General features: G+C 53.3%; 11 protein-coding genes and 2 long non-coding RNA genes across 34 annotated transcripts; 5 read left to right on the top strand and 8 right to left on the bottom strand.

Moving 5' to 3' along the window:
• The first annotated feature begins 20,818 nt into the window (after positions 1-20,818).
• On the top strand, positions 20,819-23,169 carry FIGNL2 (fidgetin like 2). The gene has a single exon (XM_032713516.1). The coding sequence runs from the start codon at positions 20,976-20,978 to the stop codon at positions 23,160-23,162; it is 2,187 nt and encodes a 728-aa protein (XP_032569407.1). The 5' UTR covers positions 20,819-20,975; the 3' UTR covers positions 23,163-23,169.
• Positions 23,170-34,260: 11,091 nt separating this feature from the next.
• SCN8A (sodium voltage-gated channel alpha subunit 8) lies at positions 34,261-86,597 on the bottom strand. The gene is given in 29 exon segments (XM_032713407.1): positions 34,261-36,457; positions 37,633-37,903; positions 38,861-38,965; positions 39,595-39,732; positions 40,425-40,478; positions 40,889-41,173; positions 44,491-44,613; positions 48,398-48,571; positions 49,168-49,322; positions 50,168-50,285; positions 50,747-51,217; positions 52,298-52,654; positions 53,355-53,528; positions 53,708-53,946; positions 55,929-56,064; positions 58,243-58,262; positions 58,265-58,601; positions 59,304-59,527; positions 59,530-59,590; positions 59,800-60,006; positions 60,667-60,808; positions 61,194-61,257; positions 61,613-61,834; positions 65,348-65,439; positions 67,572-67,700; positions 67,934-68,023; positions 69,894-70,012; positions 76,924-77,253; positions 86,487-86,597. Coding segments are annotated over 28 exon segments (5,931 nt in total). The 5' UTR covers positions 77,200-77,253; positions 86,487-86,597; the 3' UTR covers positions 34,261-35,309.
• A 2,385-nt stretch (positions 86,598-88,982) lies between these two features.
• On the top strand, positions 88,983-90,938 carry METTL7A (methyltransferase like 7A). The gene is made up of 2 exons (XM_032713423.1): positions 88,983-89,799; positions 90,563-90,938. Exons 1-2 carry the CDS (start codon positions 89,290-89,292, stop codon positions 90,797-90,799), a joined length of 747 nt encoding a protein of 248 aa, XP_032569314.1. The 5' UTR covers positions 88,983-89,289; the 3' UTR covers positions 90,800-90,938.
• A 1,089-nt stretch (positions 90,939-92,027) lies between these two features.
• Positions 92,028-99,409, top strand: TMPRSS12 (transmembrane serine protease 12). Of its 2 annotated transcripts, none has more exons than XM_032713419.1 (5): positions 92,028-92,303; positions 93,280-93,478; positions 95,862-96,133; positions 97,640-97,782; positions 99,002-99,409. In XM_032713419.1, the coding sequence occupies exons 1-5, from the start codon at positions 92,198-92,200 to the stop codon at positions 99,239-99,241; spliced, it is 960 nt and encodes a 319-aa protein (XP_032569310.1). In that variant the 5' UTR covers positions 92,028-92,197; the 3' UTR covers positions 99,242-99,409. The 2 variants fall into 2 exon arrangements, with proteins under 2 accessions (XP_032569310.1, XP_032569311.1); XM_032713420.1 differs by lacking the exon at positions 92,028-92,303 and adding an exon at positions 92,572-92,596.
• A 2,535-nt stretch (positions 99,410-101,944) lies between these two features.
• On the bottom strand, positions 101,945-114,314 carry ATF1 (activating transcription factor 1). 2 transcript variants are annotated; one of them, XM_032713421.1, is made up of 9 exons: positions 114,214-114,314; positions 110,222-110,337; positions 108,820-108,948; positions 107,418-107,518; positions 106,979-107,109; positions 105,893-106,072; positions 104,869-105,028; positions 103,294-103,447; positions 101,945-103,190 (listed from the first exon to the last, which is right to left on the bottom strand). In XM_032713421.1, exons 2-8 carry the CDS (start codon positions 110,330-110,332, stop codon positions 103,303-103,305), a joined length of 957 nt encoding a protein of 318 aa, XP_032569312.1. In that variant the 5' UTR covers positions 110,333-110,337; positions 114,214-114,314; the 3' UTR covers positions 101,945-103,190; positions 103,294-103,302. The 2 variants fall into 2 exon arrangements, with proteins under 2 accessions (XP_032569312.1, XP_032569313.1); XM_032713422.1 differs by lacking the exon at positions 114,214-114,314 and having other exon boundaries at positions 101,945-103,447; positions 110,266-110,337.
• Positions 114,315-115,212: 898 nt separating this feature from the next.
• DIP2B (disco interacting protein 2 homolog B) lies at positions 115,213-183,855 on the bottom strand. Of its 4 annotated transcripts, none has more exons than XM_032713408.1 (38): positions 183,750-183,855; positions 155,332-155,403; positions 151,759-151,908; positions 150,733-150,858; positions 148,856-149,068; positions 146,469-146,612; positions 145,883-146,002; positions 145,109-145,306; positions 144,398-144,489; positions 143,827-143,937; positions 142,530-142,653; positions 141,916-142,025; positions 141,072-141,174; positions 140,038-140,102; positions 139,481-139,574; positions 138,593-138,712; positions 137,912-138,026; positions 137,106-137,245; positions 136,767-136,903; positions 136,405-136,485; positions 136,147-136,274; positions 135,343-135,457; positions 133,517-133,718; positions 133,048-133,157; positions 132,879-132,959; positions 132,222-132,345; positions 131,696-131,817; positions 131,211-131,322; positions 130,656-130,765; positions 129,021-129,151; positions 128,321-128,489; positions 124,401-124,571; positions 122,760-122,821; positions 122,581-122,638; positions 121,897-121,971; positions 120,189-120,366; positions 119,262-119,385; positions 115,213-118,757 (listed from the first exon to the last, which is right to left on the bottom strand). In XM_032713408.1, the coding sequence occupies exons 1-38, from the start codon at positions 183,838-183,840 to the stop codon at positions 118,505-118,507; spliced, it is 4,731 nt and encodes a 1,576-aa protein (XP_032569299.1). In that variant the 5' UTR covers positions 183,841-183,855; the 3' UTR covers positions 115,213-118,504. The 4 variants fall into 4 exon arrangements, with proteins under 4 accessions (XP_032569299.1, XP_032569300.1, XP_032569301.1 ...); XM_032713409.1 differs by having other exon boundaries at positions 115,231-118,757; positions 143,845-143,937; XM_032713410.1 differs by lacking the exon at positions 183,750-183,855 and adding an exon at positions 175,047-175,086 and having other exon boundaries at positions 115,231-118,757.
• A 5,910-nt stretch (positions 183,856-189,765) lies between these two features.
• On the bottom strand, positions 189,766-208,401 carry LARP4 (La ribonucleoprotein 4). Of its 6 annotated transcripts, none has more exons than XM_032713413.1 (17): positions 208,294-208,394; positions 202,849-203,022; positions 202,495-202,642; positions 201,212-201,370; positions 200,821-200,896; positions 200,193-200,329; positions 199,837-199,940; positions 198,711-198,821; positions 198,288-198,341; positions 197,457-197,666; positions 196,452-196,555; positions 193,434-193,658; positions 192,749-192,797; positions 192,395-192,553; positions 191,746-191,867; positions 190,716-190,884; positions 189,766-190,549 (listed from the first exon to the last, which is right to left on the bottom strand). In XM_032713413.1, exons 2-17 carry the CDS (start codon positions 202,897-202,899, stop codon positions 190,205-190,207), a joined length of 2,223 nt encoding a protein of 740 aa, XP_032569304.1. In that variant the 5' UTR covers positions 202,900-203,022; positions 208,294-208,394; the 3' UTR covers positions 189,766-190,204. The 6 variants fall into 6 exon arrangements, with proteins under 6 accessions (XP_032569304.1, XP_032569307.1, XP_032569306.1 ...); XM_032713416.1 differs by lacking the exon at positions 208,294-208,394 and adding an exon at positions 208,040-208,057; XM_032713415.1 differs by lacking the exon at positions 208,294-208,394 and adding an exon at positions 206,280-206,835.
• On the bottom strand, positions 203,495-206,313 carry LOC116799954. Its single transcript, XR_004361148.1, has 2 exons — positions 205,671-206,313; positions 203,495-205,521 (listed from the first exon to the last, which is right to left on the bottom strand). It is a non-coding gene; the product is annotated as an uncharacterized LOC116799954 (long non-coding RNA).
• An 8,769-nt stretch (positions 208,402-217,170) lies between the features above and the next one.
• On the top strand, positions 217,171-243,491 carry LIMA1 (LIM domain and actin binding 1). 4 transcript variants are annotated; one of them, XM_032713575.1, is made up of 11 exons: positions 217,171-217,268; positions 221,368-221,503; positions 223,513-223,558; positions 225,633-226,013; positions 230,094-230,178; positions 231,411-231,571; positions 234,230-234,334; positions 236,832-236,889; positions 237,198-237,310; positions 239,974-240,107; positions 241,194-243,491. In XM_032713575.1, exons 2-11 carry the CDS (start codon positions 221,385-221,387, stop codon positions 242,176-242,178), a joined length of 2,187 nt encoding a protein of 728 aa, XP_032569466.1. In that variant the 5' UTR covers positions 217,171-217,268; positions 221,368-221,384; the 3' UTR covers positions 242,179-243,491. The 4 variants fall into 4 exon arrangements, with proteins under 4 accessions (XP_032569466.1, XP_032569462.1, XP_032569465.1 ...); XM_032713571.1 differs by having other exon boundaries at positions 230,091-230,178; XM_032713574.1 differs by lacking the exon at positions 217,171-217,268 and adding an exon at positions 217,288-217,301 and having other exon boundaries at positions 230,091-230,178.
• A 2,807-nt stretch (positions 243,492-246,298) lies between these two features.
• On the top strand, positions 246,299-265,909 carry CERS5 (ceramide synthase 5). Of its 6 annotated transcripts, none has more exons than XR_004361164.1 (11): positions 246,299-246,558; positions 251,643-251,748; positions 253,683-253,813; positions 255,244-255,301; positions 255,962-256,012; positions 256,566-256,658; positions 257,989-258,117; positions 258,753-258,859; positions 261,192-261,348; positions 264,585-265,156; positions 265,198-265,909. XR_004361164.1 is itself a non-coding variant. In XM_032713598.1 (10 exons), the coding sequence occupies exons 1-10, from the start codon at positions 246,368-246,370 to the stop codon at positions 264,735-264,737; spliced, it is 1,176 nt and encodes a 391-aa protein (XP_032569489.1). In that variant the 5' UTR covers positions 246,299-246,367; the 3' UTR covers positions 264,738-265,909. The 6 variants fall into 6 exon arrangements, 4 of the variants coding, with proteins under 4 accessions (XP_032569489.1, XP_032569491.1, XP_032569490.1 ...); XR_004361165.1 differs by lacking the exon at positions 265,198-265,909 and adding an exon at positions 262,951-263,048 and having other exon boundaries at positions 264,585-264,693; XM_032713598.1 differs by having other exon boundaries at positions 264,585-265,909.
• Positions 261,748-264,649, bottom strand: LOC116800071. The gene is made up of 3 exons (XR_004361170.1): positions 264,369-264,649; positions 262,088-263,663; positions 261,748-262,055 (listed from the first exon to the last, which is right to left on the bottom strand). It is a non-coding gene; the product is annotated as an uncharacterized LOC116800071 (long non-coding RNA).
• A 331-nt stretch (positions 265,910-266,240) lies between the features above and the next one.
• LOC116800066 (cytochrome c oxidase assembly protein COX14 homolog) lies at positions 266,241-268,084 on the bottom strand. 4 transcript variants are annotated; one of them, XM_032713633.1, is made up of 3 exons: positions 268,000-268,084; positions 266,679-266,901; positions 266,241-266,372 (listed from the first exon to the last, which is right to left on the bottom strand). In XM_032713633.1, exon 2 carries the CDS (start codon positions 266,891-266,893, stop codon positions 266,732-266,734), a length of 162 nt encoding a protein of 53 aa, XP_032569524.1. In that variant the 5' UTR covers positions 266,894-266,901; positions 268,000-268,084; the 3' UTR covers positions 266,241-266,372; positions 266,679-266,731. The 4 variants fall into 4 exon arrangements, with proteins under 4 accessions (XP_032569524.1, XP_032569523.1, XP_032569525.1 ...); XM_032713632.1 differs by lacking the exon at positions 268,000-268,084 and adding an exon at positions 267,601-267,930; XM_032713634.1 differs by lacking the exon at positions 268,000-268,084 and adding an exon at positions 267,504-267,528.
• A 2,205-nt stretch (positions 268,085-270,289) lies between these two features.
• Positions 270,290-276,010, bottom strand: GPD1 (glycerol-3-phosphate dehydrogenase 1). The gene is given in 10 exon segments (XM_032713388.1): positions 270,290-271,768; positions 272,012-272,118; positions 272,363-272,596; positions 272,943-273,055; positions 273,916-273,999; positions 274,002-274,053; positions 274,534-274,595; positions 274,598-274,758; positions 275,023-275,199; positions 275,906-276,010. Coding segments are annotated over 10 exon segments (1,128 nt in total). The 5' UTR covers positions 275,947-276,010; the 3' UTR covers positions 270,290-271,671.
• Between the last annotated feature and the right edge of the window lie 639 nt (positions 276,011-276,649).

The raw sequence follows: 276,649 nt of genomic DNA, 5'->3' as shown, positions 1-276,649 counted from the left end.
AAGTGAAATGTGGATGGATGGATGGATGGATGGACAGGAGACCTCGGTTTTCCTCTTCCAAAACTGAACCAATTCTGAGGCTCAGAGCTGTAGGATCTTCACACTTAGGACTTACTTCATCAAAATACTGCTCCTCTTTCCCGGTTCCTGGAGGTCAGGAGGCACATCTGCAATGTGCTGGAAGTCCTTCTGCTTAACCAAAAGTCTTGCAGCAAGTCAAGAGGTTCCTCGATGGAGACATCCAAAACATCTGGAACGATGCCCGCTCAGAGTTCATGTTTCATTGTGCGTTGATTTATCATCCCTTGAGTTAATTATTGACCTTAGCCTTGCCTTGGTCAATATTTACCTCCCCAGGTCAATAAATCTTGACGTTCACCTCAACAGAAGTCAATATCTCCTTAGTGTTTATCTATTCCTTCTGTTGCTAATTTTGCTGAAAGCTTTTATTTATTCTTTGAAGCCCGTGAGGAGGAGCCACCTTTTGCTCACCCACCACGGGCAAAGCCCCTGCTGCTCCACGATGGCTCATGTGGGACACAAAATGAAGGTGACATCACTCAGCTGAGGCAGGGCACTGCTTTCCCTGATCCAGCTGATGAGATCTGGCTGATTTTCCACCTTTTCTGATGGAGCTGGGACCACAACCTGGCTGCTGAGAAGACCGTGTGGCACTACTAGGAGCTGGACAAATACTGGGGTAGGAGGGAGCAGGATGGCAGCTTATCCTGAGGTATTTGTGGAAAGATGGGCCAGTTGTTGCTGATGTCACCCCTGCTTTGCTGCTTGGTCCTGGAGCAGCCTGGGGGTGTCATTCTCATGGTACATCAGCTGGGGGTGGTTGGGGACATGAGGCTGAGGACACAGAGGGTTCATGGATTCTCCTCTCTTATCCCTGATGTCATCTACAGAGTTTGGGCCCCTGAGCCCGGGACAAGCTCTGCTGGGTGCTGGATTCTGCAGCGTTGGGCGTGGCCAGAGATTTTGTCTTACAGTCACCAAATGACAATTTGTGCTGAGTGGAGACTTGTGTCAGTGATGGGCGTGGCAGTGCAGGGTCAGTGGTTGGACTCGATGATCTTAGAGGGCTTTTCCAACCTTTATGATTCCTTATCCGATTTGGGAATGAATCTCTGCCTCTTGTTGCACGTCCCCTTGCCCACCAGGACCCTCTGCCACAATCCCTAATCTCTCTCCCCCCTCCAGGAGAGGGGAATAACCTCCATCTCCGCGCTCCTGCCTCGAACTTTTAATATTTTAATTGAGTGAATTGACCTGGAGTAGTCCATTGAACTCTGCCCGACCTTTTAAATAACAGGTCAAGGATTTAGCTTTGCTGGGCTGACCTCGTCCCTTATCTGCTAACGCTGCTCCTCTCTCAATTAGCTGCTGCCCCCCGACCCGCTGGGGTTGGGACCACTTTGCCGGTGTCTCCGTGGCCTCCTCCACGCACGAGTGGGCAACCCCACGGCCTCCACGGCTCTGCAACGGAGATCATCTGTGCTCCCGGGGTGTTTGCTGTCCTACAGGGTCCTCCTTCAGGGTCAGGCCTCCCTCAGGTGTCCACCCAAGCACCCAGAGAAAGCTCCGTCCTCGTCCTTTACCGGTGGGGAGAACTGAGGGGGAAGATGAAGCCGCTGTGAGGGTCCTGTGGCAGCTCCAGCCTCGTCAGCCACGTCAGGGAGACTCCAAGGTCACCTTTCTCATTTTTCCTGGAATTTAGAGGAACAGCTTGAGATGCCACCTGTACCAACGAAGTAAAGGGAGGTCACCCCCCCAGAACAGCCTGAGGTGCTGCTGCAGCCCAGAGAGAAGGTCCTTCCCAGGAACAACAGTGGAAAATGATTATAAGAAGAATCTGGAAGAATCATGTTGAGGGTTACAGGAGGGATTTTTTGGCATTGCAGCAGAGCTGGGACATGGGATCCTCCACAGCCACATCAGCTCAAACAGGAGGTCCCGTGTGAGGGGCTCAACCAGCAGGTCCCTCATGCTCTGCACACTTGGACACCTCTCTCCTGTGTCCAGAGGATGGACTCAACGTGCAGGTGACCACTAGGGGGTTTGAACCTCAAACTAGGTCACCTTTCAGGTCCCTCCCAACCCTTCCAAGCCGTTCCATGGCTCTATGGCCCCTCGAGGGAGGTCGGAGCCTGTTCCTCGGGCAGTGTCCGGCCACCCTCTCCCACCCTTCCCAGCTGCCTTGTCCATCTGCTGGGTGAGGTGACCAGTGCCTTCCCAGGGAGCATCGTTTCACTTTTACGGGGGATCCGAGGGGGCCAGTGAACAAATGCAAAGATTTGTAAACCCATAAAACTCTGCCTGATCCAATTTTATCTCCTCCGAGGGCCCGGCTTCGGAGAGCGGCCCTGGGTTACCCAGCCCTGTTAAATTAGCACCGGGCTCTGCATTCCAGAGTATAAATATCTGCCATTGTAGTGCTGAGGAATGCGAGCGTGTTGGAGTCTAAAATTAAAGAGCTGGGACCGAGGCATCTCGGGTTACCAGAAACAAGACTCCATTGTGCTCCCGTCGGGGCTTCGCAGGGAAGGCACCGCGAGGGTTTAGAAACCGCCTGGCTTAAAATGCGAGGGGCAAACGAGCCTTAAATCATGAAACTGGGATGAATCCCTGAAGTTAAACCCCTGTGACTGCTGCTCCAGGAGGGCAGGGTGCCCCACCAGGCGCTGGGAGGAGGATGCTCCGGGGTTTTGCAGCGTTTCCAGGGGGGTTTCTGTCGTCTGCGTGGGATGCTCTGGTGTCCCGTCCGCTTCTTCTGCCTCAGCTCTGCACAGCTTTAAGCACACGCCTAAATTAAGCCCCTCTGGGACTGGGGTCAGTGTTAGCTCAGGGGGAAGGTGCTGTAGGACTCCCTCCCTGTGCCTGGCCCCGTCCTGCCCGCCCCGGAGCGCAGCGGTCGCTCCGCTCTGTTTCACACGTGGGGCCGGCGATGCTCGGCTGATGTTTACTGGCAATGAGGCCACTTGTGCCGAGGAATTTCTGGCCCCTGGAAGAAAACTCGGTGTGGGGAGAAGGAGTGGAAAATAGGTCAGGGAGGGATTGTGCTGGGGCTGCGCTGGGGGGATGCACAGATGTCGTTTGACCTCCCCGGGGTTCCCTGTGCTGTGGCATCCTCAGGGACGCCCCCGATCCTGGTGGGTCCTGCAGCTCCAGGGATCCAAACCCTCCAGGGGAAAACTCTCCCTGCTCCTCACCTGGGGCACAAACATCTCGTTGGCTGAAAATAAGGGACAGGAGGAGAAAGAAAAGATGAGTCAGATGGAGAAATGGAGGAGAAAAATCACATTTGCTGCTATTTGCTGGTTTTGCCCCCCCCTGCTTTTGTTGGGCTGCAATTCCTCCTGAGGGGGTTGATCCTGTCATTATCCTGGTGCTGCTTTGGGTTGGTCATTATCCTGGTGCTGGTGCAGCAACAGCCAGGGGACACAGGGCTCCCTGGGATGCTGGAGCTGGCCCTGGGATGAAGCAATCCCAGGGAAAGCCGCGTTCCTTCCCGCCTTAACGAGGGTTTCACGTCGAGTCTTGCCCCAAATCCGTGGCTGTCGCTGGTGTGGCGTGATGGGAGCTGCCACAGCCGTGGGGATGTGGTGTCCCCCTTTCCAAAGGGTCCAGCACCTCCTTTGAATCCCACCCCCCGAGCGGGGGCTTTGGTTGCAGCCTCATCCCCCTCGGCAACCGCGCGATCGTGACGCGGAGAAAGCCCAGAAACCTCCGTAAATATGGAGCTGTTTCCTGTTGCCGCCGCCGAGTCCCCTGAGCAATCAATTTATGGCCCCTAAAGCTCCTCTAAGTGGATTTGGCCTCTCAAGATAAATCTTCTCCCTTTGTGCCTGCCCCGGGTCTGTTAAACCGGGCGTTCGGGGGGATTTAACCCCCGGCCGGACCCTCGGCCGGAGCCACCGAGCCCCGTGGTGGCTCCGCTGGCTCCACCCTGGTGGCTCGTCCCCAAATTATTCTCACATTCATGGGGCAATTTTTTTTAATTAAGGGGATGTGCTTGCCCTGGGGGTGAGATCTCAGGGCTGAATTATGGTTTTTCCTTTATACAAAACGGGCTGAACAAAGAGCTCCTGGAAGTCCTCTCCCCGCTCCTCTCGCAGCGGGGACGAGCCCACAGGGCCCTCCTGGGGATGGACAGGGATCCCTGTTTATCCCTGGGAGCCACTTTAAATAAATAAAGCCGCTAATGGAGGCTCTGCCTTCTCCACCTCTGCGCAGTTTGGGGCGAAGGGGGTCCCTGTGATGCTCTGGGGCTCAGAGCTCACCCGTTTTGTTGTTCCCTCTCAGTAAAGCCGGGACCACCAAGTGCATCGGGGTGGGGAGCGAAGCCACCAGCCCAGGGTTGTGTCCTCCCTCCACGGAGAAAGGGAAGGGAGCTGGGATAGTGTTCCCTTTACCACAGAGAAAGGGAAGGGAACTGAGGCAGCCTCACCTCTCTGGGAGAGGAGGAGCTGAGCTGGATTACAAGCAGGAGCCGAGATTCCCGATCCAGGGACGTTCCCCAGCCCCGGCTCCAGGCTCAGCTCTCGCTGGGCTGGGAAAGGTCCTATTAGCTACACGGATTTTAAGCACAACCAGATGTGGGAGATGAAGCTGTTAAACTCCTTTTGTGCTCTCAGCAGAGGCCGAGGGGGGGTCCTGGGCCCCTGCATTGCCCTGCACCCCCTCCGCTGCAGCCACTGAAATCAGAGGTTTCACTCAGGGCAGGGAGGGGACGGTGCTTCTCAGATATTCCACATGTGACATGGACTCTCTTATTGCTACAGCCAAGATTAAGACTCGTGCCACGAACTCATTCCCCGATTTCTGTTTACTTGCAAGCACCATCTCCCCTAGGAATTCAGCACAAGCTCTTTGTAAAAAAGAGACCCATTCCTAAGAGGAAAACTGCAATTTCTGGGGCCTGAAGGGCTTTGCTTTCCAAGAGCACATCCAAGATTGTTCCCCCTTAGGAGCTGGTGGGTTTTTGGTCTTGTCACTGGGAGCAGGTATCCCCAAATCCTGGGAGAGAGCAGTGAGGATCCAGCAGCCCTGCTGCCAATAAATCAGCAGCTCTCTGTAATTTTATGTAACGTTAATAAATCAGACAAATGAAAATAGCTCGAGCCTTGTAGGGCATAAATCACCTTCCGCTCGGGCACGGTGCTTTAAAATAATTTGTAGATTGATGGTTGTCGGGCTGAATGAGGGAGTTGGGGGCCTGGGAAGATTTTTAATGGCCACTGTGGTGTAATGTCTCCCCGGGCAGAATCCCAGCTCCTCCCCCCTTCCCAGTTTTCCAGAAGCGGCTCAGAGGGAACTGGGAAAGTGGGAGCAGGGGGAGAAGTCCAAGTTGGACACCCTGGCACCGCTGGATGCACAGCCCTGGGTGCCCTGTGTTGGCATTGGTGGCTTTTCTGGGATGAGACCCCCAGGCTCTGGGTACAAACTCATCAGGACCGGGTCTCCTTCCTCCACTTGGTCTCAGGATGGTCCTGCTGCCAGTGTCGGATCTGTGCCACCCTCATGGAGGGCTTTGGAAGAGGGAAAACCAGTAGGAAAAGTGCCCTGAGCATCAGTGTGGGGTCAGAGCTCCCAGCCTGTCTCCATCACTGCCCTCGTTGGCATCCTCCCCCACGGCCTCTGTGCCCCAGGAGAGATCAAGTCCAGGGTTTCCATGGGGTTTTTTTCCGTGGTGCTGCACGTTTTACTGCTTTTGGAGGTGTGAAGAGTTAAGTGCTGGGCCGGAGGGTAATTGCTCCCTGACACGAAGGCAGCGTGTTCCAGCAGGATCAGCTGCTCTGCCTGCGGGTTGGATTCTTATGGATGGGGCTTCCAGCGGGATCCCGGGCACCTGGTGGGGCTGAGACCCCCCAAAAACACTGGTGTGTGTCCCAGTCCCCTGGTGAGGGGTCCCCTTGGCTGAGGAGCAGCCGGTTCTTGGGATGTCTCAGCCAAACCCAGCTCCGAGCACGGGCAGAGCCTCCAGCACCGAAGGGCTGGGATGAAAATCCCTCTCTAACCCTCTTCATCCCGCTGTGGTGATTCACAGGGATGCAGCCACGTCGCTGGCAGTGCCACCCTAAGCCATGAACCGTTGGCCTGCCCTTTTTAAGGACCCGCTCCCCCAAACTGAGGCAGAGCCCGATCCAGCATCTCCCTTCCAGCCAAAACGTATCCAAACCCCGTCCCACCGCCCAGGGACGAGCCGTGAGCATCCCAGTTCCCTCTCTCACGGCTTCGTGGCCAGATTTGAAACCCTTCGTGGCGGGAATTTATAGCTGCTCCCAATCCCGAGGGAAGAAGGACATTAAATAATTAGAGGCCTCTTGGATTGATGCCCCTCGCTCGCTGTCGGGCACTCGGAGCTCCTCGGCCCCGCTCCTGGCACAGCTGCTCCTGCCCAGGGAGGCAGGGCCGTGTCACCCCTCCGTGAACCGGCAGCAAACATCAGGCATCACATGTCCACAGCCCTGGGATTATCATATTTTGCCGTTAAAGCCCAATGTGAGCTGTGGAATGCCGGCTTCCCTGTGGGGGAAGAGAAACCCCAGCGTTTCCGAGGAGAAGGTGTCAGCACGGATTTCTGCTGATGGTTTCTATTGCTGATCAAACAGGGCAATAATTAACGAATTCGGACTTTTGATGAGGAGTTTATTTTTTAAGGGAATCATGGGGAGTGATTAGTGAAAATAAATTGCGTGACCCCGCAGTTCCCATCCAGCTTTTTCCCTTGGCTAATGAGGTGAGGTTGAACTCTGCGAGCAGGGCTAGAAATCCGGCTCCCCAGTTTAATAAAAGGCAGCTTATACCCAGCGAAACCGGAACCACAGTAAATGTCAGGCTCATTTTTATGGCTTGCTGGGATTAGTATCATTAAGATGCTGGTTTTGGGATGGCAGCGCCCAGGTGGATGCAGCCAAAGTCACGGTCCTGCAGCCCTGGGGAGTCCTGGCCCCGGAGAACCCACTGCTGGAGCCAAATTAATTGATTTGGTTGAGGGAGGTTGGTGGTTGGCATCTTCAGCAGCAGCTTCGTGGCATCCCGGGGCAGCTGAGCTGTGTCACCCGGGAGGGCACAGCCAGAGGCTCCTGCAGCTCCAGCATCTGCCCAAGGACAGGGAATGCTCATCTGCTCCTGGAAAGAAAAATGTGCCCTAATCCCTGAGGGATATGACACAACGTTGGGGTGAGGGAATAATGCCGTGATGTGATTCCATCAGGGAAGAGCCTGGGGTGGTTAATTAAAATGGAGCAGGAGCTCGGAGAGCAAAGGCGGAGCAGCTGCGGGTCGTTCTTGGGGAAAACCCACCCAAAAAAGGGGAATTTTGAGGCCCAGAGAAGGGAGTGTGTTGCCTGGAGCCTCAGCACAGCTGATCCCGAAGCCTACGTGTATCCAGAGTTTTCAGGGGGTGGATAATGCCTTAATAAACGGGTTGTCCTGTGGCCACCTCCCAGTGACACACTATCCTTGGGGCAACTGTTTTATTTTTGCACGGTAAACTAATAGTAGGAAAATATTCCAGGTATTTGGGATTCCTCTGAGAGCAGCTTGGCAGCTGAGGAGGACCCAGCCCAGGGCTCCCCACGTGCCACAGCTGCATCCTCGGGGGCACGGGCAGGGCTGGAGTCGGGGTGCAGGGATGTTGGGGGGAGCTGGGAGACAGGGATCAGGGATGTTGGGGTGCAGGGGGTCAGGGTGCTGGGGAGCTGGGGTGCAGGGTTTGGGGATATTGGAGGGCAGTGGAGGGGGGAGAGGGGGTACAAGGGGATGGGGTGCTGCAATGCCAGGTGCTGGGATGTCAGGGTGCAGGGCAGTGGGGTGCATGGGCATTGGGACGTTGGGTGCTGGAATGTGGAGGGTCAGGGTGTGTGGATGCTGGGGTGCAGGGGGTCGGGGTTCATGGGTACTGGGGTGCAGGGGGTCGGGGTTCATGGGTGCTGGGGTGCAGAAGGTTGGAGTGCTGGGATACTGGGATGCAGAAGGTGGAGGTGCTGGGATGTTGGGCTGGAGAGGCTTGGGGTTCATGGTTTCTGAGGTGCTGGGGTGTTGAGGTGCAGGAAGGCAGGGGTCATGGGTATATGGATGCTGGGGTGCAGGAAGGCAGGGTGTAGGGGTGCATGGGTGCTGGGATGCTGAGGGTCAGGGTGTGTGGGTGCTGGGATGGTGAGGGTCAGGATGCATGGATGTTGGGATGCTGAGGGTCAGGGTTTATGGATGCTGGGGTGCAGGAATGCGGGATGTATGGGTGCTGGGGTGCTGAGGGTCAGGGTGTATGGATGCTGGGATGGTGAGGGTCAGGGTGTGTGGGTGCTGGGATGGTGAGGGTCAGGGTTTATGGATGCTGGGATGGTGAGGGTCAGGGTGTGTGGGTGCTGGGGTGCAGGAATGCAGGGTGTATGGATGCTGGGATGCTGAGGGTCAGGCTGTATGGATGCTGGGGTGCAGGAATGCAGGGTGTATGGATGCTGGGATGCTGAGGGTCAGGGTGTATGGATGCTGGGGTGCAGGAATGCAGGGTGTATGGATGCTGGGATGCTGAGGGTCAGGGTGTATGGATGCTGGGGTGCAGGAATGCAGGGTGTATGGATGCTGGGATGCTGAGGGTCAGGCTGTATGGATGCTGGGACGCTGAGGTCCAGCGCGCACGGCCGGGACGCCGTGTGCCAGGGCGTCGGGGTGCACGGGTACCGGGACTCACGGTCTCAACTACCCTCTCCCCCGCTCTTCCCCCGGTCCGGGGGCGGCAGCGCCCACCTCCCCATCCCCATCCCCGCGCTCGCAGCTCGCCCATCCCCGCGGCCTCCCGCCCCGCCCCGCTCCGCCCCGCCGCGGCTCAGGGGCGGGCCGTGGGCGGTGGGCGGTGGGCGGCGGGCGGGGGCAGCCCCAGCCCCGGCCCCGGCCCCGGCCCCGGCCCCAGCCCCAGCCCAGCGCCGGCCCCAGCCCCAGCCCCAGCCCGGCCCCAGCCCCCGCCGCCCGGGGCCGCCGCGCCGCCCCGCATTGTCCGGGCGGCAGCGCAGGATGCGGCGCCCGGCACGGCCGCCCGGGCTGCGCTAAGGGCCCGCCGGCATGAGGAGGTGAGTGAGGACGGGGGAGGGACCGGGGGGGGACCGGGGCGGCCCGGCCGAGCATCCCCCGCGCTGCCCGGGATGCGGGCGCGGGCGGATCCCGCCGAGCCGCGGTTTGGGGAGAAACCGGCCGGGCTGGGGATGCTGGGGGGGGGGGTCGCGTGTGGGGGGCTGGTGCTCTCGGTAACCCGAGCCCTCCCGAGGGACGGGGCAGCCCCCGCTGCCGGGGCCTTTGGCGTTCCCCTCCCTTCTTCCCCCTAAAAGGGTGCGGGGAGCGCCGGGGGACGCGCTCGTGACATGAGCCCGCCCCGGGGCGGGAGCCTGGTCCCGGGGGAGCCCCGTCCCAGGGGGAATGTGGTCCCGGTGGCTTCCAAGCCCGGAGGGTGCACACGGTGGGGTGGACCAACCGTCCGTCCGTCCTTCCTTCCTTCCTTCCATCCGTCCCCCCAACCATCCTTCTTTCCATCCATCCATCCTTCTGTCCACCCATCCCTCCCTCCATCCCTCCCTCCTCCCACCCCTCTCTCCGTCCATCCCTCCCTCTCTGCCTCCATCCCTCACCCCCCCAGGAACAATGCGCGCTCCCTCGGCCCCTGTCGCACGTCAAGCGCACGCCGGGAGCGCTCGCCTTCAAAACAGTCGCGGCGTTGAGGAGCTGAGGGTGATTTTTAATTAGGAGCTTTGAGGAGCTGAGGGTGATTTTTAATCAGGAGCTTTGCCCGAAAGGTCCTTTTGGGTTTTTTTTGGAAACGGGCTCTTTCCACTCGGGGGACAGGAGGCATTTGGAAAGAACACCAGGAAGGGTTTAAGTCACTTTATTGATGTTGGTGTGTTCCAACATCAATTCTCCTGGTTTTGGAGGCACCGTGTGCTGGTTCCTCATTCCCATTCCGGGACCACAAAAACGAACATTGTCATGAATTGGATCCCGGTTTTGTGACAGATTTCAGGAAGTGAAGGTGCAGAATGGAATTCTGGACAGAGCTCGGGTGTTTGATGTGGAGGGTGCAGGACACAATAAGGGCTCGGGATGGATGTTCTGATGGGAATTGATGAGGTTTCTCCCTGGTTCCTCCCAGGGCACCCCGGGCTGCTGCCCCAACCCTGCCAGGGTTTCCCGTGTGGGCGCTCCCGGTGCCTGTTTGCTCTCGAGGTGGTTCTGAATTAAACATTTCAGCGGGGGCTGAGGCCCGGGAGTTGTTTATCACATTAAACATTTGCTTTAGCTCTCTTCAGCAGAAGTGTGTTGACATTTTCTCTTGGGGGACTGCTGGGATAATGAATGGCACGTACTGTATTGTGTTCCTCGGAAAGCCGCGGGATCCTGCAATAACATAAACACCCAGGGCTGAATTCATCCCAGAGCCGGGGGGAATGGGCCCGGTGTTTACATCCACGCTGCACCACAGCTCCCATTTAAACTTTGTTGTTGATTATGAAAATATCCCGGTTAATGCTCACTGTGTGCATTTATTTATTTATTTATTTTACTGCTGACAGCTGTAGTTTCTCTCCCTGCTCCGTGTTTTAGCTGGAGAGCTTTTGTGGAGGGGAAGGAGCGAGCCGGGTGGGTTTTGGGCCACTTAGTCAGGGGAAGAAGCCACTGGCTTTCCCTTCTTCTTCCTCTGGAGTGTGGAATGGGGGGGGGGAAGGCAGCCACTGGCTCTCCCTGCTCACCATTCATTCCTTTGGAGCAGGGAAAGGGGACCAACCGCTGGCTCTCCCCACTCACAATTCCCAGAGCAGGGAAGGGTCTCTGGCTGTTCCCACTCGTCCCTCTGGAGCAGGGAATGGGGGAGCAGCTGCCAGCTCTCCCTGCTCACAGTTCCTGGAGGAGGGAAGGGTCTTGTAGCTGCCAGCTCTCCCTGCTCACAATTCCTGGAGGAGGGAAGGGTCTTGTAGCTGCCAGCTCTCCCTGCTCACAATTCCTGGAGCAGGGAAGGGTCTCGTAGCTGCCAGCTCTCCCTGCTCACAATTCCTGGAGCAGGGAAGGGTCTCGTAGCCGCCAGCTCTCCCTGCTCACAATTCCTGGAGTGGGGAAGGGGGGGGGAGCAGCCTCTGGCTCTCTCCACTCCTCCCTCTGGAGCAAGGAAGGGTTTCGCAGCCGCCGGCTCTCCCCCCTTGCAATTCCCGAAGTAGGGAAGGGTTTTGCAGCCCCCGGCTCTCCGCGCTCACCATTCCTGGAGCGGGGAAGGTTCCGCGGCCGCCTTTGTTCTCCCGCCGAGCCCCCGCCGCATTCTTCCCTTTTGCCATTATCATTTTGGTTAAACAGAGCGGCGCGTTGTGAACCATATGGATCATGTTAACAATTGCTTATCTGGAGCCGGTGTTTTCTCCTCCCTCCCTCCCCTTTCCAGCCCTTTTCCCCCTCCCGAGGGCCGGGTGGGGGCTTTAACAGCACCTCGGCTTCGGTGCCGGCTCGACGCGGCCCCGTAACCCAAACCCCTCTTGTGTCCTGTCAGAGTTAATTCCCCGAGGGAAAACGTGCCATAAACACGAAGAAATCTCTGAAGAGGTTTTCCCTGGATGCTCTGGAATACAGAATCCAGTTGTTGAAGAACCCAGAGTGTCTGTGGTTCCCAGCCCATCAATGGGCTTCCCCCCACCACTGCAGCTCCCTCCTTTGCTTTATCTGGGGAGGGGTGGATGGCCAGGATCTGATCCTGATGGTGGTTTGCATGTCCTGATCCAAGGAGGGGCTGTGGTTTTCCCAAATCCCTCCTTCAGGCTGCTCACAGATCCGTATCAAAGCGCCTGGATAAGTGGGCTGAAAGTTTTGAGCCCCTCACCCCTCATCCACCCTCCGCTCCCGGCACTTCCAGTAGCCACAGGAGGAAAAGAAAAAAGCCCAAAGGATGTTTTTTCGGGTGGCCAAATACAGCTGTGAGGGCCCAACCTTAGGCCAAGGGAGTGGCCATCGGGTCACTTCATTCGCCTCCTCCTTCCCTCATGGAAAAGATAAACACAAAAGGCTCCGGGAGCGCTCGGCTCCGGAGCCGGCAGCGCATCCCGCAACGCTCCAGAGGATTAGAGGGAATCAAGGGATTCTGCACATCATTCCTCCCGAGTGACAGCATCTCTAGTGCCCTTCAAAAATTCCTGGAAGGAGCCCGGCAGCGTGTGCCAGCACATCTGCAGACGCTGCCAACTTCGTTCCTGTTAATCATTTGTGCATCCTCCCAGTCGAGGGGATATTCCTGAGGGTGGGAATGCCACAAACAGCCAAATGTTCTCCTTTCTTCTCTTTTCTCTCTGCTTTCCCAATGGTTTGGGCTCCCTGTGCTTCCCTTCTTGGCGTCTGGAAGGAGGTGGGTGGCGTGGAGGGAAGGAGAAATCCCTCAACCCAGCGTTCAGGGCAGCAGATGTGGATTGGAGCAAGGGTTCCTGGAGGGAATTTCCCTCCGATGACATTAATGCATCCAGAGAAGCGCTGGTGACCCCTGTGCGATGCTGACCCTCCTTTCTGCCTCTGTAAACACTCCTCAGTTTTATTTTTTGAGCTCCAGTGGTTCCATGGCTGGAGGGAGCTTTGCTGTTTGACAGGGCTGTCCGGGGGCTCCTTTTGTCATCCCAGGGCAAATCCCGTCGCATCTGGCCGAATGTCAGCTGGAATTTTGCAGGAAAGCTTGAGGCTGGTGGCTCCCAGCATCTCATTCCTCCCTCCTCCACTCTGGCTCCAGCCCCAGTGCCGGCAGGACAGGCCCTTCCCTGGCAGCTTGTTGGCAAAATGAAGATGTTTTCCTTCTCTTTTGGGCACGGAGGGATGTGCTGGTAGTGCACGTGTTTGCCAACGTCGTGGTGCTCTGGCTCTGGAAAGCTCATCCCAGGTGATGATGCTGGTGCTGGTGCTGGGATTGGTGGTGATAGTGATGGTGGTGCTGGTGTTGCTGGTGGTGCTGGTGGCAGGACACACGTGCTGACAGTGTCACCCAGCTCTGATCGAAGGGAACTGTTGGGATTAAACCTCGGGAGTGTTAAGCAGGAAAATTCCCATTGCTGGATCAGCAGCATAAACCAGTTCTTCCCAGTGCCAGCCTTGGCAATTCCCAGTTCTGAAAACCAGTTTGTCCCCTTGCCAGGTCCCACTGCCGGGATGACTCCTGGCATATTTTCCTGCCTATTTTTCCTTTGGGCTCGGCTTGTTCATGTCGTGAGAGGACCCTCCTTTTCTCCTCCATCGTGCTGCAGAGCCCTGAGCGGGATCACAGAGCTTTTTCTGCTCCATAAATCCCATCCTTGACGTGCAGAGGGTGCTGTGCCCACCCGGGGCTGCATCAAGTCTGGGAGCAGGAGTTGGGAATCGTCTCTGTGCAGCAAAGTTTATTTTGCTGTGTGACAGGGGCGCTGTAAAACCTCCCCTGGCCTTGTGTCCCGGCAGCAGCTGCAGTTACTGTTGGTTAAATTGTACCCATGGCCCTCGTGATTCCCCCGCCCTGGGGCTGCCCGGGGTCGCTTATCAGCAGCCCTGGATCTTTATGGGGGCCCCGATAAACCCGCCCAGGCCTCGCGATGCTGCCGGAGAGAGAGCTGGGAGGATGTGGAGGAGAGGTTTTCTTCCTGGCTCCTTTCTCCCGAGCACAGACAACTCGATCACGGGGGAAAACCGGGAATGTTTATTTAATTACAGCGATGCCATTGTGGTCTGTGTGGTGGTGGTGCCCGCTCGCCCTGGGTCGGGGTGTTGGGTTGTCTCCCTGGGGTGTGCTCCCTGCTCAGGGTTTTGGGGTGAGATGCTGGAGTCTACTCCTTGTGGAGGGATGCTGGGGTGTCCCCCCTGAGCCACAATGCTGGGGTGTCCTCCCTGGATGGGATGTCGAGGTGCTCTCCCCGGGGTGGGATGTGCTCCCACGGGGATGCTCGGCTGGCAGAACTGTGGTACCCAGGCGAGTGTTTTCCCTCCGAGGAGAAAAGAGCCACTTTTTCCCCCCCTCTTTTTTTTTTTTTTTTTTCCCCCCAAGAAAGTGAAAACGAATGTCAGGACAAACTGCACTTTAACCCGCGCTTGTCTTGCCTACAAAAAACCAGCTGAGTAATCGCTGAATAAGGAGCCTCTCCCTGCCCCCGGCGGAGCCGCTCCGCACAAAGGCTGCACTGTGTAAATAACGGGAGGTGCGCCGGTGGCTCCGGGCTGGGGGGGGACTTGCGGCGTCAGGGATGTCGGAGCCGGATCCTCTCCCCGTGATTAATCTATCCCAGCCTCCGAAGAGCAGCGGGACGGGCTGCCGGGGTGCTTTGTGTGCAGCCTCGGGGATGTTCCCGTCGCTTTTTTTCCCTCCCTTCGGGGAAGGCTCCGCGAAGCACTTGACTCTGCTCCCCGCGTCCCGCTGCTCCCGGAGCGGGATAATGTGGGTGTAATTGATGGCGAGAGGACTAATGGCTGCAGAAATGTGTAATTAAAGGCCAGGGGTGACGTGTGGCGGGGCCGGGCCGGGGGGTTACAGAGGTTGAGTGTGTTTTGAAGGGCTCGTCCTGCACATCCCGCCTGGGGAGGGCGGGTCACCCTGCTCGGGGTGGGTGGAAGCGGGAAGGGTTGGGATGTGGGAGTTTCTCACCCTGGATCTGGAACGGCCTTGGGGCCTCAGGTTCTGCCTCCTGTCCCCCAGCCCTGAGCTCCAGGTGGCTCCCAGAGCATCTCCTCCTCCTCCTCCTCCCTCCCAACGCTGGCTCAGGCCACGTGTTGCCAACATAAATCCGCTAAAATTCCAGCGTGCCACGGGCGGGTTGGGCTCTGCCAGAGCTGGGAGCCTTCGGCTGTGCCACCACGCTGGGAGGGTGGCTCTGGGCCCTCCTGGGGACCCCCTGGGCTGATCCCAGTCCCTGGGGAGCCAGGGACGGCCACAGGCAGGACTTTGTGCCCAGGATGGGATTTCAGCCACCCGAGTTTTCGCCTCCCAGCTCTGGATGTGCCACTGGTGGGGAGCCAGGCACCAAAAAACCATCATTACAGATCTCACCTTGGGCCGTTCTCCTCCTCCTCCTCCTCCTCCTCCTCCTCCTCCTCGGTGATTACTTTGTGATGAGTGGCTGCTAAAAACGGTGGAAAAGGAATTATTTCTGCTGTAGGATTAGCTTGAGGAGACGGGAGTGGCTCTGCCCCGGTGGATGAGCTCCTGGCACCAAAATTCCCCATTTCCTGGTGATACCTTCACTTCAACACTGCTGCCACCTGATTATCCTTTAACATTTTGGGGTTTTTTTGGGGAAACAATCCTATGGTGGCAGGTTGAGGTGTTTAAACCGCAGGATACAATATTTATATGCACATAAATATGCAGCCTGTTATAGATATATAAATATAGTGATATATATAAATATAGTGATATATATATTAGATATATATAAAAATTATAATATATTTCTGTATATGATGGTGTAGAATTATAATTGGCTTATAATAGCCATGGATGCATGCAATCCCAGAGTGCAGAAGGTGGGAGTTCTGGGAGCAGATGCTCTGAGTGCAGCAAAGGATCCCCAAAATCAGAGTCCATCCATCCATCCAAGCACCAGGAGCCGCAGCCTCGGGTGTGGATGGAGGGCAGCAGTGTCAACAGAGAAAGACGCCAAAAAAAGGGGAACTTCTGGAAAATCCATTAGTGAATGGGAGTGCAGGAGGGAGCTGGGCTTTTCAGGCTGCTGGGGCCGGTGTTTAAAAAAGAATCCGCGAGTCAAAAGGCTTGTGAAAACAAAAGCCACGGCGAGAGGCCTCCCCGGCCCCGCTCCGGCGGGATCCGCTGGGGCTGGATGGCCCAATCCCCAGGGATGGGGCTGGATCCGTCGTCCCGTGGGGCGTGTGATGGGGATGGTGAGAAAGGAGATGCAGGAATGATGGAAAAGAGGAGGTTCTGCCCGATTCCCTGCGGGGCAGCTTCCCCGGTGGGCACCGAGGCGGAAAACACGGCGGCCTTGGCGGTGCTGGATGGGGCTGGGAGGCTCCCTGGAATTAGAGTTAATTAAGATTGATTCGTTCCGTGGAGGAGAGGAGCTGGAGCGTTGCTGCTGCTGCCACGGACGGTGCACGGAGGGAATTATCTCCCTCCTGCAGCCCCTTCCCGGCACTGATTCCCCCCCCCCGAGGGCAGATCCTGGAGCAGATGGACCCGGGGCTGGGGGGTTCGTTACTGGAGCTTCATCCCAGCAGGGATCTGAGCAGCACCCATGGGACCCTTCCCTGGGACATGCTGAGGCTTCTCCTGCTCCTCGAGGTGACCTGGAGGACGGTGGGATCCGGTGACCCGAGTGCTCAGGGATGCTCCTGGGAAAATCCTCCTGCCCCCCTGAGAACTGTCCTTCAGGCAGAGCCCACAGCTGGAATGTGGAGCCCGCAGCTGGAATGTCACCCCAGGGGAGGTCCTGCAGCAGTGAGGTGGTTCAGGGCAGGAGAAGACCCATTGGAGGAGTGGGGACACTGTCAGAGGGAGCTGAAGCCACCCATGGCAGGGAGTGGGCAGCACTGTGATGGATTAATGGGATAATTAATCACTTGGAATTCATGCTCACCCTTGGTGCAGAGGGGGGGATTGTGCTGGTGGAGTGGCAGGAGAGGAGCTGAACCAGCTCCAGCTTCCAGGGGGTTCTAGACCCAGACAAGCTGAGCAGTTTTGTCCCATGTTTCTGGGGGTGGTGCAGGGCTGAAGGCCAGATCTCAGCAGCCTGAGGGGGTCCAGGAGACCTGGAGACGAGCGGTGCCAAGAAAAATAGAAATGGCAAAAGGGGGCTGGGTTTTTTCCGCTCTTTTAGGTCCACTTTTCTTATTTCTATTTTATTTCATTTTGGTTTGGCTTGGCTGGGTTTATTTTGCCGTGTCGTGTTTCCTTTCGTTTAATTTCGTTTTGTTCTTTTTTCGTTTTGCTTTATTTCACTTCGCTTGTTTCGTTTCATCCCGTTTCCATTTCATTTTCCTCCCGCCCACCCTCTGCCGACGCGCGGAGCGAAATTCCTCCGATCCGCCCCTCGCATCGCCTCCTTATTAACACCCCCCGAGGTTTTATTGCCGTATCCCCTTGATCCCGGAATTCCCAGGCCAGGGGCCGTGACTCCGGCTCCCCCGGGTGCCGTTGGCGGTGGGTTCCTCTCTCCTGCCCGTGACAGATGGGGATGTTCAGCTGCCGCCGGATCCGGATGAATTTTTCATTCGCCGGCCGGGGCCGGGGTAGCACAGATGGACAACGGCCCGCTGGTCACTCCCGGCCCGTGCTGGTGTCCAGCTGCTCTGCACTTGATATATGAGCGGCCAGAGCGGACGCCGGAGCCTTGGGATCACCCGGGATGAGGCCGTTCCTCCCTGGGGTGGGAGAGGGCACGGGGAGGGGGGGGGGAAGGGGGGAGTCAACCCAAATCCTTTTAACACATGTACATTGACCCTGCTCTGATTGCAATCCCAGCCCTCGCTGGGGAGGGGACGGGGAATGTCACTGTGGCTCCGTGATGGGTTTGCCAAACGCCCTGGGTCTGCCTTGGAAAACTTGGTGTTTGCCACGGAATCCCCTCCTGGGACGGGCTGGGGGTGGAACCTTCGCCGGTGCTGCCGTGGTGGGGTTGTGACACCTGAGCTTTGTGCCTGGTCCTGCCTTTGGCACAGGCTCTGCCGGGCTGCTCTGCCTATTCCAGACTCGCTGGGGGTGACCGGAGTCTGGCCTCAAGACATGTATCAACACGCCCAAATATTGCTTTAATCCCCAGTGTTAGTGCTGGAGCAGCTCCGAGACGTTGCCACGAGCCTCAGGTCCTCCGTGAGGGTCAGCACAGTGTCTGCAGGGTCATAATTCTGATTTACAGCCCTGATTTCACCCGGATGATGCCGTTGCACTTTCCCTGTGCCGCTCCCAGGAGGCAGGGATGAACCCCAAAGCTCTGGGGCTCTGCTTCAGGGAGCTGTAGCCCAAAAGATCATCAGGATATACATCGTTTAGAAGAAGAAAAATCGTTCCCACTCCTGGGCAGACTTGAGGAAGCCTCTTCTCTCCTCCTCTTTGTCCAGACCCACCACTGACTGCACAGTCCAGCATGGAAGATCCGTCACGCGCATCCCTGAGGTGGGAAATCCATGTTTTTGGGGGTCAGTGAAGCTGGGCTGTGGAAGGAGGCTCCGGCATCTCCGTTTTCTCTCCCCTGGCCCAAACCTCGCACGGCAGAGCGTTAAAATCCCGGGAAGTCGGGCAGCCCCTGGAAGCAGGGCGGCTTTCAGGAGCTGATGGCGGGAATTTCAGGGATAATGGAGCTGCTGAATGGATTTTGGAAAGAGCATAACTCCTCTGAGTGACAGCTCGGCCCGGAGGAGCCGTCAGCGTTAAACCGGCCCGACAGCGGCGGGACGGCCGTGGGGTGGTGGATGGAGGCGGCTCCTCGGCTCATCCCGGCACCCCAGGACTGGGATAATGCAACCAAAGGGTTGAACCCATGGGGATTGCTCCCTCCGGGGACTGGTCCCTCTTCCCAAGGCTCGGGGGAGTTCGGCTGGATTTAAACCCTGGGCTTTAGTGCGTCCCCAGCTCGAGCGTGTTTGCTCTCGCACGTCGCTCTCCTTCTTTGCCTTCCAGATCCACTGGAGCCCTCTCCTGATCCCCCCAGGGATGTGGGATCGCTGCAGCCATCAGCAGATGCTGCCTGTGGGTCGTCCCTGTGGGATTTTTGCCAGGGTTCTTGTGCACCAGCGCCAGCACCGTGCGTGTGGGGCCGACACGGGTGGGTGGGTGTGTACGTGGTGTGCTCTGCATACCAGGGCTGGGGACGGGATATCCCTGTTCCAACAAAGCCACCTCACCCCGAGATGCTGCTCTGGGGCAGCCCAGCATCCCGAGGCCTCGTGGCCGGAGCTCCTCCCGGGGTGGGGGGGGCGGCGGGAGGCAGCGCACCCCGTCCCCACGCCGAGCCGTTGGACACCCTCGGTGGTGCTCCCCGCTAAAAACCCCCGAACAAAAGCCCAGTTCAGAGTCGCTGCTGAATAGATTAACAAGATTTCCATAATTAGGGCGGGCGGGAACAATAGGATTCTCCCTGCCCAGCCCCCCTGCCCGCCTTTGTCTTGCGCTGGGGATAATGGGCAGCAGCGAGGGTGGGAACCGGCCCGGCCATTTGGTCACTGGACAGTAATTTTCTCACACTGCCAAGGGGAGCATTGAAACATCTGTCCCGCTCCGCCGCTCATTCACGTCCCATTTCAGCCCTGACAACTCCTCCCTGCCCGCCGCCCTCCCCCTCCCCGCGTTTTCCAGGGTGCGACCGGCTTTTCCATGGATTTGGGTTTTTCTTCTCCCAGATGCCTCTCTTGTCCTTAAAGGCTTGGTTGGCGCCTCGGGATCGCAAACCTGCGGCCTTGCAAACCCCCCTGCCCCGCTCCTCCCGGCAGCCCCGGGATCCGGGGGGCTCGGGAATGGGGGCTGGAGGAGCTGTGCCATCGTGATGGGCTCCCAGCCACCCTCTTCCAGGCTCTTGGAAAAGCAATTCCATCACTGGGCCCATCCTGAGATGCCAGTTTTTAGCTGGTGTGTGAGCAGTGGGGTTCAGGCACTGGGATCAATCTGTGGGGGAAAGCTGGGCGCTCCTGGTTGCTGGGGGGTTCTGTCCATCCTCGGGGTGTTCTCCGCAGAAACGGAGCTGGCACTGCCGGATGCCTCAGGACGGGAGAAGACGGATGTGGATTTCCGTGGTCTGTGGGCCGCTGAGTCCTCCCTTCTCCAGGAGGGTGAGGGAGGGTGGAGGTCTCTGTGGGCAGCTGCTCCCTGACTTCAGAAGCCTGGGAATGCCACTGGGGTTTGCTGGTCGTGCTGGTGGCACCTCGTTCCTGCCACGCTCCACACTGGGCTCAGTGCTGGAGCAGTCGGACACCTCCTGGTGCCCCCAAACCCCTGAGCTCTGGACATTTCCAGCTGGATATTTTTGGGGGGGCAGAAGCAGCTGCAGGACTGCACAGCTCTCAGCCCCCCCACCCCGAGCAAGGATGGAAACTCCCGGGGCTTTAATTCCTTAAAAAAAAAAAAAAAATTAAGGGAAATGTCTTATTCCTCGTGGAGTTCCCAAATGCTCCTTTTTCCCTTCGCAGCTTCCTGGTGTCTTCGCCCCCAGCTGCCCCCATGCCCCCCGTGCCCAGCCGGCTCCGCGGGCGGCTCCGGGAGGATCTGCTGGGCGTTTATCCACCAGGAGCTCTGTGATAATGGCCATAAATGCAGGGGGAGGGCGGCTCAAGCCACGGCAAAGCCACCATCTAAATCCTCTTGTGGAAGTTTGATATCCAAAGTGGAAGCACAAATGCCCTATAAGTCAATTAAAGCATTAAGTAATCTAATTGTGCCGTGGCCACAGAGTGGCTTAAAGGCTGCGAGCGGAGAGCGAGGGGGGCACGAGGCCCCTGCCTGGCTCCGGTGTCGGTGTCCCCGGAGGGGATGGGTGTGGGATGGGGGGGACAGGGGGACCACAGCAGGGTGGGGAGGGGGACACTCTGCCACCACCCTCAGGGGCCGCTGGTATTGGGGGACTGGAGCAAGAGAGGGTGATACTGACCCTGGTGTGGAGGCCCCCGTGGTCGAAGGGGATTTTTGGGTGGAAGAATTTCTGCGTGGAAAGGGTGGTCAGGCCTTGGAAGGGGCTGCCCAGGGAGGTGGTGGAGTCCCCACCCCTGGAGGTGTCCAAGGAAGGACTGGATGTGGCACTCAGTGCTCTGGGCTGGGGGACAAGGTGGGGATGGAGCAAAGGATGGACTCGGTGATGTTGGAGGGCTTTTCCAGCCTCAAGGATTCGGGGATCCTGTGAAAGTTTAGGGTGAGTTGAAGCAGATGTTTGCAGTCGGGGGGTGTGGTGGGGCGCAGGACAGACCAGTCCAGGTTTTTGGGGACGCTCCACGCAGAGAGGTGCCCGTCCCTGTTTCACTGCTCTCACCTGTGCCGCCCCGTCCCCACAGGTCTGTCGAAGATGCACTGGTCACCAGAGCATGCCCAGTCCCTGAACCAGTGGCCGGAGCAGCACCTGGACGTCTCCTCCACCACCTCCTCGCCGGCCCACAAGTCCGACCTGTACCCCAGCACCCGCCAGCGCTTCAACTACGCCTGGGCCAACGACGACATCTCGGCGCTCACGGCCTCCAACCTCCTCAAGAGGTACGCCGAGAAGTACTCGGGGGTGCTGGACGCGCCCTACGAGCGCCCGGCGCTCGGCGGATACGGGGATGGCGCCTTCGGGCCCGTTAACGGGCAGAAGGGGGACGGGGAGCCCTGGCCGGGGGCTCACGGCTCCGACGGCACCTACCCCCTGACGCCCATCCACGATGGCCTCCCCGGCGCCAAGGGGGTGGTGCCGCCCGCCGTACCCGCCGCCGGCGGGGCCATCGGGCTCGGCGGCTCCCCAGTGGTGTCGGCCAACCTCGCCGACCCCATGTACCCCGGGAACTCCTGCGGAGGGGCCGCCGCCGGCTCCGGCGGGCTCGGGGCGTCTCAGGAGTACCCCTCAGGCTACGGCGGCACCTACTTGCCCTCTGGCTACTGCACCCAGCCGGCGGCAGCGCTCCCCCCCCCGCACCCGTCCGCCCTCCACGGCTCGGGGCTCCTGCAGCCCCCGCACCCCTCGCCCGCCCTGGTGCCGGGCTACGGCTCCTCCGGCCCCATGTACAACTACGCCGCCGGCAGTTACCCGCCGCAGCCGGGCTACGGGAGCATCCACCCGCCCCACCCCCCTACCTCCTACCTGCCCTCCGGCATCGCGGCGCCCACCCCCATCCCGGCCCCGCCGCCCGCCGCCCGCCCGCCCGGGGTGCCCGGGTATGGCTACCAGGGCGCCGGGCTGGCCCCCCTGGCCGTGCCGCCGCTGGGCACCGAGGCGGGCGCGCTGAAGAGGAAGGCGTTCGACATCGGCGGGGAGGACGACGGGGAGGGCAGGTACAGGAAATACAGCTACGAGCAGCCAAAGTCCCCCTACCCCATGTCGGACAACGGCGAGTGCCAGGGGAACGGGTTCGGCGGCGCCGGCAAGTCGCCCCAGGTGGCCTTCAAGCCCGGGAAGCGGCTGGCGGGAGCGGGGAACGCCGAGGAACACGCCGGCAAGTACGGCGGGCAGCAGATGAAGAGCATGGTCTCGCCGCCCTACGGCGCCGGGGACGCTCCGCTGCGGCCGGCGGAGCCCTTCGAGAAGTTCAGCCCCCCCCTCGCCAACGGGGAGCGGGCGGCGGAGCCGGGACCCCCCTTCCCGCTGCGGCTGCCCCCCAAAGCACCGGTGTTCGGCGGCGCCCCGGTGGAGGAGCAGCCCAAGAACGTCGACCCGCTGGTGCTGGAGCTGGTGAACACCAAGGTGGTGGAGCGGGGGCCGCCGGTGCAGTGGTCGGACGTGGCCGGGCAGGTGTCGGTGAAGGCGGCCATCGAGGAGGAGCTGGTGTGGCCCATCCTGCGCCCCGGCGCCTACAGCGGCGCCAGCCACCCGCTGCGGACCCTGCTGCTCTTCGGCCCCCGCGGAACCGGGAAGACGCTGCTGAGCCGCTGCATCTCCACCCAGCTGGGCTCCACCCTGCTGAGGCTCAGCGGGACCACCCTGCTCTCCACCTGGAAGGCCGAAGCCGAGAAGATCCTGCAGACCGTGTTCTTCGTGGCCAGCTGCCGCCAGCCCGCCGTGGTGCTCATCACCGAGGCCGAGGCCTTGCTGGCGGCCCGGGCGGGCGAGGACGGCGGGCAGGCGAGCAACCTCAAGTCCCAGCTCCTCTCCTACCTGGACAACGTGGCTACCTCATCCGAGCAGAACGTGGTGGTCATCGGGACCACGGCCCGGCCGGGCAGCATGGACGAGGCGTCGCACCGGCGCTTCGGCACGCGGCTCTACATCCCGCTGCCGGACGGCGCCGCGCGCCGGCACATCCTGCGCCAGGCCCTGGCGCAGCAGAGCTGCTGCCTGAGCGAGCGGGAGCTGGCGGCGCTGGCGCAGCGCACCGAGAGCTTCTCCGGCGCCGAGCTGCTGCGGCTCTGCCAGCACGCCGGGGCCGCGCGCCGCGCCCTGCCGGGACCCCCCGCCTCCTACCAGGACCTGGAGAAGGCGTTCTGCAAGGTCCGCCCCGCCGCCTCCCAGAAGGAGCTGGACTTGTTCCTGGAGTGGGATAAGATGTACGGCACCAGGCACTGATGGCAGCGGGGGGACGGGGGCGCCGGGACGGACCCCGAGGCCACGGGGCTGGATCTGGGATCGGGGGCTGCGGGACTCCGGTTCTGGGGTCGGATCCCTCCTCCCAAAAGCGCGGGAGGCGCCGCCGGCAGCACCACGTACCTCATCTCTCTCCTCTTTCGGACTCGCCCAGGGAATTTCCCCTCCGTGGTTTTTTCGGGAGTGTCGCCCACGACTCAGGATAAACCTATTTATTGTTTTCCCCTCTGCCCGTCCCTGGACCAGCGGTGCCAGCGGGGCTGGAGGCGCCCCAGGATCCGGCTCTCTGCCGTCGGGATCCGCTCCGGCGTCGGATGCACGAGCTCCCCCGTCCACCCAAAAGCTTTATTATTGTTTTTTTTAACTGCTTTTGTTGTTCCCAACAGAAATACCTCGGGCGTCTTCCGAGCCAAGCAGCCCCTTCGCCCCTGGTGATGACCTTGATCGGGGAGGGAGGGGCAGGGGGGACACCCAAAAACCAGGTGACGCCCCAAAACCAGGGAGTTCCACCCCAAAACCAGGGGGTTACACCCCAAAACCAGGGAGTGACACCCCAAAACCGGGAGGTTTTGGAGTAAAATGCTGTAGATTGTTGAATATCCTAGACTTGGGTTTTTATTTTTGTAAGGTCTGTAGTATTTTTTTGTTTGTTTGTTTGTTTGTTTTTGTTTTTTCTTTTTAACTACTCAGGAAAAGAATTACCTCAGAAAAATGAAAGAATGTGTTTTTAAAAACTCTTTTTATCTTCTCAGAAAAAAAAAGGAAAAAAAAAATAGATTTTTTTAAGAGTTTTCCGACCTGGGACAAAGCTGCCTCATGCGTTTGCTTCCAAAGGGGGTGAAGAAAGGAAGAAAGAAAAGGAAAAAAAAAAAAATAAACTTGAAGCTGTTACAAAGATGAAATTTGAATGTATTTCGGGTGCTTTCCACGTATATTATGCCATAATTTTATTTTTAATTTTGCTTTTAACATTGTTATTGTAGCGTTTGGTGGAGTAAAACGTGTCTTCAACGGGAAGTTTAGTGCCGTAGGTTGGGAGCTGTCGCTGGCACCACTTTTTGGAGCGGGGTGGGTCCCCATTCCCAGAGCCAGGCTGGGACTGGGATCCTCCTCCCAGCGTGGGTTTGGGACACAGGGGTCACCCGGGCTTTGCTGGGAGGATTCCAGTGCTGACACTGCTCCTTTTTCACCTGAAATCAGGGAATTTTGGCTCCTCTGAGCTCGGGGAAATCACTTCTCTCCTACCCCCCCAAAAACCCATCAGGGCTGAGCCGGGGGTTTTGCACAGAGCATGAACCCCCAACCCATCCACTCGCCCCCCACCCCTCTGCATCGCTGTGGGGGTTTCCCCTAATTAAAAAAAACCCTAATTTTTATTTTTTTTAGTGCTCTATAGATGGGGAAGCAGCTGCTCCAGGCCCTCCCCCTCAGAGCAGCCCCCCCAAACCTCAGGGTCTGCACGTGCAGAGAGAACAGACCCCTCATGGGGACTCTCCCACCTCACCCCGAAGTGTCTGCCAGGTTTTTTCCCATTTTTTCCCAATTTTTTCCCAGTTTCCTATTGCATCCAGGGCATTACCAGGGCACCCCCTTTGCTCCTCCCCCCCCCCTCCAAAAAGTGGTGCTGGGTTCCTGAAGACTTATTATTATTATTATCCTATTTGTACACTCTCTGTAACCATTTCTACCTCATTTTGCAACATATTGTACATGAAAGTATTTAATTCATGTCTTATTGATGTCTGAGACAGACAAGCTCTAGGGCTGGGATGGTCTACCTCAAGAAATGCTGTATTTTAAAAAAGAAAAGTATTACACAGTATTAAAGAGATTACATGAACAACTCCTGTCCTTGGGGGCGATGGGTGCCCGGGTGTGTCCCCTTCCCTTGTTAGAGGTGTCCCAGGTGTGTCCCCTTCCCTTGTTAGGGGTGATGGGGGTCCAGGTGAATCTCCTTCCCTTGTTTAGGGTGTTGGGAGGATCCAAGGGTGCCCCCTTCCCTCGGCAGGGGTGTCCCATCCCTTGTTAGGGGTGATGGGTGTGGGGTCCAGGTTTGCCCTTCCCTCGTTCGGGCAGTGGCACCGATGTCCTGCTGAGGAGGGGGCCCTGCTGGAATGTCCCCCCCCTTCCCCCGGGCCTGGGGGGCTCAGGAGGGGTCTCGGGCAGGTTTGGCTGCTGGGGAGGACCCGCCCAGCACCTGCAGGTACGGGGGAGGTGCAGGAGGGGCTGGGAATGACGGGGGAAGGGGGCAGGGGTTCGGTGGGTGCGAGGATGAGGAGTTGGGTGCCGGATCCTGGGTCGGGAGGGGACAGGGTGTTATCCCTGGGAGGTGGCAGAGAGAGGACAGGGTGTTATCCCTGGGTGGTGGCAGGGAAGGGACAGGGTGCTATCCCTGGATGGTGGCAGAGAGGGGACAGGGTGCTATCCCTGGGTGATGGCAGAGAGGGGACACGGTGCTATCCCTGGGAGGTGGCAGAGAGGGGACAGGGTGTTATCCCTGGATGGTGGCAGAGAGGGGACAGGGTGTTATCCCTGGGAGGTGGCAGGGAGGGGACAGGGTGCTATCCCTGGATGGTGGCAGGGAGGGGACAGGGTGCTATCCCTGGATGGTGGCAGGGAGGGGACAGGGTGCTATCCCTGGGAGGTGGCAGGGAGGGGACAGAGTGTTATCCCTGGGAGGTGGCAGGGAGGGGACAGGGTGTTATCCCTGGGTGGTGGCCGGGAGGTGCTGGAGCCTTTGTGCTGGCGCTGGAACATCCGGAGCAATCCGGCTTTTATTGGGACCCCCGAGGCTCCGGCGCTGTGGAGAAAAGCTGCGGAAAAATGGGAGGAAGGCTCCATCCTCCTCCTCCTCCAGCAAAGCGGGGCTCGGCTCCTCCACCTGCTGCCGGCACAGCCCCGCAGCCTCCGTGGCGAGCTTTTCGAGGAGATCCAGGGAAATCTCAGCTTTATCGACACCCCGACTGAAAGTGGGAGCGCCGGTGTCACCTCGGGGCTGCGCTGTCACCTCGGGGCTGCATTGCCACCTCGTGGTTGCGGGGTCGTCGCCCTGACCCAGAGCGAAGCCAAACCCGGCTCTGCTCCGTGGATTTGGGGTGGGAGAGGAACAGGCAGGTCCCGGTGTGAGGGGCGGGTGTTTCATCCCCCCTCCCTGGGGAGGGACAGGCGAGCTGTTGTCGCGGCCTTTGGGAGGTGGGACGGGGGTGGTGGAGGTGTCCCGGGGGGCAGTGGCTGTCCCCATCCCGCCCCTCCAAATGTGCTGGCAGAGGTGGGGACGGCGGCTGCGGAGCCCGGATATCCCAGCCCAGGTGAATCCCGCGGATGCAGCTGGGATGCTCCAGGCTGGAGGGGGATGTGGGAAGCAAAGGGTGTCGTGGCTGGAGGGCTGGCTGGACAGAGGGACGGATGTCCCTGGAACACGCTGCTCTGTGAGGTCAGCGGGGGATTGTGAGGTCAACAGGGGGTTCTGTGCCCCTGGTGCCAAGGGGCACCAAATCCATGCTGGCACCCAAACGATGCTGGTGCCCGTGGGGCTCGTCCTGCTCTTGCTGGCCACGGGTGGCCGGGGCGATGACACGGTGGCGGCCACCGTGGGCCGTCACACCATGGGCCGCATCGCCGAGCTGCTGTCCCGCTCCGAGTGCCTCCAGCTCCAGGCAGAGCTGAACGGGCCCGACGAGGAGCTGCAGGAGCTGCAGCTGGAGCCGGAGCATCTCTCCGGGAGGAACCGCCCCGCCCGCCCCCGCCGGAGCCGCCGGTGCTCGGAAGCGCTGCGGCACTGGCTGGTGACGGCGGGAGAAGCCACGACCTGGGACCGGCTGGTCCGGAGCCTCCGCCGGATCGGCCGCTCCGACATCGCCCGGGAGCTGGGGAAAAACCTGAACCAAGACCGGAGCCTGCAGCTGAAGAGGAACGTGGAGGGATACAGCCGGAGCGTGCAGCACCTCAGCTCCGTGCAGCTGCAGCCCGGGGGGATGCGGGGCAGGAGGGCCCCTGGCACGGGGAATCTGCTCTTGGAGCGGCAGCGGCTCCCCCGGTACAGCCGCGACCCCCTGGGCTGGGTCCAGCCCGTGGTCCTGGGCGTCCTGGGAGCCTTCCTCACCTCCACCCTCCTCACCGGGACCCTGATGTACTACTGCCACTGGAGGAGGCTCTTGGCCGCCTGAAACTGGGATGGTTCCCACACCGGAGCATCGCCCGGAATCTGCCGGGAGGGAAAACGAGACCCAGTAAAGCCTCAGGGAGGGACTGAGATGGAGAGACCGACCTTGTGTGTTCTCCCGGGCAGGGAGGGGTCCGTCCTTGGGTTACCAAGGCCACCAGCCACCCCCGTCACCCCTGGCTGCGCTGGAGATGTCCCTGGTTGTCACTGGATGCCAAGGTGCCCTGTGGCAGGGATGGAGCCGGGCAGAGCTCCCTGGGCTGTAGCCCCAGTGTGGGGTCCCCCTGGGGCAGGGAGGGGGTAAAACCTCTCTGCTGGGTTCTCAGGCTGAGCCAGCACCAGGGGTTAATTATTCACGGGCGAGAGGGTAATTTTAACCCCCATGACCTGACGAGTTGTGGCAGAGGCATTTTGTGCTGCTTGGAGTCATCTGGGATGACACTCGTGGCTTTCCTGGGCTGAGGAGCCACCAGGGGTCTGGGGGCTTCTCTTTATATCGAGAACTGGTTTGCATCAATCCGACCAAGTGGCCCACGAGCACTGGAGAAGGAAGGGAAGGACAGATAACCCCGAGTGTGGCTTTCAGAGACGAGCAGAACAGTTAAAATCTACACAATTCACAGAATGCTTTTTTTTTCCCCTGAATGGAACGGTACCCGCTGCCCTTCCTGAAGCACCAGCATGGCCAGTTCCTGGCACGGAGCTGTCCCTGTGTCCTCTCAGGTGGCTCCTGCCCGTCAGTGAAGGTCAAACCCAGTGGCTGCTCCGCAGGGTGAGGGGCTCAGGGGCTGTTTTACCATCTGTCATCTCGGCCCCCCCTGTGTCGGGGAGCGTCTGCCTCGGCCGCGGGGAGCCCGAGGAGCAGCTCGAGGCTGGTGGATGGTGGGAGCTGGGGATGAGCTGGTGGGTCTTGGAGTGTTCACTCTGGAGCCCTGCCAGCCACAGGGGCTGCTCGGGGCTGCAGGTCCCCCCTGGAGCAGCGTGGACCCGCAGGGTGGTTGTGGCAGGGTGTGTCCCCTAAAGCATCACTCGGTCTCCCTAAAGCAGGAGCTGGAATACGCTGGGATAGGGCTGGGATGAACTTTGTGTTGTGCCCAGGGGGTTTTGAAACTGTTATTTCCAAGATGAGGAGCCCAGGAGCTCCTCCAGGGCAGGGGTTGGTGCTGGACATCCACGCTTCAGACCAGCCCCACCTTGCAAAGCCACCCCTGGAGTCCTGCCCTGGCAGGGGTGACCTGTCTGGGCTGAGGGTGTGGATTCTGGGGACTGGGGAGGTGGTTGCTGCTGTGCGAAGGTTACAGAACGACAGGGCAGCCAGGAGAAGTTGTTAAAACAAGATGGACATACCTCTTTATTGCAAATTCCAAAGTAAAAAGATGTACAGTACAAAGGAACTCAAAAGTTCAGACATGGAACTCCCAGCCCGTTCCTCCATCGCCTTCCTCCTCCCTCCCCCCTGCTCCACCCTCCTCCTCTCCTCAGGTCAAACAGAACAGAGAGTAAAGCCAAGGGGGGTAAGGGGGGAGCATGGACAGCTCGGGGTGAAACCCAGTGGCCTGAGAGGGGTGTCAGAGGGAGGAGCTGCCTCTGCCCTGGGCGGAGGGTGCGGGACTTTCGTAGCAGCATTTTTGGCCCCCCCTGGCCCCCCCAGTGCCCCACTCTGCCTGCACAGCCCCGGGTGCCCGAGACCCTCCACGCATCACACTCGCTCGGTAACTAAGCCTCACAACACCCCTGTGAGGTAGGGAATGAACCACCCCGTTTACAGATGGGGAGAACTGGGAATGCTCCGTCCCCCTGCCCCAGTTAAACCAGTGCTGTCGTTGTGTGGCACTGGTGAGGTGCAGGACGGCACAACCACGCTCTGGGCCCTGCAGTGCCAGTGGTTTGCTTTAACCAGCCTCAACCAAGCAGGAAAATTCACATTTGTTGAGCAAATTGAACAGGAAAAACGATTCCAGGGTGACCAAAACTCAAATAGGGAAAACCAATTCCATGGTGACGCCTCGGACATTGAACTCCAAGGTGAGTCCTGCCCTTGGCAAGGGGGTCACACCCAGCTCAGCCCTTTGGGTCCAGAGGGGGAGTTGGTGGTGGGGTGCAGGTGAGGGGTCCTCTGTCACCGGCTCCAGCCCCAATCCAGGGCCCCTCAGCACCACTGAGCAGCAGGACCCCCCACTTGTCCCCACCGACCCAAACCCTGTCACTCCACGGGGCATCCCATGGGATGAGGGTTGATCTGGAGAAGGGAAGCCAAGAACAGGGGTGGGACTCAGGGTTTGGAAGTGCCAGGTCCTGGTGGGGGGACCCCCAACAGCACCAGTGCTCAGAGCTCCTGATCTACCCTGGGTAAGGACTCAGGGGGGGCTCTGCAGCTGCTTTGGGTCCTTTTTTGGGTCCTTTTAGTGCAAGTGAGGGGGCTGCAGGGTCAGTGAGGGGTTGCAGGGTGAGGGGTTCCAGGGTCAGGGGTTGCAGGGTGAGGGGCTGCAGGGTGAGGGGTTGCAGGGTCAGATGTTGCAGGGTGAGGGGTTCCAGGGTAAGTGAGGAGTTCCAGGGTCAGGGGTTGAGGGGTCAGGGGTTGCAGGGTCAGGGGTTACAGGGTCAGGGGTTTCAGGGTCAGGGGTTGCAGGGTCAGGGGTTTCAGGGTCAGAGGTTCCAGGGTGAGTGAGGGGTTCCAGGGTGAGGGGTTGCAGGGTCAGGGGCTGCAGGGTGAGGGGTTGCAGGGTCAGGGGCTGCAGGGTCAGATGTTGCAGGGTCAGGGGTTGCAGGGTCAGATGTTGCAGGGTCAGGGGTTGCAGGGTCAGATGTTGCAGGGTGAGGGGTTCCAGGGTAAGTGAGGAGTTCCAGGGTCAGGGGTTGCAGGGTCAGGGGTTTCAGGGTCAGGGGTTTCAGGGTCAGGGGTTTCAGGGTCAGGGGTTGCAGGGTCAGGGGTTACAGGGTCAGGGGTTGCAGGGTCAGGGGTTGCAGGGTCAGGGGTTTCAGGGTCAGGGGTTGCAGGGTCAGGGGTTACAGGGTCAGGGGTTTCAGGGTCAGGGGTTGCAGGGTCAGGGGTTTCAGGGTCAGAGGTTCCAGGGTGAGTGAGGGGTTCCAGGGTGAGGGGTTGCAGGGTCAGGGGCTGCAGGGTCAGATGTTGCAGGGTCAGGGGTTGCAGGGTCAGATGTTGCAGGGTCAGGGGTTGCAGGGTCAGGGGTTGCGGGGTCAGGGGCTGCAGGGACAGGGGCTGCAGGGTCAGGGGTTGCAGGGTCAGGGGTTGAGGGGTCAGGGGTTGCGGGGTCAGGGGTTTCAGGGTCAGGGGTTTCAGGGTCAGGGGTTACAGGGTCAGGGGTTGCAGGGTCAGGGGTTGAGGGGTCAGGGGTTGCAGGGTGAGGGGTTGCAGGGTCAGGGGTTGAGGGGTCAGGGGTTTCAGGGTCAGGGGTTGCAGGGTGAGGGGTTCCAGGGCGAGTGAGGGGTTCCAGGGTGAGGGGTTGGGTTACAGCATGAGACACCACAGACCAACAGTGTCCTCCCCTGCCAGAGCAGATCCAACACGGGCATTTTGACCTGCCAAGGGCACCCACCTGCCCCAGCCCCGAGCAGGTTCTGAGCCCCCCTCAGAGGCACCGACCCCACAGACCCAGTGTGGGCACCCAACACCAGGTAACACCAAACCCCTTCCAGCAGCTTCTCCTGCACCTCACTCTGCTCCACAAAAAACACCCTAAAAGGCCTTGGAGGAAGCACAGAGGAGGAGGAGGAGGAGGGGAGGGAGGATGCAACCAGGCAAATAACTGGGACACCAAGACAACCTTCCCTTGTACAGTGAAAAGGGTAACGTTTATTTCATTTTCTTTTGGCTTATAGTAATTGTTAATCATGTTGGGTAAGACCGGTATGAGCCACCATGCAGTTTCTAATACACTAATCTTTGCTATTGAGCTTTTACAGCTTGAATAGGCTTTTTTATTTTATTTTATTTTATTTTATTTTATTTTATTTTATTTTATTTTACTTTTGCGGCAGAAAATTAAATAATTCAAACTCAGGTGTGGCCTCTGCGGAACGCCGCGGGGTTGCCTGGAATTTTTTTTTGTTCAACGTTGGCTTCTACATTTTTAAGAAAAGGTGAAGAGGAAAAGTGAGTAAAGCAGCTTGGACTGGCATTTCACTCTCACCCTCCCCTCCGCGCTTTGGAGTCACGGATTTGACCCAGAAGGGAGAGGGTTTTAGAGGAGGGGGAGAGAAGGGAACTACTCGGTGTGGGGGTGATTTTTGGCTACTTAACAGCAGCACCCCCTCCCTTGCTTTGCTCCCACAGCCCTGAATCCAGAATGGGAATCCCGTGCAGGAGTTTGGATTGGGAGATTTGGGTGCCACACGAAGGTCCCTGAGGCTCCTGGCCCGAAGTTTCCTCCCCCCCCCCCCCTTTGGCTTCACCCAGTGAAGCCCCACCACATCCTGCTCCCCCTCAGCTGAGGGGAAAAACCCACCCTGGAGAGGAAACTAAGGGAGAAAAACCACCCCAAAAACCCCCCTTGGGATCCCTTTTGAGCAAAAGGACCAACTCCAGCTGCCCAGAGGCTGAAAAACCTCCTCCCTCCCCTTCCTGCTCAGCGACCTCCTGCCTTTCATGCGGATCCAGCATTAAAAAAAATAAATATCTATACAGAGTTTGAAGGGACTTTTTATTTCCAAAGTAATCGAGTAGCTTCATGAGTTGCCAGCACGAACGCACCGAGCGTCACCTGCGAGACTCAGCCCAGCCTGAGGACAATTATTGTGGAGTTCAGCCAAATCTTGCATAGAAGTGGTCGACTTATTGCACATTGGAACCCAAAAGTGGAGACTTCTGCTGCTGCAAAAATCGCTTGCAATAAAGCTTTTGTTAAAATCTACTTGGGGGGGGGGTTAGAGGGTTGGTTTGGAATTTTTTTTTTGTTGGGTTTTTTGGTTTGTTGTTTTTTTTTTTTTGTTCCTTTGGGGGACGTTTTTCCTGGCTATCTAAAGCCTTGAAGGACAACAGAAAAAATCTTAAAAAAATAAAAATAACCATGGACAATGGCATAAGCCAGAAGCCATTCTATAATTTTTTTTTTTGTAGTTCTTTGTATTTACAAAAAGGCATGCCGATAAAATAAAATGATATATTACAGTATTTATAACGTCTCTTAAAAAGTTCAACCACGCTTTTCAGCTATTTTTTTTTCTTTTTTTTTCTTTTAATGTTCTTTTTTTTTTTTTTTTTTTTGTGCTGTTTACAAGGTAGCCTGTACATATGTATGAAGATTTACGGTTCTTATTTTTTTGTTTGTTTGTTTCATCATCATCATCATTATTGTTGTTATTATTATTATTATCATACATCCCACCCTTGGAGCAACGGGGGCAAGGCAGGACAGGCGAGGTCCCTGCTGTGGGGCAGAGCTGCTCCCGTGCCCGTGGCCGCCCCGGTGGCACAGATGGCTGCTGGATGGCTTCCTGCTTGGGTTTGGTTTATTTTAAGTGGTTCCTGTCGTTTTTTCTGGGTTATGGGATTCTGCAAACTGAGATTCACCCTCCTGTCGAGTTCTGGTCATCTTGGGTTTCTCTCCCCCCCCCCCCCTCCTCCCCTGCTCTGGGTACCCTTGGTTTGGTTGGGGCCAAACGTCACCTCCCTTCACTCCCCCTTCCCTGCACCCACCCGAGCCCCCCCTGGCCCTGAAGAGACCCCCCCAACCCGAGCGGGGCTGGCCTGAGAACTGGCTGAGCCGTGAGGACGCCCCAAAAACGGAGCTGGGGATGAGGAAGCAGAAATGCTTTTGGAGGTGGCTCGTGACGTCCTTCCCTGCCGCAGCGAGACCAGGCAAGAGGTAGCTCCGGTTTCCCCCCTCTCTGTGGGGCCGTGATGGAGGTGTGGGAGATGGGAAGGGAGGTGAAGGCACCCGACAGCTCCTCCTGTGCCCCTGCTGGGCTGTTCCCCCCCCCCAAAAAACCCTCCTGGCTACACCCCACAACACAGGAAGGGCCACGCTCCCAACACAGGGGTTCGGCTCCACGTCCCCCACAACGGCCACGGGACAGCCAAGGGGGAGTCCCATCCCCATCCCCCACCTCGTGGGTGAGCCCCCCACAAACTCCCACCAGCAGAGATAACACACTGCTTTTCTTTTTTTTTCTTTTTTTTTTTTTTTTTTTTTTTTTTTTTAGCTTTTATCTCTCCCAAAAGAAGTGTCTGCGCCGCAGGACGGAGGCCGGACAGTCATTAACGCTAAATATTGCAGGATACAACTGACCTTGCTGGCTGGTTGAAGCCCTAGGTTTTGGGTTTTACAGTGACATGGATAACAAGCCATTCCCAGATTTATCCTCTCCCCTTGGGTGAGGTCCAGAGCAGCATTTGGAATTTTTGTTCTATTTCAGTGTGCAAAAGAGATGGCTCTATGGAAAAGAAAGACAAAAAGTTGTTAAACAGACACACACAATTCATTCATCTGCTTGTTGGGGTCTTGCTGGGGTTTGGTTGGCTTTTTGTTGCGTTGTTTTTGGGTTTTGTTGGGGTCTGATAGGTTTTTGTTTGGTTTCGTTGGGGTTTTGTTGGGGTCTGATAGATTTTGTTGGGTTTCACTGGGGTTTTGTTGGGGTCTGATAGATTTTGTTGGGTTTCACTGGGGTTTTGTTGGGGTCTGATAGATTTTGTTGGGTTTCACTGGGGTTTTGTTGGGGTCTGATAGATTTCGTTGGGTTTCACTGGGGTTTTGTTGGGGTCTGATAGATTTCGTTGGGTTTCACTGGGGTTTTGTTGGGGTCTGATAGATTTTGTTGGGTTTCACTGGGGTTTTGTTGGGGTCTGATAGATTTCGTTGGGTTTCACTGGGGTTTTGTTGGGGTCTGATAGATTTCGTTGGGTTTCATTGGGGTTTTGTTGGGGTCTGACAGGTTTTTGTTGGGTTTTGTGGTTTTTTCTCTCCTACTGGCAGGTCTGTGGAAGATTCACCACGAACTGGGACGTACTGGTGCCGGGCAGGAGCATCACTAAGGTTCCTCTCCAAATACAGTGTGCGGTAGATACTCAGTGGAGTGCCTCGAATTTATGGCTTAAACACACCCCTGTGGACAGGTGACTGCGTGTCTCGTGGTTCCTCATGCATGGTCCCTGGTCATGCCGTCATGCAAATTCGCTTCTACGCGTTAACGAGCACTTTTGGGTTTTTTTTTGGGGAGGATCAGCCCGAGCTGGCTCCAGGCTGAAGGTACCCGATTACCCCATCTCCCAAACCAAGTAAAGCCCATGTGGAAAGTAGAATGCAGATAATAAATCTCAAATAAACTTATGACAACTCAATGGGTGCTTTGTTTCGGGGTTTTTTTCCTTTTTTTTTTTTTGTTCTACTTGTTTTAACTTTTTTTTTTCCCTTTTTTTTCCCCTTTTTTTTTTTTTTTTTTTTTGCTGCTTAACTAAATGCAAATCCAGTTTTGCATGAACAAACCCGTTAACATCGTGACTCCTGGGTTTTCTTTCAAGAATAATCAACAAAATGGGAAAATAAAATCCATTTTGGGCTGCTTTGGAAAATACATGAATCCCAGCAGCGGGTTTTGTTTTTCTCTGTGTGTGTGTGTGTGGTTTATTTTGCTTGTTTGTCCTAAGTTGCATTGACTGATGTGGAACATGCAGTATCCACCTGCCCAAACAATAGAAAATCCTTTTTTTTTCCTTTTTTTTTTTTTGTGTGTTTAAATGTTTGTTTACAGGGTCCTTTAAACAGGTGGTAGGTCACTGCTTTAGATGCAACGCTGTCACACAGTAAGCAGACTATGTTTGGTATAAGATCTTCAGGTAAGTGTCTCCACAGCTGTTCTGCATTGAGATTATTTCAGGAAGTTTGTAAACAATCTTTTTTTTTTTTTTTTTCCTCCCGCTTGCAAATATTTTTTTTTTAATTTGTACAATTCTACTATTTTTTTTTATTTTATTTTTTTTTTTTGTGTGTGTGTGTGTGTGTGTGTGTGTCTCAACACTTGGATTCCCTGGTGTCTTTTTGTCTCTTTGCCTTTTCTCGCCTCCCCTCCTCCGCCCGCTGCTGTTTCTCCTTCTCGGGTTTGGTGACGCTGTCGTAGGACGGCAGGGACGCCGTGGACGGGGTTCCTTCCTTTTTCTCCCTGTTGGCTCCCCCGTTTTCCAGTTTGGTGGAGGCAGGCCTTCGGCTGATGAAGCCCCGTCGTGCCAAACGAGCCCTGTAAGCCCTCTGGATCACCACGGCCGACACCTCCTCCTGCTTGCGCCGCAGCGTCGTGGTGATGGGCTCGTAAGACACTTTGGAAGGGTTGGACGCCACGAACCTCTCCTCCATCTGCTGCCTCAGGATATCCAGCTCCCCGCTGTCCCCCAGGACACGTTTGGTGAAGGCAAACAGGATGTCCAAACAGTGGATCCTGTCCCCACTTACCATAGGCAGGTCCATGGCGATGAGTTCGATGGTGTTGGGTTTGGGGACGCGCAGCGGGTGCTCCAGGGCGTCGGCGAAGTCCGCCAGCTTGCTGTACTCGATGAACTGCGTGGCGTCGGGGTCGAACTTCTCCCAGATCTCGTAGAAGGTCTCGAAGTCGTCCTCGCTGAGCGGGTCCGCGCTCTCCTCCGTCGCCACGCTGAAGTTCTCCAGGATGATGGCGATGTACATGTTGACCACGATCAGGAAGGAGATGATGATGTAGCTCACGAAGAAAAATATCCCCACCGAAGGGTTCCCGCAGTCCCCCTTGAAGCTGCTCCCCGGGTGCTCCTTGTCCAGGTCGCAGTCCGGGGGCCGGTTCAGGATGGGCAGCAGGAGCCCGTCCCAGCCGGCGGACGTGGTGATCTGGAACAAGCAGATCATGCTGTTGCCAAAGGTCTCAAAGTTGAACATGTCGTCGATGCCGGCCTCGTGCTTGACGTAGGCGAAGTTCGACATGCCAAAGATGGAGAAGATGAACATGACCAGGAAGAGCAAGAGGCCGATGTTGAACAAGGCAGGCAGGGACATCATTAAGGCAAAGAGCAGCGTGCGGATTCCTTTGGCTCCTTTGATCAAGCGCAGGATGCGGCCGATACGGGCCAGGCGGATGACTCGGAACAGGGTGGGGGACACGAAGTACTTCTCGATGATTTCAGCCAGGAACATTCCTAGGGAAGAGGAGGGACAAGTGTGACGGTGGGGACGCACAGGCTGCAGCTCCCTCTGGGCCCTGGGTGGAGGACGGGGCACAGGGAGGGGGGCTGTGAGCAGGAGGCCTCACCTTCAGGCAGGTGAGTCCTCACGAGGGGACATGGAAGGGCAAACACGGATCTCTGCTCTGGTGACCAGTGACAGGACCCGAGGGAACGGCTGGAGCTGTGCCAGGGGAGGTTTGGGTTGGATATTGGGAAAAGGTTCTTCCCCCAGAGGGTGGTTGGGCACTGCCCAGGCTCCCCAGGGCAGTGGGCACGGCCCCAAAGCTGCCAGAGCTCCAGGAGGGTTTGGACAATGACAGGGTGGGATTGTTGGGGGGTCCTGTGCAGGGCCAGGATTGGACTGGATGATCCCTTCCAACTCAGGAGATTCCATGATCCTAAATCTTAGCTGGGTGCTCTGGCTCCCTGAACAGCTCTCCTACACAGAGAGAGGGGTTCAGCTGCAGGGGGATTCATCCCACCTGGAGCAGGATGGATGAGTTCCCTCCTGGGGATGTTTGCCCTCTGTGCCCAACCCTGCCCCAGGAGCCAGGCTGTGGACTCTGCTTTGAAGGTGCTAAAAATGTGTAAGATAAACCTGATTTCAAGCAGCAGAAAACCTGGAGCTGGGTTTTAGGCTGCGGGACAGTCTGAAGGCTGTGGTTTGTCAGGGGGCCTGTGTGCTGCCAAGCTTTACCCTGATTTATTTGTGAGGCTGTGCATATTTTGCAGATTAGGTGCTAAAAAAACCCAAAACCTGTTGGAGGAAACATTGATTCAACACTCAACCAAAGTCCAAACATCACATGCTGTGGCAGGAAGCCCCTGCAGGGATATTTTCAGTGGTTGCTGAGCATTAAAACGTTCTGATGGGGTGAGTGAAACTCCTGTTTATAAAAACAAGGAGAGCAATTGGCAAGTGGTTTACTCCACACAACTGCAAAGGAATTCCAGAGCAGAGGGAGGAGGAGGCATCAGCCAGGACTTGAGGCTGCCAAAATCCGCCGCGGTCCCTTCGCGAGGCTTAAAAGAGAACCTCGAAAACCCTGAGAGCCACACACCCCCTTCAGGGACCAGAACGTGCTCTGCCCTGCACACACCGAGACAGCCTGGCCCCCCCCCAGAGCCCTGAGGGGTGTCACACTCACCCACGATGGACAGAATCACGACCACGAAGTCAAAGATGTTCCAGCCGATGGTGAAGTAGTAGTGGCGCAGGGCGAACATCTTCAGCACACACTCGCACGTGAAGAAGATGACGAACACGAAGTTGATCCAGTACAGGATGTCCTCCATCTGCTTGCTCTGCGTGTCCGTCTCCACCATCATGGTCACCATGTTGAGGCAAATGAGCATCATGATGACGATGTCAAAGGCTTGCTGGGTGACGAAGTCGAACACGGCCCCTTGGATGCGGTTCTGCGCCACGGGAGAGACGAGGGGCAGGGTTGGGACACGGGTCGTGGGGGGGAACTCACCCCATTCCACCCCCTGGCCACGGGCAGGGACACCTTCCACTAGCCCAGGTTGCTCCAACCTGGCCTTGGATGCTCCCAGGGATGGGGCAGCCACAGCTTCTCCGGGCAACCCGTGCCAGGGCTTCCTCCCAGGGAGGAATTTCTTCCTGATCTATCATTAGGCAACAAATGATCCCACTGTTGGTGGGAAGAGGGATGAGGGTATTGTTTTGTCAGTACCTGAGGAAGCTTTCAAGGCAAACCCTGCCCACAGCCCAGTCTGTTTAGGGGAAAGGCAGGAAAATGCTGCTGTTTATACCCCAACATGCTGCTACAGCCCTACTAACAGCAGATCTTCCTCTTTGCTGAGCCCAAGGGGAGGGTGAAGCACTTCCAGTCATGACCAGGGAAAGCAGCCAGGTCCACCTTGCCCTGGTGACTGACTGCTGGGTACCTGGAGGAGAATCCAACCCCTTTTGTGTCCTGGCATCAGTGTAGTCCCAGCAGCGGGTGCCTTAAACATGTAAGATTTAAGGGATTCACCCCAAAAGCCTTTTTGGCTCCCTGAAGGGTGCAAAGTCTTTCAGAAAGCAGGGAAAGGTGCATCAGTGCAGCCCCCAAGGCTGGATAATTGCCCAAGGCCCTCCTCAGTAGTGCCAGGAGGTTCCTGCTCCCCGTCTCTGGCCTCTCACCAGACAGGGTTTGGGGATTATTTCATGGATTCAAGTGATGAGAAGTGATTAACACCAACCCCAGCAGGAGCTTTTTAACCTTTCCCAGCTGATACCTGAGTTACAACGACAAGAACTGGGTGAGGTGGAGCCCAGCATGAGTCAGAACAAAGGATGCTTTTGGAGCCAAAGCCCCTTTGAAATCTGCTCTGCAGGTTCCCCCCCTCAGTTCCCTCCAAGGTACTCACCAGAGGTCGGGGAATGGGTTTTTGAGGCTTCTTTGAGCCCAGTTTTTTCATGGCATTGTAGTACTTCTTTTGTTCTTCTGTCATGAAGATGTCTTGACCTCCAAAGTAAAGGGGCAAAAGGAAAACTGGTTACAATCAGCTCGTGCAGCAGAAGGGATAAAGCCCAGCTCAGGCAGGAGGAGACCTGCCAGCTGGGAGGTTGGTGGGCAGCTGTTTCAGGCAGAAATAACTCACACTAATGCCCAAGGTGGACTGATCTTCCCTTAAAAAGGAGTATTTTTCCTAGGAATGACCTGTTTTATTGCACTGCCTCCTTCCCATCCCTCTCTCTCCTCTGTGATAAACAGGTGTGGGGGCATTTACAGGATGCAAATCTTCAGGTTGACTTGCAAGAAAAGCAGCAGATGAGGGACAGGCAGGAAGGCATCTTGCTCCCAGCCTGCATTTTAGTCAAGGCACAAAACCACCCCAAAATGCATGAAATTGTAGTCTAGGGAAAATGTCTAATGTGGCTGGAGCTTAAATGAAGCCTTGGGCTGCCTCTTGCACCCCTGATCCTGCTCAGCCAGTCCCACAGGGCTGGGTAGGGACTGAGGCACAGAGAGCTCTAAGGAAGGAGGTTTGTGCCCCAAACTGACTTTATTTTGGAGAAGAACCCACCAGCCTGAAGGCCCAGCACCCCTCCAACAAGCACAGATCACAAGAGATCACAGCAGCAAACACAGATCACTTATCTTTTTCTTCTGTTGGTTGAAGTTGTCGATGATGACACCAATGAACAAGTTCAGGGTGAAAAAGGAGCCGAAGATGATGAAGATCACAAAATAGATGTACATGTAAATGTTGTCCTCGTACTTGGGTTGCTCTTCTTGCTGAAGGGGAGGTGAGAAGAGGAACAAATGACATTTCAAAGACATCACACAAATACAGGCAAAACGAGACTGGTTGTATTTTCCAAGCTCTTTCTTTTGAAGATGTGACACCAAAAAGATCAGAGAAGAGAAGAACATTTTTACACTGCCCTGACACAGCCATTCTTGTTTCCAACCTGCATTTAGTGCAGGACAAGAAAACCCATTTAAAAATATTTTCATACAAAATCAAGAGAAGAGGAGGGGGGGAAAAGAAAGAAAACAAAAAGGAAGTCATGGTATTTGCATGATTCCAGCAGGTAAGAACCAGAAAAGTGCCTGAGGAACGACTCCAGCCCAGACACAATTCCAAACCTGGATTCACACCAATGCTCCCATGCAGACACAGGTTCATGGGGGATCTTCTGGCTAATTCCTCCCCATAATTTACTCTGATGATTAAATCTATAGTTGCATTATTTCCTTCACTGTACTTCTACTCCAGGAGGAGTAGAACAAAAAAAGCAACTGGCAGAACCTGCCCTTTTTTGGGATTTCCTCGAGCATCTTTTAACTCATCAGAGCAACAGAGCAAACGAAACAATCCCAGCATTAAAAACATGCTACAAGCACAGCTCTGTAATTCTCACTCCTGATTTTTACCACAGCAGAAGAGCAGAGTGAAATGTGGGGAGGGGAGACCGGGGTCTTACCTTTCTGGAATCTACTGCTGCATACATGATGTCCATCCAGCCCTTGAACGTAGCCTGGCAAAGAAAACACACGTTCTCTGAGACAGAATTCACCCAAAACACAAGAACAAGCCTGACCTGAGCCAGCTCAGGGACTCCTTGGCCCTCTTGATGGCCCTGTATAGTGAAGTTTAACACCACTTCTCTTTTGATTTAAGTGAAATAAGTCAAGAAGTTGGTCCATGGGAACCTCATGAGGTCCAACAAGGCCAAGTGCAAGTGGACAGACCCGGGGCCCCTTTGCTGTGGGGGGAGACCCAAACACTGGGAAAGGGAGGAAAGATAAAATGGGCTTTTTATTGCAGCCCCAAACCCAAGGGGGGCTGAGGGGACTCTGTATTTCACGGAGAGAGGGAAGCATTTAGAAACCCATCGGGAGCAGTTTGTAGCCCCCAGTAAAAAGAACGGTGAAAGGCCAAACTCACAACTTGCAGGAGAGCCAGATATCCTGCCCCAACGTTGTCAAAGTTAATTTTCACGTTCTTCCACCGGATCTCCGTGGAGTTGGGCGGCATCAGAGCCTCGCAGTCTGTCTTGTTGTTAACAACATCTATCTCAAAGCGGTGCTCAGCTGTTTCATTAAAGCAGTAATGATATTTCCCGGCAAACAGGTTAACCCCCATAATGCTGAAAATCAGCCAGAAGATAAGGCAGACCAACAAGACATTCATAATGGAAGGGATAGCGCCAACCAAGGCGTTGACAACCACCTGTGTTGGAAGGGGTGGGAAAAAGTTTCAGTATAAAACACGAGGCAGGAGACAGCGAGCATCAGTACAGCTGTTTTTGGGGGGGGAACAGGGGTCGGGCCACTGACACACCGGCACAGGAGCCGGCAGTGAACTTATTCCAAGCCGGGACAAATTCCGCTCCAAAGCCACCCGGGGAAGCTCTGTTTTCAGGACAAAACAGGCCAGGTTGTTGGATGGACAGAGTTCAACTTTGGAGCAGTTGTTCCTCGGTTAAACAACGATTATTTAACGTTATTTTAGGGAGGAAGGAGGGGGGTTGTGCTCAGACTCTCTTTGTCGGAACAAACAGGCTCCTAGCTGGAATTTTCTCCAGAGCCAAGTGTGAGGAGGACACTTTTGCTCGTGGATTCCATGGGTTTTTTATCAGCCAGTGGCCCCTCCGGCCATTCCCCACGTTCAAACAGGGCTGTTTTCACTCCGGAGCCTGATCCTGCTCCCACCCAGGGCCGGGGGGACAGGACCAAGCCCGGCATCGCTCTGGTCACACTGAGTAACACCAAGATCATATTGTGACTAAAAGCAAGGCCAGTCATGTTGCCCCAGGCAGACAGCTGAGCATGCAGCTGGGCAGGCTCGAGGAGACAGAAAAGCCATGTTCCTTCCTCCAAACAGCAGCAAAAACGTGGTGGGAACGAGGATGGGTTTTGTGGGAGCTCGGCTCTCCCACCGTCGCCTAATTTTAGCCTCTCCCAGTTTGGGAGCACCGTGTCCCTGAGCATCCCTGGCCACCACATGACCAAATGTAAGCTCTGAGGCTTTTAATAGAGGTAGGTGAGCAGGATATTAAATCTTATTATGATCTCCTAATTTAGATTCCTTTAATAGACGGAGAGAACCTAAACTGTTGTTACCCCTTCGCCTGAGTTTCGACTCAGCTGCACGGGGGTTTGGGGGTTCTCAGGTGGCAGCACCTGAACCACAGCTGGTCCTGGTCCCCTCTCTGCTCCTACAACACCCCTTTGCTGGATGCCACCACCCCACACAGTAAGTGCTGCAGCAAACCCCTGTCCCCCTTCACAGCAGTTCATGGAGAGGCTTGGACAGGGCTTGGAGCAACCTGGACTAGTGGAAGGTATCCCTGCCCATGGCAGGGGGTTGGGAGTGGATGATCTTTAAAGGTCCTTTCCAAGCCAGGACATTCTGGAGGAAAATTGAAGCCCATGGTGATTTAGAGTCTCCCATTCCAACTGTTAAATCATGGCATGGATTCATCACTGCACCCAGGGAGGGCTGAAGCCACAGGGGAGGGTCCACAGCCTTTGCTCTCATCCTCCCTTCATCCCAACAGGATGTTCAGCTGCTGGACACCAACACCAGGGGGGGCTTTTGGGGTCAGAGCCTCACATCTGTACATTGGTTTATTCCAGTTCTCACCGGAAGCGAGAAAAGGGTGAAATCCCCCTGAAATATGGTCCCTGAGAGTTGTTTAAATTGACAGAGCTTTCCAAGGGGTGGGAGAGGAGGAACATGGCTTTTGTGTGCAGACTGACAAGAACACATGCACATCCCACAGCACCACTGCCAAACTCCCTGACTGAGCCCAGAGCAGAGCAAGCCCCTGGAAAAGCAGATTGTCATGGAGGAGAGAAAAGCAAAGAACTCCAGTTTGGGTCTCCTTTACAAAGGCATTTCAGACCTGTGTTCTCTGGCTCAGAGGAACTGGTCTGGTTGGACGGGGCAGGGACACTTGTCTTCAGGTCAAAACAAAGGAGAAATGATTGGGTTTGGGTACCTAACAGGGTTAAGCTGTAACTACCAATCTGCTGCAGTGAAGACCCCCCCATTTTCAGGATGAGCATTTCCTGACTGTGCATCAGAAATCTTCTCTCCAGCACGGCTTAAAAATGGCTTTAATGCCCCCAGGTCTAGTGCTGGGCCTGTTCTTTGTGATCAAACTTTTGGGTGGGACCTGAACCCAGCCCAGCAAAAGTTCTGCCTTTGTGTCCAGGAAAAGTTTTCATCCTTTGTGCTGTTATCATACAATCAAATTTAGGATTAAGCCAATGACACAAAGAAATAACAGCAGGGTAAAGCCTTAGGGAAGAAACACTCCTCTTTGGGTTTGGATCTTGTGTATTTCTGTCACTTCCTAGGGAATTTGAGGATCCCTGCTCAGCTCAGTGTCCCTCTCACACTGGATTTTGGGCTCAGTTACACTACAGCAAATCCAAAGAGCAGAAGGATCCCGGTGGGATTGCTCCAGTCAGACCCTGAAGTAAAACAGCGACTGCTCTTCCCTTCCCTTTTCATTTAAAATGCATAATTTTATCTCCTATAATATCTCTGATTATGAGCTAACTGGGATTTAGCACAAAACCCACATTACTGTTCTAAGATCACCTGGGAAACCCATTAATACAAAACACCCTTCATTTTTCTACTATGCAATATTTTTTTTTTTGAGTGTTCATAGGAGACTATTTCAATCCCAATTAGGGAAAAAAAAAAGCACCAAAATACAGAATATTAGTGGCAAAGCAGCGAGACACTGCAATAATTGACATCCCCCAGGGACTGGTTCCAATTTGAGGAAAGCTTGATAAGTTCAATGCTTTGCTTGTGCTTCATTCTGGTTCCACAGCGACAGGACAGGGACCAAAAAGCATGGAAAAAGGGAGGGGGTGGAAAGGAAAAGCTTCACTAGCAGACAAGGCTGCCAGTCGCCACCAGACTGGACCGAGAACAACAAGGTGCAACAAGAGGAATGAAACCAAAGTTTTCAACCAGCTGAGCTCCCCCCAGTCCCTTCCTGCAGTGACCCCCGAGAGGCAGCAGCCTTTTCCCCCTGGCAGCCAAATTGCTTTTTTGTTTTGTCAAACCCCCTCAAGCCCAGAGTCTTTCAGTCCAATTCCACCGACAGCCAACGCTCGGAGGGTTCTGGAGCCCCTGAGGTGGTTCCAGTTCTGCTTCTTTGCACCTGGTGATTCTCCCTAGACCGGAAAAGTTCCAGCTGAGAAGCCCCTCGGATGCTCGAGGTCAAAGCCAGGCCAAATGAGAACAGCCAAGTGTCGACATCGGCTACGAATGGCAGGTGGGTTGGGCCAGTAATTAATGTTAATGAGGCAGCTTTTATGCATCTCCCTTGGTTAGAGGGGAGGGTGCAGCGGTGGGCAGGGGTGAGGGGGCATCCACGTAGAGGTGATCAGAGTCAGCAGCTGCATCATGATTCTGTTTGGAATTTTTTATCCCCCCGGTTTTGATCGGTTCTAGCATGCTTTTTAAAAAGAAACCGCTCCACGGGCATGCAGAAGGATCAGCTGCTAATGGAATCTTACCCTCATCCCCTCAAATCGGGACAACGCTCTTAAAGGCCTCAAGGCTCTTAGTGTCCTAAGGGACTTTATGGCACCTAGTTCCGAGTAGCCCAGGGCATTAGCTATAAGGCTGACTAAAGAGACCTACACAGAAAATAGAAACAAAACAGAGAAAAAACAAAACAGAAAAAAAAAAAACAAACAAAACAAAACAGAAGGAGAAAAAAAAAAAAAAAAAGGAAAGAAAAAAGAAAGGGAAAAAAAAAAGGAAGTAAAAAAAAAAAGAAGGGAAAAAAAGGTTCCAGACTGTTAGATTGGATCCCCTAACCCTGATTGCCCAGCCCAGGAGCCACCTGGGCCGCCCCAAATACCGAAGCCATGACACCAGCTGCCTACTTCACTTGACTGAACCGACCTGGAAGGAAATAATGAGGCTGAGAAAAGAACAGAGGGGAGAGATCAGTGAGAGAGAGGCAGAGACACACACGGAGAGGGGGCTGTTTGGAAGGAAGAGCCCAAACGAGGACAAAAGCCTTACCCTCGCCCTGCACCGGCGGCGGGATCCCGGCGGCGCCCATGAAATTTAAGCCAGACAAATGTTAAAGGTACCTATGGGAAAGAATACAGATAAATACACTCACTGCACACCCGGGCCCAGCTCTCACAGGTGAGGCCTCTCCCACCTCAGCCAGGACTGAACAAACAACTCCAGGGAACCCGAGTGCTGACCCCGCCGGGGCCGCTCCGGCTCCTGCTCCGGCTGCTCCTGCCTGAAATCCCAGGGATTGGGGAGTTCTTCCTGCCTGTCGCACACTCCAACTGTGCTTTCTGCCTGCCCCAAGTCCCAGTGACCCTTGGGAGTGTCCCAGTGACCCTTGGGACTGTCCCTGTGACCCCTGGGACTGTCCCCAAGGCAGGACGAGGGCGGACGTGCCCGTTTTCCACACGGACTCACACACCGAACCACCACACAGCTTTCAGATCCACTTCCCAACGCTTTTCCAACAGCAAAGACAACCTGATTATCAGCCTGGAGTCACATTTAGGCTCTGCAGGTGGGAATTATCAAAATATCCTTAAACCCACCAAGTCCCAGACGTGACTTGGCCACGTGTAAACAGCTCCAGACACCATCCACTATTCCCATTTTTGCTGCTGCCACACAGACACAGATAAGAGACAGATATTCCAACCTTTTTTAAGGAATAAAAAGACACCAATATAGAGCAACAAATAACAGAAAAACACGAGAACTCCTCCTGGAACAGGTGGGGGGGGGGTTGAGCTGCGTTTTCAGAACAGGACACTTCCCATGTACCATTCTTTTTTGAAAGGGATTTTGGGATAATAACGTGAAATCAATCATAAGGATGATTCTTATCCCACACATATTCCAGGGAAACATCAGAACCAGATTTCTAATGCACAAACACATGGGAAAACTGAGATTTCATCTTATTTGGTGCACGTGCTTTTTCCACCTTCATTGGAAAAGTGTCCCTGCTCTGGAAAGGACTTGGAATTAGGTGATGTTTAAGGTCCCTTCCAACCCAAACCATTCCACGATTCCATGATATGTGCCCCCAAAAATAAGTGGCTACAATATGTGGCCAAACAGCTCTCTGGTCTTTCCATCTCATCTTAAATCCCACTGATTAAACCCAGGCCCAGGAGTGTCCCAAAGGTTCCAGCAGAGATCCCAGGGGTGTCCCAAAATTCTAACAAAGCCTTTGGAAGGACAATCAGCCCTCTCAGAATGAGACTGAGCCCTTGGTACGTTAAAATCTGGGACCCAACTATCAAAATCCAATGGATTTGGAGGTGTGGTCTATTTACCCTGGAATAACACTGGAATGCCCCACCCTGGAAGTGTTCAAGGTTGGATGGAGCTCTGAGCAACCTGACCTAGTGGAAGGTGTCCCTGCCCATGGCAGGGGGTGGAATGGGATGAGCTTTAAGGTCCCTTCCAGGCCAAACCATTCCATGATTCCATGATTCCATGAACAGAGGGCACAGACTTCACTGAATCCCCATTTTTAAAGCTTCTTCCCCTTGGGATAACACCTCACTCCCGAGCAGGACACTAAGACCATGTGAGAAAAAGGCTGTTTGAGCTCTCAGGGGTCTCCCAGGGTTATTCCCTGGGGACATTCCAAGGGAAGACACAGCAGGCACGAGGTCGGACAAAGGGAATCCCAGAGTGACTGAAAAGCAGAATCCTTCATTATTACCCAGAAAAAAGTCTTCACAAACACACCCAGGAAGCTTTGGGGCTGAGGAGGAGGAGGAGGAGGGGATTGGACAATGCTACCAACCTGCAAAATAACAGCCAAGAGCTTTGTTAGGGTGCAAAGGCTCATTCCCTGCTGTCCTGACTCGCTCCAACCCCATCCACGCCACATCCCAAAATTTGGGGGGGGGGGGGAAACGTGATTTAACAGACACAGGACACAAGGCATAGCCCAGATTTCATCAAGGGACATTTTGGCATCTCAAAAGTCCCACTTCAGACTCTTTGTAGAGACAAATGTGCAGCTCTCCTGCCTGAGACACCACGGGGCAAAAGGAATTCCTCCTAAAGCCCTGGGAATTCTGGATCCTTCCAGATCCCCATGCACATGTTACCTGCCTGGGAAGTTCCTGATCTTTCCTCCACCAGACACTTGGGAAGGAAATTAAACTTGGACCACATCTGCCCATTAAACTGCACTTCATTCCCAGCAGCTGGAATTAGACTTGTACCTCATCTCCAGGCAGTGAGAGAGATCCGGAGTTATTGTCAGAAAATAAGACTTACAACGTGCAGATGTGCCCAAGGAAAGGTGTTAAAGGGGATCAGAGAGGACTTTTTAGAAAAAAAAGCAATTTAAAATTTCAGTTTTCCACAGGAAACGTGGAGTTTGAGTCACTTCTGCCCCTGAATTCCAAGCATAGTTCCTCCACCTACTCAGGAATATTTCCAGAGCGATAAATGGTGCTGAGCAGCAACTGAATCATACACAGAATGTTCCAAGGGAGAAGCTTGGAAAAACTGTGAATTCTTTTTTAAATCACTGGTTCTTGGGGTTTTCACTGTGGCCACTGATTCCCAGCTGGATGTGCTGAAATGCTCTAAAAGAATCCAAGCACTTGGGATTCCAAAGTTCCTGGTTTTGCAATTCTTTGGAGCTCCAGTCCTACTGAATTTCATAATTTCCTGCCGCTCTGGACAGCATAAATTCAGTTTATTTTGAATTCCCTTGCTGTGCTTCAGAGCCAAACCTATTGCTAAAACTTCTCTCTTCTTCTAATTCTCAAAGTTACTCTCCCTGTTTAAATTCTCCCCTTTATCCTCCCTCCCAAGGTGTCCTGCAGGGGATTCCAGGGCTGATCCATCCTGACCAACCATGTCCCTCACTCCTCACTCACTTCTCTGTCCTCCTGGTTTCATGTGGTCCTGCCTTCTCTTCCTGGGCTAAATTAGATATTTTGAACCAAAGTAGGATGATGTTGAACTTCATTTTGCATAGAAAAGCTTTCAAAGTATTGAGATCCTCCCAAAAACACATTCCCAGTTCAGAACAGACCTCGGGGACTGGGGAGATTTTGCCTCATCACCCCCTCGTTGTCAATAACACAAGAAAATGATTACAGGGAATGTCATTCCTTGGAATATCACATCTGGTAACACCTTCCAGCAGCTCCACACGTGGGCAGGTCTCCTAGAAATCCTGTTTCCAGCTGAGCAGAAGAGCCAAGGGCTGGAAAACCTCGGCCTCTGCAGGGCAGAAATCCCACAGTTGCACTGGAAACCCCCAAAGGGCTCAAGGTTTGCAAAACTCACAGATATCTGGCACCGAATCCTCATTAAATCTGGGATTCAGTTGGGATGGAAACATTCCCCACCACGTTTTTTTCCAAGCAGGAATAAGGAGGAGAGGATACATACAGCCACAATGAGGAAATCCAGCCAGCACCAGGCGTTGGTGAAGAACTTCACAAATCCATAGGCACACCACTTGAGCAGCATCTCCAGGATGAAGATGTAGGTGAAGACCTTGTCTGCATATTCCAGGATGGTCCTGATGGTTTTCCTCTGCTCTATGTAAATATCCTCAAAAGCCTGGGGAACAACCAGGAGCTCGTGTCACTCCATGGGATTTATTCCACAGTCCCATGTTGTTACCCAGAAGCTTATTCAAATGATACTGAGTTAAATATATATTATATATATAAAATATATGCCATACAAAGTAAAATGAATTATGTTTCTTTAAGTCATACATAGTAAAATGAATTATGTTTCTTACACGGTGAATTTTATCTGCTTGAAATGCTGCAAACACTAAACCAAAAATAAAAAAAAAAAAACACAATCCCCCAAAAAAGGGAAATTCCTGGTCACAGGTTGCACTCAATGATCCTGGAGGGCTTTTCCCACCTCAGTGATTCTGTGATTCTGTGAAATTGGACTTAGATACAGGCTGACCTCGCCCCAAATCCTCATGATGAGCAGGACCCAGATTTGCAGGCTTTAAGGCTTTGTTCTTAGTTTAAACCAAACTGAAACCCTTCATAAAGGCTTTTGTGCAGTACCCTGAAGGAGCTGTGCTGTTCTCCAGGTAAGAACCCCCCCAGTTTGCTTTTCCCCCCACATTTCCTATGCACAGCTGGACACCCCGAGCTCAACCCACCCCGAGCTCCACAGCTTGCACTCACCAGAGCTCCACTGCTCAGGAGGATCATGAAGATGATGAAAGTCTCAAACCAGTTGTGCTCCACGATCAGGAAACAGGTTTTCCTCAAGGTCCACCACGACTTGCCCAGCCCTTCCTCGATGTTGACCTGGCAGCACTTGCAGCGCTGCATGCACCCTGCGGGGGGGGGACAGGGCACAGGGGGCTCAGGGAACGCAGCATTCCAGGCACGAACAGGACATTCTCGCCCTCAAGGAGCAGTTCTGGGTGCCACCAACACCAAACACGAGGGGTTTCAGTTCAAATCCTGCGTTCCTGAGGATTTTGGGGATCGTTTCGCCACCCCCGTGCCCCGGGACCCGAATTAACACCAATTTGGGAACAGATCAGCTTGTTCTGCTCAGGGAGGTCCAGGCACTTGAGGGGACGAATGGAAAACTTGCTGATAAAATAACCTTGAACCATTTAAAGCATCTTTGCCATGGGAATACCTGCAATGGATCAGCTGCTGAAAGACATTGAGGCCAGAGACAGGAGGGGAAAAGTACTCTGCTTCTGAGCACTCAAGGCACCAGCTGTACAAAAACCATCTTGTTCTACTGCAGGTCATCTGTGATTCTTTAGAAACTCCTCCCTGGGAGGGTAGGGAGGCCCTGGCACAGGTTGCCCAGAGAAGCTGTGGCTACCCCATCCCTGGAAGTGTCCAAGGACAGAGCTTGGAGCAACCTGGGCTAGTGGGAGGTGTCCCTGCCCGTGGCAGGGGGCAGAGTGGGATGATCTTTAAGGTCCCTTCCAACCCAAACCAGTCTGTGGTTCTATGATCTGCATCCTGGCAATGGCAACCACCATCTCCAAGGCCTTCACTCTGCAAATTCCTCTACATTAGTTCACCAGCATCCAGGGAGGGTCTCAAAATAAGCTGAGAGCCAGCCCTGATCCAGGCTGGCCTAACCCTGAGGTGAGCTTACAGCAGATCAGTCCCCAGGACAGCTCAGAGACCTTTTCCTTCCCCCAGAACTCACCTTCTGTGAAACAGGCATCAGGGTCCAGGTACTCCTCCGGTGCCTCCACGGGGACTTCTTCCACCTCAGGCTTTATATCAATGGTGCTGCCCTCAGAGGAGCTGGTGTCGTCGAGTTTCTGGACACAAAACAAACCCCCATCACATCAACAATCAGTTCCCAACAAATAATGGACCTTCATGACGGTTCAGCCACAGTTTGTTCACCACATTTACGGGAGTGAAAGTTGTTTCCTCGAGATCCTGACCCACCTTACGCCTCGTGTCAACAGGACAGACAGGATTAAGCACTGATAATATGATGAAAGGTGTCCCTGTCCATGGCAGGGGGGTTGGAACTAGATGATCTTTAAGGTCCTGCCCCACCCAGGCCATTCTGTGGTTCTGTTCTGTATATTTTATGATTATCTGTGGCTTTCCACAGAGCCGCTCGCACAAGGAACTTCTGCCCTGAGTACAAAGACAGCACCACAACACAAGCAGAGATTTTGTGCTGGAACCACCCAGTTCTCCCTCCCAGTGGGGCCAAATGACCTGAGTGAACCTCCAGCCCTTCCCTACCCCCCCAAAAACACCCCACCTCTTTGCTGCCGTCGGGGTCCGTGTCGCTGCTGAAATCCTCCGTGTTGAGGTTCTCGAAATCCGACTCGCCCACGGCGATGGGGACGCGCACGGTGAGGTTGGGGTTGTTGATGAAGGACATGTGGTCCTCGTCGATGATGTACTTCTCCACGCTGCTGCCGATGCCGCTCGTGGTGCCGTTGCCGTTCTTCTGGAAGTCGATGTCCCTGTTGATGTCGGCCCCGGTGTGGTTGGCGATGCAGTTCACCTTCTTGTCGTACAGCTCGTCCAGGGGCTTCACCTCGTCCCCCTCCCTCTGCTTGAAGTGGGTGTGCATGAACTCCCGCACCTTCGCCTTGGTCCAGGCGATGCCCTTCTTGATGCGGATCACCGAGATCTGCAGGTTGTTCATCTCCCCGTCGTCGTCCGTGGCTGCCAAGTTGTCTGCGCTGAAGGAGCTCAGCAACAAGGCCAAGAACAGGTTCAGCACCTGGAAGGGAAGAGGTGATGCTGGGCTGACACACGGGGGTGTGTTCCCAAAGGACCCAAGTCCTGCTTTGTCTCCAAACACCACCGAGGACGAGCTCTGGTGTCCCACAGGCCTCCTGAGGTGCCCAGGGCTCAAGGAACGAGACCCTGACCCTGCAAGACGTCCCCTGAACGGGGGACCCCAGTGCAGCAGAGGGCTCTGAGGGGTCCCGGGGGTCTGTGCAGGTACAGGAGTCCCTGACATGGAGCCCCTTGCAGGCTCCAGGCTGCAGATGTCAGAGAGGGACTGAAGCAGCAGCCACCACCCGAGGGATTTAAATTCAGCCTTACTGGTTTAGACCATCCCTGGCTCAAAAAAAAAAAAGGGCCAAATCTTGGCATTCTGAGTGATCCCTCCTGGCTCTATTTCCTTGCCCACATCCAGTGACAATCCCCAACACTTATTTTGCCAAAACCCCTTGGCAAGACGAGTCCTCCCAGAGAGAGCTCCCACCACCACTTGAAAGGCTTGGGACCGTTCATGTGACTTCATTCTTGCTCACAGTTTTCCTCCACAGGCTTTTCCTCACAAAATTTAAGGCCACAAGGAACCATCATGATGTAGCCCAGCCTCCCACACAACGGGCTGTGCAGCTTCACAGCCCATTCCTGCACACGACGGCACCTCATGACTGAGCCAGTGGGCAGGTTTTTAGAAGACACTTCCAACCTCATTTTAACACTTCAGGGCCTTCCCCTGAGCACCAAATTATTTCATTTCCCGGCTATTAAAACCCCAGGTTCTGCTTCTTTTAAGCTTCTTTTACTCCTCGGGCCAGGTGTGGGTCTGTCCCCTTGGGCTGAGGGTTTGTTCCTCAAAATGCTCGGATGTTTGATCTGTGGGCAACTGTTTAAGGCCCTCACCAAGCAAAGGATATTGTGCTACCAAAGCCCACAGGACTGTTCATAGTCAGAGGCCGTGAAGGACCCCAACAGAGCAGGAACAGACTCACAAATCACCACTCCCTCGTCCTGTGGTCTCCCCGAGCTCTACCCCACCCAGAGGCAACCAAGAAAGCCCATCAGGTAACCATTTACTGACCACTAAATTTCCGATGACCATGACCATCATGAAGACAATCAAGCACATGGCCTGTCCTGCCACTTCCATACAATCCCACATGGTCTCAATCCATTCCCCACACAACACACGGAAGACAATAAGGAAGGAGTGGAAGAAATCGTGCATGTGCCAGCGGGGTAGCTCACACTCCTGACTGATCTTGCAGACACAATCCTTGTAGCTTTTGCCGAAGAGCTGCATCCCCACCACGGCGAAGATGAACACGATGATGGCCAACACCAGGGTCAAGTTCCCCAAGGCACCCACTGAGTTACCGATGATTTTTATCAGCATGTTCAGAGTGGGCCAGGACTTGGCCAGTTTGAAGACTCTCAGCTATTTAAAAACAAACAAGCAAACAAACAAAAAGACACTGAGTTTCACCTTAAAAAACCGAGGAAAATCAGGCAGAATTGCCTGAAAAACAACCAGCTTGTATTTTATGCAAAGATGAGCCCACGCTCCTGCCACCGGGGTCGGTGGGAGCAGGGAATGTTTAACCTCTCTTGGAATTTGGGCTTGTGTGTTCTGCACTTAGTCACCCCACACACACAGATCTCCCTTCCCCAAGGAAAAGTCACCCTTCCCTGCCCAAACGCAACGAGCTGTCAGTCAGAGCTTGAAAAGGGAAGTTGTAAAGTAGGAAGGGGCCACAAAAACGGCACCATTTCATCGCTGTCCTCCCTAAACCCAGGAAAAAGGTGGGGTTTCCCTTTTCTCATGCACACAGGAAACATTTCTCATGTAAAGGGAACGGCTGGAGCTGTGTCAGGGCAGGGTCAGGCTGGATATTAGGGTGGTTGGGCACTGACCAGGTTCCCCAGGGCAGTGGGCACAGCCCCAAGGCTGCCAGAGCTCCAGGAACATTTGGACAACGCTCTGAGGGACAGGGTGGGATTGTTGGGGTGTCCTGAGCAGGGCCAGGAATTGGACTGGATGATCCCTTCCAACTCAGGATATTCCATGACCCTGGGACTCTAAGCTTCCTAGCAGTCCCATGACAGTAACACTGGAAAAGAGCTGGAAGTTGGAATACCAATCGGAAAGATCGCAGCACGGAAAGTCCTTCCACATCTGCCAGGCTCAGCTCCATCAAACTGAGGGAGACAATAAACCCATCAAAGATGTTCCAGCCCTCCTGGAAATAATAGTAGGGATCCATGGCAATGAGCTTCAGGAACATTTCTGCCGTGAAAATCCCCGTGAAAACCTGGAGTGGGGAGGAGAGACAGACAAAGAACAGGCAAAGAGTGGCTTCTGTTAGTGTTTTGATCCTCAGGCTAAAAATCTTGATGGTGCAATTTGTTGTAAGTTTAAGTCTGTATCAACAAGCTCTGCATGGCACAGCAGGAGCAGATCCAGGGGGAGCTTTTCCCACCACTCCCTTACCAGATTTCCTACGGAGAGCACGTGTTCAAACTGGGGGGTCATGGGGTGGTGCTCCATGGCCATGAACAGCGTGTTCAGCACGATGCAGATGGTGATGGCCAAGTCAACAAAGGGATCCATGACAATCAGGTTCACGATCTCCTTCAGCTTCATCCAGTAGGGGTGGCACTCCCAGATCAGGAACGTGTTGGCAAATTTGTACCAGCAAGGGGGACACTTCCTCTGGGACTCCTCCAGCTCTACGGGTACAAAACAAAACAGGGGTCAGGCTTCACCTCTGAGGCTGAAGACAAAGAGTTACAAAGCCACGAATCTCAGGACCACGGCCACAACAGAAGAGTTGGGTCAAGTTTTGGGACAGGTTGGACATCAGGAGGAATTTCTGCATGGAAAGGGTGGTCAGGCCTTGGAAGGGGCTGCCCAGGGAGGTGGTGGAGTCCCCACCCCTGGAGGTGTCCAAGGAAGGACTGGAGGTGGCACTCAGTGCTCTGGGCTGGGGGACAAGGTGGGGTTTTGGAGGGGTTTTCCAACCTCAGGGATTCTGGATTCCATAATTTTATGATCATACTGAGTGTCACTGACTCCTCCTCTGTCCCTGCACAAGAGCTGCACCGACCCCTGCCCCAGGTCACCAAACCTGCAGCTCTAACCCTGAGCTCCACCTAGCTTTATGATTCAATGCAAATTACTCCAAATGAGGGGCTATATTTAACTCAGAACCGATCAAGGTAAAAGAGTTTAAACCAAAGTTACAGATTCTAAGCTGCCTTTGGTGCCAGCTTTAAATAACTGAGATGAATTCTGTGCTGAACGCGGCCCTGGTCTAAAAGAGGAAAGAGATGACATAATGCTGCAAAGGATTTCAGCAGGAATAACCTGATTAAGACAAACCACATCCATTTACAGAAATCAAACACGATGCCGTGTCCATCTTTTATTTTATTTTTATTTTACACTGCCTCATTTCAAGTGCTTGGGGGGAGAGGGAAGGAGGGAATCCAACTGAGGAGTTCTGCCCTCTGTTGACTTGCTGTGGTTCCAGTCAGGCTGTGCAGCTGTGAATGCTCAACTTTATTTCTCATGGTAGAGGGAAAGGACCACTGTGCTCTCCTTCCCATTGGTTCTCTGGTTGCTTAGTATTTAGTTGCCTTGGAATTGGGAAGTTAAAAGGAGGCCCGTGGCTCTGGAGCCCGTGGGCGGTTGCGCAGGAGGGAAGTGGCAGCAGAACCCTGCTCTGTTTCTAAGTATATTTAGTTTTCATACAATTTTATTGCAGGAGACAGCAGGAATTTGAGATCATCAACCTCATGTGGCTGCTGCTCAGAAATTCTTGCTGGCTCCTGCATAACATATTTGGAAGTCGCAGCTCCATGTGCTGTCCATTCCAGAATTCCCATCAGCCAGCAGCCCCTTTCCCTTCTGACAGCTGTCACACCTGCAGCTCTCAGGGTGGCTCCAGCCCTTTTCTCCCATGGACTGTAGCAAAGGAGGGTCTCTCCAGCCCCTGGGAGATGGTCCAGGACAGATCACCTGGAGCAGACGTTGTCTCACCCCTCTGACCTGTGCGTTCCCATTAGTGTAAAGTTACGGCTCTTTGCTGCCTTTTACTTTCACCTCTCTGTAATTCAGGGGCAAAACTAAGTAAAATAAAGCCTAATGAACACTTCTGCCTCAATAATGACTGAAAAGGAGCAGGTTTAGGCAAAACCCAGTGCATGAACACGAACTGCCTGAAGGCAGGGGGAGCTGAATTCCGTAAATCCGCAGGGAACGCGCATCCTCTGCCAGGTGCTCCCAGCCCCAAACTGATCTATTTGGGGCCTGTGCTCCCCACCCTACACCCCTCAGCAGCTCCCTGACAGACCACAGAGTCCCAGAAAGGTTTAGGTTGGAAGGGACCTTAAAGTTCATCCCCATCCACCCCCTGCCATGGGCAGGGACACCTCCCACTAGCCCAGGTTGCTCCACCCTGGAATGGGACACTTCCAGGGATGGGGCAGCCACAGCTTCTCTGGGCAACCTGTGCCTGGGCTTCCCCACCCTCCCAGGGAGGAATTTCTTCCCAATATCCCACCTAACCCTGCCCTCTGGCACTGGGAAGCCATTCTCTGTGTCCTGTCCCTCCATCCCTTGCCTCCAGTCCCTCTCCAGCTCTCTTGGAGCCCCTTTAGGCACTGGAAGGGGCTCTAAGGTCACCCTGGAGCCCCCAAACCACACCTACCCTCAACAAGGGTGTTGGTCAGCCCGGTCATGACACTGTTGGTCCGATCCTTCCTTCCATAGGATGCATTCACCTGATCCATGGAGACCAAGAGAGACCCACCAGGTTTCTTTCTAATCTCAATTTCAGTTGTACCCTGCAAAATGCAGAGAATGGTTAAGACAAACTCTTGAATCTCCCCAGAATTTTTACACACCCTCAGCCCACAAACGTGGCACTTATTCCATATTTTCATATCCTATATTGTCTATATCCTGTATTTCTCTATTTCCTGTTGTCCTTCCTGCTTTCCCACAACATCTAAGTGGTCAAACCAAAACTCAGGCCCTCGTTTCTGCTGGCCCAGTGCTTTGCAGCCTCAGACAAACTAAGGATTATATTTCAAAGGACATTTCCAAATGTTCTTTAAAGAACTGCTGTAGCACAACATAATTTACCCTCTGTGCTCCAACACTCCTTCACCAACCCCGTTGGTCAGAGGTGAACTCCACCCCAACCTCATCTGAGCCACCCAAATTAATAAGGTTTATAACTTAACAGTATCAGCATTTATTTCAAAATCTGCATCTGAAAATTAGGCTGCAAGAAGCTCAGCCCCCATCCTGGAGAGCTCGTGGGGATTCCTCCCACTCCAGCCCACGATGCAGCTGATTTTTCCAACACACCAGGGATGTGAAATCCCCTCTCATTCCACCCTGGGAAGGATCACCCTGCTCCCCTCCAGGCAGAGCTGGCACCTCAGTTTCCCTTTCCAGGATTGCTCTGGAAATGCCAGAAAATCCTGGGCACTGACAGAGAACTGGGCTTTATTCTCCCAGTAAAATAACAGCTAATTAATAGTTTCTCTCCACACCATGCAGGTTTTACTGCTCCCACCACATCCAGGCTGTGCTAGAAAAGAGGATTAAATACTGAAGCAAAACCCTGTATAAACGTGGTAACAAGGGTAGAACAAAACCAGGTAGCAACTGATGCTTAACAGAACTAATCAAGGTAAAACAGGCTGCAAAAACTCAAATAATTTAAAAAATAGGTTGGAATTTACAGGCACAGTAACCAGATTTTCCAGAAACAATTGCTCAGGTCTCTCTCCAATGATGTTGTTTAATCAAATCCAGATTCATCTGTGCCCCACTAAGTGATATTCTATTTCTGGAGCATTGTTTCTCTCCTGCATTCTGAAATGCTGATCCACTAACAGGTTTCTCAACAACCAATTCATTCAACTAATCACAAAAAGCCACAGTCAAGGAGAACCCAACAATTGAAAAAAGAGCAGTTTGAAGAATCCTTATTTCACCAACAGCTCCCCTTGCAAACCTCAGCGAGAGCAAAAAGATTGTTTGGATTTCCCTTTAATCCCCCCCTGTTCTCTCACTGTGGAGAACATTCACAACAACCTCGGGGAGCTGGGCTGGTTTTTCCCACTCCTGTGCCTTGAGCAGCTCCGTAGGAACCACCCCAACAATGCACTGAGGTTCCTGCTATTATTAGTCCTTTAATTAAGGACTCAATTCCAAGCCTTCTTCCTCCAAGGAAGCTGGAGGGGGCGGGTTGTTGATGGGAAGGAGGGAAAGGGGCAGTGGAGGCTCGGGGTGTTGGTGAGGATGGATGGGATCACCTGTGGTTGGACAGACTGGGCTCCAGTCCAGGAGGAGGAGGAGGAGGAAGAGGGAAAAGAGGGTAAAGAGGAGAGGGAGAAGGGGAGGAGGGGGAAGAAGAAGGGAAAGAGGAAGGAGAAGAGGAATGGAAGGGGAAGGGGAAAAGGAGGAGGAAGAGGGGGGAGGAAGAGAGGAAGAGGAGAAGGAAAAGGAGGAGAAGGGAGAGGACGAGCCGGGAGAGGAGGAGAAGGGAGAGAAAGAGGAGAAGTAAGAGGAAGAAGAGGAGAGAAGAGGAGAGAAGAGGAGAGAAGAGGAGAGAAGAGGAGAGAAGAGGAGAGAAGAGGAGAGAAGAGGAGGAAGAGGAGGGGAGGAGGGGAGGAGGGGAGGAGGGGAGGAGGGGAGGAGGGGAGGAGGGAGGAGGAGGAGAGAGATAGAAGGGGAAGGAGAAGGAGGAGAAGGGAGAGGAGAGAAGGAAGAGGAGAAGGAGGAGGAAGAGAAGGGAGAGGAGAAGAGGAGAAGTAATAGGAGAGGAGGAAGAGGGGAGAAGAGGAGAGAAGGAAGAGGAGAAGGAGGAGGAGGAGAAGGGAGAGGAGAAGAGGAGAAGTAAGAGAAGAGGAGAGGAGGAAGAGGAGAGGAGGAACAGAAGGAGATCCACACCCGTGCTCTGAGCTCGGGGACCCCCTCCCGCCGCGCCGTGCCCCCCTCCCTCTCACCTCGGGCAGGATGCGGCCCCGGGCATGCTGGAGGGGGGCCCCCCGATGAGGGACACGACGCCGTTGCAGTCCACGGTGCTGTTCCTCTTGACGTTGCGGCGCAGGGCGGGGAAGATGCGGGAGGAGCGGCTGCCCTGGCTGTAGCCGCTGTAGCCGCTGTAGCTGCTGCGTCGGTCGCGGCCGCGGATGGGGATGAACAGCGAGTCCCGGCGGCCCTCGCTCTCCTCCACCGTGCTGTGCTCGTCGTCGGCGAACTCGTTCTCCGAGCCCGGGTCGCGGAAACGGCCCTTGTAGCTGAAGATGCTGCTCCTGCTGTTGTGGCGGGAGAGGAACGGGGAGCCCGGGATGCTGAGGAGAGACTGGGGGGGGGAAAGGGGGAGGACAGCGGGGTGAGCGGGATGGGGATGAAGGGATGGGGTGGTTTCACGGACTCACACGATGGTTTGAGGTGGAAGGGACCTTAAAGATCATCTCATTCCCACCCCCGGCCACGGGCAGGGACACCTCCCACTAGATCAGGTTGCTCCACTAGATCAGGACACCCCTGGGAGTGTCCCCTGGCCTGGGACACTCCCAGGGATGGGGCAGCCACAGCTTTTCTGGGCAACCTGTGCCAGGGCCTCCCCACCCTCCCAGGGAGGAATTGCTTCCCAATATCCCCATTTCTTCCCAGTATCCCACCTAACCCTGCCCTCTGGCAGTGGGAAGCCATTCCCCCTTGTCCTGGCACTCCAGACCTTTGTGAACAGTCTCCCTCCACGTGTTTCCCTCCCCTCTCCAGGTCTGCACAGACCATCACCCCTCACTCGTTGGCAGCACTGGGAGAACTGCTCCCTCCTGGCTGGCTGAGCTGGCTCAGAGCAGGAATTAACTGGCTGGATTCCCTTCCCTCAGGAACAATTCCTGCTGGGGGAAGTGCCTGTGAGGGCTGTAAACCCGGGCCCTAAGTGTCCTCCTGCTCTGCTGTGAGCAGATCCTTGGACATGCTAACCAGGATCTAAACTATAACACTATCCTGACCTCCAGCAAGCACAAAAAACAGTGAAGGAGGTTAAAACTACCTGGTTCATGATGGAAAACTTCCTTCCCAGCCTGTTATCGGGCAGCCTGAACGCTTTCCTCCTCATGCCATCCTCAGATTCTGACTTGAACACCTTCTCAGTGTCACACTTCTCATCTCCCTCCGACAGCTCCTTGTCCTTCCGCTTTTTCCTCCTGTTCCGACGCTCCTTGGCGCTCTTGGAACTGAGTTTGGAAATCTCTGAGGAGCTCCTGGACATCCTCCCCCCCCATCATCCTCCACAGCTTCTTCAGACACCGTCCCAGCCGAGGTGACCATGGCAGCAGCCTGAGGGGGGAGGCAAGAGAAGGGAAAATAAATCACATCTTTCCCCGATTAATGCTCCATCTCCTGCTTGGAGGAAGAGTTTGGCTCAGTGCACGTGGGCACAAGTCCAGCCCAGGTTGCTCCAACCTGGCCTGGGACACTTCCCACAGCTCCTCTGGGAAATCCAGTGCCCCATCACCCTCAAAGGGAGGAATTTCTTCCTTTCTCACCTGTGCCTCTTCCTGCTGCTTTTTCAGCTGCTCCAACATGGCCTTGAACTCTGCCTCCTTCTGCTCTGCCTCCTCCAGCGTCGCCTGGTTCTGCTCCTCGTAGGCCATGGCCACCACGGCCAGGATCAGGTTCACCAGGTAGAAGGAGCCCACGAAGATGACCAGCACAAAGAAGATCATGTAGGTTTTTCCTGCCGCTCGTAAGGTCTGGGAGTGGAAAATAACGGCAGAGGGATCAGGAGAGGGAAAGGGAGGAGATCTCGGGGTGACACCCGAGGCGTGAGCCGGCCCCGAGTTTCTTGACCTGAATGCTTCTGAGGAAATCCAGCAGTGCTGAGGATTTCAAGCTCAGCACCTCCCCTGCAGAGCACTGGAAGCTGCACGTTGAGCACAAAAGGTGACATCCCCCTTCCCCTCCGGAGGGAACATCCAACGGGTGCAGACTGAGAGGGGTTCGGAGGCACAGAGTGAAACCCAAGGCTCAGGCTCCCTCAAGACGAACCAAAGCGAGGAAAAAAAGCCACTTCATCCAGTCCCCAGAGCACCCTCAGGTCACAAGGGAGACCTGTGCCCTCCAAAGGGCCTGAGCACCTCCTGTGAGCAGAGCTGGGCTCCCACCACCTCCTGCAGCGGGTGCTCAGGTTCCTCCAGAATTAATTCACAGCTCAGCTGGACCCACCAGCCCTTCTGGACTCCAAGCCCAGCACCTGCTGCCAGGTAACATCCCCTTCCTCCTCCAACCCAACACCTCACTGGGCAGCTTCTCCTTCAGAGGAAAGGAATAAACCAAAGCTTCTCCCGTTCCCCTTTCCTGGTTTATCCCCGAATTCTCACTGTGTGAGAGGCAGAAGGGAAGCATTTACTCACTAGTTGATACAAGTTTTCCCAGAAGTCCTGAGTCATAAGGCGAAATAAAGCCAGAAAAGCCCAGCTGAAGGTGTCGAAGCTCGTGTAGCCGTAGTTGGGGTTCCGTCCTGCCTTCATGCACGTGTATCCCTCTGGACATTGGCTGGGGAGGGACAACAGCCAGGTCAGGGCATGGAGAGGGACAAAAAGGCACCAGCTTTGGCCAAAAGTGCCTTCAGAGCTGAAGGTCGGGGTGAAAAAAACAACGGGAGGCGACAGCAGGAGGCAAGTTCCCGTTTCTGAGCCTCCACTCACCCTTCTCTGATGATCCCTAAGATTGGATTTCAGAGGGAAACGGTGCCACTGGCACCACCTGCCCCCTGAGGTGACGTGGAAAACCCACTGCACCAGCAGTGCATTCACAGTTAGAGACAGAAATTACTGAAAGCTGGTGAAATAACACCAGAACCAACCAAGGAAGAGACAGGGAATATCCCAAAGGTTTTGCCAGCATTAGCCACCCATCAACAGTGAAGGTCAACACTCACCCTGCATCCGAGCTGTTACCACAGAGCAAAGGATCTGGGGCACCAGGAATGATGTAAAAATTTGCTGAAGAGGGTGAAAATGAAGAGATTACAGGTGAATATGTATGAAGGTAGAAGATTTAACAGACTACAGCACCATAAAACCCTCCACTCAAGATCCCCTCTCCCCCCCCAATTCCCCTGCTGAGAAATTTATCTGTAAAAATACATTTCGGACAAAACACTCAGCTCAAAGAGCACAGCCAAACTCTTTAAAAGGGTGAACCCCACCAGAAACACCCTAATGGGGTTCTAAGAAGCCGAAAATTCTCTGGGCACAGGGGATTTTCATTGCACAAAGTGCCACAAACCACGCTGGAAATGGTGGGCACCCCCCTGAGCTGAACCAGGAGGTTTTGGGGAGCCTCAGAAACACCTACACATGTTGTTGGTGTACTCCTCCCAGTCGAAGCCCCTGGAGCCGTTATCCAGGAAGGTCTCGTTCACATTAATTGGCCAAATCACACACTTGTTCCTCAGGTTGCCCATGAACAGCTGGAGCCCAATGAGGGCAAAGACACTGAGGCAGAAAACTGTCAGGATCATCACGTCCGACAGCTTCTTCACCGACTGGATGAGGGCACCCACGATGGTCTTCAGGCCTGTGGAGAGGGAAAGGGGACTGGAAATCACTCCTGCAGCGGGAAAACACACTGCAAATCCCTCCCAAACCATACAGCACCTCCTAACACCTCCATGGGGGGAAAGATCCTGGCTACAAACCGGGGGGGCTCCTGAGAACCCCCATGTGGGGTTGGGTTTTCCAGCTGCCCCAAGACCAGGATGGAGGGACCAGCTCAGGGGTTTTGTGGGGAAGGGGACAGTCAGAACAAACCCAAACCCTGTTTGTCCTGAGAATGCCTGAGCTTTGCAGCCAGGCTGAGGGGTGTGTTCAGGAATCACTGCCCTGCACACAGGGGGTGTCAAACAGGGATGTTAAAACCGGGATTTGCTGCCACAAACCCCTCGCTGGCACGGGCTGTGACAGCTCACAAAGATCAAACACCTTTAAACTCCCACCTTGGGTTTCTCCTGCTCATCTGAACTGTCCCAGCATTTCCCTTCCCTGAACCAGCACTTCCCTTCCCCTGTGGGAGCTGAATTTTCCGTTTGGATGGATTTCACCTGGTGCTTTGGGATCCCTCGGGATCCTTGATAGACTCAGTTCTAAAAAGTAAACTCAGGCATAAGCCAAGAATCCTTCTGGTTTCTCAAACCAGCCTGGTCTGTGAGAGGAACCCCCCCCCCACAGGAGGGAGGAAGAACTCAGCACTAATTTTTAGGAGACAGGTCTAAACTAGTAAGAATTTTGGAGGCAGAAGCCACACGGATTTAGGACCCTTTAATCAGCCTTTCTAGTGTTTAGTAGGATAATTCTATGACTTATAAATGAGCAGTGAAGGGAGGAAGGAGGAAAAAAAACCCCCATAAATCACAGATCCAGCTGGACTTGGGGCCAGTCAGATCCAAGGCTCTGGCTGAGGCCACAACAACATCCCACAATAAATCCCTGACCAGAATCCTTGGTCCCCTCCAGCCTTCCCCTTCTGTACCACCAGAGGGTTGAGCCATGTCAGGCACATAAAGATTCATAAATACATGGTTATAGATACATTCCTTACAGAGGAATAATTTTTTAAATGTCATTTCCTTCCATTATCCCGACTTTTCCTGGATGCCAAAGCCCTGCCCCGACCCAGAGCAGGTTTTTGCTGTTAGTTCTGGCAGACACATCACCCCCATGCTCATCCCACAGCTCTGCTCTGCTCATGCACCAGCCCTCGGGTTCCTGGTTGGGATGCTGCTCCTTCAGAGGAGTGCAGGAAAAGGGGGTTTGGAACCAGGACAAAACTGGCAGCAGGAGAGTTCTGGCAACAAACCAGGAACACTCAAAAAAACCCCCACAACTCCAGCAACAGCAGCTCCAGGTTTTCCTGGGTCCTGTGTGCTGCAGGTGTGACAAAAGTGTGTCCCCATCAGACAATTCAATGTAAGAACTTCAAGGGCCAACAGGGAAAACCTCTTGAGACCATCACAGTTTCACAGGGACCCCCAAGCCATAAAACCAAAGCAGTACTTTGATATTTTAGCTCCCAGGAGCCACAGTCTGCTCCTGTCACACAGATCCACGGAGACCACGGAATTCTGCCCAGTTTCATGGCAGATCCTGGAAATATTTCCCATTTTTTATCTTGTCTCAAAACCACACGAATCCCAATTATTGGTAGAAGGTGTAGCCAGCACTCAAAGCACTAAAACAAGTTTCTCAGTAGCTCAGCACAGGGTTAAAATTCCCACTCCATGTGCTGAAGCAGAAGGGGAATCCTTTTAGATTTTAATATTCAGTGTGTTCTGAAAAATCCCTTTCTGCCTGTGAAATGACAGCAGTAAAACCCATAAAGAGTACTTCATGCCTTCACATTAAATAACCCAAAAGGCCAATTACCCAAATGCTTTACATTCCTCCTGTTGTTAGTCCCAAAATCGGGGGGTGAGGTCTGTGCTGCAGAACCACACCCGGACAACCCTCCCCCAGAGAGGGATACAACACCCAGGGTTTGGGCGTTTCCAGGTGTGTCCAGTGTCCCCCAACACCCAAACAGGGTTCCCTCGGCTGCATGTGGCAAATCACCCTTTTAATTAAACCAGAATATGCAGCAGATTGTGCCTTTGGTACCAGTCAGGGCTGTGCTGAGCTCAGCAGGGCTCAGCCCCACCCCTCTCGCTGCCATTGGAATTCAATTCCATTCGTTTGGAGTTCTGTGGAGGGAATGATCCAGAACTGAGCTGTCCTGCTCCCTTCCACGGGAAGACAAGGCAGCCACACAGTCAGGAACCAGCTCCTTGAAGCTGCACCATCTCCACTCTGCTACAATTAAGAAAGCAGAACAGGCAAATCTGGTTCCAACAGGGATGTTTCCCTCTGAGCGAGGACCTGGAGGCTGAGAGAATCCCAACTGCACGTCAGGCCTGCCCAGGGCACTGCCAGCAGCAATTCCCAGGGATCTTTTCTCTTTAATATCCCCAGACATTAAGGAAGGCTCAGCAGGAACATCACTCCAGCACGTTCTCATGGGGTGCAAGGGAAGCGGGTGCCACATCAGAGCATCATCATCATCATCATCATCATCATCATCACCATCATCATGCACAACAGGCAGGTGCAGCTGATGGGGTTGGCAGTCTGGGATGGGCCCTACAAATCCACAGGCTCTTCCCTGGCAGCCTGAGAGAGCAGAGCCACCGTTCCATGATCAGGGAATGTGTCATGGAACAGACTCCAAAGGACCTGCAGGGCAGCCGGGGGGTTATTTCAGGTGCCTGCCCTGAGACAGGCTGAGCACCTGAAAACCTGCTGATCCCTGTGACAGCTGAGCCTGACCTTAAACTTAGGGGCACTTGTGAGAAACCACCCACACGAGGCTTTTCTGCACAAGAATTCAGGATCAGGAAGTGTTTCAGGCCGGGCTGGATGGAGCTTGGAGTGACCTGGTCCAGGGGAAGGTGGCCCTGCCCACAGAATGAGATGAGTTTAAGGTCTCTCCCAACCCAGACCATTCTGGAATTCTGGGATTCTCAGTCCATAATCTGTGTGTCTCACAACAAAAGAAGGGCCCCTGCTCTCCCTGTGACACACAAATGAGTTACAGGTCTAGAAGCAGCTTTGGGAGGCTCAGCCCGGCCAAGTCCAGCTCAGGAAATGGGCAAAAGGTTTTAATCCCGGTTGGGTTTCGCTCTGTTGTTTTGCACAGTTATTCCTAAATCTGCAGAAACACTGGTGATAAAGGGGCAAATCCCTGAGCCAGAAACTGCTCAGCCTGAGGGGGAGCCTGAGCCTTCATTCACCTGCAATTAAACTTCAAGCCTGGCTTTAATCTCAGAGATGGGCACGCCAGGGATGCACACAGGGACAGAGGAGTAGGGAATAACAGCCTGTTCATCCCATGATTTGGTGGCCCAGAAGCCTTGATTTCAAACTGTCCTGTCACACAGACTGCAAATCCCATCCCAAAAAGCCCAGTGCCACTTCTGAGGAACGAGCAGTGCAGGGAGGGAGGGGAGATGGAGAGAGGAGACACACACAAGCCCAGCCTCTGATGCCGAAGGGTTCTCACCTGGAATTACAGAGATAGTTTTCAAAGCTCGGAGAACTCTGAAAGTTCTCAATGCTGAGACATTCCCAAGGTCCACAAACTCTGTGACATATCTGCAATGAGGGAGGTCACACACAAAAAACACCATGACAATACCACACCAAAATAAAACAACAACTACGGACAAAGCAATACATCACTCACAGGGGCCTGTACCCGACAGCTAAACACCAACCGGGGCCTTACCTGGAATTACAGAAATAGTTTTCAAAGCTCTCAGAACCCTGAAAGTGCGCAGAGCTGAAACATTGCCTAGGTTTACAAACTCTGTTATATACCTGCAGAATTAAACCAGAGTTAATGGCACCGTTGGGGTCACCTCCCCCTGCATAAATCGTCTGCTTGCAGGACACAGCTCGTGATTTAAAATGTTTCAGGACGGGCAGGGAGGAGACAGAGACAGAAAAGTTGTGGAGGCAAAACCCGGGTTAAGTCTCTCCTCTCTGCAACCAGCTCACCCAGGTGCATGGGTGGGTACCTGGATCCTCACCTGGAATCATGGAATCATGGAATATCCTGGGCTGGGAGGGACCCACAGGGATCATCCAGTCCAACCCCTGGCCCTGCACAGACACCCCGACAATCCCACCCTGTCCCTGGGAGCGTTGTCCAAACCCTCCTGGAGCTCTGGCAGCCTTGGGGCCGTGCCCACTGCCCTGGGGAGCCTGGTCAGTGCCCAACCACTCTCTGGGGGAAGAATCTTTCCCTAATGTCCAGCCTGACCCTGCCCTGGCACAGCCCCAGCCCTTCCCTGGGTCCTGTCCCTGCTCACAGGGAGCAGAGGTCGGAGCTGCAGCCCCCGGGGAGTCTCCCCTCAGTCTCCTCCAGCTGAACAAACCCTCAGCTGCTCCTCCAGACCCTTCCCCATCCCTGTGTCCCTGCTTTGGACCCTCTCCAACACCTTTACATCTTTTTGACATTGTGGTGCCCCAAACTTCCTCTACAGGGCTCAAAAATTCAACGTCACCTCTGCAGAGGGCAACTGTGGAAGTGTCACATCTGTGAGGAGACCTGGTGACACCACCCTAAACATCCTGGTCTGGTGGAAAGTGTCCCTGCCCACAGCAAGGGGTGCAACTGGGTGAGCTTTAAGGTCCCTCTCAAAGCCAAACCATTCCAGGATTCCATGATTTTATGATTCCTCAATTCAGGGTTTTCAGGTATATTCGCTCCACTCCATGTTTTTAATAAATCATGATCATCTTTTGCTCTGATTAGCATCCTCCACTTTCATTAGCATCCTTCATTTTAATCAGCATCCTTCATTTTAATCCTTTATGCTCCTGTTTCTGAGCCACAGGTAGGTTTGATCATCCCCCTTTTCCAGGGGAATAAACCCAAGATACACAGAGAACATGTTTAGTGCAAGGCACCAGAGTTCTATTTTACCCCCATTTAGAGAATATTTCCTCTGTGCTGTCTGGGGAGAAACTTTCAAGTGCTCTGAACCCTTGGAAATCTGGCTCCTGAGCCTTCCTACATGATCCCTGTTCCCTCAGACCTTGGTGACCACGGGAGCCCAACAATGTGCACCTGCAACATCCCAAAAATAAATTGAAAAGGGGGAAAAATATCTCTTCCACCAGCAACCTCAGGGACCACTGACGTGGACCTGGTTTCCATCAGCATGACTGAGCCTGAGCCAGGATCACCTCAGGGCAATAAGGAAAACCAGGAATAAGGAAAAAAAACCAGTCCTGATGGGACTCAACATCCCCCTGATCCTCAGTGTCAGGACAGTGGGAGCTGATCTGGCACGAGAGGAAAGAATGAGGAAGGAAAACCACGTTAATTCCTTCCTTGGGGAATGGGTTAATAACCACAGTTATTAATGGGTTATTAATGGGTTATTAGTGGGGTAATGACTGTCCAACCTCCAGCTGCAGCCCAGGAATATTTAAAACCCCAGCCCAAGGAGGAAGGAGAGGTAGAGACTGGGATTTAAAGGTATTTGGCTCCTGGTCCCACACTGAGCAGCCCCTCTGGCACGTGAGCCATCGAAAATCTCGATTAACAAGGCAATTCTCAGAAAATCCTGGGGTTTTTTTTTTTTGCAGCAGCAGCTCCACAGTTTAGAGCTGAGATTCCATCAGGCTTTAAACCAGGACAGAAATCTCCTTTTCCTTTACAAACCCCCCCCCCTCTTGCCCACAGAGCCTGGAGATAACCTGGAAACTCGACTCACGCCATCATGATGACGCTGAAATCCAGCCAGTTCCAAGGATCCCGCAGGAAGGTGAATCCATCTATACAGAAACCTCTGGCAATGATTTTCACGAGTGACTCGAAGGTGTAAATCCCAGTGAAGGTGTACCTGGGGGCAGGGGGAGGGAGAGACACGGGCTGAGAACCGCCGGGAACAAAGGGCGCTTTGGCCCCCGGAAAAATGGGAATGACAAACCCCGAAAATGGGAATGACAGACCCCGAAAACGGGAATGACAAATGGCTCTGAGGGATGATGTGTCCGTGCAAACGGGCAGGGGGAGGAGCAGGGAAGGAGCTCAGAGTTCTGGGGAGGTTCTGACAGCACAAGGGTTGGTACTTACTCCACGTTCTTGGACCATTCGGGCGGGTTACTAAAAGTCATGAATACACAGTTGGTCAAAATAGTGCACATAATGATCATGCTAAATACTGTGGGGCAAAGTCAAGGAGCAAAGGGACACGTGGTGGCTCTTTAACATCCCCCTCTGGTCCCCAAAAATCACGGAGTGCTGGAAAATGCAACCATTTCCAGGTATAATAAGAGCCGAGATGCTTCCAGCACTCGTGGGAAATAAGGCTATTTATATATTATATACTATATGCTAAATATAATATAGAATATAATATACAATGTATAATATATAGTATAATATATAATATTTATATAGGTAATTACTATACTATACAATATTTACAATTTATATACTATATATATACTATTGACATATATATACTATTGAAATACTATATATACTATTGACATTATACATATACTATTTACATATTATATATACTATTGACATACTATATATACTATTTATATACTATATATACTATGTACATACTTATTTATATACTATATAATATGTAGATACTGTATATACTATTTATATACTATATATAGTATGTAGATACTATATATATTATTTATATACTATGTATACTATTTACATACTATATATACTATTCATATACTATATATACTATATATACTACGTACATACTATATATATATGATTTATATACTATATAATACATTTATAGTATAGAAATAGTATTTTATGTCGCTGTTCAATTTATTTTCTATTTTCTGGTATTTTCTTAGTAATTAAAAAAAAAAAATCCCAGGTCCAAACAGAAGATGTCTCCCCAAATAATTCCAGTTGTTCAGTAACATGAAAACATCTTGTCTGCTCATGCAGCCCATGGGAAAGGCACAGACACCAGGATTTAGCTTGGAGAAAACCACAGGAGTCCTTCCAAAGCCATCTGTGCTCCCTCTGTGTGTTTGGGGACTGATTGGAGGAGGCTGAAGCACAAATTCCCAACCAGAAGTGGATTTTAACCACTCAATTATCAGCCCAGCAGTGAAATCCAGCTCAGATCCGAAGCTGTTTGACTTCCAGAATTATTTAAGGAGACTCCAACACACCTCAGATGGAGACCCAAGAGCCTCCAGCAGCATCTTGGGCTCAGCCTGACAATCTGCATCCCTTGGCTGCATCCCAGGCATCCAGGGGGAGGAAAAGGCCACGAGAACTCACACAGAGCCAAAGGAAACATTCCTGAATCCACTCTGAAAAGATGGAAAAGCTTTTTCTCCACCTGAGAAGCAGGAATGGAGGGCCCAGGAGCCTCTACACCAGCAAATGAGGGTGTTTCTGCTTTAGAGTCACCACCTAAAATAAATAAATGAACAGGGCAAAGCAGCTCAGTCAATAGAGACATTTTTTTCCTCCTAATAACACCATCAACCAAAAGCCACTGGAGCTGCCTGAGCCCTGCAGAGGAAAAGCTTTTGGAAAAGCTTTGCCATTAGAAGGATGTTTTAGAGATGCCAAAAGAGCAAGAAATCAGTCAGTGTCTAATTACAGACAAGGTGGCTCTGGGTCCTTCTCCAGAAAATAATTCTATTTAATATTTAGTATTTTTTAAAATCTGTTTTAGTTCTGTTTAACCATTTCAGCAGCTGTTAAAGCTCAGCTCCTCTTCACATTAAAAACACAGCCTTAAATCATATCTGTTCCAAAACTCATCCATGGGTGTGGGATGGGAGAATGGACACAGGGAAAATAAAGGAGAAGTTTCCTTCATTGGATGTGGCTCAAGGACACCGACTTTTCATCCAAAAAAAGCAGGTTTTTGTGCATGTTCTGAGGCCAATCCACCCCCCTGGGTGCAGGACTGTCATTCACAGATGGGAACTGAGCAAAAGACAATTTGGGAGGGAAGAGATTTGACAGGGAAGAGATTTTCAAGGAACACACGAAGGCAAAGAGAACTCAATAATAAAAAGGATATGAATGTATCAAAATTTTAATAGCTATTCTTCTAAACAGATTAAAAGGACTTAAAATGTACAAGGCAGGTGTGGCACTAAATCGGAAGAGTGTTTTCCCTCTGTTTAGTACTACAAAGGTCTGCAGAGAAACAAAGAGAGAGAGAGTTAATCCAGGAAAATCAAAGCAGGGATTGTGCTCATAAAAAGGAAAAAAAAAGGACAAATTACTTCTATAGTAAAAAAATAGCATTTTCTTTTAAAGAATTATCTCTTTTATGAAGCTCCCATTAGGGTGAGACATACCAGCACATCCTGGACATCCCTACCAGGCCATCCTGGACATCCCCACCAATACATCCTGGACATCCCTACCAGCACATCCTGGACATCCCCACCAGCACATCCTTGGACATCCCCACCAAGACATCCTGGACATCCCTACCAAGACATCCTGGACATCCCTACCAACACATCCTGGACATCCCTACCAGGCCATCCTGGACATCCCTACCAACACATCCTGGACATCCCTACCAACACATCCTGGACATCCCCACCAGCACATCCTGGACATCCCCACCAGCACATCCTGGACAATTCTACTCCAAGCATCCATTTCACCAGAGATTTCAGAGCAGAAGCCAAACCTCCCATCCAAGCCCACGTTTTCCTCTTCCACAGCACTGCGGCCCCCAACCTAAGAGAGAAGAGCTGAGGCCCAAAGTGCCTCAGGACCAGGATCCAGGAGCGGATCCGGCAGCTGAGCCCTCACCACGAGCTCCAGCCCCTCTTCACGGCACAGCCTGTGCCTCCTTCCCAAAGAACAGCTCCCACAAGGAATCCTGGTTTCACAGGACAGCATCTCAGCTGGAAAGAGAGGCTGGCAGGTGAACAGGAGGAAAAGGTGGTGGCAGAGTCCCTCAGCCCAGCAGACACAGGTCACCCCCCGTCCCACCCGCCCCTGCGCCCACCCCTGGGTCTCCCTGCCCTTCATTAATTAGAGAGAAGCTTGAGATTTGAGGTTCAATTCCTTACACAGAACCTGTGGAACGACTCATGCAAATGGGAGGCAGAATTCCACAGCCTTACACCACAGATCCCTCGGTCCATCTCCCCACGGAGCACCGGGAGCATCCCAGGTACAAGTGGGTCTGTGGGCACTTCATTCCAGCACACCCAAAGCACCCAGCACCCGACTCAGAGGGCAGGAAGCAACTTGTGTGCACTGAGAAGCCAAAGCCCTTTCCCTGGCACCATTTGTCCCATTTTTATTCTCTCCAGGATGGCCCCGGACTCGTCTCCAGCCCCCCTGGCTGGCACAGCCCCGAGTTCCCGGAGCCCAACCCAAGGGAATCCTGGGGCTCCCTGCCAACCCCGGCTTCCCCAGGAGACTCCTCTTAGGAAATCTGTCATTTCCCTCCTCGCAAGGGGAACAACGTGTTTGGGCTCGTTTGGCTCAATTAGACCACTGAGCAGTAAATTATTTGCAAAGGAAATCAAAATCAGGTTGTGGTCGAGCACAGAACCACTAATGCATCCCCACCAAAAGCACTTTAAAGACAACCCCGGGCAGCTCTTCAGTTGCAGCATCGTGAATTAATGACCAGATCACCTTGGCATGCAACAACCTTCTAAAAGGCCCAAAGTTTTGCAGAACTGCCATTACAAAGTGCTCAAGGGACAACCCAGTTCTAGGAACCAGTTCATTTCCCTTCCCTGACACCACAAACTTTCCAGGACTTGCATCCCATTCCTTTTTTAAATCTCTTTTTAAGGCTCTGGAGCAGGACACTGGGATGTTCCTGGGCTCCCGCCGTGTCCTGAGCTCCGGACTCTCCCACATCTTTCGAGCAGTGACACCTCTGCTGTGCCTGTGCTGAGCATGATGTGGGTCCAGGTGAGCTGGACAAAGACCTGGGGACTCCATCACCTCCCTGGGCAGCCCCTTCCAAGGCCCGACCACCCTTTCCAGGAAGGAATCCAACCTGTTTCATCCCACTGCCCACCAACCAGGAACTCCACGTTCTGCTTTGCCCTCTTAGTCCCTCCCCTGTCCCGTGTCCTCATTTCCTCTCCATGCTCTGCACACATTTCTCCTTTTAGACCATAAAACTTGTGGAGTGGTTCCTGCCTGTAAAGCCCATCACCCCTGGGCCTTCCAGCACAACCCTCACACCAACAAAGTGCCCCAATTCCAGTCTGCTCATCGATTCCGACGGTTCCGAGATCCACCATTCCCCTGTGTATCCCATAAAATCCTGGGTAAGCCTCCCATTGGTCTCATCAGTAGAAAGAAAAGCCCAAAAGCCAAGAATTGTTTGGCAATTTAAACCCTCTCTTAGCTTCTCTTTCTGCTGCTGACATATTAAAACTCCATTTCGAAATGGCTGCGAGCTCTTAAAACGTTTGCTGGGTCCGGGCCAAGAACATCCTTAAGAGCTTTTAAGAAGTGCTGAGGTAAAGCTCAGAACTTAGAGGAAGGTGATACCTGGAAAAAGGCACTTTGCACTCGGTTTAAGAGATGGTTGTGTCTGGTTGGACCTCCCAAACTCTCAGTTTGTTGTCAGAGCTGTGAAAAAACCTCCGTCCGCTTCAGTTCCCTCAGAGCCCCACGTGTTAACAAATCCTTGGAAACAGGGCTCACAAGAAGAAGGAAGATTCCCAGAGGACGAGTTTTCTAAATTAATCTGCAAGATGGTGACTGTGCCAGGGGAGCAGGACAGAGCTGATGGAGGGATGGCAGGAAACACTGAGGCTCTGGGAAGATCTGAAACGCTTCTGCTTCCTGCGGGTTTAACGTCGGGCGGTTCCGAGGTGGCTGAAGAGAGAGGAGGAGAGTGGGCAGGAGATTTCAGGAGCCAACAGCTTTAGGAACAGCCTGGGAACATATGGAGCCACATTCCTGCAGCAGTGACACCACGACGGGCTGACACTCGATGCTGAGCAAGAGGGAGAGCGACGACTTCCTGGTGACACCCCGAGCAAGTCACTGCTGGAAAACTCATGGACAGGGAATTCGGGCACTCTGGGGGCTGAGGAACCACAGACAGAATCAGAGCAGCCCTGGGGGAGAAGGACTTGGGGGGATCTGGTGGGGGAGAGGCTGGACATGACCCAGCCCAGAAACACCCCCACGTCGATGCAAAATATTTCTCAAGTCTGTTTTGTCTCACAGAGTTGTACTTTCTAACACAGAAACTCCATTATTTAATATTTAATTTCCCCTTCCCCCCAAAGGGGACAGATTTATTCTTTCTTAGTAACTTACTCTTCACCACTGAAAAGCTTGTGGGGAAAAGAAGTATCTGCTACATTTTGTTCTTGCTTTAACCTCTTGCTTCAAGCCAAATAGTGGGGAAAAAAAACTTGACTGTTTTGGAATTTAGAAAATAAAACATTCCTGAAAGATATATTTAAAAAAAAAAAAAGTAGATGGTTCAACATGGAATATTGAGAAACTGATTTGGATTTAAATTTTAACAACCTCTCAATCTGCCTGTGCAAGGAAATCCATTCTCCCTCCAATTCCCCATCCTTCCACCATCCCCAGCGGTGCAGATTTAGGGGTGGCAGCAGAGATTCCATCACTTCCCTGGCCCTGCCACACTCGGCATTCCCTGATCCCAGCTGGGATCCTCGGGGCTGGATCCACACACAGCCAACGGCTCCATCCCACTCTGCCTTCCCTCCGACACCAGGGAGGGCAGGACTGACAGGGATTTCACTTCCCTTCCCTCAGTCTTTTCCTTTCCCACTTTTCCTGCTCCTTTTAAGTCAGTTGGAGACACGGAGTGGAAGAAAAAAACCTCATTAAGCAAGACCTGGAAAGCAGGGGCTGGGGCTGCTCACACTGGGAGCTCTCCTGAATTTTGTTGGAATAAGGAAGTTCACAAGGAAGTCCTGGTCCTTGGGGGGTTTTAACTGAAATGTTTCCAGTTTGCACAACAAATATCATGGCCAGTATTGCTTCAGTGTTGGAAGATCTGGAAAAGGCACTGAGGCTCTGGAAACAACAAAAGGCTGATTTCTTGAGGTGGTTTTGACTCTTCCCCCTGCTTTGGGGACTCCACTGGAAGGCAAAACCCCGGCAGAGCCACCCCTTGTCCCTGTAGACGTCACATCCCAGGGCCAGACGTGGTTCCTGCAGCTGGGCCCTCCCATCCCAGAGATTTTCCCAGGCCCACAGAGCCAAGGTGACATTCTGGACCCGAGGGCCCACTTCCAAAGCAGGCATGTGACTTGGGGAAGCTGCAAGTCACTCCATTGGCACGAAACCTGGAGAGAGGGATCCTCAGGTGCTCATCTGCCAGCAGGAGGTGACCTCGGACGTCCTGCTCCAGCCTCAGATGCTCATGGATGTGTGGACAGCCTTCCTTTTCCTGCTGGAATCCACCCACCCGAGCCTATCCATGGTCTCAACTCCCAAAATATTCAGGGACCTTCTGCTGCCCTCCAAGTGGAGCCAACTGCAGGAGCAGGAGCACCTTCACCCCGTCCCGCAGCACGGATGAGATTCCCACCCAGGGAAGGTGCTTGAGGAAAACAACCCCAGCCTGGGAAAAGCCTGGACTGGGTGCTCTGGGCTGGGTGACAAGGCAGGGATGGGTCACAGGTTGGACTCGATGGTCCTGGAGGGCTTTTCCAACCTCAATGATCCCGGGATTCCGTGACTCCCGTTTTGCAAAACGAACCTGAGCAGAGCAAGGAGCAGCACTTGGGACAAAACCATCGCCGGGCTCCAGACCCGGGGCTTGTGACTCCCTGGGCCACGGTGCTGTTTCCAAGTCACTCTGTTTCCCCTTTAAATATCAGTTACCAGGCCACTGGAAGTTGAGCTGCTCCGTTAAAATGCAGTTTCAGTTCCTTAAGAGAAACCAAGATCACCGTGTCCTCCTGCAAGGAAAAGCAACCAGCTGATCTGTCCCTGTGCACGCTGCAGAAGCAAAGACCTGTGATGCAAAGCCTTCTGGAGAAGGGGGGGGGGGTGTGGGGAAATCTTGGAAAACTTCCCATGATTCAAGCAGATTCCTGATGATTCAGAGAAGGGCCTTTTTAATGGCCTTAAAAAAAAACAAAACCTGCCTGGTGGGAAGTGACGGACTCTGGGAAGCAGCGGGAAGGACACACCTAAGGAATGGCCACAGTGAGATGGATGGAAAGGAACAGAGCATGAATCCAGTGTCTGTGGGGAGAGCCAGGCCCTGCTCCCAGCATGGCACACACAGGGCTGAGGGGGTTTCCCTCTCATCTCCAGAACTTTCCCTCCATCTCCACACCACGAGCAGGCAACGACTCCTCAAGTGTCAGCACTCCTGTGGTGCTCCTGGAGGTGGGACAGATGCCTTCAGGGATGGGAGTGTGGCTGATTTTTTCCTCTAGAAATGGAAGGTTTATTGATGGCCTTGTGCTGGGAGGCAAACCTGGAGCCTGATGGAGCAGGAGGGGTAAAGGGGTTCCCCTCTGCCTCCTGCTCCTGGTGGGACACGGAGAACCAGGGAGCCTCTGCCCCCTCAGCACCAGGGACCTATTTCTGCTGGAAAAGGGTTTGACAGCCCAGCTCTGCCACTGGCACCATCCCTTCACCTGCACAGACACAGAGAGGCTCCAAACCCCTCCTGATGGGATCCCAGTGACATTTGTGACACCCCAGTGGTGGGATGGGCCAAGAGACCCTCGGAACTGGGAGGGTGGGGAGGCCCTGGTACAGGGTGTCCAGGGAAGCTGTGGTTGTCCCTGGATCTCTGGAAGTGTCCCAGGCCAGGTTGGAGCAGCCTGGGATAGTGGAAGGTGTCTCTGTCCATGGATGAGCTTTAAGGTCCCTTCCAGCCCCAACCATCCTGGGATTCCATGAGCCGGTCTCACCAAAAACCAGGGAATACCAGGTTGGTTTAATAAAGAGAAAACACTTGGTTGATAAAGAAAAAAATACTCCTGAGGATAACTACAGTGCCTTTTTCCCCCAGGAGCTCCTGGTAATGCATCTCCTGAAGCAGCACATCACCTGGACCCTGGGATCCAACACACACATTCCAAAATTCCAAAGCCCTGTGCTGAGCCAGCTCCTGCTCCCAGCAACACAACTCACCACTACAAATGCAGGAAAGAACAGCCAGTTACACCCAAATCCAGCTGATTCCATGGGAATGACACCCTGCCAGTCTTGGAGTCCCTTCTGAGCGTGGCACAAACTTGTGTCCCATCACAAACTCGTCACACATTTGTTACCCAGCACAGGGATTTCACACACAGGCAATTGTCCCCACTCACATCACAGCTCCTGTCACCCAGGGGCCAGACCTGCAGCTCCTCCCATGACAGCTGAGCCTCAGTTAGGGATGGCAGCTCTCTCAGCCTGCCCCAATTAAAGTTGTATCGAGGAAAGCCATGAAAATAAACAGCCAAGAACCTCAGTTTTAGCCTTCTGAGAAAATCCATGACCGTGCTCCTCCCTATTCCATGACCAGCAGATCCCTCCCCTCCATCTCCAGCAGTTTCCCAACTCACTGCTCCCCTTATTTCTGAATAAACCCCACAAGTGCCTCCTGCCACATCACCTTGTGGTTAATCCAAACGTTTTAAAAATAAAAATTCTCCAGATGAAGGCCAGTTAATTAGTTTCTCTCGCTCCTTTTCTGCCACGATTCCGTGTCCCACTGCCTCCTAACCATCCCATCCAGCCTGAATTCCATGGAAGGGATGAAACACAGGCTCAGACCACCACTGTTGCCCCTCAGTTCCAGTCTCCTTATTACCCCAATGGTTAAAATTGGCACATCAGCACAGCTTGATCTATTTTTACTTTCCAGACCCTGTTCTCTTAACTCCATCCTTAAAGACCGGCCTTATAATATCAATTAAACCTGATCATATCATATCAATTAAACCTCATAAAAAAACCCACACAACAAACCAGCCCCATCCAAGACTCCATCCTTTGTCTTCTGCTCCAACCATACCCCAAACCTGCCATTTTTTCCCAATGGGGGGGGGGGAAAAAAAAAAAAAAAAAAAAGAAGGTGCTTTAGCGGCTCCTTTCTCGCCAGAACTCACTTTCTGGGTCATATAATAAGGGTCAAAGTCCTCCAGTGGCACAGCAACCAGCCCTTTTGGGATGTCCCCGTAGATGAAAGGCAAATTCTTCCCCGCCTCAAGGTCACTGTTTGGTTTGGGTTTGCTGTCCTCGTCGTCATCCCGGTGGCTGCTGTCCTGCTTCGAGCGCTGCTTCTTCTTCAGCTCGGCGATGTGTTTCTCGATGTTGGCCAGAGACTCCGGAGTGAAGGGCTTGAAACTCTCGGGGCCTGGTGGTGCGAGCAGCCGCGCTGCCATCTTTTCATCCTGCAGCAGCTTCTTTAGCGATGTTGCACCCCGGGCAGGTCAGCTCTGGAGAGGTGGGGAGGGCAAACACAGGGAGAACGTCAGAATGGGCACAGACAGACAGACAGACAGACAGACAGCGCAGGGCAGAGCCACGGGGAGCTCCGGCCTTTGAATCCCCTCGGGATCACTGAGGGACCCACAAGGATCGTCCAGTTCAGCTCCTGGCCCTGCACAGGACACCCCAACAATCCCTGAGAGTCTTGCACAGGACACCCAACAATCCCACCTTATCCCTGAGAGCCCTGCATAGGACACCCCAACAATCCCTGAGAGTCCTGCACAGGACACCCCAAAAATCCCTGAGAGTCCTGCACAGGACACTCAACAATCCTCAGCAATCTCTGAGAGTCCTGCACAGGACACCCCAACAATCCCACCCTGTCCCTGAGAGTCTTGCACAGGACACCTCAACAATCCCACCCTGTCCCTGAGAATCCTGCACAGGACACCCCAGCAATCCCTGAGAGTCCTGCACAGGACACCCCAACAATCCTCAGCAATTCCTGAGAGTCCTTCACAGGACACCCCAACAATCCCTGACAGTCCTGCATAGGACACCCCAACAATCCCTGAGAGTCCTCCACAGGACACCCGAACAATCCCTGAGAGTCCTGCACAGGACACCCCAACAATCCTCAGCAATCCCTGAGAGTCCTTCACAGGACACCCCAACAATCCCTGAGAGTCCTTCACAGGACACCCCAACAATCCTCAGCAATTCCTGAGAGTCCTCCACAGGACACCCCAACAATCCCCAACAATCCCTGAGTCCTGCACAGGACACCCAACAATCCTCAGCAACCCCTGAGAGGCCTTCACAGGACACTCAACAATCCCTGAGAGTCCTGCACAGGACCCTCCCCAAGAGTCCCACCCTGTCCCTGAGAGTATCATCCCAAGGCTTCTTGAGCTCTGGCAGGAATGAGGCAGCCGAGCTGCTGGTTCAGTCCCAAAACAAGCCACACCAAGGCTGGACACAGGTGAACCTGCCCATTCCCACCCACCTCACCTAGGACAGGAGAAGCACCACACAGACCTGGCTCTCCCACAGGTGACCACCCCGATTTTGGGTCCTCCTGAACACAAACTGTTCTGCAAAAACCATTCTGAAAAGCAACTCCGCCATCAAACCCACCGTTCTCCTGCAAAAATGGTTCTGCCAGTCACTGCCCTCAGGCAAAATTAGGCAAAATTCCCAGCCAGCTGGGGTTGGGCAAGGTCTAACCTGGCCTGGGCAGGGCTGGGGACCAGCACATCCCTCCCTCTGCTAAGGAGGTGCTCAGCAAAGAGCTCCCTGGTACCCACAGGAGGAACTCGGTGCCAACGGGAGCGGAGCGCTCTGAGCATTCCCAAAAAGTGCTCCCTGGCACGGGCTGCCCAGGGAAGCTGTGGCTGCCCCATCCCTGGAAGTGTCCAAGGCCAGGTTGGAGCAGCCTGGGCTAGTGGGAGGTGTCCCTGCCCATGGCAGGGGGTGGAATTTACGGTCTTTAAGGTCCCTCCCGACCCAAACCATTCCATGACTCCGTCAGCTATCAGGGCAATGATTCATTTTGGGCCACGAGAATGAAATAATTTTAAAGTAGTTTGATCAAGCACAACAGTGATTTCTGCAAGTTAAATTTCTCTGGCATACGGGTTAGACACGGGGTCTTCTTTGCATCAGATGCAACACAAATGATGAAAGGAAAGGGAGGGGAGGAGGTGCAGAGCAGGGGTGAGGACGAGCTCGCAGAGCTTCCCTCCTGCCCTGGAGCCCAGACCCTGCCAGGGTTTGCCCCATCCCTCCAGGAGCCCCTCGTGCTCCTCCACCCACTCCCCCAAAAAAGCAGAGCTGGGAGGAAGTTGGTTCCTCGCAATCCAGCCGCCCACAAACCCTCTGCAGCTCCGCTCCTCGTGCCAAGCTCTCGCTCCAGAACCAGCAGCAGGAATATCCTGCATTCCTGAGCTGCCGGGCTGTTCTCGCTCCGGGAGGAGGCCAAGGGAGGAGAGGGATGACAGAAACCCTGCACTGATGCAACAGCACTGCAGTGCTGCAGGCTGGAAGAGAACCCAGCCCCGCCACGGCGCTCGGGGAGGGACCCAGACACCGGATCCAAGAGGGAAGGCAGGAGAACCACGAGGATACGGCACGGAAAGGATCCAAAGGATTCGTGGGATAAGGTACCTCAATGAGGGAAAGGAATCACTGGTAAGGTCAGAGCTTTTAAGGCAACACAAACACAGCACCCAAGCGAATATCAAAAGGTCTGGAATCTCGGGAAGAATGACTTTCAAATTCCTTGCAAACCATGGGGTTGAATGGTTAAAATTCAGCTGTTCCAGCACCAGGTCAGAGGCACCTGCCCAGCCCCTGGTGCTGAGGGTTGGGCTGAACTCACACGGGAGGAGCTCAGGGAAGCCCCAAAAAGGACAATCACAGCTCCCCGGAGGGCAGGGGGCTCCAGGAACAACCCCAGGGACAAAGAACCGAGCCCCTGGGAGGAGCACCCGGAGATCCCAGCCTTTCACCCAGCACTTCCAGGAGCCAGAACATCCAAAGGATCCTGCTGAGGGAGCTCAGGGTATTCCCTGCAACTGCTCCACTCCAGCTCTGGCCATTCCCACCCTCCCCGGGCTCCGACCCACACGTCAATCCAAAGCTGCACCACACCCGTGGGCATTAAATGCTGTGCCCAGCTGGGGTTTTATTTGGAGATCCCAAAAAACTGATGTACAGATCCCCCTCCTTATGTAATCCCAGAGCCTGGTCGGGCTGGGATTCTCTTCCTACAAACCTGACCAGGTATTTCTAAAGCAACAACAGTAAAGATTCAAAAAAAGATGGCAAGAGAGGAGAGAAGAAACAGTATCTTGGTCACATTATCTCTGAGAAATCACCCAGCGGCCTGCTGATATTAAGGAAAATTAATTTATTCTATTCTTGCAGCATTTGCATGCATTTAATTACCAAATTTCCCACATACTGTGAAACTATAGAGCAGCATTGGGGATGTGGTCTAATTGAATGGCACAGATAAATATGTAAGGCCTGAATTTAGAAACCAAAGTAGCTCAGGGACACAGCAGAAAAAAAAAGGGGAAAAAAACCGAAGGCACGAAGGAATTTGTGCACAATTACACAACCCACAACTGGAGGCACCGACTCAACTTTATCCATTAAAGGAAAAGAACAAAACCAAAACCAAACAAACCAACACCCAAACCTGGCTCCCAGCTGCACGTGGCAGCAGCTCCTCTGTGTTTTGGCATTTTGGAATTGCTCAGAGGGCTGTGACTTGTTTCAGTTTCACTCCTTGGGAAGTTCTTTCCTGTCCTGACTTTGTTCTGCCAATAAATAACCCCACATTAAGAGAATGGACAAAATGAATTATGGGGCTCATCCTCCTCTTCCTCAATGAAGTCACTTCCACGCCCGGTCTGGCCCACGTGGCCTGAGCTGTTCTTCCCAGCAAAGCTTCTGGAGGCCAAAAAAACCTTGTCAGGGTTTATTTCCCAAGTGGGAATGGTCCTGCTGGGACAGCAGGAATTGGTGGGGGATAAATGCCAGGATTCCTTTTGGCCCTTTGGGAGGTTCTTCAACCTCCGAGGAGAGAAACGTCGTGGAAATTATGAGGCAGCCTCGGCCCCCAGGTGAGGGCAGGAGGAGGGTGGGGGGGTTATGGATCCATGGATAATGCACTGGGAATGATGTCCTGCTGCTGGGGGGCCCGGGGATTTATCCTGGGCCCTTGGAGTTGGGTGCACACAACTGCCCAGGCCCAGACTGTGGATTTACACCCCCATTTTTCAAATCTCAACAGCTTCCCACCAGATTAACCACTGCACTGAGGGGCCCAGTTGCTAAGACTTAATTATTTTCTCTAAATGTTCCCAGCAGTCCATTTACCGGTACATTATGAAATATTCCAATAAATTATTCAAGCTGATTGTCAAAATAAATTAAAAAACACTTTTGAGGCAATTTCCCTGCTTTAACACATTTCTGCCTTTATTAATTACCAAGATTCAGCCATTTCACAGGGTGACTTTGAGCAAGAGAGAGAGACCTTCTGTGTGAATTTTTATATAAGCCACACGGGCACACGTGGCTCTGATTCCAACATGAGGGTCAGGGCAGGAAGGAAAACACAGTGTGGATGAACATCCCCCTGAAATTCTGCTGCAGGAGAGCCTAAAAACCTCCAAGCCAACCCAAAATATCCCTGCATGGGAGCATCCATGGCTGGAAGTGGCTGATCCCCACCTGCAGAGACTCCTGTGCCCAGACCAGGCCAATTTTATCAATGAAAAGGTTCAGTGATGCAACAGGCTGGGGAGAAGGAGGGACTTTTCCCTTAGGGAAGCTCTCATGGCATATTTGTTGCTAGAAAGTGGAAGGAACAGGAAACACCTTAAAGCCCATCTTGTTCCACCCCCTGCCACGGGCAGGGACATTTTCCACCAGCCCAGGATGCTCCAAGCCCTGCCCAACCTGGCCTTGAAAACTTGAACACACTGAAAACACCTTAATATTTCATGAGGCTTTCATAAAAACTTGAGAAATGAAAGCCCTCAGACTGCAGGGCCCTCCATCCACCCCAAGAGCTCTGTGGCTTCTGCAGCACCCCCCAGTGAGTTACTAGAACTAAAACCAGTCAAGCCCAGTTCACCCAATAACCCCCAGTTCCCTACTCAAAGCTGGCTCATGTTTACCACCAACCTCACCCAGAGCTTGGAGGTTCACAGACTAAACAACCTCAACTGCTTCAACTTCCCCCTTTTTAAAGCCCAACTTCTGAACAAAGAACTGATTAAAGCAGCTCTTTTGTAAGAGTTCAGCCCCTAACCCAGATTTAACTCCTCCCTCGGTTCATTCAGCCCCATCCCTGACAAAACAGGAGCCAGGGAAGGGTTATTTTACACCAGCATTTGGGGGGAATTAATCTCCTTTGGGGGGGAATTAATCTCCTCTTGTGCAGCACTCGGATGCTTCGGGTACAAATGAGGCAAATATGAAAAAAGGCAGAACAAATAACCCTCCTCTAAGTGCTCTGCTCTCACACAACACGGATCTGGGAATTTCTGCTGGAACACAACCCAGTTTCCTCATGGAGAAACAGTTTTCTCCCTTCCTTATCACCCCTGCAAACCTCAGCTGGTCACACCAAACAGCTCCCCCTCCATGGGAGTTTTCCTGGTTGTCCTGACATCACCATCCTGAGACTGATCTCACTTGACAGCCAAGGAAAAGTTCACCTCCCACTGGAATCACCACTGGAATGGTCACATTTGTTGTTCAACCTCACATTTCCAGAGCACTTTTCCACCTGGGTGCCACAGAGCTCACACTGAGGAGCAGCTGAGAGAGCTGGGGGGGCTCAGACCTTCTCACTCCCTCCAACTCCCTCCTCCAGCAATGAAGGGTTTATTTCTGTAATTTTAAAGCCGCCCCCTGGACAGTTCACTGGGTGTTGTAACATTATTCAACAACAAGTAAACCACTCCTCCCCAAATCAACTGGCTGCAGATCTCATTCTGAACTGCTCACACCTTCCTGCTGGGGCAGGAGCACCACGAGAAACATGGGATGGCACTTTCAGGGTTCAGGTACCAACATTTTTGCATTCTGAAACGTTTCTGTTCAGAAAGAAGCAACGTCACAGCTTTGCCACAGCCCGGGCCCTGCTGGCTGCCCCTTCTCCTTAAAATATCCTGTCTGCTGGAATGCTCCATCAGGCAGGAATAACAGCTGAGGGGAGGGGAGGCAGAAGTTGCTCTAACTTTGGAAAAGCATTTAAAGACAGAATCCCAGGATCCTTGAGGTGGGAAAAGCCCTCCAAGCCCATCGAGCCCACCCTGTGCCCGATGCCCACCTTGTCCCCCAGCCCAGAGCACTGAGTGCCACCTCCAGTCACTCCTTGGACACCTCCAGGGGTGGGGAGTCCAAACCTCCCTGGGCAGCCCCTTCCAATGCCTGACAGCCCTTTCCATGAGGAAATTCCTCCTGGAAAGAAGACAGTTTTGCCTAAGCCAGAAGAGCATGTGAAGTGTTAAAAGCCAGCCTGGAGCCCGAGCTCGGGCCAGAGAGGGTTTGTAACAAACTTCTTCCCTGCTCCTGTTCCCCAGCTCGGCCCCTGTCTGCTCTGCACACAGGTGGGATTTGGGACACGGGGGGGACAGTCTGAGAGTTCAGTTATTCCTGAACCCCACCAGATTCCAGCCAGTGGTCAGCGATGACCAGCTGCCCAACCCATGGCCACCAACACCAGCCCTCACACGCGTTTCCTCCCCATGGTTCCTCAAAAGATTCCCCCCTGTGCTTGCTCCCCTCAAACGATTCCCCCCTGTGCTTGCCCCCCACTCCCTCGTTTCTCTGTTTTACAGCTCCTCCCTCACCCAGCCCCCTGCTCTGAGCCCAACAATCAATTATTGATCCTGGCATATTTGCCCATGTCAGTGGAGTCGCAGCCGCTCCGGGGGAAGGGACTGATAGGGAATGGGAACCACGTCATGGCAGGAGCCCAACGGACCCACAGGGAGCCTCAGGGACCCACAGGGAGCCTCGAGGACCCCCAGCCCCTGAAAACCAGCACCTCCCAGTCGAGGTGGAAACCTGGCTGGGGCCGTTTTGGTGAAAGCCACGCTCAGGTAGAGCCAGCCCCGAGCACAGACACGGCAGCAAACGCGGGGAGGTGACGCCGTGATTTGGGTTTTGAAGCTGCTTCATTCCCACTCCGACTTTGTTTCTGCCTTATTGAACGGGGGGAAGGCCCGGCCCTGCTCCATTTCCTGCAGCACACTCGCCCTCCTGCCTGTTAGAAACCTCCTTCCTTCCCCCCCGGGCATCCACAGGATCACACTTGTTCCCCCCAGCACTACAGCATCTACACCACCATCCACATCCAAGCCATATGTACGAGCTTATATAACTGGGTAAATTGTCTGTGATGGGCCCGGGTCCTTCCCCCCGGGGTGAACGACACCGTGGAAGCACCAAAAGGCATAAAAATGATCCGGTGGCCCTTGGGTCACGCTGTTAATTTTACAGAAAACCCACCGAGGAGAAGAACAGGGACTTTCTAGACAGGCAGAGGATGGAAAAGCCGAGCAGCCGAGCTCGGGGAGGCCTTAGGATGGAGCCGTCCGGAAAACACCCGGACAGAGGAGCGCGGCCGGGGGCTCGTTACTCCACAAAAGGCACCGGCTTCCCTTTGCCGGGGGACACCCAGAGGTGCCCAACAGCTTCACCAACTTTACATAACGGCACCTGCCCCCCCAGGAACGGCGACATCGGGGGGCGGCGATGGCCCGAGGGGACGGTGAGGGGCGCGGGGGGTCCCGGCTGCGGGCGGGGAACGGCCCCGGGAGGAACCGGGAGGAGCCGGGAAGCGCCGGGAGGAGCCGGGAAGGGCCGGGAGGAGCCGGGAAGGGCCGGGAGGAGCCGGGAAGCGCCGGGAGGAGCTGTCCGTTTCAGCACCGGCCCCGCCGGAGCCGCGGAAGGTCCCCCCGGCCCCTCCAGCCTCGCCCAGCCCTTCCGCCCGGGGCATCGCTGGAGGAACCGGCCCCCAGCGCTTCCATCACCCACACAGGGAAAGAGCATCATTCCCGGAGCCCCATCCCTCCAGGGCTGCCAGGGAAAACCACCACCGTCACGTTTTCCCCCCTTTTCACCCCCAGAGACACCGGCAGGACGAGACGGGGACCCCCCGCCCGCCCGTTCCTCGCAATCGGAGCTGCCCGGTGTGAAGCGAGGACGTCCCGGTCACGGCTCCCGGTGCGGCTGGAATGCTGCAGTGTTCCCGGAGAGGGTGGACGCGGATACACAAGAGCACAACCACAACCAGAGCCCCAAAAACCCGCCCCACCCGTGCGGCCCCTCGGGGGGGGGCTCCCGCAGACCCCACGGGGGTGGGGGGAACACACACAAGGATGAGCCTCCCACGCCTGGGATCACCCTCCAAAATTCAGCTCAGGGCCCGAGGGGCGGAATCCAGCTGCTGGCCCTCGCACACACACTCCCCTTTCCCAGAGTTTCCGACTTCACCCCGGCTCATCCGCAGCCGCTGCCGTGGAGCATCTCCCGGCGTCCCCACCCCCACATCAGCCGAGCATCGCTTGCACCAGAACGCAGGGGGAGGGGAGGAAGACACCCAGATTTTTAACAGGAAAAAAAAAAAAAAAAAGAAACCACCACCCAAGACCGTGAACGTGCAGTTCCCTCCCGGCAGGAAAAAAAGAAAAATTAATATAAACCAAACCTGCCCTCGCCAACCCCCCTCCACCCCAAAATCTGTGCGGTGGAAGGAAGAAGGGAGGGAGGGAGAGAGGGAAGAGCACAACCACGATGCTGACCCAACATCTGGGTCAGCTGGAACATCAAGGCCGCCCCGACCATCGCCCCTCACCCCAAAAAATCCCCTGTCCTCCAAGTTGTCCCCCATCCCCGGGCAGAGGGAGATGGGGATGGGGGGAGCAGGGGGCGGCGGGGGGACGGGGCAGCGCTGCAGCGAGGGTTGGGGGGGAAGGGACGGCGGCGAGAACTCGGGGCTCTCCCACCCCACAATGCAGACAAAGAGTACGGTCCCCAATTTGGGGCCTGGGAGGAGGGTCCCGCGGGCCCCCCGGGTGGAGGGGGGGATGCAGGGATGGTGGAAGGATGGGTGGAGGGAGGGAGGGATGCGGGGAGCGATGGAGGGATGGGTGGAGGGGGCCCAAACGGGGCTGCAGGCCCAGGGTGGGCGCAGGGGGCTCCTGCCCCTTCCCAGCCCCAGCCCCCCGGCGGGGGGACACTCACCCCGGGCCTGGTACCGTCCCCATCCTCCGCGGGGCCGGGGCCCTCGGGCTGCAGCGGACGGACCCTCCCCGGCCCGGGCAGGGGCTGCCGGAGCCCCCCGAATAGGGCTCGGGGGGCAGCGCCGGGCGGGCAGAGAACCGGCTCCCCCCGACCCCTTCCCCGGGCGCGGGGTGACCGGGCATCCCCCGAGGGGGCGGGTGGGGAAAGGGGTGAAAAGCCCCGGGACCCCCCCCCCCCTCCTCTTCCCGCGGCGGGTTTGGGGCTGGGGGTGCTCCCCGAGCTCCCCCCCGAGCTCCCCCCACCACAACCCGCCCCCCCCCGGTGCTCCCCCGGGGTGTCCCCGGCGCCGCCCGGGGCCGCGCTCTGCGGCAGAGCCCCCGGGGGAGGCGGCGAACCGAACGGGACGGCGAGCGCGGGGAGCGGCGGGCGAGGCCCGCGGGGGTCCCGGGGGCTGCGAACTCACCGTGTCGGGCGGGCTCAGCGCGGCCCCGGCGCGGCGGGGCCGGACTGCGGCGCGGGGGGAGCTGCGGGAGGGACTGCGGGTGTCGCCATCTTGGTGCGCTCCCGGCGCTCCCCCCGCCCGGCCCGGCCCCCCCCGCGCCGCGCGGCCCCCGCCCGCCCCGCGCGCGCCGACAGGGGGCGCTGCGGAGCCGCCGAGAGAGCGCGTGGAGGGGGGGGGGGGGGAGGCGGAGGTGGGAGCGGGGGGGGGAGAGAGCGGGGAAACCCCGACCCGGGGCGGGCACCGGCACCGGCACCGGGCACCGGGCACCGGCACCGGGACTGCACCGGCACCTTCATCATCTTCATCGGCACCGGGCACCGGCACCGGGACTGCATCGGCACCGGGACTGCACCGGCACCGGCACCGGGACTGCACCGGCACCGGGACTGCACCGGCACCGCACCGGCACCGGGACTGCACCGGCACCGACACCGGGGCTGCACCGGCGTCTTCATCATCTTCATCGGCACCGGGCACCGGCACCGGGGCTGCATCGGCACCAGGGCTGCATCGGCGTCTTCATCATCTTCATCGGCACCGGGCCTTCATCAGCATCTTCATCTTCATCAGCACCGACACCGGGACTGCATCAGCATCAGCACCGGCACCGGCACCGCATCGGCACCTTCATCATCTTCATCGGCACCGGGCACCGGCACCAGGCCTTCATCGGCACCGGGCCTTCATCGGCACCGGGCCTTCATCGGCACCGGGCCTTCATCAGCGTCTTCATCATCTTCATTGGCACCAGGCCTGGTCCTTCATCAGCATCTTCATCGGCACCAGCACAGGGCCTGGTCCTTCAGCAGCAGCATCATCATCTTCATCAGCATCGGCACCGGGCCTGGTCCTTCAGCAGCATCATCAGCATCTTCATCATCTTCATCAGCATCTTCATCTTCATCAGCACCAACACTGGGCCTTTATCAGCATCTTCATTGGCACCAGCACCGGGCCTGGTCCCTCAGCAGCATCATCATCTTCATCAGCATCGGCACCAGGCCTGGTCCTTCAGCAGGATCATCAGCATCTTCATCATCTTCATCAGCACTGGGCCTGGTCCTTCATCAGCATCTTCATCTTCATCAGCACCAACACTGGGCCTTCATCAGCATCTTCATCGGCACCATCACCGGGCCTGGTCCTTCAGCAGCATCTTCATCATCATCTTCATCAGCATCATCACCAGGCCTGGTCCTTCAGCAGCATCATCTTCATCACCATCATCATCACTGGGCCTGGTGCTTCATCAGCACACAGGTGCTCAGGAAAAAACCAATTAAAAATGTTTAATAAGGATCCTGCCTCCTCCTTGGTTCATCCCGACAGCCCCCACCCCTCCTTCCCCCTCAGTGCAGTGACCTCTGCTAACACCTCACACCTGTGCTTATCTCTGCATTCTCTACTCTCCCTCCAGCCTCGCTCACACCTTTTAAACACAGGAGTTTCCTTAGGAATGATGTCCAGGGAAATTCCCCCCGGGACACCAAGAGCAGGTGCTGCTTCCTTGGCCACTGTAACCTTTTCCATGACTCCCTGCAGCACAGCACCAAGGAATTACAACCTGATGTAAAACCAGATTATAATAAAATAATCCATTACTGCCTCTATTTGTGCTTCACACGTGCAACCCAGAGTAATTAACTCCATGATCTTGGAGGTCTTTTCCCACCTAAACGATTCTCTGATTCCCGTTGTTCAATCTGTTTGTAGCTGCCACGAGGTGGAGGCATGAAGACACAACCAGAGCTCGTTAATGAAGCACCTAATTACTCCTGGGTTTAATTTGCTTCACTGCCACCAGAGGGAGGAGGGGACGCACCGGAGGCACTCCCAGGAAAACAAAACTCCGACGCAATTCCCAGCAGAACGGCCTAAGGTTGTTAGGGAGTGCTCATCCCGAGGGTTTCAGGGGCCTTGAGTCCTCCTGTCACCTGGAGCAGAGCAGTCCCCCGTTCGTGGCTCACCCACACTGCCACCAAATCCTTTGGAAAGCTCTGGCCACCCCAAAGTTGACAAAACTTTGGAGCAGCCCGGGTTGACTCGACTTTAAGTCAATAAACCCCAACCCCCACACGCTGCATATGCAGCAACTACTGAGTTAATAAACTGTGTTATCTCTGCCCGTCACTCCGGAAAATCACCCCGAACAGCAGCTCCCAGAGCCCGCTCCCACATTCCAAAGGATTTAAGGTGTCCTCGAACTGCAAAGGCTGAAAACTCTTTTCGGTGGAGATTCAGTGCAGTTCAGAGAGAGGGGATGGAGCTGCTGAGCTCACCCGGCTGCTCACACCGGGTGGAAAATCAACTCCCAGACAAGAGTGTTTGAACTGAGAGTTTAATCAACCCCCTAATGAAATTCCTACAGAGCTCCAGAGCCGGGCTGAGCTCCCTTCAGCTCCCCCAGGGCAGCACAGGCGGCTTTAAGAGACGTGACCGTGCTGGAACTGCCGAGCGCCAAGAGAGGGCACTCGGAGACACTTTGCCAGGGGTTACACGCACAGTTGTGCCGCCCAGTTTGTCCCGGTTTGGGAACAAACCGGCAGCTCCTCCCCTGCCAGTTGGGACGCTCTGGTCACCGCTTGCCTGTGACCGGACTTGGAAATCAGCAGGAGAAAAGAGTCCACCAGGACAGTCCAAGGAGCTGAACGGACTTGGACAGGAGCACAGGGAGCACCCGAAGGCAGCTCTGCCTGAGCTCCCAGGGCTCTAACACCCAGCAGAAGTTGTTCTGCCCCGTGCAGATCCTCTGCCCACGCTGGGAATGGCAGAGGCCGGCGCCAGCGTCCTCCTCCTCCGCACCTGCCTGGCGCTGCTCGCCTTCCCCATCTACCTGCTCTCCTTCCTGGGCGTGTGGGAGCCCTTCTGCAGGAAGGTGTTTTTCCCCTTCATCTTAGACAAGATCGCCGCAGTTCACGACAAGAAATCAAAGAAGCACAAACAGGAGCTGTTCCGGAACCTCCCCGACTTCCGGAGCCCCTCGGGGGAGCTGAGGCTGCTGGAGATCGGCACCGGCGGCGGCTCCAACTTCCAGTTCTACCCCTCGGGCTGCAAAGTCACCTGCACCGACATCAACCCCAGCTTCCAGGAGAGCCTCGCCAAGAACATGAAGAAGAACCAGCACCTCCACTACGAGCGTTTCCTGGTGGCTGCAGGGGAGGACCTGCACCAGGTGCCCGGCGGCTCCGTGGACGTCGTGGTCTGCACCCTGGTGCTGTGCTCGGTTCAGAGCGTGGGCAGCACCCTGAGGGAAGTGCTGCGGGTGCTCCGGCCGGTGAGTACCTGCATTAAACCTCTGCCATCCACTCCTGAGGCACCCTGCCACGAGGAAAGGGGGGAAAAAAAAAAAAAAAGTATAAAAAATTGGGTTTGAGCTTAAAAACCAGACCCGGGTTGGTTCCTGCAGCCGTTCTGCACGTGGTACTGGTCAGACTGGTTTAGTCTGAAGAGTAAAATCCTGAAAGCAACACTCTACTAACTAAAATTGCTCCACAGTCCATCATTTAAGGCAGAATGTGGTGCTGTCCCTTCCCACTCACATGACTTTCCTTGGGTGGGAAGTTCTGATCAAGACTAAATGTGGGGCTGCTCCACCTGTATGACCAGACCAGTCTAATTAAGCACCTTCTCCCCTGGAGTTGCTAATGAGCTGCAGATTAAAACCACCCTCACAGGGAGGAATTTCTTCCCAATATCCCATCTAAAATCTGTTCTCTGTCAGTTTGAAAGACAATCCTCTGGGTTGTCAAAAACCAATGGGTTGGAGCAGCATTTACACATTTCTCTTGGTTTCCTTTGGAAAAAAAGTCATGTTAGCAAGTAACTGAAACAAAGCCATAACAAGTTATTGCTGGAATAAAAGAGGGATCAAATAAGTCAATTCTTTGTGCTTCTTGAATTTCTGCAAGTTTCCTTCTTTCAATAATTCCAACTGATACAGGGAGGAGAAGAGGGAAAAGGGAAAAGGGAAGGGACAGGACAGTGGGAGCTGCTTAGCATGACCCCCACACTCACTGTAAGAGACTCTGTGTTCCCAGGGAGGAGCTTTCTATTTCTTGGAGCACGTGGCCGCCGAGCATTCCAGCTGGAAGTATTTTTGGCAGCAGGTCTGCTTCCCGACTTGGAAACTCGTCTTTGCTGGATGCTGCCTCACGAGAGAGCTCTGGAAGAATCTGGAAGAGGCCAAGTTCTCGGAGCTGAAGGTACAACACATAAGTCTTGCGCTGCCCTGGACGCCCATCGAGCCGCACATCGTGGGGTACGGGGTGAAGTAACCCCTGTCCTGCCCGGCTGCTCCCTGTGCCCCCAAAATTCCTCGTCCTGACCAGCACACCCAGCACGGCACAGGCTCCTCAGCACGTCCCTCTCTCTGTGAAGGTCTTAAATCAGAAACTGAATTAAGTGAGAAGAGAGGGTCTGTTTTCTGAGCGTCTCTGAATCACAGAACTGGTCAGGTTGGAGAAGCCCTTTTGGGTCAGAGTCCAACAGTTAACCCAGCACCACGGTCACCACTAACCCATGTCCCCAAGTGCCACGTCCACACGTTTTTTGAACATTTCCAGGGACGGTGGCTCCACCACTGCTCTGGGCAGCCTGTTTTCAGTGCCTGACAGCCCTTTCCATGAAGAATTTTTTTCTAATCTCTAATCAAACCTCCCGGGTGGAACTCGGGGCTGTTTCCCTCGTGAAGCCCTGGCACTGCTGACCCAGCTACAGAGGATCCCAGGAGAACATAAACCAGCCCATCAGACAGGAAAATAAATGTATTAATGGAAGGGAACTGCTGCCTGTGCCTGGTTAACTCTGGGATGGGATTCCTTCAGGTGTTCCTCACCTGGGATGTGGCCAGGGCTCCATCGGACCCCCTGTCCCCTCCTCACAATCCCTCACGGCTGTTCCTGTTCCTCCTGATGGAACCCGAGTAAACCCCAAACCCTGACCCTTCGCCCAGGGGAGGGTGAGACACCCAAACCTTCGCTCAAGTGAAAGTGAGACCCCTCAGCCTTTGTCCAGGTGACCGTACGACCCCTGAACCTTCGCTCGGCTGAGGGTGAGACCCCTAAACCTTCGCCCGAGTGAGGCCCCTGAACCTTTGCCCAGGAGAGGATGAGACCCCTAAACCCTTGCCTAGGTGAGAGCGAGACCTCTGACCCTTCGCCCAGGTGAGGAGGAGATCCCCAACTCTTTGCCCAGGTGAGAAGGACATCCCCTAAAACTTTGCCCAGGTGAGGGTGAAACCCCTGAAACTTTGTCCAGGAGAGGGTGAGACCCCTGAAACTTTGTCCAGGAGAGGGTGAAACCCCAAATCCTTTGCCCAGGTGAGGGTGAGCCCCCCCGAACGGCACCTCCTGCAAGGGCTCCCTGAGGGCAGGGCCAGGCCCTGAGGGGAGGGCCAGGCCAGTCCCTGAGGGCCGGTCGGTCCTTGAGGGCCGGTCTGTCCCTGAGGGCTGAACCGGTCGGTCCCTGAGGGCAGGGCCAGGCTGGTCCCTGAGGGCAGGACCGGTCGGTCCCTGAGGGCAGCGCGGCCCCTCCCGTCCCCCGCAGCCCCTCCGGCCGCTCTCCCCGCGCCGTCCCCGCCGCCCCAACGGCCCCGTGCGGACACCGGCACCGGCCGTTCCCCCGGGGAGGGGGGTTCCCTGAGGCGCCGCCGCCATCTTCGCCCCTCGACGGAGATGCGGCGGGGGCGGCCCGCGGTGCCGCCGCCGCTGCTGCTGCTGCTCCTGCTGCTGCTCGCGGGGCCCCGGCCCGGGGGAGCGGCCCCGAGGGACCCCAGCGAGGGTACCGGGACCCACCGGGACCCACCGCGGCCGGGGAAGGGGGCGGTGGGGCCGGGGAAGGGTCTGAGGAACCCGAGGAAAGCTCTGAGGAACCCGGAGAAGGGGAAGGGTCTGAGGGGGCCGGGCGCTGAGGGGAGGAGTTGGGGGCGGGTGTGTGCGGACGGGGTGTTTCCCCACAGACACGAGGAAAAACTTCGTCTGCCCCTGAATTTGGGGGGGTTCGTGAAGCAGCAGCAGCAGCAGCGGCGCCTCGAGACGCGTAATGTCAAATCTACACGCAAGGGATGCACCTTAGTGAGACAGAAACACGTATTTGATACCAGCTAAGAAGTCCCGGGATCCTCCAAGGCAGCGAGGATGATTTGGGTTGGAAGGGGCCTTAAAGATCATCCCGTTCCACCCCCCTGCCATGGGCAGGGACACCTTCCACTAGTCCAGGTTGCTCCAACCTGGCCTTGGACACTTTCAGGGATGGGGCATCCTCTGGGAAATGCATTCCAGGGCCTCACCACCCTCACAGAGAAGAATTGCTTCCCAAAATCCCATCTAAAATCTGCTGGCGGTTTGAACCCATTCTCCCTTGTCCTGGCACTCCAGGCCCTTGGAAATAGTCTCTCTCCACCTTTCCTGCAGGTTCCCTTCAGGCACTGGGAGGTCACAATGAGGTCACCTCAAAGCTTTCCCTTCTCCAGGCTGAACAATCCCAATTCTCCAGCCTTTTCCCCCTGGCAGAGCTGCTCCATCCCTCTGATCATCTTGGAGCATCTCTGGACTTGCTCCAACAGCTCCACTCCCTTCCTGTGCTGTGGGAACGCTGGAGATTGAAAAAAAACCCAAAACACACAACTCAAACCAAACAAAAAAACCCAACAAAACAACAAGACAGCTAAAAAAAAATCCCCCCGAAACCCCAACCAACCAAAAACCCCAACGCAACCAACCAATAATACCCAGACCCCCCCCGTTGTGTTTTGCAGAGTGTCAGCAGCAGCCGCCCCTGGCCCGGAGAGCCACGTCCTGGATCGTGGGGGGCCACGAGGCCCCGGAGGGCGCGTGGCCGTGGGTCGTGAGCCTGCAGGTCCTGCGAGGGGGCGTCCGGTTCATCCACCTCTGCGGGGGGGTCCTGCTGAGCCGCAAGGCCGTGCTGACCGCCGGGCACTGCGTCGAGGGCAGGAGGTACGGACCGGGCTGGCACCGGGCTGGCACCACGGCCGGACACCCCCGGGGGGGACCAGCTGGGCTGGAGGCAGTTTGGGTCACTATCTCCCACATTTAGGTCAGAATTTGTCAAGTTGGGGTCACAATCTCCCACGTTTGGCTCACAGTCTCCCATGTTTGGCTCACAGTCTCCCATGTGTGGCTCACAATCTCCCATGTTCAGCTCAAAATCTCCCATGTTTGGGCCACAATCTCCCATGTTCGGCTCACAATCTCCCATGTTCAGCTCACAATCTCCCATGTTCAGCTCACAATCTCCCATGTTCGGCTCACAATCTCCCACGTTTGGCTCACAATCTCCCATGTTCGGCTCACAATCTCCCATGTTCAGCTCAAAATCTCCCATGTTTGGGCTGCAATCTCCCACATTTGGCTCACAATCTTTCATGTTTGGCTCACAATCTCCCACATTTGGGCCACAATCTCCCACGTTTGGCTCACAATCTCCCATGTTCGGCTCACAATCTCCCATGTTCAGCTCAAAATCTCCCATGTTTGGGCCACAATCTCCCACGTTTGGGCCACAATCTCCCACGTTTGGGCCACAATCTCCCACGTTTGGGCCACAATCTCCCACGTTTGGGCCACAATCTCCCACGTTTGGCTCACAATCTTTCATGTTTGAGCCACAATCTCCCTCGTTTGGGCCACAATCTCCCGCATTTGGGCCACAATCTCCCACGTTCAGCTTACAATCTCCCACGTTCAGCTCACAATCTCCCACGTTCAGCTCACAATCTCCCACGTTCAGCTCACAATCTCCCACGTTCAGCTCACAATCTCCCACGTTCAGCTCACAATCTCCCACGTTCAGCTCACAATCTCCCACGTTCAGCTCACAATCTCCCACGTTTGGGCCACAATCTCCCACGTTTGGGCCACAATCTCCCACGTTTGGGCCACAATCTCCCACGTTTGGGCCACAATCTCCCACGTTTGGGCCACAATCTCCCACGTTTGGGCCACAATCTCCCACCTTTGGCTCACAATCTCCCACCTTTGGCTCACAATCTCCCACCTTTGGCTCACAATCTCCCATCTTTGGCTCACAGTCTCCCCAGTTCCAGTCACTGGGCACAGCACAGTCAGTAAAGTCAACTTGCAGGAGTCCCTGATTGTCTCTGCAGATGGAAGTGGCCCACCAGGAGAGGCCCTGGGGGTGTTGGTGACAGCAGCTGCACATGAGCCCAGGTTTTTGGTGGGGGTTTTTTTCACAGTGTGGTAACAACTGCTCAGAACAGACTTTTGACTGTGGCCTTTGCCACACTTGCACAATCTGCACCAGTTCCCATCGACTGTGTTGACACAGCCCTGACCCTGAGGGAAAGTGAACTGTAAAATCCCTGAACTTTGGAATTTCATCCTGCATCAGGACTTTGTTACATCAGCTCCCTGTTTCTTTAAATGAATTTAACAATCATTTATTTGCAATATAATGCCTCTTTAAATTATCAATTTAATTTTTACCTTAACTTTGGAGGTTAATCTGAATTTTATAGCTCATCCCAGGCCAAATCCAAATCCCACTTAATACCAGTAAAGATTTTTTTTTCAACATACGTGACTAGAAATTAGGCCTGAAAGACTCCAACCCTATTTCTAAATCTCACATTCATTATTGTTACTTCTAGTTAATGGATTTCCCTAATCTAGGTACAAGCAGAGACTTTCTAAGCATTGTGGGGATGAGCCTCCTTCCTTTCTGCAAAATAAATCCAAGTTTTTAGCCTTTTCAGAAGAATATCTCCTGGTGGCCTCTGCTGAGATGGGGTGGGAGGGAAAATCCAAGTTTCAGCTTAAATCATTAACCTGAATTTTCCTGAACAGCCACAACCAGCATTAGGCAAAGTGAGTGTTCCCAGGGGCAGAAGGGGAATGAGGCAGATTCATTCCAGAAAACATTTACTATGGAATTTCCAATACATATTCCTAAAGGTGCATGAGCCAAGGAGGGCAAGCTTAGATGGGACACTGGGGAAGAAATTCCTCCCTGTAAGGGTGGGGAGGCCCTGGAATGCATTCCCCAGAGGATGCCCCATCCCTGGAAGTGTCCAAGGCCACGTTGGGACACTGGGAAGAAATTCCTCCCTGTAAGGGTAGGGAGGCCTTGGAATAAATTTCCCAGAGGATGCCCCTGGATCCCTGGAAGTGTCCAAGGCCAGGTTGGAGCAACCTGGTCTAGTGGAAGGTGTCCCTGCCCATGGCAGGGTGGGGGGAACGGGATGGGCCTTAAGGTCCCTCCCAACTCAGCCCAACCCAACCCAACCCAACCCAACCCAACCCAACCCATTCCACGATTCCCTAAAACCCACCAGTTAAAATCCAGTGAACCCTCCCGCAGGAACCCGTGCTTCTGGCGCGCCGTCCTGGGCCTGCACAACCTGCAGAGGCACGGCCCCCACACGGCCAAGAGGAGGATCAGGAGGATCCTGGTGCACTCGGAGTTCAAGAGCGAGACCTTTGAGAACGACGTGGCCGTGTTCGAGCTGAGCTCGGCCGTGCAGTCCAGCCTCCACATCCAGCCCATCTGCCTCCCGCCCGCGCCGCTGCAGCCCCAGCTGGAGAACGGCTCCGACTGCTACGTCAGCGGCTGGGGCCGCACCGCCGAGAAGGGTAACGGGCCCTGCCTGCCTGCCTGCCATTCCCAGCCTTCCCAGGGGAATGGAGTCCCACTGAAATAGGGATATCAGGGATATTAGGAATGCCTCCCTGTGTGGCACACCGCCGAGAAGGGTAACGGGCCCTGGCTCTCCTGCCTGCCATTCCCAGCCTTCCCAGGGGAATGGAGTCCCACTAAAACAGGGGGATGTTAGGAAGGATATCAGGGATATTAGGAATGCCTCCTGTGTGGTGCACCACTGAGAAGGGTAATGGGCCCTGGCTCTCATTCCTGCCTGCCATGCCCAGCCTTCCCAGGGGAATGGAGTCCCACTGAAATAGGGATATTAGGGATATTAGGAATGCCTCCTGTGTGGTGCACCACCGAGAAGGGTAATGGGCCCTGCCTGCCTTCCTGGCTGCCATTCCCAGCCTTCCCAGGGGAATGGAGTCCCACTGAAACAAGGAAGGGTTGAATGGGATATTAGGAAGGATATTAGGAATGCCTCCTGTGTGGTGCACCACAGGGAAGGGTAATGGGACCTGCCTCTCCTTCCTGCCTGCCATGCCCAGCCTTCCCAGGGGAATGGAGTCCCACTGAAACAGGGGGATGTTAGGATATTAGGATATTATGCCTCTGTGTGGGGAGGCCTTGGAATGCATTTCCCAGAGGATGTCACCCCATCCCTGGAAGTGTCCAAGGCCAGGCTGGATGGGGTTTGGAGCAACCTGGGCTAGTGGAAGATATCCCTGCCCATGGCAGAGGGTGGAATTTATTGTCTTTGAGGTCCCTCCCAGCCCAAACCATCCGTGATTCCAACTGGATTTGCTCAGGTTATGGTCCCCTCACACAACTTCATTAAACTCTCTGCAGTGAGAATCTGCTTCCAGGGGTTTTTTCCATCACAACCAGGTTAGATCCACACAGCTGCAACCACAGGAATACATTTGCCAGCCTTTCTTCCAAGAAAAACATGGAAAAAAAAACCAAACTCACCTGACTTTCAGATTTGTGGTGCAGCTCAACATGGTCTGCTGGAAACAGCTTTTCTATCAAAAAGCAACAATTCTGATGCTGCATGTTGTGAACTGGGGGGTCCTCAGGGATTGATGAATGGGGTCTCCAGGGATTTAGGAATGACTACACTCCTTCCAGATCTCTCTTTAATCCTACTGGGCACAAAGCTCGATGCCAGTTGGTGTGTGGGAATTTTGGGATCACATGAGCCCTTTAGATAAGTCACCTCTGACACTTGGAGCGAGGCAGGTGCATTACCACTGCTGCTGCTTCTGAGGAAGAACTGCAAAATGTACATCAAACCCAAGTCTGCAAACCCTTAAACCCCCTCCAGTTCCAACCCATCAGGAGCAGGCAGGATCCGTGTCCCATCCGTGCCTGAACACGTCCAGGAACACACCCCAGCTGGCGACAAGGGGGGGGGGAAAAAGAAGCACAGCAAAAAAACCACTCCCCACAGAGCCCAGCATATTTCACCTGGCTGAATTCTGCCTCCATTCCAGGTAAAATCTCACCTGTGCTGAAGGAAGCCCGGGTGGAAATCCTCCCTCCCAGCCTGTGCAACAGCTCCGAGGGCTACGCGGGGCTCATGGACCACAGGGTGCTCTGCGCCGGCGCCTGGGCCGGGGGCACCGACACCTGCCAGGTGAGAGGGGGGTGGCTCAGGGGCATCAGGAGCAATGAAAACAACAGAAATGCCAACTAGAAAACAGGCCACAGGCAAAGGAAGCGTCAGAAAGAGGGGCGGGAGGGTGATGGCGAAGCAGAAATATCTCAGGTACACGTTCGGTGGCAGCAGAAACGTGGCAAGAGCCTGTGAACGCTGAACAAAGGGAAAGGTTAAAGAGTGCAGCAAATTTGTGCCACGGAGGTGACAATAAATTACATGTGACACTGGACACACGTTGCTGTGCCATGGAGTGTGTGTGAAGCACACCAGTGTCCCACCTGCTTTTATGCTTTTGGAAGAGAGCAGCAGCACTGCACAGGGATGGGGCTCAGGGATGTGGCTCAGGGATGGGGCTCAGGGATGTGGCTCAGGGATGGGGCTCAGGGATGGGGCTCAGGGATGGGGCTCAGGGATGGGGCTCAGGGATGGGGCTCAGGGATGTGGCAGGGCTTTCATTCCAGTGCTGAGCAATCACCACCTCTTTCTCAGAAAAGCCAATTCTCAGGTTTGAAGCACTGGCAGAAGCTGCAGCACCAGCTGGGACATGGAGACATTTATAATTAAACCCCATAATGTGCTTTGTCTGATACACTTCCTGCTTCCCTCAGCAGTTTTCCCCGAGTAGGTGACACGGCCAAGAATCAGGATGTGTGTTCCTCACCATGTGTCTTGGTGCTTCCACACTGTGTGGACAACACATTCCCCAATTAACTGAGGAGTGAGGGAGACAAGGCTTGGCATGAAAAGGTGCAGAGAGAAAACAACAGAACTTTAAAGATGCTGAAGCAGTGCAGGCCTGGGGTTCTGGTCAGGGCAGTGTCTTGAGCAGAATCAGGAGGAATTTCTTCATGGAAAAGGTGGTCAGGCCTTGGAAAGGGCTGCCCAGGGAGGTGGTGGAGTCCCCACCCCTGGAGGTGTCCAAGGGAGGCCTGGAGGTGGCACTCAGGGCTCTGGGCTGGAGGACAAGGTGGGGATGGGGCACAGGTTGGACTCTGTGATCCTGGAGGGCTTTTCCAACCTCAAGGATTCCAATTCAGTGTCACCACACTCACCTTGACTTGTCCATGTTACCGCCCACGTTACCATCACTGCTGCTGTTGTTAACTGAGCTGCCTAAAGTTATAACCCCTGCATTTATTACTGCCTGGATTCTGCATTTCCACCTTACTGGGGTTTTGTGGTGTTTTACCTGCAGGGTGACAGCGGGGGCCCCTTGGTGTGTTACCACCCCGACAGGTATTACCTGATCGGCATCGCCAGCTTCGGAGTCGGCTGCGGCCGCCCCAAATATCCCGGGATCTACGTCCGGCTGTCCCAGTACAGGACATGGATCAAGTCCAAACTTAAGCTGACCAGCAGGACTCCAAAACCCACGAGCACCACGCTCACCCTCCTCCTGACTGTGGCACACACGCTGCTCACCCAGACCTTCTAAGAGGGGCAAACCCAGCGTGGCACCATCGCGGAGCTCGGCCCTGCCTGGCAGAGCTTGGAGAAAACCAGCTCCCTCCTCGGCCCTGCCTGGGAAAGCTTGGGAAAAACCAGCTCCCTCCTGACTCACAATAAATCCGAGAGCCAAAGGACGTGCACTTACTTTTTAGGAGTCGTGTTTGCAATTGTATATGTTTTTTTTTGTTTGTTTCCTGCCTCTGAAATCCACACTGACGGGAGAGGAAACGGTAACAGCCTTGGCCCTAATGCTGAAAATTGAACAGAGGGATGTTATCAACTGGCAACACTTTCCTCCCACCCCATTCCTGTGCTTGTCCAGCCACCAGAAGGTTAAATACACCCGGTGATGCCACCAGGGTTTGTGGATGGCAGAAGCTCCCTCTGCCGGGTAAAAGCCGGCAGAGCACACAAAGGTTTTAATTAACCATTTAATTAACCAAACCTCAGCTGTGGCTCAGCTCATTGAAATCTAAGAAGGTAAAAAACCCCCTGCAGAAAGGTAAAAGTTGTTCTGCACTCACGATTTTTAGCATGACAGGTGCTCTTTCATCTGCTAAAACTGACAATTAATTATTCCTGGCCACCTTATGACCCGATCCCACACAGGTATTTCCACCACTGCAGTTCTGTGCGAGTTAAAAATAAATAGGGACCATCAGAATTATAATATTTTGGCGACTTTATTTACCAAGGTCAAAATTTGCAACCATTAATTGTTTCAACAAATATTTACAAATCATGGAAAGCACGGACTGTTTGGAACCAACCAGCAGAGCAGCACTGGGTGCTGCACCTCTTACCCTCAGGAGTGAGATCTGACTCTTTACAATCGAGATTTTAAAGTAAATCCCAAATTAAGAACTTCATGGTCAGTGATTAAAGAGCGAAACTCGTGTTACTGTTTAATATTCCCATGATGAAAAAAATCAGCTGCTCTTTCCAACACACTGTTTTAAAAGAGGATAAAACTTGACTCCTGGTGTGTCTGGCAGCAGGGTAGGTGTTGGACACAGAAAAAACTGGCCACCACGGTTCTACAGTCTCAACATTTGATAGGTTTTGTTTATTATTATTCCATATTACAAAAGGAAAAGGAGAATACCCAGTGAGGATCAGCTACCACAGAGTTCCCAAAGCAGTTCAGAACTGCAGGTCAAAGCCTCTCTCACACATTCCAGGTAACACACACACACACCTGAGCGGAAAGGTCCAGATCTCTGAGGTTCACACTCCAGGCTGTTCGTTTGTCCTGAAATTCCACCAAACAAACAGGAGGCACTGACACCTCTCCAGGAGCAGCTCCCTCAGGTCAGGACTTTCCCAACCTTGTTTCTGATGTGCCAAAAAGCTCTTTTCTGGCAGGGTGGCAACCAGGAGTCAACTCCAGCCTGGCCTGAAGGAAACACCTCAGGACTCGTGTCCAGAACAACCAGAGATTTAAAAACTCCAGGAAAAAAACCCCTTTTATGACCCACTAACCAGGAGATCGTGGAATGCAGACTCCTCATGGCAAAGAGCTCTGCTTGCTACAAGTCCATTAATTCCCAAAGGAGTAAAAAAATCAAAAATCCTGACTGACCATGGGATAAGCATCACACATCCAGGGAGGGAGCACAGCTTGGAATTCCACCCGGATCCGAGCGAGCACGACACACAGGGAGCTCTAACAGCTTGGGACAGCACAGCCCACAGTGCAATTCCTGCTGACAGAACTGGAAGCAGGATTGGGATTCGATCCCAGCTATGGAAATGGGGGGTTGTTACTCATGCAAAAGCGCTGCAGACACGGAGGGTCTCGTTCCCAGAGCCACCCTGGAATGGGACAGAGGGGACAGGACTCTGGGGGTCCTCCTGTCCCACCCCCTGCTCAGGGGGGTCACCTACAGCACCTGCCCAGGGTCAGAACCTGCCCAGGGTCACAACCTGCCTGGGGTCACAACCTGCCCGGGGTCACATCCTGCCAAGGGCCACAACCTGCCAAGGGCCACAACCTGCCAAGGGCCACATCCTGCCCAGGGTCAGAACCTGCCCAGGGTCAGAACCTGTCCAAGGGTCACAACCTGCCCAAGGTCACGTCCTGCCCAGGGTCACGTCCTGCCCAGGGTCACATCCTACTCAGGGTCAGAACCTGCCCAAAGTCACAACCTGCCAAGGGTCACATCCTGCCCGGGGTCAGAACCTGCCAAGGGTCAGAACCTGCCCAGGGTCAGAACCTGCCCAGGGTCAGAACCTGCCTGGGGTCACATCCTACCAAGGGTCACATCCTGCCCAGGGTCACATCCTGCCCAGGGTCACATCCTGCCCAGGTCACAACCTTCCCAGGGTCACAACCTTCCCAGGGTCACAACCTGCCCAGGTCACAACCTTCCCAGGGTCACAACCTTCCCAGGGTCACAACCTTCCCAGGGTCACATCCTGCCCAGGGTCACAACCTGCCCAAGGTCAGAACCTGCCCAGGGTCACATCCTGCCCAGGTCCATGTCCTCCCCAGATGGCTCTGGGGATCTCCAAGAACGGAGATTCCCCCCCCAAAAGAGTCCTGATCACGTCAAACACTTAATTTTCACCTGAAACAAATTAAAAGTGTACAAACTGAACCCTCCGGCACAATCAGATCTAATGTGCAGATACTGTCAACTGTGGGGAGTAAAAAGCCCTGATTTCTTTATTTTTTTATTCTTTTCCCCCCCCCCAATACTCTTTAGGATCCTTTTATTTTGCAGGTTGCCCACAGACATACAAAATTATTTCAAATATCTCCTACACCAAAGAGGATCTCATTTGACTTTGTACTATCCATAAAAATATATCCTTGAAAATCTGGTTCACAAAATATTTCATTTGGTTACTAAAATGAAATATATAAACTGTCAAAATACGTATAGAAACTCAATTTCAGGTTTTGTAAAGATCACAATTCAGCTACAAAATATACCAACCATCTCCCTGTTTGCAATAGAATATTTGCTTACAAAGACACCCTCACTTTGCAAAATAGTTCCTACCTTACAAAATTAGGCTGGAAATGGTAATTTTGCACTACTTCCAGCAATAACCCAGAAACTAGAACCTCGTAACCCTTTGGTATAGATCTTCCATTTTTTTTACTTCATGGTTTCTCTTCTATTTGGTTTCATGTTCCAAAGTCCAGGAGAATCCCCAGCCACTGAGTGTTTAATTGTAACACAATTTAATTTTCAATGATTGATGTTTCTCATTGCCCAGAACTAAGAACAAACTCCTGTGAAATTAAACTTCCAAGAAGTTTTAATTTCAGAAATTCCTCAGGACTTTTGTCATCAGTCCTTGTCCCTCCACACTGTGCTTTAAAATCAGGGATGTGTTGAATTGTCTGGGGAAAATCAGCCCAGTTTCCTGTGCCTCAGACATTTCCAGGCCTCTTGCTGCCTTCTGCAGATCCTTTTCCCAAATCTGATAAAACACAGCAAACATGGATAAAAATCATCCCAACTTTTTTAAACTGCCATCTGAGAAAGAGGAAAAACATAATTTATACCTCGAGCAAAGTTACCACCTGCACCTGTAAATACCAACTTACAGGTTAAAATAAAAATATTTACAGACAAGTAACTGAAGGAAAAAGGATTGAAAAAGAGTAAGAAATCAAAACATACACTGGTTATAAATGTTACTAATAATGTCAGCTATGGCAAGGATTCCATTTCATCCACGTTTTCACTGGAACCAAATTTTGCCTCCATTATTAGAGGCACTGGTAGGAATTCTCAAAGAAACTCTCATCACCTGCCTCGTCACACGTGACTGTCCTTCCACTGCAGCTGCGATCTTGACTTTTATCAGTTTCCAGTTGTGCCAGCAGGAATTTTGGTGAGGTTTTCTTGTTTCCTCTTTTTGTACTTTGTCACCAACACGTTGTAAATAAAATCTATAGAGTCTTTGAGCTGTGAAATCTAGGTAGAAAAGTTTCATTTTTGACCTTTCATCTAGTTTAAAAAATTCAGTATAAAAAAAAATTTCTCCTCTGAAATTTCACCAGTCCCCAAAGGCTTTTACCTTCTTTTCTTACACACTTTTATGACAGTAAAGATCTTTCAAAGTTTTTAGTTCTTCAATTAGAGTTTTGTTCTGGTTTTCCAGGACTGCCACTCGATTTTCCAGACATTTCACATACTCCTTCTTCTTCCTCCGGCATTCCCGGGCAGCTTCCCTGCAACACACAGGCAGGATTGTTCATCTCAGGGCTGTGTCTGTCCTCGGGGTGTTACAGTTCTGAGAGAGTCCAACTGCAGGGAGGAACAAAACCAACCCACAAGTGCCCCAGGAATCACAGAATCCCAGAATCAGCCGGGTTGGAAGGGACCTCCCAGATCATCCAGTCCAACCCTCGATCCAGCCCCGCCGTGGTTCCCAGCCCATGGCACTGATGCCACATCCAGTCTGTCCTTAAACACCTCCAGGGATGGAGAATCCACCCCCTCCCTGGGCAGCCCATTCCAATGGCTGAGCACCCTCTCTGCAAAGAAATTCTTCCCAATCTCCAACCTAAACCTCCCCTGGCACAGCTTCAGCCCCAGCCCTCTTGTCTTGCTGATGGGAAAAGGGACCAACCCCCCCCCTGGCTCCCCCCTCCTGTCAGGGAGTTGCAGAGAGTGAGGAGGTCTCCCCTGAGCCTCCTCTTCTCCAGGCTGAGCCCCCCCAGCTCCCTCAGCCTCTCCTCATGGGAATTGTGCTCCAGTCCCTTCCCCAGCCTCGTTGCTCTCCTCTGCACCTGCTCCAGCCCCTCAACGTCCTTCCTGAGCTGAGGGCCCAGAACTGGACACAGCACTCCAGGGGTGGCCTCACCAGTGCTGAGTCCAGGGGCAGAATCACTTCCTTGGCCCTGTTGGCCACACTGTTCCTGAGCCAGGCCAGGATCCATTGGCCCTCTTGTCCCCCTGGGCACACTCTGGCTCCTGTTCAGCTCCCTGTCCATCCCAAATCCCAGTTCCCTTCCTGCCTGGCTGCTCTCCAGCCCCTCTGTCCCCGGGGGTTGTTGTGGCCAAAGTGCAGGACCCGGCCCTTGGCCTGGTTGAACCTCATCCCCTTGGAATCAGCCCAACTCTCCAACCCCTCCAGGTCCCTCTGCAGAGCCCTCCTGCCTCCCAGCTGATCCACACTCCGCCCCAGCTTGGTGTCATCTGCAAATTTGCTGATGATGGACTCAATCCCCTCATCTAAATCATCAGTAAATATATTAAACAGAACTGGGCCCAACACTGATCCCTGGGGGACACCACTAAGTGACCAGATCCCAACTGGATACAGCACCATTCACCACCACTCTCTGGGCCCGGCCCTCCAGCCAGTTCCTAAAACCCAGAGAGGGGGAGAGCAGGAAATTCAGCAGGATGTGGTGACACACACTGCAGCCAACCTGCAGCGTTGGCAGGGGCTGCCCAGGGAGGTTTGGAGGAGTCCCCACCCCTGGAGGTGTCCAAGGAAGGCCTGGATGTGGCACTCAGTGGGACAAGGCGGGCATCGGGCACAGGGTGGACTCGACGGTCCTGGAGGGCTTTTCCAGCCTCGGGAATTCCGTGGTTTCAGCACAAGGACCTCCCCAAGCCGAGCAGCCCAGGGGCAGCCCCGTACCTGTTCTTCATGAGCCGGATCTCCCGTTTGAGCTGCGGGTCGTCCGTCTTGCTCGACTGCGACGTCAGAGTCACGGGGGACGTCATCACCACCGTCTGGGGCAGCGAGGACGTGGTGGGCGTGGTGCGGATCTGGTACGTCTGCATGTCTCCAGAGGCAGCTGGGCACACCAGAAACGGGGCAGTGTTAGGAGGGGACAGTGGGACACCAAACAGGGCAGCGTTAGGAGGGAATGGGACACCAGAAACGGGGCAGCGGGACAATGGGACACCAGAAATGGGGCAATGTTAGGAGGGGACAATGGGACACCCAATAGGGCAGTGTTAGGAGGGGACAGTGGGACACCAAATGGGGCAGTGTTAGGAGGGGACAGTGGGACACCAGAAACAGGCAGCGTTAGGAGGGGACAGTGGGACACCAAACGGGGCAGTGTTAGGAGGGGACAGTGGGACACCAGACATGGGGCAATGTTAGGAGGGGACAACGGGACACCAGAAATGGGGCATCGTTAGGAGGGGACAGTGGGACACCAGAAATGGGGCAACGTTAGGAGAGGACAGTGGGACACCAAATGGGGCAGTGTTAGGAGGGAATGGGACACCCAATAGAGCAGTGTTAGGAGGAGACAGTGGGACACCAAACAGGGCAGTGTTAGGAGGGGACAACTGGACACCAGACATGGGGCAGCATTAGGAGGGGACAGCAGAAAGGGGGTAGCGTTAGGAGGGGACAGCTGGGGACACCAAATAGGGCAGTGTTAGGAGGGGACAATGGGACACCAGACATGGGCCAGCATTAGGAGGGGACAGTGGGACACCAGACATGGGGACACGTTAGGAGGGGACAGCAGAAACGGGGCAGCGTTAGGAGGGAACGGGACACCAAACAGGGCAGTGTTAGGAGGGGACAATGGGACATCAGACACGGGGACACGTTAGGAGGGGACAGCTGGGGACACCAGACACGAGGTAACATTAGGAGGGGACAATGGGACACCAAAGGGGGTGACCCCAGGGGTACTCACTCTGCACCACCACCTGGTTGCTGGGCACCAGGATCTGCTGCCCGTCCGAGGTCTGGGCGTACTGCAGGATGGTGGGGGCGGGCTGGGAGCCGCCGGCGTTGGCCATGGTCAGGGCCTGCAGCCCCTGCACCCCGTCCGAGCCCGGCCCCGCCAGCTGCAGCCCGTTGGCCGCGATGGCAACTGCGGGGAAGGGACAGGACAGCAGGGTTGGGAGCTGAGCAGTGTGAAACAGGGCTGGGAGCTGAGCAGTGTGAAACAGGGCTGGGAGCTGAGCAGTGGGAAACACAGGGTTGGGAGCTGAGCAGTGGGAAACACAGGTAAATCATGGAATCATGGAACGGGCGGGGTGGAAAGGACCTTAAAGATCGTCTCGTTCCACTCCCAGGGAAACCTTCTGCTGGACCAGGTGGCTCCAAGCCCCGTCCAACCTGGCCTTGGACACCTCCAGGAAGAGCATTCCACTGCCTCAGCACCCTCACAGGGAGGAAATGCTTCCCAGTATCCCATCTAACCTTGCCCTCTTCCAGGTGGAAGCCAGGACCCCTTGTCCCATCGCTCCTCGCCAAAAGTCCCTCTCCAGGTCTCTTGGAGCCCCCAGTGAAGGAAAACGACCCCTGAAGCACAAACCCTCAGCTCAGAGGATGGAGAGGAGGAGCTCCACGTGCTGGAGCAGGTGTGGAGCACAGTGAATACCAGGTGATGACATCAAAGGGACAAATCCTAATTTTTTGCTGCCTCCCTCATACCACAGGAACCTTTTGGTGTGGCCTATGAGATATATATATATATACAGATATATAGATATATTGGTGTCTTCACTGAGCTGACATTTTGGGTTAAATCCAGCACAGAACACTGCTGTGTGCTTCACACCAACAGCCTTAAATGTCTGAATGTGCAAAAATTAAGATTACAAAGCACTGAGTTTATCTGAGGTCTTAGATACCAGTTATTTCTATGTACTAACTCCACTGACTGCTAGATAATAACCAACTTTTGAGTTTCATCTTAATCAAATATATAACAAAACCTGTATATTTTGAGGCCAGTTGAATCAAAACTGTGTAGGTATTTTGGGTAACATACTGTACTGTCCAGTGCTTGTCTGGTAGATGGGTGTGGGAACGGACATGGAGGTGACAGTGGAGACCCCGGGACTTTCCTCATCTCCTTTTCTGTCCCGTGTGTCTTCAGAGGAAAGATCTTTCAAAATTTTTCTGTGGAAAAAAAAAAAAAGAGTTTGACATTTGGCTACACTCCCCACTTTCAGCAAAATGATACAAGTGAGTAAAATCCCAGCTGATGCACATTTTCCCCTGCACGACATCGTGCTGAGGCCCAGCTCCAGTCAGAGGAGCCAAAGTTTCCTCTGTCAGCTCAGGGTGTTCAGTGCATGAACAGACCCTCTGCGTGTTCCAAGGTGAAGGAGACAACTTGGGGGTGGACAGTGTGTGTGAAAGCACTGAAAGGAGCCCCTCTCTTGGTTTCAAAGAGAAACCCCAGGTGTGTCCCAGCTCATCAGTACCGGTACGAGGGGCGACGAGCCAAGATGCCTCGAGCCTTCTGCGAGGAGCCAATGCTGTCTGAGGAGTCCTGGGAATCCTCACTCTCAGACAAGGAAGAGACCTGGTGGGAGAGGGAACAGGAACACCAGTGATGCACAGAGACAAACACAGATGTTTATGTAGGCAGAGCAGCAGTGGAGTTTGGTGTTGAGAACACGAGTCCAAGGAAAATAATGTTTGAGGCGGCAGCGTATCAGGGAGTAAATGTGCCAAGTACTGTCTACAACTTTCTTTATTCTACTGTGTGCTTGAAGTGTTATTTTGTCTCTGATGCTCCTTATTAGTGAGGAAAATATTTATCTGTTCTTATCTGTGTGCCAGCAGCAGAGTCCAGAGGAATGCACAGAGCTCTGGGAAAAGCCTTTCCCACTGAGCTGCAGAGACAGACAGAGCAGCCCACGATCAGCAGGCAAAAAAAACCTGCTCATGTTGTACTTGGTTTTCCCCCCAACAAGGCCACAATGTTCATAAATAACATGGGGGGAAAAAAAGAGGAAAGAATCCAGTCAGTGGGACCCTGCAGGAGGGGGAAGGAAAAGGAATGGGATTAAGAGAGACACGAGCACCAAAAACCGACTGAGGCAGAGGCTCCACTGCTTCCAGGAGCCACACGTGTTCTCCTCTCCCTGCTCTGATTTCCAGCAGTGGCAGCTGACAATCCCTGCCAGCTTTGCTTCCCATGGTTTATCAGTTCAGCGTGGTGTGAGGAGTGTGGGACAAGGATCAGGGACAAATTCCTGTGTTTTAGGGCAGCTCCTCCCTCGCCCCCGCTGCCAGGGCAGTGGCTTCCCAGTGCAACTCCAGTGCCCTGAGGGCTCTGCAGCAGGGACTGAATGGAGCAGGAACAGCCTCCCTGGAACTCCCCGGGCACCTCTCTCGGAAGTGACTCACAACAATCACGTGGCAAGTGAGTAAGAGGCACAAGCAGAGACTTGGGCACCTCTGAGAGGGAGTCACAGAGCTCACGAGGCGAGCGAGCAGCAGCTCAGCCCTTCGCTCAGGCCCACCTTTCCCAAAGACTCATCTGAATCCAATTTTTAATTATTCTGTTACTCCCCTCCTTTGGGGACCAGTTCCCTGTCTGCCAAGGCACAACTCCAGAGCCGTGGGCTGGGTTTGTTAACAAAGGGAGGCCTTTGTTAACAAAGGTTAAATGTTTATTTTGAACTCCAAAGGTGAGTCCAGCACCACAAGTCATTTCCAGCCCAAAGGAGGGATGTTGTGCTCCACAGGATTGTCCCTGGATCCCTCTCTGCCTCTCACGGGGCACAAAGGCTGCCCTGAGGGTCAGACAAGCCTTTGCACATCTTCTCACCCACAGAAGTGCTGAGGTTTGGGGTTGGAGAGCCCTGCTGGAGTTACCTGCACGGTCTGCACCTGAGGGGAGTGGATCACCGAGGAGGACTGGGCTGTCTGGATCACTCCCTGCACCTGGACTTGCTCTCCTGGAAGCTGAACGACCGTCAGGGGAGCAGAACCTCGGAGAGACATCTACAACAGAGCCAAACCCAGCAGTGAAACAGGAGCAGAACCTCACAGAGACATCTACAACAGAGTCAAACCCAGCAGTGAAACAGGAGCAGAACCTCACAGAGACATCTACAACAGAGCCAAACCCAGCAGTGAAACCTCCGTGCCAGGGGGCTCAGGAGGTGCAGCTGGGGGAGAGCTGCCAGAAGCTTCTTTTAATTCTAATTAAGTCACAAAAGTACCTTTAAAGATGCAACAGTTTTGAGACAGTACTTACATAGGAAACAGGTTTTTCTTCCCTTTGGTTGGGGGAAATCAAATGTGTCACATTATGTGTCACGTATTAAGATTAAAAAGATGCAAACTTCCTGGAGGGTTTGTAGTTTTGACACTGAACTCAGATAAATCCTTGCACTTTAATTCAACTGATATCGTTCACATGTTCACAAACCAAAAAATAATTCAAGTTGACTCTAAGCAAATAACCAGTTTCCTCACCAAATCTCTTCACTACCTCTATTAATCTGAAGTACAGGAGAAGATGAAGGGATCATTAACACTCACACAGCTGAATTTCCACTTCGGGCTACTTTTGTATCATAAATCACAGTATTAAGGGACATTCAGAACTTTATATAAAACCAGCATAAAACCAGCCTGGAAACAAACCCCAGGAGACCTGCTGATATTCTCTCCTCTCTTAAATCCAAATTTGGCATCAAAATACCAATTGCCTCCACACTGGATGAGTTGCAAAACGTTTCTGTTTCCCAGGAAAACCCTCCTGGAAGGATTCACTCTCAGGTGCAGCAAAAGCTGAATCCTGAGGGGTTCGGGTTAAAGCTCTGACAGGGATGTCACCTTGGAGGAAGAATCTCACATTTCCAACTTCATGTGATTTATTATATTGAATATGTTCATGCTGGGCTAAAATCCAAGTGTTTCCATGGTGCTGAGCACACCCAGGATTGCTGTTACTACAAAAGGAGCTGAAAATGCTTTTCCTGAGCAAAAAAATGAAACCAGGCCCTTGATTTATTCCTGAGCAGCTCCCGTGGTCGCCTAACCCCAACTCTGGGCTGCACTCCTGCACTGTACAAGCCCCCAAAATCAACTTTTTTAACACTTTCCCCTTCATTTGACATCGTTCACCAACAAACAAACGCGTTTTTCTCGACCTCTTCCCGGTTTTTCTTCTCCGTGCGCTTCTAAGAACGAACCCACGGTTTGTGGCACATAAAAAAGTGGCTCTGAAGGCCCTGAAATGTTTGCTGAGACGTGGCCCAGGCTTTACCTGTTGAGCAATATGAGAGAGCTGAGCTGCCTGGAGGGTTGTACCTTGTACGGCCGAGGGCTGGGACGGTGTCACGGAGCTGCTGCTGCTGCCCTTGTGCACCTCTTCCATCCTAGCTGGGGGAAAACCAGGGAAATCCAGTTAACCAGGTGGGAGGGATCTTAAAGATCATCTCATTCCACCCCTGTGCCACTATTCCAGGTTGCTCCAGCCTGGCTTTGGACACTTCCAGGGATAGGGCAGCCACAGCTTCTCTGGGTAACCCCTGTCAGGGCCTCCCCACCCTCCCAGGGGGGAATTTCTTCCCAATATCCCACCCAACCCTGTCCCTCTGGCAGTGGGAAGGAAGATCCAGGAAGAAAACCGAGATTCTTTATACTGAAGAATATCTTGCTCTAAGCAAGAGAATTTCCCAGAAGGTTTTATAGCCAAACCTATTTTAAACCATCTGAAGGTGTACAAAAACAAACCAGGGATTCAAACCGAAGCGGAGAGAGAGAGAGAGCACATTTTGAATTTTAAGCCCTGCCAGAGTCACTCTGTCTCCATGTAATGCAGTCACCAACACCTCTCTCATGTCTAAGATTTTATATTTAACTGTTCAACGTCTTGCCAGCACCTCCCCCCCTCAGATATTGGGGGATTCAGGGATGCACAAGTGCAGGTTTCAGCTGGGGGGAGTGGGCGGACCCAGCCTGGAGCATTAAAAAGCTGATGGGCGAGCGTTAAACATTTTGTCACAGAAGGTTTGAAAGTGTTGAAAGGACAGTTGCTATGAGACTGGAAATTACATTTCTTTCTGTGGAAATGTGAGTCACTGATTTTTTCCCTGCTGAGCTGAACCGCAGCGAACGCTCCGAGGGGGAAAAGGCAACCGAGAGCAGAGAGAGTCCTGCTCCTGCAGCCTCGGCTGCCAGGGGTCCCACCTGGGACTCCCCCGGGTCAGGAACTAAATCAGGGCTTTGGAGGGACAAAACCAGTGCTTGGGTGACACAAGAAACGTTGATGGAGCAGCTCTGCCAGGGGGAAAGGCTGGAGAGCTGGGATTGTTCGGCCTGGAGAAGGGAAGGTTTTGGGGTGACCTCGTTGTGGCCTTTCAGGACCTGAAGGGAACCTGCAGGAAAGGGGGAGAGAGACTATTTCCAAGGGAGTGCCAGGACAAGGGGGAATGGGTTCAAACTGCCAGAGGGCAGGGTTAGGAGGGATTTTGGGAAGAAATTCCTCCCTGGGAGGGTGGGGAGGCCCTGGCACAGGTTGCCCAGAGAAGCTGTGGCTGCCCCATCCCTGGGAGTGTCCAAGGCCAGGTTGGAGCAACCTGGAATAGTGGGAGGTGTCCCTGCCCATGGCAGGGGGTGGGAATGAGATGATCTTTAAGGTCCCTCCCAACCCAAACTATTCCAGGACTCTGTGATTCCATGTGTCCTTTACAGCACAGACCAAATCCTCCCCAGCACATGATGCAGCCTCCCGACGTCCTCGTGGCTGCAAACATCAACCACATCAAAATGAGGAGCAGAATTAATGACAGACACGTGCAGGGGACACAGCTTTGTCTGTTCTCTAATGCAGCTTTAGCTTTTATAAGGGAAAAAAAAATAAAAATCTACCTTTGCACCCACCGGGGGCCCCTCAAACCGAAATCCAGCAGCAGCAAAAAAGTGACAACAAATTTCCAGTGCCCCAAAAAGCCCCCCCTGTTCATTTCTGTAGTGCCAAACCACAGCCTGCCCTCCCCTCCCTCTGTCACTGCTTTCTCTGCCTTGCTGTCCCACGAAAAGACTCAAACCAAGTCTGCAAGAAACAGTGAAACCGACAAAAGCACCCAAAAGCAGCGCCCCGGGGAGGGAGCACAGAGGGTTTGCTCATCTCTGTCTCTCATGGGTGTGAAGTTCTGCTTTACAGGAATAAAAGATAAAGCACTTCCCATCAAAAATGTGGGTTTTTGAGCTGACTCCATCTCTGCTTGCTCTGCAATATTTAATCATTCATCCAACATCAATCTATTTGAGCACAACAGTGTTCAGGAGAAGACTCAGCAAGGGTTGCAACAAGGTGGGAATTCCCCCTGCACCTCACACCCTCCGGGGATGTGACAGTCTCTCAGTGCCTTTACCTTGCTAAAACAACCTATTCAGCTGGAAAACCGGGAATTTCCTATTGGAAATTCCTCCTGTGAGCACCTGAGACAGCAACTGGCATCCAGCAGCTCCAGGGAAAAACCTCAACCTGCAGGTCTCGAGCTCTGACAAGAAGCACCAAAAAGGGAAATCCCTGAGCACAGTCACAGGTAAAACTCCTCCAAGAGCTGAATTTGGATTTATTGAGATGAAAGAGCTGCTCTCTTTGGGGTGAAGGAAGAGTTTTACCTGTCACAGAGCCCTGGTAGGAGGGTTTATTATCCAATTATTGCCCCAATGTGGACAAACCCCACTTTTTTACAGTCACACAGGTACAGGTGATGCTTTTCAGAGTAAAGCCAAAGTCTGCAGGTAGCTACACCTCAAAAGTCATTTAACTGAGAGGATTCTCCAACAGCAGCTCATGAAAGGACTTCAAGGACTCCCAGAGTTCTGGGCATCATCTCCCTCCAGCCAAGGATTTCAAACAGAAGCAGGAATGTCACAGTTCATCGTGGGCACGTTCCATTTCTCACCCCAAAGCTCACAGACACCCCCAAAATCCCACAGTTCTCAGGGTGACCCACCACCCAAACCCCCCAGAAACACCCAAAATGCCTCATTCCCACAACTTCCACTAATTCCCTGAATTCCCTAAAATGCTACAAAGAGCACCAGAGGAAGAAACCAAGTGCTTGCTTTGCCCTTTTAAATCGAGCAGAGGAAGGGTCCTAAACGATGTTTCACCCCTGAAATATTGTAACGGCCAATTAATCATATTTTTAAAGGCTTTATGAAGTCAGAAGTCAAAGAATATTGGACACGGCATTTGTTCTCAAATACTCAGTGAAAGGAGACAAATTCCGACATTTACAAATTGCTCAAAGGGATTTAGAAGGGTTTTTTTTTTTAAATGATACTGAAGCAATCTGGGAAAATTTGGGGTTCTTCAGTGCCTTAAAATCAGCTGCTTTCGGCAGTGAAAAGATTTTTTTTTTTACCTAATTTTGCAATTAAGACGCTTGGGGAAATTTCGTTCATCCAGAAAACTGTCAGAACTGCGGGTTCAAAGCCCTGGAGCCCATTCCACAAACACGCAGAGATATTCCTTAAAACTCCAGGAGCGCTCTGCACGTGTGTTTTCTTCCACTCCCCCCCCCCCAGCCCGTACAGGAACATCCCTGACAGGAGCTTCAGACACAAAAGCTGCAGCCCAAAATCCTCAATATTCCATCGGCACCGGGGACCCGATGGGTTGGGAGAGGAAAATCCCCCCGAGAGCACTGACATCCTCCCCGAGCGCTGGAGCCGGGGCTCCCCAGCGCGGTTTGGGGCAAAATCCTGGGAAAACAGGTACCGGCGGCCATTAATTAAACGGCGGGTTAATGAGCGATAAAGCTCCTGTTTGTCGCAACCAGCGGTTTGTCACAAGCTGCCCGGGACCGACCGGGGCCGGGGGGCACCGGGGGATCCCCTTTTAAACCCCCACCCCCGGGGGAAAGCGGGTCTGGGGGGTCCCCTCGTCACGCTCAGAGCCCCCCTCCCAAGGCGCGGAACAGGGAGGGGGAGCGGGAATGGGGGGGAACGGGGCCCGGGGCGGGGGAAGCGGGGGGACCCCTCGTCACCCCCAGACCCCTTTTCTCCCCCACACAGCCCCGGGCGCAGCTGGCCCGGCCCCGGCAGCAGCGCCAGGCCGCGGGGCAGCGCCTCAGGCCCGGCCGCGGCCGGAGCTCCCCGCGGGATCCGCCGGGCCGAGGCCGCGGCCTGTGCCCGTCCCGTCACGGCCGCCGCGGGGCGGGTGGGGGGGGGAAGGGGGGGTAAAGGGGCGGGCGGGCCGAAAGGGGGACGGGGCGGCCTCCGCAAGCCCGCGCTTACCTCAGAGCCCCGCGGGGCCGCGCGTGGGGAGCGCCGGAGCCGCCGGATCCCGGTCCCGGCCCCGGCCCGGTCCCGCCTCAGCGAAGCGGCGCCGGCGGGGGGGGGGACGGGCCGCGACCATAGAGAGCGCGCCCAGGGGCCCCCGCCATAGAGCGCCAGCGGCGCGGAGCGCGCGCGCGCCGGGCGAGAGCGGCCGCCTGAGCGCCGGCCCCGCCCGGCCCCACCATAGAGAGCGCGCGGCGGAGCGGCGCGCCGCGGCAACAGCGCCCCCCCGCGGCCCGGGTGGCGCAGGGAGGGCGGGAGCGCGGTCGCCGCGGGGGAAATCACGATATTCCCGATGTTCCCGATATTCCCGGTGTTCCCAGCCCTCGCCGCGGGGCTTACCGCGCCCAATGCGCGGGCAAAGGGCGGCGCGGGCGGGTTTTACACCGAGTCCAGCCTGTGCCCGATGCCCACCTTGTCCCCCAGCCCAGAGCACTGAGTGCCACTTCCAGGCCTTCCTTGGACACCTCCAGGGATGGAGGGGACTCCAAACCTCCCTGGGCAGCCCCTGCCAAGGCCCGACAACCCCTTCCACGAAGAAATTTCCCCTAAACTCCAGCCTGACCCTCCCCTGGCACAGCTTGAGGCCGTTCCCTCTCATCCCATCCCTCATTCCCTGGGAGCAGAGCCCGATCCCACCCGGCTCCAACCCCATCAGGGAGCTGTGGAGAGCGACAAGGTTCCCCTTGAGCCTCCTTTTCTCCAGGCTGAGCCCCCCCAGCTCCCTCAGAAGTTCTCCAGCCCCTTCCCCAGCTCTGATTCCCAAAAAATCGCATTCACAAAGCTGCAGGTCCAGGACACCCATCCAGCCCTTCACTCCCTCATGGCTCAGACCCCTCTCAATACAATGAACAAAACATAAAACACTCACAAGTTCTCCCTCTCCCCAGGATCAACATTAACCCACATTCCACTCCTTAAAAAAACCAAAAACTCCTTCATGGAAACAGCCTCTTGAAGGACTAAACGAGCAACCAGGCATCAATATTTATTAACACAAGACAAAGGAAACACAATCAATGCGTTAATGGGACACTGTCCAGCCAGGTGTTAAATTTAAAAATGTAACTAAGCTAATTTTAAATAAATAAAACCTTTATACATAATTACAGAAACGCCGGAGTCTGGATTGGACAATGGGAAAGAGGTTGACAGAAATTAAAGGAAAACAAATGCACCTAGGGCTAAAATTGATCCGGTTTTTACAACCTTATTTTAGAGCAGTTAGTAGGAAACAGCTGAATTCCGTTGATTTAAACCAGAAATGAAGTGCAAATTCCAACAGAAGAGGATAAAACCGACCTGTTCCCACACAGTTTGCTCAGGGAAGATCCAGAAACAGTGAGACATACAAACTAGTTTAGTCCAGTGGGAAGAATTCCCAGTTTTTCAGTTTCACTGCAGTTGCTAAGCTTGGAATCTGATGGACAAGAGGAAGGAAAAATGTGCCCTGTGCAACTCCAGGAGCTGGGAGGTCAAACCAGGGGGGAGAGGCTGTTTTGGGGGGGAAAAGCACCCAGCCCTGCCCCTGCCAATGTCTGGAGTGAAGGATCTTGTTTTGTTCCCATATGGAAAAATCACAGAGGAAGGAATGGAAGGAGTGGAATGACCCGTGGAAAGCTCGTGGAGCCGGAGGAAGAATTTGGGGATTCCGGAGTCCCGGCTCCATCCTTCCTCCTCTCCAGCACTTTGCTTCCCACTGTGCCAAAACAGGGACAGAGCACCCAGGGAAGCCAAACTGAGCAGCTGCTCCATGTCCCTGGAATGTTCCCTGCATCCTGCAGTTCTCCAGCCCAGAGAAGTGGAACGTGCTGGAAGGAAGACTTGGAGCACCCAGGGAATTGCAAGAGAAAAGCCCCCGAGGCATAAAAAGCCATCGGTGCCCATCCAAAGGAAAAAATAAAGGGAAAACGAGATCAAATGAATCCAGTCTCATTCAAAAATGCCATTTTGGGAAGGCCACCTACCACACTTGGGAATCTCTCCTGGAATTCACACACACATTGTTTCGTTTGTGAAGGAACACGAGGAAAAATAAATGACAATCCCGGACTTGGACTTAAAATCCACTCCAGGGGACAAAAAGCATTTGCTGAAACAATTTTAACTAAAGCTTTTGAGTAAAGGAAAAGGTCCAAGACCACCAGAATTTTCCCTGGAAAGGTCACATTGGAGTGAAGCTGCTCGGCCAGGCCTGGGCTGTGCAAGAAACACAAAAATGGTGACACAGAACACGGGGTAACAGGAATTTTCTGGCTGAAAAGGGAGAACCACCTTTGTGCACTTTACACCCAAAACAAGCTGCAGGACCAACTGTGTTAGTCACAGTTTCCCCCTGTCACTGTCCCCACTCTGTGGTCAATTTGTTAAAACTAAACACATTAAAGGTTTGGTGCCTATTCTGCTGACACTGTGGAAAACACAGAAAAGGTTCCAAAACGTGCCCCCCCTGAACCGAAGTGTTTGCAAAGAACCTTCAGCCCAGACCTGCCAGAAAACTTCCAGTTCCTAAAGCTATTTCCCCACCAAATATTTATTATTTTTTATTTTTATTTTTTTTCAAAAATATACTTTCAAACTTCTTCTCTGAGTTTTTTTTTTTTTTTTTAAAGCTCCTGTTTCTTTCGGTGAGGAAACTACCAGGATGCAGCAGGAGCTTTTTTTGTTTTTTTCCAGGACATGGCTGGGCTTTGCCCACGGATCCACCGGGTCCTGCTCCAGGAACTGCCACAGGATCTTCCGAGTCCACACCACGAACCTTTTTAAAAACGGCCTAAAAACTTTGCATGAGGTATCTGGAACGTCTGAAAAGTTTTATATTTACACTGTATATACCACGTGGGACTCAAAAAAAAAAAACCCTGTTGCAGGATCTGGCAGCAGCCCCCAAGGCTTCCAAAATCATATTTTAGCACCCAGAGGAATGTAATTGCTTTTGAAAGATGAAGTGTTAAAACGGAAAAGGTCATTTTTTTGAGTCAAAGCTCAACCACCGGCTCCGTGGAAGGGCTTCCCAGCAGGAAAAGCTTGTACCTGCTGCTCTAAGGCTTCTCTTTCTTCCCATTCCCTAACTTTGGAGCTGACCCAGGAGGTGGAAGGCTGGGAGAGCAGTTTGCACAGCGTTGTTGAACGCTGTGTTTGCCACAGTTGCTCTGCCCCCCGTAAAATAAAAATTGCATCCGACTCAGGATTCTCCTGTTCTTTCCAGGGAATGCTCTGAGGGAAGATGGGCTGTTTGCTCCCAGTTTTATTAAAGCCTATTTACAGTATTTCCTGGGGATGGAAGGAGTCATGGATGGCACAAGCAGGGCAGTCACCTGTGTGTCCACCTAAGGAATGTTTTTCCTTCCCACACCTGGAGCCAGAGGATGAGGCAGAGGCTGCATCGTTCCAGTTCAGGATTCGGGACTTGCATTGCCATTTCTCCCCAGTTCCACGTTTTAAATTCATCTCTTGGAGAAAGATGTGCCTTAATATCAAAGGTTCTACATGCTCTGACACACTTCTGGCCAGAATGAAGAGACAAATGAAATCAGAAACCTGTGGAAGGTGGGAGCGTCTCACATTGTGTCTAAGCCAATGCCAGGATGCTGAGGACCACAAAAGTCACCTGTCCTTAAAAACATCAACCTTCAGCTGTCCTCATTAGCCAAGTTAATTTTCTATCTAAGTGAATTATGTATAATAATATTTACATATTTAAAATATAGGCAAAATTCTTTTTTTTTTTTTAAATTCCAGAAATCTCTCTATGAATAAGTAACTCTTCGATTCCGTACGTTATTGATTTGGTCATGGCACAATTGTCAATAAGTTGTGTGATCCCAGGGGATGAACGGCTCCAGATGCAAAGGAGATCATGGAGCAGGGAACTGCAGAACTCTGATGACCCTTTTTCTTAATAGTTTATTATCTTAACTAAATAAACCCTCCCCTTATAGAATCCTACCCCGGGATTAGATAAAAATACAAATATGTACAACGGATGAAAAAGTAACACTACTGTAAAGGCCTTGGGGGTTTTGTAGCTCACACACTTTTCCACTTTGCATTTCTCTAAAGCTCATGTGTTCAGTAAACTGTTACAAAGGTTTGCCAGTTGCCTCCCAAATTCCCTCCGCTCCCTGGGGCCGGGAGGGAGGGAGGGAACGGTGGCAGCAACCTCAACCTGTAGGTCAAGTATTAGTAATTTCACCAGCTTCACTTCCATCACCACCCTGGTCCTTCTGGGCTCCTGCAGCTCCTGCCATCACATGTTGTAGGCCACGTAAATGGGGTCCAGCTGGTCGGCCAGGAAACTGTCCCGGAGGTGCATCCGCTGCTTCTCGCCTCGGGAATTGATGGGAATGACCCCGGGATCCACCACCACCACCACTCCCACGATCAGGTAATGCTCTTCCAGGACCACGTTGGTCACCAGAGGGACTAAATCCAGAGCCTCCTGCTCGCAGCCACACAGCTCCACCACCACCACCAGCAGGTTGGTCCAGGTGAACACGGCGCTGGGAGGGCAAAGGAAAACCAACAGAACAACGCCCGGTTATCGTCACAAAGACCCCAAAGTTTCCAGCTGATTATCCTCAGGTGGAGTCTCCCACCTGCTCTGGGCTGCATTTCCAACCTGACCCCGAGGTGACCCGGCCCTGACGTGTCAAAGACCAGTTCAGAGCCACCTCAGCACCACCCGTGTGACACAACAACGCTGCTGCCGCCGACTGAGAAGTGGCTCTTTACCCCCCAAAGCAGCAAATCAGCATTTCTATTCAATACTGAGGCTTGTGAGAAAACACCGAGTCTGTTCTGTGTGGAAATCAGGTGCGTGACCGGCCAAGGGCAACGCAGGTAAATCTGAATTTCCCAACAGAAAAAAAATCCGAATTTCCCAACAGAAAAAAAATCCGAATTTCCCTGGTTTTTTTCCTGATTAAACCCTGCACCTTTGCCTAAACTGCTGCATTCCAGCTGGGCCAGGAGGAGCCCAGCCCTCCCGTGGGGGGCTGTGTTACCATTCAGCAATGCTCCTGTGGGTCCGGGACACCGAGGTCTCGATGTCGATGGGGTGGTAGCGCAGCCCCCGCAGCTCCAGAGTCTCATCCAGGGCTCCCACCACGTACAGGGCGTCGTGGCGCTCTGGGGAGAGAGGGAAAACAGCTGGAAGGGTTGGGATTCAGGTAAAACAGAGTGTCTGCTACAGGCCAAAGAATCATGGAATGGTTTGGGTGGGAAGGGGCCTTAAAGATCATCCAGTTCCACCCCCCTGCCATGGGCAGGGACACCTTTCACTAGCCCAGGTTGCTCCAACCTGGCCTGGGACACTTCCAGGGATGGGGCATCCTCTGGGAAATGCATTCCAGGGCCTCACCACCCTCACAGAGAGGAATTTCTTCCCAAAATCCCATCTAAAATCTGCTGGCGGTTTGAAGCCATTCCCCCTTGTCCTGGCACTCCCTTGGAAACAATCTCTCTCCATCTTTCCTGCAGGTTCCCTTCAGGTCCTGGAAGGCCACAGTGAGGTCACCCCAAAGCCTTCCCTTCTCCAGGCTGAACAATCCCAATTTTCCAGCCTTTCCCCCTGGCAGAGCTGCTCCATCCCTCTGATCATCCCGGTGCCTCTGGACTCTCTCCAGCAGCTCCACATCCCTCCCTGTGCTGTTCCCCTGCTGGAGGCAGCTCTGCGGGGGGGGTCTCAGCAGAGGGGCAGAATCCCCCAGCACAGGAGGGGCTCTCTAGGCCACGTCCATCCTCTCCCCACATCCTTCTCCATCAGCTCCTCCCCGACACCGGCGGTCGCCCCGACCCGGCTGCGGCGCCAACATTTGTCTTACTAAACCCCCCCGAGCTCCCTGAGGGCCACTTCTTGAGCTCATCCAGGCCCCTCTGGATGGCCCTGTCCTGGAGATGTGTCCCCCAGAGCCCCCAGGGTGCCTCCCCACCTCCGCTGGCCGCCGTGAGCTCGGTGCGCCGCACGAAGCCCAGGTAACCGGTGCGGGCCCAGAGCGTCTGCGCCGCGTCCCCGAAGCTCAGGCGGGTGTTGAAGTGGTCGGCCTGGAGGGTCTCGTTGTCGTAGATGGTGTAGTAACCACTGGCTGTGTGGGGGCTGTTCACCCAGATCTGTGCAGGGAGGGGACAACAGTCACCCCCAGGAACCACGAGCGCTGACGTGGAGCGGGTGAGAATCGTGGAATCATGGAATCACAGAATCACAGAATCATAGAATCAGAGAATCACAGAATCATGGAATCACAGAATCATGGAATCACAGAATCACAGAATCATGGAATCACAGAATCATAGAATCATGGAATCACAGAATCACAGAATCATGGAATCACAGAATCATGGAATCACAGAATCATGGAATCACAGAATCATGGAATCACAGAATCACAGAATCATTGAATCACAGAATCACAGAATCATTGAATCATAGAATCATGGAATCACAGAATCATAGAATCACAGAATCACAGAATCATTGAATCACAGAATCAGAGAATCACAGAATCATGGAATCACAGAATCACAGAATCATAGAATGACAGAATGACAGAATCAGAGAATCATAGAATCATGGAATCAGCTGGGTTGGAAGAGACCTCCCAGATCACCAAGTCCAACCCTTGATCCAACCCCGCCGTGGTTCCCAGCCCATGGCACTGATGCCACATCCAGTCTCATCTTAAAAACCTCCAGGGATGGAGAATCCACCCCCTCCCTGGGCAGCCCATTCCAAGGGCTGAGCACCCTCTCTGCAAAGAAATTCTTCCCAATCTCCAACCTAACCCTCCCCTGGCACAGCTTCAGCCCCAGCCCTCTTGTCTTGCTGATGGGAAAAGGGACCAACCCCCCCTGGCTCCCCCCTCCTGTCAGGGAGTTGCAGAGAGTGAGGAGGTCTCCCCTGAGCCTCCTCTTCTCCAGGCTGAGCCCCCCCAGCTCCCTCAGCCTCTCCTCATGGGAATTGTGCTCCAGTCCCTTCTCCAGCCTCGTTGCTCTCCTCTGGACCTGCTCCAGCCCCTCAATGTCCTTCCTGAGCTGAGGGCCCAGAACTGGACACAGCACTCCAGGGGTGGCCTCACCAGTGCTGAGTCCAGGGGCAGAATCACTTCCCTGGCCCTGTTGGCCACACTGTTCCTGAGCCAGGAAGCTCCGAGGCGAAGGTTCCCTTTTTATCCACAATTTTTCAGACCAAAAAAACCCCCATTCCTTTAGGTCAGACCTCCAAATATCCTCTGTTGTCCTTTATTATCTCAATAATGCACCTTGCAGATCTACTCTCAGGACTCGCTGAGTAAACAAACTGAGGATTTTTAACGTGTCAAGTCCAAAATTTGATAATAATCTGCCAACACAGACAAATACACTGGTGTGTAATCAAGATAAAGAAAGCCAAATGTAAATTAGATTATTTGGGAGCCAGTTTGCAAGATTTAGAGTGGAATAAGCTTTCCTTTCTAGTGGGTTTTTTCTTTCGACCGGGCAGTGAAATAACACCCAAATTCTGAGAGCTCCAGCAGTAATTCAGCTTACAAAGGCCTGTGAGTGTCACAGCTCCAAACTGTCCCCCAGCAGCTTCAGAATTCAGCACAGAAGAGCCCAAGGAGCAGCAGGAGAAGGTCCCCAAGGAGCAAAATCTCCACTTACCTCCCCAAGGTGGGAATCTCCCAGAGGCCCTTTTGTCTCCGGGTTGACAATGACCACTTTGACTCCAGGCAGAATCTAAGGAGCACAAGAAGGAATGTGTAATCCCTGCTGGATTATCCTTCAGGCACAATAAAACACATTCATTCAGGGCAGGATTTCACCCACAGCCACCATGAGCAGGGATAAAACACGCCAGGACAGGTCCAGTGAGGCAGGATCAGGGTGTGGATGGATTCCATGGCTCAAGGGCCACACAGGGAGGGCATTCTGGGCCTGGACATGTTGCTGGACCTCGATTTTGAAGAATTCAGTTACAAAAATATTGGAAAACCTCTTTGTGTTAATCCATGAGGGAGCGACAGTAAATCCCAAATACAGGCTGATTTCAAGGATCCCACAGCCCCCACTTCTGATGTGGACTCCATGATCTCAGAGGTCTTTTCCAACCTAATTTCATTCTCTGATTTGGTTCATTTACTGCAAACAGAACCAATTCTCCCACCAGTTTCAGCAAAACACGCTCCTTAATCATTACTTCATTATAAATCCAACTGATTTTCCAGAGGAACAGTGTAACCAAGCCCTTCCCAAGCCTTGCCACAGGATTATCCTTCTCAGGGCTGTAAGAAATGTGTGGTTCCCAACTTCCCTGTGCTGTGGCTCTGGATAAAGACGTGGAATTACCTTCCCAGACTCGGAAAGCAAGAGGCTCTGTGGAGCTCCTCGTTCCACCAGACGGACTCTGAAAGGAAAGAAAACCTTGTCAGGATTAAAATTGTGGAAATCTCCAGAGCAGTGTGAGAGCTCAGCACCCTCACAGCACTTTATACAGCTGTTAAATTGATTTAATGAACTCACTGTACCTGTCATGCCTCAAGGACTTCAGGTCCACGTACACCGTGGTGGGATCGGGCCCGGACGTTCCCTGAGGAGTTAAAACATTTAAAACCCATCAGTTTTGTCTCCAGCAGGCAGGGGAAAACTCCTGCCTGAGCTCAGAAGCCTTTCCAGGGGTTTCCCCCCAGCAAAATTCCTACTCACATCCCCCCCAGCTGCACAAATGGAGACCCTTCAGTGAACAGGTCACTGGGAAACACTGGGGTGGGAGGGAGGTTTGGGGAGGGGGGGACACAGTCCAAGCCCCCTCAGCCATCAGTGCTGGGGCAACCAGGCACTGGTTGTGTGGGAATAAACACACCAACACTGTCCATGTGGGAATAAACACACCAACACCATGTGGGAATAAACACACCAACACCATGTGGGAATAAACACACCAACACCATGTGGGAATAAACACAACACTATGTGGGAATAAAGACACTAATACTATGTGGGAATAAACACACCAATACCATGTGGGAATAAACACACCAACACTGTCCATGGGGGAATAAACACACCAATACTATGTGGGAATAAACACACCAACACTGTCCATGGGGGAATAAACACACCAATACTATGTGGGAATAAACACACCAATACTGTCTACATGGGAATAAACACACCAACACTATGTGGGAATAAACACACCAACACTGTTTGTGTGGGAATAAACACACCAACACTGTCCATGGGGGAATAAAGACACTATGTGGGAATAAACACACAAATACTATGTGGGAATAAACACACCAACACTGTCCATGGGGGAATAAACACACCAATACTATGTGGGAATAAACACACCAACACCATGTGGGAATAAACACACCAACACTGTGTGGGAATAAACACACAAATACTATGTGGGAATAAACACACCAACACTGTCCATGGGGGAATAAACACACCAATACTATGTGGGAATAAACACACCAAAGCTATGTGGGAATAAACACACCAACACTGTGTGGAAATAAACACACCAACACTGTCCATGGGGGAATAAACACACCAATATTATGAGGGAATAAACACACCAATATTATGAGGGAATAAACACACCAACACTGTGGGAATAAACACACCAACACCATGTGGGAATAAACACACCAACACTGTGTGGGAATAAACACACCAACACCATGTGGGAATAAACACACCAACACTGTGGGAATAAACACACCAACACCATGTGGGAATAAACACACCAACACTGTGTGGGAATAAACACACCAATGCTATGTGGGAATAAAGACACTATGTGGGAATAAACACACCAACACTATGTGGGAATAAAGACACTAATACTGTCCATGTGGGAATAAACACACCAATACTATGTGGGAATAAACACACCAACACTGTCTATGTGGGAACAAACAGCTCCCCAAGTCACGTTCCAGCTGTTTGGAGCAGCTGTGCCATGATCTGGCAGCCCAAAACAAGGGAAGCAGCTGAACCCCCGTGCCAGCTGCTGAGGGCAGGGCAGATGTTGGGCTCCAGAAGGGTGGGAAGACGGGGGGGGGGGGGAAGTTTGTGGGTTCCAGAACAGAACCAAGCCCGGAATGTGGGATGTGGGATTGCAGGGACAATGGGAAGCCCCCGGGAAGTGTCACCTGTAGGCAGATGGCCACGTTGACCCGGGAGCCGAAGGTGGTGCTGACGGCGCGGGACGAGAGGCCGATGTCCTTGAAGAGCTTGGAGAAGGACTGAGTGAGGGACACCCGGGGCCGCTCCTCCGCCACCACCACGCACGTCCTCACGCACGACAGGTTGATGCCCCGGGCCTGGGGAGAACAGGGGTCAGGCAGGATCCCTCTCAGCAAGGGACACTTGCTCCTTGTGCCTGGAAATAACTCAGGAAATGCAGAGCAAACCCCACTCTTGTGTTCAGGTTATTTCCCCTTTTCAGCTTCCGTTTGTAATTCTTATCCCTGGAAATAACTCAGGAAATGCAGGGCAAACCCTGCTCTTGTGTTCAGGTTACTTCCTCTTCTCAGTTTCTAATTATTATTATTATTATTATTATTATTATTATTATTATTATTATTGTTATTGTTATTGTTATTCAGGCACAGGGCTGGATGTGCTGGTCACACTCAAGAGGTAACATTTGCTCCTTATCCCTGGAAATAATTCAGGAAATGCAGGGCAAACCCTGCTCTTGTGTTCAGTTATTTCCCCTTTTCAGCTTCCATTTGTAATTCTTATCCCTGGAAATAACTCAGGAAATGCAGGGCAAACCCTGCTCTTGTGTTCAGGTTATTTCCCCTTTTCAGCTTCCATTTTAATTATTATTAATATTCAGCACAGGGCTGGATGTGCTGGTCACACTCAAGAGGTAACATTTGCTCCTTATCCCTGGAAATAACTCAGGAAATGCAGGGCAAACCCTGCTCTTGTGATCAGGTTATTTCCCCTTTTCAGCTTCCATTTGTAATTCTTATTAATATTCAGGCACAGGGCTGGATGTGCTGGTCACCTGTCACCACTCAAGAGGTGATATTTGCTCCTTATCCCTGGAAATAACTCAGGAAATGCAGGGCAAACCCTGCTCTTGTGTTCAGGTTTTTTCCCCTTTTCAGCTTCTATTTGTAATTCTTATTAATATTCAGGCACAGGGCTGGATGTGCTGGTCCCACTCAAGAGGTAACATTTGCTCCTTATCCCTGGAAATAACTCAGGAAATGCAGCGCAAACCCCGCTCTTGTGTTCAGGTTACTTCCTCTTCTCAGTTTCTAATAATAATAATAATAATAATAATAATAATTATTATTATTATTATTATTATTATTACTATTATTATTATTATTGTTATTGTTATTCAGGCACAGAGCTGGATGTGCTGGTCACCTGTCACCACTCAAGAGGTGATATTTGCTTCTTATCCCTGGAAATAACTCAGGAAATGCAGGACAAACCCTGCTCTTGGTGTTCAGGTTACTTCCTCTTCTCAGTTTCTAATTATTATTATTATCATTATTATTATCATTATTATTATCATTATTATTATTGTTGTTGTTATTCAGGCAAAGGGCTGGATGTGTTGGTCACCCCTGTCCCCTCTCCAGAAGTGACATTTGCTCCTTATCCCTGGAATTAACTCAAGGAAGGCAGGACAAACCCTGTTCTTGTGCTCAAGTTATTTCCTCTTTTCAGCTTCTATTTGTTGTTGTTGCTATCGGTGGTACTTTCAATAATAATAATAATAATAATAATAATAATAATAATAATAATAACAATAACAATAATAAATAGTATTATATAACATTAAATGTGTAATTTTAGCTTCTATTTGTAATTATTATTATTATTAACAACAACTATAAGAATAATATATAATATAATAATATATAATATAATATAATGTAATATAATATAATATAATATAATATAATATAATATAATATAATATAATATAATATAATATAATATAATATAATATAAAATTTGTCATTTTCAGCTCCTGTTTGTACTTATAAAATGTGTCTGACCAAGCCTGGAAATGCAGCCAGGACCAACCCTGCTCTACCAGGGCTCCCTCCTCTGCCCCAGTGCAGCACCAGGGGCTCCTGCAGAGCCTGGGATTCATCAAAACAAGGGAGGGTAAAGTTGTCTGCTGGGATTGCACTGAGCCTTCAACAAAACTGGGAGCAGAATCCATTGTTTCCATCAGGAATGCACTGAGCAGCAGCAGCCCAGTGTGCTCACCTGGTGACACAGCCCAGACCCAGAGAATCTCACAGAGGGAGCCACCACTGCACCAAACCCCGGGCAAAAAGCCCCCTCAGGCATCTCAGGGAGTTATTTTTTGCCTTCTCTCATCTCCAAGGAGAACACACCTCCCTGGAGCAGCTCCTGCCATGTGCTGTGCATCATGTGCTGGGCTGAGTCTCCACTGCAGACTCTTACATAAGGGATCCTGCTGCAGAGCCCTGCTGGGATCCTCCCTCTGCTCAGGGCTGGCCTGGCACTCCCTGCCAGGGGATTCCTGCACTCCACTCATCCCTGCTCCATCCCAGTGTCCACTCCATACATCCCTGCTCCATCCCAGTGTCCACTCCACACATCTCTGCTCCATCCCAATGTCCATTCCACTCATCCCTGCTCCATCCCAGTGTCCACTCCACACATCTCTGCTCCATCCCAATGTCCATTCCAATCATCCCTGCTCCATCCCAGTGTCCACTCCACACATCCCTGCTCCATCCCAGTGTCCACTCCACACATCCCTGCTCCATCCCAGTGTCCACTCCACACATCCCTGCTCCATCCCAATGTCCACTCATCCCTGCTCCATTCCAATGTCCACTCCACACATCCCTGCTCCATCTAATGTCCACACATCCCTGCTCCATCCCAACCCTGCTCCCTGCACTCCACACATCCCTGCTCCATCCCAGTGTCCACTCCACACATCCCTTCTCCATCCCAATGTCCATTCCAATCATCCCTGCTCCATCCAAGCCCTGCTCCCTGCACTCCACACTTCTCTGCTCCATTCCAATGTCCACTCCACTCATCCCTGCTCCATCCCAACCCTGCTCCCTGCACTCCACACATCCCTGCTCCATCCCAGTGTCCACTCCACACATCCCTGCTCCATCCCAATGTCCACACATCCCTGCTCCATCCCAACCCTGCTCCCTGCACTCCACACATCCCTGCTCCACCCCAATGTCCACCCCACACATCCCTGCTCCATCCCAGCCCTGTTCCCTGAATTCCACTTATCCCTGCTCCATCCCAGCCCTGCTCCCTGCAATCCACTCATCCCTGCTCCATCCCAGTGTCCACCCCACACATCCCTGCTCCATCCCAGTGTCCACTCCACACATCCCTGCTCCATCCCAGTGTCCACTCCATACATCCCTGCTCCATCCCAGTGTCCACTCCACACATCCCTGCTCCATCCCAGCCCTGCTCCCTGCACTTCACTCATCCCTGCTCCATCCCAGTGTCCACTCCACACATCCCTGCTCCATCCCAATGTCCATTCCAATCATCCCTGCTCCATCCAAGCCCTGCTCCCTGCACTCCACACATCCCTGCTCCATCCAAGCCCTGCTCCCTGCACTCCACACTTCTCTGCTCCATTCCAATGTCCACTCCACTCATCCCTGCTCCATCCCAGCCCTGCTCCCTGCACTCCACACATCCCTGCTCCATCCCAGTGTCCACTCCACACATCCCTGCTCCATCCCAGTGTCCACTCCACACATCCCTGCTCCATCCCAGTGTCCACTCCACTCATCCCTGCTCCATCCCAGCCCTGCTCCCTGCACCCCACACATCCCTGCTCCACCCCAATGTCCACTCCACACATCCCTGCTCCATCCCAGTGTCCACTCCACACATCCCTGCTCCATCCCAGTGTCCACCCCACACATCCCTGCTCCATCCCAGTCCTTCCTCTCCTGGGGCTGCAAACCTGCTTTGGTGATTTGCTTCCTGAGCCACCCGTGGCCTGGAGACTTGTGCAACAGGAAAACTTGTATTAATTCATCCAACAGATCACTCAGGAAACGTTTCTTACCTTTAACATTTCAACTTGGTTTCCAAGTCCCTTTGTGCACAGTTCCATGACTGAATAGGAACAGAAAGTGTCCCTTATTTTATACTGGCTGACAGTAGATAACCAGAGAAAAAGGTTGGATTCCAGCTCCATAGGAGGAATTAAAATTGACTGGTGTCCAGAATACACGCTGGGAAGAACATAAAGGAAGAAAACATCTTTGTACAGCTCGTAGTTATCTTTAAATTAATATTTACTGTATTAGCACGTTATGTTCCTGCTAAACCAAAAGCAGGCTGTGGGACTCTGCAGCTGAGGCAAACTGGAGCAGCAGCATTTGAAAAATGCAACTTACTGTACAAGAATAACAATCTGTGCGCACACACAAACGTGCCCAAACACTGTCAGTGAGGGAACAGAACTGGCTCAGCCCCACACAGAACAAAAAACTCCCTTATTGCAACACGTAATCAAGGAAGAAAGGGAAAAGAAACATTCTGGAGCCAGGAGCATTTGGAGGCACAAACAAACACAGTCGAGATGGGATAATCTGCAGGAAAAGGGAACGTGGTGCTGTGAGTTCAAAGACAAATCCCCCCCACACTGTAAACCAGTCACTTTGGTCATGTCAACACGTCTGGAATTACACCCAGAGGGACCCATTTCCAGAGGGACAGAGTTAATCTGTCCCTCTCCCCCCACAAAAAGAAAAAAGTCCTACCTGCAAAGGCACCAGAGCACGAATCCCAGCCCGCAGTAGGGGTCGAGGCAGATGGCAATCTGCCGGGAGGAGTAGAGCTCACACTGCAGCTTGATGGCCCTGCACAGGCCACTGACAGCAGCGTGGGACATCTGCAACACAGGGGGACAACAGGGGACATCAGCAACACAGGGGGACATCAGGGGACATCAGCAACACAGGGGGACATCAGGGGACATCAGCAACACAAGGGGACATCAGCACCACAGGGGTGTCAGACACTGAAAAGGTTAATGATTTGTGCATTCTATAATTGCCAAGGGACTTTTCCAGGCTTCTGCAGGACTTTTGCACTGTACCTCTGCTGGCCCATTGTACCTCTGATGGCCCATTGTACCTCTGCTGGCCCACTGTACCTCTGATGGCCCATCAAAGCCCATTCTCTCCTCCCCTCTGCCAATCTTGAAAGGCAGAAAAACCCTTCTGCCAGGTGGGAACTCAGCACAGACCCAGGAGATGCTGAAGGCTCCTGGCATGGCCTGTGACATCTTTTCTTTCCCTTACTCTCCCTTACCCTCATCCTGTCTTTCCTTTCTCTCCCTTATGCATTTTCCCCCAGGGGTTATCCCTGTGACAGATGATACAGATGACAACACCCAAAATGCTGACACACCTGTTCAAACAAAATTGTTAAAATGAACCCTACCTATATGCTTTTAAAATAAATCCTACCTAGATATGTTTTCAAACACCAATTATTCAGTGTCATTTCACTCTAATCCACCCCAAGGGAATTACTGGTAAGAACCTGGGTTACCCCACCCCTTTTTTTCTGGGGTGAGTCGTAACAAGGGGACATCAGCAACACAGGGGACATCTGAGACACAGGGGGACATCAGAAACACAGGGGGGACATCAGCAACACAGGGGGAACATCAGAAACACAGGGGGAACATCAGAAACACAGGGGGAACATCAGAAACACAGGGGACATCAGCCCAGGGCAGAGGTGCTTTCTGCAGGAGCCCCTGAGCCCCAGTGACCAGGAGCAGACACATCAACAGTTAAAGCTGCAGGGGCTGAAGTTCCACCTCAGCACGAGGAAGAACTTCCCATGACAGTGGCAGAGCCCTGGAACAGCTGCCCAGGGAGGTTGTGGAGTTCCCTCCCTCTCTGGAGACATCCCAAACCCCCCCCGGATGTGTTCCTGTGTCACCTGCTCCAGGTGACCCTGTCTGGGCACTGAGGGATCTCCAGAGGTCCCTTCCAACCCCAGCTCTCCTGGGATCCAGGCATCCCTGACTCCAAACACACCTGAGCATTAAGGGCAGTCTAAAGCTTTCAGTTTTAGTTTCTTATCCTCCTTTTTTTGCCAGCTGCACCCCTGTTCTGGTCCTGGTGGGGGAAAGCAGGAGCCCAGAGCTCTGCTGCTCTCCCAACAGGCAGCTCTCCAGAGGGAGGCAGCAGCAGAATTCCTGATCCCACCCTTGAGACCTGTTTTCCTCCACTGTAGAACTAACTCAGTGAACTAAAGTCCTCAGCTTTGTTAGAAGGAAATCAGGGTCTTTATTTAAGCTACAAGGACCAGCTTTGGTGGGGGTCAAGGGGAGCTGGCTCAGAAATCAGCCAGAGACATCTCCTACCCCATTACTATACCTTTACTCCTGTGAGCATGCCCGTTGTGGAGACACTAAAATCTAGATATGCCAACATTTCAGGCGTGGGTGGCTTATAGATCTGGGCCAGTCTCTTCCTGGGCAAGTCATCTGTGCAAGAGAGGAACAAACAGGTTAGTTTTGGTTCCTGAACTGCTATTTGAAAGGAGAACACAACTTTCAAAAAGCCAGAGAGGGAGGGAAAAAGCTTTCTATTAATTCTCTTTCCAAAAGAGACAGACTGGTGTATGGCAGGAGTGTTGCCAAAGCTCCCACGTAGGAATTTATTTATTCTCAGGAAAAGGGAGAAAAGACCAACTTGCCCTTGAATTAAGGAGATTAAAGTTGGCTGCAGCAAGGCTGGTCTGTACAGCCATTTTCCATGCACAGCTCAACAAATGCTCCCAGTGAACAAGGTCACAATTAGATTCCCTCTTGGACAGTTTTTGTAAATATTCAAGCAAATTCTCCAGAGCCAAACGGGGGGAACAGTCCCTCTGGAAGTCACCGGTCACCCAAGTGATTCACACAAGTTCCAGAAGCCTTTTTGCCCCACCTGTGTCGATGATGGTTGGCCAGGTTTTCACATCCACAGCTCCAGCTGCCTCCCTGGACTTGAGCAGCCTCATCAGGGTCTGGGTTGTGAGGATACAGGCGGCTTTGCTGACCTGGAGAGAAAAACACTCACTGCAAAAAAAGAGACAAAAACCCGGCCCGGCAGCGCTGCCACTGCAAGGCCTGCTGTTCAGGGACTGTTTTATCACCTCCAGCCAGTTTCCCTCAGCAAAGCTGAACTCCCCTTCTCTGCCTTTTGCACACCCTGCTCTGCTTTTCCTTCACTAAACCCCCAGTGCAGCCCAACCTGCCCAGGACCTGCCAGAACCTTCCGGGCAGGCGACAACGCGGCACGGCCACATCCAGCTTTCTCCCAGGGAGGGACTCTCCCCCGTCCAGCTGTGGAGGGCAGTGACTGAGCAGCTCTGGGTGGGTGCCTGGCACCCAGGCAGGGTGTCCCCAGTGCCCCAGCCCCTCCTTGCTCACCTCCACAATCATCCTCACGGTGGGCAGGGTCGCGGTGAGGCTCTGGGCGTGGGGCGGGCGCACGGTGACGGGCACACAGCCGGCGTACAGGCAGCCATAGAAGGCTGTGATGAGCTCAATGCCTGCAAGGACAGGGCAGCTGGAGCAGGGGACACCGGGGAGGGACACCCTGGGGACACCCTGGGCACTGCTGCTCCTCCAGGAGTTCCTCCCTGCTGGGTAAGGGGGACGCTCCCACGGCGCGGATGCACACCGAGGGCAGGAAGTTTGGGATGGGGGATTGGGAAGGTAAAGCACAGAAAATCATCTCCATTGTACAGGAAAAGAACAGCCTGAGTGTCAGCTGACTCAAAAGCCAGCCAGGACATGGAGCAGTGTCTGGCAGGGCTGTAGGTACACACCGGTGACCAACTCGCACCAGCAGCGAGTGTCTGTCCTGGATTTCCATATCCCAGTGAGGAAACCAAAGAAAGCCCAGGCTGCACTGGCTCCCAGTGGGGCCCAATCATTCCCCAAACCCACTCACCAGGAGGATAAAGAAGCACCACATTGTCTCCTGCATTGAGATGTCCTTTGTCACAGAGCACTGAGGCGATTCTCTCGGCCTTCTTGTGCAGCTGAAGGCAGGTGGCCGTGCACACAGTGGTTCCCTTGAAAGGACACAAAAATGCTCGAAACGGGGGCTGGCACAACCCCAAGTGGCTGCTGTGAGATCAAACCAAGCTTGCTGGGCTAGCAGGAAGGCTACAGCTACGAGTTATCTCTACCTAAAGGCTGCTGGTGCTCAGTGAGCCACTTATCCACTACGGTATCAAAGGATAGAGATGGAGTTAGATCTGCTCTAGAAAATTCTACCTTCCAGGGAGTCAAGTTCAGGTCTTCTCGCACCAGAACCTTGCCAGAATATACTCAACAGGGATACACCATTAACTGATACAGGAACCAGTGGGACCTACAAACAGGCTCAGTTTGAAAACGAAGCCTCGAACCGTGAGAGTCGTTCGCTGAAGGGACCTACAGGGTCAGAGGGTCAAGTTTTGAGTTACAAACCTATGGGCAAAGGCTGATACAGAGACTAAAGAGAGGCACTGCAGAGGGCAGAAGATTTTAAAGACAGTCTCAAACTGGCTCTGAATGAATAACACGTGGGCCTTAAAATCCAAGAGCTCAGCACTGACCGTACCTTGGCGTTCAGTAAAAGGAAGAGTGGGTGGTCAGGAGTGGCTTGAGCTCTCCACTGCAACACCTCTGTCAGGAACTGGTGCTGGAAGAGAGAGGTAGGAATTCAACACCAACCAGAGCTGGAGGGGAAACCCCTTCCCCTTCCCCAGCTCTGATCAGAGCTGATTTACCTTTTTAACTAAATCGTTGTCTTCCAGCTGGCCCAGGTCTCTCCCCGAGGCCTGAGCGATTCGCTTCCCAGCAACCAGGTTCCCCACCATCACAGAGGCAGGGCCCACGCCTGGGGAGAGAGAACAGCCTGGAATGGGCACTCTGGGAAAGCAGAGAGAAGGTACAAAGAGTGTCTGCAGGATCCCACCGCTCCCGGGCACGGATGCAGCAGGAGAGGGAATGAAACCCCACTGAGGGAGTTCAGCAGGTACTGCTGGTCTCTGCTCACCAGCAGGGAGAATCCCAGTGAGTTCAAAGGCAGGAATCAAAATTCCTGACTAACACATGCAAAGGAGAGGCCTCAAACACACCCCAGCCACAGGGCACGAGACAGGCTCTGGTCCCACAGGGAATGGGACACGGAGTGGGACACGGAGTGGGACACGTCACCACCGACACCAAAAGGGCCCCAAAAGGGGCTCAGGTTACCTGGCTGTTTCTGCCTGGGCTTTGGCAAGTTTGTCACACAGGTGTGTGGGCACATGAGGATGTTGCAGGGGTGCAGAGAGCCCTCCAGAAAGTGCTGTTTGGTTTGTGAGATGTGGATCCCTCCCAGCGGAGTTTTTGGCAACGTGTTGGCTGGCACGAGAGCAAGGCAGTACACACCCACTTGGTGAATGCTGTCAATGGCCTGCAGAGAGGAGAGATGGTCACTGCAGCTCCTGCTGCTGCTGTTGCTCACTGCACTGGCACTGCAGGGCAAATCCCTGGATTTTTGAGGTGCTGGAGGAGCGAGTCAATCACTGACATCTCATTTCACCCCTGCACCACCAGCCAGCCCTGCAGGAAGAGCCCCAAGTGCTGGCACATCCCTGCCTTTACAGCCCATTCCACAGACACCAAATCCATTTTTAAATCCTTCATGACCAAAATCCCAAAATACCCACAGTTGCCTGATGAATCACAGGATTCTGATCTCGGGATTGTATCCATCTGTCTCCTCTGAACCATCACACTCTGTTCCTTTCTGCCCACCTCAGCATCCAGGCATCTGATCCATTATTCACAGCACCAGGTACTTCCCTGATTTCCCTCCCCAGCTTGCACACTTCACACCCTGAGTGTCATTCCCAGGAAGGACACACATGCAGCTCTCAGAGGAAGTATTTGCTACTCATTCTGCTTTTAGGACCACACTCGTTCAGCTGGTTTAACCTTCCTCTGCTCACTGTCTCCCTGCTGAAAATGCAGCTCCAAAGGCCAGGGAGGCTTTAAAGCCAAACTCTGAGCTCCTCAGGATCCAGACTAAAAGCAGAACTCCAAAGCTTGAGCACAGATCTGCTCAGCAGTGCTGAGGGAACTGTTCCTCCAGGTTGAAAAGGACCTTAAAGTTCATTCCACTCCCCCCTGCCATGGGCAGGGACACCTCCCACCAGACCAGGATGCTCCAACCTGGCCTTGGAGCAACTTCCAGGGATCCAGGGGCAGCCAGAGCTTCTCTGGGCAACCTGTGCCAGGGCCTGCCCACCCTCACAGGGAGGGATTGTTTCCCAATATCCCATCTAACCCTGCCCTCTGGGACTGGGAAGTCACTCCCTCTTGTCCTGGCACTCCAGTTCCTTCAGGGCACAACAGAACACCTTGGACACAGGAGATGCACCAGCTTGTGACCCTGCACAAACCCCCTGTGCCAAGAGGGATCCAGAGCCTGTGTTCCCTCCATCCCAGTGTTCTCTCCATCCCTGTTCTCCCTCCATCCCAGTGTTCTCTCCATCCCTGTTTTCTCCATCCCAGTGTTCTCTCCATCCCTGTTCTCCCTCCATCCCATTGTTCTCTCCATCCCTGTTCTCCCTTCATCCCTGTTCTCCCTCCATCCCTGTGCTCTCTCCATTTCTGTTCTCCCTCCATCCCAGTGTTCTCTCCATCCCTGTGCTCCCTCCATCCCTGTTCTCCCTCCATCCCTGTTCTCCCTCCATCCCTGTTCTCCCTCCATCCCTGTTCTCCCTCCATCCCTGTTCTCCCTCCATCCCTGTTCTCCCTCCATCCCAGTGTTCTCTCCATCCCTGTTCTCCCTCCATCCCTGTTCTCCCTCCATCCCAGTGTTCTCTCCATCCCTGTTCTCCCTCCATCCCTGTTCTCCCTCCATCCCAGTGTTCTCTCCATCCCTGTGCTGTCTCCACCCCTGTTCTCCCTCCATCCCTCTTCTCCCTCCATCCCTCTTCTCCCTCCATCCCTCTTCTCCCTCCATCCCTCTTCTCCCTCCATCTGGGCCATTCCTCTGCTCTGCCCACCCCCCAAAAACGTCCCCCCCTGACCTGCAGCACCCGACTCATCCACTGGAAGCTGTCCTCCTCGGAGGCATCCGGCCTCTGCTCCGCCACCACCACGATCCTCTCGTCGTAGAACACGGACACGGAGAACACGGCGATCCTACGGGAAAGGGGCACAAATTCCAGCTCTGTTCCTTGGGAACAGGGAGCCCCAAGGCAGAGCTCGTGAGAATAACCAGGGGGGCAAAGACAGAGAGAAAAAAAATCAGACAATTCACATGGAAAAGTAAAGACTGGGAAGTGTTTAAGGGGTTAATTCCATCTCCCGGCGAAACTTCCACATGGCAAAGTCCTCCCAACCTGCTGTCACATTCCTGTTCCAACCTGTGGCAAATCACCAAGGCAAGAAGCCTTAAAGGCACCCACATGATGGTTTAAAATCTCCCTCTGGAGACACAAGACCCAGCCCTGCCCGAGGATCTAGAAAATGATATCAACAACTGCCAAATAAAAACCGAGTGTCTTTGGGCATTAATGAAACCCTTCCTTGCTGCAGAGCACCAGCCAGCAGCTAAGGGCTAAAACTCTGCAGAGACAGGGAATTAAATTCTCCATGGGGCTGACTGGTGACTCCTTCCCCTAAAGCACAAAGACTCGATGGAAAGCCAGGCTGGATACTGGGAAGAGGATGGACAGTGGGGAAAAAGACCCGTGTTGGTCGGGCAGGATCAGGCCAATCACCACCTAAGTCTAAAATACATTGACTTTAACTGAGCTGCCCAAAGGGAAATCCAAGATAACACTGAAGACCCTGTTTCCCTGTATTCCATGGGGGTTTCTGGTGCTGACCTTCCCCTGTAAACTGTCTTGATGGACTCCACGGCCAGGCCGGTGGCCACGATGTCGTCGGCGTTGTGCCTCCGCCCGCTCACCATCAGCAGCCCGTCCATCTTCCCCACCACGAACACCAGACTGCCCTGCAGCACAAGGAGAGCAACCTCTGAGTTCTCCCCACACTCCCTCTGGCCCCAGGGGCTTCTCTCTGAGCCCCTGGAGGCCCCGAGCAGAGGGACAGAGCGGTGCCGAGCTCGGAGCTGCCTCACGTACGGGGCCGACAAATCCCAGCAAGCCGGAGCGGACGAAGGGCACTTCCCCCACTGGAGAGCCTGAGGAGTTCACAGGGATCACCTGCAACACATTGGGGAGCACCTTGGAGGCCACTGGGTTTGCCTGAGGACAGAAAAACCTTCCCCACACCCCTTCATGTGAGCCCTCGGTGCAGTCGTCGTTTCAGCAGTGGGGGAGATGTCTGTGCAAGGGGAATGCTCAATACCCCTGACTGTAAGGAGCTTCCCAAGGGTATATTTTTCAAAAAAACAACATTAACACTTCAGTTACAAACCCAAGGGATTACACAAGGCTACCAGTTTTACAGAGAAAACAGGGCAAGGACATTCTGCTGTACATACCTCGAAAGTGTTCTTTGTCACCCCTGCCAGCCCATAATACATCATCCCTCCTGCTCTGGAGCTCACACAGATCTCACCAATCTCGTCTGTTTTGCAGAGCTGGGGTGGCCCATCGGGTTTCACAATGCACATCATGCCTAGGACAGACCAGGCTTTGTTAAAACAGCCCCCAGACTTGGCCTTGGGTGAGAAGTGACCCCCTGAACGGTGACAGGAATGACAGCCCGGCCCTGCCCCACCTCCCCCACACCAAGGCTGGCTATGGGAGAGAACATTGACCTGTTCCTCTCCTAAAACAGCCCCAGAAAGGTCTTGTAGGAGCCTCCTGCCTGTTTTTACCTCCTGGCATCACGTGGCCAACGTCCTGGACGGTGAGAGCAGAGTTTTTATCTTCAGTGTTGACCCGAATCACCCCGAAGCTCAGCCCGTTCATGGACAGGATGGCTCTGCCTGGCAAAGGGGCCCCAGGGACTCCAGGCCTTTGAAGGACACAAAATCAATGAACACACTCCATCAGGCAACCAGCTGGAGACACCACAGCAACAGAAAGAGGAGGATTTCAGTGTCTCTGCTTTGCATAGTGACTTAAAACTGAGAAGGGCAGGAGGAACTGCCTTCCCAGAAGAGCCACGCTGATCAATCCCTAAGGAATTGTGTTCCTGGGCAGTGCAGCTCCTCTCCCAGCTCGTTATCTCCCCCAGTGCTTATCCCCAGCTCCTGGGTCAGATGATTGCAGGGCTGTTTGTCACAGAAGGCAGAGGATGAAAATGTCCAGAGCGGTCTCAAATCTAACCCCAGGCTCAGAACACCCATCCTGTGACCCTGTGACTCCCAACACCCCCCTGGCTGTGGAGATCAGGAGCGGGAAAAGCAGTTGTGGGGATCAGGAGCAGGAAAAGCAGCTGTGGGGATCAGGAGCAGGAAAAGCAGCTGTGGGGATCAGGAGCAGGAAAAGCAGCGGCCAAGCCCAGGATACACTCGTGTCTCAGGAGGGATATTTATCAGCTCAGCCTCTCCAGGTATCTCAGCACACCCAGCAAATGTCAGTGGAGTTCATTACACATTTAAATCAACTCTGAGTAAGCCATGTGTGAACAAAGCCCAGCCTGGATGAGTCAAACCCAGCAAACAGACGGCGACGGTACCTCCGGATCGCGATGGTCATCGCCTCGGGCGAGGTGGCACAGGGACAAATCGCCTCTGGTTTGAGCCCGTGGCTCTGGAACAAGCTCAGGAAGGCATCACAGGAGGAGACAGACCCTGGGAAGAGAGAAAATGTCCCACTAGGACCTCACAGGATTTGATTTGATGCCCATCTACGGGAAAGGTCGGGAGGAGGATGCGGGAAACGACGAGAGGAAGCGGCTTCGAGTTGTGCTGGGGAGGTTTAAGTTGGATATTAAGGAAAATCTCCTCACTGAAAGGCTGGAACGGGCTGCCCAGGGAAGTGGTGGAGTCACCAGCCCTGGAGGGAATTAAATGATGTGTGGATGTGGCACCTGGGGACGTGGCTTGGTGGTGAACGTGGCAGTGCCGGGGAAGCAGTTGGGCTCGATGATCTTAAAGGTCTTTTCCAACCTAAACAATTCTCTGATTTTATAAACTGTCTCCCCACTGCTCCCAGCCCAACCTCTTCCTGTACTTTGCAGGATCTCTCAGACCCCAAGGGGTGGAAGGATGGGACCCCCTCGCTCTGGTGCCCGAGCACCACGAGCCAGAGCTCCGAGATCTCCTCGGGGGTGTCTCCCAAGGGAGTGGAGGTTGATCCCACGGGACACCAGCTGAGCACCCCCTGCCCTGGGAGCCCCCAGGCTGCCCCCACTCACAGGGATTTGCACCATCAGTGACGATCAGCATCCTCAGGGAGCTCAGACTCACGTCTCTTTGGTCTCGATGGGCCATCATGGCCCAGTGCAAGTCTCGACACTTCACCAAAGCCACTTTTGCTGCAAAAACCAACACAAAAAACCACAGGTGAGGACAAATAAAAACCTTCCACGAGTCACGTTCCCAAAAGAGGAAGTTCTCACCAAAGCAAGGAAGCCTTAATTAACTGAGCCTGCTTAACAGCAAACCCAACACACGGTGGCATCTGCTGTGGCCTGCAGGCCACTGCCCACCACCTGAGCCAGGGTCTGTCACCCTCACAGCTCCTCCTCCAAAGGCCACAAATCATTACCACCCTCTGGATGCCCTGGGATCAACAGCTCTTGCTGTGCTCAACCATTCCCTTGGTTTCATCCAAGAAACTGGCTCCAAGTCGGGAGGTCCCCCCCCAAGTTCCCCACTGCTCACACGGCATTAGGATTTATTTAGGAATAAATCAGAATTTGTGCATGTTTAGAAATAAATGGCACAGTCCCCTGCCCTCCCAGCCTGCTGTCACATTCCTGTTCCAACCCTGGAGCAGGTGGCAAATTGGTGGAACCAGCCTTGGAACACTGGTGGCAAATCAGCCCTGTAAGAAGATTTGCAGGTATCTACACGACGTTGGGGGCTTAAAATCTCCCCCTGAGCCTCACACGAGCTCCAACCCTGCCTGAGCATCCAGAAAACTGGATCTACAGCTGCCAAATAAAAGTTTCTGGACGTGAGTGACACTCTTGTCCCTTGAGATTTGTCAGGGGAGGGCAAGAAGACGGGATCTGATGCATCTGAGGTTTTAATGCCCCCCTGAGAGCTCCAGGGTGGAGCTGTGGGATGTCCTGAGTTACCTTTGTGGGCATGGACCCTCTGCACCCAGGAGAGAGGGCAGGTTTTCATCACAGAATAGGGCACGCTGATGGTGTGCAGCTTGTTCATTACATTCTGAAAAGCAGGAGAAAGGTGGTTAGAAAAGGGCTCACCAACCTTTTATCAAGCAGAATTTAAGAGTCACTCTCAGTCCCCATCAACCCCTGCCATGAATTCACAGGGGTTCAGTGGGGATGGTTCTGTGATCCCCTGGGAGAATTGCAGATGTGGCAGGGAGAGAAATGGTTGGTTTAACAGGTAATGGTCCTCAAATGCTGCCTTTACCACATTTCATTGACTCAAGGAATCCCAGACTGGTTCGGTCTGGAAGAGACCTCAAAGCTCCTCTCATTCCACTATCCCAGGAAAACCCGGCCTTGGACACTTCCAGGTACGGAGCAGCCACAGCTTCTCTGGGAAAACCATTCCAGTGCCTCCCCCCACCCTCCCAGGGAGGAATTTTTCCCTAATATCTCATGCAACCATTAGTCATTAACCTCTCATTAATCCCGGAGGGCTCGGGAACGCTCCCACTCACCGTGAGAATTCCGTGCCACAGCCCTGCATCCTTCTTGAAGTCCAGCACATTCACTATCGTTTCACCTGGGAAAAGAAAGCTGGAGTTGTGAAGTGCAAGGTGGCAGGAGAGCTGCTGGAATGTGCCCGTGGATGAACCTGTCCCTGCCCCTGCCAGAGCTGCTCCAGGGGCACGCGGAGCCCTCCTTACACGTGTGGCTGCTCCCAGCTCCTTGTTATGCTAAATAACAACTGCACACATCCATTTCTGAGCAGGAACAGGGCCCAGAAAGCTGCCAGGAAATCACATCCCCAGCCTGGAACAGCCCATCAGCAGGACAGGAAGGCTCTGAGCCTCGTCATGCACGAGTGGTGAAGGAAGGGAAGGGGAGCGGGGAACATCATTCAAGCCCTGACTCCCAGAAGCAATGGAAACTCAAGTGATGGCTTCCAAAAGACAGACTTTGCATTTTAAAGCACTTTGACCTGCAGCTCTATAAATAGTTTCACTCGTGGATCAAGGAATTAGCTTGAATTACAAGGCAGACCAGACTAAAACCATATCCCAGAGCAGAACTCTCTGGAAATCTCACCAGAGTTTTCCCATCTCCACTTCTGGGTTACCCAAAAAAAAAGCCTTATGGGACCAGAACAGCCTCAGCAAGGGGTATTTACACACCCTCAGGAACAAAAGTTTGGGAAGACATTTCCATGGGGGATCAGAGGGGACTCGAGCTCCCTGGAAAATGCTCCAGTTTCGATTCATTTGCTCCCCTTTTGGTTCTGCAGAACAGACCCAGCAACTCCCCAGACATGATGCAAACCCCACCTTTTATTCTTCTTCATTATGGTTGTGAAAATGATGCAATTTTGGATGGAAAAACATCACACTCAGCCTTCACTTCTGGGGGAGAATCAACCTGCGCTTTTTATTTCTTTTTTTTTTTTAAGCAGCTCTTGGTCACTCAGAGACCTGCTGTGAAACGCAGGAGAGGCAACCACACCAAATGAGGCTGCTGACCCTCCGTTCCTTTGATGCCCTGTGCCCTCACCCACCTTCAGAGTAGTTGCAGGCCTGAGACAAGGCTTGGCAGTGGGCCAGCATGGCCACCCGGGACACCGTGACCCCCATGACACTGCCCTCCTTGCTGGTCTTGTACTGCAGGAGAGAGGAGAGAGTCAGGGAGGGACCTCTGGACCCCGTGGGTGGAGGAGATTCAACCCACAAAATGCAAATGAAAGCAAGTTTCCTTTCTCTGAAGCCGCTGAGACAACCCCCAAACCCACGTGCTGGCAGGGTCAGCCCCGAGGGGATGGTTCTTGGGGGGGCAGCTCCAGGGAGGTGGGGGATAAAATGGGTGTGCTGGTGTTTATCTCACTGCCACTGATGCTCACAGCATCTCTCCCTGCTCCCACAACAAACTGAAAAGCCAGGCTGTGATTGAAGGATGGCCAAATCACCCCTCAAACCACTGCAGTCCCTGGAAGTTGCCTTCTGGCCCACAAACAAAGACCAGCTCTGCCAGGAAGAACCAGAACTCAAACTGAATGTGTGTTATCCAGCACCATCTCAGGGCTCAGCCGCCTCCACTCCTCACTTTCTGGAACAGGAACAGTTCTCCAGCTCATTCCAAGCAGTGCCCAAGGCCACGAAGGGACTCAAAAACTAAAAAACTCAAAAACTAAAACTCAAAAACTAAAACTCAAAAACTAAAACTCAAAAACTAAAACTCAAAAACTAAAAGGAGCTTCCCAGCAGGATGTCCCCAGTGAAAGCCTCGTTTCAGTGGCAAGAAAGTGGGGAGTTTAAGGGAGTGAGGTGAAACTATTCTCTCTCTGGTGATTAGAACATTAAATTCAGCTCATGGAAGCCACTTTCCATTCCCCATTCACTGCTTACCTCAATATATGCTGGCTCAGTTCCTGCTGCTGAGATGTTGGGCTGCCAGTCCTTGGGAGATTTGGAGAGATATTTTGAATCTGTCACAACCCATTTGAGTCTGGGCCAACCTGGAGCCAAAATTAAACAGCACATTAATATCAGCTTATTTACTGAGGGATTTATATTCTGCAGGAATGCACTAAACCCCATCACTTGTCCAAGCTGAGTTACACAAGCAGAATTCCAAGCCAAGCCCAGCCACCAACCAGAAGGTTCATCTCGTTTCTCACCAGGGAGTTCAGTGGGCAACAAGGTACTTCCTTCTCCTCAGGAAAGATCCCTGCAGCATTCCTAAAAATACTCTGTTGTATTGGGAATAAACTGCCTTGGAACCTGCCAAATGCCACTGAAGGGACCTGAGGACAACCCTGAGGTGGTTCCTCGTGGCTTCCAGAACCCCAAAGTTCCACCAGACACGTGGACTGATCTCACCACACACTCAAACCCCACAACAGTTTGGTGACAGGACCAGAAGTCACCCCCTTTGCCCCCCCAGAATGCCCAGATGGCTCCTTTCAGCCAGTTCAGCTCCAGCAGAAGCAGCATGAGGAGCTGGCACAGAACTGACTCACCTTTGAACTGCACAATTTCCCCGTTCTGGGTTTTTGGGAGCCCTTTCAGACACACTTCAGTGGTGAGGGCCAGGGCAATGCCACAGCTCCCCAGCAGGAAGCCAATCTGCTGCCCACCAGCATCCTGAGGGAAGAGGGGGAGAAGTCACTCCCTGTTCTAAGGTGACCTGAAGTGAGATTCCCCCTCACCAAAATCCAGGGTTTGGTAACGCTCTGGGAACCGGGGAGGAAGAAGAAGAAGAAACAACCCATTCCCACAAACACCCAGAATCACAATTAGAGCAACCTGGCCTAGTGGAAGGGGTTCCCTACCCATGGAAGGGGGTGGAACTGGGTGGGCTTTAAGGTCCCTTCCAACCCAAGCCATCCTGGGATTCTGTGAAATACGTCCCTGGCAGGATTAAAATGCTCTGGATGTGAAATCCAGAGAGAACAAGTGCTCCTGCCCAGTATCCAGGCAGGGCTCACACCCCATGCAGTGCCATTAATGGAAACCCAGATGCTCCAAAGAGGAATTGAGAGGCAAAAAACAAAAAGCAGAAGGTGTAATAACACCCAAATAACGAGACCTCTCCATCCCCAGGAGCTGATTCCTGCTGCACAGTGACAAAAACCCCGAAATGAGGGGGCTCAATCAGGGACTGACTGGGCAAATCCTGCACAGGTTTGAATTTTTCATGTGGTTGCCACAGCAGTTTGTGCAGAGAAATGGAATCAGAGCTCTGTGATCCCAGAGTGTTCCCAGACCAGCTCCCACCTCTCCTGCCACATGTTTGCCAGGAGCCTGTTGCTTTTGCTTCCCTTAGGAAATCCTCTGGTTTCCCACAGCCCTTGACATGGCAATAATGTGGCAGCAGTGCAGAGATTCTGGCAAGGGGGTGAGGAAAACACTTCTGTGGAGCAGATAATTTACAAGAAGTGCCTCAGAAACCTTCAGGAACACTGAGCACCAGCAGAGCCAAAGCCTGGCAGAGCCCAGCAAGGTTGGACTGAGCCCCCTCCCATCACCCAGGGGGGGCAGGTCCTCCCTGTTCTGCCTTCCCCAGAAATGAGCTGCAGGGAGGGGATGAAGGCTGCAGCTTTCAGGAGAACTGAGCAGCCCCAGCTGCTCAGCACAGCTCTGGTCAATATGTTTTTCCACTTGGAAATGCCACTCCAGGCTCCCAGAGGTCCTCGTGGGCACGGAGCTGCTCAGGCAGCAGCTGGAGGCTGGGAAAACGCTGTCAGAGGCTGATGGTCTGACTTGGTTTCCATCCCACCATCAGCCCACGGCTCCTCCAAGTTCCAGCAACGTTACCTTTCTGGTAAGAGGTACCTCTATAGGCACTGGGATCACTTCTGCCAGCAGACAGCCATAAAATGCCACCATGAACATCACGGGGTCGTTGTTGGGGTAGACAAGGGCCACCTGCAACCCACACAGGTGTGTTGTTACTTGAAACAGAAGTCAAAGCTGCACAGTTCAGACCTGCAGGGACTAAAACTCGGGAAACTTTGTGCTTTTTCACGTTTTTTTCCTCCCACAGAAGGCATGGAATGGGCCTGAGCTCCTCATGGGAGTCAGGTCACTGTTCCCACGTGTCCTCACGTGTGAGGGTTGCTCACACAGCCAAAACACAGAGATCAGACCCTGGGTCTCTCTCAGAGCTGCAGAGCTCTGCCTCAGATGTATTTCAAAGTCCAGAGATAAAAAGCTGCTCCCAGAGGAGCCAGAGCCACTGCAGAATTACAGGAATTCCTTTCCCCAGTAGCCTGTCCCTGGGATCAGGGAACTGCTGTGCAAAGAACACAAGATCCCGGTGCCTGTGGCAAATTACAGCCCCCCCCAAAACCCCAGAGGGAGAAGCAGGCAGCCCCAAAGTGATTACCCTGTCTCCAGGTTTTAACACAGGCTCGTTTTTGGTCCCCAGTTTATTGAGCAGGGTGTAGGCCAGCTTGAGACTTCTGCTCCACAGTTTGCCTGGAACACAAGAGAACAGGGACTTGCACAGCTCCAAACCAGCCAGCACAGGGGAACAGTTCTCAGGGACTAAACTTTTTATTTCATCTTGATTTCTTTTCTTAGTTTGAAAAGCTGGGCAACCAGTGGTCACTGCACACCAGTGCAAGGGTTGAGTGGATATCATTTATACATTCTATTTGGTTTAACTCCCACAGCTGATGGAAAGGATTAGAATATAGTCCATGACAGAAAGACAAATATTTAGAGTGACCAGAACTGCTAATGCCCTCCAGATTTCCTTATGGAGGGAAGTGTATACCAAGTGAAGGTCAGACTGCTTCTGACCATCAGAAGTAACCCACCACTTTCAAAGTTTCTCATCTAGGATCATTATATTTCCCCCCTCCCAGCTCTCTCTTCAGCATTTCTTATCAGCTTAGCTTGTAACTGTCTTGGTTTTGACAGATCATACTACTCTGCTCTTATACAGACTACTAAAGGGACAATACTGGGATTGTCCCTGGCTGCTCTCCCCCCCTGGTGTGGCCAGGGAGGTTTTTGGGAGCCCCTTCCCCACCCTGTGCTGTCCCCACTGCTGCTCCCAGGGCAGGGGCAGGGAGGGCTCGGCCCCACTCACCGTATGTGAGGGTGTAAACGGGTTTTCCTGTCACATCCAGGGCTGTCAGACAGGGACACTTGGCCTGGGTGGTCCCCCAGCGCTGCAGAGCTGCTTCCAGGGCAGGAGGCCAGTTACAAACCACTCCCAGGGGCTCCCCCTTCACAGGGGTCATCTGCCTGCCCTCGGGCTTGGGCTGGTTGGGGTCGGGCTGGGGAACTGAGAAAATGCAACACTGCTTCCAGTAGATATATTGGAATGTTTCCAACACGACCCAAACACAATATTCCCACTCCTTTCCCACCCGTCACCCGACGGCTGAGCTGGGAAGACACTGAAAACAAACGTTTTCAGCATTTAAAAACCCCCCAGCCCAGCCTGTTTCTGCCCAAAACAAGCCATGGGGAGCAGTCTTCTCCCAGGGAGCTGTTTAAAGGTGTTCAACACATCAAGTGAGGGCAGGAACACAGAGGTGGAGAAAAGGAAACCTTACAGAAATAATGGCTGGGATGAAACCTCCAGTAAGGACAATCCCTTAATTAATTAACGTGGCCTAAGCAAATGAAGGGGTTTCAAAAACCTATTTAAATAGTTTTCTTAAGAAGTTTAGTGCTGAGGAGGTCCCCCAGAGCTCAGCAGAACAAGTAAATTACTTCAAACACTGGTTTTGTGTCAGACTCTTCACGGAGGCTGCTGCAAACACTGAATCAGAGTCAACCAGGGCACAAATGAATTCAGCTCTTTGCAGGTGTAACAGTAACAAATGATGAACAAAACCATTACTTGTGCCATTACCTTCCACGATTTCTTCAAAATCATCCACAAAGAATTCTTTCAGGGGTGGTCTTTTGGGCCTTTTCAAGGTGTTGAGCAGCTGCTGAATTTTGGTGGAGACTCTGCTGCTCACAGGGACACCTGGAGGGGAAGATTTGGGCCAATAATAAAAGTGTTCTTCCTGTGCCTGGTACAAACACTTACACCTCAGCTCCTCCCAGTGCAGGGCACCCACTCATTCAGCTCCTGGTTTCTGTTATTAAAGCTGTGCCAGTGCAGGAGGGGCATTAATTTTGCATCAGCTCTGTATTAACTCTGGTCAGAAAACGCCATTAACAGAGATTCGTTTTTTAAAGCATTTCTTCCCTTCCAAATCCTGATTTTCCTCAGCAGAGGGGACACACCAGGACACCAGTGTCACCTCCTGCACAAAGCCTTCACTCAGCCAGCCTGGAGCATCCTCAGCTCCACGGGAGCTCAACCAGGAGCCCGGAATTACATTATTCCGTCCTTTCGTTTCCCTTTTTTGGGGACTCTGGGACAAAAATCTTTCCAAAACAATCAGCCCCACTCGTGCATTTGTCACTTTTTGCCCTTCCCTCCCTACCATCAGCAGTGTCCATGAGGCTGGAGCGGTTGGATCCCTTGTGCATCCCCTTCACAATTCCAGAGGGAGGGAGGTCGATCGCCGCCGGCCGGGCCGAGGGGGTGGAGGTAGTTGCTGTGACATCTGGGGGAACTGAGAAATTTTCTAAAAAGAGGGAAGAAATCGGTTAAATACTCCTTTTAAATCAGGTGGAACAAGCAAAAAAGTTGCCAGTGACCCGTCACCAACATTAAGGGTTTAAGGGGTCGGATGTCTGTTTAATTATTAACGCCAAACACTCTGACCCCTAAATGTGAAGCACATTTATCTGCTCTGGAAAAACCAAAAGCCAAAGGCTCCACGTCAGGAAAGTGGTTCAGCAAAGTAGGATTCCTGTTCTTGGTTTCTAAACCTTGAAGCTCAGTCTTGTGACGTTCTGTACTTTAAAAAAAAAAATTTACAAAATAAAAGAAATATAAAAGTTTGAGATTCACGTGAGCTCTGAAATCTCCAAAGCCCAGCACAAACCCCTCCCTCACCTATGCACCGGTTCCTCTTGCTAGAATTTGACTATTTAGCTTTTTTTGTCAGTCAGGGCTTTCAAAAACAAAACCACGTGAGAGAGAGTTTGACCAAAGCAGATCAGCAAAAATCGAGTTGGGTTTCAATTCCTTCCAGCTGGGTGGTTACAGAGCCTGCCCAGCACTGACAGAACAAACCCCACAAACAGTGTGAGCTGCTTGAAGGTGCAAGACACTGTCCTGCCTTGGAGATGAGGCTGGAAGTGCATCCTGCAGGAATTTTCCAGTGAAATCTCTCTTAAATAAAGGGCTTTTTGCTTATGTGGGATTTCTTTACACGACCCAGCGGGTTCAGTCATCTGAGAGGGCAAGAATATTCTATTCTGGCTTAACAGCACCAGCAACTGGTGCTTACAAAGGAAAAAAAAACCCAACAAATTCGAAGCTCAGAGAGCCTGGAGCCAGATCCTACATAATTCCCACTGAAAGGGTTTTGTGGTTGGTTCTGTGTTGATTTCCCTTTTTTCCAGGGATTAAAACCGACCCATTTCTGCATCCCTTTGGAGATACAGTGGCAAGAAACACTCCTCAAGCACTGCACTTCTCAGATCACCGAGAAGGACCTGGATTTGTGCAATCCAAACAATCTGCAGGACTTTTTATTTCTCTCTCCAGAGAGATGCACGGAATTGTGTGAGAGCTCTGCTCACTTAAATCAGCTGTGAACACGGGGTGAATGTGGCAAACATAATTCTGACACAGATTTAAAGCTTCTACTGTGCATAAAACACTAATTAGATTAGACAGTAGATATTCTGTGGGTGAAAAGCTGTATTACCTTAATTCATTACAAAAGGTAACGTGGCTTTCTGCATTCCCCAATTAAAAGCAGCCCCTCTGCTTCAAAGACATTCATTATATCGACTACATTTTATGGGCAATTTCCTCAGTTTTCCATTTCAGGAAACAGTTTGCATCCCAGCAAATGAACAGACAAAAATAACGGCAATAAAAAAACCAAAACAAATAAGTTGAAACAGTCCAAACCACCAGCACTTCTATGCACTGCTTGCCCCCAAACCAGTTAAGCAGAAGCAGAGAGCACATGGAATACAGACACGTCCTACAGGTGCAGGAATTCCCTCCCCAGCAGCTAAAAAAAGGACAAAAACATAACACAGAGCAAAAACAAAAAAAACAAACTTGGCCATTTCATACAGAAGCATCAGCAGCAAAGGAGCACCTCAGAGCCTCAGAAAACTGAGCCTGGGGGATCCAGATCTGTAGATTCTGCTCCGTCTCCTCAGTACCTGGATGCTCTGGTTGTTCCTCAGCCAGTCAGGGCAGAGCTGGGCTGAAGCTTTACTCTGATCAACCCATTTATTTTTTTTTTAAGGGCAGGTTCATTTGTTCACACACACAAGGCTGGGTTTGGCTCTTTCCCTTTCCTGATCTAAGGCAGACAATAAACCCTTGGGGCTCAGATGAGGATGGGCAAACACAGCACTTCTCCACTCCACGGGCACAGACACCCCAAGGAATTTGGGACAGGGATGGAAAAGCCACTTTGGGCCCACAGGAGCTCCTGAGAACAGTAGACACAAAGCAACACAGCACAGAGGTTGTGCCTCCTGCTCTGCCCACGCTGTCCCTGGAGCCTCCCCTGCTTCCAGAGGCTCCTGCTCCCGCTGCCCCTTTTCCAACTGCCTTGAATCTTCTGAAGGAAAAAAACCACAACGTGCTGCTGGGACTCCAACCAGCCCTGGTAGGTTCCACCAACACCAGCTAAACCCTCATTCTGAATTTCCCCGTGGGAATGGACAACTCCAGCTTTATCAACACAGTCTGAACTCGAAGCGACCGGTTCTGTCGGCACCCAGCTCCTACCTATTCGAGTATTGGCAAATACATCAGCTAGTGACCCACTGGTCCCTTTGCCTTCTCCATGGGAAAGTGTAGAGGATGCTGATGAGGATGTGGATGACCCCTGAACAGATCGGTTGATCCAAGACTCAGCATTCTGTAAGCTCTGGTGCAATGCAGCAGAGAGAGCGGCCTGGCGCCTGAGCGAGCCCTCGTCCTCGGAGGCGGAAGACGTGTCTGTGTGGAAGCAGAGAGAAAATCTAACTGCTTAGGGGAAAAGCACATGGCACTGAACATGCTCTTTCCAATCACATATATCAACAGGCTTTCACAGAGGGTCTGTTTTGCACCATTAAGCAGGAGGGAACGCACTCACCCCTGTTCGATTCACCTCAAGCAACGCCCTTCCCCTGGCTTCTCCAAGCCTAGGATTTATCCCTCATTACTTTTCCCTTCATATTCCACGATATCAGAAGCTGCTTTGCCTAGTTCTGAGCTTGGGAAGTGAGGGCTCAGTGTCCTTGTGGCAGAGAGCAAACTCCCAGGAACAAAGCAGAACTCAGGGAACGGCCGTGCCAAGGCCGCAGCAGAAAATGCTTTTGTCTGGGGCTCTAAATGGGGCCCTTTCAACCTCAGAAAACAAACAAAAAGCCCAGCCCCAAAACAAAACAGAGAAATCTGCAACAAGGAACTGTTCCTGTGCGTCCCAGAGCACGGACACCTCGGCTGCCCCCCAATTGTGAACTCAGGAGTTATTTATCATGGGGCCAGCACTCAGCACTTGGGATGCTGGTGCTAAATACAAACACTTGAGTGGCTTTGGCCTAAAATTTAGGTGCTCTCAAAAGTGATTTTCTGCCTACACTCAAGTGGTAAATTGAACTATCAAATGATGTTCTACCCACTTGCCAGAGTGGAAGGGAGTGGAGTGGGACTGAATCCAGCCCTGCTGGAAATGCTGACCTTTATCCACGTGACACCCCCAGCTCGGGATGTGCTGCAGTCCTGGACAAGTGAGCACAGAGCTGAGCCCCAGAGCAGACACCAGGAACATGCACCAGCCCCCAGGAGAGAGGAAGGGAGAGAAGGAAGTGTGATAAAGCAGGAGGTAGAGAGGAGGAGGAGGAGGAGGAGGAAGAGCAGGAGGAGGAGGAGGAGGAGGAGGAGGAGGAGCGACATGGCCCAGCAGAGCGGGTTCAGGGATATGAATCCCCCCAGGAGATGGGAATTCATAACATTTGGATGACTCTGCCCATCCAAATGGCTGCGATGCTTCTGCACGATGAGACAGGACACAGAAAACCACACGGACTCGTTTGGAAGCCAGTGCATTCCAGCTGCTGGAAAACAGGGGGTTATCCATGTCTGCTGCACGTGCACCACACCAGACACCACGTTATCCAAGGGGGGGGGGATTCTGCTGCAGCCACTACACAGGGAGGGAGGGGTGGGAAAAGTCCTGCAAGGCTGGAATCCCACCAGACCCCTCCGAGGTCCTTGCCCAGAAATGTTCATCACTGCAAATCCTCCTCCTGTGTGTGCTGAGCACTGAACCTTAACGAAACCAAGATGTGAATTATGCAGCAGAAACAGGAGTGAGAGAAGCAGAGCCGGCCTCGGTGCAGGCCTGGCCAGCCTGAATCATATCCATGGAATACTCAGAGCTGGACCCACAAGGATCATCTGAGTCCAACCCCAGGCCTTGCAGAGGACACCCCAAAAATCCCACCAGGTGGTTCTTCAAGAACTCCTGGAAGAGGAGCCCCTTCCCCAGCCCTGACAGAGCTCCAGGACGAAGAGTGTGGGAGTCTCTTCCCGGTGTGGGAAGAGCTGGAACATTCAGCCCACTGCAGCCCCTGGGCTTGGCTGCTGCTGAGCCCCTGGACCTTCCCAAGGCTCACCTGGGGGAGTGCAGGCATCTGCTGGGGACTGGACAAACGTGGAGCGTCGCTTGGTGGGCATGGGCAGGGCCATCTTCTGCTCCTTGTGCTTGGCCAGCGCCGCCTGCACCGCTTCTGTGTGGATATCTGGGGACAGGAAGGGTTCCTGAAGTTTGGCAAGCTGAAGGCAGGGCTTTTTTTTTTTAGCCTGGAATGTTCTGGATTAGTCATTATGCCCTTGTGTCACCAGCAACTTTCAGAGAAACCTCAACCCCACCAGCTCTTTCCCCTCAGCCAAGGATTATCCTAAAATATGCCTGTGCACAGCTTGAACGTGCACCGAGGGTGTGCAGCCCCAGGTGCACCTGGGGCTGTGCACTGACAGTTGTCTGGTTTAGGAAAAACCTCCTGTTCCCAAATGGAATCAGATTTCATGTAAATCTTGGAAGTTTAAGTGTGGTTGTAAATGCAGGCTGATTAGGAACTGAAGCAGGCTGGGACTTGAGGCTTCCACCCCTCTGTAGAGCTCTTTAAAGGAAGACACACACCACTGGTGAGGAGGAATCAACTTGTTAAAAACCTGCCATGGCCAGGGAGAGCTCACCTGCATTCACTTCTCAGACTGATGTATTTTAATTTTGCTTTTGCAGAGCCCAAACTGGGCTCTCCTAACGCTCCACGGAACGGGGGGGATACGATGGGGAAGGGAGACCTGATGAGCTTAATTTGCCCACATCGAGAGGAAAATGTTAATTCTTGCTATTGCAAAGTGAAAAACAAAACCAGGTGGAGATAAAAAAAACGGGTGCCACCACCTTGCCCCTTCCTGAAGCGGGGTAGGAGTTCGGGAGGTGGCAACAAATTATTTGCTTTTTCGCTTTAATAATAATTCTTTCTGGTTGGGCAGCTGCAGCCCCACGGGTCTGATGTTTCTTTACAGGGAACCACCCCAGCGAGTTGTGGAATAATAATTTTGGTTGTTTTGATTTGACAGAGCATGTTCCTCCCCACGAGGAGGGGCCCAGGTGGCTCCTGCCCTGCCCTTACCGGAGCGATACCGTTCATCTCGGGCTCCCCCGGAGCGAGCGCGGTGGAATTTGGAGGAGGAGGAGGAGGAGGAGGATGCTGAGGCTGGAGCTGCGGATGGAGGGGGCATCTGAGGTGGTCTGGATTCCTTCTGTAACGCTGGATCAACCCCTGGAAAACAGGGAGCAGGAGATAAAAGGAGCTTTTTCTAAACCCCGCTTTGCCATGGATGTTGGGAAGCTGCTTTGTCACTCCACGTCCCAGTGACCAGCTCATTATTGACTGGAAAAACCAATAATAAACCAGCAGCAAGAGCCTTTGCTGTCCCCACTAATTACAAACCCAAAGAGACCTCCAGCTGGCCAGTCCTGGCTCCCTTCAGCTCACCAAGTGTGGGGCTTTATCACCCAGGAAAAGTTGGTTTTGCCCGTGACAACAGGGAGCTAAACAGACACCTCTGCAGCATTTATTTGCCTTCACCCAGCCCCAGAGGGTTTTGTTTTGATCCAAGGGCAACACAACTTCACCAGCTGAGCCAGAAGAGCCTCATCACGTTTCCTGATCACCCGAGTATTTACCAATTCAGGCACCCACTAGATGTCAGCAGCAGATTTAACACTATTTTAACGTGAATTATTAAATCCATATTCGGTTCTTTCGTAAGTCTTGCAAAAAGCCTCTCATCTCTCTGTGGGGCATCACAGGGCAAACATGACATTCCAGTCAGGAAGGGATCAAAGGTGCCTGGAAGTGACATGACACACGAGAACAGGCTCTTTGTTTCAGTGTTTTGCTCTGACATAATAACATGTTGCAGTGGCCTCACCAGAGCCCTTCAGAGGAGGGGAAAGTGTAAATCACTGATGGTTGCACAACAAAGCAGCACGAGGGAGCCGAGCCTGGCAGGTGACAGGTGATTTATTCCACGTTCCCCTCGGAATTATCCTGCTTTCCGCCGGCAGGAACGTGGCAAACACGGCAGAGAGAGATGAAAAAATGAATTATTTATGTTCGTTATTTCTCACTGGCTTTTTGAAGGATGCTGTGGGTTCGGGAATCGCCCTCGGATTCTAATGAGGACTGACTGTTTTGTGATCCCCGTGTTTGGAGATTCAGAGACTGAATCATTGGAAGATCAACAAGGATAAATGTTTGCATTAATAACGAGGACAGCAAGTGCCACATGCCCAAGGAAGCAGCAGCCAAACCTGTTACTCTGCCATTTGCTGCTCTGGGACTGGCTGTTCCTTGGAAAAAGGGTTTTTTCGAGCTACATGCCTGTAAAAAACCATGGAAATCACCAAATTGGAGTAGCCAGGGTTTCCAGGGCAGCCTGAACACACTCCCAGAACCCAGGGACACCCACCAGGTCCGTCCCCCCCCAGTTATTCCCCTTTGGAATAACACAAAGCTCAAAGGCAGGGGGAGAAAAGAATTAAAAAATAAACGGCAAAACTTCACAGCAGAGTTTTTCCTGCTGGATTTGGGGGGGGGGGCAGGAAGGACCTTCTGGGACAGGGAACACAGGTCAGCCCACAGGGAAGCACAGAAAATAACACTTCTTTCCCAAAATGCCACGACTTCAGGGCAAAAAGTGGGACTTTGCTGAACCTCGTGGGCCCCTTCCAGCTCGGGATATTCCATGATTCTATGGAATGAAACACTGAAATAACAAACTCTGTCGTGTTCCCACCGAGTGACAGCAGCAGCAGCACTTCTGTCCATGCCCAGTTCCTTCACCAGAGCAAGTTCCACGGACAAAAGTGGACACATTGCAGGAAGAAAATCCATCTCTGGGCAATGAACTGTGCTGCCTCCCCTCCACAACAACCAGGCAGCTGCCAGAGGCCGTGAATGGAGCAGGGATTCAGCAGGAGGAACCTCCTCAATGATCCCTCTGATGTGTCACCTCCCGTCCACCAAATGGAGACACCCTGAGCCAACCCCAGGACGGTGCTGGGAGAACTGGGATGTGCTGGGAGCCAGCACTGAGCAGGTTTTGTTGTTGTTGTTGTTGTTGTTGTTGTGGAGTAAATTAATTTTCCCCTCATTACCAAGGTGACCCGATTCCCAATCCCTCACGCACGACTTCCCCAGGATCTTTACAACAGGAGGTTCCCAGACACTGGGGCAGCTGGGTGTGAGATGGGAGGAAAAACTGGGGGGCTGAGCAGGAAGGGCAATTAAAGCTCTGTGTTAATTGGTGACCTCCACCATCCCTGGCCTGGGCCTGGACTCCAGCTCCGAGTGCAGCTCCCCGAGCTCTCAATTAATCTCCCAGTCCTGCCAAACGCTTTCCTCCTCTCCTAATTAAGGGTTTTCTGAGACAAACCCAACCCCTGGGCAGTGCCAGGAACGAGGGGCCCGGGATTGTGGCATCTCCAGCCTCGCCCAGGCCCGGGACAAGGGCAGAGCTGCCAAGAGGCTCCGGAGCCACCAAAGGATCCCACGTTTCCTCCCGAGGCTCCCGGGATCCCCACGGGCACAATCACTGGCCTGAGGACTCCAAAAACCCACTCAACAAATCCTTCTAAAGAGGGATCAGTCATTTATATATCACTTGCTGGGTTCTTTAAAACAGAGAAACGGATTTGACACAAAGGCAGCCACCGAGCCTCCAAGATTCCCATCACATCCCAGTCCAGGGAGCAGCCCTCATTTGTAACAAAATCTCCAGTCTGAAGGCTAAATTACAATTTTTGCTTGCCTTGCTCCCTTCCAGCACGTGGCTCTGGCAGAACACACCGACCTTTTGTGTAGAAAACCCAATTTTTATCTCGGATGAGGGAACAGGTCCCAGCTTTCAGTGAACTCACGACCAAATCCAACCTGAAACCAGCAGGGCTGGAGAGCAGGAATGACACCAACCAGCGTGGAAGGGTCTGGAAGTTGCCACATGACAGTTTTATGTTCCACCATCGAGTGCCTGAAGGGAGCTGCTGTCATTTCCCCCCCAGTCCTGTGGTGCTGATGGGCAATAAATGCACTGGGAGCCTTCACTCTTCATTAATTATCTTTTTTTTGGCAGCAGCTCAGACTTGGGAAATTCCAGTAGGTCCGTTCAGGACTCCCCATCACACCCAGTAAGAACCAGACACATCAGCTGTTAATGGTTAAACCTCTCAGCAGATCAGTGACACAACAATTGTGGGTGAGCAGCCCCACAGAAATGATCAGACACACGTTCAGCCACGTCCTTCAGCTCACAATTATATGTAATTATCCCACATCCAACGAGCTGAGCTGCCCAGGAGCTCTGAACCCAAGGAAACAGATGGGACCAAAGCAAAATAAAGCAAGAAATCATGAAAACCCTCCTGTTTCTGCAAGGAGGAGTTAAGGTGGCTGAAGGACACGGCACAGACCACGCTCAGAAGCTCTGGAGTTGCCAGGAATCCCTGGAGTTCCACAGGAACCACAGGCAAAATCCTGTATCCCCACACCTCCACAGTGGGATTATCAGCCCAGAGAACACACATGGAACAGAACAACCCAGAACTGGCAGAGGGATCTTGGTGCTCCACAGCCACTCCCCAGAGCCCCTGAATGTCACAGCTCCACAAAATCCCGATGCCAGATGGAACAAGGACCTACCTTGGGTTTGGGGGACATATGGAGCCAGCAGCTTTGCTCTCTTCTTCTCATACCCCTTCTGTGTGATGTCCCCTAAAACCAAGCAGACAAAAATCGTTTCATCACACTGGGATTTTTCAGCCTGAGCTCTCTTTGCTTCTCTTTCCAGTGCCACGAAGGTTTCACCTGAACACAGTTGAGGAAAAGCTGCAACCCAGCAAATCCAAGGACATTAGGATTTCAAAGCTCCACGTTACAGAACTTACTGCAGTTTCCCTTGGGATCAGAGATCTGCACCATCCACTATTTAAATGCAATAACTCGGATCAGAGCAGCTATCTAGATGGAATATCAAAGCAACGAAAACCTAAAAAGGGAAACTTGGGAGTGCATGAAAATGTTCTGTAACCACAGAGCCAACCTGGGCGAACAAAGGGGAGGAATTCCCAGCCAAAGTGCAAATTTGGAGCCTCACCTTCAACTCATCAGAGAACAGCTTTCAGCAAACCAAGCCAGTCCCCTGCAGGAGCTACTGAGGGCACCTCCAAAACCTGAGGTGGGGATGGAGGGATGCAGGACTCAGGTGGGGTCTCACAAGAGCAGAGAGAGGAGGAGAATCCCCTCTAAAGTGACTATTCCAGAGGACAGAATAAAGTATTTGTAAACTTTTCCCTTTTTTTTTTTAAAAAAACCCTAATCTGTCTGATCCTGGAGATGCACCATCTGGCTGCTGTCCTTTGTTTTAATTTCTCACGTTACATCAGAACCACAAGAAAGAACTGAAACCTTGAAGGGATTAAAACAAAAAAAAAAAAAAGCCCTGCAGCGTTTCAAGCCTTTTCACAGCACTTACAACCTCTTATCTCTGGGGCCCCAAAGATGGGGAGCCATCAAACACAGCACTAAGAAAACACAGAATTATTTGGTATCAGCCTAAAATCAAGCCACAGTTCCACGATGACAAGCAGTGAGTGATCACAAACAGGATGTTTTCTTTGCTGGGAGGGAACAGCACCAGCCACGGGGTTTTGCTCCCAGCAGGATCCTCCTGCCTGAGCTGGGGGGGGCCACAGCACAAAAGGGGATTACAGGGATCTAAGCCTCTCAGCAGCACCAGTGTCTCTGCTCAAACATTCCAGCTGGCTGCCCAGTTTGCTTCCAAAGGTGATCTGTGGAATGCTTGGAAAGGGAATGGACTCCACTCCTCTGTGCTGGGCACTCGAACACCAGTGGCACTTGGAATGCCCAGAGCAGGAGTTCCAGAGCTGGAGTGGGACTCAGTGGCTTCAAACTGCCAGAGATTAGATATCAGCAAAAAACCCCCTTCCCTGGGAGGGTGGGGAGGCCCTGGCACAGGTTGCCCAGAGAAGCTGTGGCTGCCCCTGGACCTCTGGGAGTGTCCAAGGCCAGGTTGGAGCAACCTGGGCTAGTGGAAGGTGTCCCTGTGCTCAGTAGAGCCTTGGAACTGGATGATCTTTAGGGTCCCTTCCAACCCAAAGCAGCCCCTGTCTCTCTGGCTCGTGCTGCTCAGGGCAGGGTGTGTGTCTGCACCCAGAACTTTATCTCACTCCTCACCCTACGCCGGAGTCAGGCCCTGACAAGCCCAAACAAATCCAGCAGCTGAAAGGGAGAATGTCCACGAAGCACTGGAATGCCAAGCAAAGCAGGAATTTTAATGCCTGACTGCAAAGCAGGGCTCAGGTAATGCTGATCCAGCTGCCTGGACAGGTACCTGCCAGGGCAGAGGGACACCCCAACCAGGGCTCCCAAAGTGCCCAAGCACGATGTGCTGAGCGACTGCAGGAGCTCCAAACCCCACCAGCTCTGCCCAGCTCTGCCTCTCCATCTGCAGAGACAGTTTTCAGAGGATCAGGGGATCTCCTGAGTGTGAAGGGACCCATAAGGATCTTCCAGCCCATCCTGGCCCTGCAGAATCCCACCCCAACAATCCCACCCTGTCCTTGAGAGCGTTGTCCAAACTCTCCTGGAGCTCTGGTAGAGACCCTGGGGAGTCTGTTGAGTGCCCAGCCACCCTCTGGGGGAAGAACCTTTCCCTGAGATCCAGCCTGACCCTGCCCTGGCACAGTTCCAGCCCTTCCCTGGGTCCTGTCCCTGCTCACAGGGAGCAGAGGTCGGAGCTGCAGCCCCTGAGGAGTCTCCCCTCAGTCTCCTCCAGCTGAACAAACCCAGTGCCCTCAGCTGCTGCTCCAGACCCTTCCCCATCCCTGTGTCCCTCCTTTGGACCCCTCTGCAACAGCTTTATATGTTTTTTACCTCGTGGTGCCCAAAGTGCCCCCAGGTCTGAGGTGAGGCTGCCCCAGCTTGGGACAATCCCCTCCCTGCCCTGCCCCCAGGACACCCAGTTCCTTTGGGAGGCACAGGGAGCCAGGGGATGGACACTGCAGGAAAACACACCTGCATGGAGAGGGGAGGGATTTCTCCCTATAATCCAACCCACGGGTTTGTTTGGAGCTTGTTATTTCGTGATTAATTTCTCCACAAGATTTAATTGGACTCTTGACATTGGTGGTTACAACTCTACGTATATAATGAAACACTTGCCATGGAAAATGGTTGGAATTACTAAGGAATACAACACATACAAATAATCCAAGTACCTTATGAACAAATAAGAACTTTAAATATAAGTCCTGGCAGCATCCATTTCAGTCTCACCTGCTGGGAAGCAGAAAATCCTCATTAATTCCACACTAATATCCCACCAATAAAACAAACCCATCCTCACTGGAATGCAAACGGTTCCCAGACTGGCACTGGGAAATCTGAAGCTGAGTTGAGATACTACTGAGAAACAAGAAGGTAACTCAGGGCAGAACCCTGCTCGTAACTGAACCGGCCTCGTGATGCAGATCACTGACACTGCTGCTGAAAAAAGGATTTTCTGAGCATAAGCCAATAAAAAAAAAATAAAAGCCTAATGCTATTTGGCAAGAGCAGGAAAGTTCCAACGAGCAAAACTCCAGCAACAGAAATAAAGGTGATGAATTCCTGGGAATTCCCGGCAGTGCTGGGTCTTCCTAGTGCTGATCTCCAGGTAGAGTTTGTTAGAATATAAAGAAATAAATCAATTGTTGTTTTAACAGACAGGGTGATGGTCTCAAACACCTGCACAGGGTTAGAAAACATAAAGCTTCAACTCTGAGACCAGCCCTCCTGAAGTGGAATTAGGCAGGGATTGAAAGTAAGAGGGAAAGAGGGAAATCTGAGTTCTTTTGCAGAGTGCCAACCAAAACACCATCACCTGAAATAAAAGCTGCAGCAACACACAGGGATTGTCCTCTGGGGAAAAACCTCGTGTGCAGATTCACCTCATGAACAGGATGATGTGATTCCTGCAGCCACAACTATCCTGCCCCGGTGACATCCCGAGTCCTGGGAGGGAGCAACGTCCTTTTGACACCCAAAAATGAATTTATGGCATAAAACCTCTTCTCCCTGGTCATGCACAGTCCAAATTCGGGGCCAGTCCACCGAGACAGAAACTGAGGAATCACCAAAGGAGAAGTTTTTCTCTCACCCTGTTCCTTTTCCGCTGATCCACGGGAAACGGTGAGACCTGGACACGAACGTGGACTTCCTCATGGAATATCACACACTGCAGCCACAGGAAGAGCACCAGGACAGTCCCCAGAACCATTTGCTCTTCCAACACACACCTGCTCAACCACCAACCCCACTCCCACCCTCCAAACACCCCGTGGCACTGGGGGGGATCCTCCCTGGGAACCACGACCCCTCTCCAGGCAGATACAAGACAGGGCACTAAAAAGGAACCAGTGAGAGCTGACAACTCTGCTTTCCAACGGTGTTTGTTCACTCCTGGGGGAGAAATCACAAACACAAACAGTGCTGAGACGCCCTCCTGGCTCCCTCCCAGCCCCAGCCATGGCTGTTGGGGTCAGTCTATATTTATCTGTGTCCTGAGCGGAGCCTCCCCGAGCTGAGGGGGCCCCACGCAGGAAATGGGGGTTCTGCTCAAAGGGAAGCAGCTCCAGGGTGTTTTGGAGAGCACATGACAACGAGCTGAGCTGCTGCTGGGGGGGAGGAAGAGGCTCTTCTTCCTTCCTGTCACTGCTGCAGTGACGGCACCGTCGCCTTCAGCCTCCACAGGTAACCCCGGGCCAGGGCAGGTGTAAACACAACCCCCAGCCACTGAATCACTGGGGTTGAAAGGGACCTTCAAAATCATCTCATTCCCACCCCCTGCCATGGGCAGGGACACCTCCCACTAGACCAGGTTGCTCCAACCTGGCCTTGGACACTTCCAGGGATCCAGGGGCAGCCACAGCTTCTCTGGGCAACCTGTGCCAGGGCCTCCCCACCCTCCCAGGGAGGAATTTCTTCCCAATATCCAATCTAAACCTTATCTCTGACAGTTTGAACCCATTTGCCCTCACCCTGCCACTCCAGTCCCTCTCCAACTTCCCTGTAGCCCCTTCAGAGCCTGGAAGGGGCTGTGAGGTCTCCACACAACCTTCTCTTGCCCAGTTCTCTCAGCCTGTCAAACCACGCTGGACAATCCACTTCAGCAGCTCCACACACAACCATTTCCCTCACTGTACTACCCAAATTCAGAGTTTTTCCCCTCCCACCCAAAGCAAAGCTCTACCTACCCCCACCCTCACCACTCATCCCAACACGTGAGAAACCTTCTCCTGCTCCTCCGACGGCTTCAAAAGAAGAACGTAAAGAAATCCTACTCTGCACGACACAGCAGGTCTTGCAAACACACCTGAGATGCCCTTCTGTGGATTCAGGACAGAAATCAACATCTGTGTTTTGCAGACACAACCAAGGAACAGGGATTTTCCTCACGTGGAATGCCCGGACAATAATCCCGACTGCCGACACCTCCGTGACGGAACCCACCAGGCCCTGCTTGTTTGGGATTACACAAGTGCACACCTGAGAGACAGAATTCTCTGGAAAAATGCAAAAAATAATGGATCCTGAGGTTAATATTTTTATCTGACTCTCCCAGTTTCCCGAGGGAAAATCCAGAACTGATCCTCAAACCCAACCGGGACGTTTCCGATCCCCGGGAGCGGCAGAGAAAGGCTCGACCTCGCGGTGGCAGAGCCCAGGGGAGCCAAGGGAAGGGGCACCTGGGCAGCCTGGATGTTCCACCTGTATTCAAATCCTGCAGCAGAGGAGCCTGGAGCCTCCGGAGCCTCCGGATCCTCCGGATCCCGGGGAGCCTCACTCAGCGCCCGGTGACGCCAGGGCGGCTTTTCGGCAATTAGCGCCGATGATCTTTGCTCACCAGTGGTGCTCAATCAGTGCAAGGTGGTAACACCAGCTAATCCTGCTGTGCTCAGACAATGCTCCTCTTTCAACATCCCTGCTCCCCCTTCCCCCATGGAAGGAGAGCACTGAATCATTTACTGTCTAACAAAACCATAATTACCACAGTGGAGAAATTAAGGAAAACGATCACGTAGCGCAACAGCATCTCCCCAGCAAAGCACTGGGCTGGAGCAAGGGGAGGGTTCCAATCTGAGAGCAGTTTGTGTGCAGTTTTAAAACATGTTTGTGTGCTCTTAAAGGGAAAAAAACCAACAACAACAACAAAAAATCTGTTGATGTTTTCCAGCACTTTGTGGGGAATGGTGGCAGCGCTTCTGGTACTTCCACCTGCCCCAAAACACAGCCAAGCCACTCTGCTGAGGGCAAGTGCCATAATGAGGTTATAACAAAACTAATGACATTATTTCTGAGCACTGCCACAGCTGCTTTTCACGTCTCAACCCTAGAAATGACCTGATGACTTTGCCTTTCTTGCCTGTTGCCTCATTGATCTCCAGGCACGGGACAGGCAACGTCTCCCCTTGGGTGGTTTTATCACCTCGGACCTGCTCTGAAAGCACAGAACACACAGCCTGGGTCTGCAGGGCTTGAGTTTGGATTACCCAGTCATTACCTGGCCCTGACCAGGAGACAGGGAAACCCAGAAGTGCTGCTGGAAGCCCAAAACGTTCTTTTGCTGCAGATAAAACGTGTTTCAAGCGCGACTGGAGTGGCAGGAGGCACCTCTGAGAAACCCCACGTGAGGACTGAGTGCACTTGAGGCCTGGGCAGAAAATGGGCACAAACCCACCTGCCCAGCACTCAGTAAGCAATGCTGTTGTCACACATTTGTGTATTTACAGCTGCTTTTCTTTCTTACAGAAGAAATTCCTCCCTGGGAGGGTGGGGAGGCCCTGGCACAGGTTGCCCAGAGAAGCTGTGGCTGCTCCTGGATCCCTGGAAGTGTTCAAGGCCAGGTTGGAGCAACCTGGGCTGGTGGAAGGTGTCCCTGCCCATGGCAGGGGGTGGCACTGGATGAGCTTTAAGTTCCTTTCCCACCCAAACCAGTCTGGGATTCTGTGATTTTCCTGGAGGACTGGCACCTTCTGGACATCCTTCACTCTCTCTCCAAGGGTTAAAGCTGGGACATCTCAATCCCAGGCTCCAGCAGCCCAAAACACAACATTTAAACCTTTTTTCCTGAGGCTGTGTGTTCAAACAGGCTGTACCTGTGGAATGGCCTTACACTCCTACCACTCTTTGGCTACAACTGCGGCACAAAACCTACGTTTGAGACAAGTTTAGACAATTGCCTCGTTCTGTTTGAGGCCAAAAGGATGATGCATCTTCAAAGATTCCTCCTCCTTCCTTTGGGTGAAGCTGTATATCAGGTTTCCTTCTGGGAGATAATACCAACAGCCTTCCAGAAAAAGTGTGATTTCTTGAAAGAAGTAAATGCCTTTCTCAACTCTGTCTGTCACCAAAAAAAGCCTCAAACGTCAGCAAATCAAGGAGCACGGGTTTGGCTCTGCAGTTCCCCTTTAACAGCACCATTCTGTTCCCATCAGGAGCATGAATAGGGCACTGAGAGCCCAGCCCTGCTCACAAAGCTGCGTTTGTTGGGCACCGGCATTAAACTGCCACAGTTTCGGTGCTAAAAGTTTCACAGACAGATCAGCTCCAGATTAATTCACACACACACAGAACAAGCAGGCTTGGCCCCAGCACTGTGAGGACTCTGTTCTCCACTTCCCAAAACCCCTTTTTCTGGAGGCTTAGGAGCGTTTGTTTCACCAGATTAAAAACTGGTTTAAACCCCGACGTTTATTATTTCCCGAAGAACGCGACCCAAGACGAGGTTTCTGTGCCATGTCTGGGTCGTTTCGGGTCACAAGGTGCTCTTCACCCCAGGGTCACCTCAAACCTTGACAATTCTCCTGCCTTGTTTTGACTGGAAGCAATCAATCCAACTCCTGGAAGCTCCCCTGAAGAAATGACTTTATCTGGCAGCGGCAGCAGATCCTCTGTCCTCGAGTCACCCGTCTGGGCCGGGTATTTCCAGCAATAATCTTCCAGGCCATATGTGATGCATCACCCAAGTGGGTGAGCTCAGGACAGGGCTCTCTGTCCTCCCCCCTGAGCTGGGGGTGACCAGTTTTCGTGGAGGTGCCACCAGCTCCTTGTTAAAAAGCTGGTTCCGAGGTCACGTTTTCTCACCCCGCATCCACGTCATCCAACTCCGCAGCAGAAAAGCTTCTGTCTTGTTCTTCTATCTTCCTTTGCAAAAGGTAAAATGTTTTTTGAAAAAAGGGCTCCCAAAGCTCTCAGAGATAAACCCTTCAAAACCATCACTAGCCCTGCTCAACTGCCTCCTCCAACCTGGAAAAAAATCCTATCACCCGACAACTTTACGGGAGGTAATTCTACTGCAAAGTGCAGCCACATAAATTTTACATGTTACCCATAAAACTTACGTGCAGCACATGCACATAAACAGCTGAATCCCACACACACAAATAATAAATCTTGCATGCAACCCCCATCCTGGGGAAAAAAAACCCCTAAAAATCTTTTAAATCTAAAAATCTTTGTCGTGAGGGGGGGGAAATGCATTTTCCCTCCCGGGTGCTACAAAGGGCACAAACCCAAGGCTTTGTCACGAACAGGACTTCACAAAACGTGTTCAGGAGAGATGTTTTCATCTATTTTTAATCAGCAGCCAAGGAGAACTGTGTGAGTTCAGAGGCTGCACAGTTTGTCACCCCAGAACTGTTTGCAGAGGACACACAGATGGTGTCAAACGCTGTTCCCAAGAACCAGCTGCACTCATGGGCTGAGTAAAGCAAGATAACAGAGCAAGAAAAAAACCCCACAGAGGTGATTGTGCCCTGACTAATTCCCTTTGCTGACTAAACCTCCTGCTCACAGGACTCCTGATTCCCTTTGCTGACTAAACCTCCTGCTCACAGACAGGAACTCCCAGGGACTCAACCCCCGGCACAAACCCCTCTCCCACCACACGGAAAAGTTCCCCAGGAAATGACTGAACTCTGTGACAGCCCCGTGACTCAGCACCTGATTCAGGTACAGCATCACCTCCCTGCAGGTCCAGAGGGACTGATCTGAGCTGGGAGTGCTGATAAAACCCTCTGCCAGGAGCTGCCTGTCCGGCCCTACAAGAGCTTTCCCACCAACACTCGCCCGGTCCTGGCACTTTGCACTTTCTCCACGGGGCAGTGTGGACAGATGATTTTCCAAATCAAGCCTGGTTTTAGCCCAGGAATAAAAATAAAGGCAAAAACCACGCAGGCAACCCAAAGAGACTAAAATGGAAGTCACTGTGGCTTTTAGTCCCACACACAGTTCCTGTCGCCCACCTTTTCATGGCTCTCGGGTGCCAACATTTAATCATTCTCTTGGCTTCAGTTTTTAGCATAAGGCAAGTGCCACAAGGCACTCCTTGCTGGGAACTCTCCTCCAAACCTTCTCCAACCATCCTAAGAGGCAGTTTGGGGTGCCCAGCCTGGTTCAGCCCAACCAGACCCGAAGTTACTTTGCTTTCATGAAATCCTAAATCCTTGAACAAGACGCAAGGAGGGGAGGAGAAAGAAGTGAAGAGCAATTATTGCCCTATCTGGTGATCAAACACAGTGTTCAGCAACTCTGACCTGCCCTTAAACACAGCCTTCCAGAGCACTAACCCAGTTGGCACCACCTCACCCTGCAGAGTAATGATGTATTTCCAGATGGGAAAATGCTATTCCAAGTCACCAGGGCGATGAGGTCGATGACTGTGCACGATGAAGCAAAGAGAGGGATCTTGATGAAAGCACTGGCACTTAGGAGATCCCTCCTCAAACAAAACCCAACTCAAAAAAAACCAGAACCAACTAATCGACCAACACCAAAAAAAAAAAAATCAATTGCAAGAAGGAATTTTTCAAAAATCAGGAGGTCAGATGTGGGTCCTCCATCCCTCCCGCCCTGGCCTTCCCACGGGGACAGCACCAAGTGTGGATCCATAAGGATGTCACTCCCATTCCACAGAAAGAGCAGCAGAAAAGCGGTGGCTGCTCAAGAGAGGAGAAGAGTTGTTTTTCCCAAAGCACTGGAATCTGAAGCACAACCCCCAGTCACTGCAGAGCTCTCTCCCAAGTGCTCACTCGAGGACAGTCACTATTAAACAGGATTAGTCACCAGAGCAGGATCCCACTACTTAAAGGCAAAGCAATACAATTATTAAACTTTTACCAGCCTCCAATTAGTGTGTGACACCCGTAATTTGGCTGGCGGGAACTCCCACCGAATTCCCGAGGTGTTCCTGGCAGAGGCAGCTCCCGGAGCTGGGCTTGGCTTTCCCAGTCCTTCCCTTCAAGCCTGACCAGTGGGAACCAAAGCACCTCCTTCAACACCCCTAAACCCTGCTCTGCACCCCCCCTCAGCACAGGCACAGCCTGGAATGAGGAGCCCACTCAGGCCTGGGAAAGAAGATTTAAACAGAAGGAGCAGGAGGAAAACGCCCTGCACGGCCTGGCAGGAGCAGCACATTCCGGGCTCTGCACTCAGGACGGGCTGTGTGAAGCTTTCAGTGGTGTTGACATCCCATCCAGGGCTCCTTGAGGAATGGTAGTGCCAAGGAAACCCTCCTGGCACAGCCCCAGCAGGCCCAAGGGAGTCCATTATTATCCCGTCGGCTCCGGCGCTCCGGACGAGACGGATCACGCGAGGAGCGACTCCCGTCCAAGGGCTCTCAGGGCAGAGCCAATTCCTCCTCCAGCAGAGCTTTGTTCCGGGCTGGAGAGCAGGAGGTGGCAGATCCTTCTCCTGTGAAAGCCTCTAAAGCTGAGTGGAAGATCAAAATAATCAAAATAAGGAGCAAAACTCGGGAGAACCCCCCAAGCTCCAACGATCCGGCCGCGCGAACCCACCCCGGAGTCACCGAACTCGGCTCCTTCCTGGGAAAACACACCCTCTTCCCTAATTAATAAAGCACATTCGTAGCTCTTTAAAGGGAATGGCATTCCCTTTTTGACACAGAGTGGCCCTTTAAAGCAGGGAAATCCTGCTGTGGTCGTGAGGAGAAGTAAATCAGTTTATTGTCACACCGATGTTTCTGACATTCCAAACAGCAACATCCTCACACAGGGAGTTTTCTTGCCTCCTATCAGAACATCACCGCTGCCACAACGTGTTTTCACACAGCTGGGAAGACAAATATCCCTCCTACACTGACACCAGTGGACTTCAAAGCTAAAAAAACCAGGTTTCAAAGTAAGAAAAGTCTCATTTCAGCAGCCATTTCCAAACCCACGGCAGCTCCTGACAGAGGATTTTTCCTCCCGTGGCCTCTCTCAGGGTGCAGAGTCTCCTCTTCCAATTCAAATAAACTGAATTCTCACATGTCTCACTCGCAGAGGGAAGGAAGTGTGGAGAAATCAGCAGGATTATTTAAGAGCACAGAGTCAGCAACTTGACAGGGAGAAAAAGAACACAAACAAAACCAACAAAGAGGCTCACCAAAAAAAAAAAAAAGAAGATTGTGCAGTTACAGATGTGACTTAGCTTGAAAACTTCGGTCTTTAACATCAAATTAACCCAGGAATTATTTACAATTCTTGCACTGGAAGGGGCTGCCCAGGGAGATTTGGAGTCCCCAACCCTGGAGGTGTCCAAGGATGGGGACAAGGTGGGGATGGGGCACAGGTTGGACTTGATGATCTCTGAGGGCTTTTCCCTGTGGGATCCCATGTGATTTATTACAAAATGTGCCACTGCAACCCTGTTAAAAAGCTGGTTCTGAGGTCACATTGTCTCACCCAGCTCCACAGGACAAGCTTCTACCTTGTTCATTCTTCCCCAGTGACAAAGAAAGCAGAAGGTGACAGGGGAGTGAGCACAACAAATGACTCTGAAACCCCTTTCTTGGGATGTTCAGGGAACTGGGGCTCCCAAAAACCCACAAGGCAGAGGAGGACACAAAGCTCTGGACAGTTGTTCACACAGTAACTCCAACATCTCCAGAGAGGCTGAGGAACATCCCTGGATTCCTCCCCAGCCCTGCCCTACCTGAGGAGCTGCTCCAGGGTCCCAAACTGCTCCAAAATCTCCTGGTGCTCCCCTGGGGATGGGGAGGGGAAGGGAATTTCACTGCAGTGGGCACCCTCTGCATGAGGTCATGGCCTGATGGACACAGCAAAGTGACTCCCTCCTGGAAAAGCAAAGCTGCCACCAGGAGACAGGTGGGAAGCCAAGAATCTCCCTGGCAGAAGGACAAACTGGCCCCTTTCCAGCAGCACTGTCTCCACTCCAGGGGCTGCCCCAACACAACACATCAGGCAGTTGTGACCTTCACCAGTCACCTCAAACTCCACACAGCAGGGAGAGGAGGATCAGGGGGAAGGAAAGGTGGTTTACACCTGGTTTACTCCTGGTTTACACCTGGCAGTGAGCAAACACTGCTCTGGGTGAGCAAACACCTCAGAGCACCCAAATCACCCAGCAGATTGTTCTGTTTGGTGTCTCTGCACCCCCCAAGGCCACAGACCTGGGATGCAGTGAAAATAAACTCATTGGGGGTTTATTTGCAACAAAAAGGCAAGAAAAAACCAAACACGTTCCCCTCGAAAGGGCTTTGAGCAGCAGGTAGATCAAAAACTCCCCGTGGGTAAATTCAGCACTGAAAAGTATCAGAAGGCACAGCTGTAAATAAATTCTTCTGAGCAAACACTGGTCAGCTGGAAAGAAACGTTCCCTGGTAAATAAAATTGGCAGCTGCACAGAGGGAAAAACCCCTCAGTCAATCTCTAAACTGGTTCCCAAACGTTTGTCAGGCCAAACCAGCTCCTGCACTGAAAGGCCACCAGATTTACCCCCACAGCCTGAGCCCTTCACCTGAATCAAGTGCCTGGAATCTGGAGAAGAAGGAACTTTATGCCCAGTAAAAATTCCAGGGTGTATCTGCACTCACCAGGTGCATCCTCTGCAAGGCCAAATTTATTGTAAGGATGGGTCAAAAACGACAGGAATATCATTTATACACATTTCTAACCACGTCAGAGCAGTGAGAACAAGCAGATTTCTGCTCTTCCCAAGGGAGAGCTGGACACTGTCACCCCAAGCCAGCAGTGGCTTGGCTGCACTGGGGAAAAGGAGAAACTGCTGGTTCTGTTTGCTGGTGAACTTTATGGCAAAGTCACTCACAGGAACAGGACGAGCCTCTTAAAAGTGCTTCAGCCACAAATCCAAACAAATAAACCCCATTTCCACCCTGTGAGCGAATCCAAAGGCTCTCTCCAGTTGTCCTCACATCCACCACCCCAGGAAGCAGCCTGGCAAATCTGCTAAAAGCTTTCAGGAGCCTGAATGAAATATTCATGCCCTGAAAATGATGAAGCCAGCACAAACCCCCCCCCCCCAGTTCTCCTTTGCCACTCCAGCTCTCTGTAGCCCAGAGCAAGGGATGAAAAGAGCTGGAATCTCCATAAAGGAGGAGGACACTGGTGGTTCTGCCTTCAGGAGTTCAGGGTTGGCTTTCCCAGCCGGGGATTTTCCTGGGATGCTCCTTTACCTCCCTGTTACCTCACAGAGAACTGTCCCCATTCCCCTCCAGTTTAAGGATCCTTGGTCAGGTCTTAATAACAACCTGGAAAGACTTGTCAAAAGCTCCTAAAAAACCTTGTAATTGAATGATGACATCAATTACCTAATTTTAATGAGAGTGAGATCATATTTTAATTTTCCGTGCTAAATTTCAAGCAGAGGTGACTGTGCAGTTTCTCTCAGCACTAACCAAGGTCCCTCCAAGGTGGAAGCAGAATTACTTTCAACAACAAACTAATCTTTATTGCTTTATTTCCCATTAGCACTTAATTCTCCAGAATTAGCCTGGTTTTATTACTATGCAAAAAGACACGTCAGCCCTTGGACTCACTCGTGGCAAACAGACACCCAAGACTTTGAACTCACTGGAAAAGATCCTGCCAGCTAAATTCTCTCCAGGCATGGGCAACTCTAAAATGTCCAGAAAAAAAAAAAACAACAACACCTAAACCTAAGAAAAAAATAAATGAGGCCAAACTCAACAAAAGCATCACCTGAAAAAGCAAAGAAGGACTCGCAGAGGGTGTGAAATGTTAAATTAACTTTGTGTCTGAGTCACTTGTGGGGATCCCAGTCCCACAGCATCCCTGCTGGGAAGGGCAGGGTGGAATCCATGGGGCTGGATGAGCCTGAAGGTCCCCTCCAACCCCAACCATCCCACGGTTCTGTGATTCCAGGTATTTCCTTCCTCCTCCACCACAGCCTCCCCACGGAAGAGAGGAGAATTCCACCTCCCCTTCTAATTCCTGCCTGGAAATGACAACATGAAAAGTGCTTGGGCAGGAACCATCTGTTCCTGTGCCTAATGGAGCCATAATCACTGGATATCAAACATCCACTGTTTGGAGAACCAGGGGTGTCAATGGAATATTACCAGGGAGATGCTCATCTCTGCTGGATAAAATATGATGTTCACAGCAGGCTTTGCTTTCAGCTGCAAACCTCGAGGCCTCTCCCAGCCAACCAGAGCAGCACTGCACAGTTTGGGGGGGTTGGAGGGGGGCAGGAAGGGCCCAAGGACGTGTTGACAGCAGTAATTTAAAGACAAGACACTCTGCCAAGAAAGAGAAAGTAAAGGATTAACGGCCAAACAGAAAACTTGCAATTAAGCAAAACCTCTGAGGAAGGAGGGCTGTGGATCCCTGGGTTGGATCTCTGCCCTCCAGTTTGTTCTCCAGGACTTCTCTGCTGACTCCAGATGTTCCATGGAAGTGAAGTTCGTGCCACGCTACGCAACAGCCCCTCAAGAGAAATTATGATGATGGGGAAATCAAACAACCACTTCCCTCCAGTCTCCCCTGCACAACAGGACTGTTTCTCCTCTAGCACTGGGATTCTGGAAGCACAACAGGACTGTTTCTCCTCTAGCACTGGGATTCTGGAAGCACAACACAGAACTGCCTGAGAAATGCAGAAAGAAAATAAATAAACTCCTCGGGGGCGGGGGGACTCCCAGCTGAGATGCTCCCACCAAACACACTCCTGACCTCGGTGACAGCCAACCTGGAGCACCCAGAGAAAACACCCACGGGCTGTGGCACCTCAGACCTGCCCAGGAAACTCTGGGGAGCTGTTCCCTCCAGCCCTGGTTCTGCTGGGGGGGAAGACACCACAAAACTCCTCCTGACACCCCGAAGTGCCACGTGAGGGGCCCCCATTTCCATGGAGACATCCCCCCATTTCCATGGAGGAAGCCACAAATGCAGGATGTGCTCAGGGGTCTGGCCACCTGAAGGAACCGTGCTGTGCACAGGTAAGGGCTGAATATTTCGTGTCAAAAGCTCTGAAAGGAGGAACACGAAAACCCCTGGCCCAGAAATGCCTGCCAAAAATCATGTGCTGGGCTGACAGGCCTGCAATCCTGAGCAGCCTGCCCTGACAGCCACAAATCACCCCAAAAATCACAAATGTGATTTGTAATTTGTGCCGTGATTTGTGGCTGTCACAAATCACCCCAAAACCTTCTTTCCATGAAGAGCAAAGGGAGATGGCAGAGATGTGAACAGGGGAACCTGCCTGGTTGTGACGGGTTTGGCTGCTCCAGGTCAGAACTGAGGCTCATCTCCATCCTCCAGTTTGTGTCTCCTTTTCATTCCCACGCACTGGGAGCGAGGAATTCATCCCATGGAGCAGCCAGTCATTCATCCCAGAGAGGCAGAGACCCTTCCCACCTGCCTGCTGGGGACACGTGTGAGCAGAGGGGGGGTCACCAGCTCAGATCTGCTCCAACACAGGGGTCAGTGCTCTCCTGACAGACCCACGGCAGGAAAACCCTGGGAATCCAGCACGGGATCCTGGAATTCCAACCCAAGAGCTAATGGAGCCCGACAGGCAGAAGTGCCCATCACTTCCAGGTGGCTGAATCCATCTCCTTCCCAGAGAAAGGTCCTGGGGCTGCACCAGTGTCCAAATGGGCACAGGATTCCCTCAGGGGCTGCACAAGTGTCTCCAAATGGGCACAGGATTCCCTCAGAGGCTGCACCAGTGTCCAAATGGGCACAGGATTCCCTCAGGGGCTGCACAAGTGTCTCCAAATGGGCACAGGATTCCCTCAGGGTTCTGTACCAGTGTCCAAATGGGCACAGGATTCCCTCAGGGGCTGCACCAGTGTCCAAATGGGCACAGGATTCCCTCAGAGGCTGCACCAGTGTCCAAATGGGCACAGGATTCCCTCAGGGGCTGCACCAGTGTCCAAATGGGCACAGGATTCCCTCAGTCCCTGCTGCCTCCTTCCTCTTCAGATGTGCCTCCCACCCCCTGATAATGCCTGGAATTCGCACCCAGCAGGATCCCAGGGAAAGGGCAGCACAGGAAACCCCTGGTCAGCTCTTTCCCCTGGGCCAGGAAACTCCCTGGAAGGGCCAGCACGGTCCATCCCTCCCCCAGTGTCCCAGGGAGACAGCAAACGTGCTCCCAGTGCTCCCAGTTCCACCATTAACTGGTTCAGTGAGTTAAGACACGGATCTGTCTGCGACTGCTTGGGGCAGAATGTGCTGAAGGAGCAGAAATCCACCTTTCAAGTAGGGATCCATGAAAACAGCTTCAAACAATCCCTTGAAAAGGTGGAAAGGATCCAAGGGCTGCGAGCTCATCCCAGTGTGACAATAACTCCCAGGACTCGTCCGTCCTCACACTTCGCCCGCAGGAACCCGAAGCTCTTCTGCAATAATTCTTCCTGATGGAATCACAGAAAAACCAGCTCTGACATCTCCCAGATCTCCCTCTCCCTTTCTTGGACTGTTTTACAGGCTCCTCTCTCGGTGTCAAGGATCCCACAGCAGCACTGGGAATTCCTGTGAGCTCCTCTCCCCCCAGACCCTGGAGGGGCTGCACCGGCACAACCCCGAGGTCGGGGATCCAGATCCTCCAGAACCTGGAGCCAAACTCTCATGGAAAACTATTTACTCCTCCCCCTGGTTCTCCAACCAAGTCTTTCCTTTCATCCTCGTGCCTCCCTGGGAGAGGAGTGTGCCCGTGGTGCCATAGGACACCTCTCTGCTCCCACCATCCCACTGCTCCCAGGAAGGTGTCCTGTCATTTTAAACATCCCCAGGAAGGTGTCCTGCCATTTTAAACATCCCCAGGAAGGTGTTCTGTCATCTCACACCAGAACAGAACAAGGAATTACTTTCCTGGGAGAAGAGGCCAAGTTCTGGCACCCTGGAGAACTTTTATCACCACCCTCCACCTTATTCCGTGCCCTCCTCCCTCGTTGCTTCCTTGAATCCATCTAAACCTCTGGAAGGTGAGAAAAGAGTCACCTTTGCTGCAAACTCAACACTCATGAGTGTGAGGCTCCACAAACACATCCCTGAGAGCTGCCAGGATGTGAACCTGGATTTCCACTTGGCTCTTCCCATCGGGTTCAACACCAGAAGCCACCTTCCCACCCCACAGATGACTGGGATCACTGCAGGGAAGGGATCCCAATTCCCAGTCACACCTGGAAAAGTGGCTTTGTTCAGATGTATTAAAAATCAGCTCATCAACCCTGAATCCCACACTCTGAGGTGAGTAACTACCCCCCTAAAACACAGGACATTAATCCCAACACATCACGAAGGACTCTGCTGGATCCAAGTGCTTTTCCTTACACCTTCCATGCTCCAAGGAGCTGCTCCTAAAAGTGTTTTACCAAAGCTCTGTCCAATGAACGAGGGTTTGACACACAAAAGGCAAAGGGTAATTACATCTTCCTGTTTGCTCTTCCAGCCAGACATTTTTTTTAAAGGCCTACTGCAAAAAGAATTGCCCTGAGAGCCTTCCAAGGCAACAACCCGGCTCCAGGGCTATGGATTTTTCTGATTTTTGGGAAAATATCAGAGCAAATGAACAGTGTCCCAGCTCAGGCCTCTGTGCTTCTGGTCAAAGTGATTTGAAACAACATTCCCGAGCCTTTAATGTTAATGGGGACTGGCCCTGCACAATTTTTTACATGCTGCAATTTTAAAACAGGACTTAACAAGCAAAGTGTATCAAACACGAGAATAACCAAACAGAAATGTTTGCTCAAGGTTTCTAGGTGTGGTTGCAGCCAAGACATAATGGGATTATTTATATCTGACTCATTTGCTTCGCCTTCATCCTCGATTCTCCCTATTTGGGACTCAATAATTGACTTTTTTTTTTTTTTTTTTTCTGTGCCGCAGGACTTTTTACATTCGGGGTATTTTCCAGGAGGGCTCAAAAGTTTAAAGCAGAGAGGAGAAATTCCACTAACACAGCGGGTTTACATCATGTTCAACCAAAACTCACCATCAGCATCACTGAGAAACCCCCTGAACATTCAAATTCCCAGCACTCTGAGACGTCGCCGGTGACCAGCCTGCAAATGTCACAGTGGGAGTGAAAACCCGTCCCAGGGTCTGCTGTGCCCTGGTTTGTGACCCAGCCCCTCACCTCAGCCCTGTGCATCTCCCCTTCCTGCCTGGGAACTCAAAACAAGGAGACTTCCCCCTTTTCACAGCAGCAACTTCCAACCCCAAACTGCGTAAGAACGGGGGGGGGGGGTTTTCGTTCCCGTCACAATAAGAATTGTTTCTTTTTTTTCTTTTTTTTTTTTTTTTTTAATCCACAAGGGATCACTTGAAGAGTTTCTGCCCTAAGAATAAACACTGGTCTCAGACTCTAAAAACATTTACACCATTCTGAGATCTCCCTTTTTGTAACACGAGAAGCTTCAGCCTCACGTTCAGTATTTTTCCGGGGGTTGCCACAAAAGCCTTTAAAAAACCCTCTCAAAACACTTAATAATTCGCTTACTTACAAATTCTTTCACAAGGTGAAAGCTTAGGTATCTTTTTAAAGGAAACAAAGCTCAGATTCCTAAAAGTTTTCCCCAAGTGCCCTCCCCTGGTTTGCCAAAGTTCACGGCTCTGCCATTCTGAGATGGAAAGAGTGAGGTGGAAGAGGTGAGGGCAGCCTGAGCCAACCCTGCTGCCAAGGGCTTGGTTATGAAACCCGGGATGCAGCTCTTGAGGACACACCAGGGAACAGACAGGATTTCTCCAGCCTGGAGATGCCACACTGGGTGAATTTAGCCACCACACCCTTCCCTTTCCGTGTCCCTCAATCAGAGCCACCAGGACCTCGCTCCGACCCCCCCGTGGGACACACCACGAGCTCCTGAGTGCCACAAATGGAGCACCTTTAACAGGCATTTTCTGCTTGTGTTCAATTAAGGGGGGAGGAAAAAAAAGGCAGCCCAGTTCAGTAAGCTGCAGATCTGTTCATTCTCTCCCAGAACCGCCGAGGAGGATCAGGGGCTTTTATCTGCCTGACTCTCCAGTACAGGGGGAATAATCACAGCCTGGAATTTGCCATGTCACCTCCCAGCTCCTGGGAGGAATTCTCCCCGCTCCTGATCGCAGTGACAACGCACATTGTGAGCTGGAATGTGAGCAGGGACAGAGGGAATGTCAGCAGGGACAACATTCCCTTTCTCCCTTCCTCGCTCCCTTCCTCCCTACCTCACCCCACAGCCCAGGGTGACCTCAGACAACCATCAGCTCTGCTCTCACCTCTGGCTCTGCTCTCACCTCTGGCTAGAAAGGGAGCACAAAACTCCCCAGGCCTCCTTCCCCTCCTTGGGGTTTCTTTTGGCTGCTCAGCCCCTCTCTGGGATCGCTGTTCCCACAGAAGGGCTCGCTCATAATTACAGGGAAAGAAAACATCTTATCAGGTCAACCCTGATGGATCCCAGGGAGCAAACACAGCATTGCCAGGAAAGGGGCCTCCAGCTGGAATGGTTCCCTCTGTCAGAGGTTCATCAGCACCCAAAATGAAGAGCTGATGTGTTAAAGGACAGTCACCCACAGCCCATCCTGGTGGCAGCCACGGCGACGGCTCACGTGGAAAATGAGCAGGAGGAAAATCCTTGTCCTGAGCTTCCTGTGGCTCGGGAGGAGGAGGAGGAGGGGGAAGTGCCATGTGAGGGTGGATTCCCAAGGGAACACAGGGATCTGTGTGAACCACAGGGATGTGGGACTGCAGGGACAGCAGTGCCTTCTCTCTGGAAAAGGGGAGCTCTGGCAGGTCCCTTCCCTCTGGAAAAGGGGACTCTGGGAGGTCCCTTCCCTCTGGAAAAGGGGATCTCTGGCAGATCCCTCCTCTCTGGAAAAGGGGACTGGGAGGTCCCTTCCCTCTGGAAAAGGGGAGCTCTGGCAGGTCCCTTCCCTCTGGAAAAGGGGAGCTCTGGCAGGTCCTTTCTCTCTGGAAAAGGGGAGCTCTGACAGGTCCCTTCCCTCTGGAAAAGGGGAGCTCTGACAGGTCCCTTCCCCTCCTCTCTGCAGAACTGGAGGGGATGAAACAGAACTTCCTCCAAAAGTCACCTGTGCTGCTCTCAGAGAAATTCATCATAAACCCATAGCAGAGGAACACCAGTGCTGCTATTCCCAAGGAAATTTTCCAGTGCAGTGAGCTAAAACCCAGGAATACAGGCTCTGACTTCACCTCTTTGCAGTTTATGCCTCATCTCCAGTCAAAGGCTTCGTTTCCCAGCTCCTTTAGGATGAAGGCACAGGAACAATATCCTTCTCCAGAGACAAAGGCAGGAGAAACATCCCAAACCATTCTTTTTCCACTGCTGCACTTCAGACCCCGTGTGTGACATCAGCCCTGATCCCAGAGGCGAAACTGGGAGCGCTCGGGGGTGCACTCAGCCACCAGCCATCCCAAATGGAATAGTGCATTATTCCTGCATTAAAACATCTGTTTTTCAAGGCAGGCAGCCATCCATCCGGCTGTTCCGAGGCAGATTACAGGAGACCTAATTTTATCAGGCAGGGATACAATTCTCCCTGGTTTTTTTTTTGCTCCCTAAGGACACGGAGCTGGGCGAAAAGCAGGTTGCCTGACTGCTCACTCAGGCAGGAAGGGGCAGCCTGGGCTCACAGGATGGATTAATGGATGCCCTGTAGGCTCCGTGGGCTCCCACCCCTGTGGAATTCAGAGGCCAGAAGACCCAGAATTTGCATCAGCAATTCTCGAGTCAACAAGAACTGGAAGAAGTTTATGTGATAAAACTTTGCTTTTTTTTTAATTATTTTTGGTTTTCCTTTTAATCATCCCAAGTCCCACTAAATAAAACGAGGTGTTTGCTCACAGGGAGGGAAGTTTAAGTTACTGTCACACTTCTATCTTTGGTATAAGCTCAGTGTAACTCAAATAAAGTCCTGCCTGTGTTTACTCCAAGTGGTGCTTCCCAAACCCTCGGCTTTGAAGTCTGAAAAGAACATGAGCTGATGGAAACTGAGGGAAACAGGCACTTCAGTCCCAACACCAGGCAAGAGGAACGAGCCAGGAACAACCCAGCACACGATCCAGGATGGGAAATACAGGTGTGAGGCTTCTCCTGAGGCTTTTCATCAGGAGTGCAACGGGAAAATCCACGGAGCAGATGGAATGCTGCTGCCTGTGGAGCATCCTTTAGCTGTAAATCACTGTTTCCTCACACATGGTGCAAATGTAAAGACTCTTCCATCCTAATTAATACAACGAGACATCCTGGCCTGGTGGCTCTTCCCTGATTTCACAAGCTCTCCAACAAATTTTGGGACTGAGTCAGCCCCAACTGAGGAATGCTTCAATCTCTCCAGATCCAGGCCCAAAAAGCAAGTGAGGGAGTCACGGAGAGCTTTCAGGAAATGCTTTTTCTAACTGAGACCAAAACCATCCTGAGAAATTATCTGCTCATTGTCTTTGAGAGAAATGCAAACAGGAACTCTCCGGCTCCCCGGCCGTCCCTCGGGAACGCTCGCCATGAGTTCACTCTTTGGCTCCTGGAAAACTTGCCACTGAACAAACACGATAAATCCAGGGAGCAGAGAACTCCAGGACAAACCCTAACCAGGGGAGAGGGGCTCCAGGAAGGAACCATCACCCTTTTTTTTTTTCCCACCACGTCACCCCATGGGGCAGAAGCTCGTGGGGGGCTCTTCACGGGCGCCTCCCCTGAGGAGCCCCGAGGACTGCCCGGTGTTTGGGGAAGAGCAGCAGCTGCCTCTGTGCAGCTCCCCTGCCACCCATCACATCTGCTGCTCAATATTTCATGCTCCAGAATCCAAAATAGCAAACTGAGCACCAGCTATGTAGGACACCACGGCAAACCCCGAGCGCGGCGGCTCCGGCGGGTCTGGGGAGAGTCCCCAGCCCCAGGATCCAGCTGGAATGGCAAATATCCCCCATCCTGGGAGCACTCGGAGTCATAAAGGACAAACTGGGAATCGTTGCTACCAGGTAGCCCCTCCTCCCAGCTGAGGGAACTGGTTCCAACTCCTGCAGAGCTTCAGAGAAGCGACCAGGACTCTCTTTAAAGCCTCTAATTTCCTCCTCTCCCCAAGGCAAAGGGTCAGAGCTGCAGCTTTTAAAAACAGCCCCAAACTCGGTCCTCATTTCCTAAGCATAAAAGGGACAACACAGAAATATGCACATTCTTTAAGTCTCCTGCTCACCCTTTATTATTCCAGCCTGGATGCTCCAAAAACCTTCCTCCTCTTCCCCCTGGCTCACATGCTTCAGTCATTGCACCAACAGCAAACCCAACTCCCACTCGCAGGAGCCAAAATACTCCTTCCAGTGTTTGTGTCTAACTCCCTCTCTCCAAACCATTAATCACTGGAATCACCCTGCCCTGGCCATCTGCAGAGCAGAGATCTTGGGATCATCCTGGGGACCTTCTGTTTGCCCCCACTGGGGATCTGGTGCTCTGCTCCTCTTGCTGGATTTCCTTTTCCTGTGGCACAGACATTGTGTGCTCCACGTCTGCATCGCTTCTTCCCGGGCTGCAAGGCTTAAAAAAACCCCCACAGTTCCATCTGCAGGGAAGGATCTTTGTCAGGATCTTTGCAGAGCCAACCAAGGCTGGGAGGATGATCCCTGGGTGAGCACAGCCAGCTCCCTGTGACAGCCTCCAAGAGGGTTTTTTTTGGGCATTTCAAAGCTCTCAGAGCTGTGCCTGTGCTGGCTGCACACAAGAGACACAGATTTTCTCAGCAGATTTGGGGCCCATCCGCTCTCAGTCAGTCCTGCAGGTAAATTAAGGAAGCAACATAAAAGCTTTCCCAGTGCTGGTTTTGCCTAATGCAAGACTTGTGGGTGAGATGCTGCATAAATGCACAAAAACCACCTGCAAGTCCTGTTACAGCTACGAGAGGATCAGATCTGACTTGCTTGTGTTTGTAAAGCTCTTCTTCAACCTTTCCTGGGCTTTGCCCACAGTTCCCCTCCGAGTGGGGGGGAGAAAACTCAAGTGAAACCTTTCTGCTCCCTCAGCACAATCCAGCCCCTGCTCAGACAACAGCTTCCCTTGGCTCTGCAATTGAAATTCTGTGCTTGGGCTGCTTAATCTATTAAACAAAAAAAAGGCCCTCACCTCCTCTGACAGGCGCCTGGCAATCAAGGGCTGCAAACTGAAACGCTCAATTTCTTGAGAGATCACAGAAATGCCCCCATTCCAGAGGAAATTCTCCAGCCAAACAAAACAGAGGCTCTACCCACTTGCTTGAGTCAACACGTTTCCTTCCAGTAAGGTTCCATCCCATCTGGCTGCCCTTCAGTCCCAGGGCTTCCACCGTTTTGCTGATCCTCCTTTTTCCACGTGTGCCACCATCCCTGGTGTTCCTTCAGCTCCTGAAACCCCCTCACACACAGAGCCTCAGCCCCAAAAACCCCTCACACAGAGCTCTGCTCTGCAGACAGAGCCTCAGCTCCCAAAAACCTCTCACACACAGCTCTCCTCTGCAGACAGAGCCTCAGCCCCCCAAAACCCTTACACCCAGCCCTGCTCTGCAGACAGAGCCTCAGCTCCCCCAAAACCCCTCACACACAGAACCTCAGTCCCCAAAACCCCTCACACAGAGCCCTGTTCTACAGACAGACCCTCAGCTCCCAAAAATCCCTCACACAGAGCCCTGCTCTGCAGACAGAGCCTCAGCCCCCCAAAACCCCTCACACACAGCCCTGCCCTGCAGAGCCTCAGCTCCCAAAAATCCCTCACACAGAGCCCTGCTCTGCAGAACCTCAGCCCCCCCAAAAATCCCTCTCACACAGAGCTCTGCTCTGCAGACAGAGCCTCAGCTCCCAAAAACCCTTCTCACACAGAGCCTCAGCCCCCAAAAATCCTTCACACACAGCTCTGCTCTGCAGACAGACCCTCAGCTCCCAAAAACCCCTCTCACACAGAGCCTCAGCCCCCAAAAATCCTTCACACAGAGTCCTGCTCTGCAGACAGAGCCTCAGCCCCAAAAACCCCTCACACACCCAGTTCTACTCTACAGACAGAGCCTCAGCCCCTAAAAATCCTTCACACACAGCCCTGCTCTGCAGACAGAGCTCAGTCCCCAAAAACCCCTCTCACACCCAGCTCTGCTCTGCAGACAGAGCCTCAGGTACCCAAAAATCCCTCTCACACAGCTCTGCCCTGTAGAGCCTCAGCCCCCCAAAATCCCCCTCACACACAGCTCTGCCCTGCAGACAGAGCCTCAGCCCCCCAAAAATCCCCCTCACACACAGTCCTGCTCTGCAGAGTCTCAGGTCCCTCTCACACAGAGCTCTGCTCTGCAGACAGAGCCTCAGCTCCCAAAAACCCCTCACACACAGAGCTCTGCAGACAGAGTCTCTGCTCCCCAAAACCCCTCACACACAGAGCTCTGCTCTACAGACAGAGCCTCAACTCCTGGGAAGAGCCCATGAGCTTCCCAAGGAACAATCGCAGGCACACGGAGCCACTCACGGGAACACCCCCCCAGGAACACCCCCCCAGGAACACCCCCCCAGGAACACCCCCCCAGGATCACCAACCAGGCAGCAAAGGAGTGTTTGACCAGAAAAGCAAACAGAAACCAGCTCCTGCTGCCCAAGGGCGGGAGGAAGGACCTGGTAACCCCACCACAGAACCCAGAGGGGACCGAAGTGACACTTCAGGCCTGAGCTGCTCACGGGAGCTCCTGTCCCTTGGAGGTGGGTTCCCCTCGACATTCAGACCCCACCAGCTGGAATTCACTCCACTGCCACCCCTTTCCTGCTCCACAAACGTCAGGCAAGGCAGAAACCAGGGGGAAACAAGCCCCAGCAGCCAAATAAGCTCTTTAGGAGGGTGTTTAACCCTCACAGAGCCAGGCTGGGCCCTGCAGCGGGGCCTGGGAGGCAGCTGTGCTGCTGTCCTTGCTGTCCTTTGTCCTGCTGTCCTTTGTCCTGCTGTCCTTGCTGTCCTGCTGTCCTTTGTCCTGCTGCCCCTGCCGGAGCTCCCACACCTCCATGAGAACACACCTCCCCACACGGGCAGCACCACAGTCCTGTAACGTGCCCTGTCTGAAACAAACCCTCTGATGGTGCCTTTGAACCTGGATATTCCAGAGTTTCCCACTAATGGCTGGCAGGAGGGAGGTCAACCCGAGAGGAAAGCTTCAAAATTTCACCCAAAAGTGGAAGAGCACCCAGACACCCCCAATATCAACCTTTTTCCACCGGATTCAACCATTTTCCCTTGTTCTGTGAACCCCTCAGCACACCCTGGGAACACCTCAAGGAACAGCAGCGGGTGGTGGATCCAAAGTCACCTTCTCTCAGCAGCTGCAGCTCAGCCCCAAGGCGTGAGACTGAGCTCCTGTCTCTACCCTCAGACAAGTGAAAATAAGGGGGGGGAAAAGAGTCTCCTTTAAAGTTCACATCCCTGGCACTTTCACTCCCGAAACAGGAGCAGATGCAAATAGGAAGACAGCCCTTCCCATCATTAGGGATGCACAAATGTGGGTGTTACTGACAGATGAAGAAAAGCACTAGGAAAGAAAAATATCCCAAAAGTGAGAAAAGAAGGAAAACATGAGTAATGAGCAGGTTCCAGGTTTCCCACAGCTCCATGACCCAGTTCTCAGCTGATACACAGTTATTGTTACTTGGACATTCTTACTCAGAGGCAGCGACACTGATCCCCCTGTGAGGGAACTGGGGGGGTCTCTCTGAGCTCAGATTTGGGGAGAATGTTCTGATAAGAGACAACTGAAGCCTTATGCACACCCAGGAATAAATGAGTTTGAATCAAAACCACCTCTGAGGCCCAAGACTCACAATCAGATGCTGATTACTGACCAATTCCTGCTTCCTGAGCCACGTCCCACTGCTTCCCTCAGACACCCCCAACGGACCCAGGGGTGGGACGACTGTCACTTCCACACTGACCACCAGGAACAACCCAGAGGCACAACCAGTCCTGTTGCTCTGCCTTGCACAGACACTGCTCCTTGAGGAAGTCTCCTGGCTCACCGTTGCAAACCCTGATTTCAGTTTCCAGCACACACCACACTGATCCTGCTCCACTTTGCATCCTGCCCTCGCTGACGCAGCACCTTCCACGAGAAGGTTTTAATCCTTATGTTTCCCCCCCCGTTTTGTTATAAATTCTCGACTCTTGTGGTGGTTAATGGGAACACAGCCCCTGCATTAAAACTCCCTGCAAGGCTCTGTGTTCCCAGGCAGCATTCCCTGCACCTGGAGCCAGGTACTCCCCTGCTGTCACATCATCCATCAGGGACAGAGCCACCTCAGGGACCCCAGGCTGCTCCCCTGCAGCTGCAGGTCCTCTCCTCTCCCAAAACCAGCCTGTTCCAACCCAAAAAAAAAAAAAAAACCCTGACAGAAACATTTACACAGTCAACAGTCAGGCCCGGGGACAAATAAAGCTGCAAACAAGGGGGTGGGAAAAAAAGGGATCAAGTGTTCTTATCTGAGCAACAACTGAGCAGTTACACAGGGAGCCCTGCTGCCATTTTTAATAAAATGCTTCTATTCAATATTGTTTACTGTCAACAGCCCTTGGTTATATTCAGCTGAACAATGCACACACAGCCCTCAAAATCCCTCAGCTTAAGCCTCAAACTAGGGCGTGTTTTTCAAGAACTCCACAATGACATTACCTTACTCCCCTTCCCAGGGCAGACCTCAGTTATCTCAGCAACAACATCCCCCTGAAATTCTGTTCCCAAGAGCTCGGGGACACGGTCACCCAAAATTCTTTGTACTCACAGGGCTTTTTTTTTTTGACAGGAAAAGTGATTTGCACAAACAAATCCTCGGCACCCACGTCAAGAAATCCGAGTATTAAACCCACAAAGGGGCAGAGGATTTAACATTCAGAGAATTACTTGCATAACCCACAAAACTTCACTCTGTAGCAACTGAAGTTGGAGGTATTTGAGGAGCTCGTTAAAGATCAGTGGGATGTCACAGCAGCCAGTCCAGCAACAGCAGCTCATTTATTCCCAAGTCTGCAGCACAATCCATCACAGGGGTCAGAAACAAACTTCAGAAAATGCTTAAAACACCCGGTGAATCTCTAAAAAGCATCACCCCCTGTTTAATGCTGCATTTTGAGACAGTCCCTCAATTCTTTGTTATCACAGAGCAAGCCCCAGACAGTTTATCGCTCTGGGTAAATGTTTGCTGAAGGTATGTCTGAAAAGCACCTCACAAAAACCCCCCAACCGGCCAAAAACGGGGGTTTAACTCCAGCCAAGCTGTGTCAGGAGAGCAGTGCCACGGCCTTTTCAGCTGGCAGAGTCTCAGAGTGCCAGCGTGGGCAGCCCCCAGCTCAGGGAGTGAATTCCTCCTCTCCAAAGGGTGAATAAGTCTCTTTTATGCACTCTGGGATAAGCAGAGCAAAGCAGGATGTTCCTGCAACTTCATTTTTCTTAGTTTTTAATACTAACAGAGACATGGATGGCGCCTGTAGGGTCCCTTCCAACTCGGGATATTCTGATTCCATGGTCATCCCAAGCCATGGAATGGACCCTCCTGAGAAGATTTTGGCATCGAGCTCCGTGCCCCGACAGAGGGAGGAAAATTAAAGATATGCAAATCCGAGCTACCTGCTCTGCAACCTTCCCCCCCCTCAGCTCCATCCCGCCAGGGAGGCTCACAACAAAGCTGCACCGAGAGCAGCGTTGGAAACGCTGGGAAACAAAGAACGAACCCACGGCAAAAAAATAAAATAAAAAACAAACGAAACAACACCAAAAAAAAAAAAACAGGGGAAAAAAAAATTTAAAAAAAAAAGCGCGCATGCTCCGAAGAGGTTATGGCAAAAAAAAAAATGAACTTATTCAGAAAGTGGGAAGAACACGGGGTTTGTCTTCATTTATGCGCCCGAAGTTCCTGCGGCTCCCCCGCCCCAGGACGGGCTGTCCCGGGGGTCTCCCCCTCCCGCTCCGCATCCTCATCCCTCGGGAACGACGGGGAAGAGAAAAACCCTCCCGGGATGGAGAGGGAGGGGGGGTCGGGTCACCCAGCCCAGCTCCGCAAAAGGCTCCCACCGGGGTCGGGAGAGAGGGGGTCTGTTGGGAGCTTCCCCAGGATCAGTCGGGGGGTCCCGCGGGGTCGGGGGAGTCAGTCGGGGGGTCCCCCGGGGGTCAGTCGGGGGGTCTCTTGGGGGTCAGTCGGGGGGGCTCCCGGGGACAGTCGGGGGGTCTCTTGGGGGTCAGTCGGGGGGTCCCCCTCCACAGACGATGCTCCCATCGCGGGGGTCCCCCGGGGGTCAGTCGGGGGGTCCCTTGGGGGTCAGTCGGGGGATCCTCCCCCCCACAGACGATGCTTCCAGCGCAGGGGTCCCCCGAGGGTCATTCGGGGGGTCCCCCGGAGACAGTCGGGGGGTCTCCTGGGGGTCAGTCGGGGGGTCCCTTGGGGGTCAGTCGGAGGATTCCCCCCCCCCAGACGATGCTCCCATCGCGGGGGTCCCCCGAGGGTCATTCGGGGGGTCCCCCGGAGACAGTCGGGGGGTCCCTTGGGGGTCAGTCGGAGGATCCCCCCCCCCCACAGACGATGCTCCCATCGCGGGGGTCCCCCGGGGGTCAGCCGGGAGGTGCCCCCAGACACGACCCCAACCCGCAGCCCGGGCCCTTCCTCCGCCCGGAGCTTCATTCACCCCCCCACCCTCACCGACCATTCCCGTCCTCCTCGCCGTCCCCACCCGCTCCCGCACCCCCCGAACCCGCCGGGCAGGGCCGGGCCGGGCTTCGCGGCGCTCCCCTTCCCCGCCCGCTCACCTTCCGAGAGCTCCAGCTCCAGCTCGGCCAGCTGCTCGCGGACCTCGCGGGGCAGCGAGGAGACGGCCGCGGGCGCCGCGGGCTCTGCCATGGCGGCGGGGGCCGGGGCCGGGGTAAGGGTAGGGGCAGGGGCCGGGACAGGCTCGGGGGCGCTCCGGGCTCAGCGGCCGCGGGGCGCTGCGGGGGCAGCGGGAGCGGCCTCAGGCTCGGCCGCCATCGCGGAGCGCGGCGCCGCCGACCACGTGACCACCATCACCCCCCCACACACCCTCCCGCTGCGTGCGCGCCCCCGCAGCGCCCCCGCGCGGCCCCGCCCCGCCCTGCGCGCGCGCCCCGGGACAGCGGGATTCGGGAGCCGGGAAACGGGATATGGGAATGTCCCGGTGCTCGTCCCGCATCCCCAGCACGGTCTCCGCTCCTGCTCCCGGGCCCGCAGACGCTCCTGGTCCCCGTTCCTGCTCCTCGTCCCGAAAGCCGCTCCCGGTCCCTGCTCCCGGGCCCCGGTACCGGAGCCGCTCCCGATCTATCCAACACCGGCTCCTGGTCTCGGATACCGGTACCGGAGCCGCTCCCGATCTATCCAACACCGGCTCCTGGTCTCGGAGCCGCTCCCGGTCCTGCTCCTCGCCCCGGAAGCCGCTCCCGGTCCCTGCTCCTGCTCCCGGTCCCCGGTACCGGAGCCGCTCCCGATCTGTCCCACACCGGCTCCTGGTCTCGGAGCCGCTCCCGGTCCCACTCGAGGTCCCCCCGATACCGCTCCCGGTCCCTGCTCCTACTCCCGGTCCCCGGTACCGGAGCCGCTCCCGATCCCACTCGAGGTCCCCCCGATACCGCTCCCGGTCTCCGCTCTTGATCCCAGACACGCTCCCGGCCCCGGAGCCGCTTCCCGTTCCTGCTCCTGGAGCTGCTCCCGGTCCCCATTCCCACTGCTCCCTCCCAGTTCCCTCTCCCGGTCCCAGAGCCACTCCCGGTCCCGGTCCCCATTCCCTCCCCTGGTCCCTGCTTCCAGTTCCAGACCCCATTCCCTCCCCTGGTCCCTGCTCCCACTCCCGCTCCCCATTCCCACTGCCCCCCCTCCCAGTTCCCTCTCCTGGTCCCAGAGCCACCCCCAATCCCAGTTCCCTCTCCCAGTCCCAGACCTGCTCCTGGTCCCAGAGCCACTCCCGGTCCCTGCTCCCGGTCCCCATTCCCTCTCCTGGTCCCTGCTCCCCCTCCCGCTCCCCCTTCCCACTGCCCCCTCCCAGTTCCCTCTCCCGGTCCCAGACCTGCTCCTGGTCCCCATTCCTGCTCTCGGTCCCTATTCCCTCTCCTGGTCCCCATTCCCTCTCCTGGTCCCTGTTCCTGCTCCCGCTCCCCATTCCCATTCCCATTCCCGCTCCCAAGCCCAGCCCTGGGTGTGCCTCAGCCCTCCCTGGGTTCCCCCCCGTTCCCCCATCCCCACACACAACTTAAGAGCTCAGGGATTTGTGTTTTAGGTGGTTTTTTTGTTTGGTTTGGTTTTTGGGGTTTTTTTGGCTTTTTTTTTTTTTTTTTCTCTTTTAAATCAGCTTTATTTTTTCTAACTGTTATTTCAATTTCCCATAGCACCTTGGCAATGTCAAAAACAAATACAAATACATGTATTATCATTTGAACATTTAAAGCATGAACCTACTTTACACAAATTTTGTTTTGGACAGTTTTGACAACAGGAATAAACCAGAACAGACAGTCTAAAAGCCAGATAAAGTTGCTTTTTTTTTCTCCTTTCCTACCACTTTGAAGAGAGATCGTCAATGCCAAGGGGAAGCTGGATTCATCCGGGAGGAACAAGATGTCTGTAATAACTCGAGCTCAATATATTATCTGAATATTTTGTATTCTATAAAAATTAGAACAAAACCCATTTATGCACAGTCTGTTTACATTTGAAGTTGCTTTTTTTTTTTTTTTCTTTTTTTGGAAACTGTATCCATAACTGAAGCTCCATAAAAATAAACCTCTGGTTCTTAAATATAAAATTTTAAAGTTGTTACAGGTTAGTTTGCAGATGGATTTTTTATTTTTTATTTTTTTTTCTCAGAAATAAGTTGCTTTAACTCCGTTTCGAGTCCTCCCAACTGTACATTAAAAACAGACTCAATGAACCTCTTGAAGTGCCCGAGCTAAAGGCACTTAAGAGAAGAGCCAACTAAAATAACTACAAACAAACCCAAAATTATGTACCATCCTAAAGGAAGCTCAGACTATATGTAATATATACACGCAAAGAAGAGCATGATAAATCATTCAGATTAATGGCAACAATCTTACGTTTCAGAAGGAAATATCAAAATTAGAAACAAACAAACAAACAAACAAAAAAAACCAAACCTCTATTGCATATCTGTAGTAATCAAGGATTTTACAAAAAAACCTCATCAGAAGCCATTTTTCCCCCCCAGAAGTGCATTTCTGTTGCATCGTCTGTAATAACAAGGGTGCATTTTTTTACAAATTTAAAATATCATCTGTACATACCAGATATCTCAGCCCAGGGGAACCCACCTGGGGACAGTAAAAATCGCAGACAGTTCCAAGACAATTAAGCTGATATCGACAAAGAAGTAAGGCCATAGCTATTTAACTACAGTAAAGCATTGATTAAGTCACTTATTTGCTACTGATCTGCCACAGTATCATCTTTCTCTTCTGGTTAATAAGTGGGTTACTTTATTTTTTATTTATTTATTTTTTAGCATTTTTAAATTTTATTTATTTAATTTTTTTTTTTTTAAAACCTACAGCTAGAACTGCACCAGGCTAATTTAAAAACGAAACGACGAGAGCAGGAATGTAAGATACTATAAAACTAACTCAATGTCAGAAATCCAAAGAAACAGAACTCTTTTTTTTTTTTTTTTTTTTGCAATTTTTAATCTATCACATGCAAAAAAAGAATTCCTTCTCCTTTCAGCAGAAGCACAAGGGGGGGGGGGCAATCTTTTCCACGTAATTTGGAAAAGAACTGAACTGGGAAGTGCTTCTGCTGCTACCAAAACTCTGAAAACAAAGTCACAGCTCCTAAAGCTGCCACTCAGGTGGGATTTGCACCTCCTGGTATTTATCTAAGATCAGCAGAGCAGGACAATTTGCCTTCACATCCCCCCAGGAATTACCCAGAAGGAACCTCTGAGATCTGTTGTCACCTCAAGTGTCCCCCCCTGGAAACAGGGACAGTTTGAGCTCTGCTGGCACCACGACCCAGCTCCCACGGAATCCAGCACTGGGCCTGGCTCCAAACCTTTGCTTTGTCCCAGTTTCCCCCAGTCTGTCCAACAGGCAAACTGGTGGGGAGGGGACTCAAGGCCCTCCCCGAATCCTGGTGCACAATTCCCACCCCACCAGGGATTCACAGCCTCTGTGTCCACTTGGGAATCTCCCCCTGTACGGAAAAGGACAAAAAGGAAAAGAACCAAACCCCAAACCACAGCTGGAAAGGGTGGAAGGGAAAAGCTCCTGTGAAATCCCTGCACCCAGGTACGAAATAAGTGACTGAGAGAAGCTGGGATGTGCTGGGAAAAGCCAAGTCACAGCCTGACTTGCATTCCCTGCACAAGAGCCACGATCTGCTGCTGGAAATGCACTCCCAGGACACCCAGAGCATCCCTTTCCATCTCCCACGAGGACTGAACTGCAGCTGGTTGGGTTTCCCCCTCCTCTGACCAGTGCACAAGTCACATTTCCCCATCCAGGTCCTCTCAGCACCACCAGGTCACTCCAGCAGATGGATCAGGGAATCCTGATCCCCACCTGCAGCAGATCCCACACAATTCCTGCTCGGATCAGCCACGGGCATCCCAAACACCTCCTCAGCCTCCCAACCACAGGGCACATCTCCCACATCTCCCCCAGGCACCTGGGACCATCCCACAGGTTCCTTTTGTTCCAGTTTGGCTGCAGGAATTGTTTAAAAGCCTTCAGAAAGAATCCAACTTTGCATTTCAGAGCTTTGACACTCGAAATGTTTCAAGCTTCCCTCTCATTCCAACAAGCTCAGCGTCACCAAAGTAAAGGGAGAAGGGTCTGTAAGAATCCCTAAACTCTAGATGTGATCAACAATTTCTTTGTTACTAAATTTAAAAAAAAAAAAAAACCAAAAAAAACCCAAAAAAAACAAACCTCCCAAACCCAGTACAGGTAGTTTGAAAGTGAATAATGGTTTTGGTTTTTTTTTTTAATATATATATTTTTATATATATATATATATATATATATGTATACACACTACAGGACTCGAGGGAAGGGCAGGAAGCTGAGTCAGGGGGAGGTTTTAGGTGGGATCTCAGGAAAAAGGTTCTTCCCCCAGAGGGTGGGTGGGCACTGGAACAGGCTCCTCAGGGAAGTGGTCACAGCTCCAAGCCTGTCTGACTTCAGGAAGCGTTTGGGCAACGCTCTCAGGCACATGGTGGGAATTTTGGGGGGGTCCTGGGCAGGGCCAGGAGTTGGACTCGATGATCCTGACGGGTCCCTTCCAACTCAAGCCTATTCTATGGTTCTATTTCTAATCCCATGCGTAGAAATCAACAGTTAACTGCATAAATACATTAATATTGTGTTATGAATCAACTCAAAGCAATTGCCAAGCTGAATAATAAGTTAGAGAAATGACAACTCTGGCTTTATATATATATTTATAAAAATAGATATGAGTGTTCTCCAAGCAGTTGATAAGAGAATCCCTACTGAGGCCCGAGGGTTATCTGGCTAAGAAACTCAGAAGATGAAAAATTTCACAGTTATTTTTAACTGCCACTTACATTCATTCTATGGCAACACGAGCATATATTAATTACTAAGATGGTTACGGAATATAATCACAATTGAGTTTTTTTTCCAGTGTTCACAACTTTACGACTTTTTAAATTTGTACACTTGCTATTCGCTAAAACAAAACAAAAAAAAAAAATAAAAAAAAAAAAAGACCAAAAAAAAAAAAAAAGAGGAAAAAATAAAGATGTGATTCTTACTGCTGGAAGCTACTTTCCCCTAACGCTTTTACACAGAACTCTGAACCCTGGCATGCTGATTTTGGCAGATTAATGCGCTGAATGTTCCTATTTCGGTCATTAATCACCCTGAAACTTAACCACTTACTGCACAATAGTGTTGCAAATTCAGGCAGCACACAGCTGGCAAGGTGCCACCTTTCCAGCAGCTTCTCTGGACATGAGGGGGTTTCAACTCTTCACCTTTAGTTCCACTTTAAAACAGTTCCAACGAGTCGGTTGCTACCACATCAGCTGTAAACAACGAGGTCCCCAGACGTAAAAACCCCCATCTCTGGAGGTCAAACAGACTATTCCAGAGGCAGGACAAAGAAAACCCGGCTCTGGTTTGCTGCCAGCCATCCAGAGAGGATGGTGAGTGCCCAGAGTTCCCACCTGCCAAGGCAGGATTCCACATCTGCAGCCGGAATTCTGGAATTCCAGGCTCTTTCACCCGCGCAGCCACACGAGGTACTGTGGAGCCACTGGGCCTGCCTCAGGAAAAACACACTGCAGTCTGTAATAAAGAAACCAGAGAAAGTGAGGAGAGAGGGGAAAAAAAAAAAAAAAAGCAAACAAACCTAAGAAGTTGCCCTCAAAAGGAGGAGAGGAAAAAAGGGCAAATTAAAAACTCTTGACGTGCTCCTTCTGCCTCCTCCCGTCGCGCCTCCGAAGACACTTTTTGCTGTCCACGCCCTCTCCTCTACAATCCCACAATCCTGCAAAAGTTACACTTTTTAAAAAGCTCGCTGAATGAATCATTAGTAAGGTCAAGAGGCTCTACTTCAAGCTGGAAACACGAGGTTTTTAACTACAGCAGTACATTCGGTTTGCATCATCAGCCACTCAGTGATGACGACGGCTCTGGCTCTGCTCACACGGAGGGTCTGCAATGCAAGGCCATCCATGGCACACACACCAGCCCACAAAGCCAAATGTTAAATAGGTTAAAAAAAAAAAAGTTCTAATTTTACAGAAACGCTCATTATTTCTTTTTTTTTTTTTTCTTCAAAAATAATATTCTCTTATCCTTTTTTTTTTTTTTTCCCTCCTCCCACGCCGAGGGACGGGGTTAATCCGTCAAAGTCAGATCCTTTCTCTTTGTCAGGATGCCACTTTCACAAGCCTTCCCCCCCCCAAAACTGATCTCAAGCAGGAAAAACCCCCCTCTGCAAATTAAAAAAACAAAAAAAAAAAAATACAAAAATTATAATCTCTATATTTATAGTGATTGGAATCCTCCAGCATTCGTGAGATCGCCTGTTGTGGGGGGTTTTTTTTTAAAGAGATGAATTTTGGGACCCTCCACAACTCCGGCACGAGCCACGCTCATCCAGCTCTGAATTCCCCTTCCCGAATCCTTCCTCCTCCTCCTCCTGCTTCCCAGTCTCTGCTGCTCCTCAGCCCCACCAGCTCCAATCAAACAGAGGCTCACGGGCTGGCCCGGCGTTACTTTGGTGACCGCGGCGGCACAAACTGCTCCTTCCCCGCGCGCCGCGGGGCTCCCTGAGGCGAAGATCTGCGTCCAAACTGGCGCCTCTGTTCCCTGATTTTCCCGGCGGCTCCCCTGGGAGCTCCTCCAGGGCCACGGAACCCGGGGTAATCCTTCATCCGACCTTCGGCCTTCTCGGCGGGAGGAGCCTTGTCCGGAGCCCTCTCGGCCGCCGCGTCCTCCTCGGGTTTGGCGGGAGGGACGATGTTGGCGCGATGTTCCCTCAGGGGCTGGACGGGCGCCGGGGGCGGCTCCTTCGGGGGCTTCTGGCAAACCTCGGCGTAGCTGAGCTTGCGGGGCTCCTTTGGGACCAAGGAGAAGAGCAAGGTTTACGTGCCAGGAGCACCTTCCAGCCCGTGCCGGGGGGCCCAAAGGCGCGGCAGCAACGCCACGGAGGAGAGCGGAGAGAAGGGGCCGGGGCAGCGTCAGAAATTCCCCAAGTTCACCCCCCCCTGCTCTGGGCCTTACCTGTGTCGACAGAGCAGGAGCTGCACTTGCTTGAGCAGAAGGTGAGGAGGTGTTTGTCCTTGGTGGCTTTGCAGCACTGACAGGGGACAGGGAGGCCGGTGGGGAAGCCTGGCTGGCCACGTCCTTCGGAGCGGACGCTTCTTCTGGTTTGCTCTCTGGCTGAACCGTGCTGAGAAAGCAACAACAACTCACATCAAAACCTGCTGGCACACAAATGAACGTTTCAGAGAGTAGGTCCTTGCCCTGGAGTCCCAGCTGCACTTTAGCAGAGCAGAATGGCACAGCCATTCCCACCACCATTTGTTATTTCCATCTGGTGGCCTCTGGAGAAGCCGCCGACCACAGATGGAGAAACAACAACCATTATTGCCACCGTGCTGGACGCTGCTCTGAGACTCTGCTGAAGCATGCAAATGAGTCAGCAGTGCCCTGGCAGCAAAAAGGGTCACCATGTCCTGGGGGGCACCGGGCCCAGCGTCCCTGGGCAGGGCAGGGAGGGGATTGTCCCGCTCTGCTCTGAGCTGGGGCGGCCTCACCTCAGTCCTGGGGGCACTTTGGGCACCACGAGGTAAAAAATGTCTAAAGCTGTTGGAGAGGGTCCAAAGGAGGGACAGGGATGGGGAAGGGTCTGGAGCAGCAGCTGAGGGCACTGGGTTTGTTCAGCTGGAGGAGGCTGAAAGAGACTCCTCGGGGGCTGCAGCTCCTCCCGAGGGGCAGCTCCGACCTCTGCTCCCTGTGAGCAGGGACAGGACCCAGGGAAGGGCTGGAGCTGTGCCAGGGCAGGGTCAGGCTGGATCTCAGGAAAAAGTTCTTCCCCCAGAGGGTGACTGGGCACTCAACAGGCTCCCCAGGGCAGTGGGCACAGCCCCAAGGCTGCCAGAGCTCCAGGAGGGTTTGGACAACGCTCCCAGGGACAGGGTGGGATTGGTGGGGTGTCTGTGCCGGGCCAGGAGCTGGAACTCAATCCCTGGGGGTCCCTCCCAGCTCAGGGTATGGAGTGGTTCCCTGGACTGCCACGTCCTCTGCCCACCTCAGCAGCACAGGCTCGCTCTGGCTCGGGGAGCTGGCACTGCTGGCGGGCGCTGGGGCAGCGCTGGGCGTCTGTTCCTCGGGAGCTGGCACCGGGCACGTGGGCAGCGAGTCTTTGCCTTCCTGGACACAGAGCACAGAGATGGTAGATGGGTTTAAACTGCCCCTCAGCGTGCCACCCACTGCAGGACAGCTGAGCTGAGCAGTAGGATGTTCCCAAAGGCTGCTCAAGTCCTGACTGTGTTAATTTGACTCCTTTTGGAGTGTCGCCTCTAAAGTGACTCCCCCCTCCCACAGGCAAATCACCCAGTGGAGAAGAGGAGAAGGAGGGCTGGATCAGCCCAATTAGTGCTTAGTCCCACCAGCCCAAAGAACAGGCTCATCTGGAAAGACCCCTTGCCCACACTCCACCACACTGTTCCTACTCCAACAGCCACCACTCCTGGTTTCCCTGCTTTATTCCCAGCTTACAACAGCAGCATTCCCACAAAAGGCCAGGAAAAATGCACTATTCTGTGATCACACACAGTATGAAGCTTGGGATTAAAGCATTCCAACATGTGGCTCTGGCAAACTGACTCTTTAGCAGGGAAAAGGGAGTCCTGGCACAGGGATACTCCTGTGTGTGAGAGGGAGATGGGAGCGGGCACCTTCTCTTTGCAGACTCCTTTCACAATGTCGGACATCCTGCTCTCCAGCACAGGCTCTCCCGGGATTTTTGCTGTGCTGCCAGGCAAAGGTGGGAAATTTGATGCAAGCAAGTCAAACTTTGGTGTCTGAGTCTTTGTTTCTGCTGAAGGCTGAGGTCTCTAGAGAGGGAAAACATCCGTTAATAGAGCCGTGACACCGAGCAGGAAAAGCCCCGAGCAAGTGCCAGGGAAATTCCTGGGAAAACTGTTAACCCCCAATTTAATCCCAGGGTTTAAGGAAGGCTCTGCCACTCCTTCAATAACTGCAAAGCTGCACTTTGAGCAAGTCCCTGCAACAAGGGAAGGGGAACTCACTGAAACCCGGTCGTCGTCCCGTCTCCTCCGACCTCGGAACACGTTCCTCCTTGGAAGACAAGAAACCCTCAGTCAGTGCCTTGACCCTGCTCTGCACAAGGGAACTTGGGATTCACTGTATCCCTGGGATTCCATCCTCAGGAGGGGTCAAGGCTCTGATGCTCTTGGAACAGAGGAAATATGGGAACAACTTCTCTCCCTTACCCCCAGGGACGAGCAGAGTATCACCAAGCACAGGGACAGTTGTAATTCTACAGCAATCAACTTATTGGCCTGACTTCTCACCAATCTGCCCTGGACACTTCTTTTTAAGTGTCTAAACCCTGAATTCACAGAGCAAAGATAAAACCACTTAATCTTAAAATACTGCAGAGCATCAAACTGCCAGCCCAGGATTTGCTTATTGTTTACAGCAACGCAGCTGCCAACTTTACCTCAGTTTTAATTCTGGGGACAAATCAGGTATTTTAAAATTAAGACCCCTCACTGTCTTACTGCCAGAGTAAATAGCAGGTACAGACTCGAGCAGGAAGCTGTTCCTGCTCCCAGCTCAGCTTTTATCACTCCTGCTTCAGTTAAATGCCAGTTTTCTCGTGGTTGGCCTTTACAGAAATGTTATTTTGTGCCCGTGGCTGATGACCTTTGGGCCAAGCCCCACCTGAGCAAACAGGACCCAGCTCCTCACCTGCCCCTGCCGACGCCGTAATCCCCGTTCTGCTCCAGCTGGGCCGTGGGAGAATCCTTCTGGGAATACCCTTGGTCTTGGTGCCCGGTTAAGGGGCTGCTGTGCCGCTCCATGACGAAATTCCTGGAGTTGGCTCTGCCCAGGTCCCCCATGGGCACTGCCCCGAGGGTGGGAGGCCCCTCCACGTGCTCCGAGCTGGAGGAGGAGCGGAAATGGGGCTTCACCCTGCGGAGACACGGAGCTGAGGGACCCCCACGGGGCTGGAGAACCACCCACACAGCACCCACAGACCGCAGCCCACGGCACAGAGCCACGGGATAACAGGATATCCTGAGCTGGAAGGAGCCCCCAAGGATCAAAGCCTCAACCCTGGCGCTGTCAGCACCCTGCTCTGACCAGCTGAGCTCACCTCGGGGCCAAGAGAGCAGCAGGTCAGGAAGCACCACAGCTCAGAAGCTCTTTCCTATGTACATTCGTGAGGAATAAAGACATTTGTCTTCCCCACCTCCAGGGATTCCTCCTGTTATGGTTTTCCTGCAGCCTCCTCTCAAATGTTGCCGTTTACAGGAAATATTGAGATTGTTGCCCAACAGATACCAAAGGGGGGAAACAACAAAAACCCCATACCCAGAGGTGGCAGCAGAGCCAGAAGCCCAAAGAGGGATTTTTCCTCTGCCTGGGCCTGCAGCAAAGGCACAGGGCATTGGAGAGGGACCTGGAGAAATAAGTTGAGGCCAAGGAACAAACACATCTGGCCACAGGTGAACAAATGAACTGAGAGATGAGGCCAGGAGTAGATGGTGACTGAACACTGGAGATCAGGCCAGGGCAGCTGAGCCCCTCTCCAGGCAGAGCCAGGCTCAGCCTCGCTGCTCCCATTCCCAAACCCCCAGCACTGACTCTGCAGTTCCCAATCCCCAGACATTTCACCCTGTTATTGATTATTCAGCACTAAAGCTGCAGTTCCCTTGAGCACAGACACAGCTCTGCACGCTCAGTGCTGCTGCAAGTTCAGGCACGGGGCCCTAAATGCAGAATTCCCCAGAAAAACTCTGCCCCAGCACAGCATGGAACAGTTTCCTGGGGCAGCATTTGGGTGCCTTGGAGTGTTTTCCACTCCTGCCTTTTCCAGCTGCAGAAAGGGAGGCAAAGAATTTAAACTCTCTCTCTCCTCTCTGGTCAGCTCTGCACATCTCCTACTTTAAGGACAGCAGGAGGATTTTGCACACTTATTGTTTTTAAACAGTCTCATTACAACATTCCATGCAATCAGAAGAAACTCTCCTATTGCCAGCCGGGGTCTGACTCCTCCATCTCCCTTTCCCACAACGATGTTGCAACAAATCAGGGCAAAATAAATACAAGTGGCTTAAACAAATGTTTAGCTACAGAGAAAAACCCCAAAGCTTAACTATTAACTGCCTGTAGGACAAGACAAATCAGGCTTAATGGGCCAGCACAGAAACCCAAAGGCAGCAGCTGAATGAACCCCTCTGAACGAGCTCCTCTGCAGTTCAAGAGGGGATGTGCTGAACAGGGATTAATTCACATTTCACAGCTTTGAGAAGCACCAAGAAGCAGTTTTAAGGCCCCCAATAAAAGTTTTCCATCAGCAGAGGCCATGAAGAGGAGGAGGAGGAGGAAAGTTAAGTGAATTCTTCCATTTTGTTGAAGTTGCCCTCAAAATGGCAGCCCTCAGATCTCATAATCTTACCCGTCATCGAGAAGGCCGCGGTCTCGTCTGGGCAGAAGAGCAAAGCAGGAAAGATGAGGAAAGATAAAGGAGGAAAAAAAGCAAAAAAAAAAGCAGAGAGAAGGAGAGATGATGTGGAGAGAGCAGGAGGAAGGAAGAGCAGGAGGAAGGAGGAGCAGGAGGAAGGAGGAGCAGGAGCAAAGCTGCCCAGAGCCCGACCGTGACCTGTTCTCTCTTAGCGCGATACTTGATCATCACTGGGCCACAACCTGCACAGTCCCACATCCCTAAAGCTGCAGCTTCAGGGGGTGAAGTTGCACAAACTAAAACACAGCCAGGATTTTAGAAGCTTAGGGATTACACAGCTGTGATCTCCAGGGCAGCAGCAAACACGGGGCGCTCCAAGGTGGTAACGCTGGGAACACACCGACACTGCTGAGTTTTACAGGCTTTGGTTGGGGCACAACTCAAGGCAAAACAAAAAAAGAGCCAAACCACCTTTGTAAAGATGGCAGCTGGGAGCTCAGCAGCTGCAACTGGAGCAAGCAGAGTCACCCTCCCAGTCCCACAGGCTGTGTCAAGGCTCTGCTGAGTCACCGCAGAGTAAATCCCGAAGTTCCCCTTCTGCCAAAAAGCCCCCGACCTGAGCTGCACCCACAGACCCATCTGCCAACAGCCCCCGACCTGAGCTGCACCCACAGACCCACTCACAGCCCTGGCACTGTCAAATGACTCCTCCAACAACACAAAAAGCAATTCCCTTGGCCCCTCTCTGAGCTGCACACAAACAATTCCCACCCCCACCCCCAGGTTACCACTCCATTGTATTCCCAGAGCAACACAAAGTGTTTCCTCCTCCCCAGTGTTTACAGCTGAGCCCTCACAGCTCTCAGGAAAGATGGGGATAAAGCAAATAAATTACAGGAACAGACAGCAGAGCTCAGGGCATGCAGGAACCCAAGGGCTCTGCAAGGCTGATCCCAGCAGGAAAGGCTTATGTTAGTGCTGCTGGAGTTCATAATCTGCGTAGAACAAACATAATTACAAGTATTAACTTAAGAGGAAGTTAGTTATTTGTCTGCAGAAATTCCTCTGAGGCTTTTAGGGGAGTTACCTTTGCTCTCTCCAGCACGTGTGTCCGATATTTTTTTATTTTTTTTTAAGGATTTTAAGCTGCCACCTTGATTTTTTTTTTTTTCAAATCAAGTTGAAAAACATCACACAGGTTTGATAAATGAAATAAACAGCCTGCTCCCCCCCCCTGTGACACACACGAGGAACACTTGAGGATGTCAGCAGTGTAAGTTTTCCAGGAGCTGTCTTACCGATTCCTATGGAATGGGCGACCTATACTCAGGGAAGCAGCATTTGTTTTATATGATCCTGGTGTGTTAAAGCCATTCACAAATCCACCATTGGGAAAGGGGGCCTGCAACGAGACAGAACACTCTCAGTGTGGCTGAGCTGCAAAGGAAAACGTTGGCAGGTTTATGGGGAGCTTCAGGAGGTTGTAACTTCACGCTGGGCTGGAGCATCTCCCCTGGTGGGAACTCACTTCTCCAGACAAACCAAACCCCTCCTGGGAACAGCCAGCACCTGCTTTAGCAGAGTCCTGGAAAAGCTGCAGAGTCCTCCAGCAACACCAGCTGCTGGACAAGGGAATTTCACACCAGAATTCCCTGAAATAAGAGGCAGGCAGTGGCCAGGCTGGCAGCCTGTCCTGCTTGAGGTCCTGGAGCAGGTCCAGAGAAGAGCAAGGAGGTTGGGGAAGGGACTGGAGCACAGGTCCTATGGGGAGAGGCTGAGGGAGCTGGGGGGGCTCAGCCTGGAGAAGAGGAGGCTCAGGGGAGACCTCCTCACTCTCTGCAACTCCCTGACAGGAGGGGGGAGCCGGGGGGGGGTTGGTCTCTTTTCCCATCAGCAAGACAAGAGGGCTGGGGCTGAAGCTGTGCCAGGGGAGGGTTAGGTTGGAGATTGGGAAGAATTTCTTTGCAGAGAGGGTGCTCAGCCATTGGAATGGGCTGCCCAGGGAGGGGGTGGATTCTCCATCCCTGGAGGTGTTTAAGGACAGACTGGATGTGGCATCAGTGCCACGGGCTGGGAACCACGGCGGGGCTGGATCGAGGGTTGGACTGGATGATCTGGGAGGTCTCTTCCAACCCAGCTGATTCTGGGATTTTATGCTTTATCAGGTCCACAACACAAATGTCATAAAAGAGAGAGGTCTGACTAGAAAAAAAAACCTGGGCACTCCCCAGCTGGAACACCCCCTCAGCCTCCTGCTGCTGCTGAACCAACTCACCCCCGGGCTGCTCCCCCGTGGGACTCACCAGTGGTGTCTCAAAGTAAGGTGCAGGATTTGGAGACCAGGTCTGAGGCACGATGCTGTAGATGGAGTACTGCTGAGGGCTATATACAGGCTGCATGAACAGGGGGGAGGCAAACTGGGCCTGGGTCTGCACAGGCTGGGGGTACACGCTGGAGTCCAGCACCCGGTAACCATTCTTGGCGAAGAACGTGTTGATGGCTTTGATCCTGGCCTGCAAGACAGCAACAGCCCAGCCCAGGTCAGCCAGGAAAGGAGGAGAGGCACGACACGGGATCTTTGCTGCCTACTGAGTTGCAACAGAAGGGATGAGAAGGGCTGGTTACTGCTCAGGAATAAAAACTGTCAGGAGTCAGCTCAGCTCACACCCTCGCAGTGTGACGGGGGGAAGGGAAGGGCACACGTTGCTTGGACTGGAGAATCTGTCAAGCTGAAGACAAACTACAGCAGGGACTGTCCAGATTCCAGTGGTGACAGCTCCTCTCACAGCACAGGCAGCTCTGCTCCAGCCTGCTCTGTGCTGCAGCCAGCTCAGGACTCACAGGGGCAGGAATCCCTCTCCTGAGCTCTGCAGACCCAGATTCCAGGGAATGTGGAGAAGGGAAGATGGCACAGGAATGTGTTTCAGCCCCCCTGTGGGTAACCAGCAGCCACTGAACTGTAATTTGTCAGAGCTACCCATGACCTCATTCATGTCTCTAGCCTTCAGAGCAAGAGTTATGGACCAGCCCACTGCTAATTCCTTGGTCTCACCCCTCCCCAGAAATGGTCCCCATCATCCAAAGAGGAACAACACAATTCCAACAGAAAGCTCAGCTAAATAAAGCAGCCTCACCATTACTGGCTTGCCCTGAAAGGTTTTCACTTCTTCCCTTAAGTATTTAAACGCCTGCAGATACAGAAAAAAAAGAAAAAAAAAAAGATCAACATTAGAATATCTTGATAAAATTTTACTTCCCAAAGGATATTACATGATTTAACACAAATGTGCTTCCCTGTCAGCCCAGATAAATCCATTAACACTTCAAATTCAGGATTCCAGTGCCAGCCCTGGTCACTGAGCGCCGAGGCAAGAGGCAGACAAGGGAATAATCTCCCAACCTCAGTCTTATTAACCAGAATTTGCCAGTAATCTCTTAGAACAACAAAAGGGGGATCAGCAAATAAATATTTCTCTTAGGCACAGGAAGCACACGTGTAACCCCCCTGAGCAGGGGGAGGATTAACAAGGGGGATGTGGGGGTTGGAGGGGCCTTACCTGCTGCGCGTCTGTGTCGGACTGGAATGTAACGTACCAGTTGTTGTTGTGAGCAAACTCACAGCTTATCACCTTGGGGCAGTTCTCGTTCTTAAACAGGGCCTTCACCTCCTGGGGAGACAAACCCAGGCCAGTTTAGGGCACCTGGCTCTGAGCTGGACAGTGAACACTAAGGAGACACAGGTTTATGCTCCAGCTCCTCCCTCCCGTGACCAGGGATGTTCTCGTGTTTCCCCTGACAGGTTCTCCAGGCACCACATCATCCCCTCCCTGTTCCTGAACCCACAGATCCCACTCCAGGCCTCCCCAGGTAAAACACAGCAGGATCAGGTGGTAAGAAAAATCAAGAGCTGTGTGATATTTCCACAGCAAACAGGTAGCAAAGGTGTGGCTTTAAATCAGAGAGACAAGAAGGATTCCATGAAATGCTTCTAAGTCAAGGCAACCTGACAGGGGTTTTTTCATATCTTTGCAATAATCAGATTGTAAAGAGAGGGACAAGCAGCTGTTCAGTGTTTGCATTAAAAGAACTCATTAAAAATGCTGGTAGACAAACACCCTGTGTTACAACTTTTAAAAAAACAAAGAGCTAAATCATTCTGTTCGCCAAGTATCAGGAGGAATTTTATTATCCTCCCTTCTCTGAACATAATGAGCTCAGCTCACGCTGGGGCACGATGAATGAGAAATGTTTAGCAACATTTCTTGCTGCCAAAACAACCGTCTGACTTCAAGTCAAGTTACTGCTGTGACAAAAAAATTCAACCTGAATTCCAAGCTGTGCCCCTGGACTGATTTATTTTTGGATCTGAGAAGAAATCAGTTCAAACTTCCTTCCAGAGAAGCCAGGCTAGCTCAGCTTTGGGGGAAAAAAAGAAAAAAAAAAAAAGGAGTTTATTTAAGAAGGTTTAAATATAGTAGTAAATAATGGGAAGGCACGATGGCAATAAGTTTTTGTTTTGGCTGTTTTGACAGCGCACCCAGGCGGAAAACATTACTGATGTGGTTCACAAGAAAAATATCCCTGTTTGATCACATTAAACACCAGCTGACCTTTTCCTGGTGCTGTCTGAAGCCAACCTTCCAAAACCATCAACCTTTATTCCCCTCTTCTGCCCGGATTTACCTCTATGGGTGTTGTCTCGGGGATCTCACGGAGGATGATAATGCACCGCTTGTGGTTTGGTCTGACCTTCTCCCCTCTCTCATCCACTTGTACCATGGGAGAAGCTGAAATTCAAACAGCAAAGTGGGACACTTTGAGCACACCTCGGCAGGAACAGGCTCTTGTTATGGAACTTGGAACAAAGGAAGGAGAATTCAGGGGCCTGGAACAGCCTCTTACTCAGTCATGGCTGCAGAGGGAGGTTCCTGTCACCCTGTACCAGGGTGAAGCCACAACCAGCTCAGAGACTGAACCATCTCTCTGAAGCACCAGGATTCTTTGTCCTACTGATACACCCCCCAAACCCCCAGACTTACATCTCAGAACTTCAAGAATAAGGTCCATATCCGTTGTCAGCTTCTTAATCCCTTCCATGTTGGCAATTGTCCATATTGGAACAAACTGATCACTGTCCATCTGAGACATCAAGTAGAGATCCTTTGAAAGATTCTCACTAAAAAGACATAAAATCGTGATTTCACAAAAATCCTGAACTTGACTCCCAGAAGACTCAAAAAAACCAGGATCACTGCAGGCTTAAATATTCCCCAATTCCACTCACAGCTGAAATACCCTCAAATTCTCTCTCCTGGAACAAATCCCAGCAGATCAACACAAAGCAATTTCAAAAATGTCACGAAAGTTGCGGTGCTCTGCTCGTTGGCCTGCAAAAGGGCTCTGCCAAAGAGCCTCCTGGGGACACACAGCCAAGTTATCTCGAGGTCTTACAGCTCCAGAGCACAGGAGGTTCATCCTCACCCAAGGACACGGATGCACAGAGGGGACTGGAAGAGCTGGAAGGTGCCACGGGGGTTTCCACGGCACGTCAGCAAACCTTGGTTTGTGTTTTTATCAAGATGATGGGACACACCAAGCCAAAAGCAGGGAATATTTGTCAGGGATTTTAGTGAAGGCTTTGTAGCAGGCTGAGTTAAGTGCACCTACCGGGAGAAGCAGAATTCAAGTTGTTTCCTCAAACATTCCCTGATGTCTTCCGTGGACACGGCGGAGGGGCCGTCACCTGGAAGGGACCACACCCCCCCATCAGATCCCAGTTCCACATCCACACAGGGCAAGGACACGTCTCATTGTCCAGGAGAAGAATAAATCCCTCTGGGTAGGACCAGGGGGAAAAGCTCATCTGAGGTGCTTAAAGAACTCAACACGCTCCCAACACGACTCCGACCCCGCCGCTCGCACCTGCTTGGCCAAGTGTTGGAGCTTCTGGGATAGCCATGGACGTGCCAGGATTCCTCCTGGGTCACAGCACAGCTGCAGCAAACTGCAGGGGGGGGGTCACAGGCCCTGACAGCAGTGGTTGAACTCGAGCACTCACCAGACACTTCATAGATTTGGTATCCCAGGTCTTCGGTCGCCAGGACGATCCCGTTGGCAGAGGCTTCGTCGGCTCCTGTGCCATTCCTCGTGGCTTCACAGGACGGGGAATACATCACTTCATACTGCTTGCAGCTGTCCTCTGAGAGCTCTATGTTACCTGCCAAAGGGACACACCAGCAGCAGGGAAACTCCTGTGAGCTCCAGGGTGATTCCCCACGGGAAAAACTTTGGCTACCGACATTAAAACAAATACCCAAAAGCTGCTGCAACTGAGAGCGTCTGAAGTCAGTCTGTGCTTCTCAGACTTTGTATTGGAGAGAACTTTCCAGTTCTCCAATTTCAGAAAGGTCTTCTGGTTTGCACCAGGCTCTCGGGGATAAGTAAATAAAAGTAAATAAAGGATCCTGAAACTGATCCCCAAAGGGGGAGAGGATCTAAAAACCAGTCTTTCTAGGTGAAATTTAAAATATTTAAGGGAGGTTCCCAAAAACGAGGGGTGAAAATCGCTTACACTGCCACGGCTGCTTCACTTTGTTGTGAAGAGACAAATGAGTTTCTGTCGGGCAAAGCACAAACCCAGCACTCAATCCTCACTTCTGCTGACTTACCAGAAACCTTTGACAGGGCCACACGAGCTGAATCCCCCCTTCTTTATCCCTGACTTTGACTGAGCTGTTTTTGCAGGGAATCTTCTGCCTCCTCTGCCGTGCTTTGAGTCACCTCAGCTACCCCTGAGCCAAACCAGAGCCCCCTGAACGCTCAGTTCTGGATGTGGTCAGGATGGAAACAGGGCTGAGATGGAACAGACCAAAGGAGAGGAGCAACCCATGGACACTGGGCCCTCTGAACTCCAGCACAAGTGCTCCTGCCAGCTCTCAGCAGTGTTCCCAGGATGGCAGGTGGCCCTCAGACCTCATTTTCCTGTTCACAGGGCCCACGGATGCCAAAGTGCAGCGATGCCATGAGTCCATGTCCACACTTCTGGCACCCTGCTCCCTCCTAGCGCGTTACATGGTCATCACTGGGCCCCTTGGATCCTGTTCCCTGCCCAAGTGTCCTGTCCCAGAGGAGCTCTGACACCTCCTTGACCCCCTGAACCGAAACCCACTGGTGAGACCCGTCACCTCCACAACCCCCCTGCTGCCTTCTCACACACTTATTTCACACTTTTTGCTCCCTCAGCACTGACAACCTCCAGGACAAGAGCCCAGGGGCTGCTCCTCCCTGGAGCTGAACTCTCATTGAGTGTCCCCCAGCAAGGGAAGCGTCACCACATCTCACCCTCGGCCGGAGTCCCCTGGGCCGCCGCCGTCTCCTGCCACGTGTGCTCGGTGCCATTTGAGGGGGGCACGGCCTCACCACTCCCCTGGGGGACTTCTTGCCACACTTTGGCGTTGGGGTTCAAGCCAGCCCCCTTGGATGTCACCTGCTGAAGAGACCAGAACACCTCTGTCAGTGCCAGGGAAGCCCCAGAAAGCCAAGCCAGACAACACAGGAGAATTTAGTGATTGTCCCTCTAGAGTTCCACATCTCAAGTGTCTACCCAGCTATTAAAGCACCTATGTGATTTTTTTTTTTTTCATTAATCAAAACAGGAAAATCCTTGGTATTTTTTTCCAAGTACTTCGTTTCTACCTCCATTAGAAGTGTTGCCTTCAACCTCTCTTTATTGACATCCGACAACATCAGCAGAGGCAGCGGCTACCGGCCAGGACTCTGGGAACTCATAAGCTTTTAAAGACTTGACTGTCATAATGCTCCAGTCCCCTTTCACCAGAAAGGGAAATTTTCCCTCCTCCAGACCCCTTCCTAGAAAGGAAGGTAAAAAAACATATGTCAAGGAGCAGAAACTGTATGACTTATGGAATTAGTGACGTCTCTACTAACCAAGCATCGCCTGTGCTGTGCCAGGATCCCTCCTGAACTCACCTGAGCCCTGCCCCGTCCCCCCAGGGATCACCTACACCTTACACACATCAGCAGACACAAATCATTTCCTTAAACCTGCAGCCAGGGAGATTTGGAAGTGCCAAGACAAACTTGCACACTGTCCCAGCCTGCACGGGGGGGGGGGGAGAACGGGAACTTCTCACCTTGGGAATGGGCAAGGAGGACCACGAGTAGAGGGAGAGGGCTGAAAATGGGACAGACAAGAGGAACTGCTGCATTCCAGCCTGGAACCTGGCAGGGAGAAACACTCCCTCCCACAGCACAAGGTGGAGCCCTCCAAGGTCCCTTGCCCAGAGCTGCTCAGAGGCATTTGGGTGAGGAGCCCAACACAGCTCCTTCCACGTAGACAACAAAACTAACTCCCCTTCTGCAAAAATTCTCCCCCCAGGAAGTTCAAACGCCCCACAAGCCACTAACACAGTTCCTCCAGCCACTGAAGGATGCTCCACTTCACTCCTGCTGGACTTTAAAAGGTGAAAGCCAATAATCCAGCTCACATCCACTGACTCCCAGATGAGGAAGTGGGATATTTCGGAGCCTGGCCTCCTGGGTACTGAAGTTAAGGAGTGGCTCACTACCAGGCCTCAAACACAAAGCACAAGGATAAGGAAGCAGTTGCAATAGCTTTAGAGATAATTCCTCTGCCAAGGTCACACCTCGTGCCAAAGCTGTTGGCTGCAAGGACAAACCCCAGTCCGGTAACAAGAAGCCTCCAAACACAGGAGAGGTTCAAGACAACCACGAGAGAAGCAAAACAAGGACCACAATTCCTGCTCTCAAACTTCCCAACAGCAACAGTCTTTCCCCTCTCACTAATCTCAGCCCAAGAATAGAGCTGGAAACAGAAGGGACTGGAAAGAGTTCAGGGTGAAAGGACACACGTGAGTTTCCCTTCACGGAGTTCAGAGGAATCCTCCAACAAAACAACCTGAGAGGGAAATCCCAGGAAGCTGCTGCACCCCCAGGCTCTGTCCCTGCAGCTCAGCACTTCCAAACTCCACCTTGCTCAGCTGCTGGGCCCTCCTGGGACAGAGCATCACCCGTCCACGTGCACTCAGGGACCCAGACCCAGCAGTTCTTTGACTTCACTTCTCATCAAAGCAAAATGAGACAAGACACAACCAGGAGATGATTCATTCTTCTCTAAAAATAAACTCTGCCTCACTACCTACATCTCTGAGGGAAGCACTGAGCTCAGCCTGAAAGTAAATTTGAAGGAATGGCCGTGCTAAAGGGAAACTGAAACACTTTGGGGGCAGTTTCTGTGCTTCTGGAGGTGATCAGGACTAAAAGCAGCTCTGGGGATGGCAGAGGATGTTCCTCACCTTAGAGAGACCAAAGGCACACGTGGCAACACCAAAGCTCTGAAATCTCAGGTGCAGGTGAGAAGGGCTCAGAAACCAAACAGATTTGGGCTGGGAAGTGATGAATGGCCCGTGAACACACATGGGACACACACCTGGAACAGAGCATGGGCCACCTCCCCTGGCCTGGAAACCCTCAGTGACGTGGAACACAGCTCTGCACAACCCAGCCCTGCTCTCACCCCTCTCAACAGCAAAAAACCCACGGTCTGGAGAGGACAAAAAGTCCCTAATTTACATCAGCTTTTGGGAAATTCGCCGTGCAGAGCCCCAGGAGCGGCTCTTCAGAGGAGAAGGCCAAACTATCAACTCTTGCTTGTTTAAGCGAGGATCCAGAGCCCTGGCCTGTGGGATTGGCTGCAGCACCATCCTCCCAGCTGCTATCAGGAACTTTCATGACGAGGTTAAAGCTTTACAGAGTGACAAAGGTTGGGAACACTCGCTGGGACCCGCGAGCTGACAAAGCTGCCCTCGGCACAGCAAACGTGGATCAAAGATCTTCCTCCAGCAATTCCCCCCCCCAAAAAAATAAAATGACTGTTGAAGCCAACTCTCATTCTTGAAAGGATGGCAAAGGAATATTTTTCTTGTTGTAATTACATCTAAATCACATTTAACCAGAGTCAATTAAGCTGACAAAAATGCGAGCGCTCGGAGGTTTAAAGCATTTTAATATTAACTCAAATCATCCCGCGACCAAAATCTTAACCCAGAGCTTGTGACACGTTTCCCAGAGCAGGCAGAGACTAAGAGGGAATCAAAGCCGAAAAATCCAGAAGAGAATTTAACAAAAAACTTGCGAGGGGGAGAAACTAAACCTTTTTCCAGAAGTGGAAACGTAAGCAGATGGAAAAACCCCAAGGTCAGCAAAGCCATGGGAGGCAGTGGAGAGAAACCTTGTGCTGGCTGGGGGAGAGGCAGGAGGGAACACCCCTGGGGGGGCTCAGACACTGTGTGGGCTCCTGGCACCTCCTCAGAGAGCAGGTACTGTCACCTTGTTGAGGGGAGTCCCCTGTCACCTCTTCAGAGAGCAGGTACTGTCACCTCCTCGAGGGAGTCACCTCTCACCCTCTCAGAGAGCAGGTACTGTCACCTAGTTGAGGGGAGTCCCCTGTCACCTCCTCAGAGAGCAGGTACTGTCACCTTGTTGAGGGGAGTCCCCTGTCACCTCCTCAGAGAGCAGGTACTGTCACCTAGTTGAGGGGAGTCCCCTGTCACCTCCTCAGAGAGCAGGTACTGTCACCTTGTTGAGGGGAGTCCCCTGTCACCTCCTCAGAGAGCAGGTACTGTCACCTCCTCAGGGGAGAGTCACCTGTCACCTCCTCAGAGAGCAGGTACTGTCACCTCCTCGAGGGGAGTCACCTCTCACCCTCTCAGAGAGCAGGTACTGTCACCTTGTTGAGGGGAGTCCCCTGTCACCTCCTCAGAGAGCAGGTACTGACACCTCCTCGAGGGGAGTCACCCTCTCAGAGCTCAGCCAGGGTGTGAAGCTGGATAAGGAGAAGCTCCTCAGGAGCTGCCAGCAGGTCTCAGGTGACAGTTCTGTGCTCTGAACACCCCAGGTGACTCTCAAACCCCCATTAATGGTCACGGGAGTGTCGCTCCCACCGGGTGGGTTTTCCAAAGGCTGGGATGAGTCCCCAGTGCCCAGGGGGGCTGTGTGAAGGGGGGTACCTGTGGCAGAGGTGTGTGAACAGGGGCAATTCTGGGGGGGGGGGGGGTGGTCAGCCAGAGGGAAGCCAGGAGCCTCACCTGCAGGAGGAGAGGGCCAGCAAAGCTCAGCCCTGGATTTCCAACCAGGAAACATCACCTGGAACACACAGGCTTCCATTTCCCCCATAAACTACAAACAGATGGGATCAGCAGCACGTACCCCCCCTGAGCAGAGCCCCCAGCAGCCATTATCAATCCCATTTTCCCCTAGTGCATTTCATAATATTCCTAATGCAGCTAATTATTGATTGTGAACAGCACATGGGTCCTGGCTGTGAGGGAGAAACAAGGCCGACCCCAAACATCAGCGTGTGAGACAGCACGAGCCTTACACAGCCCTCAGTGCAGCACTGGAGTTAAAGATGTGACAGGAAAACCCAATTTCCCTCACTCTGTGCATCCCCTGAAAGGCTCCACTCACAGTCACCACGTTCACACTTCAGGTGGGTCTGTAACAAACACCCACAGCTACAGCAAAGCAGCAAATCCCCCTGGAAACCTCGAGATGTCCACCACTGTCCTGTCCTGGGCTTTATTTTCCAGGCACCCCCAAAGATCCTGAGACAAAGCTGCTGTTTGCTCTTGAGTATCCGACTGCAGCATCCCAGGACACCCAGCTCTGAGCTCCAGCCCCTGTCCTGCCAGAGAAAAGGCACCTTCAGAAAGTCCAGATGGTCCTCGGGAACTCAAACCTGAACACTACTGAGGCCTCCAAAGGGAAGATCACAGAAACTCTCAGCACCTCCAGAGGAAGGAGATCAGACAGAGCAGAGCTGGTGTTTTTAGAGGGACTCCCTGAACACCCCGAGGTGGGGATGTGCTCCAGCTCCCTCTGAGCTCAGCCACAACATCACCACCAGCCATGTGCTCCTTGGCTGATGGGCTCTATCTCCCAGCTCAGCTCCACTGCTCCCCTTCCAGAACCTGCCTCGTGTGCCCAAGGGGGGCCACCTCCTGCTCCAGGAGCCTCTCACCACGCTCAGCCTGGGCTGAGGCCGCTGTTTATGGCTCCCCTAAGCCCGAGCAGTTCCTCTTCCAGCCAAACGCTGCAAACCCAGAACCCTCAGGACCTGTCACCGTCTTCACGACAACTTTTATTCCTCTCGGGCGAAGCCACGTAAACTCCCAGCTCAGAGCTGAGGTTTGGCGATTCTTCCGCGGCGATTTCGCTCGAGGGAGAGGAGCCGCTTCCCGAGCCTTTTTATTCGGAGGGCCTGAACCGCGGAGCACGTGTTGGCGTTTCGCGTTCAGAGCACCGCCAGCACCTCCAACCCCGAGAACACACGAGCCGAACCCCCGCCAGGCAGGGACCCCCCTGAGCTGGAACACCCCCGACAGACCCAGCACAGCTCCCCCGGTTCCCTCCGTCCCCCCAGCCGCCACCCCCCACCCCCCTCCCGGCCCCGCAGCTCTTGGGCTCCGCGCACGTTTTCGGGACAAAACTCGGTGCAAAGTTTCCAGCGGCCGCCCGGGTCCGTCGGGCAAAGGCTGGAACCGCCTCGGCCGAGCCCGCGAGGGGCCGCGAGGCGCCGCAGCCCCGTCCCGGGGCCTCCGGGGACACCGCGCCCGCCCTCCCCGGTGACCTCCAGGGCCGGGCCGGGCCGCGCTCCCCGCGTCCCGCCGGGCCCCGCCAACGGCGCAGCCGCCCCCTCGCCCCCGCCGCAAACCACCCCCGGGGGGGTTTAATTAACGCAATTAACGAGGCGCCGCGCTCGGGCCCGGCGCCGCGGGGCCGCCCCGCGCCGCGGAGGGGCCGGGCCGGGGAGGCCCCGGAGGAGGCCCCGCGTGTCCCGCGTCACCTTCACGGCCGGGCCGCGGCGGCCCCCGAAGGTCACGGCGGCGGCGCCTCCCCCGCTCCCGGAACCTTCCAGAGCGCCCCCCAGCCCGCCCCGCGGCCGCCGCGCGCGGATCTGCTGTGTCAGCCCCGTCCCCTCCCCCGGCGCGGCGGGCGCGGCGTGCGCGGCCTCCCCGCCGCCTCCTCCTCCTCCTCCTCCTCCTCCTCCTCCTCCCGCGCCACATGGCCCCTCGCGCGCCGCCGCCGCCGCCGCCTCACCTCCACGAAGAGCAGCATCGCGCCGCCGCGGCCGGCGGGGCCCAGCGCTCGCTCGCTCCCCCCCCCAGCACCACCACCACCCCCGCGGTGGCCGGAGCGGCGATCGGGACACGCGGGCTCCGCCTCCGGCCGCGCCGCCCGGCCCGGCCCGGCCCGTCCCGCCCGCTGCCCGCCCGACGCCGCCGCCTCTTCCGGGAGCTGCGAGCGCGTCCGGGGCACGGCCGGCGCGCACCATTCCCCCGCGCGGGGAGGGGGGGGTTGGGGGGGAGCCGGTGCGCTTCCCTCCGGGCTCCGCCAGAGGGCGCGGCGGCTGCGGCGCCGCGCGCGGGAAGCGGCCCCCCCTCCCCGCGAGGGGGGAAATGGGCGGGTCCGGAGGCGCGTTGGTGGAAAATTCTCGGGTTTCGATTTTCTTTTTATTTTTTTGTGTGTTTTTTTTTTTTTTTAGGGGGAATTTGTTTGTTTCTTTTGTTTTTGTTTTTTTTTTTCTTTTTTTTTTCTTTGTTTGCTTTTGTTTTGCTGTGTTTTGGTTGGTTGGTTGCCTTTTTTTTTTTTTTTTCATTACAGGACCCAAAATACTTCATTTTCCCACACACACGCAGAGCCCAAATCATCCACCCTGTGCCTCGCGCAGGTAATGAATGCTCCCACTGCAGGCTGGACACACCTCAGCTCTGGTTATCAGCAAGGGCCAAACCTCACCCACGGAAAGCCCCGAATCCTGCCCTGCACCCCAAGGGGATTCCTGCCAGGAAAACACACCCTGAATAAAAACTTTGCTTTAGGGGGAAAGATCCACAAAATTTGCTACAGCGCACTGAGGGGATTCTTGTTATTTTGGGTGGCCGGGAAGTGTCCTGTAAGAACGTTAAAACATTCTGGTGTGGGTGGAGGATGGAGTTTCCAGCCCTGGGATCCCCAGGATGCTGCCCTGGATCACTGGCCTGGGAGGGACCCCACCAACACCATCACCTGCAATTAGGGCCGGGCGGATCCGGGTGGATAAGTCGGAGCCAGGGAATAATCAGGGTCCACTGAGGAGATTAGGGAGCACAAGCTGCCTGGGAAACACAGCCCAGCTGGCAGGTTCTGTGGTGTTCCATGGGCAGCAGCTCCGGGACACGGAGGAGCGAAAGAAAAGGAAATTGGAGGAGTAGAAATCGAATTAATAACTTGGAGCAGGATAAACGGGAGGGGACCGTTCACAAATCACAGAATCCGTCCTGGAACCTCAAACCACGGGGACAGTGTGGGAGCAGATCCCCCCTGATTGGGGTTTGGTCCATCTCTGAGAGCAGGGGTAGGACCCAGGGAACGGCTGGAGCTGTGCCAGGGGAGGTTTAGGTTGGATTTTGGGAAAAGGTTCTTCCCCCAGAGGGTGGCTGGGCACTGAACAGGCTCCCCAGGGCAGTGGGCACAGCCCCAAGGCTGCCAGAGCTCCAGGAGGGTTTGGACAATGCTCTGAGGGACAGGGTGGGATTTTTGGGGTGTCTGTGCAGGGCCAGGACCTGGACTGGATGATCCTTGAGGGTCCCTTGCAGCTCAGGACATTCCAAGAGTCTGTGATTTAGTGAGACCTCAAAGTTCCAGTGTGGAATTGAGAACCTCTTCCTCCTCCTCACCCCCTTCCCCCAGCAGATGCCGTGGCACTGAGCACTTTGTCATCTCCAAAGCCCTTTGCAACCATTAACTGGTTAATCCTCCCACCCCCTGTGGAGCAGGTCAGCATCCCCCTGGCCCAGGGATACCCCCAGCTCCAAAGCTGCTCCTTAATTTCGAGTGTTCTCCAACAGAGCTCCCAAAGCCACGGAGGAGTCGCGGCACGAAACGGTTCTGAGCCCCAATTTCAGACCTGATATCCCTCAGGAGCTGAGGATTCCTGACCCCAGGCTTTGCTGGGATGGAAACTATCACTAATGCTCGGATTTGAGCATTTTCCAGCAGTTGGTTCTGCCCATCCCACTGAAATGCTGTTGTTGGTGAAGGGCTTGGTGCCACCAGGACACCTCCAGCTTGGGAACACGCTCCCAGGCCTGCTCAAAGTGCAGATGGGGTGCAAGTAATTCCTGCTGGGCGACAGCAATTCCCTGTCATCCGAGGGAAAGATGCAGGAGCGATGCCACTGGAGCCAGAGCACCCTCCCACCAGGTCCCACTCCCACCTTTTGGGAGGTGAAAGCACCAGTTCTGTCTTTGCACCCCGGGGAAGGTCACCAGAGGCAGGGACAGCTCCCCTTGCCTGGCTCCCTGCTCCGCTCCCAACGGCTTCTCCCGCTGGGGGGGGTTTGGAATCACAGCAGAAACGAGTGTTCCTCCTGCTGAAAGCGCTCCAGAGAGCTGATGGACACACTGAGGTGAGAGGGCACGGCAGGAAGCTCCTTTCCTACAGCAGGCCCTCACCCAGCTCCGTGGAACGGGACTGCAGAGGGATTTCTCTCTTCTTAGAGCTCAAATTATCTGATGTGAGCTGGTGCCAGTAAAAACTGGGATTTCCTGTCCCCAGCCTCCCTCTGCTCTACTGATTTTCCCTTGCTTCGGGTGCAACTGCTGCACTTTATCCCTCGTTCCCCGGGAGAAGACAGGGATCCAGCTGGATTCGGGGGCATCTCAGCCGCTCCTCTGGAGCATCCTCTGGAGCAGGAGCATCCCAGCCCGTGGGATGGGGCAGGAGGAGGATGAGGGCTGTGACACAGACACCTGAACAGCGAGCAGAGCCTTTCCCAGCCCTCAGGGCCAACGGGACAGGACGTTTTTGGCACCCGCTGACTTCAGGAGAGGAAACTCCACCTCGGGGCAGCGCCGAGGGCACCGGGAACTTGGCTGGGGGGAGGCCAGGAGTGAATGTTGTAACCACGAGGCAGAGCGTGCAGGAGCAGCAGCAGGAACACTCAGGAGCCTGGGGCTGGCACGGATTGATGACTCCTGGGTCTGAGCTGGGACCTCCTGCCCGCCAGCCCCGAGGTCTGGGCGCTTCCTCGCCGTTGGGAAGTGCTGCTCCCTCCCCAGTCGTGCTGAAAGGAGGAGGCAGTTTCCCTTTTCCTGGTGCTTCCCCTCTGTTCCATCCACGCTGGAACGCTTCGGTGCCACGAGGAAAGGCAGGGACGAAGTTAATCCCCCCTGGTTCTGATGAGGGCCCTGCACAGCAAAGGCTGAGCACAGCCTGCCCGAGGGGGCTGAAGCCAGTCCCTGGGACAGGGATGATGTCCTGTCCCTGTCCAACACGGCTCCACCACCTCTTGGCCCCAAGGGTTTTGTCCAGAGGTGCTGAATTGGGTGACCACACCCCTGCTGCCGTCCCCAGGAGCAAATATTCTGAGACAGGGAACAAATACTGAGCTGGCAGCACCATCTCTGCCCCGGCTCTTGCTCCCTCCTCCCAGACAGCCAGGGAGCCTCCGGCACCGCGGCGGAGCCGTTGGGATTACAGGGTGTTCCCACCACGGGGCTCTGCAGATGCTGCCAGGGCCTCCTCGGTGGCTCTATCACAAAAAAAAGGGCTCAGCGGGGCGGGTGGAAACATCTGGCTTTGATTCTTCTTTAAAGCCACGACTTTCATTTGGCCACCAAACCACTTCCCTTTCATCTCTCCGGAGGGGCGACCCTGTGGCAGAGCCGGCTCTGCCCTTCCCCTGCCCCTCGTCCCGCGGGAAGAAGGTCCCAGAAAATCCAGGGGAGAGATTTCAGGGAGGCAGCAGCTCCCAGCTGACACGTTCCTGCCCTCCTCCTTCCCTGGGTTTCCTTTTCAAGCCCTTTCAAAGCGCACATTTCTCCCTCAGCGCGTCTCCAAGGGGCTCAGATCCAGTTTAGACCCGATTCCCCCTTAATCCCCTGGGATGAGAAGCCAACCTTGAGGAATTGGTAGACCTGGCATGTTGTGCTGAGCGGGCCAGAGTGTGCCCTTGGGCTGGAGGGAGAAGCTGTGCCTGTTTGGAAATTCCTTTAACTGAGGATGCTGAGGGTTTGTGGCTGGGTTTGCAGGCTGGGAAAAGGCCTGGCAGGATCAGAAACACAAGCAGGGGCAGAGGAGTTTCCTTAACAACACTTGGCTGATAATTCTGCTATCAATAAACGATTACCCGAGCTAAGAGATGCTGTGTTGGACTCTCAGTGTGTTTTTTGTGCAGCAGGAGAGGCCTGAAGCAGGAATGCTGGAGGCTGGAGAGATCAGCTGCCATCACATGATCCCTGTAACCACAGCAAAGTTTTAGCCAAAGCCAGGGAGACTCTTGGCTCTGCTTCTGGGCCTGAGCTCAGCAGAGGCTGTGCCTTGTGTTTTCACAACCTTCCATGGATGCTGAAGTGGCTGAGTGGACTCTCTGAGTCCCAGCAGTGTGGGAGAGGTGCCTCAGGAAGCCTCAGGCAGCTCAGAGCCATCGTGGGGGCCGAGCCCGACACGCCAAGCAAACCCCTGGAGCTGCCAGCCCTGAACAATCCATCTCCCCGTGGCAGACTCTGGCTACACCCAAAGCCTTGGCAGTGCTGGGGTGGGAAACTGTGGCAATAAGAGCAAATAAACCAGCTCTTCCCATCTGCCTCCTGCCCTCCTGCTGCGGCAGCGGGCCCTTCGCGCCGCCCCGGGAAAAGGATTTACCTTTTTTTTTTTTATTTAATCAAATCAAAATAATCCAATAAAAAAAAAATGAACAAATAATCCATGCGGGGAGCAGCAGGACAGTAAGAGGCTCACATGGAGTCACAGCTGCCTGGGAGGAGCAAGGACCTGCTGTGGGGCTGCCGTGGGGCACAGAATCCTTCTGCAGCTCAGGTGGGTGTTTTGGTAGCTGGGAGTTTTCCCCTCTTGCTGCACCACATTCCAGCCAGGAAACCCCCTGGGTCATCCAGCCACCAGGAGCTGATCTCCAGCTGATCTGCAGGAGAGCTGAGGTGTCCCTGTGCCACCTTCCCACCGCTCCATCCAGGGCAAGGCTTCCTGGTGGGGAGTGAATCACCGGGAGAGAGAGCAGGAGCAGGAAATGCAGCTGCCAGGCTGACTCAGCGTGGCTCCCTCCTGGACCTTGGACAGCTGGAGCTGGGCAGGACGTTAATGTTTAACTCCACTGAAGTCTCCAGCTTAGCAAAAGGCCTGGGAGACACCAGCAGAAGGCAGGGACACCCTGCTTTGCAGGAGCTGTGCTGCAGACGGGCCCTCGGGGCTGTGTTTGTCCCTGAGAGGCAAGTAAGTCAAAAGGCAAAAAAGTCCAAAGGGCCCCTCGACATCTGATAAGCCCCAGGAAAGAGGTGGAATAAAGGGAATGGCATTAATGAGTTCACCCTGCCCTGCCCTGGGCACAGCAGCTCTGGACAGACCCACACCATCAGCAAAGGAAAGCTGTTTGGGAGATGTTATCAATTATCTCAGCAGTGTGACCAGCCTTCCTGCTCTTCCCTCCTTCTCCATCTCTCCCTTCCTCTTCCCAAGGTATTTAAATCCATACAGGACTGTCTTGGCCAAGGAGGAGCACACAGTGCCCCAGGGGGAGGGCAGGACCCCAGACTTTACTCCCAGCTCTGGTTACTCAACAGCAGGGCTGGATTCCTGTTCCTCACTTCACCCTTGTAAAACGGGGATGGTGCTTCCTGAATTCCCAACGCTGCCAGAGTCACCTTCCAGGGGCTAATTAGGAAGATCCCAAAACACTGGATGAGTGGCTGTGAAACACTCCCTTGTCAGAGGACCAGGAGGAACTCTGGCTTTCCTGCTCCACAGCCAGGGTGCCAAGGACAGCCAGGAAAGGGCCCAACAGTTCTGCCTCTGTCCCACAGGGAAGAGAGATCCTGCAGGGAATCCATCCATCCCTTCCCTTTGTGGCCTCTGCAATAACCTGACATGGGCACAAAGGGAAGGGATCCATAACCTTGCTCAGCAGGGGGGATCCAATATCCCTCCCAGTCCCCGAGGGCTGAGGGAGAATGGATCTGTAATCCAAGAAGCAGCAGCTCTGGCTGCCTGGGAATGAAAGAGTCACAGTGAGCGCTCACCTGGCTAAAGTTACCTGCAGGCAGAGAGGGAAGAGCTCAGCCTGTCCTCTTGGAATGGCTTGGAAACGGTGTGGCTGTGCTGGAGGGAGCTTGGGATTAGTTCATCACGGAATAACAGCAGCTTTTGCTCTGTAAACCTCCAGCGTGGAGCTCTACCCGTGCCCAGCCCCAAATTGTGCAGCACGGGCACCAAGGAGCTGGAAAAAGAGGCAAATGGTGAAGTGCCCATGTTTGCTGACGACACAAAATGCTTCAGGATATCCAAACTGCCTGGAAAGGGCCAGAGAAGGATCTCCTGATGCTGCTGGAAGACACAGTCCTGGAGTCCTGAACTGGATGAGAGCTTAGAAAGGGCTGCAGGGCCTGCTAGAGACACTGGGACAGCAACTGAGCTGTGCCAGGGCAGGTTCAAGGGGGGACATCAGGAAGAATTTTCTCATGGAAAGGGCTGTCAGGCCTTGGAAGGGGCTGCCCAGGGAGGTGGTGGAGCTCCCTCTCTGGAGGGAGGGCTCAAAGCTTCTGCTCCTCAGCCCTAAAGTCACCACACCTGACCCAGGTGTGCGGTGCCACCTCAGCAGAGGTGCCACAGGAGTTTCAGGACGGTGTTTTCCCGTTGCCGTGGCTCTGTCACAAAACAAAAAAAAAGGGAATGTACGGGCTGACAGAGCATGTTTGGAAATGGAAGTAAAATTCCAGTTTAATCGCTGATTAAACAAACCAGTAGTGCTGTTGGGAGGGGTCACGTGGAGTTCACTGCTTGGGTGGAGACCTCAAAACCCAAAAAAAACGCCATGAGGGTGTCCGAGCATTGTCCAGGGGTTTCTCCAGCTGCTGCCTCACCCTTGTCTGCTGGTGCTGGGCCTGGGCTGTGGGGAGCTGGAGAGCCACAACACTGGGAGTCAGAGTGTGCAACCAGACCCAGACGAAACACTGGAAAGAGAGGAGTGAAAACAGAAAATGTTTCTTTGGATTCTCCCCTCTGGAGAGAGGGACCAGCCTGGTTCCACCCCGCAGCTCCAAGGCTGACTCCAGGAAAGGTGCCGTCCCTGGAAAGCACCAGGCACCACCAACACATTAATAATCACCCCCGAGGTTATTTCCCCAGAACAGGCTGTTTATATCTCATTGACTCATCACCTTTTACACAGTTCACAGAACCTCTCACCAAAGCACCAGAAAACCCGTTGTAGATCAGTGCTGAGCTCAGAGCCCTCAGCTGCACCTCAGGGATGAGATCAGAGCTCAGAGCCCTCAGCTGCAACTGGGGAGTGAGATCACAGCGCTGTCACTGCCAGTTCTCTGAAGCCACCGGCTCCTGGTGCTGGGGCAGCCAAAAAAGGCAACGGGAGGACACTGAAATGAGGCCAAAACCCCAAATCCTCAGAGCACTGGACTGCAGTTGTGGTCTCAACTGCTCAGTCTGGAACGTGGTGCCACAGAAGGCCACGGGGACAACGTCAAGTTAGAACAGGAGCACACGAATTCACACCCATGTGGTTATCAGTGGCCTCTAAAAGGGCTCAGACTCGCCCTTGACATCTCTGGGATGCTCAGGAGGGGAAAATGGGCAGCAGCAGGAGCTGAACGTGGCTCGTTCAGCTGGCGAAGAAACCGAGGGGACACTTGCCAGGGTCTGCAGCTCCTCCTGAGTGACAGCTCTGTGTGAGCAGGGACAGGAATCCAGCTGGAAGTGTCCTGGTCGCCCAACCCAGACAAACAGGTGAGTTCCTGTACAAGTCCCACGTTCAGTAGCAGCACATCCAAGTTTATCTGACACGCTCCAGTGCCAGTGTCACACCTGCACCACCCAGAGCTGCCTCCAGCCCACCAGGATCCCATCCCTGTGCCGCTGTTGGAGCCTCGGATTCTGTCACTCACAGTGTATGGATTCCTGGACTCCAGGCTTTTTCCTGCAATGACTGGATTTCACATGTCAGTGCTGAGACTGCCATAAAAGTAACACCAGCATATTAATTTAATTAGTCACTTCCTGTCTTAATGGCCAGCAGATCCTGAGCTGCTCCACAGGCACAGGACAAAGGCACACATATATATATATATATATATATGTCCCAATAATTTGGGACAGTCCAAAAGCGAGCTGTGGGGACAGCGTCCACGTCCAACAGGTGCTGGATAACCAGGCACACACAATTATTTTAACTCAGGAATTTGGTACTTCACACATTAGGAAAAACAACAAGGAAAGAGAAAGAAACAGGCACCTAAAGCTGTTCCTGACAGAAGTGCTCAGATAAACTCCTGGAGGAGCTGCAGGGCTGGCTGGGAGCACAGGAACACAGGGATGTTCCATATCTCAGGAATGCCAAGTTGTCCCTTCTGGCTGCTGAACCTCCTTTATCTCGTTTGCAAACAACCCCCTTTTTTTTCTTGTTTCCCGAACAAACCGAGGCCGTGGGAGGTTCTGAACCCGGAGCGGGCGCAGCTTCCCTCAGACAGCCCTTCCCTCAGGCCTCGGAGGGAGCCACGGAAAGGGCCTTTGGGGGGGTCTGACAAGCACCAACCCCGAGACCCCTCATCCCTCCTTCACTTTGCCAGGTTTGGGGGGGAAGCACCTGTGACCCCCCCAGCCCACCTTTGTGTGTGTGTGTTTGGGAGGTTCGGCCGGGGGACCCTCAGCCCTGGGGAGGCACCTATGGGATCTGCGTCCAGTTCTGGGCTCCTCAGGACAGGAGGGACATGAAGCAGGTCAAGCAGAGGCTGTGAGGGCGATGAAGGGACTGAAACATCTCCGTGACGAGGAACCCCCAGACCCTCCCCGTCCCGCTCCCCTCACGGCCCCTCAGAGCCGCCGAGGGCGGGAAAAGGGCGGGGGCGGACCCCTGCGAGGAGGCGTGGTTAGGGGCGGGACCGGGGCGTGGCCACAGGGAAAGGAGGCGTGGCCAGAGGCGCTGCCCGGCGCTGAGGCGGCTGAGGGGGGACAGTCGCCGGTTCGGCCGCGACAGGTGCGTTGGGACACCCCCTGTATAGCTGGGAAAGGTGAGTTAGAACCCCCCCGTATAGCTGGGAAAGGTGCGCTGCGACCCCCCCGTATAGCTGGGAAAGGTGCAGTGAGACCACCCCCCGGTTCGGCTGGGAAAGGTGCGCTGCACCCCCCCCGCTCCGTGTAGCTGGGAAAGGTGCGTTGGGAGTCTCAGTTCGGCTGGGAAAGGTGTGTTGGGACTCCCAGTTCGGCTGGGCGAGGTGCGCTGGGAACCCCCCCCAGTTCGGCTGAGAAAGGTGCGTTGGGAGTCTCAGTTCGGCTGGGACAGGTGCGATGGGAACCTCCCGGTTCGGCTGGGACAGGTGTGTCGGGATTCCCCCGTATAACCGGGACAGGTGCCTTGGGAACCCCCCCCCCGGTTCGGCTGGGAAAGGTGTGTCGGGATTCCCCCGTATAGCCGGGACAGGTGTGTTGGGATTCCCCCCCCGGTTCGGCCGGGACAGGTGTGTTGGGATTCCCCCCACCCCGGTTCGGCCGGGACAGGTGTGTTGGGAACCCCCCATGTAGCCGGGACAGGTGTGTTGGGATTCCCCCCCGGTTCGGCCGGGACAGGTGCGTTGGGAACCCCCCATATAGCCGGGACAGGTGCGTTGGGAACCCCCCATGTAGCCGCGACAGGTGCGTTGGGATTCCCCCCCGGTTCGGCCGGGACAGGTACGTGCAGCGGGGGTGGGTGGGGGGCAGGACCGCCGGGACCCCCCTCCCGACAGCGGCACAGGGGCGATGGGTCCGCCCGGAGCCGGTCCCGGTCCCGCGGGAGGGTCCGAGCTGGACCCGAATCCCCCTCCGGGCATCCCTGGGGGGCACCGGGGCTCGGCGGCAGAGCCCCCTCCTGCCACCCCGCCGGGTACCATCGGGAAAAGGGGGTCTGGGGGCTCTTCCAGGGGGGCAGGGAGGGCTCAGGGTCGTGCCCCCCCTCTGGCTGCCGGCGGGTTCGTGCCCGTGAGCTGCCCGGGGCTGTCCCTTTCCTGGAATGAGTCACCCGCTTCCACCTCGGGCGACTGTTAATAAGGAGTTTTTGCGTTCGGGATCTTTCCAAACACAGAGGGATTTTTATTTTGCTGTCAAACTCTTAGGGGAGGTTAGGGGGGGCGGGGATTTGCTGCGTTAAGGTGGCTAAATCACAGTCCTTCCCTCCCCTAACACCTGGCACACCTCTGGCATCCCCGTCCCCTCCTCCACCTCCTCTCTGCCCGGTGCCACCTCCCACGTGTCCCGTTGCAGAACGCTCACGGCCCCGTTAAAATTTTAATACGTGTTTTCCTGAGGTGACTGGGAATAAATCACTCGGGAGGAGCAGCAAAGAAAGCCCGGAGATGCCTGAAAGCACCAAAGCCGTAAAATGAATGAGAAAGCCCCAAGAATGTGGAATGGTGTTAAAAAAAAATGCGGGAGCACGAGTTTCGAGGCATCTCAGGGCTCTGCTTCGTGTCATTTCTGGCGACTGAGATTCCAGACGTGCTGCTCCTCCTTCCATTTGAAGGTCCCAGCAGCAGGTGCTGCCTTTTACAAAGAGATTTTTTTGCCAAAACGGGCCTGATTTGGCTCAGTGTGCCCGTGGCTGTGATGGAGGAACTGGCAGGGAAACGCTAAAACCCCAACGGGGAGGAGATGCAGCCCCAAACTGGGATGGCTGGAGCTGCACTGGGAATGCTCAGGCATCCAAAGCAGGGTTATTTTTCTGAACAATTGCCCCTGGGTTTTGTTTCCCAGAACTGTCCTTCCGTGTGTCAATGGGCACCTGTTCCCTGTGCCAAGGGAGCTCCCGTGAATGCCCCGCTCCTGTTTCCCGGGCACAGCTGACTGTGTTTGTGAAAGGCCATTTAAACTGCAGCAGGGGCCTCAGGTGAGCTCCCTTTGGCTCGAGATTAGTCACAAAACAGAGTTCAAACCGTGGCATGGCACGGCTCATTCAGTGCTGGTTTTTTTGGTGTGGACAGAATTCTTTTGGTAAGATTTTTTTTTTTTTTTCTGTGTGTGTGAGACTGGGGCCTGCATGCTGCAGTCACAGGAACACTGGGTTCATTTGTGCACAGGCAATATGATTTTTAAAGAGTGGAGGAGGTGGAAACGAGACCCTTGTCTTTGTGGGTGGTGCTTTTGTGCAGCTGTCAAAGGCCAGACAAGTGCAGAGCACCCTCCTCTCAGTGCAGCCTGGACAGAGGTTCACAGGGGAGTGGAGGGGGGTGACTTGGTGATGCAAAATGTGCTCAAAAAAAAAGCAGGAATTTCAGAAAGTAGCTGCAGTGTGAGGTTCTCTTGCTGATTGGAAGGGGCTCTGGGTGCCTCTCACGTTGATAAGTGGTTTCAGGGTGTTTCAACATCCCCACGAAACCAGCACCACTTGTTTGCCTCCAGAGTTCCACCTGCACGTCTGAGAGCTCCATCAAAATCCCTGTCTGGAGAAAATGTGTCCTGGCACGTCTCTCCAGGACAGCAGGGGGCTTATGGAATGGGAGACAAAGGCCTGTTCTCCCTGACTGCATCCCCAGGACAGCGGCAGGAGCAGCCCTGGAGAGGCTCCTCCACTCCCAGGGCTCCCATTCCAGCCCTGGAGAGGCTCCTCCACTCCCAGGGATCCCATTCCAGCCCTGGAGAGAGGCTTTTTCACTCCCAGAGCTCCCATTCCAGCCCTGGAGAGGTTCTTCCACTCCCAGGGCTCCCATTCCAGCCCTGGAGAGGCTCCTCCGTTCCCAGTGCTCCCATTCCAGCCCTGGAGAGGCTCCTGTTCCCAGTGCTCCCATTCCAGCCCTGGAGAGGCTCCTGTTCCCAGTGCTCCCATTCCAGCACTGGAGAGAGGCTTTTTCACTCCCAGGGCTCCCATTCCAGCCCTGGAGAGGTTCTTCCATTCCCAGTGCTCCCATTCCAGCCCTGGAGAGGTTCTTCCATTCCCAGTGCTCCCATTCCAGCCCTGGAGAGGTTCTTCCACTCCCAGGGCTCCCATTCCAGCCCTGGAGAGGCTCCTCCATTCCCAGTGCTCCCATTCCAGCCCTGGAGAGGCTCCTCTGTTCCCAGTGCTCCCATTCCAGCCCTGGGAACTGCAGGCTCTGCCCGTGCAGCTGAATTCTCCTGGCCCCAGGCCTTGCAGAATCCCAAGTCTCCCTCATTTCTGAGCAGGTGCATTCCACACCTGTGAGGATTTCGGGAATGTCGTCATTCCTCCCTTTGATCCACTGTTGCCTGAAGGTGTTTCCATCATTTACCTGTGGCCAGTTGTCCAGCAGACCTGGACTCAGCCCTGGCCTCAGACTGGATCCAGAGTTCTGTGACTGTGCAAATCCCTTAAAGGAATTAATGGAAAATGCAAGGAAGGGCTCAGCCCCAGCAGTTGGCATTGTGTGACATGGGGACCAGGGAGAAAAGAGGGAAAAAAAAAAAAAAGAAAAGGAAAGGCGTTTCCCTACAGGCTTTTTATTTTTGTCTTATCAGAGAACTCTTTAAATTATAATCTCCCCTCCTTTCCTCCTCCACAAAAAGAGAACCGAGCGTGTAAAGAAATAAATCTGAGGTGGTGAAAAGCTGGACAAAATCCCGTTTCCAGCAGGATGGGGAGGGAGTGGGAGCTGTTCTTGGGGTGACTGGTGTTGTTTAAGTGCCACTGTGGTCACTGCTGTGACAGGAGGGTCGGGGAACACGAGCCTTGTCTGAGCTCACGGAGGAAACCCGGAGCGAAACAGGAGTGAATGACAAATGTTTGCACAGGAATTACATCCTCTTGGTTTCATAACTCGAGCCCTCTTACATAAATGCCAGCAGGTTTGGGTTTGAGGGCACTCTGGGGCTTCCTGGAGCTCCTCTGAGTGTGTTTGTATGTGGGAAACACGAGAGAGTCACTCTGGAATCCGTCACTCTGGAATTCTCCAGCCCCTCTCACCCCCTCCTGGAGGCTTTATCAGGGCACCATCTCGGTGGCATCTGCTGAGGAAATGATAATTGGCATCTGCTGCCTCTTTTTAAGTCAGCTGATGGGCGGGATCCTGCGGGGTCGGGGCTGGTGACACTGGGAGCACCCGCATGGGGACAGCAACACATCGCTCTGAAACCTCCTCCCCGCTCTCCATTCCTGCTGCTGACACCGTTCCTTCCTCCTCACAGGGATTTGGGGAGACAAGATGGAGCCCTCCCCGTTCAGCAGGAGACAATGGGCCTCCCAGTCTCTGAAAATCACTGCCAAGGAGCTTTCCCTGGTCAACAGGAACAAGTCCTCGGCCCTGGCTGAGAGGTTCTCCAAGTGAGTGGGGCTGTGGGGCTGGGAGGTGACAGCTGCTCCCCTGGGCAGGCACTGCTGCTGCACTCACAGTTGCTTTGCTGCCTCAGAACCCCCCAGAGCTGGAGGCATTGAGGTTTCTGGTTTAGGATGTGCTGGGCAAAGGTTGTTCTCCTTGCTGACATTGCCTTGTTTCAGCAGCCAGAGCTGGAATACCTTCTTTCTGCTGCCAGAAGCTAAAGGAGATCATTTTCTGTCACACTACCAACTGCAAATTGGAGTTGAGGGGCAGAGCACTGGGATGTGGGAAGCTGTGCCCACTGGCCAGCCACCCTCTGGGGGAGGAACCTTTTCCCAAAATCCCCTGACTTGGGTAGAAGAGGAATATTACCCTTGCCTTTCCTCTGAGAGATGGATGAAGTGTTAAACCATAAATATTGTACACACTGAGGGGTGGGAACCTGCATATGTTTCCTGGAAAAGCTTTTATTTCCTTAAGGATTCATGATAGGATGCAGCTGGGACTTTCAGTGGGATTTGGGGCAGCTGAGTCTCCTGGGATCTTGCATTAATAATGGAGCAAAGTTTAGGGGTGTTTGGATCTTGAGTGTGGGGGAAACTGTGTAAGAGAGGGGTAACTGCACATCTCCAAGTTCCTCTGTGGGTCTCTGGCCCAGGGAGAAGCTCTTTGCTGTCACTGCCTCCTTAAGGTAATTTATTCACTCGCTGGAGCTTGATTACAGGACCTGCTCATCTTGCTAAATGTTGATAATCCCTTGAAAAGGGCTTACTGGGAGTAATCCAAACTGCTATTCCTTAATCAAGTCCTGTCCCCCCTGCACAGGCAGTGTCAGTTCCTTGGAAAAAAACACAGGGTCCTGCTCCCTGACACCTGCAGGGAGGAGGGTAATGTTTCTAAATGCTGTTACCCAAATATTTGTGTGTGAAAACATTTCTTTTTCCCTGCCACATAATCAGTTTTGTCGGGTCACAGGCAGACAAACAGCAACGGGAGGGGTCCAAGCAGTGCCCTGTGCTGGGGCTCCTCAATCCTCCTGTGTTTTCCAGGTGGTACTTGACTTAATCCCTGTGTCCCTCTTCGTTGCTTCTCCCAGTATTGATCCCTCTTTCCCCAGCAGCACTTTCTCAGCGTGTCTTGTGCAAATTTTGGACCCTTTGTGGGGCAGAGACCTGGGTGAGTGTGTTTGCAGGGATTAAAGGGGAGGCAGTGAGCACACTCACAGCTGAGTCAAAGCAGAATTCCACAGATAAGGAAAACAGAAACACCCTTTGCCCAGGCAAACATCACTGGGTGATGTTCCTTCCCCCTGAAAAGCAGAGCTCTCCCTAAAATGGCAAAATTTGTCCCTGACAGCACGTGCAGCCCCCCTGGGTGGTGCAGGAACAGTGAGGAGTGTGCAGGGACTCCCCCCCCCCCCCCGGGGGCAGATTGCAGGGAGTTCCCTCCTAGAGCTCCTTAAGGGACTTTGATTCATGATCCAGGGTGGCTTATCTTGGGAGGGCTGTGATTACCCTTCCTGCTGCCACCCTGGCTCAGCTGCTCAGGAGGCAACTGCTGAATGGGGGCAGTTTCCAGCCCAGAGAGTCAGATCCACTGGCACTCAGGGAGGTTTTTTTGGGGTGTGCCAAGCTGGGATTTGTTCTGGTTCAGCAGCTGCTGGATAAAGAGCTGAGTTATTCCTGCGAGGGGGGCTCAGCAGACAGCTGGGGTGGCGGAAACAATGACAGCTATTCCAAGGTAAACTGTCTCTGTTTGGGAATCAGAGGGTGCTCAGGGAGTGAGAAACATTAATGGATGTTATTACTGTAAACTGGGTGGCTGGAAATGTGTCTGTCACTTGGCTTTGTGTCCTTTGCTGCTGTTTGTCCAGCCTCTGGTTTTAGCTGATGGATCTGGGGAGTGAGATCCTTGATGGTGAGGGGGGGGAAAAAAAAATCCCAGCTGTCTTTTCAGGAGTGTTCAGCCTAGTCAAAAAAAAGTCATTTTTGCTTGGTTTTTCTCCCTCTCAAAGGTATCAGAAAGCTGCTGAAGAAGCCACTGCTGAGAAGAAAAGAAGTGTAAGTGTTTCTATGAGTATTTGTTTCCTTGGGAATGGGCAGAGCCTACGATCAGGATGGATCACCTGAACATTGCTGTGACAGCTGATTTTTGGAATATCCAAGTTGCTGCCTTGTGTCCTGCAGAGAACTTGGCTTAGACACAGTGTTTGCTCTTGCCTCATTCTCCACACCTTTTCCCAGTGTGGAGGGAAGGGAAGGAAAGGAAATGAAGCTTCTGGCCCAAAGCTCTGTTGAATCACCAGTTCACCCCTCAGCAAAAGGCAAACTGAGTTAACCACAAGCCATGAGCACCCACCCCCTGTTCTCAGCTGGAGGCACTTGTGTGGTGCCTCTTCCCTTCTTAACTAAACTGAAAAGTGCTTAAAAGAGGCCTCCAGCCTCTCTAAAAATCCGTGTGTGTCTTCTCTGAAGTGACTTCCAGGGCTGGAAATGCCCCTGGATGAGGCAGCACCAACTTTTTTGGCTCTGTTACAGCCTCACATTCCCTCTGTTGCACTTGGTGTTCCGGGGTCAGGGAACCTTGGCTGGAACACCAGGCATGAAGGTTGCAGGGCTTTGTCCAAGCAGGCCCTGGGGGTAATTAGTATTTAAAAGGACTGCCAATATTTTCAGGATCTAGAGGAAAGTCACTGCCTTGAGTTCCCTAGTTCTTGGGGCTTCACTCTTTTGCAGGTGGGATAAAATAAGCACCCTGAAAATTACTTTTGGGTCTTAAGTTCCCCTCACTGCTCGTGCTTGTGTCTGTCAGTCCCCCTGTCATCAGGGAACAGGCAAATCCCAAGCAGGAGGGACTCGTGTTGGGAAGTGTGCAGGGACTCCAGAGGTGTTCCCATGGAAACCTGCTGTGCAACCTTCAGCATTTCTGTCCCATTACAACACTTCCCTTATCATTTCAGTGCTTTCCTTTCAATGCAGTCAGCAAACACGCTGATTCTTTCTTTATTTATTTATTTATTTATTGTGGAAGTGTTGGTGGATTCGAGTCAATTTGCAAAAGCAGCGTTCAAAATGGGACCAGAAGAGTAATAGGGTGAGAGACTTAAATCCCAATATAGCTGCTAATCCCAGTTAATTCCTGTAAGCCTGGCAGGCCCTGCTCCACTTGCAATGAGTTTGGAGTGGTCTCCGTAGGGGAGAGGCAGGAAACATGCAGTGGTGGCAGGTACTGGATTGGGATGGACCAAACAGGGGCTGGGGCTGCTGCTCTGGGGAGGGGGAACTGCCTGGAGCACAACTGGCCTGGGAAGCACTTGGATGGGAGGTATGGAAGCACTTGGATGCTCCAGGTGCTCCCTGGAGGGGTGAGGTGTGTTTGTGACCCCCTGGGCCTGTCCCTGGCAGAGCTTTCAGTGGCCTGAGTGGAAGAGAAGAAAACTCCCAGCAAATTGCTGGTTATGGGAGCACTGGAACAGGCTGCCCAGGGAGGTCCTGGAGTCATTCAACAACCTACTTGCTCTAGGGGATCCTGCCTTGGCAGTGGGGTTGGACTAGATGATCTCCAGAGGTCCCTTCCAACCCTAACAATTCTGTGATTCTGTGATTGAGGAGGAGGAGCAGGGGGGATGTTGGGTGTGGGTGCTTGGCTGGAACCTTGTGAAATCCTGGTCAGATCCCTCGGGGCTGAAGTGCTACTGTCACCTGGGAGTAGAAATACAAAACCCCAGGGGTCGAGTGGTTTCTGAGGGCTGATCTGTAGCTTTGGGAAGGCCTGATAACTGTTGAGGACGCTGCAGGGTTGGGCCCTCCCCTGTGGCCACTCGTGTCCCTGGTGTGGATTTGGGTCCCGTTTCCTTCATATGTGGATTCGAGCCTTTTGTGTGGAATTTAACCCCTCGGGTTTGACTCCCATTTTGCCTTATAAGGCCATCCTGTTTGCTCACTTCCTGACTTTTTTTCTCCTCTCCCCCCCCCCCCCCTCCTTCCTTCCCTCCCTGTCCTGGATGTTTCTCCATGTGGCACAGCTGGAACTGTTCACAGCTGGCCGGGAGCGGCAGCGGAGCCCTCGCCTTCCTCCGCGCATGGGAAAGGAAGCGCTCGGGAGAGCTGGGAACTAACTCCTTGTCCCTTGCAGAACGCGGAAAACCTGCCCCCTCACTTCCCCAGGGGCAATCTGAGCGTGCTGAAGAAGAGGTGGGAGAAGCCGGCGCTGGGAGCGGAGTCCTCCGGGAGGGAATCGCTGCGGGGCGGCTGCGCTGAGGTTCGGCACAAGGTCGGCACCGGCCGCGCTCCTTCCCCATCCCCGGGGGCTGCGGCTGCCCCCGCTGACGCCTCCAAAGCCAGAACCCACTCCCCGGAGGGTGCCAGCATGGAAAACTGCGTGAGAGAGCCCAGGGAAGTGGAAAAGCCCGAGGCCGGCGAGGGCGCGGAGCCCCCGGGCAGGATCGAGAAGTACAACGTGCCCCTGAGCAAGCTCAAGATGATGTTCGAGAAGGGCGAGCCCCCCCAGCCCAAGGTAAGGGTCTCTCCTTTCCAAAATCCCGGGAGCAGCTGGAGCTGCTGCCTCCGGGGAGGCACCGGGAAAATCCCGGGAGGGAGTGGCTCCAGCTCCGGGCATCTCGTGTGCATTGTTTCTTGTGGGGGGGGAAAAGCAGAACATCGTGGTGTTAAATAACTCACACCGCGCTGGGAACAACTTATTCGAGCCCCTCGAGTGCGTGCGGGACGCTGGGAGCTGGGGCAGTTTATGGTGGCTCGTTGGGGTGAAATGGTTTTGCTCCTGGAAGGGTTTGGCTGGAGGGAGAAAAGGGAATTTATTAGGTCGGGATTGTTTCTGCCTCGCGTGAGGATTGCTGTGAGTTACAGAAGCAGGAGTTGTGCAAAAATACATATGTATATATGTATACATTTATATATTTATATACATTTATATATTTGTATATTTATATATTTATGTATTTTTATTTATTTTATATATTTATACATTTTTATTTATTTTATATATTTACGTATTTTTATCTGTATATGAAAGAAGAAGTAACTGAGGTGAGCTCAGCAGTCAAGCTGAAGCGCTGAGGAGTGAGAGGTTTTGGTATCTGGATCAGCATGAGTCACACACACACATATATATATATGCACATACACACACATATATACATATAAATATGCGTTATGAAATACTCCCATCTTTTCCTCGCTCTTCCCACGTCCCTGGATCTTAACAAATGTTTCTTATCGGGAAAAAAAAAAAATAAATAATAATAAAAAAATCCCTCGCCGGGGGATGGAAAACGAAGCCGAGATGGCCAGAGCAGCTCCTGCCCTCGCTAGTTTTGACTTGCAAATGCTCAGGGCTCGCATTTTTCCTCCGACTGCTCATGAAATCCGATCCCGCGTGTGGACTCCGAGTGTCCCCGGGGGGGGAATTGCTCAACTCCAAAATGAGTTGCATATGCCGGGGACTTGAAACGCGGGTCCCGAGGCCCCCGATGCTGGTGGATTTTCCAGTTTTTCTCATCGTTTCCCCTCCTCCCGGCTTTGTTCCGCTGCGGGTGGTTTTTCACTCGAAGCGTCGGGTGAAACAAACACATTTTTTTGGGGGCGACGATTTAGGGCTCCTGGAGGAGCGAGTCGGTGCCGGAGCGAGGTTTGGGGTCCGTGCGTTGGAGTCGTTTCACAACTTCGGATTTTTTGGAGCCTTTGTCACGCTGTGAGAGCTGCCCGCCCTGTCCCCCTTGGGGAGGGCGATGTCCCGATAGCCCTTCCCTGAACTCGGGGATGAATCACTCAGGATTCCACTGGAATTCTGCAGATGGGCTCTTCCAGTAACTTTATCTCAGGCTGGGGAGCGAATCGTTTCGGAGCCGGGTTGTGAAGCTGTGATGGGTTTTGTGGAGTTTGGTAATTCAGGCGTTGTTCAGAACCAGCTAAACACGGGAAACAGGGTCGAGGAGGGATGGAACTGTGGCCAGGCTGGGTTCGAAATCCCTACTCCAAGTTAATCTGTTACCCTTTAATTTTACAAGGGGGAAAAAAGGCACGGAGTGCTGGGAAGTTGAGGATTGTGGGGAGGGGAAGGGGGTGTCTGTGGAGTTAAATTCCTGGTTCTGGGAATCGATCTGAGGGCAGGAGGGTGATGTCATGTCCTGTGCAGTGAGGGGAGCTGGCCCTGCAGCTCTGCAGTTGCCTCTTCCCACTTCTTTCCTGAGGCTTCTCCTGAGCCATGGAATCTCCAAGGAAAATACCTCTGTGATCACGGAGTCCGACTGTAAATCCAGCCGGGGGGTGGAGGTTTTCCTTGGAATTTACTTCAGGTGTAAGTGCTGTCAGAGCTTTGCTGACAAAACATCTGGGTGAACTGGAACAGTGAATGGACTTTCCCGGTCCCTGGGGCAAGAATCCAGATTGGAGCCTGGATTTCCTGGTTCCATCCCCCTCCCTGAACGAACCTACTCTCGTTTTCGGGTTTAGAAGCAAAACCTCCCTCCGTTGTTCATTTATTCTGCAGCGGAGGGGTGGCAGATCCTCCCCTGTTGCATTTTCCCCCGGGAAACAAACTGCTCTAATGCCATTAGGGGCAGGCACGGCAGGCTGGAGTTCAGCCCGGGGCTGATAAAAGCCCTGATGGTTCAAAGGGCTCTTCCTGGAAGCGACAGTGAAAGCACAGCCGGGGGAGATGAGAGGAGGAGGAGGAGGAGGAAGAGCAGCAGTTTTTGGCAGAGTTGTCTCCAGGCTGGTTTGGGTTTCAGGGCTGTGGTGTGTAGGGCACACATCTGGTGTGGAAGGAGAGAGGTGTGACTTTGATTTGGGGCTTTTTGCCCGACTCTGTGCCCCGGGGGGTGAAGCTTTAACTGTGCTCTTGGTGCCCCTGCCCTCGCCCAGGGCTGAGAATTTGGGGCTTTCCACCCCCCAGGGATGTTTCCCCTCCTTCCCAAAGCTGTGCCGTGGGGATCCAGGGCTGGGAAGGAACTGATAGCTTGTGCCCAAGGTTGGGATTTGGGAATTCCTCCACGTGAGGGGTGTTACCTCCCAGGAACCACGATCCTGCTGATCCCCCGCAGAGTGTGATGGGAAAAGTCCCTCATCTTCCCTCTGTTAAACTCCTTTTTCCTTTTACTCTGCTTTCCCCCTCCCCAACACAAAACTGTTGATGTAAAACCTACTTGTATATTTATAGATATTTATAGATTTACTGAATATTGGGAGGTTTATTGAAATATCCCTGACCTCTAACAAATTTCTGAGCGGCAAGAACCCCGGACTCAGGGTGACAGGGAAGGGGACACTGGCTGAATAAGGATCATTTAAGAGCAGTTTTCACCCTTCCTGAGGAATCTGCAAGTCCTTACAAGTGCAGGCACTCCCAGCCCAGGCCTATCAATGGAAGGAAAAGACTTGTCAGAGCCAAAGCTCTTTTCCAGTAAGAAAAGTTACCAAAGCCCTAAAACCACAGAAATAGAAACTATTTCCCATCCTAATGGAAAAAAAAAAAAAAGAGGTTTTCCAGCTGCATTTTCCTTTCCTGGTGAAGCTGCTGTTTGCATGGAAAGCAGCCCTGACTTTTTTCACAGTGATTGTCTTACAGGGCAGTGTTAAAATAAACTTTGGAATTTCCTTCAGTTTGGTGAGCAGCAAATATGAAACTCATTGGAAAAGTGGGGGGGGGGTGGGAGGGAAATGTGTGGTTGGAGCATTTTGCCAAACCTGCCTTTTTTTTCCCCCTGCATTAGCCTCAGTCTGAATCTCCAGCTGTGATTTAACTCTTCCTAGGGAGGCAACAAAAGATCCAGCACCTTCTAGGGTTTTATGGGTTGGCTTTCAGCTGTGAAAACAACCCCACCTTGGTGGGGTCCAACTGAACTCAGTGCTCAGGAGATTTTATCAAAGCTGTGGAAACTTCTTTTCACGGTGCCTTTTGCTGGGATTTGGATTTTGGGGAGTTGGTGTCAACAAATAAGTGTAAAATCTGATTGAGGCAGCCAGAGCATCTGTGTGGTGCTGAGGGACACCCTGTCCAGCTCTGCAGCCTGGCAGGGAGTGATTATCCTGCAGATCTGGGAATATTTATCTCTCCTGCTTAAGCTTCAGCCTTATCAGACCTAATTAGGGAATTATTTGGTACCAAAGGCATGAACTGTCCAAATCAAAACAGGTAACTCGAGGTAACTTTTATTACAATACTACCAGTTCCTTTTTTTCTGTGGCTGAAAAATCGATGCAGATTTTGGATGGTTTCTCCTTTCACCCTTCACCTGATTTTAGATCTTCCCCGAAACGACCCCGACAGAAACGGTGCGAGTGTGGCAAAAATCTGCACCAGAGTTTGTGGGAACTGCCTGACAACCCGATCCTGGTGCTCCTTTCCCAGCCAGGAGAACTGTCAGAGGGCACCAGGTGACCTCCTCCAGGGCAGGTGCTCCCCAGGTGACGGAGGGTCGGGCAGTTCTGTGATCAAACTTTTAAATAAGACGTCACCTGCCAGACTCGTTTATTCCGGCCAAGCAGATTTGCCAGTGACACCTGGGCCTCTTAAGGGATTACCCCCAGCAGCCCCTGGGTGTGCAGGCAGCTGAGGGGGTGGCTCTGTCCCCAGCAGGTCCCCAGGGAGCCCAGGAGGACGGCGCTGGGCAGGAGGGTCTCGGAGAACAGCGGCTCCTCGGAGGACTGCGACGCCGGAGCAGGTCAGGGAAACCTCGGGGCTGGGCTTTGGGGTGGGGGGTTTTTCTTACTTTATAAAGTCAATCTGCTTGATGCAGCACAGAGGAGATTCCCCTGGATGTGGCACTGGGAGCTCTGGGCTGGGGGACGAGGTGGGAATCAGTCAGAGATTGGACTTGGAGGGTCCTGGGGGGCTTTTCCAGCCTCAGGGGCTCTGTGGAATAATGTCTGCTTTTCCTAAAGGGAGGGAAGTGCAGCCACCTCCCAGCTGGAAAGTCCATCAGCATCCCATTTAATGTATCAGGGCTTGCTGGGAATTTTAAACCATTCCCATTTCATGTATGAAGAATTTTAAACCACTTCCATTTAGTGTATGAAGAATTTTAAACCATTCCCATTTAGTGTAGGAAGCCTTGCTGGGAATTTTAAACCATTCCCATTTAATATATCAAGGCTTGCTGGGAATTTTAAACCATTCCCATTTAATGTATGAAGAATTTTAAACCATTCCCATTTAGTGCAGGAAGCCTTGCTGGGAATTTTAAACCATTCCCATTTGATGTGTGAAGCCTTGCTGGGAATTTTAAACCATTCCCATTTCATGTATGAAGAGTTTTAAACCATTCCCATTTTGTGTATGAAGAGTTTTAAACCATTCCCATTTTGTGTATGAAGAGTTTTAAACCATTCCCATTTAGTGTATGAAGAATTTTAAACCACTTCCATTTAGTGTATGAAGAGTTTTAAACCATTCCCATTTAATGTATGAAGAGTTTTAAACCATTCCCATTTAGTGTATGAAGAGTTTTAAACCATTCCCATTTAATGGGTGAAGCCTTGCTGGGAATTTTAAACCATTCCCATTTAGTGTATGAAGAATTTTAAACCATTCCCATTTAATGTGTAAAACCTTGCTGGGAATTTTAAACAATTCCCATTTAATGTATCAAGGCTTGCTGGGAATTTTAAACCATTCCCATTTAATGTGTAAAGCCTTGCTGGGAATTTTAAACCATTCCCATTTAATGGGTGAAGCCTTGCTGGGAATTTTAAACCATTCCCATTTAATGTATCAAAGCTTGCTGGGAATTTTAAACCATTCCCATTTGATGTGTGAAGCCTTGCTGGGAATTTTAAACCATTCCCATTTGATGTGTGAAGCTTTGCTGGGAATTTTAAACCATTCTGCTCTTAAGCACAGGAAACCAAAGCACAGGGAATAACATTATTCATGTGGTTTTTTTTTTTTTGCCAGGGCATCTTGCAGAGACCATCCCAGGGCTGAGTGTGGACAGGGCAGATCCCAGGAGGAGCCTGGACATGCCTCGTTTTTCAGAGACCTCCATAAAGGACAGGCTGGCCAAGTACCAGGCAGCTGTGTCCAAGCAGGGCACTTCCTCAGCCCTCACTCCCATGGTAAGTCTGGTTTTTGGCTTGGGGTGGAAGGGGAATTTTTGCCCCAGGCTGAGACTGGAAGGGAGATCTCGTGGAAACCAGGCTGCTTGAGGAGAAATGCCATCTTTTCTATTCATTCATTTATTTATTTATTTTATTTTAAACTAACTCTGTGCCCCTGGGAGGAAATTCGGATGAAGAGTTGTCTCCACAGCCTGCAGGAAGAAATAAATACATTTTCCACCTTCCTGGAAGGAGGTTGAAAGCTTTCCAAGGAATTAATTGCTGGCACCCTGGCTGAGGTCCTTCTGAAGCATAGCTGGCATTCTTCTGCCTTCTGCATGTTTGTTGGTTTGGCTTAAAAAACAAACCACAGCTCTTGTTCCATCAGCTCCCAGCTGGGGGAAACTGAGGCACAGGGAGCTGATGGAGTGACTTTGCAGAGTCACAGAGCTTGGATCCCAAAGTCTGTGGCTTTGGCATCTCCACTCAGGAATCTCCCTTTTGCCTCTTCACCTCTCTCTGAATCCAATTAGACTCTTGCAGTGAAGGAACCTCTGCCTGTTTTGCAGGTATTTGAGCAGGAAATGAGCAATTAATGAAGTGTTGCAGCTGAGGAGGCTTCAGGAATCTCAGCTTCTGTTAAAAACTCCTTAGGTACATTTGCTGGGAGGTTCTGGTGCTCTTGCTGAATGATGGGAACTTCTATTGCTCAAGTGTTGCTTTTATTAGCCAGAGTGATGCACAAAGGCCTTTCTGAGCTGGGAAAGCCAAAGGGAAGGTTCTCCCCTGGAGGAGGATCTGCTTCCCAGGGGTCTCTGTGGAGGGGCAGAGCCTCATCCACAGTGATTCCTGAATTTCACCTGCACGTGGCTCTGATTCTCCAGCTGTGGGAGGGGGAGTCCAGTAAAAATTCCCCTTTCCATGAATGGAAAGCCCTTTGTTGCAGCCAGTGCAGCAAATCTGATTAACCTAATTGCTGATTCCTGCCTCCCCTGGGTCCATTTGCTGCTGCCTCTCCCAGTTTGGGGCTCAGGGGGGTGGCTGGGCCACTTCAATTCTCTATCCCAGAGGCAGGAGATTTCTCCTGAGGCTCCTGCAGCCCCCCAGGGTTTAGGGTCAGCCCAGCCTGATGCTGTCAGGATGCCCCACCTGGGGAGGAATCTCCTCCCATTTTGGGAAGGGCAGAGTAAAACAGAGCAGACAAGGATTCCTGAGGTGTTTGCAGTGCCAGTGTTCCAAGAGCAGCCCTAACCCTGGGATCTTCTCCTTCCCCAGGGATCTTCTCCTTCCCCGGGATCTTCTCCTTCCCCGGGATCTTCTCCTTCCCCAGGGATCTTCTCCTTCCCCGGGATCTTCTCCTTCCCCAGGGATCTTCTCCTTCCCCTGGGATCTTCTCCTTCCCCAGGGATCTTCTCCTTCCCCGGGATCTTCTCCTTCCCCGGGATCTTCTCCTTCCCCTGGGATCTTCTCCTTCCCCAGGGATCTTCTCCTTCCCCAGGGATCTTCTCCTTCCCTGGGATCTTCTCCTTCCCCGGGATCTTCTCCTTCCCCAGGGATCTTCTCCTTCCCAGGGATCTTCTCCTTCCCCAGGGATCTTCTCCTTCCCCTGGGATCTTCTCCTTCCCCTGGGATCTTCTCCTTCCCCAGGGATCTTCTCCTTCCCTGGGATCTTCTCCTTCCCCGGGATCTTCTCCTTCCCTGGGATCTTCTCCTTCCCTGCTGGCAAAGCACCCAGGGCTCCTTTGATATGGAAGTGTGGGGTCTGTGCTGCCCTTCTCGACCTCTGTGCTCCAAAGGAAAGGCAGAATCTCTCTTGGGAACAAGTGTTTGGGGGCATTTTTGGTGGAATTAGGCCTGGATTAAAAACTGCTGGGCACTTGGCTGCAGCGAGGGTGAGGAAGGAGCCGTTCTGTGCCTTGCAAGGGGTGCAGGAAGGGGAGGGAGAGGTGCTGGACAGCAGATCTCCAGCTCTGGGCAGGATTACAGTTCCAACATTCAGTCACAGAGCTCTGGGATCTGTGCAGACTTGTCTCCAAAGCCAGTGAGATGCTGGTGCTGGCACGTGGCTGCTCCTCTTTGATGTCCTCGTGCTTCCCACGAGGCTCCCACTGGTCTTGTGTCCCGTGGCAAGGGAGGAAACACGAGGTTCCACTGGATTTTATCTCTCTTTTTAAGCCTGAAAGGTTCTTCTGTGGAGATCTAAAGTGTGCCTGTCAAGAACAGAAACCTCGGGGAAAGAACAGAATGAAGGTTTTGACTTGAAGCAGAAGTGGGATTTGCTTTTGTGTCAAGTCTCATTTGGCAGCTACACCAATTCTTGTCTGGAAATACTTGTCATTCCCAGTGAAAAGTTCACATTTCTGGAAGAGGGAGATGTGGACTGGGCAGGGGATTTAAGAGCTGGGTTTAAACAGGAATTTGGAAGGGTTGCTAAGGAGAACACTGGTGTGCCCTCCATGGAGCACAGTAAAATCCTGCAGCCCAATCCTTTTCCCCTCATTAGGATGTGTCACTCACCAAGTGTCTGTAGATTTTTATGGCCCTTCCCTTAATTATCACTTTAAGTACTAGAAAAACATTTATTTAAAAAAAGAAAATTTGAGAAAAATAAGGAAGCAAGTTGTTTTTTCCCAAGGGGAAAAGAACCTGTCACCATCCCAGTGCTTTGTCCCACAGAGTGAGATTCAAGCCAGTGAGAGTGAACTCAAGAATTACAAATCTGGGCAGAAGGAGAACGTGGCACCAAGTGAGGACTCCAGCTCCTGTCAGGATGGGGAGAAGGTGAGGTGCCCGTGCTGGTGGAGATCAGGGGCTCCCCTGGAAGTGGGAATGGTTGTGGGAGCACAGCTGAGGCACTGGTCCCACATTCCTCAGGCCATCCAGGAACTGGATGTGAGCAGCTGCTCCAGATGAGTTCCCTGCTGCAGAATTCCTGAGTTTTAATTTTTGTTTTCAATGATTTTTTTTTTTTAGACTGTCTCTGTGGAGGAGAATGTCCAGAGATAAGTTTTCTTGGAGAGTTTCTCTGTCTGCTCAGCAGTGATGTGTCTGTGGTGTAGCAGAGCCCTTCAGTCTCCTGCTTTTTGGGCATTTTTCAGTAAAGAAATCCCTCCCTGGGAGGGTGGGGAGGCCCTGGCACAGGTTTCCCAGAGAAGCTGTGGCTGCCCCTGGATCCCTGGGAGTGTCCCAGGCCAGGTTGGAGCAACCTGGGCTGGTGGAAGGTGTCCCTGCCCATGGCAGGGGGTGGAACTGGATGATCTTTAAGGTCTCTTCCCACCCAAACCATTCCCTGTGGCCAAATCCCTTGATGCTTTTGTGGTTTTCCTCATTTGTCCTGGTAGGAGTTTTTGGTTTTATTCTTGGCTGTGATGAGGCCACCTAAAGGTTTTTTTTCGTGTCCTGTCCCCTCACTGTGGGAAGATGATTCACAGCCAGGTATTTGTTTGTTTTGTTGGCAGTTTTTGGGAGGTTTTGTCTTGTGATGGTGTTTTTCTTTAATAAGCAAAAAGAATCCACACCAGAAAAAAAAAACTAAAACAAACCACGAAGAGCTTTGTGTGGCAGGAGCAAAAGGAGTTTGTCACTGCTTCTTCTGCATTTAGTGGCTCAATTTTAAGGTTAACTGAGAGTGTGGCAGCTCAATTTTGAGGTGACTGGGAATGGCAGCTTGGCTTTGCTGCTGCTTTTGAGCTTCAGCTGCAAACTGAGACCCTGTGAATTGGCCCTGGAGCGTTTTGTGCCCTGAGCTGGGGAGGGCAGACGGGATAAAAGCAGCTGAATAACAATAATTGGGGTACTGTGCAGCCCAGCCAGGCTGAACACGTGGCAGCCTAATGCCAGGAGGGCTTTTAGAAGCTTTCCAGCCTCCCTCGGGCAAGGGGCCAAATCTTTGGCTTTTCAGCTGCTCCTCCCTGGCAGCTGAGCAGCTCTGGGTCCAACTGCTGAGGCTGCTCCGTGCTCAGAGGTGAGTTAATTAAAAGAGCACCTGTTAAATCAGAATTAAAGCAGAGTCCCTGCCCCCTCGTGAGTGGAAGGTTTGAATAAAATCCCTCACGTTGAGCTGTAACTGCAGAGCTGAGGTGTCCAGGTGCAAGGAGAACCTGAATGGGACCTTGTTTGGGAGCCAGGGTTGGCCTTTGGAAAAGGGACTGTGGTGAACTTTGGGAATGAGCCTCATTAGAGCCGTTGGGAGGAAACAAAGGACACTTCTGAGCTGCCACTTCTCACTTTGCCCCCGGGACAAATTTGGGGGCCACAGGGGTGTGACTGTCCCAGTGACTGTCCCAGTGACTGTCCCAGTGACTGTCCCAGTGACTGTCCCATCCTCTCCACTGAATTATCTGCTCGGGGTTACAGTGGTTTTTTTCCAGCAGGCCACACTATGTTAATAGACATAATTTGCCTTCTCATTAACTCATTAATTTGCAAATTTCGGTTGCTTTTCAGCCATTAAAGTGAATTAGTGATGATTTGCAGTTAATCTCGTTACAGTGCTTTAGGTCCTCGGTGCAGCTACTTAAAACTATTTGATTTAACAGCAATAGTGCCAAGTTTAATAAAGAACTGTGCATCAAGAGCTTTACCTGTAACGTGTGGTTGCACTCAGTGATCTTTTCCAACCCAAACAATTCTGTGAGTCTGTTTAGTGTCTGAGACTGTTTAGATCCAACTCTTCTAAAAGGTTTTTTGTTTTGGTTTTTTTTTAAATACGAATTTGTTTCCAAAAGGGGATGAATGAACAGGATACAGATCCAGCACATCTGTCCCAGCAGGTGTCTGGTTCTACAAAAGTTTCTTAGAATTCAGCTGTTCCTTTTTTAAATTATTGTTGGTTTTTTTTTTTTACAAAAGCACAGTCTCTGCTGAATGTTTAAATGTCACAGATTGGTCAAATGAGATTTCCAGGAAATGTGCTGGCCTGGGGGAGGTGGTCAAGGGATTTGTAAGAGAGAAAACCTGGGAGGAACTTTAGCAAACCAGTGGGGATTTCTGGAGGGTGGGAGGTCAAGGTGTGCAAGCTGCAGGTGCTGGGGGAAGCAGGAACATGGTGTCTGTGTGTGTGAACAGTGTGATGATGTCGTTCAGATGATCTGAACTTTGCAAGAGCAGCTCTGAGCTCGTCTGCCTCGTAGCCAGGACTGGTGGTGTGGACACAGCAAACCCAGCAAGTCCCTCCCTGAGCCCCTGGGCTCTGTCCCTGCCTCAGCCCCGGGGGTTTGCTGGGGTTGTTCAGGTCTCAGAAGGCCAGGGGGGAGCTCATTGTCTCCTTCTCTTGCAGGTTTCTGCAGGTGAGAACAGCTTTTCTGTGCCCTCTGCCCTGCTGGAGGATGGCCACGGTGAGCACCCAGGGAGATGCTTCAGCTCAGCCCCCTCAGATGATCCACTGACACAAACTGTGCTGAAGATCAGCCCTGGGCCCAACTCCCACTTCATGAGAGCTTCTCTCACGCTCAGAATTTTTTGCAGTTGTAATTCTAAGACATTTCTAACCCCTGCTTGCTCTGCTTGAACACTTTTTTAAGTGTTAAAAGCCTCCTCACCTCTTAACCCAGACTAATGCTCTGTGAGCACGAGCTGCCCGTGGTTTAAAGCTTTAAAGCCTCCCTGTAATTGCATTTTTTTCCTCCCTCCTCTGCTCCCTCAGCTGGACAGAACTCGGAGAGCGAGGCAGAACAGAAACCTGTTGGCCCAAAGCAGCAGAAGGTGGGTGCCAGAGCAGCTGCCCAGGCTGAGGCCTCCCCACCCAAAGCCGTGAAGGTAACCCAGCTCTTCACTCTCAGACATTCAAGGGGGGGTTCAAACCAACTGTTTGATGCTGAAAAACCCTCAGGGTGGGCACAGAGGCCTGGCAGTGAGGGGGCCGATGTCTGCTCAGGCTGTGTTTGTGAGGGAATGATCTAAATCAGGATGGAAAACACCCCAGAAGGGGGTTTTCCTCCAGAGGTTGGGTCAGGAATCGCTTGTTGTCCCACAGACTCTGCTCCTCCTTGGTGTGGGAGAAGGGGTGGTGGCAGGGGGTGATGGCAGAGCCTGTCAGTGCTCCCCCAGAGGTGGGCCCTGAGCTCCTGGGGATGATCTCCAGAGCTTTCCAGCACGCTGGGACTCTGCTTCCCACCCTCCTCTTCCAGCTGCTCCCGAGGGAGCTGCAGCTGGGAGCAGCTCCACAGTCAGGGCACTGTGATTGGAAAGGTCAGGCTGGGCTTTCTGAGGGGTCTTTGATGTTCCAGTTCCTCCAGGGCAGTGACAGAGCAGACTTTGGGACAGGAATGTGTTTGTTAATCTGATTTAGACACCGAGGGGCAGCAGTGCTGGGGGTTGTGATCCCCCTGTCACATGAGCTGTCTGGAGCTGGGATGAGGGTCCCCCTGGGCTGCCACAGACTTCCTGGCTCACTCCTGAGGAAACAACTGGGCTTTTGTTGGGTTTTCCCCATCTTTGGGAGGGACAGCACTGACCTCAGAGATCAGGGAGATGTGGCTTTCCCAGCTGGGAATGCCAGGGTGGGGAACTGGAGCTGCCTGGAGGAGTTGTGTGATCTCTGCTCCTGGTCCTCTCTGCTCTCTTTATATTATTAGAACCATTTTTAGCCTTTTTATCCTTGTTACTGCTTTAGATGCTGCACTGTGAGATAGAAACCCAGCTGCTGTTTATTCACCTAAGGTTCCTATTTGTCTCTTCCAGCTTCTGTCTCCTGTTCTTGGTTCCTAAACCTCTCCTCCTGCCTTCTGCTTCCCTCCTAATGTGAGCTCAACTCTCAGCTTTCTCTCCAGTCCTATTTTACATTTATTGGGCCTCACTTTCCTCCTGTAGCTCCTTTCTGTAGCATCCTGGGAAGGAATTCCTGTCTCTTCACCCCCCCAAAAACGCCTCTCCACAGACATAAAACCCACTGTTTGCAAGTAAGTTCCTCTCCTTGCATGGGGGGGTGATTGCAGAAGGACCAGGGCCCTCCATCACTGTGCAAAACCAGTGCCCTTGTGGAAAACTTAAACCTTCAGGGAGAAGACTTTTTAATGGGCAAGCATTTTTTTTTTTTTTGAGATTTCATTTAGGGACTCAAAACTCAGAGAGTTTTGGCAGCACCTGGAAATTTGTGGATTCTTTTTTTCAGGAGTAAATCTGAATTTCGGTAGCCAAGCTGTGGCAATCAGAACTTCAATCTATTGTAACCTCAAGCAATGCCATTTAAAATGGAATTAAATTGGCAGCAAACTTTCTGGCTGTGACAAAAACAGGCTCTGCCTTCAGCAATCTGCCCCCTCGGACCGTAACTTTCGTTCCTGGCCATTGTTCCTGGACTGTTATAAATAAATTGCTGTGATTATGCCTTCCTGTGACCTTCCTGTTTTTTTTTTTTTCTTCAGCCATCAGATTTTTTTTTTTTTTTCTCCTTAAAGCTTTTTGTAAGTTTGGAGGAGGCTCTGAGTGTGTCTGGGCAGGGTGTGGAGCCCGAGATTTCTCCTCTCCCCGACTGCCAAATTAGTTGTAATCAACTAAATCAGCCTCAAACTGCCAATTTTTTTCAACTGTGTTATTTAATTTTTCCTGCAAAGTGTCTTCCCCCCTTGGCCAGAGTTAATAGATTCCAAGGAGCAAATGGCACCTTTTCTCATGGACAATGTTTTTTGCTTCCCTGATGCTGTTGGAAAATAAACCCGAATTCAGTTCCTGCTGAACCCTCAGGGCAGTTCAGTGAGCACATCAGAATTTTAGCTGTTTAACCCCAAAAGCTCTGCTCACTCTGAGCCTTCAGCGAGTTTGGGGGCCCTGAGTCCCCAAACCCCAGTGTGGGTTCTTTGGGATGGAGCTGAGATTGTTCACCAGTGAAGTCAGGGAGTGTTTCCTGCTGCTGTGTCGGGGCTGAGACTGTTTCCTCCTCTTTGAGAGGGAAAGATTTGGCAAAAGTGGATTATTTCAAACCGTTGAGCAAACCTGTTTCACTCCTTTCCTCTCCCACCCTCCACCTTTTGAGGCTGCTTCAGCTCTTCCAGTGAGAGGTGTCCCTGCCCACAGCAACTAGGTGACCACCAAGGTCCCTTCCCACCCAAACCATTCCAGGGTTCAGTTTGTTCTGCACTGTTTTTATTCTTTTGGTAAAGTCTCATCTTGACTGGAATCGAATGTTTCATCATTTTCCCATCAAGAAAAGCTGAGGCTGCAGGAAGGGGTCACGCAGCTTTTGGGAACCGGGCTCAGCTCTGGTGTTTTCATTGTTCTCTCCCAGCTGTTGCCCAAGTGGAGCTGTGGAGCTCACTGGGGTAAAATCCTGGCTGGCTGTCGAGCCCCACAGCAGCCCCCGTGGGTCTGTTGTAGCCTCTTCCCACCAGAACCCACTGGGGAGAGCTCGGGGGGGATCCCAGGCTGAGTCCCCGGCGGTTGACGCGTTTTCCAGCTCACACACTTTCCTCTCCTTCCCGCAGAAATTCCAGTTGCCAATGAAGGAGACCTGTGTTGGGTGCCAGAAGACCGTGTACCCCATGGAAAGGCTCTTTGCCAACCAGCAGGTGTTTCACATCAGCTGCTTCCGCTGCTCCTACTGCAACAGCAAGCTCAGGTACCTGCTCTGCTCCCCTGGGGAGGGTGTTTTCCTCTTGCTCAGGCTCAGCTGGGCCGGAGGCCACACTGCAGCCGTGGTTACACAGGCCTGGTTCTGCCAGGGGTGTTCTACAGGCCCGGTTCTGCCAGGGGTGTTCCACAGGCCTGGTTCTGCCAGGGGTGTTTACACAGGCCTGGTTCTGCCAGGGGTGTTACACAAACCTGGTTCTGCCAGGGGTGTTCACAGGCCTGGTTCTGCCAGGGGTGTTCCACAGGCCTGGTTCTGCCAGGGGTGTTTACACAGGCCTGGTTCTGCCAGGGGTGTTCCACAGGCCTGGTTCTGCCAGGGGTGTTTACACAGGCCTGGTTCTGCCAGGGGTGTTACACAAACCTGGTTCTGCCAGGGGTGTTCACAGGCCTGGTTCTGCCAGGGGTGTTCCACAGGCCTGGTTCTGCCAGGGGTGTTTACACAGGCCTGGTTCTGCCAGGGGGGTTCCACAGGCCTGGTTCTGCCAGGGGTGTTTACACAGGCCTGGTTCTGCCAGGGGTGTTTACACAGGCCTGGTTCTGCCAGGGGTGTTTACACAGGCCTGGTTCTGCCAGGGGTGTTCACAGGCCTGGTTCTGCCAGGGGTGTTCCACAGGCCTGGTTCTGCCAGGGGGGTTACACAGGCCTGGTTCTGCCAGGGGTGTTCTACAGGCCCGGTTCTGCCAGGGGTGTTCTACAGGCCCGGTTCTGCCAGGGGTGTTCTACAGGCCCGGTTCTGCCAGGGGTGTTCTACAGGCCCGGTTCTGCCAGGGGTGTTCCACAGGCCTGGTTCTGCCAGGGGTGTTCTACAGGCCTGGTTCTGCCAGGGGGGTTCCACAGGCCTGGTTCTGCGCTTTGGTGCAGTTTCTAAACCTCTTAATGTGATTTTATGTGGTGGGGGGGAAAAGCAGCGCCTCCAGCTCGGTGATGAACTCTTGGAGAGAGCCACGCAGGATGCAAACCCTGGGGGCTGTGAGCTTGCTGGAAGAGTGGGGTTGAGTCCCTTGAGTGACACAGCTGAAGCAGAGGCCTGTGTTGGCGGCCCTGAGCTCTGATGTTTGATTCTTTTCCCCCCCAGCCTCGGGACGTACGCGTCGCTGCGGGGGAACATCTACTGCAAACCCCACTTCAACCAGCTCTTCAAATCCAAAGGCAACTACGACGAGGGCTTCGGGCACAAACAGCACAAGGAGTTGTGGGCGGGCAAAACGGAAGGCGAGGAACCCCCGGAGAAAACCCTCCCCGGGGTGAATGTGACAGAAGCTCCTCAGAGCCCCGGGGTGGAGGACGCCCCGATTGCCAAGGTCGGGGTCCTGGCAGCGAGTATGGAGGCAAAAGCTTCGGCTGTGCCCGAAAGGGAGGAGAGACCGGCGGAAACCAAAAAGCTCCGGATCGCCTGGCCCCCTCCCTCCGACCAAAGCGTCCAGGGAAGTGCCTTAGAGGAGGGCATCAAGGTGCTCAAGCCCAAGTGGCCCCCGGAGGAAGAGGTTTCCAAGCCGGAGGTGCAGGAGGAGGTGGATCTGGATCTCAAAAAGCTGAGGAGATCCTCCTCGCTGAAGGAGAGGAGTCGCCCCTTCACGGTGGCGGCCTCGTTCAGAACGGTGTCCGTGAGGGGCCACAGGGCAGAGAACTCGCCCTCTCCTCCTAAAGCTGAGAGGGACACGTGGAGAAAGGGGGAGGAACTGGAGAGAGAGGAGAAAAAGGAGAAGAAGGTTGAGCACAGGAACGTCCAGAACGAGGAGAAGAACGTGGAGGGAGAGCAGGAGTTGTGCGGGGTCAGAACAGAGCTCAGCGTCCTGGAGAACGGGCAGGGGGGCGCGGAGACGGACGAGGAGGAACCGGGAGAGCCGGAAACGCCAGAGGAAGAGCTCCTGGAACCAAATTCCCCCAAACGTTCCGGCCTGGCCCACGTGGTGACGGCCAAGGAGTCCTCCCCGAGCCAGCACCGCAAATCCCAGGACGTGGGTTTCTGGGAGGGCGACGACGTGGAGGATCTGTCCGTGGAAGAGCAGATCAAAAGGAACCGTTACTATGAAGAGGAGGATGATGATGATGAAGAATAAATTGGCCTTTTTTTTTTTTAAACTAGGAAACTTGCTGCAAGGTGCTGGGCCTTTTGGAAATGGGTATTTTTTATTTTTTTTTTTTAGCTTTAACAAACAGCTCTCCTCCACGAAGCGATGCCACACTGCACGTCAAGGGAAATCCGCGTCCAAATCGTCTCAAACTGGGAAACTCTGGAAGGCTGCAAAGAGTCTCTTTGGGTGCATGGGAACGAGTGGCTGCGGGGCAGCAGCAGCAGGTGATGCCTGCCCACGGGCTGCCCTGTGCTCGTCTCATCCCTTTGAGCTTAAATACGTATTCCACTAACAAACAGCTCGTGGAATTCCACCCACAGCCCGTGGAATTCCGCCGTGGTGGTCCGGGACAGGCCCTCTGGACCACGCCACTTGTACCACTACAAATGCTACTGCAGTGCTTAGGGACCAACTTCAAAGGGACTTTCTGGCCTGCTTTAAAAATGGTCACTTAATGCACTTTAATACGTGGAAAGGGGCACGACTGGGCTTTTATATTTCTTTTTTTCCTCTTTTTTTTTTTTTTTTTTTTTTTAATAATAATAATAATAATAATGAAAAAACCATTTCCGCGCGTGGCGTCCGACGACGGGAGTATCTGGAACCGAGTGCAATGTGAATTTTGTGTCTCAGACCCTCCCCCTGAGGGGCTGGGGGAGTCCCTGCCCTCTGCCCCTGCCCAGCTGGAACGGTGCCCGTTGCTGGACCCACGTGTATTTTAGTGCTTTCCCAGGAGCTGTGCCGGCTGCCAGGTCTCTTTGAGGGCGAGTGAACACTTTTTTTTTGAGCAGCCTGCAGGGCATTATTTCTGCATTTGAAGTGGGGTTGGTTTTTTTTTTGTTTGTTTCTTTTGGTTTTGTTGTCTTTTTTTTTTTTTTTTTTGTATTTGGAGTTCCTCCTCACCCTTTTAAACCGCAAATGAGATTTTTAAGGCCTTTGTTGGACCACTCTCGAAATCCTGCTCGTATCAAGCTGCCATAAACCTCTTCCTTACAGCTGTGAAACGATGCTGCATTGCAAAAAAACCAAAATAAAAAATCTCTGGAATCGACCAGTGACACTTTCTGACTTGCCAGCGTCGAGGCTTGGAACGTTTTTAAACTTGACTTTGTTTATTTTACAAATAATAAATTCTTGAACGGGGAGGAGGAGGAGGCCCTTTTGTATTAGCTTTTATTTGTACTGTACTCTCAAGAGAATTAGCTCTTACCTATACTTGAGGTGTAAAATATTCTGCTTTTCTTAACAGTTCTGCTGCCGACAAACCCTTCAATAAAGTTCAGTCATTTACATTAAAATTGAAGCCTGGGTTCATCTCCTTTTAAAAGGACCGTGGGAGTCATGGAATCATCCTGGAATGGTTTGGGTCAGAGGGACCTTAAAGAGAGACACCTTCCACTAGCTCAGGTTGCTCCAACCTGGCCTGGGACAATTCCAGGGATGGGGCAGCCACAGCTTCTCTGGGAAACTGTGCCAGGGCCTCCCCACCCTCCCAGGGAGGAATTTCTTCCCAATATCCCACCTAACCCTGCCCTCTGGCAGTTTGGAAGCCATTCCCCCTTGGAAATAGTCTCTCTCCCTGTTTCCTGCAGGTTCTTTTCGAGTCCTGGAAAGCCACAATTAGGTCACAATCCCAATTTTCCAGCCTCTTCTCCCCCCAAGTCCTTCTCCCCCGGGCTGTGAAGGGATTGAGGGAGAAGAGGGGTGAATTCCCGGTGTTCTTACTGGAATTCCAGCGTTGTCACTGGAAGCCAGCCCGGGATGGGGATGGTGCCACTAGGTGACACTGTGTGTCCGTGTTTCCCAGAGGCAGTTTCTGCTCTCGAGTTCAAGGGATTAGAACAGGACGGACGGAAGGAATAAGGACGTCCAGGGGTTTTTTCACTTCCACTTCTGGCTCCAGGTGGCTCTCCAGGGCAGCCGAGGACAACTGAGGGCTTATTTTTTCCCCCCTTTCCTATCAGCTGCTTAGTTTGCAGCTCCCAACTTGAGCCCGAGGTGGGTTTGGTCAGGAGAGACGGGGACAGAGAGCCAGAAGAAAAGCAGGGAAAGTCCTGCAGCAGCGTGAGAAACTGCCCATGTGTGTGCCAAGGATATCAGGGAGGGAAAAGCAGCCTGCTGCCCAGCTGGGAGGTGCTGGCAGCCCCACAACCGGCTGCTCCTTGTCCTTTCTTTTTAAGGGAGAAGTGAGACGTGACTCGCACAGACCGAGGGAAAACTCAAAAAGCTGATGTGCAGTCCTGGGCTGCTTTCTGTCACCTTTCTCTCTTCTGTTTGGTGTCAGATTCCCTTAAGTGACTAAGCAATTGGGGATCCTTCTGACTGGAAATTGTGCTGTTTGAAAAGGGGGGGGGGAAAGAATGTTCGATGTGGACTTGGATTTATGGAATATGCCAACTGCTTGTTTCTCAGGAAACGCGATTGGATTTTAGTGTCTCCCCGGTTACGTGATACTGAAGCAGCACTGGCTGCACTTAGCAGAGACTTTAATCACAAAATCATTATTTCTTAGTTAAATCTGAGGCGTCTCTGAGGTACCAGGACCCTCACCTGGTCACTCGGACCAAGGAGAAATCAGCACAAGTGGTACTGCTTTAAGCATTGGTTAAAAAAAAAGAAGTGAGCAGATCATGAATTACTCCATCCTTGAATCTATTAGTTATGGGAGTATTTGAGTGCTTAATGGGCCGTTTAATTTGCTCTCTGACTGGACAGGTGCCAGAAGAGCCATTAAATGAAGGATGGATCGTTTGCCGCCGCGCGTGAGGTGGTTGATGTTGAACCACCTTCGTGGAGAGGTTGAGAACCTCACCACAAGCTAAAAGGAATACGTTAAACTTTGCCAGCTGGGCGTTTGTGTTGCTGTAAATGTTAAACTGCATCTCTGTTAATGTCGGTAAAACTGATCCTTGGGATCCTGCCATAAACTCTCCACACGGGAGGCTGCTCTGGCAGCTCTGGGCCCTTCCCTGCAGGGGCCGCGGGCCTGCCTGAGGAATTATATCGTGGAATCATGGAAAAGTTTGGGTTGGAAGGGATATTAAGGGCCGTCCAGTTCCATCACCCTGCCACAGTGGGATTCTCGGGGCTGTGCAGGGCCAGCAGATGGACTTGGTTGATCCCGGTGGGTCCCTTCCGACTCAGGATATTCTGGGATTCTGTGCCCATTGGCTTACATAGCTCTCTTCATTAATTAGTATTCTATCTCCTACTGAAAAAAAGCGGACTAATTAGCATGAGAAGTGAGAAACCAATAACCAGTAGAAGACAGAGTATTAATTAACGAACAGTGGTTCTGTGCCCCCCCTAATTCCGTGTTTTATGCCGCCACTCCGTCGCCCGGCGCTCGCCTCCCCTCAGGCGACGGCGGGAACGCGCTCGCGCCGCTCCCTCAGGAGCCCGCGCGGGGCCGTGCGCAGAGGCGGGAAGGCGGCGGCGCCGCACTGCGCCTGCGCCGGGATAACGGTCCGGCGAGGGGGAGGCGTGGTCGGACAAAGCCCCGCCCACAGAGACGCGGCACCGCTCACCGTGGTGGGCGAGACGAAGACGGGGCGGGGCTTGAGCTTGGCCGCGCCCCACGCGTGGCGGCGCTGAAGGGCGTGGCTTGGTGACATCATCCCTCTCCCGGAGCCGTGGTGAGGGGATGAGGGGCGTGGCTGGGTGGTGGGTGATGAGGGGGAGTCGCCTCTCCAAGCCCCGCCGCGTACGGGCTGTGGCACGGCCCCCCGTGAGCTGTGGCAGGCGCCGGGAGTGGCGGGATGACGAGTGAGGGGCGTGGCTTGTTTAAAGAAGGGGCGCGGTCTCGCCGAACCGCGCCCGTTTCTTAGCGCGACGCGCCTCGGATTGGCTGGACGGCGCCACGAGAGGCGTGGCCTCCTCCGCCACGCCCCCTGAGGGCTGAGGCGGGGCCGGGTAGTGGCGCGGCGAGACGGAGAGGGGCGTGGCCTCGCCCAAGCCCCTTCCCCGTAATCTGTGGCCGCACTCGGATTGGCGGAGCCTGTCGTGGAGGGGGCGTGGTCTCTCCCTAGCCCCTCCCCGGGGGTCCGTGACGGCGCCCGGATTGGCGGAGCGGGGCGCGGATGGGGCGTGTCCTCACCAGGCCCCGCCCCCGTGCCTGTGGCGGCCGCCGGAGCGCGGCGGCGGGAGGAGGAGGAGGAGGAGGAGGAGGCGGAAGATGGCGGCGGCCGCGGCGGCGGCGCTGCGGGCCTGGTTCTGGAACGAGCGGTTCTGGCTCCCGCACAACGTGACGTGGGCGGACCTGGCGGGCGAGCCGGGCAGCGGGCTGCAGTACCCGCGGGCCGCGCACGTCCTGTCCGCCTTCCCGCTGGCGCTCGGCATCTTCGCCGTGCGGCTGCTCTTCGAGAGGTGAGCGCGGGGCCCCCGGGAGGGGGGCTCGGGGGCTCCGGGGGGGAACTCCCCTGAGTGGAAAAGGGATGCCGGGTAACCCCGGGGAGCTGTCGCGCCGCTCGGGTCTGTCGCGACATGAAGGAGCCCCGGGGGGCTCCTGTGGGAGCGGGGTCTGAGGGGCCCCCTCCAGCGCTGGGGCAGCGCGGGGAAAACACCGCGTTTCGTGTAGGAATTCGCTTTTATTCGCTTTTATTCCCCTTGCCCGGGGTTGGCTGACGGAGCCGAGCTTCCTTGTGGGTTTTTATTGCACTTTTGCCCCGAGCTCCCGGAGGAGGAAACAGGGCTGGTTCGCACATGGCCCCGCTGTGTTATTAAACAATTTGCGGCTCCCCCGCACCTCGGGGCGCGCTGGATGTGGGCGCAGATCGCCTTATCTGCCCCCGGACAGGTGTAATTCGGGATTCCCCGTTCGCCTGAGCGTCCACAAACACGGGATTAAACTCCCACACCCCCGGGGCAGGGCTTGATCCGCGCCGGGGATCCCTCACAAGCCGCGCGTGGGTGACAGAGGCGCTAATTGGCAAAGCGGCTTAATTAGGAAGCCCGTTAGGCGAAGCGGGCCCGAGGCACACGCCTCGTGGTTCATTGAACATTGATTTAAGCGTAAATTTCTGCGTTGAAACGGCGGATGGTTGGTGGGGTCGGATGGGCTGGGGGAAGGTGGAATTCTTTAAGGTCCCTTCCAACCCATCCAGTGGTTCTATAAATGTTTCTAAGCGTGGAAAGGGCTGTGCGGGACTGAAACGAGTGGGAACCGGGTCGGTTTTGATCTGTGTGTTCTCTGTGCGTGTGAAGTGTGAGTTTCCCCGAGCTGTCAGAAGGGGAGGAGGTGGTTGGGGCGAAGTGAAAAGGTGGCAAATAGGGAGGAAAAACGGAGCTGGAGAGAAACTCCAGAGGCTCTTCCTTTCTCCTGCTTATCTTTCTGCCCTTAGGGGGAAAAAAAAAAAAAAAAAGGCTTCAGAAAAGCAGTGCAGAGGACCCAGGAGCTGCCAAAATCTCCTCTCGGCTCGGTGTGCTGCTGCTGTAGGGTCTGGCCAAGGGTTGGGACTTGCCAGGAGACCGAGGAGGTTGTGAGACACAACAGTCCCCCTGGAGAGGGGTTTTGTAGGCAGGACACAACAATCCCCCTGGAGAGGGATTTTGTGGGCAGGTCCCCTCGCTTTCCAAGCCTTAAGTGTCAGGAGGTGTCAGCCTGGGGAAGAGGTGCAGGAGATTCTCTTCTCCCTGGGAGAGGTTCAGTGCATCATCCCACACCAGGTAGCGACTGCTTTGCCCTGATAAAGCCCTCCCTGGCTGGTGAAATTCCAGTTTTGGTGCTGATTTAGGGAGGGGTCAGATGCCAAATTAAATCCTGCCTTTGCCCAGCGAGGCCCAGGTCTGGCTCCTGAGAGAGTTGTTCCCGTTCTCAGCAGTGTCTCAGTGTTATCCCAGAGTGAAATCACGTTGTGGCAGCAAAATCCCCGGGGCAGTTTCCAGGGTGTCTGTTTTAAAAGTCCTTATTTTTTGACTGAACTCCTCTTTGTTCCCTCCTGCCACTTTGAGCACGTCATAAAGGTTCAGCTTTGTCTTGCTAAACCCCCGTGGTGCATCGATCCCAGTTCAGGCTTTGATTGTGTCAAACGTCCTCCTGGACACGCATTTGGCAGCTGGGCCTGATGACTCAGAATTTGAATTATAGACTCGTGCAGCTCTTTTGGTTTAGCTGCATCTTCTCTCCCTCCTTCTGCTGTGGCTCCTCAGTGTGAGAGGAAGAGCTTTGTGCCACAACACTTGTGGCCCCAGTGAATTCTCCTGTAAGTGAACCTTTGCACCATTTTGTTGGTGAAACAATCATTAGTTTGGCTGTCTGTGGGCAGTTTGTGGCTGCAGAGATAAAGCAGGACTTGGGAGAGAGAAAGGTGAAGTCCTGACTCGGTGGCAGGGAGGATTTTTGGGTAGAACTCCTGCCTTTTTGGGAAGCACAGGGTGCATGAGAACTGTTTGTTACACAACACCCGAGCCTGTGGGCTCGAAAACTGGTGGTGGTTTTAAAATCAGTCTTAAACAACTGGTGTGAAAAAGAGTGTGAGCTGATCCCTGGCCATAAAGGTGTGATGGAAGTGTCCATGTGATGGGAATTTCTTGCTGGAAGGTGTGGCAGCGAGCTGGCCTTGGGCAGAGTTTGCTGCCATTAAGCTTTTATAGAATCATAAAACCATTTAGATTAAAAAAGGACCTTTCAAGGTCAGCTCATCCAAACCTTCTCCTCGAAGCAAGGCCAACCTTCAGGCAACTGGTGCCTCTCCTCATCTCGTGCTGTTCAGTTTGAATATCCCCAGGAGTGGGAATTCTGCTCTCTGGGAAGTGGTTTTTCCCCTTTTTTTTTTTTCCCCTGGTGCTGAACTCTGGCTGTGGGATCTGCTGCAAAAAGGCATCTGGAAACCTGTTCTGGGGCCAAAAACCTGAAATGCCACAGAGGCTCTAAGTCCTTGGTGGACACCTAAATCCCAAAATAGCTTGGGATTGAGCACAGGACTGACCATTCCCTTCGTGTTCCACCTGCCAGTGCTCCAAGCTCTTGGATCATGGATGGGAGTGGGATCATGGATGGGAGTGGGAGCTACCTGTGCCCTTTTTCCCAGGGGAATCCCCCTCCCTCAGGAGCCCCAGGGAAGGACAGGTGGCACTTGCAGGGAGCCAGGAACTGAGGAATTAGAGAAGCTCCCTCCTGACTGGGGTCAGACTTCCTTAAAAGTGAGGAAATCCTCCGTGCCATCCCTTTTCCTTCCCCCATCCCTTTTCCTTCCCCCATCCCTTTTCCTTCCCCCATCCCTTTTCCTTCCCCCATCCCTTTTCCTTCCCCCATCCCTTTTCCTTCCCCCATCCCTTTTCCTTCCCCCATCCCTTTTCCTTCCCCCATCCCTTTTCCTTCCCCCATCCCTTTTCCTTCCCGTTTCTGGGACTGGCACCACCTCCTGCTTCCAGTGGCTGCTTCCTGGGCACCTGGAGAGATCTGGAGATTCTTGATCTGCTCTTTGTCACCCCCCCTTACCCGAGCCCTGAGCTGCACCCACGGCCTGTGCCTTCCTCTTGGCTTTTTCTTTTCCCTCCTTCCTGATTTCTGGAGACACACAATCTGTATTTTTTCCCTCAGATTCCCAGTGGAGGAGGCCTCCCTGCTCAGGGCCAGTTTCCTGCAAAGTTTGCAGTTTTGCTTGGCTTTTTTTTTTTTTTCCTTTTCGATCTTTTAAGTCCTAAAATGAATTATTTCTGCATTTTTTTTTTTCTGGTTTTTCTTTGCTTGATGCTTCGGGTTTTGCACTCTGCAATAAAGCCCAAACTTTGTGTGGGTCACTGTGAGCCTCCCTAACCATTCCTCCTCCTCTTCACTTGTTCTTAAACCAAAGGAAGACTCTCCTGAGTAATAAAAAAATCGAATTAACCAGCTCTAGGTACCTCTGCCGTGGTCTGGGGTTGGAGTAGGTGCTGTCCAGAGATCCCTTCAAACCCCAACTGTTCCATGGTTCTGTGAATGTACAGATTTTTAGATTTTTCAGGTTTCCTCTGAGTATTTTCAGGCCAGGTTAAGGGGTTATTTTATTGTTTTGTTGTTTTTTTTTTTTTTTAATAGAGCTCTTTAAGCATCATGTCCCAGAAAACGAACTAAAACCTCTTTTTTTGTCATCCCGTGGTTGCACATGTGAGCTTCTCTGTGCTGTCCCGGAGGAAAGCAGAGCAGAAGGACCTTTTTTTTATACCTTTCCTTTTTGTACATTTTTGAGGGGGTCTTGCCAAGTGTTTCATAACATCAGGACACAGTTTCTGGCTGAGGGTCGGGGCGGAAGCCGGGAGCCCTTTGGAGCCGAGCTCAGAGGAAATCACTCCTTCCTTTTTTGTTTTTTTAATTATTTTTTTTTTAAAGCTGTGACTGTCAGAATGAAGCTCAGAGTGTCCAGAGAAGGGAATGGATGCTGAGGAAGGGGGTGCAGAATTTCGGGGGGGGGGGCTCAGCCTGGAGAAAAGGAGGCTCAGGGGGGGACATTCTCGCTCTCCCGACAAGGAGAGGGGGGAGCCAGGTAGGGGATGGGAGGTTTAGGTTGGACAGCAGCAGGAATTTCCTCCTGGAAAAGGGTGGTCAGGCCTTGGAAGGGGCTGCCCAGGGAGGTTTGGAGTCCCCATCCCTGGAGGTGTCCAAGGAAGGTTGTGAGCAACGGGTTCTTTCTCAAAATAATTGATGAAAAAATACTAAATGTTGCTCCTTGGCCACCAAGAGGAGGGGAAGCAATTCCCCTATCAGGTAACACAGGCATTTCCCTTGGAACCCTGAGCCCATTTCTGACACAAAAGTGCAGCAAAACCTGGTCATTTTGGACATGTTTATGTTTGGTTTAGTTGCAAACCCGGGCTTGGTTTCAGAGTCTCTGTGCTCTAAAATTCAGGGAGAATTTTAAATCAGCCTTTGGAATATTTGGAGCACCCGGGATGGAGTGAGATCCTGACACCTTGAGCCTTTCAGACTGAGGGATTTGCATCTTCCTCCCTCTCCTGAAGGAAAGAAGCCACTTTATTCTCCCCAAAGACAAAAAAAAAAGCCCCACAAAAAAAAGCATCTTTTGGGAACTGTCTCGCTTGAACTTCCCTTTTTTTTCCTGAGCTGTGTGACACCGAGGCCTGCTTTGAAAATAAAGCATTTTGTTTTTAGGGCTTCATTTCTGCTCACAGCAGACTCCCACCAGTGATGTGGTGTTGGAGTTCTGAGGAACGAGGATCCCCCTGGGGAACACAATGGGATCCTTGCAGGCCAAGGACACTGAGATTTTAATTCTTCCCTCTGATGTGCACAGAATGTGCTGCCTGGGATTTACCAGCAGGACTAAGAAAAGAAATTACTTCACAGGGGAAGTTTCCTGAAGCAAAGCAAGTGGAGATTCCAGGAGGAGTGGAGAATCCCCCAGGTTCTGCAGCTGGTGGCAAATCTGGTTTTTTTTTTTTCGTGATTCAGGCAGAGGAGGGAAATAAAAATGTTGTTTTTAATGCAGCTCTTTCCCTGGGAACTCTTGCAGGTTTATTGCCAAGCCCTGTGCCATAAACCTTGGCATCCAGGACAGTGGACCTCACAGAGCCCAGCCCAATGCAATCCTAGAGAAAGTGTTTACATCCATCACCAAGGTGAGTCAGGGTTCAAATCCTGCTGGGAGTGGAGGCCTGCAGGGAAGGATTTGGGGAAAGGGGGAGGGTTTTTGGCTTCCACTCCTGTGGTGTGAGGGAAACATCTCCCCCTGTGCCCTCCCCAGTGGGCTCCTTCTACCTTTGCTTTGCCTCTGGTGTGTCCAAGTGGTAGCAAAGTGAATTCCCTTCGTGGCTGAGCCGTGGTTTTCTGCACAGGAAAACCTGATTTTGGATGAAAATGTTCCCCTTTACAGGCAGGTCCTTCAGTTCCTGCCTTTGCTCCAGGTTGTGACTCCTGTGACAGGCTTAACAAGAGATTTCCCAGCATCTTCCACTGGGAAAGAGCTTCTCTTTTCCTTGGACTTTGTTCCTTTGCTGCTTTTATGGGTTTTGTTGTGAGTGCCTTCCCCTTGTTTACTGTGGAATTGGGCAGCAGCTGTCAGTGCAAGTGGGTTATTCAGGGAAATGTTCAGTCAGATGAAGGGCAGGACATTTAATGGTGGCAGGAGGTGTTTCTTGGGATTGTTTCCTTTCTTTCCCCTAAGCTCTCGGGGCTCCATCGCTCCAGAGCTTTGTTCAATATTTATTTATTGAATGTTTTATTCAATATTGACAGTGAAATCCACGCAGGGCAGCGAGAGAGAGATTTTTCATTACAGATAAGGGAGTGGAAGGTTTGATGTTGAGATTTGGGGATGCTCATCCCCTGGAGCAGATAAAGGGGAATTCTATAAAAAAACCCCTCACTAAAAAAGTCTCCCTGTGGGAACATTAAAGTTCTGAGAGGTTTGCAGTCCCCAGGATCCGATGCTGGCTGTGGGGAGGACTTTAATGCAGGGGATGTCCTTGAAATGAATGTTTAGAAAGCCCAGGAGGTCACAGGCTGTGCAGAATTTTATCTGCTGTGAAACCAGAGCTGCCTGGGACTGTCCCAGGGAGCTGCTGGGTCTGGAGAGGTGGCACTGGAGCAGGGAGAGCATTTCACTGCTGCTCTGGAATCCTCCTTGGACACAAGTTCCCTTCCAGTGCAGTGTCAGCCCCGACCAGTAAATCCCAGTAAAGTGCTGAGGGGCTCTGGTTGTGAGGGGCTGGCAGGGCACAGCTCTCAGCCCTGAAAATCAAATTACAGATGACTTTGCCTTTCAGCTGGGCAGAGTGGTGACTGTGTGTCAAATCAGCACCCTGATTTTGGGGTTTGTGTGTGACCCAAGCAGTGAAATGTGTTTATCATCTGTCAGGGGTAAGAGCTCCCTGGCAGAGCTGGTTAAAGGGACACTGCTCTGAATTATCTCCCCCCCCTGGGCCATTGGAGAGGGAGTTACCAGGTTTGGTTCACTTTGTCTCTGATAAACCCATTTGTCTTCGTTCAGACAAAACTCCCAGGAGAGTTTCCAGCCAGAGAACAGCGACGTGTTCTTTATCGCGGAACTATTTCGGTCTTCAGATTTATTTCCACTTATAAACTTTGATAACAGAAATAACACAGTTTCTACCATGCCCTTTAGAACATACAGACACCCACTGTGCTAAACCAGCTCTTACTTTAAAGTTTCCCTGTCCTTGCTGTGAGTAGGAACCCCTTAAACTTCTTCTTCAGCTTTGAGCTCCCCGAATTCTGGGCTGTTTGAGTGGATGTGCAACTTTAACAGGTAGGACAGGACACTTTAGCAGCTCCTCCCCCCCAAAAAAATTAAGGCACAGAACAGAGGCATCCTTGGTCAGCTGATGAAATATAGGTGAGGAAATGTTCAACCAAAGCCCTGCTGAGAATAATTAAATAATTAGTGGCTTATGAAGGTTAAACCTGAGTGAACGTTTGTGGCGACGGGTTCCTGCTTTTGGACTCCCTTTTAGTGTTTTTTTTTGTTACCTGTGCATCATTTCTGTTATGGGGGGAGTGGGAGAAGTGACCCCCTTGTTTGGTTCTCCTTCAGTCTCCAGATGCAAAAAGGTTGGAAGGCCTTTCCAAGCAGCTGGACTGGGACGTGAGGAAGATCCAGCGCTGGTTCCGGCACCGGAGGAACCAGGACAAACCCACCACCCTCACCAAATTTTGTGAGAGCATGTACGTCTGGGAGGGGCTCCAGCTGGGTGTCCTCCTCTCTAACCAACCCCTGCTTGTCCAAACCAGGGCCTAAATTCTCCTCCAAGCAAAGGAAGGGCTTCCTAAAACCCTAAAATCCTCAGATCCTCAAATATTGGGGGGGCTGTGCCTGAGGGAGCAGAAAGAAGCACAGGGCTCAGTCCTGTCACCAAAGATCCTCAAATATTGGGGGACTGCACCTGAGGGAGCAGAAAGGAGCACAGGGCTCAGTCCTGCCACCAAAGATCCTCAAATACTGGGGGGCTGCACCTGAGGGAGCAGAAAGAAGCACAGGGCTCAGTCCTGCCACCAAAGATCCTCAAATATTGGGGGGCTGCACCTGAGGGAGCAGAAAGAAGCACAGGGCTCAGTCCTGTCACCAAAGATCCTCAAATATTGGGGGGCTGCACCTGAGGGAGCAGAAAGAAGCACAGGGCTCAGTCCTGTCACCAAAGATCCTCAAATATTGGGGGACTGCACCTGAGGGAGCAGAAACGAGCACAGGGCTCAGTCCTGTCACCAAAGATCCTCAAATACTGGGGGGCTGCACCTGAGGGAGCAGAAAGAAGCACAGGGCTCAGTCCTGCCACCAAAGATCCTCAAATATTGGAGGGCTGCACCTGAGGGAGCAGAAAGAAGCACAGGGCTCAGTCCTGCCACCAAGGAGCAGCTTCAGACAGTGGGTGGGGTCCTTGATGGCCCCTGGGTGTGCTCAGGGGGTGTTTGCATGTGCCCAAACTGAGTGGAAACCTCCCCAAAAGTTGCCTGCTGCCTGCACAGCTGCAGGGTTTGTTCCCAGCCACGGTGACCTTCTGGCTCACACGATGTCCAGACTTTGTTACAGCCACTTCTTGGCTTCCTTCTCTCCTCCTTCTTTGTTCTCTCTCCCTCCCCTGAGCTCCTGCAGTCACCTCTGCTGCTGGAGCAGCACCTGAATTACTTTTTCCTGACTCATTTCTCCTCTGCTGGTTTCTTTCCAGTAACTTTCTTCTCATTAATTCTTTCCAGTAACTTTCTTCTCATTAATTCTTCCCCCCCCAGTGTGGTTTTTGTCTGCTTAAAGCCACCAGGTAAGAGGGACAAATATATCTCTCTCTATATTGGGATCATTCTGGATAACAGTGACTTTGCTTGTTGTTATCTTGCTGTCTATAAAAGCTTATGAATGGTGCATGTTCACCCTGAACTTCAAACTGGGCTGTTGCTGCAAACTCGTGTGTGGTGTGAAAAGCTCTTAAATGGGTTTATCTGACCTGAAATGTTTAGGAATGAAGGTGAGTGAAAGCTTCTGAGGTGCCAGAATTGGGGTTTTTCACCCTTACTTTGCTTTTTTTTGTGACAGTTCTTAACCCAGAAGCTGCTTCTCTGTCCCGAGTTTGATTTTTCCACTTTTTTTTTTTTTTTTTTTCCAGGTGGAGATTTACATTTTATTTAAGTATATTTTTTTATGGAATCAGGTTTCTCTGGACGGTGAGTTTGGTCTGTTCTCTGTGGCTGCAGCTGGGTTTGGTCTGTCCTGCCAAAATTTAGGGGGGGTTTTCACCACCAGTGTCTCTCCTTTGGTGCTTTCGCCTGGTTTAGAAGGAGGGGGGGATTTAGTGATCTTTGTATTCCCTGATTTTCTGTTGAGGGGCTCCTTTACAGGGAAGCTTCTCTACAGATCTGTCGTAACAGAAAATTATAGAAAATTATAGAAAATAGAAAATTAATTTTCCTGTTACCCCAGAATGGGACAAAACTGGGTGTGGTTTTTTTTCTTTTTTGCTATGGGGGAGCTGCTTCTTTTTTTCTCTTCTCCCTCCTGAAGGGTTCGTCTCTTTGGGTCTTTATTATTATTATTATTATTATTATTATTATTATTATTATTATAGCTGTATGATTATTCCTGGAATTTCCATTGCAGTATAACTCCCATTTAAGAAGGTTTTAATGCAATAAATGCAGCTTAATAAGAATAAATATTTAATGCAACAAATTAAATTGCATTTAATGCAATAAATGCAAATGGCAGAATCAAGATAAAATTTCAGTGAGATAAAATTTCTTTAGGTGATGGGGAGTTTAAAACCTGGGGGGTTTTACATAATTTATATATCAATTATTTCTATAATAACTTCCCTTTCTCTTCAGGCCCCCTGGTTTTGGGACACACGACAGTGCTGGTACAACTACCCTTTCCAGGTAAGGAGAGGAAACCCTTCCTAAATTCCAACTTTTTTGGACGGTGTCAGGTTTTATTTTTTGCTAATGTGCTGGCTCAAAGCTCTTGACATTTATGTCTTCACATCCTGGTCGGGTTTGGCAGCAGCAGAGTTTCCTCAGACACAACTGACTCATTCATTTTATGTTTATTTGCTGCTGAGATTATTAAAAGTGTGGAGGGGGGGGAAAAAAAAGGGGATAAAATCACGGTGGTGATTTATTTATTTGCTGTGTAGAGGCCAACCAGTCTGTTCCACGGCCTGGTTTTCCTGCTCCAGGGGTTGTAAATATTGACAAGGGAATTTACTCCTTTGGAATAAAGCTCAGACACACAAATGTGGTTGTGTGAGTAAAGCCTGGAGTGAGACCTCTCTTGCTTAAAAAGCTTGTTGCCACTAAACCTTTAATCATTTAACTCGTGCCTCAGCAGTTCTGGAGTGGGATGGGAGAGGAGGAAGGAGGAAAAAAAGTGATTTTAATGTAAATTTTAAGGTGTGTTCTGCCTTCTAACTGTGCTGTCTCTGTGTTGCAGCCTCTAACATCCAGGCTTTATTATTACTATATCTTGGAGCTGGCCTTCTACTGGTCCCTCATGTTTTCTCAGTTTACAGACATTAAACGGAAGGTGAGACGAACCAAAATTGAATTAACTGCTTAACAGCCCAAATGATAATTAATAACAATGAGAACAGCAATAAATAGGACTAACAAAAAAATGTAATTAAAGCTAAATCATTGTAATAACTCTTTCTTCCTCATTTCACACCTTTGTGAGCCTCCCTCCTGTTGTAATAACTCCCTAATCCTGGGGAAAAAAAAGGGAGGAACAAGCCTGACCTGCAGCCCTGGTGGATCCTGGAGTCCCTCTCACCTTCCAGGGGGAAAGAACAGGATCACTCAATGCCTCCCAATCAAAAGTTAACAAACCAACTGCCTAAAAATAGAACTGTTTTAAAAAAAAAAATAAAAAATAGAACATTTAACCAGGAGGCTTTCAAGGAAACGAGCTGCCCCCAAAGCAGGACCTTTGCTGGAGCTGCTGAGCAAAATGGCAAACCCTGATAATAAATGGGGTTTTTTTGAGGGTGATTTTTCATCTCTTGTGTGTGTGTGCAGCAGGTGATGAGTGGTCACAGTTGCTCGGATCTAATTCTGTTCCAGGGTTTGGCTCCTTGTTGCTGCTGCTGGAGGGCAGCTCCCGGTAAATCAGGGGGGGTTTTATTTCTCCTGCCCCACGAGCTGCAAAGCAGCGAATTATCCCAGCTCTGTTCAAAAAAAAAACCAACCAAAAAACCCCCAAGTTTGCCTGGGATTATTGTCAGCGCTGAAATCTTGGCAGGTGAGGCCCTGGGGGATCTGGTGGAGCTGCAGACAGGGAGTGATGAGCAGCCTCTGGTGTTTATAATGTTTAATTTTGGCTTTAACGAGCTCGTCACGTTCCCCACTGCAGCAGGGGGGAGGCCCAGGGCCACGGGAGGGTTGGACCCGGGGGGCTGAGCTGGAGAACAGCCCTGGGTATTGTGCACTGGAGGTGTTTTCTGCAATGAAGAGCCCTCCTTCTCCCTGCTGGGTTATCTGGTGCCCACTCTGCCCCTGGCAGGGTTTGATCACTGGCAGCAGCAGCAGCACTGAAATCTCTGCCAGGAGCTGAAAGCACGAGCGGTATCAAAGCAAAGGGAGCCAAAAATAGGGGCCATGTGGTGTCCTGTCAGTCACTTCTGAGGGCTCTGCAGGCTGGGGGTGTGCTCCCTGTACCTGCAGGGGCACCAAAGCTGAGAGACCTTTCTGGAAGCCTCCGTGGTGACGGTGGGTGTGTGATGAGGTGGAGTCAGAGCCTGGACTGAAGCAACCCCGTGACCCCACTGTGGTGGCTCTGTTCCCAACCTTTGTGGATTTTTTTTTTGACAGCCAAAGGGTCTTTATCTTTGTTTTTTTCCCCCCTTCCCTGTTTCCAGGACTTCCTGATCATGTTTGTCCATCACTTGGCCACAATTGGGCTCATCACCTTCTCCTACATGAACAACATGGTGCGGGTTGGGACCCTGGTGCTGTGTCTCCACGATGCCTCAGATTTCCTCCTAGAGGTGAGTTCCCTGTCAAAGCTCTGCACCCCCAGTGCTGCTGTGATCCCAGGGGGACAGGCTGACATTCCCACATTCCCCCCATTCCCGATAAATGGAGTTAAATGTGCCGTGAAACCTGCGCTGCCGCTCCTGCCCTGCCAGCTTTTCCTCCTGGCTGCCTCAGAGCTGAGGATCACAGAATTCTGGAGTGGTTTGGGTGGGGAGGAACCTCAGAGATCATCCAGTTCCACCAGGCTGGGCTGCTCCAAGCCCAGTCCAACCTGGCACTGGACACTCTCAGGGATGGGGCAGCCCCAGCTTCTCTGGGAAATCCATTCCAGGGTCTCACCACCCTCACAGGGAGGAATTCCTTCCCCATATCCATCTTCCCTCTGTCAATGGGAAGCCATTCCCCCTTGCCCTGTCACCCCAGGCCCTTGTAAATAATCTCTCCCCATAGGATCCTATATAATAACAAATAACAATAATAATTATACACTGTAATAATCCCTAATTGTTCCAAACCGTACAAAGGTGACTGAGAGTTTTTCGAAGCTCTGTACAAATGTGACTGAGAGTTTTTCGAAGCTCTCCAGCCTGGCACTTCCAGGGGTGCACAAAGGGAATAATATTCCTGTGTCTCTTGCCTCTTTTAGGCTGCAAAGCTGGCCAACTATGCCAAGTACCAGCGGGTGTGTGATGCTTTCTTCATGCTCTTCGGGGTCGTGTTCATCGTGACACGGTTGGGCATTTACCCTTTCTGGTGAGTGAGGTTTGTTCTCCCAGCCCTTCCAAGCCTTTTTTGTTTTCAGGCTCCTCCCAAGCATTCCAGCCTGTCCCTCTGAAGCTGCAGAAGCCCCCAAGTGCTGATTGGGGGGCAGAAGGTTCCAGCAGGAACATGAGAAACCTCTCCCCAGTCACCTGAGGGAGTTGGGAGAAGGCACCAGAATCCCTCTGCTGAGCAGTGATGACAGAGCTCATTAGCTGGAGCAGAGTCAGCCAGAATCTGCCCTGAGAGGCTTGGAGGGTTCTTTGCTGCTCTTAAGGAGTTTGAGAAATAATCACTCAGTCTCTTGAGGTGATTCTCACTGGGGTCTGGCTCAGCCATTTCTCATTTTTATGACACTCCTGTCCTTGTGTCGTGACTGCTCAGAGCCTGAAATTAGGTCTGAGGTTTCTGGAGAGGTAAAACCCTGGATAAATGGCTTAGAGAGAATCATCCTCTAATGAGATTCCCTCTCACCTCAGCAGGTCAGGCTCGGTGAGGTGCTTCTGTTAATGAGCTGTTGTCCACTTCTTGTCCCTGGTGAAAACACATTTTACTGCCTGTATTTATCCCCCAGGCCGTGGGCAGCTGGCATTCCCATTCTTTTTGGGTGCCTGGTGGGCAGAAACCATCCTTTCACTTTAGGATCAAGGGTTGCAAGTTAAAGCTCTGGCTTATTTTCCAGTAAATGCACCAGAGGAGCCTGGATGAGGAAGAGCTTTAATTCTTATTTCTTTGTAAGCTCCTTCCAGGGACAGACGAGAGAGCTGGGGTTGTTTTTGCAGCTCCTGTCTGTCATGAGGGGATGCTCTTCCCTCACACCAGTGTGCTCAGCATCCTGTAAATCTTTAATGTGTTTTCCACTGGCTGTAATGTCATTCCTCAGCTTTCTGGAGGAATCTGGCAGCAGCAGCCCTGCAGACCCTGGGCTGTGCCATTCCACGTGTATTCCCTTCCCTGATTAGCCATATGAAACATCAGCAGATCCCTGGAATTGCATTTAATTCTTCCATAAACCTGCTAGGAGTGAAATATTTCTGGGAGGTGCCTTTTGGGGCGTTTTTTGGTTCTTGTTTGAAAAGGGCTTGTTTTTGCTTCGCTGGTAAAATGTTAAAAGCTGGGTGAGAATTCATGGTGTCGTTAAAGGTCTCTCCATACCTCCCTGCACCATAAAACCCAAAGTGTTTATTAAATTACTTAAGGGCTGGCAATAACTCCCAGCAGCAAGAACAGCAAAACAGCAAGGAAAGAAACACAAAGCTTGGGCCATAAAGCAGCTTCGAGGATTCCTTGAGGAATCTGTAAAACTCTGAGGGAAGAGAGGAGCAGCCAGAGAAGGGAGGGAGGCCTGCTGGGAACAGAATTCCTCTCTGATCACAGAATCCCAAGATCATTTAGGTTGGAAAAGCCCTCCAGGATCACCGAGTCCAGCCTGTGCCCGATGCCCACCTTGTCCCCCAGCCCAGAGCTCTGAGTGCCACTTCCAGGCCTTCCTGGGACACCTCCAGGGATGGAGGGGACTCCAAACCTCCCTGGGCAGCCCCTGCCAAGGCCCGACAACCCCTTCCACGAAGAAATTTCCCCTAAACTCCAGCCTGACCCTCCCCTGGCACAGCTTGAGGCCGTTCCCTCTCATCCCATCCCTCATTCCCTGGGAGCAGAGCCCGATCCCACCCGGCTCCAACCCCATCAGGGAGCTGTGGAGAGCAACAAGGTTCCCCCTGAGCCTCCTTTTCTCCAGGCTGAGCCCCCCCAGCTCCCTCAGGAGTTCTCCAGCCCCTTCTCCCTGTGCTCCAGCCCCTTCCCCAGCTCTGGACACGCTCCAGCCCCTCAATGTCTCTCTTGCCCTGAGGGCCCAGAACTGAGCACAGCCCTGGGGGGGCCTCAGCAGTGCCAGCACAGGGGGACAGTCCCTGCCCTGGGCCTGTGCCCACATTATTTTTGATCCAAGGGTGAGGACAGCCCGGGCAGGAAGGTGTTAACAGTTGTTTTTGGTGACCAGAGCAGCCTGACATCACTTCCCAGGAAGTTGTTATAAATAAAACGCTCGTGCTCTGGAGAAGGAAGCTGGCAGCAGATCCCCCCAACTGCAGCACACTCACATGTTCTGTCTGCTGCTCAGTTCAAACCTCTTTCTAATCAGCTCCAGTCTTGTCTCCTGGCTCTGGCAGGAGCACAGGCAGCAGCTGCTCAGTGAGACACAAACTGTTGTGCATCTGGCCTGGCATCTCCATGCCAAGCTGGAGGCCCTGGACCAGCACAGCTGTCACACCCCCCCCCCCCCCCCAGCCCATCTGAAAATATGTTCCTGGCTCTCTCTCCCTCTCAGGATTCTGAACACGACCCTGTTTGAGAGCTGGGAGCTCATCGGTCCTTACCCCTCCTGGTGGCTCTTCAACGGGCTCCTGGTGACCCTGCAGGTCCTGCACATCATCTGGTCTTACCTCATCATCCGCACGGCCTCCAAGGCCCTGGTGAGGGGCAAGGTAAGGCTGGGGGTGCCCCTGGGGGCTCCTCTTTCCTACAAGCCCTGATAAAGGGGCAAGGTAAGGCTGGGGGTGCCCCTGGGGGCTCCTCTTTCCTACAAACCCTGATAAAGGGGCAAGGTAAGGCTGGGGGTGCCCCTGGGGGCTCCTCTTTCCTACAAACCCTGATAAAGGGGCAAGGTAAGGCTGGGGGTGCCCCTGGGGGCTCCTCTTTCCTACAAACCCTGATAAAGGGACAAGGTGAGGCTGGGGGTGCCCTTGGGGGCTCCTCTTTCCTACAAACCCTGATAAAGGGGCAAGGTGAGGCTGGGGGTGCCCCTGGGGGCTCCTCTTTCCTACAAACCCTGATAAAGGGGCAAGGTAAGGCTGGGGGTGCCCCTGGGGGCTCCTCTTTCCTACAAACCCTGATAAAGGGGCAGGGTAAGGCTGGGGGTGCCCTTGGGGGCTCCTCTTTCCTACAAACCCTGATAAAGGGGCAAGGTAAGGCTGGGGGTGCCCTTGGGGGCTCCTCTTTCCTACAAACCCTGATAAAGGGACAAGGTAAGGCTGGGGGTGCCCTTGGGGGCTCCTCTTTCCTACAAACCCTGATAAAGGGGCAGGGTAAGGCTGGGGGTGCCCCTGGGGGCTCCTCTTTCCTACAAACCCTGATAAGGAAACCTGAGAAATTGGGGCCCTTCAGTGGGGGCTGGGGCTGGTTCTTGAGGGACCTGGTTCTTGAGGGACCTGGTTCTTGAGGGACCTGCATCAGGAGTCCTGCAAGGAGAGTGATTTTTTTTCCCTTGGTGTGTGATTTTTTTTTTTACCTCTGCAGTTCCCAGGTGTGCTCAGGGGCAGGGAGGTTTCCTGTGTTCTGGGCATGCAGGGAAATAAATCCATTTTCCAGCACGCTCAGATGTTTTAACAGTAACGGTGGTGGCAGACTTTGTTAGGTACTTTGGAGTTTAAGTTTGGTGACAGGCTCTTTTTTGAACTACAGGATGAACACACAGGATGTTTTCCAACAACTTCAGCTGGTCCTGGGGATGTGCTGAGGGTTGTGCACCTTCACCTGTCAGCACAGACACTGAGCTCCAGCGTGGAGGGAGAGGGTTCACAGGGATGCAGAGGGGTTTGCTGGTTGTCAGAGAACCACAGGATGGCCTGGCTTGGACTTCAAGATCATCCAGTTCAAGGCCAAGGTCAGATGGGCCTTGGAGCACCTCAGTGGAAGGTGGAGGTTGGAACTGGGTGTGATCCTTCAGGTCTGTTCCAACCCAAACCATTCTGTGATTCTGTGAAATCAGCAAAAAGCTGATTTAGGAGGACAGATGCTTTTTCCAGCCAGGTTTTGGTGTTCTGAGCCGAGTTTCCCCTCGTGGCTCTACGTTATTTTGTGTGTTTGACTTCAGCTGCCCCCACACAGGGATTGTTGACTTCCAGAAATGTTTCTGTCGTGGTTGCCTGTGGCAGGGACTGTGGGGGAAGGCAGGTTTTGGGAGTCTGAGCTCTCCCATCTGTTCCCCACAGCTGCTGCTGCAAATGCCTGATTTTTCTGCCTCTGGAGCTGTTTCTGTATCCTGAGTTCTACACCTTTTTCCCTTTCCTTGGTTCTCTCCTGTCCAGGTGACCTAGCCAGAGAAAGGACTCTAAGCTCTGTCTTCTTCATTCTTTTCTCCTTTTCTCTGTGCCAGATTGGAGCTGGACAGTTCCACCCTTTGCATGTAAGTGTGACCTGTGGTTCTCTTTGTTCACTGAAACACGGCCAGGACAAAAGCAGGGCTCTGGTCTTGGGGCTTTGGTGCCTTCTCCTTCTCTCCCTGCTCCTGACAAAGTGCCAAAACTCAGTTTTTTCCAAAGGGCAGAGCAGTGTCCTGGGGTCTGATCTTACCTGCTGTCACCTGCCTGCATGACCTTCACTCTCTGCTTTTACACACACACACACACACTCTGCTTTCTGTCTTGGCTCCTTGTGAGGGGGAGAGGACAGGAGAAAACTGCTCCTGTCTGTGAAAAGGAGTAAAACAGTCCCTTATCCCCCAATAATGGGGAAAAATTCAAGGGATTTCTGCTTCCTCCCAGTGACCCTTTGAACTTTCCAACATAGCAGGAGACTGGGGGACAGATAAGCAAAGGTTCTGGCCACGGGGCAGAAGCCAGAACATCCAGCAGGGCTTCTGGAGATCATTAACTTCCCCTGGCTTCCTGCCAGAGCTTCCCTGGAGTTCCACCACTTCCTGCTGCTGGAGGGCCCTAACCCTGACTCAGAATGAAATCCTGGAATCCTTGGAAAGCTGTGAGCCAGGGTGCTGGCACGTGGAGCACACGAGGGCTGCTGGCTGCAGAGGCAGGAGGGAGGAGAGCGAGGAGCAAGAGCAGGGGCCTGGGGAGGTTTTGCCTCTGGCACCTCCCCAGGTGTGTGTTTGCAGTTAGGGCTGGGTTTGTGGGCTCTTCCCTCTCCCTTCTGGCTCCACAGGGCTGGAGTAGGGCCCTCCTGTGGCACCCAAAGTCCTCCTGGAAAGGTTCAAATTCCCCCCCCACGGATCAAATTGAGCTGGGTTTGCAGCTGAGGCTTAACCCTGCTGGCAGATCTGGATCTCTGGGATGAGGCTCCTCCTGTTCCCAGACACTGCCTTTGTTCTCCATCCTGCTCTCCCAAACGGGCCCCTGCTCTTCAGTGGGATCTCCTGGCTGAAGCACACAGGCTGGTGGGACTGGGAGGCACTTGGTGCAAAGCAGTGATGTGATAAATTCAGCTGGTTAATTTTTAAAGCAGCAGAGCCTCTCCCCGTGGGACAAAATGTTCCCTCTCAGGCTGATACGTTGCTGGGGCTTGGTCACTGTGCCCACTGGTGATCGTGGCATGGGAAAGTTTTGAGTCAAAAGAAAGTTGTTTAGAGAAATGGCCTTTTAACCCATCTAGAGTGGAGCTCTTGGAAGGCAAGGACACCCCCAGACCCGTGGTGTGTCCTCTGATCTGGTGAGAGCACAGAGAGCCAAGGGGCTTTCACAGATGCACAGAGCGTTTGGAAAATGGAACTCACCTCCCCAGACTGTCATTTGCAGTGTCTGTCTTGTTCCTAATGCCATGACAGGATCCTCCTTGGGAGCCTGAACTGCTCCAGGCCCAAATGCAGCAGGTAGATGTGACTTGAAGCTGGTTCATCACGTGGGCACAGCCTCCTAACCGCTGTTTTCTGTGCGTTTTCCAACTCCCCTTCTCCTCTCCCGCCACCCAATTCCCACTGGCCACCTCTTAGGTGTCCAAGGACGACCGCAGTGACGTGGAGAGCAGCTCTGAGGAGGAGGATGTGACTTCCAACAGCACAAAAGGAGTCTTCAGCACTTCCAGCAACGGCTCCAACCGCCTCAACGGCCACGTGGCCGGCGGCCAGTGGACAGGGGAGGAGTAAGGCCCTGGGCTTGGCCTTGAGCAAGCATGGACTTCTCTTTCAATTATCTAGTTGTGTTGAGCTCCACATTCCCAAGTGATCTTTAATCAAAAAAAAAAACAACAAACAAACCCCCCCCCTCCCCAGACACCTCCAGCAAAACCCGAAACGGGCACAGCCCCGACCGGTCCGAGGGACGGAGCCGGGGCGGGAACACAGAGCTGCAGGTTCCACTTCAAGCCACTCTGTACTTCAAAAGTACAAAAAAAAACCCCCAAAACAACCCCAAGTTGTTGAACCCCAAGAGTTCCCGTTGATATCTGCAGAGGTGTCTTTTGTTTGCCACGGACTGGTTGGTTTTTCACTGGGATCAAACTCGAGGCGAGAGCGGGTTTGGACGAGGCCGGTCCAGAAGCACTCCAGGAGCCACTTTGGAGCAGGTTCCAGGTCCAGAAGCACTCCAGGAGCCACTCTGGAGCAGGTTCCAGGTCCAGAAGCACTCCAGGAGCCACTTTGGAGCGGGTGCCACGTCCAAACTGCCCTGGGGGGAGGCAGAGACTCTTTTCTCAGCCTTGAGCTTTGAACTGTGCTGCCCCCAGAACTGCTGTCCTGACTCGCCCCCGGGGTGCTGAGGAGGTCCCAGCTGCTCATCTCTGCTGCCACCAGGGACCAGGCCGGCGTCTGCTGCCTCTTTTGGTGCTGCAAACCCCTCTGACGTCTTGACCAAAGCCTTCTGCAAGGGGTGGTTTATTGCCCCTGAGACAACCAGCACAATCCAGGCCTTTTAAATTGTTTGTTTGTTTGTTCCCCCCCCCCCCCCCCCCCCGTTGCAAATTGTGGTTTTTGAAGACTTTTCTAGACCTGCTGGATCCAGTTGGCTGAGCTGGGATCAGAGGGAGGATCAGAACCCGTGGGACGGGTTTAACCCTCCACAAAATGGGATGTTTTGGTCCTGTACTCCCAGACAGAAGTGAATGTTGCTGCTCTGATGCTGCAGCTGTGGAGGAAGAACCCGGGGCTGGAAGAGCAGCCACACCGTGGGCTTTTGCTTCTCTTTTTTTTTTTTTTTTTAACTCAATGGTACTTGGGGGCAATGGAATGGTCAATCAGGAGCAGAATTTTGGAAACTTCTCGACTCGTTACCATTTTATACTGTTGTTTACTCTTATCTCCGATTAAAAGTTGCTTCAGAACCTCGGGGTGACGGGTTCCACGCCGAGTTTGGAAGAACAGGGTAGAGGTGCTGGGCCAGTGGAAGGTGCCCCTCTGGCCATGGAACTGGGTGATATTTAAGGTCCCTCCCAACCCAGCCCAGCCCGTGATTCCGTGGTTTGGGGGGCACCACAAACACAGCACCACGCCCGGCTGCTTTCACACGGGTTTTATTGGGCCCAGGGGGGCAAAAGGGTGGTTCCTGCTGCCCCCTCAGTCAGTCCCAGTCCTGGCTCAGCTCCTGGGGTTGATTCCGGTCCCAGGCTGGGTGCAGGACCAGTCCCAGGCCAGGCTCAGTTCACTGGGCCAGGCTCAGCTCCTGGGGCCAGTCCCAGTCCCGGTTCAGCTCTTGGGGTTGGTCCCAGTCCCAGATTGGGTGCAGGACCAGTCCCAGGCCAGACTGAGCTCCTGGGGCCGGTCCCAGTCCCAGCTCAGCTCCTGGGGCTCATCCCAGTCCCAGGCTGGGCACAGGACCAGTCCCAGGCCAGGCTCAGTTCACTGGCCCAGCTCAGCTCCTGGGGCTGGTCCCAGTCCCAGGCTGGGTGCAGGACCAGTCCCAGGCCAGGCTCAGTTCACTGGGCCAGGCTCAGCTCCTGGGGCTGGTCCCAGTCCCAGCTCAGCTCTCAGGGCTGGGCATGGGGCCGGTCCCAGGCTCGTCCCAGCTGCCAGGCCCGGTCCCAGGCTGGTCCCAGCTGCCAGACCCGGTCCCAGCTCCCAGGACCAGTCCCAGGCTGGTCCCAGCTGCCAGGCCCAGTCCCAGGCTGGTCCCAGCTGCCAGGCCCGGTGCCAGCGCCAGCCCAGGCTCAGCTCTGGGGGCCGGGCGTGTTCTCCTCCCTCTCCCGGCGGTGCTGGAGCATCCTCTGGACACGGACAGTGCACAGGTACCCCCCGTAGAGCGTCAGCAGCATCATGGAGCCCGAGAAGGCCTTGTAGCCAAAGTCTGCCAGCTGCTTGCCCGACACCATGGCCGTGCCTGCGGGGGGAATCACACTGTCACAGGACCGTCAGGGACCCCTGGAGATCCCTCAGCCCAGCCAGGGTCACCTGGAACACGTCCAGGGGGGGTTTGGGATGTCCCCAGAGAGGGGGGGACCCCGAGCCCTCCCTGGGCAGCTGTTCCAGGGCTCTGCCACCCTCCACGGGAAGGTCTTCCTCGGGTTGAGGTGGAACTTCCCGTGCTTTAGTTTATGGCCATTGCTCTTTGTCCCGTGGCTGAGCACCACTGAGAAGAGCCTGGCACCATCCTGACACTTGGAGATATTTATACACCACCCTGCAGATATTTGACATTAATGAGATCTCCTCTCACTCTTCTCTTCTCCAGACTAACCCAGCCCAGCTCCCTCAGTCTCTCCTCATCAGAGACCTGCTCCAGACCCCACTGGGACCCTCCCCAGTAGTTCCTTGACTTTCCTCTCCAGAGGAGCCCAGAACTGGACGTGGCACTCCAGATGTGCCTCACCAGGGGTGAGCAGAGGGGCAGGATCCCCTCCCTGGCAACGCTTTTCCTGACGCATCCCAGGATCCCACCGTCTTCCCTGGCCCCCCCGGGTCACACTGCTGGCTCACGGTCACCTTGACCCCCATGTCCTCCTCCATAGAGCAGCAGGTCACCCCCAACCTGTGCCGGTACTTGGGGTCGTTACCCAGAGCTGGTACTTGGGGTCGTTACCCAGAGCTGGTACTTGGGGTTGCTCCTCCCCGGGTGCAGGACCCCGCGCTTGCCCTTGCTGCAATAACCTCATTAGGTTATCCTAATGAATTCTAACAGCTCATTAGCCTTCTCTCCGCCCTCCAGCCTTCACGTGGGTCAGCCGCTCTCCCCCCGGGTCCCGCAGCATCCCCAAAAACCCGCTCAGGTCGCTGATCGACACTTTGATCAATAGGACCGGGCCCGGTATTGAACGGCGGGGACGCCGCCGGTCGCACCACGGGCTTCCCAGGACGGCGGCGGTGAGCGGGGCCGGCAGCGCCCTTCCCGTCTCGTCCTCCCCTATCCCACCGCACCCCATCCCATCCCACCCCATCCCATCCCTCCCTATCCCATCCCATCCCGTCCCTCCGGACTCACCCGCTCCCGCTCCCTGTCACGTGTCCCGCCGGTGTCACGTGCCCGTCCCCCGGGAGGGAGTCACGTGTGTCGAAACGTCACGCGGCACCGCCCACGGGAAGCCCGCGCGGCGCCCCTTGGCGCCCCCTGGCGGCGGCGCCCCCACAGCCGTCTCCCCCCCCACCCACTCCCTCCCTCAGGCCGCCATCGCTGCCCACACGGGTTTCCCCGCACGAGGAGCCCTCAGGGATGGAACAGAGGCTGCCCGGCCTCCTCCTTCTGCTCCCTGCAGCCCCGGGACTTGGAGGCGCGGTGCCATCCGAAGCCATCATGAGGGTGCCAGTGCCTTCTCAGGAGTCCCAGTGGCTTCACAAGGGCCCTGGTGCCATCCTGAGGGGTCTGGTGCCATCCTGAGGGGCCTGGTGCCATCCTAGGACCTCGGTGCCATCCTGAGGGCTTTGGTGCTGTCCCGGGGGTCCTGGTGCCTTCCCCAGTGCCCTGCTGCCTTCCCAAGGGTCCCAATGCTATCCCGATGGTCCCAGTGTCTTCCCAAGGGTCCCAGTGCCCTCCCGTGGGTCCTGGTACCATCCCGGGGGCCCCCATGCCATCCTGAGGGTCCCAATGCCTTCTCAAGGGTCCCAGTAGCTCCACAAGGGCCCTGGTGCCATCTTAAGGGCCCCGGTGTTATCCTGAGGGTCCCAGTGCTTGCCTGGGAGCCCTGGTGCCATCCCAAGAACGCCAGTGATGTCCTGAGGGTCCCAGTGCCTTCACAAGGGTCCAGTGCCATCCCAATGATCCCAGTGCCTTCACAAGGGTCCCAGTGCCATCCCAATGATCCCAGTGCTATCCCAATGATCCTAGTGCTATCCCAATGATCCCAGTGCCATCCCAATGATCCCAGTGCTATCCCAATGATCCCAGTGCCATCCCAATGATCCCAGTGCCTTCACAAGGGTACAGTGCCATCCCAATGATCCCAGTGCCATCCCAGTGCCATCCCAGTGATCCCAGTGCCTTCACAAGGGTCCCAGTGCCATCCCAGTGATCCCAGTGCCATCCCAACGATCCCAGTGTTCTGCCGAGGGTCCCGGTGCCTGTCCTGGTGTGCCCCCAGCCCGGAGCCTCCTTCCCCCAAGCCCCCTCGGCAGCTGCTCCATTCCCTCAGCTCCTTCCCAGCGTTCGCACTCCGCTGTCCCAGCCCTGCTCCATCCAGGGCTCCCTGGAGCTCCGAGGCTGCCACAGTCACCCTTTCCCCCCTCTCCTCATCCTTCCCGCACCAGCAGCAGCTCCCGGGGGCTGTGGCGCCGGGATGTGCTGAGCCTGCAGAACATAATTCCAAATGGCAAAGGGAAGAGGCTTTTTATAGCTCAGGAGCTCCCAGCTCCAGTGTGGGGTGTCTGAAAGCGAGAGATCTGTGTGCTGGTCCCCCCCAGGTGAGACTCGGGAGCGAAGCTCTGCAGGGACTCTGGCACTGGCAGAGTCAAAGAAACCCAGATGAGGGGGATGCACGAAGCATTTCCACCTCCGAGGAGCTCCCAGCTAAACACAGCTCCCCGCTGGATCCTGCTGCAGCTCCAGGCAGGTGCTGTTTGGGAGCAGAGCTCGGGGATCCTCTTTCCTGCACGAGCCTCATGTCCAAACACTCGGACTCCTGAAAGCGCTCGAAGACAAAGGGAACCACAAGTCGTGCCAGCCCTGCAGGAACACGCTGGACTTCCTTTATCCTCCCTCCAAGCTCAATTAAGCTCCTCGGCAGAGGAGGCCGTGCCGGCTCCCTGAATTTAAAGGTCGCCGAGCGCCTGGTGAGAAAACGTGGCTAATAAAAGGCACAGAAACAAGACCAGTGCCAGCAGATTAAATTCCCCTCGCAAGACGCCGAGCGCAGGGCTCGGAGCCCTGCAAAGGTCACTTGAGACACTTCAGAGACACCCGGGGGCGAGGCGAGTCGGGGCAGAGCAGCTGGGAGGAGATGAATAAAACCCCACGGCGTGCAGAGCCAGGACATCAGAGGAGGGGAGGCCCGGGGTGTGTGGGGCACAGTGGGGTCCTGGCCCGGCTCCTGCAGGCCCCAGGTGAGGACTCCGGACCCGGCTCAACGCCGCGGTCCCGACCTGCTGCGGTCCCACGGCCAAACTTTAATCCTGGAACCGCTGCTGAGACAAAGCAAGTGGGACACTGTGTGACATAAACAGGGACCTGCGGGGACATTCTTGCTGTTTCTGGGACAGCACGGGAGGGTGCAGAGCCAGGAGGGAACGGGCAGTGCCCTGTTCTGAGCGCTCGGCGAGTCCAGCAGGCACCAACCCAACGGCAGCGACGCACCGGAGCCGCAGAGCAGGAAGAGCATCTCCCCTCTCCTCTCCGTGTTTATTGCCAGTTTAAAAGCACAGTGCCCGTCAGAGACCCAAATGGGGGGCACGGGGAGCCCTGCAGCACTCCAGCATTCCAGAATTCCGGCCCAGGCAGGATCGGTGACCGCTGGACACGCTGGCCTTGAGCAAACACCGCCAGCTGCAGAGGAGCAGGGGGACACGTGGCACCTGCCTGGACAAGGGGCGAGTTTCACAGGCCCAATGTGAGGCCTCAGACCTCTGTCCTGTGCTGTACCTGTCGTGGATCACATGCCCATTCCTGCCCCTGTGCCAACGGGCAGTTTGCAGCATCCCCACGGCAGGGAAGGCGTGGGACCTGCTCGTCAGCTCCCGGCCAGTCACCTGTGGGAGCCCAGAGCAGGCTAAAAGCATGGGCTGAAGCGAGCCAGAGAGGGCAAAGTGTGGCTGTGGGTCGTTTATTTAACAGCAACATGACCCAGGTGCCCTGTACCCACCCCCTGGCTCTGCAGGTACAAGGCAGGGGGCACAGAGACTTGGGGGGCAGTTGGTCCCTGCAGTGCCAAGCCCCAGAGGACGAAGTGGGACAGGGAGAGAAGTCAGCGGGCGTGGAATTCCCACAGGCAAACCTGTGACAACAGGGGAGTTCCCCGGGGCAGGGGCCAGGTGGGACTGCGAGAGCAAAAGCTCTAAACAAACAAGCCCCAAAGTGTCCCTCTGGAGCTGTGGAGCAGCACTGGGTCAGCAGGAGCAGCTGGGGGTGGCTCGGGAAGCAGCACATGGCAGGGTGGCAAGGAATGCCATTGCTTGGCGCTGGTGCTGCTTAGAAAGAAGATTCTCAGCACCTCTGGGAGTCCTGAGGAGCTTTGCTCAGCAGGTAGAGCCTGGCAGGGGGGACTGTGCCCTCTCCACCAGGCAGGGAGGCCAAAAGCAGCAGCAGCAGCAGGCAGGGAAGGGCTGGTGTCACCCAGAGTGGCCCCGTGGGGCTCAGAGGGAGGACTTGGGGCACTGTTTGTCCTCCCAGCTCGTATCAACCACGACAGAGTCCTTCCCAGAGCTGAATCCATCACAGCAGGAGGAAGTGGAAGGAGGAAGACGCTCAGTCCCGCTCAGGGCAGACCTTAGAGAGCGGCAGAAACTAAACGAGCCCTTCACAGAGAGAGGGAGGTCAGCAGGTACCTCTGTGCCAGGCTCAGGCTGGCAGCGTCCAGGGCCGGGGAAGGGACCCTCTGCCCTTCCAGCACCCTGCCAAGGCTCCCAGGAGGCCCGGACTCCTCACAAAGCTGTGGCAGCAGGTCGGGCTGGTGCGGGCAGGAGTCTCTGCACGTCTCAGCGGGGCCGGCGGCCTGGCAGGCAGAGCCCCTCACATGTGCTCAGGGTGGTTCTGGAGACACTTGACGAAGTCAGTGACAGGTTTGCCCTCGTAGCAGATCTGGTACACGGCGGTGAAGAGGGGGAACCTGTGGGCAGAGGGACACAGAGACACCACAGCTGGCAGGGTCAGAGCACCTCGACTGCTGCCCTGATGAGCAGGAACAGGTGGGACAGTGGCACTGGGCCCCATCCAGCAGGAATCCTGCCCGGCTGGCGTGATGTGGGCAGTGCACGGATTGCCCTGAACAGCTGAGACACCAAGGGGGGGGGTTTCCCCTGCTGCTGCAGGAGAGGGTCGCAGCCCCAGCCCAGCAGATTCCAGCACTCACTTCTCCACCATGTTCTTGCTCTTGAGGATCCGATGCAGCTCAGCAGACGTCTGGGGGCCCTGCAGCTTCTGCCCATTCAGCATCTCCTTCTCCAGCTGCTCGATGGACTGAAACAACCCAGCAGTGAGGAGCTGGGCCTGCAACCCCGACAATCCCACCCCGTCCCTGAGGGCGTTTTCCAAACCCTCCCGGAGCTCTGGCAGCCTTGGGGCCGTGCCCACTGCCCTGAGGAGCCTGTTGAGTGCCCAACCACCCTCTGGGGGAAGAACCTTTTCCTGAGATCCAGCCTGACCCTGCCCTGGCACAGCTCCACACACATCCTCAACACCAGCTGCTCCCAGCCCCTCTCACCTTCCCCGTCTTGGCGAAAGCCTCGGCGACCTTGCGGTTGCGGCCCCCGTAGCAGGTGGTGATGAGGTCGGCGACCCCGCAGCTCTCCAGGAAGGTGGTGGGGGTGACGGGGCCCTTGCAGAAGAGTTTGGCAAAGCCAATCATCTCCATCAGCCCCAGGCGGATCACGGCGGCCTTCGTGTTGTCGCCGTAGCCCAGCCCGTCGCAGAAACCGGCTCCCACGGCCACCACGTTCTGGAAAACAGCGGGAACGTGGAGGGATCTGCTCCCAGCGGAGCTCAGGGCTTTGCTGTGCCCATGATTTGTCTCCTGTGGGGATCCTGAGCACCAGCTCCTGCCTGTGCCAGTGCCCGTCATCCCTCCGAGCGGCTGAACGGGACGGGTCCCTCCAAAGTCCCTCCAAAGTCTGGCCTGTGCCTCAAAGGTCTCAGCAGCCACAGTGGGGTCCGTTCCCCTGGCAGCCTCTCCCCTGGCAGCCTCTCCCCTGGCAGCCTCTCCCCTGGCAGCCTCCTCCCCAGAGCTCCCTGCAGAGCCCTGCAGGCCCCCCCCAGGCTCTGGTGGCCAAGCCCTGCACACCCACCTTGAGAGCCCCACAGATCTCCACGGTGTCGGCTTCCTGCACCACGGACACTCGGAAGTTGGGGGTCTGCATCAGCTCCTTCAGCATCTGCCCGTGCTTCGTGTTCTTGCAGCCTGAGGAGACAAAGGGGGGAGGAGGAGGAGGAGGAGGAGGAAGATGATGGGGAAAAACCCCGAGGTAGGACCGTGCTCTCCCCTGCAGCTCATCCAGGGACAGGAAACCTATTGCCCAACCGATGGACGTGCCAAACATTTGCAGGTCCCCCAAGAGCCAGGCACACGTGGCCTGAGAGATAAGCAACGCTCAGCCTTGGCAGGGAGGACAGGGACAATCCCTGCTGCTTCGTCAAGCAAGGCACAAATGACCTGCCCAGTGGGTTAAAGGCATCTTCAAAGGCTGCAGATTTGGGGTTGGAGCCTGTTGTTGCGGGGGTCCTGTGTGTTCACAGGGACCGTGGGCTCTGTTCCACCTCCCCAGCCTCCTGCCCAGCGTGCTGGCTGTTGTTTCACAAAACACAGACACTTTGAATCCCACAGCCTCTAACCCAGCAAACTGTTGTGTTGGTTTTGGCTCCGGGCACGGTTCCCAACAGTGTGCAGGGTGTTGGAACAGCCACCAGATCAACGTCCAAGCAGCCCTGGCTGGGCAATAATGTGAGATCCAGGTGAGCATCCCGTGAAGCCCAAGGAAATGAAGGGTGGAACTTATTCCTCAAGTGCCTCATGGTGTTCACCCCTTTAACTTGTGCCAGGCACGGTGCTGGCAGGAAAGTTTTAGCCACACACCCTGTTGTTAATGAAACAAGTGATCCCATCATAAACCCTGGGAATGAGCTCAGCCAGCTCCTGGGGAATCTCCTGCCTTCCCAGGGAAAAGGGCCAGCTCAGCCAGCAGTTTGAGCTGCACTTTGTGCCCCCCACTTGCCTCTCATCACAACGAAGGCTGCTAACGAGGAGGGACAACGGCTCCTTACCAATGGTGGTTTCACAGAACTTCTCATCTGCCACCTCATTGGCAATGTTGGCCCCCATGAGCACAGTCATCTCTATTCCCAGTTCTCATGGATGATGTCCGAGATCAGCCTCAGCCCGTCTGGTCCTTCGTCCACGCCCTGGGAGGCAACCGAGGACAGAGGTCACTGAACCACCGAGTCAATTAGGTTGGAAAAGACCTCTGAGATCACCGAGTCCAACCTTTGAGTGATCACCACCTCCTCAACGAGACATGAGCCCCTCCCGGACACCTGCCCCCCGTCCCAATCCCACCATTCCCTGTCCTGCAACGTTCCCACTGTGATCCCGACACGCCGAGCTGTGCCCTGCTCCTCACAGATCCCCCACGTGCTCTCACCAGCACCTCCAAATCCCCACGAAGACTCTGCCCTCACCCTCCCCAGATCCCCACGAAGACTCTGCCCCCACCCTCCCCAAATCCCCACGAAGACTCTGCCCTCACCCTCCCCAAATCCCCACGAAGACTCTGCCCTCACCCTCCCCAAATCCCCCATCACCCCAGAGCCCATTTCCGCCCCGAAATCCCAGGATTCCCTTCGCAGCCCCTCCGAGCCGGGCTGCTTCCAGCTCCTCCCCACCTTGATGAGCGACATCCCCACGGCCTCTTTCTTCACGTGGCCCTTGAGCTGGTCGCAGACGCCGCGATGAACTGGTGGGGCACCACGAACAGGAGCACGTCGGCCCCCGCGCAGGCTTTGAGCAGGTCTGGCTCTGCCACCTGCACGAGGCACCGGGAAGGGAAGGAAGGGCCCGAAGTCACCACGCCGAGGTCCCTGCCAGGGCTGGCAGGGGCTGGAGAAGGGCTGGAGCAGAGCGGGACGGTGCCAGCTCCGAGGCAGCCACATGGCCTCCAGCCCAGCCACGGGACGCCAGAGAGGGGGGGACAAAGGTGGGCAGCGAGAGCAGCCAGGGCTGCAGCTCATCCAAACGCGGCTCAAGGTCAGCAGGAGGGTGTCAGCGAGCCCCACACATCCCTCCCCTCACACCCCAGCAGCCCCCAGAGCCATCAGCTCTGCCCCTGGGAGCCATCAGCTCTGCCCCCCGGGGCTGGCAGCCCCCACCCTCACCACGTGGGGGGCAGTTTGTGCCCGGGCAGGTACTTGACGTTCTCGTGCTCGGCGTTGATGATGTCGGTGAGGCGCCGGCCCGCCCACCTCCTCCTGCAGCACCCACATGTCACCTGGCTCTCGAAGCCGCTCAGCCGCGCCGCGTTGGCACCCACGATCTTGGCGATGGCAGAGCCCCTGCGAGGGCACAGCGGGCCGTGGCACCGGGGGGGACCAGGGCATGGGGCCAGCACAGGGCAGGGGGAGCACAGGGCACCGGAGATCCCAGGGCATTGGGGATAGCAGGGCACCGGGGATATCAGGGCACCAGAGAGCCCAGGGCACCGAGGATCTCAGAGCACCGGGGAGCCCAGGGCACGGGGGGAGCACAGGGCATGGGGGAGCACAGGGCACCGAGGATCTCAGGGCACCGGGGAACCCAGGGCACCGAGGGGAGCACAGGACAGGGGGGGAGCACAGGGCATCGAGGGGAGCCCAGGGCACTGGGGATAACAGGGCACCGGGGAACCCAGGGCATCGGGGATACCAGGGCATCAGGGAGCACAGGGCATTGGGGGATCCCAGAGCACCAAGGATCCCGGGGCACCGGGGAGCCCAGGACACCGAGGGGAGCCCAAGGCACCGAGGATCCCAGGGCACCGGAGATCCCAGGGCACCGAGGATCCCAGGGCATTGGGGAGCCCAGGGCATCGGGGAGCCCAGGGCACCGCTGCTCACCCTGGGACCTGGTGCCACCGGAGAGCCCAGGGCACCGAGGATCCATCCCAGGGCACCGGGGGAGCCCAGGGCACCGCTGCTCCCCCTGTGACCGGTACCACAGGAGGGGACAAGGGACCGCGCTGTGCTGGCCCGGGGGATCCCGGGTGATCCCGGGCGCGCTCACCAGTTGCCGGAGCCCACGACGCAAACCTTCTTGCCACCCATGGTGGTGCCAGGACCGGGGCGCTGCGGGAACCGGCCCCGCCGCCCGCTATTTCAAGGGCGCCCGGAGCAGGGGCGGCCCCCGGCCCGCCCCGGCCCCGCCTCGCCCGGGGGCACCGCGGGCACGGCCGGGGCTCCGCGCTCGGGGCAAAGTGCAGAGACCCGGAGCCGTTCGGGTCCCCCGCAGAACCGGGAGTCACTCGCTGAATCGCAGAATCGTGGAATATCCCGACTTGGAAGGGACCCGCGAGGATCAGAATCCACCCCGACAATCCCACCCTGTCCTGGGAGCGTTGTCCAAGCGCTCCCGGAGCTCTGGCAGCCTGGTGCTGTGCCCGCTGCCCTGGGGAGCCTGTTGAGTGCCCAACTACCCTCTGGGGAAGAACCTTTTCCTGAGATCCCCCCCTAAACCCTCCACGACACAGCTCCAGCCCTTCCCTGGGTCCTGTCCCTGCTCACAGAGACCGGCGCTGCCCCTCGGGAGGAGCTGCTGCCCCTCGGGAGGAGCTGCAGCCCCCGGGGAGGTCTTTGAGTTGTGCCTGCCGAGCCTCTCCCTCCTTTTCTGCATAAAAACATTTCGTTCTGTCTTCCTAAAAGTGCCATTTTGCCCCCAGGTAAGGAGTAAGAACCACCTGGTGCAGCCCCAGGACTCGGCTCCTGCCTCGATCTCAGCCTGAGGCAGCAGCATTTTTCCTCCTCACAGGAG

This window comes from Chiroxiphia lanceolata, chromosome 30 (assembly GCF_009829145.1).
Source record: "Chiroxiphia lanceolata isolate bChiLan1 chromosome 30, bChiLan1.pri, whole genome shotgun sequence".
Classification (NCBI taxonomy): Eukaryota; Metazoa; Chordata; class Aves; order Passeriformes; family Pipridae; genus Chiroxiphia; species Chiroxiphia lanceolata.
Note: the sequence above shows the minus strand (reverse complement) of the source record. Positions and strands in the feature narration are given on the sequence as shown.

Excerpts from the sequence above, each read along its gene's own strand:
- LARP4 (XM_032713413.1), bottom strand. The coding sequence starts at position 202,899 with ATGTTGTCGGATGTCAATAAAGAGAGGTTGAAGGCAACACTTCTAATG. Across the intron at positions 198,822-199,836 it reads CCGAGACAACACCCATAGAG|GAGGTGAAGGCCCTGTTTAA; the intron begins GTAAATCCGGGC and ends TTGTCTCCCCAG. Across the intron at positions 190,885-191,745 it reads AGCGAGCCTGTGCTGCTGAG|CACGGTTCAGCCAGAGAGCA; the intron begins GTGGGCAGAGGA and ends TTGCTTTCTCAG.
- ATF1 (XM_032713421.1), bottom strand. The coding sequence starts at position 110,332 with ATGGAAGAGGTGCACAAGGGCAGCAGCAGCAGCTCCGTGACACCGTCC. Across the intron at positions 107,519-108,819 it reads CTCAGGTGCAGACCGTGCAG|GTCTCTTCCTTGTCTGAGAG; the intron begins GTAACTCCAGCA and ends CTCTCCCACCAG. Across the intron at positions 106,073-106,978 it reads GACAAGCACTGGACAGTACA|TTGCCATCGCGGCCAACGGG; the intron begins GTATGTTACCCA and ends CCTTCCCCGCAG.
- LIMA1 (XM_032713571.1), top strand. The coding sequence starts at position 221,385 with ATGGAGCCCTCCCCGTTCAGCAGGAGACAATGGGCCTCCCAGTCTCTG. Across the intron at positions 223,559-225,632 it reads CTGCTGAGAAGAAAAGAAGT|AACGCGGAAAACCTGCCCCC; the intron begins GTAAGTGTTTCT and ends TGTCCCTTGCAG. Across the intron at positions 237,311-239,973 it reads CCCCACCCAAAGCCGTGAAG|AAATTCCAGTTGCCAATGAA; the intron begins GTAACCCAGCTC and ends TCCTTCCCGCAG.
- TMPRSS12 (XM_032713419.1), top strand. The coding sequence starts at position 92,198 with ATGCGGCGGGGGCGGCCCGCGGTGCCGCCGCCGCTGCTGCTGCTGCTC. Across the intron at positions 92,304-93,279 it reads CCCGAGGGACCCCAGCGAGG|AGTGTCAGCAGCAGCCGCCC; the intron begins GTACCGGGACCC and ends TGTGTTTTGCAG. Across the intron at positions 93,479-95,861 it reads CACTGCGTCGAGGGCAGGAG|GAACCCGTGCTTCTGGCGCG; the intron begins GTACGGACCGGG and ends ACCCTCCCGCAG.
- FIGNL2 (XM_032713516.1), top strand. The coding sequence starts at position 20,976 with ATGCACTGGTCACCAGAGCATGCCCAGTCCCTGAACCAGTGGCCGGAG.
- CERS5 (XM_032713598.1), top strand. The coding sequence starts at position 246,368 with ATGGCGGCGGCCGCGGCGGCGGCGCTGCGGGCCTGGTTCTGGAACGAG. Across the intron at positions 255,302-255,961 it reads GAATCAGGTTTCTCTGGACG|GCCCCCTGGTTTTGGGACAC; the intron begins GTGAGTTTGGTC and ends CTTTCTCTTCAG. Across the intron at positions 258,860-261,191 it reads TTGGGCATTTACCCTTTCTG|GATTCTGAACACGACCCTGT; the intron begins GTGAGTGAGGTT and ends TCTCCCTCTCAG.
- DIP2B (XM_032713408.1), bottom strand. The coding sequence starts at position 183,840 with ATGGCAGAGCCCGCGGCGCCCGCGGCCGTCTCCTCGCTGCCCCGCGAG. Across the intron at positions 145,307-145,882 it reads TTTTGAAGAAATCGTGGAAG|TTCCCCAGCCCGACCCCAAC; the intron begins GTAATGGCACAA and ends GCATTTTCTCAG. Across the intron at positions 132,960-133,047 it reads ACAACGATTTAGTTAAAAAG|CACCAGTTCCTGACAGAGGT; the intron begins GTAAATCAGCTC and ends TCTCTCTTCCAG.
- LOC116800066 (XM_032713632.1), bottom strand. The coding sequence starts at position 267,673 with ATGAGGTTATTGCAGCAAGGGCAAGCGCGGGGTCCTGCACCCGGGGAG. Across the intron at positions 266,902-267,600 it reads ACCCCAAGTACCAGCTCTGG|GCACGGCCATGGTGTCGGGC; the intron begins GTAACGACCCCA and ends TTCCCCCCGCAG.
- METTL7A (XM_032713423.1), top strand. The coding sequence starts at position 89,290 with ATGGCAGAGGCCGGCGCCAGCGTCCTCCTCCTCCGCACCTGCCTGGCG. Across the intron at positions 89,800-90,562 it reads TGCTGCGGGTGCTCCGGCCG|GGAGGAGCTTTCTATTTCTT; the intron begins GTGAGTACCTGC and ends CTGTGTTCCCAG.